The following is a 227,546-nucleotide window of genomic DNA, read 5'->3' as shown; positions in this document are numbered from 1 at the left end:
GCATGGCCCGTAGATAGACGGGACCACTAGGTGGTGAAACATCCTGAACAGAGATAGCCATACGGAAAAAGAAGAAGACGAAAAAGACGATCCAAAGTGATAAGATAGTATTTCCACCAAAGACTACAGAGAAGAGTAGTGTATAACGAGTAACCGACGAGTAACCGACGACTATGTGGTTGCAAAAAAATTTATAGTTTGGCAATACCGCTGTAGCGAAGATCCTCCATCTTCGCTGATGGAGAAAAAAATTGGAAGCATTAGAGTAACGAAAAATTTCTGTAGTCTAGTCCTCTTTGAGTTTTTGAAAAATTTAACATCGCAATCGGATTGAAATTTTCACCCATTGCCAGTCCTCATTCCCCCGAATCATTTAAAAGCAATTTTGTGCAAGTTGTGAAGCTTTAGTTATTCAACAAGGAATCAATGTACCGCAAAAAATACGACGAAAGAAGTCTTTCAAAATGAAATGTGGCCTACTTAGAAGAGCGCATTATTCTGCCAGCAGATGTCACAACGCCATATTTTCGTTTCCATTGCAATACTTAATTATTACGGCAAATTGAGAAGTAGTGCGAAATGCAATAATAGTTCCAAACATAAGCACAGGATATCAGAATTAGAGCTGAGCTGACTGCAAACAGAAAAAAAAGCTCCTATCAATATTTTGTAAACCTAGATATACACACTATAAATATTAACAGTCTCCTTACATCGTGCATGCAGAGAAGAAATTCTTACTCATATAAATATTAACATTTGAAATAGCTCATATTCAATAATTACCAATTGATCCGGCTTTATATCAAGTATTTTAAATTAATAATTGGTTGATTAGTAAACTCTATTTTTAAGTAGTAGATTGAGAAGATTCTGGTTGTGACAGTCAGTATTGCAAGATTCACAGGTACTTATAATTGGAGAAAGAATATTTTGTTTAAAAAAATAATCGCGATCAAATTTCTAGAGAGTTAATAGTGTTTATTCAGAAACAAATTGTTTTTACATGTATAACTTAATACTTGTACATAGATCTACATCTCTCTCAAATAGACTATGGTGCTACTCATGGTAAACACTGGAATACATTTTCATTAATTTCTACCATGTGCTATCTATAATATATTTATAACATCAGTATCGAGCCTCGAATTATTTGACTTGCTGCAAAATTTTGCAAGGAACTAAGTATTATTCTAATTTTTACTTCTATATTAATAATAAAGCAGTTATGTAATTGGAATTGTACACATCATACTGTATGCACTAAAGGTACTTTTATTTATAATTAGGTACTTGGTTTACAAGTTCTCAAAAATGTTTAAAAAATTTTTTTCTTACAGCCGAAATAACAATATTATTTATATAACGTATTGTCTGCCATTCATGAGCTTATTACTGGTCGCAAAATGTGCTCTATTTACTAAAAAGGCACTAAAACATAACAAATTTGTCAACAGTATGAACATTGAGTTCCACCCGTAAGTTTCGATCACAAATGTGACGACAGCCCTTTCAAACACTTCTCCAAAACCACCGAATCCGCTTACTACTCCAACGACTGCTCCTCCAGACTTCCAACCATCCAATTCACCCAAAGAAACTGCAAAAGAGGCACTGAGGGCTGCAGTGGGACCACCGATTGCAAAACCAACCATGGCAAGCAAGTTAATACTCCACAGGAATCCCCAGGAAATCGTTAGCCAGAATATAACAAATCCTAAGGTCCCTATACCAAGTAAAATAAGACTCTGTATCAGGACAGTCTCTTTTCGTGCCATCCACCCCAGCCCAATGCAACCGAACAAATGACCGATTTTGTAAATACTTAAGGCTACCTGGGCTTTGTAAGTGTCATATCCAACCTTTTGCACAAAGAAATTTGGAACCCAGAACACGATTGCGCTCCTGACCAGTCGAAGAGTAAAAACTGCAATTGAAAGATCTGAGACCCCGGGCAGTGTCCATATTTCCATCCACGAGGTTCGGCGAGACAACTTATTCTGTGTATTTCTACCTGGTACATCAATATGAAGTTCCCAAGGAAGGTACAGGCTCAAAAGAGCAAGAAGAGAAACGATAATGACAATGGTACTTAAGGGGGGATAGACAAAAGTCCAAGAAAATTTTTTAAGTAAAAAGATAGCCAGATAATTGGCCATCAAGCTACCGAAATATTCGGCTAGCGAAAGAAGTCCAAAAAACGTATTTAATCTTGAATCTTGGATCCAGAAGAAAAATACCTTGCATAAAGATGGCCATATAAGTCCTTGAAACAATCCTGAAACCACTAGCAAGAGGACCATCACATCGTAATTATCTGTTTTTCCAAAAAGTAACATTATTCCTCCTGAAACTATCAGGCATGCTGCGATCAACTTCCGTGGTAGAAGACTGTCTGCGTAACGAGCAAGATATATTTGGGTAAATGCGATCGAGAGCTTCATCGAGTTTTCTAAAAAGTTGTAATCACCAGGCGATATCAGTAAGTTTATTTCTAAGCTATTGCGAAGCAACGCCAATGGATACCTCAAAAGACAGGTACTCGCATGGACCACGAACACTGCGATGAAAATTGTGATTTGTATTACGTTTAAGGACGCCATGATTTTCTTTACTTGTTTTTTTAAGATGGATTATAAACAGAATGAGGGCTAATGAACTAAAAATCAAAATAATTTATTCTAAAAAAACGTTACACCACGCTAACATGAATAATACATGAATAACAATTAAAATGAAAGATATGATTGATTTTCCGATAAATATTAATCTATAATTTTACGCGCCTCTTTAGGGTCGCATATGACAATTGATTTTAATTATATATAGGTACCTGCAGATATTTATTATTGACAATGAAAATGAAAATTTATCTGTAAAAGATTTTTCGGCATATATATTTTAATGTATATATATATATATATATATATATATATATATCTGTATGTATCATTGTGATACACGTTGGGATGTGTGTGTATGGAAATATAAATGTAAAGTGGCTATTTTTAAATTTATATCACTACCGTTAATAAATCACACGTTGTTATTTCACTATTATTATTATTTGTAAACGGTGATTATTTCTCATTATTCATCGTTATGTCAATTTCTCACTTTACACGATATAATCTCAGTTACCATACCTTAATTCCTTTCTTTCCGGAGCTTAATTCTCATAAAAAAATTGACAATAATGAAAGTCACTCGTTATCGAATGTGAGTGTAAGTCTTCATATCGTACTATTAATAATAAATGAATGAAAAAAAAAAAAACATTGTCAGCAAGAAACATAGCTTAGAATCTGGCTCTGATTCTACGATTTATACACACCAACAAGTACTCCGTTTGTGACAATGTCTGGAAGACTGGACGTAGTATTTGCCTGAATATATGGATCACATTGAAAAGTCAATATGGGATGATGTCTCAATGTGAGAGACCGGACCTGTTTCGGATCACCGATACCTACTTGGCCATTCATTCTGGAAAAGAAAATCTTGGGTAATAAAAAAAGAAATGGTACAACTACGAAATCCTGAAAAGTTATTGTTTACGAGGCTACTGTAGTTCAAATTCAAGTCTCTTATTTTTCTTACTCAACAGATATTGTGTCGATCAAATTCGAATTAATTCAATTTAGTTGCAGTTCTCAGAACAATGATACTGATTATTTGCAGGATGAATTTCAATCAATTTAACCGAAGGAACTCACTTTTCTCATGCATATTTCTAGCTGTATTTTATTGTACGTGTATGATACATCCAAATAGCATTATTATTATAATCATACCTTTCACTTGTGTTTTGAGCACGGTTTTCAATTCCTAAAAAATTGAGAACTTGCTGTTTTGTAGAGGAAAGTCTGAGCATCTTTTGCATATACGATTCTAACGCCGATCTTCTCTGTTCCAATACTTTGAGTTGCGAATTTCTGACACGTTTTGGGGGAAAAGGTGCAGTGTCCTCTGTATCTTTTTTCAGCTGAAAAGTGACGAGTGTATTATGAAGCTATAAGCAACATAGGTAATAATCTAGGACTGGTTTCTTCTTTTAGTAAATAGATCTCAGCTTTATAGTTATACTTATTCCCAATTCAACTTTATAATATAGTATAATTAAGTGATTCTGTTTACCATACGATGAAGGGTGTTGAACTCACTGTACCTCTTCTCGACGATGTGCCTGAGACTTGAATTTGGCTGTAAAACCTCGATTGTGTAAACGTGGTACGGTTTAGTGTACGATACTTCGACCAAGCGATATCCGGTGATAAAAACTTGATACATCGCATCTCTGGCAGCCTCTCCCGCCTCTGCTACACAATGACGTCACTCTAGTGATGATGGTAGCAAAGTGATAACAAGAACGAAAACCAAAGCAAACAATAAACTGGACAATCAAACAGGTATAACATAATGACAATCGACACGCAGTCTATGACTGCTGCTTGTCGTATGTATTGATATATATATATATATATTACCAAAGAGCAGAGATATTGAACAAAGTATTTGATAGCACCCAACAATTCACGAAGAATAAATACAATGTAAGTTTCAGAATTGTACACGGCATATAACAATTGAAGTGAACACATGAACGATTAAAAAAGAAACAATGAAGACAAAAAGCGGAGCTAACAGGAAAAAGAATGAACATACGTACACCCAGGGCACAACTCTGTCAACGTTGTTCGTTTACTCCGTGCTGCTGACAGCGACGAGATAGTTAAAATGTTACGTCATCTTTCTGTATCGGTAAATCGTTCATTCAGAGTGACGATCACTTCAGTCCTGTCGATTACGTGATGATTCAACGCTCTCTTAGTCCTTATTGTGAAGTATAACAGACTACAACTGTAGCGTCAACCTGCATCGGACATGTTAATGCCCGCATTCCAGCAATTAACGGCGTCTGTTCACTGGTGATATCTGGTGGCCCTAGTTGGAAACTACCGAACACACTACTAGCTAGTTAATTCATGGAAGGCACAGTCTTAGCATCAAACTGTAAACAAGCCAGGAAAATTGTCGGGCGGGGGTTGAGTCACAAACAGTTAGTGAGACAGTAATGTAGAAGTGTGATAAATAAGTGTTTCTGATGATACGTGCTTTTGTAATTTATTATGTGATTTTTTGTATATCTTGGCGAATTGACAAAATAAAACATGTAATGAATTACCCATGAATTTCAGTCACAATGTTTTATAATTTAACACATGATCATTTTCAGTAGGGTTAGTATGTGTACTGCAATAGAATTATTTTGTGGTAATATAAATATGAGACCTGTCCTTAATAAGAGTAAAATCGGATTTTATTGGTCTCACCCCCAAATTGGTTCGAAATAATTCAAAAGACATGTCAGATTTTCAAAAAGATTTTCCCGTGATATTTACCCACCCCTGAATGCGTTACTTTTTGCCGTACGAAAAGCAGTGGTTTTTCGAGGTTTCTGATCATAAATTCGTACGGGCCCAAGAATCATCGTAAAAATTTTTGTAAAAAAGGAAAATAAAGGTGAATTTGCCCCCTTTCGAACGCCGCTCGGGAAATGTAGCTATCTTTATTTTTGACTCCGCTATCTAACTTTTAGTGCGGTAAAAAATTTCGACTAGTGAATCCAAACTTTTGAGCGGTAAAGGAACTCAATGGAATTTGTCTTGAATAAAAAGGTGATTCTTGGCTGGATATAACTTCGATCACCTCATCACCTCATCTTCCTTCATACTGTCTGAAAAACCGCTGAAAAAACATTTTGAAAATGTCGAAACACATCATTTGAAGAACTAAATATCAGAAGAATTGAATCGGAGTAGTCGTACCCTTTGCATTTTTGGCGAAAATTCTCGCGATTTTGAAAAGTGCTGGAATCAATTCTTTCAGGCACTATTCCTACGTAATTTTGCGAGAGAAATCGACTGGGCGCAGTCCCAATACGCTGCGATCAACGCATCGAAAGTTACAGCCTAAAAACGAAAACCTGAGTTTATCCCATTTTTTAGCTGGTGCTTTTTCCTTCGTAACTTCTTTCCTGTTGATCCCACGCTCTTTTCGCTGCGTTTTCTGGGTTCCTTGGGGTCCAATTGGTCGGGAAAGAGTCATACGAATCAATTCTGAGTCGAAAAATTTTTTGGTAAAAAAAGAAGGAAGGTTAACCCCTTTGTATTTTTGGCGAAAATTTTCGCGATTTTGAAAAGTGCTGGAATCAATTCTTTCAGGCACTATTCCGACGTAATTTTGTGAGAGAAATCGACTGGGCGCAGTCCCAATACGCTGCGATCAACGCATCGAAAGTTACAGCCTAAAAACGAAAACCTGAGTTTATCCCATTTTTAGCTAGTGCTTTTTCCTTCATAACTTCTTTCCTGTTGATCCCACGCTCTTTTCGCTGCGTTTTCTGGGTTCCTTGATGTCCAATTGGTCGGGAAAGAGTCATACGAATCAATTCTGAGTCGAAAAATTTTTTGGTAAAAAAAGAAGGAAGGTTAACCCCTTTGTATTTTTGGCGAAAATTTTCGCGATTTTGAAAAGTGCTGGAATCAATTCTTTCAGGCACTATTCCGACGTAATTTTGTGAGAGAAATCGACTGGGCGCAGTCCCAATACGCTGCGATCAACGCATCGGAAGTTACAGCCTAAAAACGAAAACCTGAGTTTATCCCATTTTTAGCTAGTGCTTTTTCCTTCATAACTTCTTTCCTGTTGATCCCACGCTCTTTTCGCTGCGTTTTCTGGGTTCCTTGGGGTCCAATTGGTCGGGAAAGAGTCATACGAATCAATTCTGAGTCGAAAAATTTTTTGGTAAAAAAAGAAGGAAGGTTAACCCCTTTGTATTTTTGGCGAAAATTTTCGCGATTTTGAAAAGTGCTGGAATCAATTCTTTCAGGCACTATTCCGACGTAATTTTGTGAGAGAAATCGACTGGGCGCAGTCCCAATACGCTGCGATCAACGCATCGAAAGTTACAGCCTAAAAACGAAAACCTGAGTTTATCCCATTTTTAGCTAGTGCTTTTTCCTTCATAACTTCTTTCCTGTTGATCCCACGCTCTTTTCGCTGCGTTTTCTGGGTTCCTTGATGTCCAATTGGTCGGGAAAGAGTCATACGAATCAATTCTGAGTCGAAAAATTTTTTGGTAAAAAAAAAAGGAAGGTTAACCCCTTTGTATTTTTGGCGAAAATTTTCGCGATTTTGAAAAGTGCTGGAATCAATTCTTTCAGGCACTATTCCGACGTAATTTTGTGAGAGAAATCGACTGGGCGCAGTCCCAATACGCTGCGATCAACGCATCGAAAGTTACAGCCTAAAAACGAAAACCTGAGTTTATCCCATTTTTCAGCTGGTGCTTTTTCCTTCGTAACTTCTTCACTGTTGATCCCACGCTCTTTTCGCTGCGTTTTCTGGGTTCCTTGGGGTCCAATTGGTCGGGAAAGAGTCATACGAATCAATTCTGAGACGAAAAATTTTTTGGTAAAAAAAAAAGGAAGGTTAACCCCTTTGTATTTTTGGCGAAAATTTTCGCGATTTTGAAAAGTGCTGGAATCAATTCTTTCAGGCACTATTCCGACGTAATTTTGCGAGAGAAATCGACTGGGCGCAGTCCCAATACGCTGCGATCAACGCATTGAAAGTTGCAGCCTAAAAACGAAAACCTGAGTTTATCCCATTTTTCAGCTGGTGCTTTTTCCTTCGTAACTTCTTTCCTGTTGATCCCACGCTCTTTTCGCTGCGTTTTCTGGGTTCCTTGGGGTTCAATTGGTCGGGAAAGAGTCATACGAATCAATTCTGAGTCGAAAAATTTTTTGGTAAAAAAAAAAGGAAGGTTAACCCCTTTGCATTTTTGGCGAAAATTTTCGCGATTTTGAAAAGTGCTGGAATCAATTCTTTCAGGCACTATTCCGACGTAAATTTGCGAGAGAAATCGACTGGGCGCAGTCCCAATACGCTGCGATCAACGCATCGAAAGTTACAGCCTAAAAACGAAAACCTGAGTTTATCCCATTTTTTAGCTGGTGCTTTTTCGTTCGTAACTTCTTTCCTGTTGATCCCACGCACTTTTCGCTGCGTTTTCTGGGTTCCTTGGGGTCCAATTGGTCGGGAAAGAGTCATACGAATCAATTCTGAGTCGAAAAATTTTTTGGTAAAAAAAAAAGGAAGGTTAACCCCTTTGTATTTTTGGCGAAAATTTTCGCGATTTTGAAAAGTGCTGGAATCAATTCTTTCAGGCACTATTCCGACGTAATTTTGCGAGAGAAATCGACTGGGCGCAGTCCCAATACGCTGCGATCAACGCATTGAAAGTTACAGCCTAAAAACGAAAACCTGAGTTTATCCCATTTTTCAGCTGGTGCTTTTTCCTTCCTAACTTCTTCACTGTTGATCCCACGCTCTTTTCGCTGCGTTTTCTGGGTTCCTTGGGGTCCAATTGGTCGGGAAAGAGTCATACGAATCAATTCTGAGTCGAAAAATTTTTTGGTAAAAAAAAAAGGAAGGTTAACCCCTTTGTATTTTTGGCGAAAATTTTCGCGATTTTGAAAAGTGCTGGAATCAATTCTTTCAGGCACTATTCCGACGTAATTTTGCGAGAGAAATCGACTGGGCGCAGTCCCAATACGCTGCGATCAACGCATCGAAAGTTACAGCCTAAAAACGAAAACCTGAGTTTATCCCATTTTTTAGCTGGTGCTTTTTCGTTCGTAACTTCTTTCCTGTTGATCCCACGCACTTTTCGCTGCGTTTTCTGGGTTCCTTGGGGTCCAATTGGTCGGGAAAGAGTCATACGAATCAATTCTGAGTCGAAAAATTTTTTGGTAAAAAAAAAAGGAAGGTTAACCCCTTTGTATTTTTGGCGAAAATTTTCGCGATTTTGAAAAGTGCTGGAATCAATTCTTTCAGGCACTATTCCGACGTAATTTTGCGAGAGAAATCGACTGGGCGCAGTCCCAATACGCTGCGATCAACGCATTGAAAGTTACAGCCTAAAAACGAAAACCTGAGTTTATCCCATTTTTCAGCTGGTGCTTTTTCCTTCCTAACTTCTTCACTGTTGATCCCACGCTCTTTTCGCTGCGTTTTCTGGGTTCCTTGGGGTCCAATTGGTCGGGAAAGAGTCATACGAATCAATTCTGAGTCGAAAAATTTTTTGGTAAAAAAAAAAGGAAGGTTAACCCCTTTGTATTTTTGGCGAAAATTTTCGCGATTTTGAAAAGTGCTGGAATCAATTCTTTCAGGCACTATTCCGACGTAATTTTGCGAGAGAAATCGACTGGGCGCAGTCCCAATACGCTGCGATCAACGCATCGAAAGTTACAGCCTAAAAACGAAAACCTGAGTTTATCCCATTTTTTAGCTGGTGCTTTTTCCTTCGTAACTTCTTTCCTGTTGATCCCACGCTCTTTTCGCTGCGTTTTCTGGGTTCCTTGGGGTCCAATTGGTCGGGAAAGAGTCATACGAATCAATTCTGAGTCGAAAAATTTTTTGGTAAAAAAAGAAGGAAGGTTAACCCCTTTGTATTTTTGGCGAAAATTTTCGCGATTTTGAAAAGTGCTGGAATCAATTCTTTCAGGCACTATTCCGACGTAATTTTGTGAGAGAAATCGACTGGGCGCAGTCCCAATACGCTGCGATCAACGCATCGAAAGTTACAGCCTAAAAACGAAAACCTGAGTTTATCCCATTTTTTAGCTGGTGCTTTTTCCTTCGTAACTTCTTTCCTGTTGATCCCACGCTCTTTTCGCTGCGTTTTCTGGGTTCCTTGGGGTCCAATTGGTCGGGAAAGAGTCATACGAATCAATTCTGAGTCGAAAAATTTTTTGGTAAAAAAAGAAGGAAGGTTAACCCCTTTGTATTTTTGGCGAAAATTTTCGCGATTTTGAAAAGTGCTGGAATCAATTCTTTCAGGCACTATTCCGACGTAATTTTGTGAGAGAAATCGACTGGGCGCAGTCCCAATACGCTGCGATCAACGCATCGAAAGTTACAGCCTAAAAACGAAAACCTGAGTTTATCCCATTTTTAGCTAGTGCTTTTTCCTTCATAACTTCTTTCCTGTTGATCCCACGCTCTTTTCGCTGCGTTTTCTGGGTTCCTTGATGTCCAATTGGTCGGGAAAGAGTCATACGAATCAATTCTGAGTCGAAAAATTTTTTGGTAAAAAAAAAAGGAAGGTTAACCCCTTTGTATTTTTGGCGAAAATTTTCGCGATTTTGAAAAGTGCTGGAATCAATTCTTTCAGGCACTATTCCGACGTAATTTTGTGAGAGAAATCGACTGGGCGCAGTCCCAATACGCTGCGATCAACGCATCGAAAGTTACAGCCTAAAAACGAAAACCTGAGTTTATCCCATTTTTCAGCTGGTGCTTTTTCCTTCGTAACTTCTTCACTGTTGATCCCACGCTCTTTTCGCTGCGTTTTCTGGGTTCCTTGGGGTCCAATTGGTCGGGAAAGAGTCATACGAATCAATTCTGAGACGAAAAATTTTTTGGTAAAAAAAAAAGGAAGGTTAACCCCTTTGTATTTTTGGCGAAAATTTTCGCGATTTTGAAAAGTGCTGGAATCAATTCTTTCAGGCACTATTCCGACGTAATTTTGCGAGAGAAATCGACTGGGCGCAGTCCCAATACGCTGCGATCAACGCATTGAAAGTTGCAGCCTAAAAACGAAAACCTGAGTTTATCCCATTTTTCAGCTGGTGCTTTTTCCTTCGTAACTTCTTTCCTGTTGATCCCACGCTCTTTTCGCTGCGTTTTCTGGGTTCCTTGGGGTTCAATTGGTCGGGAAAGAGTCATACGAATCAATTCTGAGTCGAAAAATTTTTTGGTAAAAAAAAAAGGAAGGTTAACCCCTTTGCATTTTTGGCGAAAATTTTCGCGATTTTGAAAAGTGCTGGAATCAATTCTTTCAGGCACTATTCCGACGTAAATTTGCGAGAGAAATCGACTGGGCGCAGTCCCAATACGCTGCGATCAACGCATCGAAAGTTACAGCCTAAAAACGAAAACCTGAGTTTATCCCATTTTTTAGCTGGTGCTTTTTCGTTCGTAACTTCTTTCCTGTTGATCCCACGCACTTTTCGCTGCGTTTTCTGGGTTCCTTGGGGTCCAATTGGTCGGGAAAGAGTCATACGAATCAATTCTGAGTCGAAAAATTTTTTGGTAAAAAAAAAAGGAAGGTTAACCCCTTTGTATTTTTGGCGAAAATTTTCGCGATTTTGAAAAGTGCTGGAATCAATTCTTTCAGGCACTATTCCGACGTAATTTTGCGAGAGAAATCGACTGGGCGCAGTCCCAATACGCTGCGATCAACGCATTGAAAGTTACAGCCTAAAAACGAAAACCTGAGTTTATCCCATTTTTCAGCTGGTGCTTTTTCCTTCCTAACTTCTTCACTGTTGATCCCACGCTCTTTTCGCTGCGTTTTCTGGGTTCCTTGGGGTCCAATTGGTCGGGAAAGAGTCATACGAATCAATTCTGAGTCGAAAAATTTTTTGGTAAAAAAAAAAGGAAGGTTAACCCCTTTGTATTTTTGGCGAAAATTTTCGCGATTTTGAAAAGTGCTGGAATCAATTCTTTCAGGCACTATTCCGACGTAATTTTGCGAGAGAAATCGACTGGGCGCAGTCCCAATACGCTGCGATCAACGCATCGAAAGTTACAGCCTAAAAACGAAAACCTGAGTTTATCCCATTTTTTAGCTGGTGCTTTTTCGTTCGTAACTTCTTTCCTGTTGATCCCACGCACTTTTCGCTGCGTTTTCTGGGTTCCTTGGGGTCCAATTGGTCGGGAAAGAGTCATACGAATCAATTCTGAGTCGAAAAATTTTTTGGTAAAAAAAAAAGGAAGGTTAACCCCTTTGTATTTTTGGCGAAAATTTTCGCGATTTTGAAAAGTGCTGGAATCAATTCTTTCAGGCACTATTCCGACGTAATTTTGCGAGAGAAATCGACTGGGCGCAGTCCCAATACGCTGCGATCAACGCATTGAAAGTTACAGCCTAAAAACGAAAACCTGAGTTTATCCCATTTTTCAGCTGGTGCTTTTTCCTTCCTAACTTCTTCACTGTTGATCCCACGCTCTTTTCGCTGCGTTTTCTGGGTTCCTTGGGGTCCAATTGGTCGGGAAAGAGTCATACGAATCAATTCTGAGTCGAAAAATTTTTTGGTAAAAAAAAAAGGAAGGTTAACCCCTTTGTATTTTTGGCGAAAATTTTCGCGATTTTGAAAAGTGCTGGAATCAATTCTTTCAGGCACTATTCCGACGTAATTTTGCGAGAGAAATCGACTGGGCGCAGTCCCAATACGCTGCGATCAACGCATTGAAAGTTACAGCCTAAAAACGAAAACCTGAGTTTATCCCATTTTTCAGCTGGTGCTTTTTCCTTCGTAACTTCTTCACTGTTGATCCCACGCTCTTTTCGCTGCGTTTTCTGGGTTCCTTGGGGTCCAATTGGTCGGGAAAGAGTCATACGAATCAATTCTGAGACGAAAAATTTTTTGGTAAAAAAAAAAGGAAGGTTAACCCCTTTGTATTTTTGGCGAAAATTTTCGCGATTTTGAAAAGTGCTGGAATCAATTCTTTCAGGCACTATTCCGACGTAATTTTGCGAGAGAAATCGACTGGGCGCAGTCCCAATACGCTGCGATCAACGCATTGAAAGTTACAGCCTAAAAACGAAAACCTGAGTTTATCCCATTTTTCAGCTGGTGCTCTTTCCTTCGTAACTTCTTCACTGTTGATCCCACGCTCTTTTCGCTGCGTTCTCTGGGTTCCTTGGGGTCCAATTGGTCGGGAAAGAGTCATACGAATCAATTCTGAGACGAAAAATTTTTTGGTAAAAAAAAAAGGAAGGTTAACCCCTTTGTATTTTTGGCGAAAATTTTCGCGATTTTGAAAAGTGTTGGAATCAATTCTTTCAGGCACTATTCCGACGTAATTTTGCGAGAGAAATCGACTGGGCGCAGTCCCAATACGCTGCGATCAACGCATTGAAAGTTACAGCCTAAAAACGAAAACCTGAGTTTATCCCATTTTTCAGCTGGTGCTTTTTCCTTCGTAACTTCTTCACTGTTGATCCCACGCTCTTTTCGCTGCGTTCTCTGGGTTCCTTGGGGTCCAATTGGTCGGGAAAGAGTCATACGAATCAATTCTGAGACGAAAAATTTTTTGGTAAAAAAAAAAGGAAGGTTAACCCCTTTGTATTTTTGGCGAAAATTTTCGCGATTTTGAAAAGTGCTGGAATCAATTCTTTCAGGCACTATTCCGACGTAATTTTGCGAGAGAAATCGACTGGGCGCAGTCCCAATACGCTGCGATCAACGCATTGAAAGTTACAGCCTAAAAACGAAAACCTGAGTTTATCCCATTTTTCAGCTGGTGCTTTTTCCTTCGTAACTTCTTCACTGTTGATCCCACGCTCTTTTCGCTGCGTTCTCTGGGTTCCTTGGGGGCCAATTGGTCGGGAAAGAGTCATACGAATCAATTCTGAGACGAAAAATTTTTTGGTAAAAAAAAAAGGAAGGTTAACCCCTTTGTATTTTTGGCGAAAATTTTCGCGATTTTGAAAAGTGCTGGAATCAATTCTTTCAGGCACTATTCCGACGTAATTTTGCGAGAGAAATCGACTGGGCGCAGTCCCAATACGCTGCGATCAACGCATTGAAAGTTACAGCCTAAAAACGAAAACCTGAGTTTATCCCATTTTTCAGCTGGTGCTTTTTCCTTCGTAACTTCTTCACTGTTGATCCCACGCTCTTTTCGCTGCGTTCTCTGGGTTCCTTGGGGTCCAATTGGTCGGGAAAGAGTCATACGAATCAATTCTGAGACGAAAAATTTTTTGGTAAAAAAAAAAGGAAGGTTAACCCCTTTGTATTTTTGGCGAAAATTTTCGCGATTTTGAAAAGTGCTGGAATCAATTCTTTCAGGCACTATTCCGACGTAATTTTGCGAGAGAAATCGACTGGGCGCAGTCCCAATACGCTGCGATCAACGCATCGAAAGTTACAGCCTAAAAACGAAAACCTGAGTTTATCCCATTTTTCAGCTGGTGCTTTTTCCTTCGTAACTTCTTCACTGTTGATCCCACGCTCTTTTCGCTGCGTTTTCTGGGTTCCTTGGGGTCCAATTGGTCGGGAAAGAGTCATACGAATCAATTCTGAGACGAAAAATTTTTTGGTAAAAAAAAAAGGAAGGTTAACCCCTTTGTATTTTTGGCGAAAATTTTCGCGATTTTGAAAAGTGCTGGAATCAATTCTTTCAGGCACTATTCCGACGTAATTTTGCGAGAGAAATCGACTGGGCGCAGTCCCAATACGCTGCGATCAACGCATTGAAAGTTACAGCCTAAAAACGAAAACCTGAGTTTATCCCATTTTTCAGCTGGTGCTTTTTCCTTCGTAACTTCTTCACTGTTGATCCCACGCTCTTTTCGCTGCGTTCTCTGGGTTCCTTGGGGTCCAATTGGTCGGGAAAGAGTCATACGAATCAATTCTGAGACGAAAAATTTTTTGGTAAAAAAAAAAGGAAGGTTAACCCCTTTGTATTTTTGGCGAAAATTTTCGCGATTTTGAAAAGTGCTGGAATCAATTCTTTCAGGCACTATTCCGACGTAATTTTGCGAGAGAAATCGACTGGGCGCAGTCCCAATACGCTGCGATCAACGCATTGAAAGTTGCAGCCTAAAAACGAAAACCTGAGTTTATCCCATTTTTCAGCTGGTGCTTTTTCCTTCGTAACTTCTTTCCTGTTGATCCCACGCTCTTTTCGCTGCGTTTTCTGGGTTCCTTGGGGTCCAATTGGTCGGGAAAGAGTCATACGAATCAATTCTGAGTCGAAAAATTTTTTGGTAAAAAAAGAAGGAAGGTTAACCCCTTTGTATTTTTGGCGAAAATTTTCGCGATTTTGAAAAGTGCTGGAATCAATTCTTTCAGGCACTATTCCGACGTAATTTTGTGAGAGAAATCGACTGGGCGCAGTCCCAATACGCTGCGATCAACGCATCGAAAGTTACAGCCTAAAAACGAAAACCTGAGTTTATCCCATTTTTAGCTAGTGCTTTTTCCTTCATAACTTCTTTCCTGTTGATCCCACGCTCTTTTCGCTGCGTTTTCTGGGTTCCTTGATGTCCAATTGGTCGGGAAAGAGTCATACGAATCAATTCTGAGTCGAAAAATTTTTTGGTAAAAAAAAAAGGAAGGTTAACCCCTTTGTATTTTTGGCGAAAATTTTCGCGATTTTGAAAAGTGCTGGAATCAATTCTTTCAGGCACTATTCCGACGTAATTTTGTGAGAGAAATCGACTGGGCGCAGTCCCAATACGCTGCGATCAACGCATCGAAAGTTACAGCCTAAAAACGAAAACCTGAGTTTATCCCATTTTTCAGCTGGTGCTTTTTCCTTCGTAACTTCTTCACTGTTGATCCCACGCTCTTTTCGCTGCGTTTTCTGGGTTCCTTGGGGTCCAATTGGTCGGGAAAGAGTCATACGAATCAATTCTGAGACGAAAAATTTTTTGGTAAAAAAAAAAGGAAGGTTAACCCCTTTGTATTTTTGGCGAAAATTTTCGCGATTTTGAAAAGTGCTGGAATCAATTCTTTCAGGCACTATTCCGACGTAATTTTGCGAGAGAAATCGACTGGGCGCAGTCCCAATACGCTGCGATCAACGCATTGAAAGTTGCAGCCTAAAAACGAAAACCTGAGTTTATCCCATTTTTCAGCTGGTGCTTTTTCCTTCGTAACTTCTTTCCTGTTGATCCCACGCTCTTTTCGCTGCGTTTTCTGGGTTCCTTGGGGTTCAATTGGTCGGGAAAGAGTCATACGAATCAATTCTGAGTCGAAAAATTTTTTGGTAAAAAAAAAAGGAAGGTTAACCCCTTTGCATTTTTGGCGAAAATTTTCGCGATTTTGAAAAGTGCTGGAATCAATTCTTTCAGGCACTATTCCGACGTAAATTTGCGAGAGAAATCGACTGGGCGCAGTCCCAATACGCTGCGATCAACGCATCGAAAGTTACAGCCTAAAAACGAAAACCTGAGTTTATCCCATTTTTTAGCTGGTGCTTTTTCCTTCGTAACTTCTTTCCTGTTGATCCCACGCACTTTTCGCTGCGTTTTCTGGGTTCCTTGGGGTCCAATTGGTCGGGAAAGAGTCATACGAATCAATTCTGAGTCGAAAAATTTTTTGGTAAAAAAAAAAGGAAGGTTAACCCCTTTGTATTTTTGGCGAAAATTTTCGCGATTTTGAAAAGTGCTGGAATCAATTCTTTCAGGCACTATTCCGACGTAATTTTGCGAGAGAAATCGACTGGGCGCAGTCCCAATACGCTGCGATCAACGCATTGAAAGTTACAGCCTAAAAACGAAAACCTGAGTTTATCCCATTTTTCAGCTGGTGCTTTTTCCTTCCTAACTTCTTCACTGTTGATCCCACGCTCTTTTCGCTGCGTTTTCTGGGTTCCTTGGGGTCCAATTGGTCGGGAAAGAGTCATACGAATCAATTCTGAGTCGAAAAATTTTTTGGTAAAAAAAAAAGGAAGGTTAACCCCTTTGTATTTTTGGCGAAAATTTTCGCGATTTTGAAAAGTGCTGGAATCAATTCTTTCAGGCACTATTCCGACGTAATTTTGCGAGAGAAATCGACTGGGCGCAGTCCCAATACGCTGCGATCAACGCATTGAAAGTTACAGCCTAAAAACGAAAACCTGAGTTTATCCCATTTTTCAGCTGGTGCTTTTTCCTTCCTAACTTCTTCACTGTTGATCCCACGCTCTTTTCGCTGCGTTTTCTGGGTTCCTTGGGGTCCAATTGGTCGGGAAAGAGTCATACGAATCAATTCTGAGTCGAAAAATTTTTTGGTAAAAAAAAAAGGAAGGTTAACCCCTTTGTATTTTTGGCGAAAATTTTCGCGATTTTGAAAAGTGCTGGAATCAATTCTTTCAGGCACTATTCCGACGTAATTTTGCGAGAGAAATCGACTGGGCGCAGTCCCAATACGCTGCGATCAACGCATTGAAAGTTACAGCCTAAAAACGAAAACCTGAGTTTATCCCATTTTTCAGCTGGTGCTTTTTCCTTCGTAACTTCTTCACTGTTGATCCCACGCTCTTTTCGCTGCGTTCTCTGGGTTCCTTGGGGTCCAATTGGTCGGGAAAGAGTCATACGAATCAATTCTGAGACGAAAAATTTTTTGGTAAAAAAAAAAGGAAGGTTAACCCCTTTGTATTTTTGGCGAAAATTTTCGCGATTTTGAAAAGTGCTGGAATCAATTCTTTCAGGCACTATTCCGACGTAATTTTGCGAGAGAAATCGACTGGGCGCAGTCCCAATACGCTGCGATCAACGCATTGAAAGTTACAGCCTAAAAACGAAAACCTGAGTTTATCCCATTTTTCAGCTGGTGCTTTTTCCTTCGTAACTTCTTCACTGTTGATCCCACGCTCTTTTCGCTGCGTTCTCTGGGTTCCTTGGGGTCCAATTGGTCGGGAAAGAGTCATACGAATCAATTCTGAGACGAAAAATTTTTTGGTAAAAAAAAAAGGAAGGTTAACCCCTTTGTATTTTTGGCGAAAATTTTCGCGATTTTGAAAAGTGCTGGAATCAATTCTTTCAGGCACTATTCCGACGTAATTTTGCGAGAGAAATCGACTGGGCGCAGTCCCAATACGCTGCGATCAACGCATTGAAAGTTACAGCCTAAAAACGAAAACCTGAGTTTATCCCATTTTTCAGCTGGTGCTTTTTCCTTCGTAACTTCTTCACTGTTGATCCCACGCTCTTTTCGCTGCGTTCTCTGGGTTCCTTGGGGTCCAATTGGTCGGGAAAGAGTCATACGAATCAATTCTGAGACGAAAAATTTTTTGGTAAAAAAAAAAGGAAGGTTAACCCCTTTGTATTTTTGGCGAAAATTTTCGCGATTTTGAAAAGTGCTGGAATCAATTCTTTCAGGCACTATTCCGACGTAATTTTGCGAGAGAAATCGACTGGGCGCAGTCCCAATACGCTGCGATCAACGCATTGAAAGTTACAGCCTAAAAACGAAAACCTGAGTTTATCCCATTTTTCAGCTGGTGCTTTTTCCTTCGTAACTTCTTCACTGTTGATCCCACGCTCTTTTCGCTGCGTTTTCTGGGTTCCTTGGGGTCCAATTGGTCGGGAAAGAGTCATACGAATCAATTCTGAGACGAAAAATTTTTTGGTAAAAAAAAAAGGAAGGTTAACCCCTTTGTATTTTTGGCGAAAATTTTCGCGATTTTGAAAAGTGCTGGAATCAATTCTTTCAGGCACTATTCCGACGTAATTTTGCGAGAGAAATCGACTGGGCGCAGTCCCAATACGCTGCGATCAACGCATTGAAAGTTACAGCCTAAAAACGAAAACCTGAGTTTATCCCATTTTTCAGCTGGTGCTTTTTCCTTCGTAACTTCTTCACTGTTGATCCCACGCTCTTTTCGCTGCGTTCTCTGGGTTCCTTGGGGTCCAATTGGTCGGGAAAGAGTCATACGAATCAATTCTGAGACGAAAAATTTTTTGGTAAAAAAAAAAGGAAGGTTAACCCCTTTGTATTTTTGGCGAAAATTTTCGCGATTTTGAAAAGTGCTGGAATCAATTCTTTCAGGCACTATTCCGACGTAATTTTGCGAGAGAAATCGACTGGGCGCAGTCCCAATACGCTGCGATCAACGCATCGAAAGTTACAGCCTAAAAACGAAAACCTGAGTTTATCCCATTTTTCAGCTGGTGCTTTTTCCTTCCTAACTTCTTCACTGTTGATCCCACGCTCTTTTCGCTGCGTTTTCTGGGTTCCTTGGGGTCCAATTGGTCGGGAAAGAGTCATACGAATCAATTCTGAGACGAAAAATTTTTTGGTAAAAAAAAAAGGAAGGTTAACCCCTTTGTATTTTTGGCGAAAATTTTCGCGATTTTGAAAAGTGCTGGAATCAATTCTTTCAGGCACTATTCCGACGTAATTTTGCGAGAGAAATCGACTGGGCGCAGTCCCAATACGCTGCGATCAACGCATTGAAAGTTACAGCCTAAAAACGAAAACCTGAGTTTATCCCATTTTTCAGCTGGTGCTTTTTCCTTCGTAACTTCTTCACTGTTGATCCCACGCTCTTTTCGCTGCGTTCTCTGGGTTCCTTGGGGTCCAATTGGTCGGGAAAGAGTCATACGAATCAATTCTGAGACGAAAAATTTTTTGGTAAAAAAAAAAGGAAGGTTAACCCCTTTGTATTTTTGGCGAAAATTTTCGCGATTTTGAAAAGTGCTGGAATCAATTCTTTCAGGCACTATTCCGACGTAATTTTGCGAGAGAAATCGACTGGGCGCAGTCCCAATACGCTGCGATCAACGCATCGAAAGTTACAGCCTAAAAACGAAAACCTGAGTTTATCCCATTTCTCAGCTGGTGCTTTTTCCTTCGTAACTTCTTCACTGTTGATCCCACGCTCTTTTCGCTGCGTTCTCTGGGTTCCTTGGGGTCCAATTGGTCGGGAAAGAGTCATACGAATCAATTCTGAGACGAAAAATTTTTTGGTAAAAAAAAAAGGAAGGTTAACCCCTTTGTATTTTTGGCGAAAATTTTCGCGATTTTGAAAAGTGCTGGAATCAATTCTTTCAGGCACTATTCCGACGTAATTTTGCGAGAGAAATCGACTGGGCGCAGTCCCAATACGCTGCGATCAACGCATTGAAAGTTACAGCCTAAAAACGAAAACCTGAGTTTATCCCATTTTTCAGCTGGTGCTTTTTCCATCCTAACTTCTTCACTGTTGATCCCACGCTCTTTTCGCTGCGTTTTCTGGGTTCCTTGGGGTCCAATTGGTCGGGAAAGAGTCATACGAATCAATTCTGAGACGAAAAATTTTTTGGTAAAAAAAAAAGGAAGGTTAACCCCTTTGTATTTTTGGCGAAAATTTTCGCGATTTTGAAAAGTGCTGGAATCAATTCTTTCAGGCACTATTCCGACGTAATTTTGCGAGAGAAATCGACTGGGCGCAGTCCCAATACGCTGCGATCAACGCATTGAAAGTTACAGCCTAAAAACGAAAACCTGAGTTTATCCCATTTTTCAGCTGGTGCTTTTTCCTTCGTAACTTCTTCACTGTTGATCCCACGCTCTTTTCGCTGCGTTTTCTGGGTTCCTTGGGGTCCAATTGGTCGGGAAAGAGTCATACGAATCAATTCTGAGACGAAAAATTTTTTGGTAAAAAAAAAAGGAAGGTTAACCCCTTTGTATTTTTGGCGAAAATTTTCGCGATTTTGAAAAGTGCTGGAATCAATTCTTTCAGGCACTATTCCGACGTAATTTTGCGAGAGAAATCGACTGGGCGCAGTCCCAATACGCTGCGATCAACGCATTGAAAGTTACAGCCTAAAAACGAAAACCTGAGTTTATCCCATTTTTCAGCTGGTGCTTTTTCCTTCGTAACTTCTTCACTGTTGATCCCACGCTCTTTTCGCTGCGTTTTCTGGGTTCCTTGGGGTCCAATTGGTCGGGAAAGAGTCATACGAATCAATTCTGAGTCGAAAAATTTTTTGGTAAAAAAAAAAGGAAGGTTAACCCCTTTGTATTTTTGGCGAAAATTTTCGCGATTTTGAAAAGTGCTGGAATCAATTCTTTCAGGCACTATTCCGACGTAATTTTGCGAGAGAAATCGACTGGGCGCAGTCCCAATACGCTGCGATCAACGCATTGAAAGTTACAGCCTAAAAACGAAAACCTGAGTTTATCCCATTTTTCAGCTGGTGCTTTTTCCTTCCTAACTTCTTCACTGTTGATCCCACGCTCTTTTCGCTGCGTTTTCTGGGTTCCTTGGGGTCCAATTGGTCGGGAAAGAGTCATACGAATCAATTCTGAGACGAAAAATTTTTTGGTAAAAAAAAAAGGAAGGTTAACCCCTTTGTATTTTTGGCGAAAATTTTCGCGATTTTGAAAAGTGCTGGAATCAATTCTTTCAGGCACTATTCCGACGTAATTTTGCGAGAGAAATCGACTGGGCGCATTCCCAATACGCTGCGATCAACGCATTGAAAGTTACAGCCTAAAAACGAAAACCTGAGTTTATCCCATTTTTCAGCTGGTGCTTTTTCCTTCGTAACTTCTTCACTGTTGATCCCACGCTCTTTTCGCTGCGTTTTCTGGGTTCCTTGGGGTCCAATTGGTCGGGAAAGAGTCATACGAATCAATTCTGAGTCGAAAAATTTTTTGGTAAAAAAAAAAGGAAGGTTAACCCCTTTGTATTTTTGGCGAAAATTTTCGCGATTTTGAAAAGTGCTGGAATCAATTCTTTCAGGCACTATTCCGACGTAATTTTGCGAGAGAAATCGACTGGGCGCAGTCCCAATACGCTGCGATCAACGCATTGAAAGTTACAGCCTAAAAACGAAAACCTGAGTTTATCCCATTTTTCAGCTGGTGCTTTTTCCTTCCTAACTTCTTCACTGTTGATCCCACGCTCTTTTCGCTGCGTTTTCTGGGTTCCTTGGGGTCCAATTGGTCGGGAAAGAGTCATACGAATCAATTCTGAGACGAAAAATTTTTTGGTAAAAAAAAAAGGAAGGTTAACCCCTTTGTATTTTTGGCGAAAATTTTCGCGATTTTGAAAAGTGCTGGAATCAATTCTTTCAGGCACTATTCCGACGTAATTTTGCGAGAGAAATCGACTGGGCGCAGTCCCAATACGCTGCGATCAACGCATTGAAAGTTACAGCCTAAAAACGAAAACCTGAGTTTATCCCATTTTTCAGCTGGTGCTTTTTCCTTCGTAACTTCTTCACTGTTGATCCCACGCTCTTTTCGCTGCGTTTTCTGGGTTCCTTGGGGTCCAATTGGTCGGGAAAGAGTCATACGAATCAATTCTGAGTCGAAAAATTTTTTGGTAAAAAAAAAAGGAAGGTTAACCCCTTTGTATTTTTGGCGAAAATTTTCGCGATTTTGAAAAGTGCTGGAATCAATTCTTTCAGGCACTATTCCGACGTAATTTTGCGAGAGAAATCGACTGGGCGCAGTCCCAATACGCTGCGATCAACGCATCGAAAGTTACAGCCTAAAAACGAAAACCTGAGTTTATCCCATTTTTTAGCTAGTGCTTTTTCCTTCGTAACTTCTTTCCTGTTGATCCCACGCTCTTTTCGCTGCGTTTTCTGGGTTCCTTGGGGTCCAATTGGTCGGGAAAGAGTCATACGAATCAATTCTGAGTCGAAAAATTTTTTGGTAAAAAAAAAAGGAAGGTTAACCCCTTTGTATTTTTGGCGAAAATTTTCGCGATTTTGAAAAGTGCTGGAATCAATTCTTTCACGCACCATTCCGACGTAATTTTGCGAGAGAAACTGATTGGGCGCAGTATCAATACGCTGCGTGCAACAGATAACAAGTTTCGAACTAAAACGACAGATTTCTACTGTGATACTTCTGCTGCCGATCCTACGCCTTTATATGTAGAACTCTCTCTCGCATTCCTGAAGGCACAATTAGTGCGAAAGGAATCCCGCTCAACGATCCTGAGACGAAAAGTTCTCGAGTCCTGAAAATCGGAAACAAGTGAGGCTTGCCACAACCCAAAGCCCTTTCGAATTTTTCAGTACTTGTGTTGCGAATTTCAGGAAATGCTGAAACCGATTCTTGTATACCCTATGTTGACGCAAGTCTGGAAAACGAATGCATTGCGCAAAGTTCTGGGAGGTTTCGAGCATCCAAGCAAAACTCACGGCTTAAAAACGTCAAATTCGCACCTGGTTTTCAAAGCGGTGCAATAGGAAAATCACAAACCCATAGCCATAAAGGTTCAGTTCTAGTTTATTTAGTGTGCCTTAGTTCTAGTACAAGTGATTGGGTGTCAGTGTAAACTACATATACTTCACCAAGTTTTCGAATAGTTCAATTATAATATGCTATACTATTACATTATACTAATAATGATATATTATACCAATAATTTCTCTAATTTCATATCGCTGGATTTAATTAGCATAATATTTGCAAAAATATTGAAGTTCAACATAAGAAAAGTGCAATATAATGAACGTACATTACATGAGACTTCTGACGACTATGTAAGAAAAAAACACTGCGATGTACATTGCCCTGCGCAGAAAATGAACAATGTGGTATAAAATTATCATCATTGTAGTTTGTAAGCGCAGCTTATGTTTTAGCCTGCGTACAGATGCAATGCACCTCTGCAGGATTACGAGTTGTATAATATTGTATGGTTAAATAAAATGACTAATACTAACATAAATTTCTCTGTAGTTTCTTTGTATCTTCTCAGGTGTTGGTCTCTCGACGCTCCAAATACCTTTTTTTCACTCTTTGAGGTCCTGTTAGCCAAGAAAGTGTCGCTTGAGTCGATTCTGAGACGAAAAGTATTTGGCTCCAAAAATAACAAAAAAAGTAGGTTAACCCCTTAGGATTTGTTCATTAGAAACTAGGCCGATTTTGAAAAATACCCAATTCAAGTCTTTGGTGCACAGCCGAAGGATAAATTTCCCTTGTAATTCTTCTGCTGTTGGCCGTAAGCTTTTTTCGATGTCGTTTTCGCATTTCTGTGGGTCCAATCAGTCGGAGAAGAGCCCTGCAAAACGATTCTGAGATAAAATGTTTCCGGGCCCTAAAAATCGCAAAAAAGCAAGGCTCACCCCTTTGAATTTTTCCAGTCGAAATTTGGCCGATTTCGAAAAATAGCTTAATCTATTTTCTGATGCACTGCATGGAAGTAATTTTTCCCCGTAGGCCCTCTCGATGGTGACAAAGTATACGATTGATTATAGTGTCCTTAATTGCGATACATATCAATTATTATTCCTTAGGTGCATACGTTGTATGATAAAATGTATCTATCGATGTAACGTGCATACCCCTATTCCTCATTCTTATACCTCAGTGTTCGTCCTTCGTTTTTTGGAGCTTCTGCAGCTAACTAGCCTGAGCAAATTCTCGCACAACGCGGTGTCATTTCGCTCGACTCACCCGATGACACTTTTCCTTTATCTTTCACTGCTTATCGTTAGACTGGACACATCAATGCTAGGGCATTTCACATATGATTAATAAACTTTAAAGGAGTCTCGAAAATGCGAATCCTAGACTTGTAGAAAACCTGCACCTCGCGAATCCTTACATGACGATACGAATACTCGACATTACGATCATTACACTACCAATAAATATATTATTCCCCATTTTTGTGACTTGACCGACCAATTATCTCATTAGTAGCCGATTTTTGTTTCAATCGATAGTTTATTTGCCACATAAGGTAACATTATGTTTCTTTTTTTTTTGTTTGAAGTGGAGCTTTATACAATAAATAGATGAGATGAACGATTAATTTTTAGACTTTTGGAAATATCTCGACAGAGGTTCGAGGCATCCAAATTCACTCACAGATCTTTTTCGTAGATCGTAAAAAGGTACAAAAATTTGCGCTCATGAATATTTACAATCAAACCCATATTTGTCGAGAAAAACGTTTATTGTTCATCAATTAGATATTCTACTCCGGAATACGTACCGTCCAACTGACCTAAGGAATTACAAGTCATTAGGTTTCTTTGTTTGTTTAAACGAATGAAATCTAGATAACAATGAAATTCGACTTTCAAAATTCCGCATGCGAAATGGCGATATATACTTCAGTCAACGTTTTCTTACAGTATTTTATGATATCTTCAGTGTGCCTGATTGTTATGGACGTTTAAACATGCCGCATTTCGAGCGCCTCTGTCGCAGCGTTACCTGGCGGATTACTTTAGAAGTACTACCGCAAAATCACGGTGTGTAATATAGCCAAAACCATGGCCAAAACGTATGTAAGACCGTGGAAAACACAAAAAATAAGCACAAGCTACTTTCTCACCTATTCTTACATTGTGCCCACGAGCATCTCGCTGGTAACTAGCGCCGATCTGGTGGCCACTTACTGCGTTCTCATACCTTTCAACTTTCCAAGTAATCGGAACCCTATACTTCGTGGCTCGCGTGATCCATGTCCTATGGTTGAGCGGCAGGAGCAGCAGCAATATCATAAATGAATATACATCCACGGATATTATGACAGATAATTTTGTGAAAAGACCAATTATTCCTTACAGATCCTGTTGCATTCAAAATTAATAAAAAAAAAAAAAAAACGAACTCAAGGACAGGATTTTAAGCAAGGCTTCAGAAAGCAGACGCGCAACCGTATCTAATGGCCGGAAATGGATTGTGAAGTCACGTGTCACGTGACCCGAAGCGGTTGGCGTCGCGCGTCGCGTCGAGCGATCATCCAATGGGACATAAGCCGGGGGCCGGACGAAGGTTACGGAGTATAACGAGTAGGGTTGGGATTCAGTCGTCGCGTATATTTCTGTTAAGTACGTGTCAGGACAACGGACGCGGCGTAAGCACCGCCGAGTTGAATGATTCGATAGTGAGTAAAAGAGTGAGTAGGATCGAACGTTTGTAACATTCAGTGGGTGTTAAAAACATACGGGTGAAAAATCAAGTAAAAAGATAGCAGGTAGTGCGAAGAGATAAATCGGTGTGCTAAGAAGTGGTCGATCCTTATCAAAAAATGTCGACGAAAGCCAGCAAGAAAACCGTTGTAACATCGTCGAGCGTCAGCTCGGTCCAGTCGCCGACGCCGAGTACATCGACGCCCGTTGGCCGCCGCCCGGGAAGCCCGTTGAGCCCGACGCGTTACTCGCGTCTTCAGGAGAAGCAGGATCTGCAAAATTTGAACGACCGTCTAGCATGTTACATAGAAAAGGTCCGTCACCTGGAGGCCGAAAACTCGCGGCTCACGCGAGAGGTGCAAACTAGTCAGGAGACGGTGACGCGGGAGGTTACCAACATTAAATCCATGTACGAACACGAACTCTCCGACGCTAGGAAACTGCTGGACGACACGTCGAGGGAAAGGGCAAAACTTGAGATCGACACGAAGCGTCTCTGGGACGATAACGAGGAATTGAAAAATAAGTACGGCTTGAATTTACGGTTTTTTTTTGTTTTTCTTTACAGCTCATCGATTTTACAGGTGCATGCAAATATTCGTTTCGCTCTACCCACCGGCCGCTCGCTCACGGATAAATATTACTACGTCCGTGCGTCACGCGCAGTAGCGTAGCCAGTAGTGTTTCCCTGTACACTCTAAAAGAAAAAAAGGGACCAAAAATATTCAGGTTACGCGTTACGCCGATCGCATGCCGGTATCGAGTCGGCCATTGATAGTAAACGAAGATCCGTATTTTTATCGTTGTTTGCTTGTACTTTATGAAGCGTTAAATGTTTTCTCCCGATTACGAGTTACGAGATAGTCAATAATTCGTCTTCGGAGGCTGTCGAAGAAAACTACACTCAAATAAATAAAATCCTTAAAATTCTGGTGAGAGAAGCGCATGCGCTCCGGTGAAATGTGTGATGTATGTATGTACATACATTTTACGCGGTGTCCAATATTTCGACGATTACGCTGGCCAAACACGCAGGGCGCGTCCCAATATTTACCTGGAATTTTATCGATCCATCTCCGTGAAACGAAAAATGAAAATAACCGGTGACGTCACTGCGGCGTGTAGTTGCGTCACACCCTCAAATGAACGCGACGTTGATGTCATCTTTGTAATCTCTGATTCAAAAACATTCGCTCTCACCCGGTTCTCCGGTAGGAGACGCGCGCTTATGTTACGTGCACGCGTCTATGTATTTTCAAGAACTTTTAATACTAATATGGCTCTATGTCATAATTCTAAGAGGCATGTTCGTGCCTTCTCAATGACTTTCAAGGCGAAATAGAACCTAGGACAGAAAAGACGGAAGGAAAGAGATGGCACAACCAATGTCCGCGAATTCGCGGCATGCGCGATCGACTATTTCGAGCCGTGATGACCGAATCCGAGTTTGTTGGGCATTGAGTAGAAGCGCGGGGAATCTGTCCGACTTTACGCTTGTATCGGAACATCGGCATGTGTGTATCCTGTCGGAATGCGAGCGAGGTACCGCATAAACCGTAAAGCCGTAGGCGGCTTTCCGCGGTGACATCACTGCCCACGTTGGCTCATCGTCATAGCAGCACGGCTAAGGACGCGCGAGACCCCGGGAGGCCCCGCTCGTCACATGGAAAAGTATCCATACACACACGCGGCGTGCCCTTCCTGGGACTTGGTATATTTTAAACTTGGATATAGCGAGCATAAATACGTTAGAAAAATCAACACACGCTATGATGATTATGACGATGTTGGTGAGAACCATGCACGCATACCTATACGAATAGAGAAAAAAAAACCTTGAATATTAATAACGATGATTGCATTCTTGTTTATACCAAATTTTTTTTCTGTATACCTAATAAATAAATCGTAGGCGGTTATGTGCAATAAGCTTGATGATATCTTTTTCTCCCCTCTCTTGTACATTTACAGTTTTATGTGTACAACATTGTTACGCAAACAGCAGCGACTTTTTTTTTCTGTTGTACTAAACTTTATTCAATTTTCGTTTCATCTTCTACGTATATCTTATATACGTGTCCTCCACCTAGTTGTATATATATGTAGGTCTACGCTTTCGACGCGATACGCTCACCGTATGCCTGGGTCTGGTTACAAGCCACGCTGTTGCAGCACCTGTCAATATTTCTTCAATTCTCTACACTAGTAAATATTATGTACTGATATCGACTTTGCAGTTTGTGAGCTTCTGTGTTGGAGTACATGCAAAAACAATAAACACGAATAAAAGTGAAAAGACGACGACGAATAAAGAAAAGAAGAGACGAGGAACTAACTTCACGGTCTTTGCACGATTCTTAATTTTTTCTGGAAAAGATCTTTGTTTAAAATTACGTTTCTCTCTGGAATGGCTATTCAAAACATGCTCGAACGCGTTAAAAATTTCAATCTATTTTTTATCGATATATGCAGGTATTTTACACTATCGGTCCATTGAGGAGTCTTCTTTATTCCACGAGATTGAAGTTAGTAACGTTATCGTAAAGAAACATTGGGAAAAAATCACTATTTTCATATTTTACAATGACTTTGAAGGAACGAAGATTTCAAAATATGAGTATATTTCGTTTTATTAGGGTTTACCTCCTTATAGGGTCGTTACGATAACGTTACTAACTTCATCATGGCTTTTCCCCGCGTTTCTTGACCTCGTCTCAGCGGAGTGAGGCACTTGACATTACGTACGTTACGTTACGCGAATGCGTGTGCTGTAATACACTTCCCACAACGCTAAGTATTGAGTAACATACTCTTCAATGCTCCGTTAATAACTTTATTGAAATTAAAGTTGGCATGAGCTTTCATTGTACATCTTATCAGCAATGAGAAAAGATATAGCTGAGGTAAGTCATTACAATCCAAACGATTAACACTGCGATTGTGTGCGGCTTATTTTAACGTTAATGGCCATTATGCTATATCCTCAATTAATATGGAATTCCTGTTTTTTTTTTTTTAAATTTACATCTCCGTTTACGAGTGCTCCAGGGAAAAAAGACTTTAAAAAAAATACAGTGCATGTAATTTCAGTTCGTCGTGAAAGAGTGAAGCGTTACCTGAATTCTGTAACCTTGGCCTGGCTAGAAGCAGGGGAAGGAGAATGATGACGCCGATATACGAATATATGTCGACGTCTACCGGGAAACGGTCGATAAAAAGTGTTCCTTAAACTGGGTCAATCGTTCGAAATAGCAAATCACCCTCTCTTTTCTCTCCCTTCGATTATTTATTACTGTTCGTATAAATACACGAATACCCGAGAAACTTTCGGTATCGTTGTCGCGTTTACGATCTACTTTACTACGTTGTTCCCCTTCCGCGATTTTCATAAATATAATCGACCCGCGAAAAAGGGACGACCATAATTATAATCATTAATTTTTGTCCCTCTTTTTCTTTCAGACTCGAAAAGAAAACCAAGGATCTACAAATAGTCGAGAACAACTTGATGATCTACGAATCGCGTTGCGGGGATTTGCAAACAAAGTTTAACCAGTCTGCAGCTGAGCGAAAAAAGCTCGCGGAACGAGAACGGGAACTCGAGAAGGAGGTTGAACGCCTCCAGGCGCTGCTCGATGACGCGCGAAAGCACCTCGAGGAAGAGACCCTTCAGCGAATCGACCTGGAGAACAACATACAGAGCTTGAAGGAGGACATAAGTTTCAAAGATCAAGTCTACCAGCAGGAATTGACCGAGACACGAACGCGACGTCAGGTTGGTTTCGTTGCCGCGATTTTGCTGCACCTGCTTGCAAAAAAAAAAAAACACCGTTGCACTTGTTCACGCTAATTCGTTCAGTCTTCATTGCAGGTCGAGATTTCCGAGATTGACGGGCGCCTGGCCGAGCAGTACGAGGCTAAGCTGCAACAATCGTTGCAAGAATTGCGCGAACAGTATGAATCTCAGATGCGCGCCAATCGGGAGGAGATCGAATTGCTCTATGAGAACAAGATTAAGAACCTGACATCCCACGCCCAACGAAACAGCGGTGCGGCGAGCCTTGCTGTAGAGGAGCTTCGTCAGACCAGGTCCCGTATCGACGGACTAAATCAACGCATTAACGAGCTCGAGGCCACAAACAACGCGCTCAATTCTCGCATCAGGTAAAATAACGGCTCTCAGGTCGTAAACGCAATTTAGCACGTTTCAAGGTCTTTGCTCATAAAGCTTCGTACAAAAGACGACAGTGAAAATTTCTCTCACCTTGCGTTCATTTTTCGCTCTCAACCATTGTTTTAGAATTTTGTAAAGGATCGGTAAGTCCTGTAGTCATTCATTCAATTTTATAATTGAGAAAATGGATAGATCTCGTATAAAAAATCCACCGTATTTTATTACACTCCAAAGTTTCAGACTCTTTGTAAAATAAAAAAAAACCTATTGAAGCATCAAACTTCAAACGAAGCATATTTCACTAGCGCAATGAAAAATGGTAAATATACCTTGAAACATGATAATTTCTTTCATATTATGACAGAGATCTCGAGAACTTGCGCGAAAATGAGCGTGCTCGGCATGCTGAAGATTTGGCCAGTCTGGATGCTGAGCTGGCAAGAATGCGTGACGAGATGGCACAGCAGCTGCAGGAGTATCAAGATCTGATGGACATAAAGGTGGCGCTAGACCTGGAGATAGCCGCCTACCGAAAACTGCTAGAATCAGAAGAGGCAAGGTAATACGAAAAAAATTGGAAAAATTATTTTAACGAATGAAAACCAATTCAAAACCGCAATTACCTGTATATTTTTTTCCAGGTTGAACATTACACCGATGCAATCGCCCGCTTCGTTATCCAGCGGAAGAGGAACCCCATCGCGCAACACTCCACTTAGAGGTGGTAAAAGAAAGCGTACTTTGTTGGAGGAGAGCGAAGAGCGCAGCAGTAGTGACTATAGCGTATCTGGAACTGCCAGAGGCGATATCGAGATTACTGAAGCTGATCCACAGGGACGTTATATCAAACTTACCAACAAGGGCAACAAGGTGATTAAATTTAGAAGCACGAATGTCCATATATGTGTACTGGTTGTACACTGAAATTTCAGGAAATTTCGTACTGCATTATTTACACTTGCTTCACAATTTGAAATTTCACTTAAAAGATTGTTATCTAACAGTAATGTGCAATACCGTGTGTATTCCGTACAAGAAAAAGTTCTGAAAGACCATGCAAGAATGAGTAATTGATGACATTTTCTCACCATATATTTCGTAGGAGATAGTTTTGAGTGGGTGGCAGTTGATCCGCAAAGCTGGAGCACTAGAGACGAATTTCAAATTCCATCGTAGCGCAAAGGTCGATGCAGGAGCGACTGTGACTGTTTGGTCAGCAGATATCGGAGCATCTCACGAACCTCCGACCAACCTTGTTATGAAGGGACAAAAGTGGTTTACGGCAGATAACATGACTACAACCTTACTTAACAGCGAAGGAGAGGTGAGTTATGAGCAACAACAGATGAATGATGATAAAGTAAAAAATCAATCAAATTATGTATAATTTTCCCTATTCAATTATCATATTGCTTTATTACATTTCTAGGAATTGGCAACGTCCGAACGGAAGCGGCAACAGCTGTCCAGTACCTTGTCGCGACACAGGGAAAATATTGGGTTTCGAAACTCAGAGGATCTTCACCACCAACAGGTATTACATTTTGATGATTTTGAACATGTTATACGTGCACAGAGTGTGGTGTCTCTGAAGTTTCCTTATTATTCCTTAGCTATTTATTTATTCATTTGTTTATTTATTTACCTCTCTTTTTTTCTATAATGTATATTTTTACACTTTATTTTTATTAATTTTTTTACCCTCAAAGACAATGTGGCTACGCAATTTATCAATTTTATCCGCGAATAAAAGAGAAAGGAGGAGAAATTTGTGAATCACGCACACACGGGATAATTCTGGCAATTATTGTTATGTTGTGTTGTGTTACAGTATGTTGATTAACTTAACTTTGAAAAGAGACATGTACATCGTACGTGAATGATTAAAAATCTTCTCGCCTTAACATTATAACAGTTAAATTTTGATGGAAGCCACTATATTAATAACTGGATTCATTCACGGAGTCTCGTAAGTTTCGCGGAAACTGGATAATCATGGATTGGTTACCCAATGATATGGCATTACCCTGGACGTATGAGGAAAGTTTTTTTTCTCACCAGTTTTGAAACTTTTTGCAAACTTAATTTTTACTTAATTTTTACTTAATTATAACTCATACATAAACCACACGTATGGCATACACACATTTACACACTTATCTTATACGTAAAACTAGTAATTATTAACGAACTGACCAAATTTTATTCGAAATATTTTCAATTATTGATAAAATGAAACACCCCTATGATACCATCCAATGAGGAGGGGTGATGTCTTATCAATGTTCAATTCTTGTTCCATAGAGAAGATATCTCTACCCGTATTAATGATCGTGAGGGCGCACAGCTCAGGCAGGCGGCCTATGTAAGTTGTTATTCTAAACTCTCAGATGTTCAGCTGTTCAGTCATTTGTCTGCAATAATAATAATAATAATATCAACAATAATGAATAATAATAATAATCCATTACCACACATTATTATTATTGTAATAATTTGCAAATAATATTAATTTTAAAGTTTGCTTAATTATTCATTATCAGTAGCTATTTTTTTGTTGGTCCATTTCTTGGCACTGCCGTCATACTTACGCTGCTCTCTCACGCTTTACTAAACCTTATCATTACATAAATGTCTTTTTCAATCTGTCAAGCTTTATTTCTATTTCATTGCGCATACGCATATTATAGTATTATTGTGATCTTATTTTTGCACTTTAATATATGACGTTCATTTTCACCGAAACATAACACGGGATAGACTTCTTTCGATGTTTTTCAGAAAAAGCGTAATTAGACTTGACCAGATACATTATTTTCTCAATATTTTTCTTGGCGACATGCAAGTTTGAACTACTGCATTTTCACATGTAATAAACAATCTTGTCAATCGTATTTATACCCACAAACAGCCATTTAGGTATTATAAGACAGTTACTAATAATTCATACGTACTCAGGCAAATTACAAGATTTCATTCTTGGTTATAAATTGTAAAATTTTGAATGATTTTAGAAGATAAACATTGGAAGACGTTGATTCATTTCGTACTCAAATATTTCAGCGTGAAAACTTTCTCACACAGCATCTTCGCTTTAACCACATTGTCTTTAGATTAGACAGAAAATAGAAGAAGAAGGAACACTTACGTAGCTGTTGTGACAGTACCAACAATATCAGTGGAAGCAGCAGTCTACGTCGTCTTCGAATTTCTTATTTTTAATTTTTTTTTCACCCACCATTTTTGAAAATCGCTAGTGCATAGTTGTAACTAACAACATGTACGTTATTTCAATCACCATGAACGGGATAACTGTTCCTGTGCATCAATCATGCACAGCTGTACTTATGGTTATAAAAATACGGTTGTCAGGGCATGCGGGGCTGTGGTATAATTTTGCGGGTTTGAATACGTGTCAACGCGCGTTAATACACATTGATTTTTTTTATTTTCAATAATTTTGATCCAATAACTAATAGGAATGAATCTATTATTTTTCTGTTACAGGGTGACCCTCAGGGTGAAGAACGCTGCCGCATAATGTGAGAAAAAAAAGGGGACGTGTTATTGGTATAAAAAAACCGACGAAAATAAAACAAGAAAAAAAAAAATTACCGCAGGGCTTTTTTAATATCTCTTTACTATAAGTTTAATTATCCGCGAGTTACCGTACCAGCTAGGACGGAATTTGCTGAAATGAAAGTGGCGCGACGCCCTGAACCTTACCGCCTTAAAAAACAAAAATATTTTATCAACAATGCTCGTTGCCAGTGATCCTCGCTATTTCCATTATGAATGTAAATCGCGAAAAATGTTCGATTAAGTAATAACAATAATAACGCTCACGATTGTTATAATTTTTGTAGATTCATGATATCCCGAAAAATAACGGGGAAAAAGAAACATTTAATTTCGTGAGAACACCGGTTTTCGCTGGCAGCGTGAACAGTTAATTTATATCTATTATATTGTATCTCATAAATACAAAACCTTAGAATAATAGTTTAAGGTGTCGGTACGAGATGATTGATTGATCAAAACAGTAAAAAATCAAATAGGTAATTTGTAACAGATTATCTTATTCATATAGGCTGTAAAACAAAATCTGTTTTCTTCGCTATCATATAATTTCTTCCTTTTATTTTCTTTTCACCGCATAACTGCACCACAATTATTAATGAAGTCCTGAAATCGTCATCTGGTATTTTACCAATCATCGTTGTGTTCAAAAGCTTGATTAATTAATTAACAAACAAAAACAACTAATCAATTGTTCTGTGTTAGTTGTGTGGTTGGTGTTATCTTTATTTTTCCCCGCGCTGTGTACCACGGTTAGTCTAGTAATTAGTTTTGATTTTTTTTTTTTAATCTCCCCGTCATTTGTTTTAAAGATATCTTTTTAAACCATCGACTTAATTTCCAGTTACGTCATGGAGCACTAATTATCACTATCAGTTAAAACAAAAAACTCCAGCAATTTTTCAATCTCCGAACTACGCCACTTATCCAAGTGCCACAGAGAATGAAAAATTGCACTTTCGGAAATTCAAAAGAAGAAAAAACACTAAACGCAGCACGGTTTTACAGTAAAGAAAGAGAAGAACGTATAGTTATTAAAAATGAATATATCTCTTAATTAATACAAATAATGAAAACTGAAAATAATAGTTGTACCAACGTACGAATCTCTGCTGATGTCCATTGTCTCCTTAATAGAACGTACTATGATGTAGCAATTTTGTAAAACTATTATATGAGTATTGTTGGTTTATTGTTGATTAATTCTTCTGGCTTAGCCTTCCAACCACCATTGCCCTCCATATAAAATAATGACTCTAGTTGTAGAAGTTGCGTACTAGAAGCAGTACAGTCTATCCAAAATATGAACACCTACACCACGCACACGCAGCACATTATTGTGGTAGATACACGAGGCACAATAAACATGGAGATAACGATGAGAGTAGCAGTAATGAAGAAAGAAAAAAAAATTAAGTAAATATGAATTACATATACGTTTAATGCATTTATTTAGTTTCCGATAAAACTATATAAATATATATATAGTATACAATGTATACATATATATGTATATATATAACCATAGCTTCCTTTTAAGATTTGTAGCGAGATTAGGAGTTTTCTTTGTATAACCACTTTGCAAGTTTATTAGATTTCAAAGAATAAATAAAAAAAAAAATTAAAAAACAACTAATCCATTAACCGTACAAATATTTTCGTAATTTTTATTTTTAATAATAATAATAATAATAATAACTGTAATGATAATGTAAAGCAAAAATTATTAGTTTAATAATATATAATGTTAAGAAACTATGATTGATGAAAAAAAAAAAATTTTTAAGAATTGTATTCATATTATACTAAAAATATACGTATATAAACACTTTTACATTTGTGTTCAATGTTCAATTCTCGTTGCTGTAAGTTACCTTGATTCGATTGTTAGCTCATTTCTGTACTGAGAAAAAATGAAAAGTTATACGTCCCCGCCTCCTGTTTTTCACGTATGATAATCCCACACTCTACAGTGTATCGTGACACTTAATATCTGTGCCCGTAAGTTGTTTCTAACGTTTAGAGGTACGGCGATTATCTTTAAATTTTTATTCCTTTTCTTCGGTTTATTTTTTAATGACGTTACGCGAGCGTCATCTGCAATACTTCTTGATGTATATTCTATACTGTGAAAATCATATGCACAATAAAATTTCACCAAACTTGAAGGGATTATATGACGATTTTTTTTAATTATAATTTATTAACGAATTAACCCCGTTCCTCAACATGTACTTAAAAAATAACCGACTGTTTGAGACGAATTTTTAACAACATATCAGTGGGGAAAAGCTTTGTTAAAAAAATAATTTAAATAAAAGAATTTTTGCCAAGCTGGTTGTAAGAGTGGTTACGATAATGGAAGAAGGGTTGGTGCATGAACATAGAAATTTCGCAGACATTTGAAAGAAGAATAAAGGAGACAGAAAAAATCTGTTGCTTTTATCTGCAAAACACTTAGGTGAGTAACACAATAATTTACACAAACAATCTCTGCTCAAAATGTCGGATGGATGAATCAGGTCTAGTCTAAATGTTATAGAGACCGGACACAAATCCCGTATAACATTTCGATAGGACCCGATTCTTTCATCCAACATTTTAAGCAAGGGTGCCTGTAACATGTCAACATCGTTATACTGCTTCGAGTTTGACATATATTACGTATATTCATACACACCAACTTCGATAAGAGACATATTAATTCACACGCACACACATACACGCGCAGGCAAACAACGAGACGTAATGACAGTGAAATATTCTGACTGTATTTACAAGAGGTAGTACAAAGAATAACTGGATAATATTGATATTACACGTATTCTTTTATACATACATACACTAATAAGTAGTAGTAGTAGTAGTAGTAGTAGTAGTAGTAGTGGCAGTAGTAGTAAGTGTAGTAGCAGTAGTAGTTGTAGTTGTAGTAGTAGTAGTAAGCGGTGAACAGATTACACATTAATTCGAGGCACGTGATATTAAGGCATTTCTACAGAGGACAGATGATTTCTTAGACGTATAAAATATAAATCCCGAATTTTTTACTTTTTTTTTTCATTTCGGTTCGTTATTTTCTTTCCAAATTCTTGCATAACAATCTTCGTACGTATTTTCTTTTTTTTTTGTTTTCTCATATCGATATATAATTAGAATAATTGTATTATGTGAATATAATTTAACGTGAAAATATTTCGCAAAGATGATCACGATTTTTTACGTAAATGTATAATACGTACGTGTATAAGTATTATTTATTCATCTAGTATAACAACTGCGAGCAATTTATTTTATACGTCTATAAACATTAATTATGTTAGTGGACATCACAATGAAAATTATACAGGTATAATATATCAGTTTATCGATGCAGGTACATACATTACACCGAAGGTTGGCTATTTTTTTTGGACATACCTATATTACACAACGTGTGTATATACGCGCAAACGCTCGCAATTGTATATATTATATATAATAACACAATTTCGCGCGTCGGGGTATTTATATATCATTTATTATATATTATAACAAGAATTATTTCTTTATAGTCTTTAAAATTCTATGGTCACCTCGCTAATTAAACGATATACTCTCCTCCCTGTACAATCACTGGTTAAGTATGTAATAACAATTATCTACCGTTGATTAAATTACTCTACCGCACCAATCCAACATCATTATACTTTTCAGTTTCATATTTTGTCACGTTACGTTATACGTTGTATATCAAATCCCACCCACCCCACTTTCATCAAACCTCAAATAGTACTTCGATTATCAATTTGATAGGTATATTAGTATTATTGTATCGTTATATCAATTGTACGCATATCGACTACAATAATGTGCAGGATAGGCTATACGAATTACATCGTGTATTATTACGCTACGGAATTAAGCCGAGCTGTCGCAATATCGTATAAAATAAATGATGTCATAATTGTTTAATCTCATATTTCTAACTTTTCTTCGCTGCTTCATTTATCCTGGAATGCAGATTATATTACCACCGTAATTCTTACTAAACCACGTAATATGTATAATATATTGCGTAACTTTGTTAACAACAATAACAACAACAACAACAACGGCACAACAAATATATTAAACACAGACGCGTATACACGAGGTTGTATCATGTATGCGATGTAAATTCGTTTCGAGATAATCTGATTCTTCCAAAAAAATCCTCCATGTGTTTTTTGCATAAAAAATTATTGTTAATATACGTAGGATAACACAACTGTTTTTAACCTCGGGCTATTAGTCGAGGTAAGCCGTTCGAATTTTCATTTGCATCCAATCGTCGTGGACTTTCGACGTACGTGGCTTATACGTATGATCGTTATCGACGTTTGATTTTCACCAACTGAAAACACGCGTTCACTTACCAATCGACTCAGAACAACGAGTTTTATCGAGAAAAATTTCACATAAAATCGTGGCAAAACGTTCTGCGGGTAATAACGCAAATTAATACCGTTGAAACGAGTTCCGTTTAATTCTTCACCACCGAAAGTTGAATCGCGATGTTTCTTCAGACGGTTAAAATACTATGATAAAATTTTACATTTGTCCGATGTCTTGCATCAAATTACTCTCGATATTATGACTTTTCATTGCAGAGGTAAATATTCGCGGACGGTGAAAGGGTAAAAATGACGTTGAAAACAAGCGCGGTATCACACTGCAATGACGGTATAATTATTACTATCTTCCTGCGTATCGACGTAATTGCCGAAAATTTGCAAGGTTTGAACGAACACACCCCGCATTTTTCCATTATTATCGAATGATATTAAAAGCGTTATGATCATAGCTGGAATCCTTACGTATGCATTTGTATTATCACAAAATTGCTAATTACATTTAATCTAGTATTGTGTGATATGCTTATTATATACATATAAATATATATATATATATATACATATATATGTATAATAAGTAATCTATCACGTGTGTATTTCTTCTTTTACACTGAATAATTGGCTGTGCAAAAATAAAAATAATTTTGTTTTCTCTTCTTTTTTTTCCATTAAATTTGCATATCGATGAGATGTTCAATGATGTTGCGTACTCGAACTGTATTTAGATATACACATATACGTGTGCATATGTACATATTACGTATTTATACTAGTTGGTAACAAGAGAAATGAAAGAATGACCGAGAAATAAAATACTGCGTTATATAAAAACCAAGTAAAATGTATTCTATATGGGCAACATCATAATAATTATATATCATTATGCTGATACATCGAAGTATAATATAGATGATGATAATGCGTACGCGTGTTTTACATTAGTAAAATTTATAATAATTGTAGACGTGTCGTCGAGTGTGTGTGTGTGTGTGTGATGTTTTATACACATGTACATACACGTATATTATGTACCATATATATATATCATATATATATATATAAGAAACGGATCGTATTTGCTAGTCATGCATTAATACACACACACATATATACACATACCTGCGTATGCATATTATTACATCGTTTGCCGAAATAATAGTATACCATACGTACAGGCATTATTAGTTATAATTTCTTATAAATCGAATCCTTTTTTTTTTTTTATTCTTCGCAACTCACTCCGTATGCATATGCATAATACATGGCAGTAAAATGATTAATTCGCTGGACTGATTACGCAAATTGGCAACAATATACATATATGTACCTCTCTATCTATTACGTGTGCATATATAAATGTATTTATGTGTAATGTATATTTGTTAAATCGTGTTGATCAGTAATAATAATAATAATAATAATAATGATAATAATATTAATGATAATAATAGTAATTGGGTATAATCGAGCACCAAAATGAGATACGTACAAATAAAGAGTTGCGATCTTACAGTTACGTTACACTTATACTACAAATATTTATATATACATACATATATATATATATATATGGTACATATATATATGCATATATATATGCGTTTGTTTCATTAAATTCAAATAATAATAACAATAATATTACCGACGTAGTATTATATCTGAATAATAATTAATTCACCGATCAATCAGTCAACCAACTACATATAACATTCATTTAACCAATCAATCAATCAATCAATCAACCAAAAGATTCGTCCACTATGAATTAATTAAATGACACGTGATTCTTGTATACATACATGTACATATGGTATGTAGGTACGTATTATACTATACTAATAATCAATGCATTAGTTAATGGGGATACTTTAATCTTTTATTATCATCTCGTTCATTATTTTTTTAATATAAATCTGATAGAAAACAACGAACATTTTTCTTCACGATACAACGGCTGAGAATAATTAGATACGGTATTACATGCATTATACGCGTCACGCGGTGAAGATGTCCCGTAGTTATTGTTATAGAAAATTTAATGCATTTAGTATAATATAATACGCTATTACAACAAACAATTATTAGCTGGGATCTGCAGTTATATAATTAATAATGCGACGACGACGTCTGACATGCGTCTTTTCTGTCCGCGACGAACAATATATTATTATTATAATTATTATTTATGACAACAATGATAATAATAGTTGAAAGAATTAATAAATGACTAATGAAGAAAAAAAGAAATCTAGAAATTGAGTCTTCATCTCGAGCGACGGACGCTTGTTTCGCTTTTCTATCACCTTCCGATCTCCTGATAATAATCATTATCATTATCATCGTTACGTCGTTTTCTGCACAGTGGATATTTATTATACATATACATATATAATCTAACGGGGTGCGAAAAAAAAAAAAAAAAAAAAAAAAAGAAAGCGCGAAAGAAACTACAAACGAACAAAAACTGTGTGTATCACTTAAAAACGTAAATTCATTAGACATTAATTCATTACGATGGCACTATATGAGTTGTTGTTGTTTTTTTTTCTTTTTCTTTTTTGTTTTTTTTTTCTTGCGTTATTGTTTTTATTATAATTACAATAATTAATAGTAGTAATATTTTTGTTTCTCCTTTCTTACCGCGCAATTATACACTAATTTAACATGTAACTATAGTATATTTTTTCAACGTATTCATTATATATAATAAGCATCGCATCGTTTATGCTTCTATCTCAAATTTTTATATGTATATATATATATATATATATACATATATATATATTGTACAACATAGTAGTGACAATAATAACATCATCATCAACAACAATAATAGTAATAATAATAGTATATCGCCAATGAACATTGACCGTGAGGAATATTAGAAAATCTTTTTTTTTTCATCATCGTCCGCAAACTTTCCGTATGTATATAAATACGTATACATCTGTCGCGTTTTTTTATTTATGTACATACAGCTATGTAACATGACATACTGTCATTGTGATGTCGATTTTCGCAATATCAATTAATGAAATAAAACGCGCCGGTTACAGTTTTACATGTATTATAATCTATCTGTCTATCTATCTGTCTATCTATATATATATATATATGTATATATATAGGAATCCGTGTATATGATATATTTATTTATCAACGTAACTGTCTAATCGTGTATAATAAATGTAAAACGAGTTATTTCACTACACCTTAGCATATATACCTACGTTATGTACATGTACAGATATGTTTCGGGTATGTTACGCTCTGCAATTACGTACGTGCACCTAACCCAGCCAACCTACTGATACAATACCTATCGTTTCGTTTAGTCTCGTTTCTGTACATAAATTACCCCTTCGCAGTATTACATATGTGATTGTGAATGTTGAGATAAATTCCCGACTAATTGACCACGCCGTTGTTGTTTTTTTTTTTTGTTTTTATTTTTCTAAATATTATTTTACCCCTTTTCTTTCTTTCCCTTTATTTCGTTGATTTTTAGCGCATAATTGCTGCATCATTAATTTTTCGCGTTTCTGTTTTCATTTAATTTTGCTACACGATCTTTTTTTTTTTTTTTTCTTTCCTTCCACACCTTTCCCGTTATTCGTATGCGTAAGAAAAATATTAAACTTGTGCCGCGCGTTGCTAATTTTTAATTTTCGTCTTTATTCAATTGTTCATCATCATTATCGGCATTATTATTATTGTTGTTGTTGTTGTTATTATTATTATTATTATTATTATTATCATCGTCATCATCATCATCATCATTATAACTTATGTATATTACGATGAATAAATTTGTAAACCCGAGAACAAATGACATCGGTGACGATCGATGAAAATCACACGTTTGTATCATTTTTTTTTTCTTTATATATATATATATATATTTTTTTCTTTTTTCTGAGTTTTTTTAAAACTGTTTTTATAGGTATAACATTCACTAGTATTATCACAACTGTTATATAATATTGACGCCGATATTTAGACCAGGTTCATGCAGCGCTGTATACGAAGATATTGTTGCATTTGTTTATTCATATATTGTATATTATTTTGCTTTTTACTTATAAAGAATATATACAATTGTTGAATATGTATAAGGTTGGTCTCTTCGTTCGTTAATTGTTATGCGTATTGTACCTATCATTTCTTTTCTTTTCTTCTCTTGAATCTGAATATTTCACCGAAGAGAAAGAGTAAAGGCGTTTTGTTTTAGCGACTAAATGAGAATAATTACAAATATCAAATGGAATATTTCAATTTCTTTCGTTTCTCCTTTTTCCTGGATATTTTTACATACTTTTTCGATAGTTTCAAATTGTTTATTCCGAAGGTTCGAAAAAGGGTGAATTTTCGGGGAAAGTGAAACAGATGGAAAAAATGACTGTTATATCAACGAATCCGGAAATATTAATTAAAATGTGAACGAAAAAGCACAGCAATAAGTTTGCATGCGTGTGGCAACAATTTTCGTTCAAAATGTTCTTTTTATTGTAAAATTTTGTAACATCTTCGTTTCCGTCAAAGTGGCAATAACCGTACTGTAGAAGTATAGATCGCGTGAATGTGTTTGTTTGAAAGGCATAAGTTACCTAAACTGAGCTTATAGCTTGAATTATTTTACACGTTATTATATACGCAGAAAAAGTTTGCGACAAATATAATTATATTCATGCTTGCATAAGTGAACGTTGTGTATCGTGATTGCAGTTATACTTGGTTTTCTTTTTGCTTTGTGTACACTACCATGAATATAAGTAAATTTCAAGGTGTTGGATATGAAAAAATTTGCGCAAGTTTACTTTTATAATAGATAAAGACGTATTGATGGAGTGAAAATACGACCGTTGATATCATCTTCCACAATTTCAACCGTTGAGAAATGGTAAAGAATAGTGCAAAAATAGCGGTAATGCGAACAAAGAGAATGAAACGTTTTTCGACTTTGGCATTTGGCATGGTTTTGCGGCTGGGAAGAGATAAAGAAATAGTGAAAATAAGAAGAAACATATATAATGAAATAAAACTGCGATAATTACAAAACTCTGTATTTAATTTCGTATCATTAGTGGTTCAATTTTTCGCCATTGGAAAAAGATTTGTCAAACTAATGCGAACGTTGCATCTTTGTTTCGCGCGACGAACTTTTTAAATTATAGATGTTTAAACTCTGGTTTTACTTCAGAGCCGCGCGAACTAGAATTATTTACAAATGATATTTTAAACTTTGCCGCCAGAATATTAGTAAAAAAAAAAAAAATAATAAAAAAATAGGGTTAAAAAAAAACCAATCCCAAGTTCCAAAATTTGTCCGAAACGATGTATTGTGTACGGACTAGACGACGAAATTTCATTCTACGCATATAATATTACACATACGTGTCGACTGTCGGTGTATTCTACATAGGAAACTTTTGTGAAGATAGAAAATTTTTTTTTAGAAACTAGACGGAGGCGTTGATTATATCGTAGATAATGTATAGACTTACTGTTACTATTATTATTGTTGTTGTTGTTGTTGCTATTATTATTGTTATTATTACTAATAATTAGCTTATAAATTTCATTCAATTTTTGTTTTATGAAAAATAACGATTTCTTTTATACTTGTTTTCCTTCTTTGTTTTTTTTCCCCGCCCCCCTTAAATTTCATGTATTACGTTCTTCTTTCTCTTTTTCTTTCACCACGTGAGAGAGAAAAAAAAAAGAGAAGAAAAGATAAGTAACGTTGGTTTGAGATTGCACTTTGTGATCGTCTTACAAAAATTTGCAATAAAATTTTCATTTTGTACACGACAACTCGATGACTATTTAAACCCTCTTTTCTTTCACACACCTCGTTACCTTTCACTCAATTTTCCACACACTTGTTCTTTTTTTTTTTTCTTTTTCCACACACCAAAATCGCTTCATTACGGTACAAAATACGTAACGTCTTCTCGTAAACAAACCTCACCGTATTTTATTCACATACACGATATGGTATACCGTAATTATCTATCTAACTATATATATATATATATATATATATATATATATATCTAATTATATATATAATAATAATAATAATAATAATGTATGTATAACGTGGTTAATTTAATTTAATTTAGTAAATTTCCATCTTGTTTTTGGTTTATTTAATTTTGTTTCATCTATAATTTTTCATCACACATAGGTAATAGGACCAACGTTTTTTTTTGTTTTTTTTTTTTTCTCTCCAATTTTTCATCAATTACTTGGTACGTGATAATTAGTCGTTATTTCTTCTTCTTCATATCTTCTCTGTATTTTTTTTTTTTTTTTTTTTTTTCCATACACGATACAATATAGTATTATATATCTCTATTACGTAAACGTACGACAGGAGTCGGGAGGGCCACAAAAGGTGTCAGGCACTATTATTCAAATACCTGTGTACTCCGCATAATTACCTCAAATTTTTTTCTCTCTCTCTAACTCGACAAAAAAAAAATATACATTTATATATATGTGTGTGTTACACGTATGTACAAATAAATGTATATTCTTCTCTTTTTTTCGTAACAGTAGCAATAATAATAGTAATGATAATGATAGATATATAGGTGTAAACGTAATTAAGATTTCAGAAAACAATCTCGCAAGATTATGCCAACGCTTGAGGGGAACAAATAATTTATATCTTTGGTCAAGCTGCTGCCGTAATGGGACATGCGTGGATGAATGGTAGAAATGAACGATTTCACGGGGTATTCAATTTTTCTTCACAAATGTGACAATGTATGCTGTAAAGGTATTTTCTATTTCTTTTTTCATCAGAAGATTGAATCAAGCTTGACACTTCTCCATTTAAACCATCGAATTATCTGAGGGCACCCTTAAAGTGTGATCAAAAATTAAACATTGAATAATTGAAAAACGAGATAAACAATCGTAAATCAATTGCTACTCAAAAGTGAACTGAGCCCCTTGAACGTTCAACGTCGAGGCGCAATCTTGCGAAACGTGCTTCTACAAAAGTGTTTCCTTTCTGTTTGTAGTTTTACAGACATTAGAAATTGCAACTGCCTAAGCAGTGGTCTGATGAGAAGAAAAACAAATTTTTCATCTTAGTAAATGACTTGTTTTTCACTTATATTTACTTTTAAACATTTTTTTTTTTTTGTTTTTTCTTTTTTCATGTTTTTTTCATCCGTTTATACTTTTTGTTTATATATGTATATATATAAAATGTGCAAAATACTCGTGGAAAATGTATAACTCTAATATATTGTATCTGTATTATATACTTATATATATATATAAGTATATAAGTATATATATATATATACACATACATACATATATTTTAATCTTTTTTCTTCAAATTGCTAATTCAATCAATTATCTCTCTCTCTCTCTCTCTCTCTCTCTCGCTCACACTCTGACTTTCTCTCTATACCCCTCTTTTCTCTTTCTTTAAACCCTTCAACAGTTCACATTGATAATGATAATCACAAAAACATATGCATATATACATATATATACATACATATACGCACGTGTACTTATCTGATAATCTAAACTCTGGTTGATTTCGATTTTGTTGAATCAATTGTTAATTGTGTAACGCGCATTTGCGTGTGTAATAATTTCGAACGATAATCATACTTATATACCAATGTCAAACAAGGTATCGAGTGTGTGATGCGAATCGTAGTTTTTGAGAACTGTCAATAACTTAATAATTATTACTATACTTATTATTTGATATGAAAACTGGACAGACGCAGGCTTTCGTGAGAAAAGAGATAAAGAACAATAATAATAATACTAATAATAATAAAAGGTAACGCATGGCACACGTATTGCACTTTTTATTTGTTTTCCGCGAAATCCATATAAAAATTATTTAAAATTTCATCTTAACCGTACAAGCTCATTCATATCGACATTGTTCAAAACTTTCTTTCCATCTGACTGCCAAAATATCATTTCTCACACGTTTCCTTCTCTATCCGTTATTCCTTGTATTTCAAATCTCTGTATGCCAGTCTAGCAGTAATAGTAATATCAATAGTGATGATGGTAGCATACGTGATCGAATTTTTTAAAAATAAAATTCCAACTTCCTATAAAACAGATGAAATTCTTCGTCGTTTCTTTTTTCATTATTTTCCCTTTTTCCTTTTAAACAACGAGTTCAACCGAGAATTTGAAATTCCTTTTCGGTACATAAAAACAGAATACAGGTAAATGTGTAAGACGATAGATGATCGGAAACACATCAATTGTAAACGGCGATTTAAAAGGATTTTAATTGCGATTTTGGTTCTGTTTTTATAAATTTTTCTCTTACTGTTTACATTAGCAGCGCCGTGTATTCATCTGAATCAACACCAATCAACGGAATTAACAATTACAAAAATATGTGTGAGATATTTATACAATATAAGTAGTACACATATGTATGTATATCATATATCCGGTGTACGTTGGATATCTGACTGGTTCTGTCCCCGCAACCAATTTTATCGAAAGAGAAAATAGAGAGAAAAAAGAACATACAAAAGTTTGTGCGGATATACTATATATGTATACATTGAACAACGTATTGCAAGCTTTGATAATTGGTCTACTAATCAACTCTTGGTAATTATATTTGTTGTTATTATTATTAAAACTTTCGATTCAAATTTCATTCATAAACCTACCTACACAATACGATATTCGACCATTACGATACAGGTAATAAGAGAAGAAAAAACAACGTCATTTTCCAGGATACGTTTTTGTGTGTGTGAGCCGTGATATTTTCTCGTTTCTATCTCTCTGTGCATATATCTGTATGCATGTAGGTATGTATCTATAGATATCCCGTGTACAGAGTGTGATAGCACAACGTTATGGTTGAAAGTTATACATAATTAAATGTATATAAATATACATATAGGTACGCCACCGTAACTATTGTCATAGTCGTCGTCGTCGTCGTCGTCGTCGTCGTCGTCGTCGTCGTCGTCGTCGTCGTCATCGTCATCGTCGTCGCGATATTACTACTATAATATACGGCAGAACGGCGAAATTTATGTAACAACACCATCGTTAATAAATGTAACATATATACAAACAACACCTCTTATTATATACATGAAAATATAATATATATCCATCGTACATATTTCAACATTATGGCACCACAATTTCATTAGATAATCATTGTTTTTTATTTTTTATTATCTTTGTTTTTAATCCCCTTCATTTGTTCTTATGCGAATTATCTTTCCTCCTACCGCCTTCTTTCTTCCCTGAAACATTTCCTCATTATCATCGTCAGACAAAACAAAATAAGGAGGTCGAGAAAGAAAGAAGAGACAAGAGAAAAGGTTAAATCTCTTTAATTTACCTTTACGTCACCATAAAAAAATCCGTGCAATTTTCACTCGGATCTCGCGGGCGCACGATTTATACACGTCTTGTATTTTTCTGTGTATATACCGTGTTACTATAGAAAAAAAAATTTTCTTTCATTCTTCTTCTATATCATCTTTGTCATCTTTCTCTTTTAGCAATCTAACATGCGTGTGTGTGTGTGTGTGTGTATTCATTCATAAAAACGGAATTCCGCACCTGTCCGCATTTGCGTATAATACGCATGTATTACACATACATGTGACACGTTCTTTAGAGATAACAGGAGAAGGAAAAAAAGAAAGATAAAGAAAAGGTGAATCGCGCGTGCTAACTACAACGTACCGTCGTAGGACGATAGAGATTTGTGAGAAATAAGCCGATTACGATGCTGACGCAGCGGCTGCTGCTGCTGCAGCTGCTGCTGTTGATGTTGATGTTGATGTTGATAGTAATGATCGTGATGATGATGATGATGATGATGGTGATGGTGATGATGATTCTGCTGCTGCTGCTGCTGCTGCTGCTGCTACGGGGTGTAGTACTAAGTGGCCCATCCCTCGGTGATCCTTGGCCGTTTCATTAGCGGTCCATTTTCATAGTCGGAACTATTTCCGCCACTGCCAGCACCACCTCCACCCCCACCGCCAGGATGACTCGACCTTATATCACCGACACCGCCAGCAGCGCCAGGCGATGGTAAATTCGTCGGTGTTATACTGCCAGAATGAGATGGAGGCGGGTTACTGTTAGGTCTGCTCGAAACTAAGTTCAATGTCTGTGGCACGCCCCCGTGGGGTCCGTGATGCGGCCCCCCGCCTCCACCTCCTCCACCCCCGCCGCTCGACGACGGACCAACGCCGAGACTCGAGTGGTGGATCGACCCCGGGTTACCACCGCCCGGACCTCCACCACCGTGAGGGTCCCGAGGAGGACTTATTGGCTCACTCTTTATTTTTACCGGTAGAGGCGACGTCGATGGTGGCGGTGTACTGCTAGATACCGCCAAATGCGGAAGACCACTGCAACCGACAAGAAAAGAGGGACGCACGAACGTGCGTGCGTCAGTATATGCGTTACTTGTTGTTGCAAACTTTTTTCTTTTTGTTTTAATTTCTTAATTTTTCTTTATTATACCAATGTCTGTTAGTGCGACTGGCTTATTCAGGATATAGAAGGGATGATTGGCCGGACCTTTTTCAACGTATGAATGGACGATTGGTGCATCGTTGGGATTGTTGAGAACTTTCACTTTTATATATTTTCGTCTTTTCGGGGGATTTTTTTAAAATTTTTCATACAAAGATTCAATTTTTTCGTACAACTTGGGAAAGGCTTGTGCTGTGCGCGCTGGAAATATTTTTTTTTCTTGTTTTTTTTTTTTACATACGATTCCCGTTTACGATGATTGTACAGAAATTATGGAAACTTTTGCAATCGGTATCAAGGAGAAATAGTTATACGAAATACTCTGTTAACTCATAATTCGTACAAGTAGAACATAACAAGGAAAACATGTCTTTGTTACGGTTGACGATTTATAAAAAAAAAATATACATGTAGGTATTTACATGGGCACTAAATTATAAATTTTAAATTATTAATAAAATTTATTGATGTGACTTTCCGTTTTCGTTGTTACGTAGCAATTCCGATCATAAGATCGTTCTAATTGAAAAATAAAACATGAAGTTTTTCAATCCCTCTTGCAATGATTAATTCCATTGTTAGCTAGTTTTACAATGACTGTTACAATTTTCAAATTCTTAATATAGACGTTCAATCTATTACCATTACTACTACTGTTCCCGTGCAGAATGTTTTACAGGTGAATTATAAAATTACCGTATAGATTAATTTCATGAAAAATGTAACGAAATTTAGTGAAAATTTGTAAATTTCAATATATATGTATATATCTCAGCCAGGATAAGGTTTCCATTTATTATTCATTCCAAATTACACGAAAAAAAAAACAACCGCAATTTGAGGTCCTCGCATATAATCGAACCATTGTAAAATCCCCCGGGACAATCACTCGATTATAACAAATAAAAATAGGTTAATGAATCGTACGTCGAGAAAAGGTAGCATGGATCATTTTGAGGAAATCGTTTATTTGCGGAATTGGGAAAAATGTTGAATGTTGAATGATATTACGATAATGCATGCGAATAGATGGGTATGAAAATTTGTATGTTGTTTTCCGCGTTTGTGGAGTCCACGAGCCGAAGATCAAGGATCAGTGTTAACACGGACGTGAATAAAGTAACGATGAATGATTTACCTGATGCTGGACATGGTGGCTGCCGAATACATTGACAAGTCATCAACGTACCTCTGGTGGGACCACGCCAGGCTCCCAAGATCCGACGAGTAATCGGTCGGTCCGAAACTGGAGTATCCAGCTGGTACCGAGGGTGTCTGCAACGCCACAACCGGTGTGTTTAGTGCAGATTGCGAATGCCCGCTCTGAAAAATCGTTGATATTCAATGTCACGGCCGATCGTTCAGGGCTATTCCCCGCAATTTCGATCCCTCGCGGTACTTTCTTCACCCCTCAAGATGTTCATCCCTATTCCTGTATCAATTGATATATATATATATATATACACTCACGTCGTAATTGTTGTCGTCCGACAAGGACTGTGTAAGGGGTGCAGGTATAACGACTCTCAGGTTGGCTCTGTGAGGATGAGGCGGCGGGGGAGGTTGCGGCGAATGCCTCGAGGAACTGCCTTTGCCTCCACCCCCGCCTCCGACGCCGAGCGCCGGCGATGGTCCGGGACTCGGTGAACCGCCGAGCGGCGACGCCGACGGTGGATAACCGTTGCTCATATCCAACATCCCTCCCGATGGATATACTGGAAATAAAATAAAAATACCCACCATTTTCATTTGAACGCCGAGTAAGACGCCCGATCGTTTCTTGCGCTCTATCATTTTTTTTCACCCCGTCTCGTCTATTGTACTCAAAATTTGATCGGATTTTCTTATTGTTATGCAAAATTGATACCTTATACGTTGAAGAAAATTTCATTCGTTATGGTTGATAAAAAAATTGTAATAAAATCGGTATCGTTACAATTAACGATTTGAATATTTTTTGAATGGCAAGTAAATGCGTTACAAGTAACTATTCGGTGAAGTAATTACAATTGTTAATACTACATTTTCTCAGTTATTCAGTTTTTCAGCTAACCAACATCAATTTATCGAAATAGTTACAAGAAATTTCAATACGAAAAACTACGATAAAAGATAACAGCAACTCGTACTATGATTTTCTGATAATAGCCATCAAACTAATTTTCATTTCGTATGCTTCCTGCAAAACTATATTTTTCGCTCATCGTATGAAATGCAAATAGTTAATAACCGTACAGTAACCACAATTATAAATACCTCTCTGTGCATAAATTTACGTACATACTTTACCAATTTCCAGCTTTAATTATAAATATTTAGCCGACGCGGCCTCAAAAATAAAAATGAACGACAAAAAAAAAAAAACTCATTTCTTATTTCTTCCAACAAAGATCGACAAACCTGAATCTGTTTCAGACGACGAAGGTCTAGGTGAGATGCTGGTGTGTGCCATTTGTGGACTGGAACCCAGTAGAGATTCTCCGTAACTGTTAACCGGCACCGAGACGGGTAGCGTGTAATTAGACTGTCCCATAACCTGATTAAAATTGTAATAATTACAACAAATTGCGTGTAGAATTTATTTATTAATTTTCTTTCTTTGCTTTCGCTTCACGCTGAGAAAAATTTCATTTGTTACAGTAACTAGAAAAAATTCAGCAAAACAGGTATCGTTAAAAAAGCTGTTCGAATATTGTTGGAATTACGAAAAACGAGGTACGCCTAAACATTTTGCCCTATCGTCGATCCTTTTTTGGTAATTGCGACGCAAAATCAGTTTCTGAGGTTTACTCTACTTCTTTGGACAAACAAGGCTTGAACGTTAATTTATTGTTGCACAAGCATTAAATTTTCGCAACAGTTACAAGAAAATATAGCAACAGCGATCGTAACGAGAAAGAATAGCAACGGATACCAGACTTTCCGGTAACAGCTAGAAAACTGATTTTCATTTTCTACCTGGAACTGTATTCTCCGATTTTGGTAAAAAATGAAAATAGTCAAGGACTGAGCGGTAACCGGAAATAAAAATTTCACTCGGTGGAGCTAATAAATTCTATTTTCCCCTCGATAATTCGAAATTAAATATTCTTCAACTGACCCTCGTGCCGTTGTGCTGATTCCTCTGCATCATCATTTGGAATTCCTCGTCAATTTTGCTGTACTTAGCCTCGGTCCGCGGCGTGAGATTATACTCGGCAGTATCGGGCTCCGGACTCTCGGGCGACATCGCTCCCTTATGCTCCTTCTTGTTGAGTGCCTGCAAGTGTCAGCAGACAGGTTCACGTGACCACACCGCCCGAGGGCACTCACCATCACATGCATGTTAATTTTCAGCACAGAAACCCCCGTCCCTCTCTGTGTCTCTTTCTCTCTCTCTCTCTCTCTCTCTCACTCTCTCTCTCTCTATCTCTTGAAAAAAAAACTTGCTTTCAGTTTCTTTATTATTTCTACCTCTCGAACCCCTTGGAGCGTAAATATTCATCTTATACGATTATTGTTAGTGTTCTTCTTATTTTCGATAATTAATACTTTCAACCGTGAACAATTAGACAAGTGTGTTAAGTATGTAAATACAATAAGGTGGAAAGGGACACACGCACACACGCACATTCGTAATCAAATATAATTAATGCACCCGGGTTACACCGCATGCATATTGTATATTGTTTGTTAGCCTCTCTTTTTTTCTCTCTCTCTCTCTCTCTTTCTCTCTCTCTGTTTATTTTCCCAGGACTTAGACAGAGAATAATGGAACTGAGTCAACTCACCTCGATTATATTCTTGTTTGTAAGCGATTCGTGGGGCTCGTTGTACTCGGTGTACTTTAGGAGGACCTTGTCCATGTCTGTGCTTGCGTACTGGTACAATTTGTTACTAGAACTGAATATTATCAGCGCTATTTCACAGTCGCAAAGTACCGAGAGTTCGTACGCCTTCTTCATAACGCCGAATTTCCTCTTATTGAACGTCACCTGCAAACCCAAAACGCGTTATATGATATTTAGTTAAATACCGAACGAATCGAGGTACGCGTTACGGGGAAAAAATGGAATCATTTCTCGATGGGTGAATAATATATAATAATAATAACAACAGTATGGTAGAACTATAAAAGGAAAAACCTCACCTGTCGATTCCGTTCATCCGTAATCCGGGATATCTGTATTTTCTTCCGACCCATTTTCGATATCTTCTTGGAATCGGCGGGTTATACAGACTCACGCTGTTATAATATCAGGTTTATGGATGGAATGTTGATAAAATCTGAAACAACAAAAGATCCCAAGACCGTATAGTAAAAGGTGTGAAATTTTCATCGCACAAAGTATGTAAAAATTTTTATACCATACATAATACACCATATACGATTACAGAATCAAACAACAAAGATAATGTCTTTATCGTTTTTCAAATTGTATTTTGCCGCGATAATTATCCACCCCTGATATATTCCGTGGAACGCTACGGCGATAACACGATGGTAGGTAGTTAGGTGTAACATACAGTCTAAACCTGGGCAATTCATTTCGCCACCTCACAGGTTACAGGGCAAGACGAACGTTTCTCGCGTTCTACGCATACTTGCATACATGCAGGTAGAGAAACCAAACACACACACACACACACACACGGATCGTACGAATGCACGTATAAAGATATTCCAAATTCAAAAACGTTGTTTATTACTTGGTTTACCTCGAGGTCGTCCGAGGAACTCTTTAATGGGTGTTAAACGACTGTATAATGCTAGCGGCAAACACACACGTAGTATATACATATTATATATATAATATAATATGATGATCGTTCTCAGAGGTTCCCAACTCCTCGGATACATCCGTCAGTTTCACAAGACCGTGTAAGTACGTACCTATTAGACGCGGAATTATGTATAAGCAAAGAGCTGCGAAAGTAATTAAGATGACAATTAATAAATAGACACCCTCCCCCCACCGCCCCTCGTTGGGCATTGCATTAATGAGAAAATATTAAAATTCGTCCTGAGGAAATCGTCGTGTTCGTCGTTACTCAATATGTTCCTCTTGTTTTTCATTTGACGATATTACCAAATCGTGACAAAACTTATTCAGTACGGCATAACCATGGCCGTATACTTAATTGACAGTCCTTGGCTTATACTTTTATTTCTTATTATTAATACCGAAAAAATATCGTTCTATCGTTAATATAATACAAAATGCTGAAATAAATAAAAATAAAAATAAAAAAAAAAGAAGAAAAACATAACAGCCAACATAATAATTCGAGCAAACTGTATCTAAGTGTTTTACAGCTATGCGAGAAAAAGTTCCACTGACAGTAATAATCACTCTATAAATAGTTGATGTTTGTACCGCATTTTATTGTCAATTTTAACATTCTTTTCACACACACACACACGCGCAGACGCATACGGACATCATTGACCAACGATATTCGATAAGTTATGCAACAATTTCCCATGAAGGTGAAAATTTTGCAAGAGAAGAATAAAGGAGAGAAAAAAAAAAAATGAATATCGGCATATTTTCGCGGTTCAATCAAAGCGAAATTCACCCCTCCTAGAGCTAAATAACGGATCAGCTGGAGAATATTAACAATAAAAAAAAATCTGGGCGAAGAGAGTTTCCCAACATCCGATGCGACAGGAACGCGTCGTTTATTTCGCTCTACTGCACGTCCATTTAATAATAATTAATATTCAGGACATCATCGTCATCGCCGTCATGATTGTTTCTTTATTGATTTTGTTATATAAAGTCTCTCCGGGTAAATTTCTCCCCCTCCCCTCCCGCCGTAATCCTCTCGCTCACACACTATTTCTCTCTCTCTTTCAATCGCGTTCTCGCATTTTATTAATTCCGCTCCTCTTCATCGATAATACATCAAATTATTCGTTTCTACAATGTACATAAACGCGGTGTGTCTGGTGTATAATAAGCTCATTATATAGGGTGAAAACGACGTGGTGCCGAGTTGCAAGCAGGTATAAGATATAGATATGTGGTATAAAATCAGAAATTCTCTCTCTCTCTCTCTCTATCTCTCTCTCTCTCTCTCTCTATCTCTCTCTTTCTATCTTTCCTCCAACGATTGACCGACGACGTAACGTCGATAGGTATATGCGGAAGAGGTACACTTTAGTTTACATGTACGTACTCACACACACACACATATGTGGAAATTTAAATGCACACTCGGAAAAGGTATATATGATAGGTATAGAGTCCACCCATTTGCACATTAAAAGCTAGCATAGCACATATTGTAGATACGTATGTGTGTACGTGTATAATCGTCCGTACATGCAGAGGAATAGCTGGGTACCGTACAGAGAATAGAGAGAGAGAGAGAGAGAGAGAGAGAGAGAGAGAGAGAGAAACTGGCGGGGTTTTGGATCGAATTTGGTTTATTATGCAGTAGGTTATAGCTATTACTAGGTATGACTTTCAGGCTCTCTCGGATATCTGGCTGCGACAACGGCGGCTGTCGGAGTGTAGGTCGGCGCAGTGACCCGGGCCTCTAGTGTCATTGGTTTTATTCAATTTTGCTTGAATAATAACTAAGTCTATACGAAACGATCGGCCGATCAGCCAGCCAGTCAACCGAACGAAGGAAGGAAAGAAGGAAGGAGGAGGGGAGGGTCTGTACGACCGATCAGCCGCCAGACGGGAATATTGAAAATTTAGGACGATCATCTCTTCTTGCGTATTATTCGTAAACGTGCGTCAATTCGCGTAAAAAACTAACCTTGCCTCCCCCCTCCCACAAAATTTAAGGCTGCATTGCAGCGAATGCGGACATTCGGAGAAGAAAAATAATTAAATGATAGTAATAGTCGCGTTAAGAGGATGCTGTGCGATCGGTTTTTACCGAACGAGTAAAACGCCGCTCGTTTCAATCGTAGTCAGAAACTGTAATTGTGCATCGCTGATCAAACAACGTCGCAGCCATTGGAGCAATTTTACGTGCAATGAAAAAAAAAATGTTTACTTTTCGCGGTAACAATGCCGGAAATTGATGTGTTTTATAATGGAATTACCTACCACCAATTGTTGCAGGAATACGTATTTTTCCTTTGTACACTTGCAGCGTGAAACAAAAACTGTTTACGATATCTTTGTACGGAACTCCATATGCTTGTAGAAGATACGTTTTCAGTGATAGTACGTTACGGACTTTGATAACGGAAAAAATAAGTGACGTTTAATACTCGGTCGGTAAAGATTAATTACAGGATCCTCTTAAGTAGGTATACGTATAATGTGTATGTATACATGTATGTGTACATATGTATATACTCGTATATGTGTGTATGCATACATACAATTACACATTGTATGCAAATGCAGCAGGCATGAGCAACCGTTTATAAATTAAGTAACTGTCTAATCTATATTAGTTTCAGGATTTACATTGTATAATTGATTGTCGATAAGAATCGGTTTGAATAAATTCTGCATTTTTTACACAGTCAAATTAATTGTCAGCTGATAACAGTAAAAATGCTGTTCGATCACTCGTGCCAAACTTCTAGAACGAATTATCGACCGTATAAAATTAATCATCGTTTACGAAGATTTAATTTACTCATTTTCCCCCACTCCCCGTTTTCCTTATTCCTCTATTGTTCTATTCCACCCGAATCAAATATTCAACTCTTTTCTGTGAAATCTTGGGATTTTCCTTTCCGCCGGATCGTTTGCGTCGATGATATTACCTGGTATAAGAGTTGGGAAAAAAAAAATTATTATGCTTAAACGTCCGGATACTTGCTGCAGGCGATACTCGAGATACGAAGAACAAAAGAAAAATTTAGATTCACTTTCGTCGAAATATCCTGCTGTACGTACACGTATACATACACATTTATTTTACGAACATTTGCAATTCATGCCACGGTGTGTGTGTGTGTAGTTGGTACGCCTTGCCTTGTAACGTACCGAATATCAAACCGTGTATAACCGACACACACAATTTATACACCTATGTACATATGTATGACGGAACGAGGAAAATCCCGTGCTCTGCGCCATTTTTATTATTATACACGGTGTATATGTATGTATAGACACACTCGTGTACATGCGTGCGCGTTTGGTCATACCGCAGCATATAACATTAATATTGCTTAAGAGTAAAAATATACGTTGTAACGTGTTAGAATTCGTCCACGCTATTCACATGTTTCATCAATTTATTTCGCCGATCGTTAAACAAATGAGCATGCGGGGGGCAAAACAGCGCTCCACGATTTCTGCCGGACCGCGGATGGCAGCGCCGAGCTTCACTCGATCGGCCGCGTGGCACCGACTCTCTCGCTATTGTCCCGTAAACAAATTAACATATTATTATAAATAACTAAGGCTTGATTGTTTGGTCGAATCAGCGAATCAGATTTGCTCAAACTCGTTAAGGTGACGCGTCGCGGATTTATCTTTAGTCCTTTTGGCCTTTAACGTTTGAAATTTGAATTAGTGAACTCTTGTCACTGGAAAAGCATCGCGGATCGTACTTTGCGATCTTTTTGCCCGTCGGGGACCCTTCGATACTACGAGATAAATTGGCAGTCGTGCAACCATTTTCGGAAGTAGATCTTGAAATTTAAATTCATGTCCTTAACTTCCTGTTTATTAGCTCAGGTAAAGTGTGATCATACAATTTCCGCGCGTAGCCCGATAAATGTCTTGTCATAACTAACCGAGAGCCGATATAAACGTCATTGTCCCTCCTTCGTATCTTTAATACATCATTTACCGTTCGTCAGGTCCTTGTCACTAAATCACAGGGGCCAACCAATAGCTGAGGTTCGCAATTAATTATCCGTGTAACAACCATCCGACAGAGAAGATTGATTCTTTATCCTAGTATGTACGAGTATAACCATCCGGAGGTGTAGGTTCATTGTTACCGATACTTGTGTAACTATCCGCCAACGGAAGTTTATTGATTATCTTTATAATTTTCCTATACCGGAAGTGACGTTGTTCCACGCACTCTCTTTTTTCAAATTCACTTAAAATTTCGCCAGCTCCTAAACAGCTCCTACACCCTAACTCCTACTATAATACACATTCCTTGTTATCCTGTTAACTCGCTGAACAAACAAATATTAATTTCCCATCGCATAAAAATTGCCTGCCTTGCCTTGTCGATTTATTGCCTACGCTCACTCAAATAACCTAAGATCTATTCATATTCATGGTATAGTCCAAACGTCCTGAGAAGAATCTTGTCGCGCTTCGATTCTATATTTCCGCTTTGTTCTTTTCATTATTATTGCAGAAAGCAATTGGCACCCAACATCCATATTTTTTACAAAGCGCACGTGGCCAGAGTGTCGCAGTATCTATAAAAAAATATAACCCATCAACGTACAATTGCATATAAAACCGTTTGAATAATTATTAACCTGCGACCGTAACGAATCTATGTGAACGATGCTATATTTACATGTCAATACATCGATTATTTTCATTATAGGTTTACTCGTTTCAAAGAAGAAAATGAAAAATGTACGATTCGGAATTCCGCCTACAATGAACAACGAGTCATCGCCTTAATTAACGAAATATAAAGATTGATCTGATCCTACAATGTACAAAAGCATGTAATTGCGTGCGTATGTATAACCGTACATTTCCGTCACACGTAACAATCAAACAAAAGGGATGTGGTGAAGTCGAAAGCAGTAAGGAAGTTTTGAACGAAATAAGTGATACGTAGTGAAACGTTAGAATATTTTCTGTTACTTTGTTTTTCCCATCATTTTCTCGATATTTTACCAATGCGCATTCATTCGCTTAAAATACTTTCTTCAAAAATTCCTACTACTATTTTTCGCTTTCGCGTTGTGTTTCCTGCATTTAAAAATAACAAAACACGTGCAATTCAACATTATACGGTATAAATTTAAAATCTCTGATACACAAACAGATTATACAAACACAAACACACACACACACGCGCGCGCAGAACGAACAGAGATATTGCAGCAATTTACCACGAATACGTTAGTTATTCATAAACTTGGAATACGCTGTGTAATTATGTGAGATTTTCTTACTTAATACCGCAAACTTCGGTATAATACTCGTACATGTACGAATGCCAATCTGCATCTAATACGTGGACATGCAATAATTGCGTTACATTCGCGGATTCTATACGGATACACGATACATACATCATACATACTGCGACTCCCATGCATGCGTAGCAGAGTTTGTTGAAAACAAAAAAAAAAATCATTTATCGAGAATAAATAAAAGAAAAGTAAAGAAAATTCATCGGGATGATAGTATATACGTTGTAATGTGGTATAATTGCTTAGTGAAAATAAGTAATTATTATCATTATTGTTGTTGTTATTATTATTACCAGTATTTGGGAATAATAATATTTATACAGGTTTTAGTGACGATGCCCATACGTTCTATTATTATTGTTGTTGTTGTTGTTGTTGTTGATATTACGCAACGACGCCGCGACGATGATACCATTTCACAGATAATTATTGTTCTTGTTGTTGTTCTTGTGCGTGCGTCGTATAAATTTATTTCAACATTATATTTAAGGATTTACAAAGATGCCGCATCGGCTCATCGCACCATCCTTATCACCACCCTGACCACCATCACACTATCACCATTATTACCTGCACTTGGGAATAACACGGTGTGCATCAAATACGTAAAAGAAGAAAAAATTGTTTTATATATAAATATATATATATATATATATATATACATATATGTATATGTGACAGTCTCCTTTACACGCTGTTCTTTGTTGCAATTATACACGTACGCGCAGGTACATATGTATTATATACGTATATTTTTAACACCTTATCCGGTAGTTTTTTAAATATATTTCAGTATAAAATATATAAATTGTTATTGGTTCTGTTTTATTATATATATATATATATATATATTGTTATTTCCTTACTTTTTTATTCATATCTTTCTTTTCTTCTTCAGCTTTAGTTTGCGCAGCGGGAATTGGATAACTGCCGTCGACACGCTCGATGTTTTAAATCGCAATTACACGAGCGATTAATTCATTCATTGACTTGTCACACGTTACGGTTAATTCGACAATCATTACGATTGTTACCGTTATTTTTTACGCCAAAGTGTACATAAAATAGACGTTGTACAAACAGAATATCACACGTATTTGCTTTATTTTTAAATAATACGTATATTTTTTTCTCATCCCGACTAAGAACACTCGTTGGATTTAAATATGATCGATGGAAAAATTTAGTCTTGGATTATTTCGTCTTTCAAGTTTCGTTTTTTTTTTTCTTTCTTCCTCTTTTACTCTCGTTTAGCACGTGCAACACCACCAACCACCACCACCACCACCACCACTACCTCTATCCACAACCAAGGGTAGTTGTTACTCCTTTGTTTATACGTTTAAACGACATAAAACCAATAAATTGCCCACGTTTATCACGAAAGACAATCGGATAGTTTTTACACAGGTAGAAGCGACGAAAAGTCCGACGACAATGATAAAATTAAGAAACGAACAAACGATAATAAATGATATTATTATTGTCCGTAGATAAGTGTTCAGTTACACCCGCGTCGCGCACACCGCACACTTCTCGTATAAATACATGTCTATAAACCTCGTAGGTGTTTCTTTTTTTTTTTTGGATTATATATAATATCCACTCCCGTATAACAACTGTTCTCTCGTTACCTCGAGGATGCACGTTAGCTATATGTATATCTATCTCTTCTCTCTCCTCTCTTCTACATAACCGCGCTCGCGCGGTGACTAGATATGTGACTAGATGCACACTGCCGTAGCGGTTTTCTTAAAATACTTTTAACATGTGAGAGAAGTATCGGGGTAGCCCCCGGGGTAGATCTGCTGACGATACTTGGTACCCCAAGTCGCCGCAACGCGGCGCCACAGTCGCCAATCTTCCCTCCCTCTATCCCCCCCACCTCAGCCGCCGAGGCGAACAACGCGACGATACACGTACGTACGAATCCCACGCGTCTCTCTACAATTGCATGATCCGTATACCTCGTTGTTCTTGTTCTTTTTTTTTGTTTTTTTACAAATGTATTCAGGAAAAATAATTATTATTGATTTTGTTATTATTTTTGTTGCTATTGTTATTGTTAACAACGAAGGATCGGTTTTTAAAACGGGGCAAACCGCGCGCGCTCTTGTTTCTTGCCCTCCCCCCCCGAGTTCTAGTCAGGCCTGTGAAATAAAGATCTGCTTGGTTACGCTGCTGGTTTCGCCGGCGCTGCTACCGTTTGTGCTTCTGCTCTCTCGCGCCCTCCTCCTCATCCCCCCCTCGGGCCATGACCATCACCGCCGTCTTTCCGCCCGTTAGCCGCGCTCTGATTGGACGATAAGCGCCGTTACGTCACCCGCCGAACGGCCAATAAGCCGACCGGAATTATTTCCCCGTCCCGTCCCGCTCGTCCCGTTCCGTTCCGTTCCCTCGACGACCGTTTCTTCACCCGCGTGCTGTGCTTGAATGCGTGCAGCGACTTGCGCGCCTCACGACCGTTTTACGAATGTTCAACGACGCTCGCAACACAACAGCAGCAGCGCAAAGAAGACGTTTCGTTTCTGATCGCTGCAAGTTTCTGACTATCGAGAACACAGCGGCGAAAGGAAAGAAGTCGACCGTCAGGCTGCAACCGGTCTCTTGTTTCTTTTTTCTTTCTTCGTTGTTTTTTCAACACCATCGCGATTTTTTCAGACACACCGATATCCGTGATACATTTACGCACATTGTATCGATTCGACAAATTTTCGGACCAATGGAGTTTCTTTCATTCATAAAATGCGTCGAGGAATTTCAGTCAAATGCCTGCCACTTTTCGGTATACACGTTCAATTGTTTTAGGTTCATACTTGCAGCGCGAAATATAATACAATTCTATACTCTATATCTTTGTAATGTATCGGTTCTAACTTGAGGCAGAATTATTCTTGAACGAAGCGCTTGAATCATACCAAAAACTATGTATTCGAAGCATCTCATTAAGAAGATCCACGATTCTAGAAACCTATCCTACCATTTGACGCAAAGAAAAATTTCCTCTCACAATCAGCGGTACAGGCATATCTAGCACAGTGCATCCGTAAGCTATTAGTTAGGTATGCGCGAGAAATATAATTCGATTTGCAGTGGCCATTTCAAATGACTAATCACGTCGACGAGAGGTTCCGATCCTAATGCAATCGGTCATTCATTACGAGACTGTAACATCAAAAAGAAGAAATAACGCGTGAGAAACTTGTAAAACAACATACATCGAAGAAACGGTTCGAACGTCCCAATGAACGTGAATTCCGAACGGTAATTCGAACCCCTTCACGATCATTCCAATCTTCAACAATTTTCGAAATCCTTCCGAACATCAACCCCTTGATTATTTCGACCATACTTCCGGATTTCTATCATCGAATTCGACAATTCGATTGTTAAATCACAAAGTATCTCCGTCGTTATACGTCAGAGAAAGAGAGAGTTGAAAAGGCGCGTACAATTTGCAATACAGGTAATTAAGTATACGTATACACGCGTGAGCCGCCGCAAGCCTGTGCAAAGGAGAGGGGTCCGAAACGCGAAAAGGGAACGGGTCGAGCGATACGCGCGCCCCCCAAGGACAGGAGTGAGAAGGAGGGAGACGGGAGGTTAGGGTAGGCGAGGGGGGAGGAGAATATCCCGAAGCTAAGGGACGGAGGGAGAGGCGACAAGGAAGATTTTCCACTTTGCGTCGTACCCAAGCGAACATTCCTTTGCCGCGAAACCTTTAACTAACCTTGGATTAACCTACGGTGTAGCGAGTCGCGCGCGTTACGAACGAGGAACGAGGAACCAACGGACGACGACACGCCTGAACCTCTGCGGCTTGCTTCGCCTCTGATCGATTCGATCGCCAGCCTTGCTCTTTGCCCGACTGCAACTGCTTCTCAATATTGCGCGGTCTTAAGGGCGGTAAAACCCGAGATGTATACGAATTTAATCTATATATATGTTTCCGTCATTTGAAACTTTGAGGCTTTCTCTCCCTTTTAAATGGTATTTCGTTTTTTTCTCCCTTATTTTTGAAAATACGAAAACTAATATTATAGAATACCTTTTAACGTATTTTTTTTTGTTTTGTCCTCAACAACTTTTGGTTGACATATTTGTTAATAAAGTCATTAGATTTCGAGTTAAACGGTTTAACCCGTTTTTCTTTTTGTAACGATCTCGGGGGTTGATTGCGAAATTACTATCACCATTCGATTCAGCGTCATCGAATTATCCTTAGATCAAGTTTCCTGATTCATACACATTTACTGGCCTATGAGGTAGGAATAAAGAAATGGCACGGATTCTACGAAATCGCAATAGTAAATTCGTAGAATTCATGCTGTTTATTTATTTCTGAGTAAAATGAAAATGAAATGAAGCGTTTTTTTGTTGTTCAGAATTGGGCATAGAATGGGGCTGTCAAGTCATTTTTATACGTCGTAAACGTCGAAATCGATCGGGGCACCCCCTTAAAGGACGTTATGGATGTTACGTCGTTTCACAATCAGCCGTACAATGAAAGAAAAACTACTTCTTGAAATTGATTTTACTGTAATTTACTTGAAAAACGAGTTATTGATAATCGAAGAAATTACTCGTATTATACAATTCTACGGAATAGGTATAATAAATAATTTCATCGAGTCGAAGTGAACTTTTTATTTTTCATTTTATGAAAATTAATTCAGAAAACCGTGCCAAAGTGAAATTACATTAGATTTTATACACCATTATACATATGTATACATAAAATCAATAGAGAACTCTGATGTATGTGTATAGTATTGTAATCCGGAAGAATTATTTACTGTTTCGTCGAAGTAACGTGACATTTCTTTCGATCGAATGAGATGAAATTATTTCGCGTAATAGAAGAATCACGGTCAATGGATGTTTTCAGTGACATCGGTTAAACGTACGCATCAGTCAGGGAAAAACTGGAAATATCCGGGAAATTGGAGAAACGTCGGAAAACTCCTATCATTAGTTAAGCGTATTGTTCTTCTATGCTTGCAACGAAAAAAAAACGACTTTGTTTACAAAGTAAGTATTACTATAACCGCGCTTCGTGTTATACACTGATTTCATTTCTTTACTATTCACAAACCAAATAAGCAAAACCTGAATTGTGTAATAACAGTTCGCGATAAAACTATAAAAGTTAAATAATTTATTGAATGAAACTGTTTTCAAAAAAGTATTTCAAAATCGAAAACGAAATTCCATGTTAATAAGCTTTTACTATTGTATCCAACATATTTCCGTTGTATCCCAGTTTTTCTTACCGACTTTTCCAAGTGTCAAAACCCCTAATTAATGCGCGTTATTTATTTTCTTACTTCTCAGGTGAAAAAGAAGATCAGGGAATCAGGGAAGTAGGGGAATATTTTTTTCAAAATCCATTGCGGCCATCCTTCGATATGTTTCGTGCACATATGTATATGTATAGACGGGGCGCTCGAAAGAATGAAAAATAATGGAATGTAGAAAAGAGGCATCACGCACACAGGCCGGATGGCATACGGACAGACCATATATAATATAATATATAACATACCTGTCGAGATTATACGCCACCGTACGCGTAATTATCCCGGTTAAGAAGAGAAAAATGAAAGAAGAAGTAGGAAAAAAAGGAGACCTTCAATTTGAGGTTTACAAGTATCCCGAGACTGGCAGATGCATCGGATAAACATGTATAACAGAGCGCGGAGCAATCCGGTTTGCTTCAAGTTTTCCCGAGTCCATGATCACCGCACCCGGTATATTACGATACACGCAGAGCAAAGTATTCCCATAGTTATGTATAATACATACTTCCAACATGCTTCTTCTCTGCTCAAATATTATCTACAAACACAGCGTCTAACTTCCATGATGACCAAGTCCAAATCAATGTGAAGAAGTCAGCGTTGTAATGTCATATGCAAATAGAAATATCTCAATAATGACTCTGAGTACAGAGTTACGAATCGTTGTTGTTGTTACATGCTATAGTCACATACTTGGATGTTATTTTTTATCGATTCAAGTTTTCTTTTCCTTTTCCTTTGTTTTTTTTTAAATCATTTTCTTCGAATATCGAAGCCGATAGAGCAAATTGGAAGCTGTTGGATTACTTGCTGCAGGTGCATCGGCACAGCGGAAAGGATGCAGAGTGAGAATATAATCGATCGATCGAGCAAATGTACCTGTACACACGCCGATACGTAGATCATATCGCGCACACACCCGGACGGAAACTAATAATTGACACTTTTGACGTTTGACCGATATCATACTTGTGAAAGCGCTATACGGTACCTATACACCCTCTACGTTATACCGCGTGCATTATACTTCGACAATAAATAATCAATACGTCCGACGTATATTCCACACACACATATATACAACTTCGCAGCTGCAATAACGTGGATAAATAAATAACAACGAATGTCCATTAACGTAAGGTACTTGTCCCTAGTGTATACACATACTAGTTGCATTCCACCAACGCACGCGTGTGTGTCGCAGAAACTGCAGTTCGCGGTGAAAAGCGACAAGAAGAACGAAAGCCGGAGAGAATCAGAAAAATTAGAAGAATTGGAAGAAGCGGAAAAATCAGACCCCCGAAGGGAAAAAGTCCTCCTCCACACTACGTCAAGCGTACCCTTACGCTGCACGGTGTGAACGTTACAGTGTTTTTAGTCTCCTCCCGCGTTATCAGTGTACGTAAGAAACTCTTTCGCTTTAGGTACACTTGAGGACAATGAATCTGAGACGGATAATTTTTTACACTAGACAGTTACGTTGGCAACACGGAGAAACCTACAGCGCCACAGTCGGCCGAGCGCGAAACTAACTCAGTCTCAATAAACGTAACGCAATCCATGACCGTCGAATCTAACCTAAGAATATCGCGGGGATAATGACTTGTTGGATTGGCACGTATTCTAAGGTTAGATTCGACGGTCATGGGTTGTGTTAAGTTTATCGAGATTGAGTTTGTTTCGCGCTCGGCCGAGTATGGCGCTGTAGGTTTCTCAGTGTTGCCAACGTATCTGTCGAGTGTAAAAAATGATTCGTCTCAGATTCGTTGTCCCCAAGTGTACACGAGTGTAGACGCAAGCTCGTCACGGCTAGCTGGCCACCCATCCGCACCCACGCGTCCACCACCCTACCACCCTAGATCCATGGTGAGGTGTGGATCAACGTCGTCTCTGACCGTTAACGAGGGGTAGGTTGTACAGGCGATATCCGTCGCACACGCCTCGTTCCTTGTCCTGATCCTAATCCCGATATCCTCGCCTCCGCCAATTTGTGAGATGAGGATGAGGAGGAGGAAAGACGCTACCCTGAATTCCGGGTTGCATTTGCGCGTGTGGATGCGGGAGACGGAAAATGCCAGGTGGCCACCAAGCGGCTCGAGATCCATCCTCCTCTCTCTCTCTCTCTCTCTCTCTCTCTCTCTTGCGAGATGCAGAGAGAGAGACTTAGAATAAGTGTCACGCGGCGCGGCGTCTTGCGACGTATTCTCGTCTCTTTCCTTCTCTCGTTCCTTTTATTCCTCTATCCCGCTCCAGACTTTGACTTCTTTCCAAAGTCGTCAACTACCACGAGTCACGGCTACGTTCCTCCTCCTCGTCCTCCTACTACACCGGATATCCGCTCATCTCACCCCCTCGACAATCTCTTCTACGCAGAGCTCCCCTGCGGCTGCAGAAGCAGCGGCATAAGCATCGGCCAGGGGTCCGGGAGGAAAAAATTCTCCTACATTATACACCCGTGGTATAATAACTTTATTGAATTTTTTCACAAAACCTTCAATGATTCCTTTCCCGATATCTCACTGCTATAGGTACCAACGCATTTTGTACGGTGTCTACCTACTTGACCATTTCCCGGTTTTTTCCCAGACGAAAATAGACATTTTTCCAGGACTCGTTTTCAACCTAACTTGACAAAAAAAAAAAAACATATAAGAACTCACTTTTTTTCACGCAAATTAGTTAAAAAGTAGACACCGTAATTTAAAACATTCCAATATTTCTTTCAGTTCAATTTTCCTTCGACTCAATTACCAAATGTATCAATAAACAGTCAAATTTCGAGATGACTATCGAAAGATTAGGATTAGCCATTCCTTAAAAAAAAACGAAAATAGAAACATCGATCTAAGAGTATCAACTGTTTTTAGTACTAATTTGTATTTTTCATCTATTTTGCACAGTACTCAACGTCAATTGAAACAATTTTTAAATTTCCACAAAAAAAACAATACTTTTCGTCACTTGTACCGTTTTCACGCCAAGTCCCTCGATTGCCTCGCAGATAATAATTTTTTACGTTTGAAATAATCGTACACTAGCGATGAAGAGAATAAAAAAAATTTCCTAGAACCAATCCTGCATTCCTTGACGTTTCCCGATTTTTCTGGACACCCTTATATCGCTAATTCTCCGCAAATTCTATGCATTGACGTACAACAAATTTTATTCTTCTTCTTCTCACTCTTCCCCTTGATCTATCTATCATCTGTTCTCACGCTCCTGCGCTAGTGACTTTAATACTGGTTAACACCACAATTATTTGAATCATATTTCTCATCCAGTGTGCGCAGGTATAACAACGTGTCAGGGTAAATAAATATCAATTTTCGCAACTCAATGTCTCTCCTTAGATTCTTCTCTCGCACGCTACACGTCTGTGTAATATTATACCTATGTATTAATTCAGTTTACCGGTCCCCTTACTCGAGTTTGTTCATTGACGCGTTTCAACGTCGCGTCGTCGTCAACGATGTAGGGTAAAATTTTTCTACATTTTTCTTTTCCTTTTTGTTGTAATTTTTTTTTTTTTTTTCTTTCTTTTTTCTTCTTTTTTTTACCTATGATATTTTATTTTGTTCACGCTTTGTGATATTCATTTTTATTATATACGGGTAAAAAAATCACCTCAACAACAACACCGACAACAAAGAAGATACTAAAATGTAAGATGTACCTTTCAGGATGGCGTGAGAATACAAACTACGGATGAACAGGAAATTGATCGTTGATGAACAGGAAATATTTCTCACACAAGCATTGCAATATATCAAATAAGTGTGAATATATGTGTATATAGCGGTTTGAATAAGGATTCTCGTGTAGTGATTTTGAAGATTTAGGTGATTCTATTTTGACGAAATTGTTCCTTTGGTACATGGTCGATGACAATGATTATGTAACGCAATAATGATTGTAATAAAAGAGAAAATTCCCGTATGATTCACGTATTTTCCAGCCTACTTACGAAATCCCTTTCAATTCCCGATTATCGAGGAAATCTACCCGTCGCTTGACACCCTGTAATATACAGGCACACGAAATGTACGAAGACATAACACGGCCGTTCGTTCGATTAATTGCCTATACAATTCACATCCGCTTTCCCTGCTCCGGGTCTCAGGCCCGCAGCGTTTTACGCGCGATACGAGAGGAGAAGTGTGGCACAGGCCATTTCGATTTTACGCTTTCAGGACGTATAGGATACATACAATATACGTATGTATTGTGTATGCGTGTATTGTACCTGAAGTGAAAGAAATATGTTAAATATGTTCAAGAAGAATGAGAAATAAAGCAAACAATCAACTAGAAACACACTTTTGTTTTTCGGGGATGAAGTAATTGGGTATCGTACGGAGGATTAAAAACCGAGATGACGTTACCCACTGTGTTTCATTTTTTTTTTTTTTTTTTAACCTATTTGATTTGTGGTATTGACGCGTTTATTGAATATTATCAATGGGAAGCTTTAAAACCGCGGGTTACGGCCAAGGGGGAAAACATCTCGTTGAATTCATGTGTCAATAGGTTTTTGAATTAGTTCCAATTCGCCTAAATAACGAAACTTGACTGAGAAATCACCAAGTTAAAAAAAAATTGAGTGAAATCGATTTGAATTAGTTCGGATTTGTGTTGAAGAGAAAATATAGTTAAATAAAAATTGAAACACTGTGAAACACGCTTGAATTAGAATGGATTATTTAGAATGACGAGGGAAAAAAAAAAAAAAAAAACGAAATTCATGAACTGCAATGAGTTAAGTTGAATCGAAGAAATTTATCCGAATTGAAAAAATTAATTTGAAATTAAAAAAAAAAAAAAATAAATCGAATTAAATGCATCGATTTATATTTATTGAACTGAAAAAAATTATCGTGTCAGTCAAATCTCGAGTTATTTCCCCCTCGGTTACGTCAATGTATTTTTCAATATATAGAAATTTCGACCTGTCCCATAGCATCGTCACCAAGTTACACATGTAAACACACACGCACACAGAGTTACAAACACAAACAGACAAATACCGAAGCGAACGTATATATTTCGCGATGAATAATCTACGAGGCACTTCGACCTAGATAACACACACACACGCATATATACGAGTGTATATAATATATGTATATATATAATATAGATAATAGATATATATACACCTTGACCCGGCACCGGGAGTTCGCGCAGTTGGCTCGGTACCAGGATCTTTGAACATTGAGTGGCGAAGCGAAGCGGATGAAAACGAAGAAAGAAGAAGAAGAAGAAGAAGAAGGCCACAACAGCAGGTCTGGTTTGCGTTACACAAATCGCGTCGTTGAGGAACGCGGGAGGACAGCACGCGTATTATACGTGTTTATATGTACGTATATAAGGTACCCTCTGCCTGGACGATCGCATTTATATCTCCATACACACCCATATGCATAGAATATACGAGGAAAGGTAAGCGCAGCAGCAGGTTCCTACAATGTTAGAAAAAAATAGAGGAAAATTTTTAGTAAACGCCTATACCCGTTCATCTACGCACGTAATATACATACATGGTATGATAATTGAAAAAGTTTCACTACTTAAACTCCGCGTTGCAGGCATATACATATAGACATTATATATCGGTCGGAGAATAATTATACACACGCATGCTGCAGGCTAATGATTCGTAAACCGACAGTGTTAATCGAAACTTTGGTAAGTGAGTAAGAAAGTACGTGTGCATCAAATATTGCCACAGACGTATGCGTATGCGTATACAGTTAACGATCGAAGCGTTAGTGTCGAATTTGCGATAGAAAATTGGCCCCACTTATTAAACATCACTCCTAATTGGTACGCTTTAGTGAAACGGCTGATTACGGCGGTGTCGTGGAAGTAAATGCTAATCACTTTATTTCTTTCCGCAATTTCCTTGCATTTCCCGTTAGCGTACGTACGTGAGTACGTGTAATTACATCCTACCTTTAATTACACGCGTGAACTAAGTATACAACGTATGCTATACGGATGCGGGGCAATTATGCGAGTGCACTTTGCACTCCTTTCTCAAACGAAAACTCTCCTCGTATCGCTGCCAATTATCAATTTTACGATACATCTGTACGAGCCGTTACGTTTTCTTCGGTACTGTTCGTTCGGATCGTTTCAATGCGGATTCGGTTTTGTTTCTTCATTCGTTCGTACAAAGGTGGCGGCATTTCAGCGTTCGGGCAGGTAAAAAGAAAAACAACGTTGTGTACTGTGGAACGAGTTGAATGGAATGGGGCGATTCGAAAATTGGTCAATTCGATCGTTATAATTGTTGCTTAACATCGTTCGAATGGATTTCATTGAGAATCTTCTCTTTGCCGTTGAAATGTGGTTCTGAAAGCACGAGCGATTCGATTTTTTTTTTTTCTTTTTAATAAAAATAAAAATCAACTTTCCGAATCATTGTTTTACAGTAACGTTGTCTTTATTTCGTCTCCCTCTTTGGCACTATCGTATCGCGAAAATTCGGCAGCGGATAATTGAAAATAAAGTGTAAGAGTGAGTATGAAGGAAAAGAAACAAAGAATATCAAATAAGACGATAAAGAAGACGAAGAAGGAGGAGGACTTTGAAACTATGACGCGACGCCAATAATGCACAAAATAGAAGCGACACTCGCGTAAAAAAACGGCGAAAAGAGAAGCACGAGTAGAGGCGGAACGACAAGGATAAGAAGAATAGGAAAAACGATACCAGGAGGAACACCCCGTTATAATTTAATCGAAGAAAATTCACTCAATAACTGATCGATTGATGAATGCAATGCAACGTAATGTAATGTAATGTACCTATATAATGTTGTATACACGAATTGATGCAAGTAATAAAGTGAGAGGAAAAACGAAAACACAAATCGATGACTTGGCGAAATGAGATGAAAGAAAATGAGGCGCGAGATTTCAGAAATGATAATAAAAAAAAAAGGAATAAAATCTTGAAATAAAAACTAACGGAGTTGAATGTCGTGTCATGCGCGTGGGAGTTGATTCGATGTCACACGTGTACCATGCAAGTACGTACGTGTATGTATATCGTAGGTATACGATCGAAGGATAAAGATGGTCAAGGTACGAAGAGATGACAGAGAAGAAGAAGAAGAAGAAGAAGAATAAGAAGAAGAAGACGAAAAATATGAACACGTGGACCGCGATGTTGCAGCTAACTTGGCGTCGCGAGCATGATACTGAATCAGTGAATTTTCCTTTTGTCAACCTCTGTTTTTTTTGTCTTTTACTTCTTTGTTTGTCGGAAACGATACGTTCACGGGTGAAAAATTTAAGATCGATTGTAGTAAAGCGAAGAAAAAGGGCTACAGAAGCTTTCCTTTCAATCTGTGTTCGATTACAATATCGGAGTATGAAATAACGATAACCGATGTACGTATAATGAAACATCTACGACAATACATACACGATGTAATATAAAAGTGACCATAGGTAACGTGTACGATATTATCAAGTTGCGTTAGCTACGAGCGGCAAACTGAGTCTGCAGGTTCGTCGTCAAAGTTTTGATTATAAATCGTTTTCGTGTTTGTCGATTCTTATCGTAAATTTTTTTCATTTTATATATATATATTGAGTCTTTCGACAGAAGAAGAAGAAGAAGAAGAAGAAGAAGAAGAAGAAGAAGAAGATGAAGACGACTGAAAGGGAGCGAAAGACAGATATATATATATATATATAAAGAAGAGAGTGTAGATCAAACATACGTACATGTATTATACACGATATTTGTGTACACGCGTAGAAAGGAGAAAGAACGAGATATTGTATGCAGAGCGATGTTAAAGCGAGAGAGAGAGAGAGAGAGAGAGAGAGGGATTCGTGGACTACAATTTTAGCACGTATGAAGTATTAACAAACCGGGGGAAAAGGTACCAAAAATAATCCCTCTTCGATGAGAGAGTGAGAGAGGTAGGGAGAGGTTTGGGGGGGGGGGGGGGGAGGAGGAGGAGGAGGAGGAGGAGAAATAAATCGGGGGTTTGCCCGCTACTGTGTTGCTTGCGACGCTGATGCTGATGCCGGTTATATCGCGCTACACTGTTTAACTTCTCGGTGTTGCCCCGCCGCGCTCTTCTTCTTCTTCTTCATCATCTTCTTCTTCTTCTTCTTCTTCTTCTTCTTCTTCTTCTTCTTCTTCTTTCGCAGGGGGTTATATAGCTCAGACTAACGGCGGAAAACCGTCAGAGTGATTCGTTGGCTACGCACGCGGATCTCTCCCTACAAAACTTGTTACACCTCTTGCGCACGTTTCACACGGATATACATATATGTATATATATATATATGTTACACAGACGCGAGATAATCTAAAAATCGGAGAAAGGATAAATAAATAAATAAAATTCGTTAAAGGAGCGACAGGGAGAGGGAGAGAGGGGGGGGAGGGGGGGGGGGGGGAAGAAACGGAAAAAAAAACAAACGAGAAGGGAAAAAAAAAAAGAAAAATATAAAGAAATCGATCGTTACAAATCATCGTCCGTCAGCATCGTTCGACAATCGTTATAACTACGCACATTTACTACATTGTATACCGAAGTGGCATGTATCTTGACGTAATGTTTCGTGATTAATAAACTTCACCTTTCGTTCACGAAGACTGTACCCGAACACCTCGTTGTAACCGATCTCGATATCCGTTTAAGTTATTTGTTTTTTCGTTTGTATGGCAAAGAGGGAAAGGGAAGGAGGGAGGGAGGGAGAGAGAGAGACAGAGAAAGTGGCGACAAAAAAAAAAAAAAGAAAGCAAAAATAAAGAACGACGGAACGAAAAGGAAGGTAGGGTGTCGTGTGATCGTACGATGTATCGAAAATCGGTATTACGTAATTCCGTCAAACGTAAACGTTGTATAATAATCGAGTGATCTCGTGGTCCCCAAGCAGCGCGGCATCGGGTAATCCGTAGAGCAGTAACGGCACGATTTTGATACGGATATAAATTTAAAAGAAAAAAAAAAAACCCCAAAAACCCAAAGAAGAAAAAAAAAAAAAGGAATAATTCCGAAGAGAAGTTTAAACCGCTTCGGCCGATCGTCGAATTGAGGCAAGACTTCTTTACGTCGCACCTAAATGGTATAATATACGATATTCCGATCGTTCGACTTTACAGTGTTATTTATGTGTTTATTGTAAAATATACGTATGCGCGTATGTGTGTGTGTGTGTGTGTGTGTGCGTGCGTGTTTGTACGTGCGAAATGATAATAGACGAAGAAATTCGCGAGTCAGTTATTTTTGTGGCACATGGGTATCTCGGTACACCGGACACAAGATCATGAGGAGCCCGAGATGATGTTGATGTCGACGATGACGATGACGATGCTGATGACGATGATGACGATGATGATGATGAGAAGCAAAAGCAACTGTGCGGATAGGATGGAAGTAAGTATGGAAGAGCAGCAAGTCAGGCAGGCAAGGCAGTCAGGCAGTCAGTAGTCAGTCAGTCAGTCTCAGGCAAGCTGTAGGACTTACCTCTGCTGTTTTTAGACCTCCACTCCCAGAACTGCACGGACGGAGCGCCAAGCCAAAACCAAAATACCACCAATATAGCGCGGGGGCACCGCCGCCGACTAACCTAGCTGACGCGCGCGATGGCGGCGCCCCGACGACGGACGTCGCGACGCCCCATCCCTCCCTCCCCCCCCTTTCCACCTCCTCCACCCCTCCCCGCGAAGTTACTCGCGCTCTATCCCACCACGAAAACCTTCTTCATCTTCTTATTCTTCTTATTCTTCCTCTTTACCCCGCCCCCTATCTCACTTCTCCTTTTTTTTTTTTTTGTTTTTGTTTTATTTTTCAAATATTGTACGTACACACACACACACATATATATATATATGATGTATGAACGGATTTTTTTAATCGTCGAAAGAATCACGGGGAGTAGATAAAAACGCAGGACAAGCTTCTGTCTTGTTTGTTTGTCCTTTTCCTTAACGTGTTTTGCTTACTTTTGTTTTTAGCAATTATTGTCTCTCTCTCTCTCTCTCTCTCTCTCTCTCTCTCTCTCTCTTTTAGAATTGGCGGAAAAACCGTGAAAATCGTATATACCTAATATACGTACTACTAGCAGACCGTTGCGGTTCTGCTAGTCTGATGTTTTCGAATGCTTCTTTGCGCAGGCAAAACTATCCGCGTAGTTTTACCTACTTCTAACATCGTAGACGCAGACGTGTTACACTGAGAAAAATTTCATTTTTTACAGTAACTAGAAGAATTCGGTAAAACAGATATCGTTAAAAAAAACTGTTTGAATATTGTTGGAATTAGGAAAAACGAGGTACGCCTAAACATTTTGCGCTATCGTCGATCCTTTTTTTGGTTATTGCAATGCGAAATCAGTTTCTGAGGTTTACTCTGCGTTTTTTAGTTAAACAAGGCTTTAACGTTAATTTATTGTTGCACAAGCGTTAAATTTTCGCAACAGTTGCAAGAAAATATAGGCAACAGCGATCGTAATGAGAAAGAATAGCAACTGATACTAGAAATCTAATTTTCATTTTCTACCTAGAACTATATTTTTCGATAGTGGTAAAAAATGAAAATAGTCAAGGACTGAGCGGTAACCGGAACTAAAAGTTTCTCTCAGCGCATGCTCTTCGCGGACAGTTTTTTGTAGAGCTCGTTGAAAACTTTTGGTCATAAGTTTTCACCATCTGTAAGAGTTCGTAGTAAGCGTGTCATCCCGTTCAGACTTGGTTTACAAATATCGTTATACCTCGAAAATTATTCAACTCGTAAAGGAATGAAGTCTATATCCTGGCCAGACGTTGTAGCTATCCACAGAGAAAAAAAGGATCAAAATCGGATCGGTAGTTTTGGAGTTACAAGCGAACTGAGAGACGCTGAGTTTTGTACACGTAGAGAAGAGAAGAGATTCGACAAAATCCTCAACCGGACTCGATGTGGGAACGGACACGAAAGAGTGAAAAAGAAAAAAGAAAAAAAGAGAGAGAGAGAGAGAGAGAGAGACAAGAAAATCGTACAGAAATATAAATTAGTGTCGTTTGAGATTATAATTTTATCTATACAGATCCAAGAGTTTAGAGATTCAAGTTGATTTGATGGATTTTTATTTACAAAGAACGTAAAAAGAAATATTAAACGAACATTTATTTCTATTGTCAGTTTAATCGGAACTTTTTTTTTTTACCTCTGAGTTCAAGTTAAAACAGAGATAACGTGAAATTATTCAAAGGTTTAAAATCTCAAATCTGTAGGACTCCGCGACATGTCGATGGACCGGATTTCTTGGAAAATTGTTTGAAATGTTTGACCTTTGCAAAAGAGGGTAAATAAAAGAGAAAAAAAAAAAAGAAGAAGAAGAGAAATTGACGATGAATATTATCCCACGTAATACCGAGATATGATAAGCTTTAGACACCATTTCCTTGAAAGGATAAAATCCCGAACTTTTCATCCTCCCTCCTCCCCTTGAGAAAATGACCAACATATAACGCATTGAAATTTTCCAAATGAAAACATTCAAACCTCCCCATTTTCCCAAAAACTGAAGTCTAATTGATGCCTTATTTTTATTAACCAAAAAAGAATACCTCGCATCTTTAGAAACGTCCGAACTTTAGGTAAAACCATGGTAAAGAAAGCATACCTTTATTTTGAAAAGCTAACCACTTCGAAAAACATTCTAAAATTTCGCAGTAACGATTTTTTCACCAACTTTTCGTCAAGTCAACGTTGCTAAACGAAGTAACCAACAATTTACAGGATTATCGTGCCGCCGGAAGAAAGAAATTTGCTTCGTTCAAAATTCAAACAATTCCGTGATTTCGAAGAGATGCGATGTTTCCTTAATTTTTTATTCTTCGTAAATCTATGATTCGTGACTTGAAACCGAATCGTGGTAAAAAAAAAAAAAAAAAAATTCAAAAAAGATCAGTAACGTTCCTTTCGATGTACAGATTCTAAAATATTGTCCGATTTCCCAAAAAAACTTGTTCAAAGAAATAATATCAAAACGCATCAGGTTTTCCTTTCATCGGCTATCGTTGATAAAGCTAATTTTTTCACTTTCAGCCATCGTAAAAAAAAAAAAAAAAAAAAAAAAAATTGAAAATAGTTAGACGCACGGTAAGAGAAGCGTAAGCGCAATGCAGCTTGTGGAAATTTCTCTGATTAGCGGCGAGAGCCGAGGAAAGGGAAGAGAAAACGTCGCGTCGCACCTTTTAAACCCCTTGACGACGTCGGATATACACAAGGTGTACATACCGCACGACGTATCGGAAGACGGGGATTGGAAGCCCCGTGTATAATGCATTCCAGCCAGCATAACGAAGATTGAAATTGTTCGAAAATAGGATCAAGATTGATCTCAACCATCGGACATTTACAGGGTAGCCGATATCGCTGAGTGATATAAGGTATACCTATAGCTACAACTTCGTAATAATTGATGCTGCATAATCGAATGAACGGCACCGGCACCGTTATGTAATACATATATATATATATATGTATGTGTATATATAGGTATATGTAAGCTGAGCGATATGCAGTCGCGGAATCACAGCGTTGTGCTAAAAATTTCATCCAACGACGAAGACGACGATGCGGATATGCTTCGATATCCATTTTCAGGTACGTGAACGTACAGGGTGGGCCCAACAAGAAAGAAATGGGACCGATTTGTGATGCGAATAAAGCTGAAACGTGTCGAAATTAGATGAAAGAATTTAATCATTTAGCATTTGAAAATATGGTAACACTTTTCTTGTTCGTTGTTGAGATACGGCGCTCTTGAAATGTTTGGTTCTGAAACGGTTTCTGGGAGTGTGAAAAAAAAAAAAAAAATTAACAACGAAAAATGTTCGACTCAATTTTCTTCCGTAATTGTGATCCCAAGATTGATTCTAGCGTTTTAAAAATTCTCACGAGATCTTCTTGTAGAATTAGAATAGAAAACACGAGCTTCGATGTGAAAATTCGGTGTTAGGAACGACGTCGTGAAAAAAAGTTGGCTGTAAACGATGTCGGGAGCTTGATCGAAATTGATTCAGCCAATGACAAACCATCAACCGCCAGTCGGATGTAACGAACATTTTTGTTTTTTCGAGACGGCGTTACGGCTGACATTTTTTATAGAGAGAATTTGTCAGCGATCCGTGAAAGTTTTTGCCCTTACTTCCGAGGAAAAACCGTCATTTCGCGATTTTGAAATTGTCTGAAATTTAGTAAGCCGAAATAAAGCAAAGCACAATCATATTTCTAAATCGTGGTGCCTTAAAAATCATTGTAAAGTTAAGAAAATAGTGATTTTTTCACCAACGTTTCGTTACGACAACGTTACTAACCAACTTCAACCCCGTTTCTGGTAGTAGTAACCGTAAATGGTGGACACGTTGAACCGAATAATAATTAGACAAGTTTTAAATATTAAAAATTAAAGAAATAAATGAACCGCACAGTGTTATAAATTTTTCTCAATCACTCGAACCAAAACAAATTCAATCCTTGAATCCATAATTTAAGATCAAAGTTACGTCGAACATTCTTTAATATTAAATATTTCGTCAGTCTCCCAGCGACTTTTTAAAAACCCGATATTCAAGAGCGTGTATCTCGGCAGCGAATGAAGATTTTTCAGATTTTTTCACGCGATACGAAAGATCGATTCTCCTACTTTCAAGCAAAATGACGCGATCAAAAATCGGTCGACGCGTTCGTTATTTATTCACGTCGGTAAAATCGTTCCCGTTTTTTTATGCCCACCCTGTAAATGTACACACGTGAATTTGCCAAATGACGCACGATTCTCGCATTATATACGTGTATTATGACGTCTGCGGAACACTGCAAGGTGGGATAATCATCTCAATTTTCCGCTTCCCGTTGAAAATTATTTCAGACTTTTATCGAACGAGGAAGAATTATCAACCTGACGAAAATTTCATGCAGATGTAAAAAGGATTGATTAACGCGAGATAATGTGGATCGAATAATCGTGTGCGATTATACACGATATATAAGTATACAATAAATACTTAAACCTTGTTGTATCGTAATTATGTACATATTATTACGGCGATGATGTATTATAATAGGCAGCAGAGATTAAAGTGATATGACAAAGAGCGTTCGAAAATAGAAGCATCTCAAGTAGGTATCTATATAATCGCGAAAAGCATCTCCACTCTCCTTTTCCTGCTTCTTCTTCTTCTTATTCTTCTTCTTTTTCTCCCCCTCTTATATCTTATCTCGAAACTGATTCCGAGTGTTTGTTCGGTTACGACAGCTTTAATAATTTGGCGAAAAATCGTACGAACGAAAGGTATTAAAATACCGAGGTGTGATATTTTTAGACAATATCATACAAGCATATACATTATATATGTATAACCGAGTGACCTATAACCCGTTAATTCTTTCCATAACTGTACGACACCGCGTTATGTGTATATATATACTCCTATTTGACAGTTATACGATACTAGCCGCGGTTAAATTGACGTACAGGTATAACCTCTCAGCTTTACTCCGGGCATCCAGGTTATAGATATATACGTAAGCGGCGTTATTAAATCATTGAACAAATTAAATCACAAGGATGCTCGAAATAAACTTGGTTTAACCGTCGTGTCGATCTCTCTCTCTCTCTCTCTCTTTATACATATATTATATATATATATATTAATAAACGAGGTTGAAATTTAAAGACTTGATTGGTATGAATAATAAGCAGAGATGATTTCAAGTGAATCAAAAAGATCAACGATCCAACATAAGTTTAACCATATTTCAACAATTTCAATAATCTTACTTCACTTCAAAATTCCAGTCCTAATCCATGTGCGGACTATTACGAAACTCGAAAGATTCGAGGTATAAATTTCAAAGTTCCACGAGATATTTCGACGAGTTTGTGTAACTTCTAAGACTCCAAAGATCATCCGTGATTTGCAGAATCGAACTTTGTTTCTTTTTTTCTTTTTTTTTAGCGAATTTCGTGAGATTATTTCGCTCGTGCAACTTCAGGATTTCAATGATTCCAGGTGATTTGAATATTTCAATCATTCCGCACGTGAGTGGAAAATTGCATCGGTTTTTGCGAATTGTAAATTAAAGAAGGTCGAACGATTGCGGAAAATGATGTCTGAAATCGCAAGATATTAATTGACTTCAATATCTTATTTCGTGGTTTTGTTAACGTCTAGTCTATCAAGTGATATCCAATGATTTCTCAGCATTCCGACTAATGATCTCAAATGGCTTCCCAATCATTATTTTTCGACTAATTTCCGCGTCATTCTATCCGTTCTGATAATTCCCGCGAAAATCGCGTAGAAAATCAGTCTAAATCAATGAAAATCATTGGGAAACTGAAATGTTTCAATGAAAATCAGTAAATAAATCACACGAAATCGATCTCAATGATTCAATGAATACGGAATCTCCATCACGAAATTCCCTGACTTTTCCAGGTTTTCGAGACCAAAAAAATTTTATAACCTTCCCTGAACAATTGGTATAAAATTGGCTATAGAAAATTGATGATAACAGTGAATAAAATTACACACGTTAAGCGAATAAATAATTTCGGTTATATAATTCATATAATATTGTAACGTTTCAAGACGTTACGGAATAAATACAGGTCCGCGAGCTTATTCGTAGAATCAATTAAAGGCGAAAATAAAATATCGAGGAAATGCTTTTTGTCGCATAGTAAATGATTTTCGGTCTAAATTCTGAAACAGGACTGTTTTTACAATAATGCCGCTCAACGCGGCAGCAACCTTATTCGTTTCAACGCGACACAAAACGTTTATAAACTTCTTTTCATCTACGATGACTACCAGAATCATTAAAAAGTGAGAGGTAAAACGGTCGATTTCACCCTTTGCGACAACATTGTATCAACATTATATCTACATACGATATGATCCAAATGTCCGCGGGGATTACGAAATGATTTCAAAGAATATATGAAAAAAAAAAAAAAAAAAATATTCAATCCCGCTATGGTTTCAAAATTTTTTCGCACAATTTTGTTTTCCACCTCTCCTCCTCGTTCCTCTTCGCGCATTTTCAACATACGTACATGCATATACACATAATAATACGGCTTCAATTCGGCACGCGCCACTCAATAAATCTGTCCGCAAGCCGAGCGCGTGCTGCAGCCGGTCCAGGAGGGCCCCAGCCTCCGTTTCTCGCTGCTCTCGACCCCAGCCGCGTGCACGTCGCGTGTATGCCGAACCCCCTCTTCAACCCCCACCCCCCGCCTCCGACGCCTCTGCCCCCTCCCGACGCCCTTTTCAACCTCCTTCAACGTCTTCGGACTCCCGTTCCGAGGGTTTCGAAAAGCTCGCGAGGCTTCGCTTCACCTCCCCTCCCCTCCCCTCCCTCCCTTCATTACTCGCCTCTTTCTCTCTCGCTACCTCCTGGCGGTATTTTTTTCTTCCTTTCTCTTTTCCTCTTTTTATATATATATATGTATATATACATGTATACGCAGCGTACCGTACGACGCGTATCGTACTTTTCACCTGCTCAATTCTCTGCACCCTTTTCTCATTCAATTTTTTTTTTTTTTGTTTCGTTTTATTTAGTTTCAATCCTTTCGATCGCACGTTGCGTTTCTTGAAATAAAAAGAAAAAGAAAAAAATTTCAATCTTCATGCATTACGTCCGTCTGTTATCTTGTAAGGTTAGAAACAAGAATGTTATCATATTATAGATATAATTGGAACGAAATTTTTTGTTGTAAGAAATGTTTAAAATCTTTTTACCCAATGCTTCCCGCATTGCGGTATATTGTATAATTAATATGGTCACGGTCGCGTCCGCAGTGTATCCTGATTCAGCGGATAAGAATGCGATAAGGGACAAGTCAAAAGAAAATTAATACAAGACGGAAAGATGTAATAAATAAATAAATAAATAAATCGAAGTAGTAAAATGTATAGCGAATGATCCGCACTTTTGACAAGCTATAATACATTATTTTGACCGAATTTATGTAGCACGTACTTGCGGAGCTTTGATATTTAGCTGCCTTACTGGCCGCACTTTATCGCATAGTTATATGTATGCATATTATGTACTTGATTGTCATTTTGCCAAAATTCATTTGTCAATCGTTCGCGGTACGGATGTTACCGTATGTAGATTATGCGTCTTCTGCGCACACGTTGCTGGAGGTCGTATAATTCGCACAGCGCGAAACGTGACATACTCGATGAAAAATTTGTGATATTTGAAAAAAATCAATTTTTAGACGAGATATTACGTAGAAAGCGCCAAATTGCGAATTTTTTCTTTTACGACGAAAGCTAAAGTAACGAAATCGCTTTACGACTAAAAATTTTTTGTACCAAATACTCGTTTTACAGCACGTTATACTTGCAGAAGATGTTTAATCTCAGCTTTCTGCGTACAACGAATCATCGTTTCCGAACGATTAGAGTGTGCAATTTCGTAGACGTGACACAATATGCGTAGTAAAAGGTTGAAAACTTAGTTGAACACCGGTATTTTTCGTTCATCCGCATTACAGCATCGAACACATAGATATACAGGTTTATCTCCTGGGCCATGTGGACACGAGTATTGGAGTATGGGAGAGTATTAAACTCTTGTAACGATAAATTGCAGAGACGTAACGAAGGTGGTGTAAACCTCGTCTAGATGAGAATGACGATGCTTCCAAGATTGTTTATGTACCCACATACGCGTACGTGGATACATAATCACGAATCAATCACGTACGCTGCGAGTACACGTTTCTTTAAAAAATTCAATTAACAACAGTGAGACTTTGAAGAACCATCGTCCGACCATCGTCACGATCGTCATTATTGTTTCCGGGGAATCCGATTCGTTCCATCGGTGTCTCGTTTCCTCTCAATATCCCCCAACGTTGCAACGCAACGCGTTTCTAACCCTAGGGAGAGAGTCTTTGTCCCATGGCAGGGAGCAGACTCGCTTCTTCCTCGGAGACGAAGGCTTGGATGCTAAATTTAAACCGGTAGCGTGGTAGGAACGGGTGCTTGTAGTCAGCGGTAGAAGAAGAGGCTGCTGCTGGTGCTGCTGGTGCTGTTGCTGTTGGTTCTAGGTGGCAGAAGCAGAAGCATAAGCTGAGCTTGAGCAGCCGCCAGAAATCGGAGCACGTGCTCGAGGCGCAAATGACGCGAACCTCCGGCTCCCCGCACCCGGAACACCAGCATCGGCCGTCAGCCTTACCAGGGGGACCAGGGCTGCCTGGCCGCGTAGCCACAAACCCGGCGGTGACTATCAATTATCAAGAAGCGGCGTTTGCCCCGCCAAACCGCACCGCGCGTGCCCGGCCAACAGCCAGACTCGCGAGGAAGAACTTTCCAAGAAACTTGAACGCGTATGCAGAGACCGAAAGCTCTCGGACTTGCTGGTCGACGAAAGTCGGAAATCGATGCTTTTTCGTAGTTTGAAATCGACCCGAGTTGAACTTAAGACGAATGTCTGGTGAACGAGGGCTGGATTCTTGCATGAATATCGCTCAGAGTCCATTGAAAGTCACTCGATACTTACGGGTATTCCATGGGAACCCGGCCAACGGCTGACCCACGCCGTTTCTCATTTCGTGAACTGAGAAAAATTTCATTTGTTGTAGTAACTAGAAAAATTCCGTAAAACAGGTATCGTTGAAAAGACTGTTTGAATATTGTTGGAACTACGAAAAACGAGGCACGCGTTACCACTTTGCGCTATCGTCGATCCTTTTTTTTGGTAACCGCAACGCGAAATCAGTTTCTGAGGTTTACTTTACTTTTTTAGTCAAACAAGGCTTTAACGTCAATTTATTCTTGCACAAGCGTTAAATTTTCGCAACGGCTGCAAGAAAATATAGGCAACGGTGATCGTACTGAGAAAGAATAGCAACGGTTACTAGACTTTCTGGTAACATCTGCAAAACTAATTTTCATTTTTTACCTAGAACCATATTTTTCGGTTGTGGTAAAAAATGAAAACAGTTAATAACTGAGCGGTAACTCGAACGAAAAATTTCTCTCAGTGTGTTAAATTCGTTCTGCAATTGTCCCAACTATGAAGGAGTGCCCTGAATTATTCAAGTTTTTTTATTCAACTGCTCAATTATTTGTAAATATTTCAAGTGATTTTGAAGAGGACCTATTTTAAAATTGGCAAAAAATTATCAGCAACTCCATTTTCCATTCAAAACATTTCACGACCTGGCCCATGATGGGCCAATTTTATTCCATTTTTTTTTTTTTTGGTCACTAAAACGTTGTTTCAACGGTCTGAAAATTACTGAAAAATTCTCAAAACTTGTATTTTTCAGTCAGAATATTTCTAGACAGGTTCGATTATGGAGTGATTTTTGTCCATTTTTTCGGCACATTCAACTTTCTTTTTTTTTTTTTTTTACCAATTTCATCATGAAATTGGTCTAAAAATGTTCCAAGTGAAAAATACAAGTTTTGAGAATTTTTCGGGAACTTTCAGACCGTTTGAACAACGTTTTAAAGAGTATTAAAAAATATTTCAAAAAAATGGGCCCATCATGGGCCCGATTTCGAAATGTTTGGAGAAGAAAATATAGTTGTGAAGAACTTTTTGACGATTTTAAAAACAGGTCCTTTTCAAGATCACTCTGAATATAAATAAATAATTAACCAGTTGAATAAGAAATCTAGAAAAATTCAAGGTATCTACTGTTTCGAAGTTGGGACAATGGCAGAATAATTTTTTAACAAAATCAAAAAATGGTGAGGTTTAGACGTTGGTTGTGTTTGTATGAAATTCCCCCTAAATACATTCGATACCGTAAAGTTTCGATCACACTGTATGATGATGAATTTCCGCATCAAGGACCAACATTGTTCTACAGTATTTCACACCGAGCAATTTCGAGAGAACACTTTTGGCACGTTACCCTGACAATGACTGTAAATCTGCACCTAAATTGCATCTTCGTTTGCTCGTACACGACGTTGTTAAAAATGGTGATGAAATTGTGAAAATATACACGTTGCGACACCAAGAAAATCATCGCCAAGAGAAGTTTATACAAGTTGAATTGAATATGGTTCAACGCACGATGCTCAGAATCAAGTTTCGGCTCATTTGAAGTCCTCCGTACATTCAAAAAAAAAAAATAAAAAATTACGTCAGAACACCTTGGAGCTTTTTTCTTCATTATCCTTTAGAAGGCCGGCATTTTTCCTTTGAAATTCGATATTTTTTAGAGGCATCATTTATACGATTCATGTGACTTGTCACTCTTTTTGGGAACATTTCGGTTCTCTAAAGCTTAAAGCAGTCGTACTTGTATCAAGTGTGATAAAATTTCGTGAAATTCGTTCCGATGCAATCCAACCTGATGCGTCAAGTCATATTCAAGTTCTACGACCAAACTTCTTAGTCGGCATTCGTTTCCGACTCAATACACTACAATCCGTCTTAGTGGTCCAGTGCGGTCGCACCCTAGTCGCAGAAAGTGATGTCAAATCTAAACTTACATTCTCTCCTATGAAAACATTGGATTCGTTAGTGACTTGATAGTTAATGTATCAGGATCGAATCCCAATGTTTTCGCCCATAATGACATTGATAATTTCAAATCACATACCCAAGAACCAAAGACACAAACCGTACCACACTACGCAAATCATACGAAAGAAACTCCCGCAGTTCCCGTTGGACCGGAAACAATCCTCGATAAAAAAAATCTACATCATCGAATCGACGAAGCAAGGATGTGACGTCAATAACATCGGTAACCAGCAGCGTCTCGAGAGATTCTGCAAACGAAATCGAATCGCTCTCCCCCCGACAATTGCGGCATAAATATGAAGAGCATAACGGTTAGAGGGAAGTCTCGCAGCGATGCGTCCGTTGTCCTCGTGTCCCTTGAAGTATAATCTCAGTAGGAGGTTGAAAAACACATGTTGGGGCCACGTGTGGGGTGGAGGCGTAGCAGCGCTGCATGGTCCCGGTGCAGCAAGACCATCACCGACACCGTCACCGTCACCATCGGCAACAACGGCTGGTGCCGTTTGGAATCGCCCCACTTCCATCTGCGTCCTGGTCCACCCCCGCCTTTCCTCGACCCCGGTGTACTTCTGCTCCTTCATCGTCAGCTTGACGGTAAGAAAAGTCAGTCAAAAGCACACGTTGCACCTATAAAACGACAGGGGGATTCGTCCCTTTTCCGTCTCATGGTTCGTTTCCCGTTGGGACCGATTTCCCGACTCTCGTCATCACGCGTGTAAGATAAAAATCGGTTGCGCTTCGTCGGCAGAACTTGCGTTAAAATTTTTCACCTAATGACGATTTCGGCGTTGCCTTCCTGTACGTCTGTCACGTAGTCCACGCATCCACACACACACACACACGTACCCCTATTTCTTGTTTGTTGTTTCGACCCATCTCTGAGCCTCGCGACCGTTACCACGGGACACCAGAGGGTGATATCGACACGCGCGCATTCGGTTCGCCTTACCGGAGTTTGGTCTACTCCTTGTATTTTATAGCTTACGGCGAAGCTCAACATCGCCGCGGGGTGCAGAGATAGATGGATCAGTGATGGATGGACGAATGGATGGATATACAAGTTAAATCCACGGCTCGAGAACTTGCAAGACAAATTGTAATTCCAGCGGGTTCTTCCCCACTCTGAGTAGTAACAATCTTTTGGCGCGTGATTGGTGAACGATGTGTTTCATACATTCGGTCCGATCATCGTTTTCAATCGGTGGACACGGTGATTTTTTCACCGATTTCCGCAATGTCGGATCTCTGCCTCTAATTTGTTAGAATTAAAATTTTTACGACAAACAAATCTCCGCTATATATCGAGCTACGACGTGGTGTATTATTCGTTGAAATTCAACAGTCAATGATATTTTTGACCATACACCTATACACTTGACTTCGCCAACGCTGCTCTAAACGCGGAATCAAGTCCTCAAAATAGTCAGTTCAGTGTCTAGGTCAGTTTTGACCGTAGTGTATAATAACCTGTACAGAAACGAAGCGTTCAAAATTCAACTCGGTTGGAAAAATTACGTAGTTGATCTTTGCTCGGTACCGCACGTAACGGACCGTATTCAAGATTCCACGTCACTGCAAAAACACGATGACGGTACAGTGAGCAGGATGACGTGACGCATCAATTGACCCCTTTCCTCTCTTAAATATAGTTCAACGTTGAAGAAATAGCAACGACGGAGAAGCTTGCTAAGCACGGGATTGTATCGGAGTTTTCCGGTTCGAACCGCAGCTGAGGTTATCGCGTCATTTCACGCAGGCCACTGTACATGCGTACATACACCTATGCACATACGTATACATACTCGACGTAGAATTCGCAATACCTGCGCCAGAGCACTGATCAACGTTTTAAAATATTCATATCCGTGCGAATACAATACAGCGAAGAGCAAAACGTAAAAAAATTTTAAACAGCTCTTATCGAATGAATTTCCGAACGAAGAAATATAAAAAAAAAAAAAAAATAAAAATATACATATATATTCTCTCTCTAAAAACCGAACGACACAACGTTCGGGGAAATGATTTTTCGTATACGTCTGTCGCGGTAAATGGTTGAAGAAAGTTCTTCACGGCGCACACACACACACACACACACACACACATACATATGACTACGGTATATCTATTTCCAAGAGTCAAAAAATTCAGTCAACGTCGTATACGTAAGAAAACCGGCGTTGAATTGAGCAGGAAACTGAAAAAGCAACGGAAACGAAAGAAAGGGGCGGTGGGGGTGGGGTGGGGGGGGGGGGGGGGGGGGGGGGCGAGAAGTTTATTAACGCGAGGAACTAAGCACCGATATCGCAAAAGGCTAATAAAGCGGAATGGGCATCGCGAGGCAGTCCGGCGACAACAACGGCAGTTCGCACCGTCGACTCGAACCACTGGGACGGATCGGGGCGATTCGACGTTTACTTTTAGGCGAATGACGACGGATAAACGGAAGGATAGACGTAAACGGAGACGAGGAATCGCAGTTTCGTACGGAAACCGTAATCCGAAACCTCGAGTAGGATATGGTGCGTGGAAGAAATAAAGAAAAGGTTTGCGTGGTAGTCGAAAAAAAAAGAAACTACCGCCGAACGTATCTCTCTCCGCGCGTACGGGTGGTGTTCGGAAAATTCTTTCCTTATCCTCTCGACGCGACGCGAAGCTACCGCGATAACTATCGACGAATGGTAAATGCGTACTTAGGCATGAAATTGAGCCAAGTTTAAGCAGGGGTGGTAAGGGGGTAGAAACGCGGCAGCGTCAACGGCGGTGATTCAAACCTGAAGGTGACCCTCCTTGCCCCTGGGGCGGAAACTCTAGATGAGAAAAAAACCGCGAAATGCGAAACTCGGTGCTCGTGCATCTACGACTCTTCCTTTTCTCTTCTTCTCATCCTCCTCCTCCTCGTCGTCGTACGTCGTCGTACGTCGTCGTCTGCTCACGCGCTAGTTTTTCTTCTCCTCTCTCTCTCTCTCTCCTCTGTCTCTCTCTTTCCTTTCGGCATCTCGCGCTCTCTTCCGTCTCTTCGTCCGACGATGAAACGCGACACCCGAGAGTCCGTGTGCAGGACTGTGCCAGGAGACGCACAAGGGGTCGGCGCGGCGCGCGGGCAGACAGCTGTTGGGCGCGTGCGGCGTCGAACCTTTTAAGGCGCGATCATCGGACGCCCGGCGTCGCGGCGTCCTACCCCCTCCCCCACCCCTCCCCCACCAATCCGACCAACTCCACGCGGCCACACGCCCGCCTCTCGATGTTTTCGTTCTCGTTCTCCTCGATACCGCACACCTTTTTCTCTCTCTCTCTCTCTTCCCTCTTCACTCTTGCTCTCTTTCTCTCTCTCTCTCTCTCTCTCTATATACCTCTCTCCCCCGTCGAGATCAGCGACGATGACGACTCGTGAGCCGTACGTTCCTCCTCTTCGGCAGCCCGGTTCATCCGATTTTCGCTTTATACGCTCCGAAACTCGCCGACGATGAGGTGGCAGCACGTATCCGTTTACCCTAAACCGTTCGAAACCTTCTTACATCTCCGTCTTTTATGGATTATACGGTAGGTGGGTTTTGGTAGGGAGTTACCAAGAGCCGCTGTTCATCGATATCCCCGCGTTTTCACGATGTGGACGATCTACATCGATTAACCCTACCTGGATGAAATTTTCTTTTCCCTAGGATTAATTATAAATAATATATATACATATATGTAGAGCAACTTGCGTAGCGCAAGAGATTATTATACCTATGTATCGACGTGTTACGTCGGATCATTTGATAAACCGTTTACACTGTGATGTAAAACATTCGTCTAATTATTATTCATTGTAGAGCGAAATTATTATTATTATTATAATATTATTTTTTTCCGTAAAATACACATCTACCTTCGTTTCTTTGTTTTTTTTTCCGCACGTCAATCGTGAAACATTATTATAAAACCGCGACAACAAAAATCGTTGCAGTTATCGAACGTTATGCGATATTAGTATAAAAGACGTACATACGCAACGCGGAAAAGAAAGATAAGGGAGGGGGGGGGGGGGGGGGTCGTGAGGAAAAAAAAACACAAGAAGAGATAAGAAATACTTGTGTTTCACTTTCGTGAGTGCACAAATGCCAGCCGAAGCTGAGAATTTAACGGTTTCCTGTGGTTCGTGGCAGGCAGCTCTTGAGATCAGGGATCACGACACATGTATGTATGTACGTGTCGTTGTGTGGGTATAGGTGTAATGCTTGAAAATGTATGCATGCGTGGAGCAGCAGCATGTCGTTTTGCTTGTCGCGAGAAGCGGCAAAAAAAAAAAAAAAAAAAAAAAAAAATCTACTCGCCACCGTGATGCACAGTGAAAATAAATAAGAACGCGCAAGATAGTTCGTGTTATAAATGTACGTATAACTATGTAGTAGAAAGTAGAAGTAAACTTGCAAAAATGAGGTCGAAGTTAGTATATAATGAATTACGTAATTGTAAGGTATGTTATACAAATACATGTACTTCGTAAGATCATTCGATTACCGTGCAATAATCGAAAATTTACAGAATGACAATAGTATGTGATGATATTCGAGGCAAATTCATTAATTTTCTGATCATTAAATAAATGCGATTTGTTAGAGATATGTGCGTTGTGTTTTTCTCCGTGTCATCAAAATACCCGAGAAGTGGAAAATTTTCCATTCAATATACACCACGCGGAATAATAAAATTTTAAGATGATGCTCTACAGTCACTCTTTACCGACGGAGTAAAAATGTCGCTGTTTTTTCTTTTTTTTTTTTTTTTCTTACCAACTATTATCGAAGCCTACGCATCACTGACGTGAAAAAGTCTGCACTTTCGCACTGACGAATGGTAATTCGGTTACGGGGAATTATAAACTTCACGTCGTAAATGCTGGGTAGATTGGAAAATTTTCATTGATTATCTTATAAAAATAATTGAAAATCAACGCAGTCGGTAAAAACTGATTACACATATCGTCCTCTTAGAACATTACAATTCGACGAAGCGGGTAAAAATTTACTCTATTAATCTGACCGGGAAATCGCGAGTAAAGCGGAATACAAATATGGTCGGCGTATAACGATCCAAGGATGTACGGATACGGGAAGAGGTAATCGGGATCGAACAATCTTCCGCGCTGCTCCATATTAATTCGAATTTTGATTTTCTTCTTCCTCTTCCTTTTCTTATTCGCCTTCTTGAGCCGTTCATCCTCGTTCCTACTCGGTCGAGCTGGTGCAACGGTAGCGGGGTATAAGACGTTGTTTTCCACCTTGCCATGGTAACGATCATGGCCACCCATGATCGATACGGGATATGCCCTGCTGGACGGCGAGAGAGAGAGCGAGAGAGAGAGAGAGCGAGAGGGAGAGAGGGAGGAAGAGAAGGGGGAGAGGAAGAGCGTGACGCACGAATGAACCGAGGCACGTGGTCCTGTCGCCACGTGCCACGCGGTGGCGGTTTAATTCTCTCTTAGTTTCTCTCTCTCTCTCTCTCTCTCTCTCTCTCTCTCTCTCTCTCTCTCTCTCTCTCTCTCTCCCTTTATCCCTCTCTCTTCAAAGTCGTAACAAAGCCAGCACAGCCGACATGAACAATAGCTTTTTAAACTTTGAACAATTAGGCCATTCGACCTGTGTATGAATGAAGAACAAGTTTTGCACCTAGCGGGTTGTTATTACGTAGATCGACAGGCGGGGAAAGACAACAAAAGAGGCTGAGAAAGCCGCCTGCCGAGTACAGGTTTACGATGAATATGTTACGCAACAAAAACCCCGCCTGCTTCACCGAAATTTTACTATCTCTACGACGAAAATCGCCATATTTGGATGTTTATGAAAACTTTTTTGGAATGAAATGATGACGAAAAGGGAATAAACGGCGCGAAACGAGCTTTCTTTTCCATATTCTCCGAATTCCTCGTTACGAGGTAACTCGATCCTCTCGCGTGTCAGAATCAGAATATTCGTCAGTCGTCAGAATATTGTCTCTTCGATTATTCCATTTATCCTCAATAATGTTCATTAACTGGTTCCCAGTGACTCACATTGTTTCGGTATAAAAACTGAACGGGTTTTCTTTCTGTTGAAATTTCGTGTTTCTATGATCAAGGTATCGTTTGTTTGCGCCTGTCACTTGCGTAGTTAGTCATTGCCGCATAAAATTTTATTAGAAAGGAAACTCCGTGTGGTTTTGATTCTACAGAAAAAAAAATAAAAAATAGTGAGTCCACTGGGAAACCATTAATAAACTTTACTGTTCAGCAAAATAATGCATAAATGCCTCAACCTTCCGGCTAACTTTTTTGCGGTCCGAAATAAAATACGAGTTTTATTCTACAACATTCACTTGTTATTTGTTGCAGCCTACGCGCAGTAACATCGCCAGTCATCGTCGCATAATTCTTATAGAATTTAACTCGCATTTTGTTTTGGACCGAAAACAAGTTAGTCGGAAGAAAAAGGCATTAACGAACATTGCTATAGATGCTGGTATTCGCAAAGTGTGAAAAACTCACGAATTGTCTATTTAAAGTTTTGACTATTGTGTACAGTTAAACATACCTCCCTTTCGTTCTAATAATGAATTTGTACATCTCATTGATTATTCTATTATTATTATTATTTTATATATATATGTTTAAAATTAACCAACAGAGAAGAGAAATCGAAGCTTATGAATCTGCACGAGATTTAATCATTTAGTCACAGTTAAAATGTTTGAGTATAACTGGAATTAAAGGAGCTGATAAATCAGTTCGTTTTTAGACATGCCTCTTCTTCTTTACTACTGCATTTAAAAAGGAACGGCTCTTATCTCATTCTGCATGTTGCGCACAGTCTGGCAGAGATGAAACGCGAGGGATGGATTGCTGATATTCCAAGTAATGAATGAAGCGTAAAAGCATATACTTTTGCGATAATACAGCTCCTTTACAGTTGAAAACAAGAAGATAATAGACTGGAAAAAGTTTAGATAGGATCAAGTCGTAGAAATTTGAAAATTGTCATTTCCTGACGTTCGCAGCCGGAAACCTTAGTCCAAATTGTTATACCTGTACTTGTCCCTCATCGTCTGCTTGCGATTGTATGTTGTAGGGGCGAAATTCCTTCAGAGTTATAAAAGCAGAAGAAGAAGAAGAAGAAGAAGAAGAATATGCAAATAAGAGCATCGGGCTAGTGGCGTACATTGCAATCTGTACAATCGGGTTGAACACGAAGTTAACCTGCTGTCGGTTGAAAGGTAATAAAAAAAATCAATTTTAGGTCACGGGCTTGCTTGCCGACCGAGCTTTGTGCCGCATGTTTTCCCGTGGTTTGAATAGCGTGTGTATTTTTTTTATTCCTCTCTCTCTCCTCATCCTCCTCCTCCTCCTCCTCCTTCTTCTTCTTCTTCGTCTTCTTCTTCTTCATCTTCTTCGATTGTCGGAAGAGATAGAACGCCAATGCTACCGCTGTCGGTGATACTGCCGCTGCATTGTTATGGAACAAGTATTATAACCCGGTATCGCGGTATTCGATCAGCAAGGTCTAGGTTTTTTGTCAGAGAAGATCACCTAGCGCCGATGGACACACGATTATTTGATAAACGTACGTCGAGATGTTTTTATTTATTTATTTTTTCCTTCATCCTCGCACGAACGAATATACGATGTACGGTGCATAATACACAACATACAATAATTACGTAACGTGCACAAACAGCTATGAACCATCATCGCATATACCTGTACAACGCATGTGTGTACAAGTATTTTGCAACACATATATAACCAGTGTGTCCTCCTCACCCCGATTTACCAATCAACCGAAATGCGTTCGCGTGTATTTATCACGTATTATCATCGACGTGTCGTCTTTGCATCGAATACACTATACCGACACATGTGTTACACGGGAGGACGGCGATAAATCAGCTTCTTTCTTTTCTTTTCGCACGTACGCAGGTATGTGCATATCACGGGTTTTGTCCTTCTTTTTTCAATCTTACGTATCGTACAGTATAAAAACTTGAAGACCGTGAAAATATAATAATCGTCCGTTTGAATTCGGCTCGACGATGTGAAAGTCGTCAAATTATTATCATTATTTTCATTCATCGTTAAAGTAATGATTATAAAAATCATTCGTATGCACCAAGCTAAAATGAGGCGCGACGAAAAATTATTCGACAAAATTTTTTAAGTCTTTGCTTCTTTGGAAATCTTGAAATAGATGTTTAAAAAAAATCTATATCGAGGATATTGAGTGATTTTTTTTTTCAGCATTAAAACCATACGTTACGATAAGCAGGAGTATGAGAAACGAAAAAGGAAGCGATACATACTGTAAAAATGTAATTTTCCAACTGACGAATAACTGAAAATGTACTCAAGAAACTTTACGTAATCTATACCAATTTTAAACTTTGTCGTGAGACTGCAATTTTTTATTTCATCGAAAAATGTTATCCTACTATAACTTCCGGCTTTTTATTCAAAATTTTCAACCGTTGGACCTAGATAAGATGTTTAATCTACGTTTTGTTTCCGCCAAGTTATCGCATTTGTCCGTCAAGGAACGGATATGAATTTTAAGGTATGTGCCTAAAGTAACTTAAAACAACTATCTGGTATTTGTTGTTTTCCTTATAGATACAATTGAAAGTCAAATGTAATTACGTGATAATAGACAGAGCATTGAAAGCGTTTTAAATAAGAAATAAGGAATATGAAATTTTGTTGTGATCCTGAAATGCAGGAAGAGAGGAAAGAAAAAAAAAAACAAGAAACAATCCAGAATAACAATACGTAAGAATTTTTTTGAACAAATGAAATGAAAAAAAAAAAAAATCGTCGTATCAAAAAATCGCGGTTTTACTGTAGCGCGAATTACCCGTGAGCACATGTTCGCACTTATTTCGTAAAGTGATCGAAGACAGTGTTCTTCTTTATCGACGGACGTTTGAGTGGAGGAGCTTTCGAAAGAGCCTTGAAAGCTCGATTCTAGGTGGCGACGGCGGCCACGTTCGTTCAAAATAAATAAAGTAACGAGGAAAAAAAAATAAATAAAGAACGTATAATAATTATAATAACAATTGTAATAATTATAATCATGGCAGTAGCACCAATGACAAAAAAAAAGGCAAAATAAAAAAAAAAAAAACACAAAAAGAGAAGAAAATTAACATCTTGATTACAGATCAAACGAACAGGTAACGCAAATTTAATACCGTGTTATAAATTAACTGATAAACATCTATCCGCACATTTATCGTAAAAAAAATATTCTCAACTCCTTTCAGATCGTCACCTCTGAATCACCATAGCGCGTAAACCTTGTGCTTGCCGAACGATTAATTACGCTTCAACTTGAACTTGGAAATATTGAATTTAGTTATTCAATTGTAACTTGCAATATTCGAGAAACGTGATAAGACAGAAAAGAAAATCACTTTTCGATGCGAAAAATGTTAATGTGACCAAATAAATACTCAGATTCTAGAGACTGACACTTTTTTCCAAATTTCAGACATCGGAACCGACTTACAGCTGAGTACAAATTGACTTCTGAAGGTGTATCGACAATCGGAACTCGACGATTGGTTCAATCGGATTCAACGCCTATCTCCACATTTCTTGCAATATGATAGAAGAGAACTTTTACAAACTGAATCGACGCCAGAGTACAAACGTAACGAATGAAAAATGTGTAACTGGTATCGACTGGCGAAGGATGGAAAAGTAAGATCGAACAAAGTTCTGAGACCGAGATGCATTCCGAGAATAAATTCGCTACGTTGGGCTGTTATTTTATCAGATAGAACGACGAAAGGGTGGGAAGTAAAAAAAAAAAAGGAATATAGAAACGCCATAAAATTATGGAAAAGAAGTTACGTGGGAGATAAATCATACGATGTATTGTAAACAATGTTTAGTACGGTGGCAAACAGAGGTAAGAGGCAAAGTAAACACCGTCGAGGAGTCAAGTACACGAACAAATTCGCCCTCGCAGTCATAATGACAAAACAAAATACAATCAGTCTTCAATCAACAAAACTACTATATAATAGTTGCAAAGTTACTAAGCTCGACTGCGAGTAACGGCGACGATATTGAAATTCTTCGAGACAAATGTGGAGCAAATATTGAGAAACGACGTGGGAAACGGGAGGTAAGCGACGACGATACTTTTTTGCACCAAAGTCGCGCGCGGTGTTAACAATCGATCTACACACATCGTCCGAAGTTACTCTGTTATGCGCATACGACACATGTAACTCGCAGTCGCTAGCATGTATCAACGTGTGTGAAAATAAGAGAACTTCTGCCGCTGGGTTTGTTGTTTGACTTGGTAAATTTACGACCAGCTCAGTCGTCTCCGATCCGACAATATTCACCATCGTGAACAGGTAACTTGGGATATATTGTTCGTGAAAACTGTAATTGAAATTGTAGCGCTGCATCGATTATTGACCAATGATCGAAGCAATTTATCTTCAACTTCCATCAATTCCAGTTACCTCCTTTTTCCCGTATTTCTCATCCACCCAATAATCGACGTGTTTATAGCCGATCTGAAATTTTTCCTTTTCCTCTCTCCTCTCGTATCTGGTGAGAATCATTATTTTCGCTACCTACCGAAAAGGAAACTCAATGTCATGCGTACGTATGTGTGAAGGCCATGTCGTTCCAACACGATACAACATGTCTACGACGACGACGACGACGACGACGACGGATCGGTACGAGAGCCGACGACGCCGTTGCGTGAAAAAGTCCACGGACAAATACATGCGTGTTGTAATGATTGTTACTACGGTGTAGCACGAGTATTGAGAAAAATTACACGGAGAACCGGACATGCGGTATCCGTGTACGAGCCGATGATATGCGCGCATGTAAATATACGCGAATTTATGTACGAAGGCATAGGTAATACTGTATCATGTACATATCTTGCGAATAAAATGGGGGTCAATAATAAATAATACTCACGAATATTGAACGAGAATCGATTCTCTCCGTCGCAAGTTCCCCTCTGGTATAGGTGCACAATATTATCCTTTCGATTTTTAATCTGTCTTTCATGTATATAATAATATTTATAGTTAAAAACAGAAAACAAAAACTTAACACCAGGTTTTTTTTTTTATTATTATTATTGTTATTATTATTATTTTCTCTTAATTTTATATCACTTTGTACGTCAACATGTTGGAACCGTGTGAGTGTGTGTTTATTTATTTATTTGTTTTTAATATATTTTCAAACCTGCGTATATTATGTGTACAAATGTACCGCGTATATGTATATATACACATGTATATATATGTATATATATATATATATATATATATAAATGCATATGTATGTATGCGTTTATGTGTATACCTATGTCTCCACTGTGTACACGTACGTCGTATAGATATATCGTTGTATATACACCTTGCGAATATGTGTATTATATATTATGTACGTACCTATATATATATATATATATATATACATATACAATGTGGTGTGTAATTTAAGATACGGAGAAGCAAAAAAATAATAAATACAATAAAAAAATAAAGAAATTAGAAGAAAAAAAAAGAACAACCATGATCAACGAGCTAGGAGTTTGATCAAAACCACAATTTTCATGACGTCATCGGGCGCGGGGCATGCGCAATTTGTTTTCGGTGATTTTCCACGTACATAACGCGCTCATAACGTACCACCACGTGTAAACTAACACAGAAAATTGTTTTCCCCTAGTCTACATAGCTGTCCCGCGAAACGACTCGCCCGCCTCTCGGTCACCTCGGTTCAGATTTTTCTTCAACTTCGAGACCGACTACGGAACGTCGACCGAAAACCAACCGTTCCCAGAGGCTACTTCCATACACTCCCACTTGTTAAGTGACGTCCACTGACGTCACCGATAGTTTACCTTGAACGCATGACATTGAGCCGCAGTCCGGCCAACCCGCCGTCGACAAATCCGTACGCGGATTTTCGTTGGACATATGTTTCGAACATACTTTTCGAATAATATTATACTCACGTTGTTGTCGGACTGGTCACGCTCAATTTGCACTATTTTCGTTTGTAAATATCCCTCGCGAATCACCTCGACAAAACTCACTGTTATCACACTCTTTTATTCCGGTTATTTACCCCCTTGTTACTTTTGAACAAATTCATTATTCTCGGGGAATTTGTAGGGCTGATGTGGGGGAATTTATTCGCGCGCGGCCGATTGCCGTATTCTAGAGATAATTGCGGTGCGGTCGATAAATGTGTATCCATTGCGCAGGCCTCGCTTAGCGCGGCAGAAATTCAAAACGTCCGATTTTTCGAACGACTCGTACGTGAACGCACGATTATTGAATTTTTTCGATACGATATTATCTTTGGCGTTGTCATTATTTAACACCACCATCAAACGATCAGAATTATATTACAGAGGGGATCTTTTGATCTCCTGTAATATACATACTCTTGTTTGTTTCTTCTATCGCCACTAAAGTTAGTCTTTATTCTTTAAATTCCAACGGGAAAAAAAGGGCAAGAAACTAACGACATACCTAAAGTCAGTTTAATATTAATCCACCTGGTTTCCAAATCGAAAGTCTGTAAAATAAGAAACGTCTTAATGCCGAATATATGTGTAATACAAATTAACGACCAATCGATGGGTAGCTTTTTCTCGTAACATTTCTCAAAATTATACAGGCAGGCTAACTGTCACGATCTAATACAATATAATTTCATTTATCGAATTACAGTTATTGTCTTTTTTCAAACGATTTAACAGAGAGCCGAGAGATATAAGAAACAAATGCGAAAAAGTTGCGTGATCGTCGCGTGTATAATACCGGCGTTGTGTGGAAAAAAAAAAAACACCCTGGTGAAAATATGTGAAAGATTAATTGTGCATATATACATAATAAATTTTTTTACCAAATAAATTTCTCGTGAACGAAGACGTAAGCAAGATCACAATCCAATTCTTTGACACGGAAAATCAAATGAAAACAATCAAACAAAACTGATAAGAAAAAAACCCCACAAACTACACGCATCAACATTTGCCTTAGAACCTTGTTACGCACGCACCGTTTATCACACAACTTACACCGCGATATATTTCTCAGGTATTGTAATCTCAAAAATTTGACCGGCGGAGACACAATACAGTCTGTGCTGAAAACGTCGGTCACTACGGCCTCTGCTGATGCAGGTTAGCTGACGGAGACGAATTTGTGCAGCTGTCGGTCGACCCTTTGAGGTTAGAATACTTATTTTCATCGGTGGATACCAGGGTGTCAGTTCACCGGGATAAATTTTTCAGGTGGTATCGCTATTTTTCTTTTATCCACCTCGAATACGATGACAATTCAGGGCTCGGTGTGAGCTGGAAACATTCTTTCGTTGGCCTCTTGCGAAATGGCGAATTTGACGAACGCGACGAGCGGCGATGCCGAGTTCAAGGCAAAGGTGAAATTCGACCCTGAGGAGGACTGTTGCAGCTCGACCAGCCGCCTTGGGTTCGACCCTCAGACTATTCCTCCGCCCCTCGGATCGCTCACGATAGAAGAATGCCCCAAGAAGAAAGTACTCTTGTTGAAAACAATTTTGGAGCGAGATCTTGTCGCTGCTGACATAAAGTGGTCTCTCTTCGTCGCTGCCTCTCACAGCTACAGATATGACTCATGCCTCAGACCTTATCCCCCGATGTACGTTAGGAACGAATGCAAAGACATCGAGGCTCTGGTACGTCTCGCCTCTGGCAGAGTGCTTTTCGTTTTCCCATGCTCAACCGTCTGTCCTAATTTCTTACGCTACTTAAACTGCTTGGTCTTTCGCAGAGGGAAGCCATTCAAACTATACCTCCACTCTCCATAATCATTCGTCAATTAGACGAGCCTGATGTTTACGAGAACAACTCAGCTGCGGTCAATTTGCTGTACTGGGTTCTCGTTAGGCTTAGAGACCCGCAGATCAAGAGCGTAAACAAAGAATGCGTGAGTTCCAACTTGTAGTATTTCATTCCACCCATATGCTGTGAGATTGTTGAACATATTTATTTCTAAAGACGGCTTTTTCTAAAAATAAAAGACCTGAAATTAGATACACGAATCAAAAGCAAATTTGCAAAAAATCTAGCATTTTCAAATTTTTATGCCTCACTTCGCCGACAATGATGTTGCAGTATGACTCTGTGCTGAAGCGTGTTCCATCCGAAATGGCAGTAGCACCTCCTAATTTGATATTCCAAGTTGCGAGCACCAAGCATTCCCTGTTTGAGGAGAGGTGGAGAACAGCTTCACAGGGACACACGACCCTCTACGCTTACCACGGCAGTCGACTTGAGAATTTCCACTCAATAATCCACCACGGCTTACAGCAGAACATGTGCAAGGTTGGCATAGTTGTTCTGCTTCAAGCACTTGCATCATTGTCGATGTTTATTTTGCTGCTTTTGTTATACTATCCAGAGATCTCTCTACGGCACAGGCATCTACTTCTCTAGCGAACTGGGTGTCAGCTTGCCTTACAGTCCTGTTGGATACGGATGGGGCGGCAGCATGCACGGCAGTCAATTGAGCTGCATCGCGTTGTGTGAACTAATCAATCACCCTGACGTGAAAAGAGGGGATTCAGGTGAAGAATAATTTGTGTAATTCAGGGCATCTTATTTATAAACACGATAGCTTCAGTCCTAACTTTTTCTTTCTTATTTAGAGGATGCAGCAAGAAACACTGTAATCGATGCAATGAGTGGCAAAGTTCCAAACAAGTACTACCTCGTTGTAAATAGCGATTTAGTTCGTATCAGATATCTGCTGGTTTACAGCCAAGAGTTTTCTTCTTCAAGGTAAATGGGACTGATGAAAAAAAGGTCAACTTCCTTTGCAGTTTAGCGCGCGAATAAAAGTCTGACTTTGGCTTTTCATCCAATCCATTTTGTTGTCTTAGCAACATTCTAATACTTGTCATTGCGTTTCGTGCATGATCAACAACAAAAATCCAAGCAGTTTCTCAGAGATGAATCAGATATTTTTTAATCACTCTTCATTGCTTTCAGGCACAAGGAAGGACGAGGGTTGGTTGCCTGGTTCAGAAGGCACAAGCTGCTCACTTTTGTTCTTGGCTATGTGGTTCTGTTGGCATCTGTCGGACTGACCCACAATAAGTACGTTGAAAAGTATTGCAGGCTGTTTATCCAAAAAGTTGGATTCCAGTAGTCGACTGGGTTGAGATTTATCACACCGTACTTTAACGATTTCCAGAGTTTATCATCCAGACTGTCCTTAATACGAAATTCAATTTGTTTCACATACATTTATATGTACAGACCCTTAGATTGACACATCAAGGCCACCGATGGTGTCTGCTTCCCATGTTGAACAGGTAGTAGCAGATTATACTGTTGGCCTTGAATGGTTCAAAATCAATCTGAGGGTCTGTAGATACCAAAGGCAATCGAAGACTGTCATATCTACAAACTTTTCAAGAAAACTAGAAGCGAAATTTTGCTTTGTGACGTTTACACTACTTTGATATTAGTCATGATTATAAGCAACTTTCAGCAGCACTATGAATACTCACAGAGTCACACGCATCATTCAAAGCGAACTGATCAACGGTAGTTATGCGAAAATATGATTTTTTAAAGTATTATTTGAGCAGTTTTTTAATTATTTACATTGATATAATAATTATAGATGAAAATCATCAGATTCATACTGTGATAGTTGGTGACGCACGTTTAGTGCCTTGTTAGAGTGATTGGAAAGTTTTCTGTGACCAAATAGTCGTCCTCAAATACGACTATTAGGTTTACTTCGAACTCTGCAAGAATATAAATTAAATTAAGTATGATTCGTGTCTCAACACGATTATTTAAAATACCCTGTACACTTACCAACTTTGAAATTACTTGTATTCAATGTCGGGCAGGTAAACAGGCGTGGGAATATCATGTAAACTGGTATCGCTAGCCCAGTGCAAACGTTACCTTCTCCTATTTGTATATTTTGTATCTCCGTAGCTGTAGCAATAACAAGACGAATAACAAAAATTAATTTATGGAATAAACATTTTCAATAGAACCGCTAGAGGCTACCTGAACAATTCTTATTTCATTACCATCTCTAGAATATCCTTCCGCACATCCGCATGTTTCCACTCTCACCAACTGAAGCTCAATCGACTTTATGGGTACTTCGCAGTGTTCAATAATCACCTGATTTTAAAAACAAAAGAAAAGAACACATAAAATTGTGTTTTACTTGATGCAGGAAGCTCTGTATTTACCTCTCCGGTTAAGGGCTGAGTTAATTTACAGCAGACAGAGTCAAGTCTTCCAGATATCAGGAATTTTGGTACGCCAGTTCTTTCTCTGATGTTTTGAAGCGACTCTGGTGTTATTTTGTAAAATACTATTTTAGAGTGAGCTTTTTGCAACTGTAAATTCACCGGCTTATCTTCCATGATAAATTCCAAAGACTTGCTAACATCTTTTGCCAGGAAGCTTCGCTTGATATCGCAGCGAACCAAATACTGAATGCTGACGAATACCCCATGGTAAGTTTCGTACAGAGGTTTGTTGCCTCTTGGCTTCAGCGGCAACTCAAAAGGAATCTCAGTTTTGCCACTTGGTATTTTACCTGCTGGGGCTACGTCCAGCGTGTACTGCACCAGCTGGATCGGCTGTAAAGTACAAAAAACAATGTAAAAAGAAGATAAATGAAGAAAACGAAATACTAACCTTGACAGAGTTATAAAACGCCTCGAATATTCCAACATTTTTTGAGCTCAACTGAAGGTTCACCGAACCTTCCATAGTGAGGAAAATGCCATCGTGCTTAACATCAGAGTTGCATTTGAGCAGTATTATTCCCGACACAATTTCCTACAGGGTGTCACGAGAAAGAGAGAGAAGATAATGAATGTAGGCTTTTGCATGGTGTATTGCAAGTTGGAGCATAACCTAAAAATTTGTCAATTAATTATCGACTAACCCCTTCGTGATATATTTTGTTGGCTCTCTTGAGCTTGATATCCAAATTTATTGCCATTGTTAGGTGACAAAGTATCTATCACGCGTCAATTGGACCTGTATAAAATACATATGAATTAATATTTTGACAACTGTTTGGCAGCTGTTTAGATCAAAGTATTCGGCCCATTCGTAATTTATGCACGTACTTACAACTAGTAAAAAATGAAGAACTTTGCTTCATAAAAGCGAAACTACACTCTTCTATCGACATCGTAGAATTCGAAATTGTTGGCAATTGTAACTATGGTTTGTCAAATAAAAAACGAAAATATTAAATAAACTCTCGTTCTATGTGGAAATTTATTTCTTTTCTCTGTGATTCGTAACACCACTGAGATAGACACCTCAATCAAAATTGTGATGAAAAATTCCCACTAGTCAAAAATGCCAACAATTATTTAGTTTTCCAATCGTAATGTCGTAATTTTCCGACGAATCGATTTGGAAAACTAATTCTCTCGTACGAAAGCACTAACCGCGATATCTTTGCGCAAAGTAGAAGTGATATTTCAATGAATTATTCGTTTTCCTACGATTTACGGAGTGCCTCGACGTTCTATAACATTTTTTCATTAAATTTTATAGAAAATCGACTTCACATCAAGGAGTACAGAATAATTTCAGCCGGTCAAAACGTAGCGTAGCATCGCCTTAGCTCAGGTGTGAATCAGGTTAGAGGGAATATTTCCCCTTGCGAGTTTTATGTATCTCTACGCTTGCGAGGTTATTGACAGAGATAGCGTTTCTCAAAATGTAATCGTCTATCCAATGCATCGTTGTAAAAACAATGCAAAGCTTAAATCGAAAACGGAAAACGGAAACTCTGCAACAGCCAATATTATCATAAAGATATTGTTTATTTTCATGTACGGCATCATCCCCTGCCTGATGTATAACGAAAAATAAAAACATCTGTTTAAGCGTTAACCTGACTCGGTGGTTCTTTTACTATTCACCCTGTTCCGGGCAGCGGACCAATCGTGTGATTTCTCCGATTATGGTCCGAGGGGTTAGAGCGAAAGGAAGGGGGAACGGAGAGTGACAGATGTATGGGACCCGAGACAGATGGAGAGGGACGAAGAAAGGAGAGAGACGATTTCCGTTAACCGCTCGCCAGTTGAAAGTTATTGGACAAACGAATTCAAACCGAAGAAGTCGTTGCTCGATTGCTCGGTGGTGTAGTGAATGCACAGCCGAGAGTTTGTTGTTTCTTGTTTGGCACAGAGCTGGGATATACAGCGCAATAAAAGGCGAATTTTAACACTGTTATAGTTCGATATATAAGCTGCATTTACCATGGCGTTGAGAAGTCGACCGGCCCTTGTGGTAAGCAAAATTATTATTTACTTACTAACTCGTCCGCGCCACGTTATTACATTCTAAATATGAATCCGGCGTGCCAGTATAACGGCCGTTTTTCATGACGACAGGGGGATTATGATTACGAAAATCTCGTCCCCCCCGACTTCGGATACTAGCGAATTTCATCCAAATCTCAACAACAGTCTAAGATTGCTTCCTCCGACTTTTATCTCACTTTTTGCAGTGGAAAATACGCCAACGGTGTAAAGAAAGTAATAACAAACAAACTTGCCCTTTGATCCCACTTTGAAATTTTTCCAAAATTCAAATAAATTTTGCAATCTCATTTCCCAATACCGAATTTTGATGGCTTTAATTGTCTCGCAAAATGCATGCCCCCGAATTATCAAGCCGATTTCTGACAGGTCTTACTCATTCGTCTTTTCGATAGAATAATTTTTTAATTTCGCAGAATATTGGGAATCAGGAGAATGTCGCAAATGCTAAAGCTAAGGCCCTGGGTCTTGGACATACCAAAAGATCAGCATTGGGTGAGATAGGCAACAAAATGAACAATTTGCGTGGCACAAGACCAATGTGCAAGGCAGGCATTCAGCATGACTTGCCAAAGAAGACAACAGCGAAACCAGCCACCTTAGAAAGTCTGAAGCTGACGGAAAAGCCACACGTTGAGCTGGCCAAGCAACTCGTTAGAAATGAACCCTCATCCCCACTCGTCAGACCTTCGATTGAACAAACTCCACCGCCTGCACACCAGCAGCAAACACAGCAACCGGATCAGGTTGAAAAGGTGTCGTTTTCCTCAGACCTTTTGATAGAGGACATTGACCAAGACGACAGTGGAAATCCCATACTTGTGTCAATATATAGCAATGATATATATGCACACCTCCGTGACCTTGAGCGGCAAACTCCTGTGGAACGAGAGTTCTTAACTGGGCAACAAGTCACTCCGAAAATGAGAAGTGTTCTTGTCGATTGGCTTGTTGAGGTTCATCAACAGTTCCACCTCACTCAGGAGACGCTCTATCTGACAGTTGCGATACTTGATCGATTCCTTCAGGTTTGATATTTTTTATAGTTGAAAAGTATCTGCTTTCAATTTTTTTAATCTAGAATGATGAATGAGAGGCTTACTTTAGTTGGAAAATTTTCGTAATTTTGTTATTGTGTGAAACTTTTTGGCATCTATACTGTACAATTAATTTACCTTATTCACAGGCGTACAGGAGTATAGACAGAAAGAGGCTACAGCTGGTGGGTATAACGGCAATGTTCGTTGCAAGTAAATACGAGGAAATGTATTCCCCAGACATAAACGACTTTGTTTATGTAACGGATAATGCCTATTCAAAGCTGGAGGTCCTGCAGATGGAGATGGTGATGTTGCGGACTCTGAAATACTCTTTTGGACGGCCCCTGCCCCTGCAATTCCTGAGAAGATATAGCAAGGCGGGAAAGGTATGATAATTTCATTTGAGAGTAATTTTGTTCAATTCCATTTCAAATACCATATATTCTTCTTCTATAGGCCTTAGCAGTCCATCACACAATGGCTAAATATTTTCTGGAGCAGGGTCTAATCAATTATGACATGTGCCACTACCCGCCCAGTCTCGTTGCAGCTGCAGCGTTGTACCTCTCACTTTTGTAAGTTCATTTTTCAGTTGTATTGTTATATATTTTGCCAAAGTCAATTTGAAATTCGTTCATCCTTTATTCTGGTTTGCATAGCCTGATTGGTAGCGAAGAAGATGCAGAGGAAGGAAAACTCGTCTGGACGCCGACTCTAGTACACTACAGTACGTACAAAGAGGAGCAGGTACTACCAGTTGTCAGAGAAATAGCTTTGTATATCATAAATGTTGAAAAATCAAAGCATCAAGCTGTGAGAAAGAAGTACACCCAGTCAAAGCACATGAAAATAAGTTTGCGTTCAGAGCTAAAATCACCGACGATGTACGACCTGGCGACAACCAAGAGGCAAGACTAGACACGTGGTACTGTGTATAATGTGTGTGAGAAAATTGATAATATAATTTAAAGAAGAATTCTACATTCTTCGTTTAACGCAGGACACGGCGATATTAGTATTTGTCGAGCAACAAAATGTTGCTGAGCGTACGTCATTTCGCCTGTGCGTTATTAGATAGCTCAAAAAAAGAAACAATTTTCTTTTCAAATGCATTCGCGTTTCGATGGATGGAAAAGACTTCTTTTTAAATATCGATGGAAAGAGTGAATGAGTAATAGCAATGCTAAAATAAAGCGGACACAAGAAAAATAATTCAGAAGCCACAGACATTGATAAATTAAAATTCTTATCGCGATTAAAACAACATTGGTGATTTTTCATGCTCGAACTCTTTACAATTATTATTAATATTATTTTTCTTTGTTTTGATTATATATATATATATTATATCAGGTATTATACTATAATATTTTAGTTTTTATTAGTCTGCTATTGTAACGTAATTATCTTTTTATACGCGCACCACAATTATATTTTAATATTTTACGACAGAGAGAAATAAGAAAAACCAATCAACCAATTGGATGTTGATGTTCATGATACTAGCGCACTTTTCTCAAAAACTTGTGACCCCTAATGGTAACACGGATTTTGTGATTATAGCGATATAAGTTAGAAGAAACCATTTGAACAATACCGGTGAGTCTGTTGAAATAGTAGGTAACTAAAGCATGACATTGGAATGATTCCAGGATTTATGAATTGGCGTGATCAAACTATAACGTATCTACAGAGTGACCCAGGATTATCGCCCCATAGGCTATCAATGTATTCCTCATGCAAATCTGCAACTGAAACATTTTTTATCTTAGTCATCGAAAATTTAACGCCTGAGAATTATAGACTCTGGAAATTTGCCGATCTGATAGCATCTGATGACTAAATAAGGCTGGCGAAGCGTCATTTGACCATCATGTGCCCGACACCTGTCCTGAACAATCAAATGTTACCAAATTGGCTAATCTCAAACGGCTGTAAGCCGAAAATGACAAATTTCCTGTTAAATGTGAAAAATCTTTCAGTTGCAAATTTTCTTGGGGAACATATTGATAGCCTGTGGGGTGATAATCTTGGGTCAGCCTATATATGTGACGTCACGCTTACCTTGTGGATTGTTTCTAATTTTCTAGTAAAAATTACGTATTGGAATTCATTATCCGAACTGAGTCAGGTAATAAAATATTACTATCCACATCATCTAATGCTTATTTTTTTCCTACAAAATGTAATCACTTGTCTGCATGAATATTACTCAAAAATTAAATGATTGGTCGCTTGTCGCACAGTTTGAGGTCAATGAAATATGGAACTCCTTGAACCCTCCGTTGAACTTCTGCGTGTCCAGAGACGTGTCTATATTTGTACATATTATATGTGTGTTATTTTATTTCATTTATTTTTTTATTTTATTTTTTTTTTACTCACAGACTTGAAGCTAGCTATAATAGATAGGTACATACTTGTAACGGGGTTGAATCGAACCGCACAAAAATATAATAATCAGCCACAAAATTATTCTACATTAAGTATTAAATGAAATTAAATTTACTGTATGTTAGAATACGAAAACTGGTCTGTGTCTGGTAGAATAATAAATAAAAACCATACTTGTTTGAAAAGCTAACTACCCATTCATTACTTTTTCCCGATAAGATACAATATTTATGTGACCTAAAACTGCATGAAGCGAAGCAAAAAATTTTAAACGTCATCTCACTTCCCGCCATACTCAGATAATTAATACGTTGAAAATATCCTCTAAATATTTTTAAATAAGAACGATTTTATGTACAGACACGGCATGATAGAGGATATAAAAAAAGTTGAGAAACCGATCTATTGATTTCTTTGTTTCCCGACCGTTGAGCGACTAATCACGACTAATCTGTTTATTTTCTTTTACGCAATTTGTTTTTCTCTGCGTTCTAATGACAAGAGAGTGTCAAACTGGGCTGGAACAGTCTATAGCCATCGCGAAGTGATCGCGTTAAAAACTTAAAAATTGTATTAAGAAAAAAAAAAAAAAATGGATTTAAAGGCCGTTGTTGTTCCCGGCGAGGCACCGGAATCCGACGACGAATCTGTCAACGTGACAACGGTACGTAACCCTAAAAACCAATCGCGGATTAGGGAAAATAAAAACGAAAATTACTGTTTTGCTTTTTCAGGGACCCGGTTTCCAGCCAAAACGAATTCTCAATCCGTGTGGCACGATTATTCCAGGGGAAGCGCCAGAGTCCGACGATGGTAAACAAAAAATCTGACCTAACCTTTTTCTTCCACAGCGATTAGGTCCGGATCTACGAGGCAATATCGTCTCTCACAGTGAGATGTACGTAATCGGAGTAAAAGCAACTGCAATTGTTGTTAGAGATGAGATCAGTAACTGCTTCTTTTTGTCATCTTAGCTCTTCGACCGCTCTGGGAGAAAGTTTCTCTTTTTTATTCCTGCAAATATTACTTCAGTTATAAAATTCATTTTTAATTTTTTCTCAATTCTGTGTATCAAAAATTCCTTGCACTTAACTCTGAGAGGCAATATTTTGCACATTCTGGCTTTTCAATGATTGTTATTTCAAGCTCCAGTCGAACACTACAATATAAACTTGGTATTAGGAAGGTATTGAAATATACTCCTTTCTGTTTATTCTTTCCTCCTCCTGTAACAAATAACAACTTTAATATTGAATGTGTTGAAAACATCGTAAATATTGATTTAAAAGAAGAATATACTTACCCCAGATGGAACTACCAGCTTAAGTAGCATAAGTGGAGCTGTTGAGGCGATTGTTTGCCCTCCTTATACGGAGGCTAGAGTACATAAATCAAATAGACATACCTACAAGTACAACAGCTTGCTTCACAAGAAACTGAGTAAGTCTTAAAACCATTATTATCATTATTATGAAACAAAATTTGAAATTAAGAAATACCAAGGAAATAATGAGGCACCCAAAAAGTCTGCGTGACTCATTTTTTGAGTTGTCTTTGAAATTTCTGAATATTCATTCTTATTGTAGTCAAAAATTTGTATTCACATAACGATATTGCTGAATTACTGTTGTATGATTAATTGTGTGCGATTTATCTGTATGCTGCAGGGGATTGTCACCAGATGCTGGACAAGGATTTGACTGAGATTTGTGAATCTGTTATTGGTAAAAATATTCAGGAGTTGACATCTGCTAATAGACAACTGCTAAGGAGTGAACTGACACTGCAAGAAGCCGCTAGCCAGCTGAGAGATGCTTCTATTCGTTCAAAGAACGTCGCGAATGCGCTTCTCAATGTTACAGAAGCAAATTTTTTTCATAGTATCAAAATCTGAGCAGTTTCTGCGATGTTTGAATTTAGTGGCGTCGCTAGATGATTGGACAGTAAATAAAATGCTTTATTAATGTTTTGTGCAGCATACACGGTATAATATAGATACACATTCATGTATTACCCATTAAATATGTCGATTGTACAATACAATGTTTGTTTACTCACTTAAACACGGGTAACTAAGAAATGTTAAATCATTATCAGAGGCTTGATAATTGAGCATTTAAGTTTTATTATTGGCAGTTCTATTTATTCTTATTATTAACTAAGAGCGGTTTATTTTATTTACTTTTATTACTACTATTTCTTTTGAAACCAGTGTTTCCATCTAAAATTATAATTGTATTTAGCATTTTTTATTTTTACCGGTTAAATTATCGTTAGCTAAATATATGTAATTATCGGTGTATAACGACGTGCTTGCGAAATTTAATTGTTAAATTTATAAGATTCTATCAAATATCACATACATCTAGAGTATGGTATTAACATGTGAAATGTGAAAATTTACGATAATGAAAATTACCTAATTAATCGTAGATTTATAAAAATGCTGTCTAAAAAAGAATTAGATACGAGGCTGCCAAATTCGATTTTTTAAATGCAAGAACGCCCTTATCGGGTCGGATCGATAATAATATACAGTATTGTATATATATGCATACCTATATAATTAAGTTTATTTTTTTTCTTTTCGCATTTAGTTTTCTATCAAATGTGTCTTTTTCTGGTATCAAAGGGTGCTAAGATCGGTTTATGGATCGAACAGCTAATTTTAGTGGAGCGAAAATTGTGATCTAAATGGGGGATGAAACTTTACTTACCTCTCAATATAATGAAATTCAGTCTTAAACATTTCATAAAACTTGGTATCAACTAAAACCTATCTCTTATAGAAATACAATGTGTAATAAACATTTATAAAAATCATATGTAATCCTAATCCTTGGGCCAATATCGATGTGGCTATCTTGCAAGGAAATTATTTTTACGCTCTAGCCTCGGCAGCGGTGGAATGATACTTTACTGGATATTTTGCAAAGGGTCAGTACACTATAGCCGATTAATTCCTAACGCAATTTTATGTAGGGTATGTTTACCTACACGATTGTGTGCAAAGTTGCAATTATTTATTCTCTCCGATAAAAGACGTACGATACCTGTAATGCAGAAGGTATGCCAAATATTATGAGCGTGTATTATAAGCTGTGATCATCCATTAATCATTACGTAGGACATAAAAATTGCCCATCATTCAGTCGGCAGATATCTATACACATATGAATCACAGAAACTTTACTCCCTTCCTTCTGCCCCATATTCATTGGGTAATTTGACATGGAACTTCGGCTCAATTCCAGATGAAAATCATCGTTTGCTGAATGTGACGTCCCTTGTATATAAGACGTCTTCGAATGCGGTACATGTTTGCCAGTGTGAGGGTGCCGACCCCCCACATGGCCTACGCCCGCTCCATCTCTCCTCCGCTTGCATACATCTGCAATAGTGCCATTGATTCCTGCGCCTGTCGTTTCTCGGCTAAAAATCTTCCTGACGCCTCCTTCAGTTGCTCCAGGAATATCCTGCAGAAGTTTTTTTCAAACACTCAACAGACTGCCCATATAATCACCCAACATGTTCTCTCTTCCCAAAAACTTCACCCATCCCTCACCTGTCAGGCACAATGTCTGCTAGACTTTCCGGATCCATATCACTTAGCAGTTCCAAGTCGTTTCCACCTAATAGCGAAATGTGGGTTGGATCTCCACGCAGTGAGGAGACCAGCGGCTTGATCTGTGCCCCATTCCCACGTTCCCTCCTTCTTGATGTTCCTTCTTTTCCACTATCCGTATCATCCAGCAGAACATAGCGTGATGTACTAGCTGAGCTTCCAGCAGCTGACCATCTTTGATGGCCACACAGGACCATCAAGCTTGTATTTCTCTCAAGCGTAGCAAAGTATTCTTCATCGTCTACCTCCGTACCTGCGCAATTCACACTTCATTAAGGTTCTCAATGACCAGATAATCGATATTCACAATCTAAAATAACAATACTTACCATCCTGTTCCAAAACAATGGTCAGGTGCTCTTCTTGTGGCAAGTCAAATCGGTTTCTAGCTATGGCAGTGAGTTCTTTTAGTGACGAGGCTGTAATGCCTTTGCGTCTTTCTCTCGCATGATCAATTATCTTATACGGGGAAGCTATTACTTGTACTGCTCCTGCAGTGTCTGACATCCTGAAATTAGATTGGCGTTGTATAAATGTCATGAAAATAAAATGTTAAAATGTAAGCCATAAGAATTCACACAGACTTTCTTTCATTGCTTAGTCTTATTGGAAGTATAGTATAATAATTTCTTGATATATACTTGTAATGAAAAATTCAAGAATCTAGAAAGCTGTTTGGATAAAATTATATCATTGAAAAACGTGTTTGGAACATATCCTTTCAATATATCCTTATTCAAAGTGGCTCTCAATCGTTTTTTCACAAACTGTTTAATGTTGATAGATAGATTGGGTCTTATAATGGTTTTCCTTACCTTGTTTTATTTATATCACCAGAGATATGATATCAATATTAAAATTACCAAGGTGATTGTTTAGAACACAGTCCAATTATGGGTCTTTCACGTTCAACTTTTTACTCGATAATCACTTGGGTGAAATCACAGTGATAAACTGTAAATATATGTAAGGATAATATGACACTATTAGGCAATGAAACTTTCTCAATTAATTTAGAGCAAACTTCTGTTTAACAGGGTATTTTAATAGGATGACAATACACAATTTGGTGAGCACTGTATGAATACTGAATGTAGGCAAAAGAGGGTGGAATCCGAATGCAATCTCTTAAGCTGTTCGCTGGCTATGGTGGTTGTCAGTGGTGTGGCAATTCAATATGATTATATCACTACTGTACAGACGTAGAGTAAAAAAGAAAGTATCATTTGTTGGCCACTGAACCGACTTTGCACCAACTGAACACTGGGTCAATGGTGTAACCACCCTTCCTATTTATACACTCAGTACTCTCTGTATATACATAGAATAACCAGACAGGCAACTCCTCCCTTTACCAACATGGCACCCAGACTGAAATCAATAATAGTGACCTCAGATCTGCAAGTGCATGGTGGAGGATCTCCTTTTTTTTTCTTTTTTTTTTTAAACGCTGTTTTGCTCTCCACTTTCGTTTCAGATGTATTATCCATTCTTTCAATTTTGAACTTCATAGGTGGGACACTGGCTTCAAGATTGAGGATAATCATAAGTTTTTGTGAATAGCAAATATGAAGTTTGATTAGTTGATGGGATTTCTACGTCAATGCATTTACTATTGGAGCAGAGTCCAATTTTAATAGAATTAAATGATTCACCTATATCTACATGTATTTTGAGGAATATAAAAAACATGCTGAGGCATACTCGGGCCTTGGGTACCTACATCGCGGCAGGGGATAAATTTAGCCGAATGAGACTAGACAGCGTATCAAGTTTAAAGTTAGCCTGGGCTTAGTCCAGTTCAGGCATCTAGGTGAGCTCTGGCTAGCGTTTAGTAAACTAGTTCAATTATTAAGTATCCATATTGAAATTAAATAAGGGTGTGATGCCACAAACTTTGAATAAACCACCCGAGGACAGCCAGGCGTGGGAGTTGTTAGAACGATGTCTTTTGCCATTCGTATTCTCACACGCGGTTGCAGTTATCGTTGCCACGATTCTCAACACTTTCGGCATTTCGCAGATATCTAGTTTTGTACTGTTTCTTCTATTTCTCAGCGTATCTCTCGGCTCTACTTTATTCTATCACAATCTAAAGGTAAACTATCACACTTGCCTAACAAAGAGAAATAAAGTCAATTGTTCAAAGTGAAATATCCGCAAGTTTAACGATTGAGGCCATAATAGCGACATCTCTACGTATTACTAAATACAGTGATGAAGAAAATTATTATCATAGGTAACTGCGGCTGGAAAGGCAATATTGATAACAGGATGTGACTCCAGGGTAGGAAATGCTTTGGCGAAGCAGCTGGACGACTTGGTATATAAAAATAAAAACCTACAAAGTATCGATATGCTCAATCATTACAATGATAACTCGATAATAATATGTCCGTTGTTAAATATCTTTCAAGGGGTTCACAGTTTTTGCGACTTTTTCAAACAAGAACGAGAACAATGAGATAGCGTGCAAACTAAAAGATCAATGCTCAGGAAGACTGCGTGTTCTGCAACTGGATGTAACAAGCGAGCGTGATATCCATTCAACTTTCCTCTACGTCAATGAGCACTTGCCCGACGGAGCTCCAGGTAAATAGACCAGCCAGAGTTACGTTACTTACTCTGAAAAAGTCAAATCGAGCATTCCAATTTAATTATAGGTTTGTGGGGTTTGGTACATGCTGACGCCTGGGTGGCGCTAGGAGAATGTGAGTGGATTCCATCTTCGGTGCTAAAGCGTAGCGTGGAAGTTAACTTCATTGGAGTATCGAGACTGACGCAGGTAAAAACATTTGTACAACAAGTTTGCTAAACTATGAAACTTGCCTATTATTATTTTTATCGTGCAATAGGTATTCCTTCCGCTAGTGAGACGCTCTAAGGGACGCGTTGTACTTGTAGGAAGCCTTTTCGCAAGAATCCCAAGCCCAGTGCGAGGGATACATTGTGCAGTAAAGGTAAGAAGACCGGAGGTGACAAACTCGGTTGTGCATAATCAATTGCAATAGGTTTTTAAAATTATTACTCTGAACACCGGCTACTTTGATAAGGAAGCGCAAATTTGAAATCAGGACAAAACTGTACGCTATCTGACTAATGGAAATTCATAGTATTTTTTATTTTGGTTTGTGAATCTGTAAAGGCGCTAGTTTCTGTATGTGTTCCGAGATCTTTAAAGCAGCTCAACCCCTTGCTATGCTTTTTTTTATTTCGTGTACGTTATTCATTGAGAATAGTTTTAGTATATATTTTATGACAATATGATTGAAGCACAATACTTGAATTTTTCCCAAATATTTTATGTAATCTGCGCAAGAGTATATCGTGGGGAACTGAAAATCAATTGATTTTGTTTATAGACCGTATATTTTCTCCGAAATGGCCTGTTCATGTTGAAAAAAACAATTTTTCTTTTTCCTAATAGTCTACAATCTTTTAATGAAAATCCCATCCCAGGATCAATTAAACACTTGGTAAAGTCCCATTGTAAGCGACAAAGTGATAACAAAAACTGTACTACCGCACGTAGGTCCCTAAAATATGCAAAAAACTTACAGGCAGCGGTAGAGGCATGGGGAAATTGCTTACGTTTGGAAATGCGGAGATGGGGTGTGGATGTTGTTATAGTTGAGACCGGGGAATATGTGTCGGGCAGTGCCTGGCTGAAAGACAATGCCTCTCTGCTGGAGCAGGCAAGAGATATGTGGACACAGCTCGACCCCCAAACACGGCGTGAGTATGGTCAAGAATTATTCCAAAAGGAGATGATTGCCTTAGAGAGATACACGCTTGGTCCGGAGGCGGATCTGACTCAAACTACCAGAGCTTTGACCGACGCTACAGTGAGAACTTTCCCATTGAGGCGATACATGCCTGTGTCTCGTGGAGAGAGAATAAGAGCGCTGCTAAGTGATCACCTGCCAAAACCTATATACGACATACTATACACGGATTGAATGATTCGTAGATCAATTGCAGATCTGTTCCTTTAGTTTGTTGCTCATTTCTCCTATTTAATCGAAGAGAAAAAGAAATTTATGATATTCTGGCAGTCAATGAAATCCCTTGAAATGATTACTGTATATATATTGACTTGATGTATTTTCATAGTTGATTGTTCGAACACATTTCAAGGCTTTATAAATAAATGGGCGTACCATCAAGGCATACGATTTATTGTCCCCCTCCCACGCTCGAAAAAACCGTCTGCGCAATAAATATCGTATCTCCTCCACCCGCAGTCTACACTCAGTTTTTTTGGTGAGGACGTTGTGCTCAGTTTTTGTGCTCTTGGCTAGAATGACAGGAATGACAGGTTCGTTTCAAGTTCAGTTCTCGGTCAAAGAGATTCTCGGCCTCTCCGCAGATGGCGTTATTTTTAAAACATCGTAGATGATCCCCATCGCTGAATGAAGACGTATGAAGACTGGTAGCTCAGCGTTATTTTTCGTAATGATTTACCGGATCTGAGCGGGTTTGGGGGTAAATTCTACGACTCTGCCACTTACCGACTCGTCTTGTGGGATCCCAATGTTGAATAAAATTGGTATTGCAGAATACTGCAATTTTCGGCATTCTTTAAGGATACTGACGAACTGTGATGCAATCAAGGCACACTGCATTGCGGGTAACGAAGAGTTCTGTCTTATCCATTATTCGTCGAATTCGGAGGGTGAGTTAACGTGAGTCATAACCTCACCTCGTCGATCGACGTACGCATTTCAATGTAAATCCATCAGTTTTTGAATTTATATTACAATGATCGAGTCGTGTACAAAAAAGCGGATGCTCATAGCCGTCACTTTTTTAGGAGGGTCTGTTCTCATTTCTATCAATAACGCTTATCAGCTTGAAAATTCATACCCACGTTTTCAGTTGCTGCAAACCACTAGCGATAATAACCTAAGAGTGGATTTTCTCTTTTAATATTCCATCAGTACCCTGATTAACGATATTTTCAAAATTGTTATCGTTCGCATTGTTGACCAATAAAAATGTGTCATCATTTTTGCGCAAATTTTTTGCTTATATATACATGTATATAACCATACTGTAACTTTTGCGAGAGATGTGTTGTACTTACATAAAAACATTTCTTCCAGGTTGACGATACTCGTCTTGATTATTGAAAGTAATTGGACAGACACGGACAACAGCAAGGCATTTGTAGAGTCTGTCGAAAAGAATTCGAGCTGTTATCTCAATGAAGAATTTGATGTGATATTAGAGTGTCATCCGTGTACAGCTTTCGAAATAGCGAGCGAAAGCATCGGCGTCTGCATTCATACAAGCAACAAGGAAGTGTTGAAATGTCGCAAGAGTGGTATAACTGTAACCAGAAGGTAAGGATTGTCATTATGATTGTTTTCATGATTTGTGATAACTCCACATTTTACTTGAACTGGTTCATTTTTCTTTATACATGTTGTACTCTTTTCAGTTGTGATAAAGTTGCTTGGCTGGAGGAGCGCAGTTTCTGGAGATTTGAAGGCCTTATGTTTGGTCTCGCTGTCTTATCTTGCATCAGCGTCTACTGGAGGGAGAACATCTTGCGGCAAAGAATAGTCAGAAAAGTGGCTAGACAACTCAGAGCTAGTGTGTAGATTGGCGGTACCGACCAGCTCAGGTTCTGAAAAAATTATAAAATTGACATAGTATAATTTGAACTGCATTTCTGTAGCATTCAGACTTTCAAGAGTTGTTAAACTATCGTACACGATATAAAAAAAAGGACTATGGAAACCAACCAGCTTTTCCTGGAGGTTCATTCCATTGCAGATTTGTGCCTCGCCCCGATAGAGACCATAATAACATTGTTCACGATAAAATACTGTGATTCTCGCGTATCGATTAACTTGGTTGTAACAAAAAAAACACGCAATGAGGAACGGTCTAATTTTATTGATCTATCAGGGTTTACTTACACAGTTATGGAGGTAGACAAATTACCACGATATGCGAGTACGTGCAACCTTCCAAACGTAATAGTTAACGAGACGACATGTGTGGCTGGGCTCTGCGCAACCCTACGTCAAATAGTAAAAAGTAGGTGTTTTGAAACGCCATTGCACTACAGCAAAGCCTTACTAGGATTTAAGGATGCATGTTTGCTGGCCTGCTCGGAGTCGAGTATCTGGACAAAGTTTTGCGAGGTGGATTTAATCTCGACCCTGAAATCTATCCATGGTCAAACTTCAAATAGCGATACGAATGAGATTCCTGAAAGCATCGCAAGATTTGAATGTCATATGTCGCAGCCAGTGAGATTGCACAATTTGTACAAGTATACAATGTCGAAAAAATTTTCCATCAATGGCACTACGACGGGTAACAGGGATAAAATACCAGAACACATTTATGCGGAGGGATCTCAAATCACATTGGCGGATATCATAATATTTGTCTGCATCCACACATTTTTTACACTCCACGCATTGAGATGTGAATTGTTAGAACTCATACCACTGACAGCAAAGTGGTACACGAGGATGCTTTCGAGTGAAATGATATCTGAAAGTTTGAGATGTTTAAGACACTTGGAATCTCCGAGCTTTAAGAACCGGGTTACCAGCTATATTCTTCCCGACGTTGAAAACCATAGCCTGTATAAGAGCGATCCAAAGCGATACAAGCCTCGTAATCGCATTTACACAAAGCAAGTTGACATAGATGATTCATTTGCATTAATCAGTGAGCTAGGCATCAGCATCGAGCTTGCATCGGAACCGTTTGGATCGGAAATGACATTGAACTGGGATGAAATCCCGTTTGAAGCAACGCCAGAGGGAGGTGCATTGCCCGAAACGAGACTGAAGCGTAAGTTTGAGCAGTTAGAAAACTTGTGCAGGCCTGTAATGGCATTGGCAAAAATAGGGGATGTAGTCGTCGACTTCTGCTCTGGCGGAGGACATCTGGGGATATTGATAGCCTACTTGATGCCCAACTGCGAAGTAGTTTTGCTAGAAAATAAAGAGGAGAGTTTAAACAGAGCCAAGAAAAGGGTCGAGAAACTTCAGTTAACAAATGTTAGATTTTATCAATGTAATCTGGACTATTACAAGGGACACTTTGACATTGGTGTATCTCTCCATGCCTGCGGAGTGGCGACGGACCTTGTTATCGAACACTGCGTAAGCAGGAATGCGATCTTTGTCTGCTGTCCCTGCTGTTACGGCAGCGTACACGATTGCCATCATATAAAGTATCCAAGGAGCAATTTATTTAAGAGTAAAATTGATCCAAGGAGTTATCTGGTCTTGGGACATTCGGCAGACCAAACTCACGATGAAAATAATGCTAAAACAGATCAGGGATATAAGTGCATGTCAATTATTGACACAGATCGAAAATTACATGCCGAACAGTTCAACTATATCGTTCACCTTGCTAAACTCGTCCCGGAAAATTGTACACCAAAAAATCACCTATTAGTTGGAATCCCTGAAATAAAATCTTAGTACCTATCGACTTTTGTAACATATTTTCATATTTATATAAGTATTAAAATAAAATGGTATATTTTACCTTCCATACAATACGGTGTATTTTTTATGGCTTGCCTTAGCAAGATTAGCTTGTGTTTTAACTAAAATGTATACTGCGTGATTCTATTGTACAAATAATATGTAAACCGATATATTTATTAAAACTGAAATCTCGATATTAAACATGATAAATACACGAGTATTTTTAAATTACACTATGAATTGTCAGTATGCTGTTGACACTCCTCTACGGTATCGATTTTTTTACTGCTGCAAACATTCATCTAAATAGTTGATAATACAATAATGAATAATAGTAATAATAATAACCACCAAACGTTGATGAAAATATGGTGAAGAAATCACGATACATATTCTTTTTTTTTTAATACCTAAACACGTATGTATGTGAAAAACAATCAGTAGGAATAACTAATTCATTATTTTATCGCTGTTCAAAATTTTTTATAAATTCAATTATTATACTTTCCTCAATTATCACATCAATATAAGTTCATATTCCACATTTGTCTGCGTTTATATATTTTATCTTTGAATTTCTCTTTACTGTCTCACAATGTGCAAACTCATTCGACATATTCGTGCACATAGGTATGTATGCTTAATTCTGTACAATAGTTATTTCTTATAAAAATACGTTTGAACAGCGACGAAAAGAACAACTTTTGCTGTGTTGAACTGAAATGTTTTATTTTTTTTTCCGCTTTATTTAAAATTAAGTCAAAAAGATGACTAAATAAATTAAATCGTTGACGTTGATATTTCATACATATTATAATATTAATTCAATTCAATATCCTATACTATTTTCACTATGTAGTTTTTTTTTTCTTCTTTTTTTTTTAAGTGGTTTTTAACCATTTTCTTTCCCATCTTTATTTTCATTCTCGTTAGAATCATTCCGCGAAATTATCATCGTTACCTAAATCCTTATACTCGTTATAACATCCAACCTAGCGTTGAATGTGTACCTATTGTTTCACATTAAAGTATCCGCTAAAAAAAATTTCTTCTCTTGTTTTTCTCATTACAAATAAAAACGCGCATTTGATTACTTTGGCTCGCGCGTACGCATGATTTACGCATAACTATGTATGCACGTAATTATTTATACAGGCATATACAGTATTTTAATTTTTAATCGTAAATTATACTTTTATCGCCAAGCCGTAAGCAATTGTACAAACGAGACACCTTATATCGATGGCTAAGCACAAAGAGTATTTATGTTTTTTTTTTCTCTTCTTTTCTTTTTTATCAAATTTGTTCTAGTTGGTTTCTTTAGGTATTCAACCGACTAGAGAATAATAACAATGTTTTGACGACGATAGTAATGACAATATTACAAACATTAATAATAATATTAATAATAATCTGGACGCAGGTTTTGTTAGCCAGAGACGAACAACTTGTCTGTTCTTCGTCGTCTTTCAATACATGATAGTGAAGAGGAAGAAATTGAAGAGAAAGAAAAACACGCAATAAATTAGGTTGTTCGAAAAATGAGAGAAACTAAAAAAAAAAAACTAATAAAAATAAATTGTACATGTATGTGTATACACCATACATGGTGTTTGAGACAGCTGATAATCGTTTTAGCATTAGTAGCAAGAAATCATAAAAGGAAAACCAGACGCATATAGTAATGATATCACAACTATTATTGTTATAATTACTGTTATCTTTTTCAGGATTGTGGTTAATGTTCCATGGATAAACGTGTAAGGTAGATTGGATGGTTTTATCTATAAAATAATTGAGAACGCTGTTGTACATAGGCACTAAGGACGAGAGGAAAGTGATGGAAACAAAATCGATAAATATCCCTGCAGAAATAAGAAAATGTGATAATTTCAACGTTTCATTGATGTATAGCATGACAGATTTTGTATTGCTCATGCAACAATTCTTAAAAAAACAAATAAGAGTACATATTCGATATTAAAATCGCACGACACACCGGGCATGACTAGTTTATTTAATGAAAAGAATAATATAGGTATATGCGTATAAGTATGTTTGTCGATTATCTAGTTTTTCATTCAACATTTTTCTGATAACAATGATGAATGATTCATGCTTTTTAATTTTCTTCTTCTTTTCCTCAACGCGAAATAAAAATCCGTACGTCCGAGCCGCGAACGCAATCGATATTATACAACGAATTATACGAAATATTTACCACATCATTTATCTCTAGGGTAGGTATGTTTTACGTCTCTTTACACTATATCTTTTAATTTTAGCATCAATTTCTTTTATGATGTATGTATAACGTATTTACCATAACTATATATATGTACTCCAAAGATATACCGAAATGTGCTTTGTCGCAACACAAGCCTAGGTGCCCTTTTTTCTTTTTTTTTTTACATTTTTTACGTTTTATTTTCACAACGCATCAAACCGACGCTCAGCTTACTATAGAGATACATATACATACATATTATAGATCGCGATATTCGAGTCACGAGCGTTATAATTTTTATTTATGCGTATTTAAAAAAAGTATATTTTGTATTGTATATATCTGTATATCGACGGTTTAAACCACCACCTAGCGACCCTACGTCCATTTTTATTTTTTCTCCCCTTTTCCGTTAAATATATTCACTTATTTTATTATTCATCAAACGATCTACACAGCCTTGCTTAACGTAAATTTGTAGATTTATTTATCCGAAGAAAAATAGAATAAAAGGAGAGAAAGTGATAACAAAAAAACCGACGGTGTAAAGAAAAAAAGAAAAGTGAAACTAATTTTATTTTACGAGAGGATATAAAAATGAAATGTTAAGGTCGACAGGTGTTATATATGCGTGTATGTGTGTGTGTTTATATTCAATTAGATAATCAAATAATTCATTTATTCATTTACACGTCACTCTATCGTTACAATCGATGAAATCTATGTAACAAGATCATGAATGTTCTCTCGAGATCACGGCTTTATCCGCAGCGCGCATAATTTTTACATTGACGTGAAAATCATATCTTAAATTTGATTATACATTCTTTATCCGCGACAAGGATTTTATCCCCTTTTTTTTATAACAACATATAATAATACGTAATGACTATCCGTTTTATTATCAACGTATTTCATAATGCTTCGAACGATAGAAACGGTAGGATACGAAGGAAATGAAAAAAACGAAAAAAGAACGAGACTGAAAAATGAATTTCGTAACCGACGATCGATTGAAATCGAAATAAATTTTGATGTTTGAGCGATATAATGCTCGTTGGCGTTCGCTTTTATAATAACAATAATAATCACCGCAATACATAGCACGTACAATCTACACCCATTTCTCGCAGAGAATGGAACCTATTTTCGATCGGTATTTTATTTTTATCCGTTAATCAATAAGATATACATACGTTTTTTAAAACTTTTATTACGTGTGTGTGTTTGCGTGTTTGTGTATGTGGTTGATTTTTTTCCATCTTCTTTTTTTCATCATCTTCATAATCATTATTTATATATATATATATGATTTTTTTTTTTTTTTTTTAAATATATAATTGGTGTTTGGACTCTTCTTCAGATTCGTCTACTTCGTCTTCGTCTTCGTCTCCTCCTCCTTTTTCTGCTTGTTATTATTATCATTATTATTATTATTATTCGTTTCATTATCATTATTATTGTTATTGTGATTCTTAGTCTTCAAGAGATGGATCACGACTCTCCGTTTCCGCTGTCGTCACCATCCTCATAATCGCTCGCACTCAGCTGATCGTCCTCGTCGTCGTCCAGCTCGTATTCGTCATCGTAAAAATCTGTCATGTCAAGCTGTTGTTCTGCCGGTCGTGCTCGCGTCTTGATGCAATAGTCCTCGAGCGTTAACGGCACGACTATACCCTCTTTTTCTGCCTCTGTTTTCGCCGCCTGGGCTTGTTTCCTAAAATCATGCAAAGAAGAGTGGAAACAAGAAGAACACGTGAGACATCAAACAAAGTAAGATTGAAGAGTAAAGCAATATCATAGATGGATAGATGAATTGTTTCACAACAATTTAGACTATCTAAAAAAGTGACTATTTTTTTTTTTCAAAATTCAAGTGCAAAATATTGTTCCGTAAGGTCGAAAGGTATTTAAGGACCTTAAAATAAGTTTTGAAAGCGTAGATTCATCGTAAAACGATAGCCAGAGCGTTTTTGTAGAGCATTCAATTCTCTACAAAAATAACGTTCTGGTCTTATCAGTACACTAATGCGCCCACGAGTTATAAAACCCTATACGGTATGTATTACAAGCTTTTCGATTACATAAAACGTCAAGACATTGTACACCTTTTAATTTCGTAAAAATATTGTAAATGAATTTATAATTATACAGTATTAAAATGCGATCACGATTTTAATTAATTTGCCGTATCATCCGGAGATGACTCGACGTACCCCGCTTACCTGATAATATTTTCGTATTCTTTGTCTTTCCCTTTGGAGTCGCGCCAACGTCTGTACATCACCGAGGCGTCGACGTTTGCTGGGCTGTACGTGTTGGGTTCGTTCAGTAGTGAAATAACCGAGAGGAGGATCGTCCTGTATTGCGAAGAAGAAGAATATTCATAAATTAAACATAAACAATAACAATAAATAGTTGTGTAAAAGAATGAAACGAAAATTATAAAAAGGTAGGTAGTCGTCTAGTGCTTGTAGAGGCTCTGGGCGACCTACGGGGTAGGTAGGTAGGTAGGTAAGTATAACAGGGCTATGCGATACCTTACATGAAAGCTGAACTATGCGCGGGGCACTAAAATGTCTATGTATAGTACGAGTATGGAGTGTGTATGAGAATAAAGGAATTCCCCGGTGCAAAGCCCACCTGACATTTTGCGTCGGGTTCCACCTTTCGCACGGTAGTTCTCCGCTCTGTGGATCGTCGACTGGCGGGTGTAGGATCGATATGCACAAATCTCCGTTCTGAAAAAATATACAGTGGTAAATATTATACGTCATTCGCATACAAGATGCATATCTAGAGTTTTGATAAAAAACGCTGGGAAATCTTACGAGGCTGGAGTTAGCAACGTTGAAACAAAAAATTACTATTTCGCACATTTGGTGTAACTGGAAAAGTTGGATTTACAAAATCTGAGTTTGTTGGTGCTGTATTAAGGGTTTGATAAATTTTAGGTAATCCTAGAGTTGCAAAATAACGAATTTTTCTAAAGATGCATCATTGTATTAACGTTACATACTTCAGGCTGATGAAGTCTAAGAGACTGAAGTTAGTAACGTTAACGTTAACGCAACGAACATGCAGAAGAAAAATCACTATTTTGCATTTGTATAGTGACTTTGATGTAGCCAAGTTTTTCAAATATGAATATATTTCTCCTTATTATAATTTACTGCATCTCAGACATTCCTGAAACTGGTAAATAATGATTTTATCAGAAACGTGAATTAAATGAATCTTTCAACGAGTCTTGTTAGACAACGATGGAAACTTGAATTTTGTTTTCAATGTTCAAATTGCATCGTCTGTAGTAGAGGTGGATACAAACTAAGAGACAGTGGAATGTTTTTTGAGTGACACATACACTCAACGAAAGTCCGTGGTTGTTGTAGGTTCGTTTTGTCTATTTCCGATATCGATCAAACAAAACGTTGCTAATTTATTTTTTCTCGCTGTACCATTATTTTTTCTCTTCTCACCGTCTACAGTTTTTTTTTACTTACTATAAAGCTAAGTATCCGAAGATAATCTTGACCATTGCGTATCTCAACTAAACCGTTACTTTCCAGTTTTCTCTTACCGTATAAATTCCATTTTTATTTATAATGTTACGTATAGCTCTGCGTCTGGTTATTTTTTTTTTTTTTAAGAAACATTTTTACGGGTGGCAACTTTGACTGGAAATAGTGGCGAAAGAATTAACGGTTATATTTCTTTGTTCGTGGCAGAGCAATGCGAAAGGGAGCAAAGCTTTCAGACACCGCATGCATGCATACGCACATCATCAAATAGGTAGAACGTCATCGTCATTCTGGATGGAGGCCAAATGATGAGGAAATCACAAAGACCTTTATTCGTTCGTTACACGATGCATATAACGTATAAGGTATAGTTTTTTTCTTTTTTTTTTTTTACCGTACGTAAAACGTGAAATTTAATTATTTTTAGACAATTTATCAAGCGCCGTTAATTTCATTTCAATTTTTATATTTCTTGGATAATTAATCCGCATATATACGTATAATAACCTCTTTCAACTGTCATTTTTTAAGTCAACGTCTTCCCCGTCGTACTATTTACCTTATCCCTGATTACTATGTAAAATTCGAAATATTCTCGATTTTTCGAGAGATCGCAATAAGTCGTATTCAATCAGGTAGCAATTGTATCAGGTTTTTCAAAATTTTTCAGGTTTAACGTCTCAAATTTTCGTTTGGTCCTTTCTCCCACTTTGAGAAAATAAATTATAACCCAACGTAGAAATGTTTCAATTTTCTAAAAACGTAGACACGCTAAATAATATACACTGAAATCGTAATTATTCAAGGATAATGGAGGTGTATACATATCCCTACTAAAACCTCCCCCAATCGATCGATTCCTATTTAAAATTAATTTTCCTGCCACGCCGTCTCGGATCATTCTCCGCAGCGAATCACCATTTTTTAACGTAATTAAAATTACTTAACAAACGAAAAAAAAAAAAAAAAAACACAAGACTACTCTTACACAGTCATGAGCCATGAGCCGTGAAGTAAAAAAATAAATAAATAAATAACAGGAGGAGTTGTGGAAGGAGAGAAGTTTGCCTTGGTTTTTCCCTAGGATCAATACAATGTATAATTAATCAATTTGTTTTTTCATTACTACGAGCAAACGACACACGAAACGCGATTGACCCCGCAACGAAGGTCGGTCTCCACTGAGAGGCAGTTTGTTTCGACCCTCGTAATAATATGTACGGCACTGGAGGGGCCATTGCCCTCTCACATGAGTATAATATAAGTTTGAACGCAGAACCACCTCGTCCGTTTCTCGTCGCCGTCGTCGTCGTCGTCGTCGTCGTCGTCGTCAGTTCCGAAAGTGAGGGAGAGCGGTAGCAAGACAGCCTGCATAATGGAATAAGAAGAGAACTGCTCGTGCTGCTACTGTATGCGGAGAAAAATTTCCGTCGAGAAACATGGCAAAGAGAAAGATGTGAAAAGCTGTAAATAAAGGAATGACAAGAATGGAAAAGGAATACGGAGGAATCGAATTTATAGGATGGAATGGCATGACGGGCTCGCTAGCTGGTTGATGACCTGGGTTATTATAGGTACGTGGCCTCAGCGTAATCGCCTAATACATTCTATACCTTATCTGATTTCTTTGTCGAGGACGATGAGCGCGAAAAATAGAGAGAGAGAGAGAGAGAGAGAGATAGATGTCTGGCCTTCTGAATTGTCCAAGGATTAACTCACGTGTAAAATCGATTTTGATGATATTTGAGATTTTGATCCTCCGCTAATCCAAAACGACCCAAAATTCTGAATCAATTGTGTTTCCTAAAAATTTGACCAACTTGAGCTTTGGACGTGATGCTCGAGAAGTTTACATACATCGATTTTTTTTTTTTTTTTTTTAATGAAAATGAATGCGCTATGTCCGATGATGAGGAAATGAAATGATTGGGGAGTAAAAAAAGAAAGAGGAACATCCTACCACAAATTACAGGATTTCTTTAGTACGGAACGAGTTAAGTACGGTAAATTTTTCGTGAAGATAAATTATGCCCTTCCAGTAAAAAAATGAAAATCAACATCTATTGGCAAATATCAAAGTTGAAACCTTTTTTTCAAAAATTTCCAATCACACGGCCTAAAAGACGAGTCCTTCGAGTTCGTAAATCAGTTTTGAAGATATTCTTCCGGATACAGGGAGCCAAGTTATACGAGTTCAAATCTCTCGGTACACGACAAACGTTCGTTTTTTTTTTTTTTTTTTAAATAATGTTGAAAGGTCAAGATCTCTCAAGCAATGCTACATCACGACCTAGGAGTCTAAAATAGTTTTTTTCAGTCAGCCAAGCACCGAAATGTCGGGTGGCGTCAAAATCGTTGACCGATGCGCAGAAAAGTGTTCCGGACGAGATGGAACTCCCAAATAATTCTTTTTTTTAATCGTCTATGGCTAGCGTGACTGCCAGACACTACAGAATTCCATAAACAGAGAAATGATTTGTTCACTTATGTTAACCAAACACGGCGGAGTGTTTTTTAAAATTCTTTATCCAATGAAATCATGTCTATTCAAATATCGAAATACGTCTTTCACCATGTTTGTTAAGTTGTATAATATCAATTTGTATGATATTACTGAATGCGAAACATACGAAACGTGCAAAATTCTGTCGAAGAGTATAAAAGGAACCGTATTTAATATTCCAGAAAAAGACTTCTTTATCGTCGTCTGTAGGAAGGTGAGATTTGAACCCATGTAAATTATATTATTCTGCCGTAATGGCGAAAGTTTCCCTTTTCCCTTTTGTGATAACGTAAATGTTGGCGAACCTCTACAAGCGTACGAAACACAAAAACAAAAAAAAAAAAAAATCAGCTTTCAAATCAGTGACTTCCGACTAAAGAAATCCATTAAAAGTATCGAGAACAACATCGCCACGTGACGCGTCTAACCGACGTCACGTTCACGGTTTCGTGTTGAGATCAGACACAAATTCTGATCGCCGACAGCCGACAATGTGCGAGATTTGCGCCTCGTGCGGAGGCCGGCACGTTTCAGCACTTTCCACCAATTATTGGTATTATTATTATTATTATTATTATTATTCACAGAATCATTATACGTTCAGGCTTTGTATCAGAGATTAATACGCCACGTGCGCTATTATCAGGATTATAAACATGTTATGTACACGTGTAATATACATGTATACCAAGGCGTCCCTTGTTTAGGATGTTGACGAATTTTTTTCTCGCTAACCCCCCGCAAATCAAATTCAAATAATTAAAAAACAATTGCCTAATTTGTACAGATTTTTACGTCAACTCTAATCCGTGTTACCGACAGGGTGGTTTCCCCATTTAAAATACACGTGTTTCCGACACATTCTGGGGATATATTTTATTGTAAGAGTAATAATGTTTAGAAAGATTCGTAACTGCGTGGTTTTAGTGTGGATTAGTGCTACTATCTGAGAAAAAAAGCACATCATCATACCAGGTAATGAGGACAAATTGCACTTCTTCTAAATGAAAAAAAAGAACGTCAGATTCCGAGGGTGTGCATTTCGTGTAGATTGACTGGAATATGGATGTGAACTTTTTCTCAGATAATAGCACTTAATGCCTACTAAAACCTCGCAGTTAGGCATTTTTTTGAATATTATTACTCCTTCAATAAAATATATACTTAGAATGTGTTCGAAACACGTGTCGGAGTTGAGGTAAAAATATGATAAAATTAGGTAATTGTTTTTTAATTATTTGAAGTTAATTTGCGGGGGGGTGAGGCGGAAAAAATTTGTCAACACCCGAAATGAGGGACTGCCCAATGTATACATTGGTAGCAGGTTTAACAAATTATGCAACAGATCGATCAGAAGGAAAAAAAGAACTTAAGAAGGTTACCGGCGTATATATGGAATGAACAATTTTCAGGAAAATTGCAGATCAAAAGTATTTCTTACCTCGTATACATTTGGATGCCAGACCTTTGTCATGAATCGAATGCTCGGTGGACTGTACGGATAATCAGGTGGAAATTTCATGTGTGCCTGAAACGTGAAAATGAAAAATACAAGCGTTAAATCATCGGTCAATCACGGATGAGGAAAGAAGTCGACGAATGAAAATAAGAAATGAATTATGATAATTTTGAACCCTATAGCAAAACAATTATGGTAAGAATGCATCGTGACAAGATGCGGTCCGATTAAAGGATAGTTTGACGAATCGGCGAAGAGTGTACAACATATTATTATACATATGAATGCATAGACGCGTATGTACGAAGTCGCGCGTCGTTGACATCCAGGTATAAAATTAGCCAGTGATTTAGCCTGAAACGAACGTTAACCAGCAGCGCACGTGTTGCGAACCTCGTCGCCGTAGGGATGAGAATCGGTGCTATTTTTGAATTTAACGGTCACGCAGCAGCGGCGCGGGACATTTGCAACTTAAGGAAGTTCTATCGCAAAACGAATGAGTGGTCAGAGAAAGATTAAAATTGAAAAGTGGGTAGCTAAACGTGTCAATATGAGTCAGTTAAATTTTTACGAGACCGAAGTTAGTAGCGTTATTGTAACGATGCGTGGATCAGGAACAATCGTTACTTCGCACCTTTAGGAATGGCTGAAATTTAGTAAGCCGCGATAAATAAAATATACTCATATTCTGCAAAGCCAATTCCTTAAAAATTATTCAATTAATGATTTGAACGATACCGCGTGGATAATTACTCGTTGGATTGACACGTATTCCAAGGTTAGATTCGACGGTCATGGGTTACGTTACGTTTATTGAGATTGAGTTAGTTCCGCGCTCGGCCGACCGTGGCGCTGTAGGTTTCTCAGTGTCGCCAACGTAACTGTCCGGTGTAAAAAATGATCCGTCGCAGATTCATTGTCACCAAGTGTACATACGTAATAATTCGTATGCATGCACGTGCACGGATATTATACATATACACAAGTATTACAGTTGCCTTCATGTAACTTCGGATCGGCCAACGGGCCAAGGACCATTTCCGACCAATCGATTAGCCGCCGCTGCTGCTGCCACTGCCGCATTATAATATATATATACCCTGTGTATTGCATAGAGTGTCTGCGTATACATATTATGCCTGTGTATATACTGCGAGTTAGACGAGGCTCGAGGGTAAAAGATGTCGGACCGATACCGCATGTATACGGCATTCTTATAGGTCAGAGTCGCCTTTTTATACATCGGCCTGCAATGCACGGTCGTCTAATGTCAGCTTCGCGCATATACATGCCAATGTCACCGGACATTTGGGATGTAAGCCAGCTCGATCTAAGGTCGCTTCTTAGAAATATCGCCGTACGAAGCCACGTCTACCTATTTTCATTTTATTCGATGGAAAAGTGGGAGTAATTTGCGAGGCTGAACTTAGGACAACGACGTTAGTGTAAACAGGGTGGTTACAATTTTCACTCAATTGAAATTCCCCGACTTTTCCCGTAAAAAAAAAACATCCAAATTTTGTGATCATTTTCCACAAAAGTTGGGTCATGTTAGTGGATGGCTTTTACGACCTAAGGCACCAAAAATTGTACACCTTGAATAAGTGATTTTAGATTAAAAAATATATGGTATCGCTTTGTTTCACAGAAATAATTAGATATTGAACAATACCAGTTCCGAAAGTTAGCTTACCTAGATTTATGGAGCACAATTAAAGTTTGAAAATAACTTAAAAATAATTAAATAATTAAAGAAAAAATACTGACTTCCCTGACTTTTACCGATTGACGATATTTCCTGACAGTTCCCGATCTGTCGCCCTCAATAGAAAGGGGGAGGGGAAATAAAAAAATCAGTCTTTCGCAACCTTACAGAATAGAATGACTGAATTTGTACGAGGTTGAAGTTAGTTAGGTTATCGTAACAAAACATTTGGCCAAAAATCACTATCTTCTTAATTTTACATTGCTTTTGAAGGAACTAAAGATTCAAAATATAAGTGTGTTTCGATTTATAACGGTTTACTCAATTTCAAAAAATTCAAAAATCGTAAAATAACGGTTTTTTCTCAGCATGAATCGTTACGATAACGTTATTAACTTCAATTTGCAAAATGCAAGTAGATATATTTTGCTTAATTACATCGAGAGTAATTTCTAGTAGTTGTGATTATTATATACAGTTCTGACGCTATTTTTGTTTTACCCCATATTCGAAAAATACAATCCCGGATGTAAAGTGCAAATGAGTTTTTTTTAACCGTAACGAGAAAATCTAGCCTGTGCTGTTACTTTTTTTTTATAGTGATCACTTGTACCGTATTGCTTCGTAACGATTGCGGTAATTTGATGTTGGTGCAACAATGAATTAATGTCATAGTTTTACTTGACTAAAAAAAACGTAATAAACTAAATGAACAGATTCAACGTTGCAAGAACTAGAATTTGTAGCATTGGCAGCTGTAATCACACTAAACACAGTTAATTATAAAGCAAATTTTTTTAATAATTCCAATAATATCCAAGTCATTATTGCAACGATACTAATTTGGCGTTAAGTAACGAATTTTTAGTAACTATAAAAAATTAATTTTCTCCAAACTGAAATAAATGTATGATATTTATATTGTTACTAAAACATGTTTAAGAAACGTTGTATATACAATATATGTGTATATATATATATATATACGTATATATATATAATTTCCTACGTCAGCGAGACGAGACTTAATATTGCATTATATATATACCGTTCGCATTATCTTGATGGTTTTAAGGTCAAAGTTCGTCCCGTAAATCGATTCGCTGGAATCATTGTGGTTCGTTTTGCTCAACGTTATTTTCTGCCACTTCACCGCCATTTATAATAAATAAATCGATACATATAATGTAGCAATAGATTACCAACATCGAACATGAATAATTTCTTCCCTCCCTTTCTGCACCCAATACAATACGTGAATATCCGCATGATTGCATCCGCTTCAAGTGCATAATACACAACGCCTGATTATTCAATGTCGAGGTTTTGTAAAGGCTTTTTTTCATACAGAGAATCATGTCCTGATTATTTACCGACGTTTTCCTGGCTTGTTTTTATTTTTCTTCTTATCACAGTCCGTCAACCTCAATATAATCGCGGTACGAAATTAATTAAACAATTCAACAACATGTTTTCCAATATTTTTTCTCTCTTCTTCTCCTCGATTAAAAAAAAAATAACTTCGCATCGTGATTATCGTATACCAACACCGATGATTCAATGATACGTAATAATTGATGTAATTTATTTCAATCGCAAATCAGAAGAAAAAAAAAAATCAAATAAAAAATCAAATCTATACAATAGAATGGGTGATACATACCTATATGTTAAAACATATGTACACGAAAAGTAATGCCTTCTGTTCAGAGTTGTTCACACGCGACCGTGATAAGTTTCGATCGTTAAATGTACCTATACATGATATCCTATATATATATATATATACATATATATATATATATACACACACGCTTATTAGAGTACCTATCACAGGTTCATAATCTAGACACGTACATACACGAAATATAAAATTGTCCACCGCTACACAATGTATGTATAATAAACATACATCATACCTAAGTATGGATAATAATAATAATAACAATAACAACAATAATAATTCATGTCGCGGGAACGACGCTTTCGAGTAGCAACAGCAGCGAAATGATCTCGAGGATAATCCGCGAGGCGATCGCCAATAACGCGACTTCCCAGCGATAACCTTGTACGTCTATACACCTATATATATATATATATACGTTTGCATAAATAGTAGGTGACTGATATTGTTTTCGCCAAAGCTGTGCACAATTTTATAATCCTCGACTTTGTTTTTACTCTCAATGATTATATACGTGTATATATTTCAATGAAATGTCATTCGGAGGAGGAGCGAATTTAAAATGTCTACACGTGTGTGTGTACGATGTAATTTATTTACGCATAGACAGACGCCTGTCGGTGTGTAAACGGAGTGAGCGTGTATTGATCGCGGGTTGGCCCTGGCCCAAATATCCTTCGGGACTCCCCCACCAGGAATAGCCTACTTTCTCGACACTCCGACACACTTACTTATCATAATACCTGCAGGTCCTTTAGATCACCGTATGATGTTTTTTATACCGCCCTAAACTGCGTATAGAATCTTGTGCATTTGAGAGTAAAGAATGAAAAATTCAATTTTTGCTGTCTTAAATATGTAGACATGTGATAATAATTGTCATTGTCAACATGCCAATGATCAAATCTCACAGCTTGTGCATGCTTAACGATCATTGGCTGTAATGCCGTAAACTTTTGCATACCTACTTATATATACATATATGTATGCATACGAGCCTTGGTGCAGAGATCATTAAACCTTGCAACAATGTATAAATTAATATCCTTATTAAATTTTGCGATATGATCAGTTGGACAATTCATTGATTCGAGAATGGTTTTTTTTTCCGCTAGAGGATTGGCTTAAAGGTTTGAACTCAAACCGAGCATTCACCGAGTTCGTGATTATAATAATCTACAGTATAATTCCGAAGGCTGATTTGTGTGTATAAATAAGGTGCAAAAAAAAAAGTAAAATAAAAATGCTTGTAACAGTGTTTTTTGATAGAAGGAAGGCCGCATTACGTAGGTGTATACGTTCGACGATATTGTCCATTCGTCGACCTTACTTCTGTCGAATTTCATTCAGATACGCTCGAATTCGAATTACACGTGCGATAAACCGCTGATAAAATATTCTGAACTAAATAACCGTCGCAGTTCAATACCATGATTAACAAACGCAACAATTCCATGGGCATAAAATTCAATATTCCGTCTCTAGACGGTGAAATTCTGAATGGTAACAAATGTAAAGTGCAACGACGATGCAGGATCTATGATAATATGATCAACAATGTTTCCGTGTGTTTTTATAGAACACATGTTGGGATATCGAATCGGAAGGGATACGTACGCGAAGTGTATTCAACGAATCGCAACGAAAACAGAATTTAAAATGAAAAATAAAAAAAAAGAGAAAACGCGACGCGCAACAAACAGATTAACGAGAAAAATATAAATATGAAACCAATGCTTTATAAGGTTAAGACGGGAAATTACAATACACCGCCCGACGACGAAGAGTAAAACGAACAATTGTTGAAACAAGTAACATTATCGCACATGAATATATAACCGGACATTTTTTTTTCACGCTCTAAAACGTTTCTGCTAGACTGCGAAATCGTAAATGCGTAAAGGACATTAATTACATCGGACACAGGGGTTGAAAAAGACAGAGGCACGCGAAGGTAGGAAAGTCGTGATAAGCATGTATTAATTAATTCGCGATAAATATACGGATGTTGCGGCCGTCTCTCGCGGCTCGTTCGCACGTTGCGTTGTAGCTCACGCAAAAGTGTGTATTTTACACATACGTGCGGCAGGGTATGTATAATAAATGGCTAGGTATATACGTAGTAGAGATATGATTATCCGGCTTCGCACCATCGAACGCTTTCTAAACCACTCCGCACTCCGTTCCGCCAGGCCTCTCGGGCTTTGCTTACTATTATACGTGTATAGGTTCAGCTTTCCGATTATAACAGTGTTCTGCAATACTTTTCGAATTTACACGGAGTCCGGTGAGACGGGAACGGTACCAACGACTGGAGGATAGAAAGTGTAGCGGTGTAAAATCGCGGAAGCTTCTTGTTGCCTCCTAATTTTTTCTCTCGCGATTATAATTCCTGTATTTAAACCTCGATTCGTAAACACGAGTATATTGCACTTTCTTTTTTAAATTAACTTTATTACGAAATAGTCGTACGTTGGATATTCGTTAGATTATTATGTTTTTAAGCTAAAATGAGCTCTTTAAAAGTATGAAGATAGATAGATAAGCCGGAGTTACAGACAAAACTTGGATTAACGATGCTTCGTCACAAATCGCTGCAAAATCGTTCGAAATATGGTAAATTCGTCCGACTTTATCCTACGTTTGCCTCGTTTGATTCGGCAGAAAAATAGTCTTGAGAAATAAAACGAGAGGCACTGTAGAATGAAATTAAATGATCTAATGAAATTAAATATTTAACGATACTAACGTGAAGATGGAAAGAATTGTTTCAGTCAATTCTTACAATTTGAGTCATAGTGGTAAGTATTCTTACCACCTATATTATATCCATTTTTTTTTGTATATTTAGTGAACTTTTTAACATATTTCTTTGCGATGTTTTACTATTTCTGACAGTACACTCATAGGTTTTCAATACTCAAGAGTAATTATTGCGATATAACGTAAATGTTGATCGTTGTACACATGTTTTACATAAATTATCCATTTTCGGAAACGCCGATTACGAATCTGAAATCGGATTATAGAAATTCAAGATGGCGAGTCCAATACGGTGGACGAAATTTTCAAAATCGATCGAATCCGGAGAAAAAACTCTGTTCAAGGGTTTTCGGGGTCGCTGATTACGAATCTGAAATCAGGTTTTGATCATTCAGTCTGGCGAATTCAATCAGCGACCCCGAAAACCTCTGTATACAGTTTTTTGAACCGGATTCGATCAAATTCGAAATTCTCGTCCGCCATATTGGATCCACCATCTTGAATTTTTTAAATCTGATTTCATATTCGTAATCAGCGTACCCAAGAACGAAAAAATATTATCTTGTTAATAAGTTGACGCAACGTAATAACGCATGACTCAAAGGGTTAAATTGTGAATCGCTCAATCGTCGCGTGCGAATTTTCTCTCTCAACGCAGGTGAAACACGTCACGGTTCACATTCAGCACGTTTATGTAAATCGATGACTTTCTGATTTTGGCAATTGCTCTTAGGCCGCGGTACGGCAAAAGACACACATACATATATATACATTTATATATATATATATATATAGAAAAAGAAGACCCGTTTTACCGCGAACAGTAACGATTACGGTAAATCGCTGCACCGTTTTTTCTTTCCGAATAACGCGACTTTTCGTTTCTCTTGTTTTCGCGTCTCTCGAAGTCAACTGAAAAAAGGTAAGGAACGAAATATAAGAGAGAGAGAGAGAGAGAGACAGAAAGTAAGAAACAAAAGGGTTTGCAAGATATAAATTTTGTCCTCGGAGTCTACCTGAGAAACGGTGAAAGTAAGACCCGGAAGATTCACGGGTTTCGCGTTACTTTCACCCCCCCCCCCCTTCCCCCCTCTCGTCCCCTCTGTTTGCAACTAGTGAAAAAACAACCTGAAGCCACAATCCGCGGGGCATCTACAAGGATAGGTGAAAATCTCTGACGTTTCTGCGTTTCTCGGGGAAGGCGGATATACAGATTGCCGTTACCTATAACTTATTAATAGCTCCTAGCTTGCATGCTTCCAATCATCCAACCAGAAGGCACGGGCCTACATAAAACACCGAGATAGCATCAGCGACCTAGAGCGGTATTGGCCAAAAACATGGCTGACGATGAGGTTGAACAAAAATTATGTCAAAACCATCGGTACTCGAATTTACTTTGATAATGCATTACGTGGTATAGGCGAAAAAATGGGATCCCGTGTCGCGTTGTTGTCGCAGTGAATTACGGACGGATAGAATGCGTGCAATATAGCGGCGGGATCGGAAAACGAGAACGTTGCAAAGGCAAAGGCAGCGTATAATCTACCAGCACAACAGGGTATTGCAACAACAAAGCGTCGCTCCGCGCGACCGAGCGAAATACAATATATACATATATTCATATATATGTGTATATATGTGCGGGCGGGAAAGTACACACGTGTACTTTTCATCCAGGATGGTATCGGCGTTCTAACCCGTGTGCCTAAACGGCGTATTTATCAATCCTTGCGAAACGAGCTCGCCGTTACCGTTGTTTATATTTATTTACTTATTTACTTGCATCGCCATATCGCGTCTCTTTTTCTTTCGCGCATCAAAATCGACTACGTATGGTTATTATTGCGCTGAACGTGGGTTATATTTATATTGTACGTATATGCAATATACCTGTAGTCCGTTGGCAAAGCGATGCTCCGAAGAATGGAGAATAAAAACACACGCAGCGGAGCGTATCATCTCTTATCTTATTTTTAACGAGTATCTTAAAGGCCTCGCCGTCGCTGTTTTCGATTCGTTCGATTCCCAGCATAAGTACGTACGATTTGCGATCGAGCACGTGAATCGATACGCATCGGTTCAGTTATATAGTACTAAAAAGTATCATTGTTTTCTGTTTTGTCTCTCAAGTGGTAGAGACACCGCGACCCTGAAAACTGGCGGGAGTCTCACGACGGTTTGTACACGCAAATGTACGTGTCGTTGATACATACGTATATACTACCCACCGATCGCATGTTTTGACGTATAAATATAGGTAAAGTGTATTTCGGACGATAGCGAAGAAAACAGTGAATCTGAGCAGGGATAAATTGGGATACACAGAGGTGGTAAAACAGAAGAGACTGCACGAACACCGCGATTTTTTTGTGTGGTACGTATCTATTTAAGTCTAAGCTGCGAGAGAGGTTCTTTGACGTTCGTTAAATTGGAAAGAAAACTGAGCTATTGACGAAGTAAATTTCAGCATCATAAATATACGTAGGTAGACGTATAACGTAAGTACAGGAATGTGACGATTATTAATTACAATCGAAAAAAGTATTCCGCGAACGACGGTGACACGGATGCATGAAAAAATTTCGACGTCGCGATCAGCGAGCGATGCGTTCTGGGAATGGGAAAGTGTAACAGGGTTATTTAGACACCGTTACGCTTTGTTACCCTTTCGTCGAAACGAATTTAATACACAATTAGTCAGGTAACGGGTGAGCGGTAAGTATCGACTCTAACGAGACGACGGCGCACAGATGCGTACTACTAACCTTGAAATAGCCTCCTTGGTAAAGTGTGTCCGGTGGTCCGAAGATCGCGACTTCCCATTCGAACATGTTGTCCTCGTTGACCAATTTCACACGAAATCCTTCGACTGGCTCTTCTTGGAGGCTTTTGTACTCGAGAGCGAGTGCCCTCAGCGCGCTACTCGTCGGTTGCGCCATTCCTGTAGAAGAGAGATTTATTTTACGTGCCGGGCTCTCTTGCCTTCCGCTCGAATCACGTTTTTTCTCAACGACGACCTATGTATTTCTATTAAACGCTACGGTTATCGGTTGTTAAAGCTATTGCAGTGTCCGGGTGAACCCAGGGGAATTTCACCGCGCGAGAATATAAAACTCCTGCCTCCGATTCCCACGAATTTTTTTGTGCCTCGTCGCGATCCGTGAGCAGAATCAGAGTCTGTCTCAATTAGTATTGTGTTCTCCCGTATTTTCCTGCTTACCTTGCGGCTTTTTTCGCGGCTGCTAGGCCACAAGCAGGTTCGTAAAAACTCTCGCGATGGCCAGCGTTTTTTTTCTTTCCTTTTTTTTCCTCTCTTTCCCTCAGGGATATCGGAAAGTTTAGGTGTCGAAACGTTTCGGCTTATCGGCTATTTGGGTTGCCACTCGTCGAAGGGACGATGTTTTTTAGCCAATTTATCTTTCCCCGATACGCAATATTATGTATCTTTATCGACGCGTGAACAACGGGAATATATTTTTCCCCAACACTGATGCACACAAACAAACACACACACATGCACGCCGGACCACTTGAAACAAAGCAATTAACCAGTTAAAATCGAGAAATGCACGACCGTGCGCAAAATCACAACGTCTCTTTTTTAACAACGAATATATTACGCGATGTACGAGGATCGTTAACGACTCGGATGACGGATAGACGACGACGTGACTATGCGAACAACAATACTGGCTAGCTAGCTAGCAGTGGTGCGCGATGTGATTCTCTCCGTTGAACAGCTGGCGTCTGCTCCTCTGGCTGGCTGTCGTTACACTATCATGGAGCATGCGCAACGCGCACCTTTTTTGGATGCTTCATGGCTCGCAATCGGCAGACTGTCGCCATCTGCCGGAGGTTCACGGAAGCTCTCAATGACCGCGCATTGCGATGCGTGACTGTCGGTTTTCTTATTTTTTACTTTCGAAAAACAATACAGTATCCGTTTCTAAAAATGTGTAGACTGCTAGCTTTACGGACTTCTGCGTGCCGAAGGGCGGGAAGATAATTGCGGTGACTGTTATGCCGACTCGATTTTAGATCGGATCGCGTAACAGTCCTACCCTTATCGATAATATCCCGAAAATCGTCAAAAAAATGTGTGGTTTTGGACCCGTGTTAAACTATTTTATTCATTTTTAATATTTTTGTTATTACTATTTCCACATTTTTCGCATGTCGTTTGCCGAAAAGTGCATAATGGAGACACTTCCTATGATTCCGTAAAGAATGAGACGTAAAATGAGCCATCGTGAGACTGTTTTCATGCAATTTGAGATCGCTAAACGGAAACTAGAAATTACAATAATTTCGTAAATGAAAGATGCTTACAAGTGGTAGAAAAACCATTTCTAATTACATTTGTAATTTGTAATCAGACGCAAAGTCCATACTAATTACATTCGTAATTTGTAATCGTCATTTTTCTAATTACAAATTGCAATTGTAAGTATAATAAGTCATTCTTACCTAATTTCAAATTGAAAATGTAATTAGAGTTTTCTTTCTTAATTACACAAAGTAATTAGTGGTGCCCAACACTGGAGTTGATAAACCATTACGATAAACAATTCAGGGCTAGCTATAAAGTCTTCATATATCTTCAGTCAACGACGTATCGTTAGAATTTTTTAAACCGTGTTTTATTACTTATTTTATATTGATGGACAGGGTTCGAGTACAGTCGCATGATGATCACTATAAATAATAATTTGTTATTTTATAATTTTGGCACTCGTAGGGCGCTAATTGTCTTCCTCTTCTTCTTCATCTACATTTTGGACAATACCTAGTTTGTAAAAAAGCCTATTTGATTTCAAATGCACTATAGCGTATGCGCATAAATTTGTATTGCAATTTCTCCGCATAGGCTATGGATACACATGTGTACGTATAGGTTTACATGTATTGAACAATTATTATTAATAACAGTAACGATGATGACGATGATGATAAAAACAATCATAATCTATGTGAATATTGATTGCTATTCTACCGTTACAAGGAAAAGTGTAAAAAATTAAAACTTTCTTTGTACAAAAACATAAAAAATTGTCAACATACTTGATTTAAAATATATTGATGATTTGTTCTTCTGCGTCGTGTTTGACCACATTAATTGATTTTACTTACTCCGACAGTAAGATTCCAATGATATTTCGTTGAAATTATAATTCTGTTTTCGAAATTCTCCTCAGTTAGTCTCGGACAGAGTTTGGGACACTTTTCCTTAGCTCAGGAAGTATTTTTGTATACACATAGATACTTGTTCGAAGTAAGTCTGTTTCTACCGTGTGTAGTAAAAAGATCCTATATTGTATTATAGTACATTTGAGAATTTTTAACTTACGACCAATTAATTATTTTAGTAGTATCGTCTAACAACAATTTAAATATCTCGCGATTCAAAGCCAAAACGTGCTTGGTGAACAGCTTTGCCCGCTGTCAACATTCATAAATTTATTTATAACACGCTTTAATACTGGAACACATTTACAACAATTTTAACACTCAACAGAGCTTATTACAGTCCGCTCTGCCAATGAAAACTCTTTGAAAGTAAATAACAAAATTATCGTAATATAAGAATTATAAAATATGTACTTGAATTATAATCTTTTTTTTATCAGAATGAAGATATTTCGTAATTCGCATATCATGATAATTTTGTTGTTCAATTTCAAAGAAAACTATATTGTCCACAACTATTTTAGCTTGGAATATTTATTCATACGATAAATCGACTTGCCTTTTATAAACTCGTATCATGACACATGCAGTCGTTCATTTAATGATATAGCTTTTGAAACGTTTGAAATAATTTGTTATTTGAGTCAGTTTGCACAAACCATAATACTAAGCGTGCATAAGTCAAGATTAACAAATTACTTAGTACAATTATCATTTTAGCAAAAGAATTATCGTATCAAATAGATCGACATGCATTTCGATCGGGGCACTATTGAAAGAGCGGACTGTACCATTACTTCCCAGTTAAATCAATTTTTACCGTTAATATTAATATTTTCCATTCTCTTTTTTCCGGTTAAAGATTTTTGGTGTTAACGCGTTGCGACGCAGATATAATAATATGTTCATTAAAAAGCTACCGAATATAGATATATTATATGTATATATAACGTATATTTAATCATCATTAACGCTAACTTAGGTGTTAATTTTTAATTACCTCTACCTTCGTAGGCACATTATCTAAATCTTAAGTCGTAGTTTTACTTTGGTTGCTTAGCCAGTGCGTTCTTACGATACCTTTAATGTGTTTTCGTCAATTTCGAAGTACCCTCCCACCCTTTCCCTTATATCCACCCCGTGCCAGAGTACCTTTCCCTGACATTGAGAACCTTAAATGTAAATATGTGAAAGTCTATATTTCTCGTTCGGATTTACGATCAGCACCATTCGAGTGACCACAATCGTCAATCGGTCGTTCATCGAGCCGAACCAAAAGTCAAGAACAGTATCCACACGTGTATCGTGTACTTAAAAGTCTTTCCTTGAGGCACGACGTCACCGTAGGACTTCGTCTCGCTTCGCCAAAACCTCATCATGAAAGTCTCAGCTGCGTGAAAGGCAAAAACTTGTCACGTCTATGACAGTAGGCCTTGTGCTATACCCAGTACTGGTTTCTCCTGAGTAACGGATTGGCCCTAGGTGTGGTAGCCGAGGGACACGGCAGATCGGAAGTGTCAAAGCTGCTCCACTCGTCACCGTCCGGCACACCGTAAGGATACCTCGAAGAGACGTCGACCTCGGAGCCAGCGATGCTGTCCAAAGGGCTAAGAGGGATTACCTTGCATTGAGGAAGAGTGGCTGGCATGGATGGTAGGACTGGAAGTGGGGTACTACTTCCCGTAATGCCATCATGATCATTACCGAATCGTTTGAGGTGCGGAGTGGCGGGCATAAGATGATCGGGTGGTCTAGGTAGCGGCATTACACCAACCCCGGGTGATGGTTCGGTCTTGTTGTCGTCGGCATGCTTGTACCGATTGTGTCTACACCTTATGGTGATTATGACGACTACGCCGAGGAGGAAAACGCCCAAGAGCATTCCCAGGATGAGGAGATAGTCGTTGCTCATGTTGGGGGCTATTGCCATTTCTCCCTCGTGCCCAACCGGGTCCATCGGACTACCTAAGGTCATATTGAAATCGTCGACGTTATATTTTATTCGGAAGTTGAAGTTGCCAGCCGCGGGCTGAAATATAGATGCTGCCAGCACAAAGCCGAAGCTGTCGGGTGTCCCTTCGATTTCCAGAGCGGGCATTTTTTTACATACAACGTATATCAGGCCCGAAATCAGCTCCTGATGGGCGAACTTGCTCACTTCTCGTTCCCGCGTGCCCTTCCTATCTCCGGAACTCCTGATGATCTTTTTAATTCGTGCATACTTCGGTTTCCTCGTCACCAGGAACACCGGGTTGCTACTTGTCAGCTTCGCCAGTGGCGTCGCGTCCATGTATCGTAGATCCAACCGATTTCTCTCCCCTGCTATAGCCACCATGGGATTCACGATCATCAATGGTTCTACAATGACGTCGATGACGACGTGTTTTGCCTCAAAATCGCTCAGCTGTGCCGCTAACTCGAGGCTATCATTCGACACGGTCATGTCGGTCTGCATGAACATCACACTCTTCGACAGAAGATCCGTGTGCCTGAAGCTAACCGCCGCAGCGTCCCTGACGTATATGGTGCCGAACTTCGGTGCCTTTGTTACATTGTAGGTGACCAAATCCTGCCTCGCGTTAGTTTCTAGTTTTATGTTGTCCTCTGATATCAGAGCTACGTTAGAGCCCTGCTGGAGGCTGACAGGGCCGACGACAGTTACGTTCAAACGGATTGGGAGAACGTGAAAGTTTAATACCCTGTAGACCGGGTTGAATCTCCCATCAGATACCCTAAAGTAAAACGAAGCCGCTTGTAACGGGCCGGAGTGCTCATAGACGAGACGATTTGAGTCAACATCGTGCTGGCTGAACTTGTTCACCTGATGAACTTCGGATGAATTTTGATCTTGGGGAAGCAGAAGAAGCCTGCCGTAAGTTGGGCCAGATATAACGTCGTAGGATAGTTCCTGAGGGTCTGTGTCCGGATCGGTCGTAAGCAAGTTTTCTCTGGTTATTGTCTGGTTCTGATTTCTTACAACAGAGACGAAAGGCGCGTTGGTTACGAGTTTGAAAGGCTCGTCATTTATCGGCGTTACAATTACTGGGACAGTCGTGTTACACAGTAGAATGTGGCCCGGAGTCAGGTACACAGAGAAGTGAATGTGATCTTCCGTCGTATCCGAGTGATCATGGAAGTACGCTACCTTTCCTCCTTCGATTTCAGGCAGTGTGAATGTCGTCACATTTAAGTCTGGTAAAAGCATAACGTGGCCGTGGCTAGGATGTGTGGCAAGTCTGGTTATTACCGTGGGATTTTCAAGGCCAGCTTTTGCCTGCAGAAACTTAACAATGCCGGTAACGTTCACTATCACCTTTCCCGAACCTCCCTCCTCGACGCGAACGCTTTCGGCTGATATGTATCTGTCAAGTCCGCCGCTTGATACAGATATCTCAATTTGAAAGAGCTGAAATCATAAATCGTTGGATTGATTATATATGAAATTTTGTAACAAATCGATGTGAGTTGGTAAAGCTTTGGCCGTTTGCACCTAAAAATTACTGTTCTAGCATTTGTTCTTTAGTTTTTTTATAGCACAAGAGTAAAGAAAACGGGTTACCTGATTCAGTACCGGCTTAGCGAAATGTGCCTCTACGTCGAAGACGAAGGAGTCGTTGGCAGAGAGATCCATGAATTGTTTGGTGTGTTCGTAAATTACTTTGCTGTGATTTAAATCGCTCTGAGAAAACCTGTCAACCTCGAGCCATATCCCCTCGCTCGTTTCCATGATTATCCTCCCGAGATGCGGCCCGCTTCTGACAATGTATTTTATTTTACGATTGCCATCCGTACTATCAATAAAGAGTAGGTCCGCAGATATCGGTTTCCTTGTTAATGGAAACACGTTTAATGGATTATTGTTCTTCACCGAGAGACGGACTTCTCGCGTTACAACCAGCATCGTGTAGTTACTTGTAGTATGAACCCCATCGTCAATCGTGAAGATAAATTCAGCATCTGATTCGTCTGTAGAGATAAGAAAAATTGCTTTCAAGCTCAAAAATGATTGATAAGTGATTATATGAGAACTGTTCTTCAAGTTGGCCCAACGATAAGTGATTATCTTTTTATTAACAAATTTCATGGTACATACATGTTACGGAAAAGTAAAGAAATTGAGTACTTCATGTTAATGGAGAAGATTTTTCTGACAATTTTTGAATTTTGGTAGAAATTTCTAACGTACTATCTGAGTAAAATTTCCCGAGAGCTCATTCCATAATTCAACGTGAAACTATAATAATATTCTGGAGAACAATTTTAATAAATGCAATATTTCCAACTTACTCGTATGTGTGAACATTATTTCCATGTTGTTGATATGCTGTTGAGTAAAATTACGAATTTCCAATTTCTTAAACTGCTTCAGTGAGATAAATCCATTTCTGATGCTGGTTACATGATACTGTAAATTTGCCGGTTCAGTATCGTTATCAAGAGTAGCAAGATTCTTGGACGTTATAAAGACAGAGCCACCTTGCCATACATTCAAAGTGGTCTTATTAACCAGAAACGGAATTTCGTCGTTAACGGGAATTACTTTGAATCCAAGCTCAAAGGGTTCGCTGGTTTTTTCACCGGCAATGGCGACAAGTCTAAGACTATCGTTCAGAGTTTCATCATCCGAATGTCGATACATTATGACACCAGCAGCAAGGTGTTTTTGCGGAAACTTCTTCACCAGTGAATTTTTCGTAGAATCAATCAGGGTACCGTGCTTTGGTTTTTCAATAACTCTGTAGTCCGTCACCTTTCCCGCATAGTATTCCGTTATCACTGGGAAATCTGACTCGTCTAAAACGACGCTCTTTCCCTCGACGACACTCAAGTTCCCGCTTGCTAGGTACATCTTGTCAGGGATGACAACGAAGTTGAGGGCGAGGTCTCGGAGCCACGTTATCCCATTTGTAACGTCAAACGTAAAGCTGTCCTGAGTTTGGTTCGGTTCCGACTGGACATAGTGCAGTTTACCCTCATTAATAGTACTTTGCTCAAAGCTGGTGACAACGTAATCGTCCCTAGCCTCGTCGCTGTGTTCCTGATCAGGAGACTGGAGTTCAAGATTTCCAAATCGAGGTCTTTCTTTAACCAGATATGTTATCTGACCCGGGGATATTTTTGGATGCATAACTTCCAGGTGTTTCTTAGACAGCAGAACACTCGTCGCTTCCTCGACGAGAACCGTTTGATTGTTGGCGACGATGAGTGGTTCCCAATAGCTCTCCGGGTAAACTTTGACGGTAAGATGGCCTTCAGCCTCAGTTTTTTTTGCGGAAACGCGAAACTTGAAGCTATCTTTGGTCAGGGAGCCACCTTGGTGTTTATAGCTAACTTCTCCGTGAGCTAGATCATCTTGAGTGAACGTAGTCGTCTCCTTGTCGCGTTTGAGCAACACACCGTGTCTCGGTTTCTCTATCACGGTGTAAATTATCTCGCTGTCATTGGCATTCACGTTTGTCTCAATCTGAAGCACCGCTGTAGTCAGAGTCGTCGATTCGTTAAATTTGACCACCGAGCTATTGGTTGGTACAGGATTAACATACGGCGGGCTCGCCTGGACCTCGAGGACTCCAGCGGTGTAGAAATGCCCGTCGGTGACACCTAACTCGACTTTTCCCGTCTCCTCGCCATGGTGTCTGAAGAGTATTTGATGCCGGTTAACGTCCTGCTGCGTGAATTCGTATATTTGTACCGGAGGATTGGTCACTTTGTAGAGTCCCCCGTTTGCCGCGTCCCGCCTCGAGTAGACGATGTCCGAAGGTTTCGTATCGAGATCAGCGTCAATGTACTCGAGTACTTTGTTAGTGAGAATTCGTTCGCCGTTGAGAACAACGTGAAACACTCTGGCGTTGAGTCGTGTTGGCGGATTGTCGTTTCTCATTGCCACTTCAACGTGAAAATTGCCTACGTACATGAAGTTCTCTCGCTCTGAGGAAATGGCCACATACGCAAAAGTATCCTCCGGAGTCTCCGTATCATCATGAACATAGTGTACAAGCTCGGCGGCCAGTTCGCTGGACGTGAAATACGTAGCATTTCGCCTCGGGTTTGAATAAAATGTATCATTGACGACCTTTAGCCAGCCGTGTAAAGGGGTGACCGTTACGTTGTAAGTTAGCGAAGTAACGCCGTAATTTTTACCATCGAAACGCATTATCTTCAATGGTACGCTGCCTCCCTCGTTCACCCTTAATCTGTTGACCGTTTCAGGTCCGTTTCCGTTTCTCTGCAGGCTGTATCTGATAAGAAGTGAGGACGCGATCTCCACGCACTGTGGCGCCTTCACTCTGAACACCATCTCATCGTTGATGTTGGAGAAAGATTTCCTTAGGAGTTTGTATCTGTAACGAAACGTGGCATTAAGCGCATCTGAAATCAGGGTTCGTTTTTCATTAAAAATTTTCTGTCACGAAATTAAATGAAGCTGAAACGGTGGAATATTATCTACTTTGGAAGTAGACTAGAAAGGTGGTTTTCTTTCGAATTAAGTGCATGTTTCTATATACCTTAGTCTTCCGGCGTCGAGATCTTCCTGGGTGAATGTATCGCCTTTCAACACTGCTTTTTTAGTCAAAAACAGTTCCCCATACTTTGGTGATTCCTCAATGGTGAATACGATCTTATTGACTGGGGTGGTCAAGGGGTTCGTTTGAAATTTCAGATTCTGCGAGCCTACAACAACCTCGATGGAATTGGTAAAATTTACGGGCAGTCGCCTGGACTCTTTCAATTCCAGGTCAATGAACGTGATCCTGAAGTCGAAGGTATGCTGAGTTCTGACCTCCCTTACGCTTGCTTGAAACTTAAACTCATCCTGAGATGGGCTGCCTACGTTATGAAGATACCGCACCCAGTCCAGCTCAACATCCTTGCTGGTGAAGTGATCGACATTGCTCCAGGAGCCGGAGACGTCCTTGAACTTTTGTATTGTCCCAAACTGTGCCGGACTAACAATGTCGTACCGTATTTCGATACTGGAATCATCGGAGTTTGTTATGAAGGATAGATTCGCCGGCGTCAGATGAGAAAACGACCGATGGACCACCACTAAGCCTGTATTATATTGAAGCTTTATTTGCAGTGGGTACGCTGAGACTCTCAAATAAGCTGGCTGACTGCTCTCGATACCGTCGCTCACCTGGAGTCCGAGCATCGCGTTCGATTTTGCTAAAATTAAAGAACGGACGGAAGTTACTAGGAACAGACTTTAATTAAAATATTCTAAATTCAAAACGATTTCCAATTCCTCTCACCATTCCCTCTGTGAACATAGGCGATTAGTCCCTGTTGCAATTCCGCCTGAGAAAAGCTGTCGATCGGTTTTGTTGGATAAGTCAAACGTTCCACATGTCCTGCATCCATGTCTCCTCGAAGAACGGTGTAAACAAGGCTTTGAAGTGGCGTGTCGGCGTCTACAGCCCACACTAGTTCTTTGCTGAGTACTTTTCTTGTTCCCTGTTAGCGAATGATATGCAATTACAAATTGATCTCGTGTCTCTTCAACGTTTCATCTGTGCTGGTCTTTGAGCGGTGATGCGGAAGCTTACTTGAGCCAATCGAAGGACTTTTGCAGTAGGAATCTCCAAGAGTGGAGGGTCGTTAACGGGGGTGACGTTTACGTGCAGTGGGAACCTCAGGCGACCCTGTAAATAACCTGGCAAAGTGTAGCTGGCACCAGCGAGTAGTTTCAGCTCAAGAATCATGCTGTCCTCCGTACTCTCGCTGCCGTCGTGCATGTACTGGATCTGTAACGACCATGGGTTTTTTTTGAAATTCTCTGTCGCTTCAAGGAGGGTCATGAAGAATTAATAGAAGTTTAAGTAGAATTGAAATTAGGTTTAGTCGAAGTGAGACGACTGGAGGTCCCTTGAGAGTGAGGTGATTTAAGAATACCAAAACCCGAGTTATAATTAGATAAGTGAAGTAAACGTTAAGAGTAGAACATTATACAATCTAACGAAGCTAGGAGGATGAAGAATAAAAAGAGACGGTAAACGAAAATACGTTGAAATAAAATAAAAGAAGGTTGTAGAGTAAGGGTTGGTTCTCTGTCGCTAGTGATACACGATAACGGCCATTCGGTGAAAGGGAAACAGTTTAATTTTGGACGTTGTATACAGCTACCCACTTAAAGCAGAGTTTCGAGTGTCCTTTGATTAACGGCTCACTCTTTCGGCAGTAATTATCACCGTGAGCGTTGAATAAAAGAGTAATAAAATTGCGAGTAAAAAATTGATGAGAGCGAAACGAGTTTTATAACGAACGAATTCCACCGGGATTCACAGATCCGCGATGGAGGTGAAGAAAGGTGATATATTAGCATATCGTGATTCGTGAGATACGGCAGTTGTTGCCTGCAATTCGAGTAAACCGAACGAGAAAAACTTTATGCATGGAATAAACAAATTAAAAACTAATTTGGAAAACCGCTCAGCCCGGGTGAACTCGACACTCAAAGCTCGAAGCATTCTGTCGTAACATTAATTAACGAGTAACCGAAACGGGTGCCATTAAAAAATACTTTTTTTCTCCCGTGATTATCGTTTTATAAAAACGTTCTTTCAATATACGCAAGTGAGTTTATATCTGAGCAAAGATCAAAATCACGCGAGACGAAAAATTATTAAACTAGATTCGAACCTGCAGTTCCTCCTGTAGTACAAAAAAAGAAACATGCATCCAAAGATTATGGAAAAATATTATAAAAATCGTACGCGAAAATATCTACAAGGGGCGTCTATTCCGTGTTATACATACATACACATAAATTTATCCATCGCATGCACACGAACGCATGTATAGGAACACGTAGAGAGATGCGCAAAAAACGTATGAATGTGTCTTAAAAAGTCGGATCGTTATAAATAGAGGAACTCGGCTGCTGGATAAAGTGGCCGTTCAAACGCAGGCATAAGCTGTGCAACGCCCGCGCCTAAAGGCGGATTTCTCGCCACGTTTCCTTACCATCTAAACATAGGCCTTACGACGCTTCGCTATCAATAGACGCAGGGTGGAAAAAGGCCCCTATGACAAACTGGGAGAACACATGACAGCATTGCCTCTTCTTTTCGAATTATTTTTGTCCTACGGTTCTGTTGCTACACCGTTAGCTACCGTAGACGAGTGAACGTCTAACGTATTATAGCTGGTCTTTTACGTTATCTCGAGCGCATATTGCAGTGTAATATGCGTGGATGGGTGTGCGTCGAACTATGTAAAATAATATTATTCGAGAAGATGACAGGGTGGAAACGGCACCACTCTGATGTACTTAATCTCAATCTCGTATATATAAGATATCGAAGAGAAATTTGACTATGAAACTCGTTAGCGAGTCTGTAAAGAAAGGGAAAACAAATTAATACAATAATTAATACACCATTTGTATACCCTCACCAGATGGTAGACGGTGTCATCTTCGTAGTGCCTGTTAATTTTCTACCTTAATATTACGCGCGTATATTTCAATATTTATTATTTCTATTTACCATAAATACTCAACCCCTCTAACGAACCCTGACTAAATTATACCGCGTCGCAATTTTCGCTTCACGTTATTTTAATTGAAAAGCATATTCGACCGACCTCGTTGAAATTAAAAGATAAAGGGACAAGGAGGACGAGACGGGGGGATTTAATCGTTTCTCGTCAGGCGGGATCTGGAAAACGACTGTTATTACACTGCGGCTTAATTCCGTTAAAAATTTATGTGAGTAATTCTTCCAATCGGATAACATTCAACTTTTAGTAAGTCTGGATTATTCTAGTCAATTTCGGCGGGATAAATTTCCAGAATATTTACTAAAATCTTGCACCAAAATTCCCTCGAAATTTCAGGTTTTTCCAGAAAACTTTTGCAACTCTCAAGCTGTATCGAAAGTACGATTCCTCGTTCGTAGACTACTCAAACAACGCTAACCATACTCTTCAAATTATCTTTAGTCAACAATTTTTAGTATTTTTGTTCAACGTTTACTCACTCATTCAAATTTGAAACAAAATTTTTTTTCACAGCCATAAATTTCTAATTTAAAGATTATTACAAAAAAAATTCCCAAAGTGAAATCAATATTCTCCGAGAATTATAGGCTTTGTAGACTTATCAGGGAAAATTTCAGTCTTGGGTGTAAAATTTTTAATGAATAGAAACATGCAACACGATTCTGTTTCAGATACACTCAACCCTTAGCATTGACAGTTAAAATGTTCGCATCTTGTTTTATCAAACTTTGATAGCAAGTGACGAACCGCATCTATTCAATGCAGTCAGTGCATTTCAAATGAAATCGTTATCAGATCGGTATAAGTTTACGCCCATTTCACGACCTACCTTGTCTTGGTTTATTTCTTGCAGAGTGAAGGTATGGTCGGATTTGGTATTGAGAAGATCGAGGGCCAGGGTTCCGTGCGACGGCGGTGTGATCAGGGTAAAAATAACGCCCGTTTCTTCAACTCCGTATTTTGCTATATCTAAGATCATTGCGATGTTCTGACTTGTTACGAGAACGTGATCACCCTCGGATACCATCAAAGGGCTTAATGATAGAATTTCTAAATCCACTGGAAGGTTTGCGCTTGAGTACACCTGCATGGAAAACAACGAAGCTGTAGTTTTTGACAAGTATCGATACTCATATAATTATCAAACTATTTAAAAAGTTATGAATTTTCGAAGAAAAATCAAACACACATCGCCAAAGTCTCGTAGCGGAGATAATTCGGAGTAAATACTGTCAATCACAAAACAAAACTCAAGCTTGTCTTTGAATAGCCAATAATTGTAACGAAATCAATGAAAGTTGTTGTAGAAAGTTCGTGGTTATAGTATTTATAGAATTATAAATAACAATTTTCAAATTCGTCGAGATAGGTCAAGTTTAAATGTTGTTTTTATTTAACGACGTTTCGGTCGGGCACACGCCAAACATCTTCAGGTGAAAATCGACAACCTTCGGTCTCAGACGTTGTTGCTTAGGCCATTTCGGAGGAAGTGAGTGAAGTTCATGGCCTACCTCGACGAGTTTGTAAATTATTGAAACCGTCGAACCTAACTATCGACCCATTCTTATTATCTGACCTTGTAGTCCTCGGCATAGCTTGGTTTAATACACAGTGCCTGGTCACACGAGCACTTGAACGAGTTGACGCCAAGCTGGGAGCAAGAAGCGCCATCGACGCAGGGTTCGGCCTCGACGCAGGGGAATCCCCAAACACATCCGACGACGATGCCCTGGCTGACCTTGACGTCCGGAAGTCCGAGGGGTTTGTTGTCGAGTAGCATCTTCCTGATACACCCCTTGTAACTAACGTCTCCGGACTTGAGCCCTTTGCCAAGTGCCTTGGCTCTCTGATTGAGTTCCGTTCCTCCGATGTACAAGGTACCAGCTAGATCAAGGTACCTGCTGCCCTTGGGCAGCGCCAGAGTTTTCGCCGAAGAATCGACGCTGATCCCGATGACGTTCGGGTCGAATTCGACGATTACATGGTGCCACTTCCCGTCGGCCACTGTCGTGCCGTGTATCAATTCGGTCGGCCCGTTTCCGGTGTTCATCAACAGTCGTATCTTTCTCTCGTATATCTCGACTCCGAGATAATCGGCGCGAAGAGATTGCCCGGCGTTGTAGAGAAGCAGTCCGCTCTCGGTGACAGTTTTCAAGTCCAATTCCCATCTCGTACCAGTCCGAGGTATCGGTTTGGGAATCGCTGTGAATGCTCCATCCTCAACAAAACTTATCTCCGTATCTCGGCTCGCGTCAAACTCGGTTGAACACCCCCAGGCAACGCCTGTTGCCACCGACTGACCCTTCCTCAGCCTTGCAGACTCCACGACGTTCGCACCGTTGTAGTGTATGTCCGCCATGCAACCCCTTAGATACTCCGTATGGCCTGATAAACAAATTTCACAAGGTTTAATTTGTGGACATAGTTCATTTCGACAAATCCACTATCAAGGTTAGAAACAAGGTTTAGTTGACTGGTAATGGATTGTATATGTATATTTTTTAATAACTGATATTTCTGGATGGATTTGGACGAAAATTGATCGACTATCTTTTCGGGGGTCGCTGAATCCAAATTTGGAATTAGAATTGAAAAATTTAATGTGAGGGATTCAAACTGACGGCTTCAAATACCGGTAATTACGACCAGGCCACATCCGGAATGGAATAAGTCTTTTGAAACTTGTTACTCGGGAGTTTTTTTGGGTCGCTGATGATGAATCGGTTATTATAATTGAATAATTGCAATATGGAGGATCCAAAATGGCGACGGCAATAATTGAAATTTTTGTAAAATTAGTCAATTGATCTGAAAATTATCACTCGCGGGTTTTTTCGATTGAACCGTTCGTTGACCATGAATTCAAATTCGGAGAATAAAAGAACTGAAGAATAAGCATAAAGTGATAAAAGACTCAGTTATAGTCTAAATAAAACTGGATGTCTAAATTTATAACTAAAATTTAAACTAAAACTAACAAATTAACCATCCTTCTCACCAATGCCAGTCTGATACCAATATAACATAAGGAGTGGAAGCAAATTTAGGAGTATTCTCTGATATGCTGGGAGAAATTTTGCACCCTTTGGGGACGGCAGATTCAAAGAATAACTTTCGCAATGGAATGGGAGACCTCGAAAATCGCTTTCGAATACACCAAATTTCGAATTTACACGTAACAACAAAATTCATAATAAAACTGAAAATTTACCCCGATCCACTCCTATTTTCACCCTCAAGGGGTGGGGAATTCACAAAATACACTCTGCGATGAAATCAGAGACCCACAAAAACCCCGGGTACCAATTTTGGTGTAATTTGGTCGGTTGTATACGGCTAGCAGTTTTGGTACGAAGACTGAAAAAACTCTTACTCATCAACCGGTCACGATCCTCCTTATCGTACCGAAGGTATGCATAAAACTCAAAGTTGTTATACGAGTTCGTGTCAGTCGGTAGCGAAAATTGAATTCAAAAAAAAGAAGAAAAATGCGGTTAAAACATCACCGATTATTTTACCTAAAAATAGTTCGTTGAAGTCGCCCTGCCCTCCAATGTAGACACCGTAGTGAATGTTGAGTTCGAAAAACCGGCCGGGTAGGACCGACCGGGTCGCGTGTATTACGTCTATCTGGAGGGTGATGTTAGCCTCCCTCCGCGTCAGGTTCACCTCGTGCCAGCTGAGGTCGTTCAAGGTGAGCCCTCGTGGACTGGCTATCTCACTCTCGCCAGCTCCAAGGTTGATGTGAACCTGAGAAGGATAAAAGCTCGTGTCTAAATTCGTTATGGAGACGCCGATTCGATTTGGATGATACTTTGAGGATTTCAGAGGATGGATCGCGGCCGTGGAATGGAATCCCATTACCTTCAGTCGACCGGCAACCAGCTTCACCAAACAGTAGTCGGTCTTCCCAGCGGCCAGGAGCAACATTGCGTCGGGTAAATGCGTTCGAAATTTGAAACTGACGTCCGATGCACCCCGCGCTTCCTGGACCGGGAGGTGAATGTAACTCGCTCCATAGAACGATACTGAAACATTAAAGCGATCTCTGTAGCCAGCAGATCAATAGGACCAAGAACTCGAAGCTGTAGCATGAGGTCGCGGTTTGAAATTCTCTGAATATTTCTTAGGTCCTATTCATTCCAAAGGAAGATTTTCCCATTTCTTTATCAGAGTATAATAAATGAAAACTAATTGAATATAAAATGTTAAGATTAAAAATTACGCGATGTGTCGCGGAAAATCGTTTTTGATAAGCTGTATACCTACCCAACATTCGCAAAAGCAAGTGATGGGGCACAAAAAAATTTAACAATAAACCTCAAACTCGGCTGTAGAGTGAAATTTTTAAAACATTAATTTCCCGTCAACTTATCTATAATCCTGAAATTTTCGTGAGGTCGTTCACACCAAAAATCTTATTAGTGTTGTATAAATATGATAAAAATGTCGAAATGTAAACGAATGTGAAGTAAAAAAAAAAAAAAAAAACAATACCTGAAATTCTGCACTACAGTTTTTACAAAAAACAAACAAACTTGAAAGATTTTTACAATAAAATAAAAGGGAATTGAATACACGTACAGTGACGCTTATCAGAAACGTAATTGAGGTTTTTCTTTTCCGTTTGCTCGTTTATTCCAGTTGATTATTTCGGTTGCGTACACCAAACGTTTCGTCCAATTAAGATCTGAATTTAATCTCGCGCGAGACGGTCAGTATAAAAGTATCAATTATAAAGAGAACAGAACTAATGACCGAAACGATTGTGCCTACATACCATAAAATACAACGCGGGTACAAACGACACAGTGTTTCCTCGATTGTTGTTTTAGGAAATAAAATTATACCAAGCCGGTATACCACGGGCATGGAACGACATTAAGCAGAGCCGAGAAAACATCCAAGTTATTTTTCTCCGTCAAATTACCACTGTAACCGACACATTGAAATCATCAGAGGCCAAAAGTGTAACTCGGCCGTCAAGAACCACTACCTTTTTCATCTGTTTGGCAGCATCCCAAGAGAGTGCAGGCTATGCCTGCTAGGAACACAAGCAGTCGTACGTCGTTAAAATGCATCGTATTTGTCATCGGGATTCAGCTCATCGACGTTGATCAGTAACGAAAAAACACTGCAAGCGGGGGGGCGGTAATTGGATTTTTATGACACACTTTACACCGCCACACGTGGTAGGTACGGTGGGTGGTTACACGAATCTGGATATAACAGGTGCTGCTTGTCCAAGAACGAGATTCTTCACCATCTACGACCGGATCGCCAGCGCTGATGCCCGCCAAGCTAAGCCCTTATTGATCTCACGTGTACCCGAAACTCTCATACGACGATCCGACATGCCGGCGTAGGTCTCAAAAACCGCGGTTCGAGCACCCCGAAATCCACCCCTCGATATAGCGCCGCCTCGAATCGGCAAGAAAGCTAACCGATCCCCGAATCGAAGGTTCAGCTCTCGTTATTCCGGCGCCGAGACAACCCGTCGCTCTCATCCCCTCGTTTACGTGTGCATGACGAACTGTCGAGTCACTGACGACGGAATCTTTCCCACAGTAATTATTCATCCTCAGAATATAATGGCAGCGATAAAAAGTACCGGTGAGTGAATAATCCCGCCGGTTATTTCCTCTTCGACGGCATGTCCATCCGACCGTATCTCAACCGGTTCAACAACAACTAGGGTAGATATTTAAAAACCGCGAGTTTTACGCGGCAGGTAACGTCAGACCCGCCCAGTCGATAATCGCATTCATGAACCAGGTGCGAGGTCTTCGTCAGCGGGCGCAGGTTGGTCCTTGGAAGGTTGAGGTGCAGTTGAGTCAAGGGTGCGAAAGCGGCTCCCAGAGTTCACTGGACCCCTCGTTGTTCTCAGGGTGTCGGTGCACTGGATGCGCACGAGAAGAGCGAGGGAGGGGGAGGCCCGACTCGAGCCGGCGCCACATCGATCCACCCTTCCCGTTATTGCATTAAGCGGCGTGGCCGGGGGTTGGTTCACCCCCAGTTTTCCAGCTGATCCGCTCCTCGGCCTCGCGGAGTGATCCGATTCTCCGACGGGGATGGAAACCTGGAGTGCGACGACTACGACTACGACGACGACGACGACGACGACGACTGCTACCACGGAGCGCGACCTCGATCGTTACGTTCCGACCGCACAGAGCCCACTGCACTGTGCTTGGTTCGTTCGTCGGGAACACAGAGATCCCGCCGCGCCGCCTAGGACCGCTTTCGACCGAGCCTCTCGCTCTCGTTTTATCTCTTTCTCTCTTTATCTCTCACCGCCGTATCCCGGCGCCGACGCTGCTAGACCTCCTCCTTCTACTGGGGGTGGGAAAAGGAGGGAGGCTGCGTGGAGTAACGAGAGGCTTGGGAGCAGAGAGGCTGCCCGAAATACAACGCGTCGTCGAAGTTTCATTTCAACCACGTTCTTTCGTGTTTGTATATATTTAATTTCTTTTTTTCTCCTTTCTTTCACCCTTCTTTTTGCGGTTAAAAGAAGCCCGCAATAATCTTACGGGAATTGGGTTTCACTGAAATTGTCTGGATTCTTTATATGCTGTAGATCCTGGTATTCGGAAAAGAAGGCTCCATGGGTACGACCCTCCGCTATGAATAGTTTGGGCGCTAAAAAAATATTCATCCTATATTCAGAATTCTCTTGTACAAGAAAATCCGAGGAAAAAATTATCATTTGTAATAAATAAAACTTAGGCACGTAACCGGACATGGTCACTTTAAGTCTATGGACTCATCTCCTCCTCCAACCTCAATGATCTTACATGATGTAGATGATGTTACCTGGTGGTAATTGGTGCAAATAGGTGTTTTTGGTTCTTTGATGGGAAAATGGAGATTAGAAAGTACTGATAACCGAAAATGCGTATCTAAAGCTTAAATAAGCATACCTAGGGATACCGTGATCAGAAATTACTTCTTGACGACGTCACCTGGTAGGACCTAGTGCAAATAGCTGTTTTCAGTTCTTAGATGGAAAAATGGACATTAGAGTATAAAAAACGTCACCGTGTTTCAAATAAATTGATGGAGGTTTTATTTGAAATCCGGTGAAGTTTTCTATATTTCCTCATGTTCACTTTTCCATCGAAGAACTAAAAATATATATTTGCACCAGGTCCCACCAGGCGACATCGTCTACAGGTAAGATCATTGAGGTTGGAGAAAGGAATGAGTCCATAGATCTAAAGTCGCCATGTCCGGTTACGTGCCTAAATTTTATTTATTAGAAACAATTATTTTTTTCTCAGTTTTTCTTGCACAAAGGAATTCTGGATACAGAATGAATATTTTTCTAGCGCCCAAACTATTCACAGCTCAGGATCATACCTATGGAGACTATTTTTCCAAATGCCGCGATCTACAACATACAAAAAATTCAGACGATTTCAGTGAAATCCAATCCCCGTAAGATTATTGCGGCGTTCTTTATCTTCTCCACACCGCCACCGCGTAGGCATTGTACAAAGGCATTGATGTCGGCTTTTTGATTCAGCCTATACCTACAGGAACACGAGCTGTACGGAAAAAGAGACACACGGCTAGCCGGTAGCTGTCTGCAGGCGGTAGATGGATTATGGTGTATCCGAGATTTAGGCATCTGCATATACGCTGAACTGAAGAAGGGGGTGGGATGAGTGGACGGCTGATAACAAGAACAGCTGTTCCTCCGGCGTCTAATAACAAACTGTATTCACCTCGGGCGTTTAGTATACTCGGATTTATTATACGCGTATTTGTGTATAGTCGCCGTCTGATTGACGAGCGACGCAAGGCGCGTTTCTTCCAGGGCGTTATACGAGTAAAAACGACCCTGAAAACCTTTTGCTTTATATTTCCATCTCTCTCTCTGCTTGAACGCGTTTCCACAAAACTGCTTGGCGCGTGATCCCCGTTGTCGAAAGGATATATCACGCATTGCGTGTAATAGAATATCCCCCGAGAAGGGATGATTGGCCGCGTTTACCCCTGCTCCTGCTACTGTACTACCACCTCTGTACCTTCGGGAGCCGCTTCGCAACAATTGCCCAATTTGCCCAGAATTTCCCCCTGTCCTTCAGCGCCCTAAGTGTCCCTTGATTCCACTTATTTCATATTACTAAACTATGCCCATGTGCATGTTATACATGACAGTAGGGTGTGAAGTTACACTGTTCAACCGGCCTTCAAGAAGGTCAAACGAAACTCGCCTTCTCGCGTTGAATATCGCAGGATTGAGCCAAGAGCGTTCATTCCTACATCATCTGTTGGCATCTAACGATTTTTATTTTCTTTTTAAAATTCGGTACGATTTCACCCACATTAGATTCAATTTGATCGATAAAATACGATATTTATTTACAAAAGAAAAAACGACGAGAAAGAATCGCAGAGTTGCAGTATATAATATAAAATGAAAAAGCTTTCGGTAAATCGTGTGTAGCAGCGCATGAACGCAGCTAAGTTAGTGTAGATAATAAGAAACAGAAGAAGAAGAAGAAGAAGAAACGCTCGATTGAATTAAAATTTAGACTCCAGCGCAAGTTATACCTACATGTATGTATACATGTATATGTACGCGTATGTGCGTATAAGCGCCGGCGGCGGGAAAAGGGCAATACTGGAACGTAGTAAAAATAAGCAGCGTTGGGTTATACATATATCCGTGAATCATTCTGGGAAGACGTAATTGTCTTTCTCTTAAACGAGGCTGCGGAGGCAGCCAGTTCCATACGGCAGGCGCAGACATGAGACTTCACGGTTCTTGTATTCCGAGTGTGTGCGGTATAACGAGAGTTCACCAGCCCCAAAGAGACTCGACTGGTGAAGCAGAGCTGAGACCGGCGCCTTCCTTTCTTCGCATTATACGATCTCCGGTTGGCTTCGCGGGCCGGCGCTAGTTAACCGCCGCTTTCTATTTCAAGAAGCGATTTTTCCTCCCCTCTTGAAACGGCGGGTAAACCCGTAACCGCGCTCTTCAAGCTTTGGCGCGTTACTCGACTCGCAACCCTCTCAGCGTGTTTACGCTCGTTATTGAATATTTCGTCGTGGAAAAAGCGCACAAAACTGCGATTTAGGACTAATTATAAATCGAGCTTTCCTGGACACGTGCAAGCACGCCTGTTCGCAGCGTGGAATTATTTATACCGGGTATCAAGCCCCAGCCCCCCTCGCTGACGCAAACAAAACGAGCAAAAACAATGAGAAACGAATAAAGGGGAGACTCCGAATCGGTGCGCGTGTGCGCCCGGAATAAAAACGTCGACGGGGTGCCGATGTTGGTCTCTGAAATTGCGTTTAAGAAATTCATCACTCTCTGACCACCTCGGTGAGAGGGAGGCAAATTCTTTGAAACGGGGGTGGAGAAAGAACGTGCTGTTTGAGCGCGACGGATCATGCACGGAACCAGCGCTACCGAGAACCTCACCCTTCGCGTTGATTTCCGTCGGTAAATAAACGAATGGTCGGTAAGACGGGTGTCTCTCCGCTGTCGGCAAGACGACGACCTTCGATATCCGACGAGACTAATCATCAGGGTCCGAATTACAGCGAAAATCGTAGTAGACTGATTATCGGATCCCTTAATCCCCAGAGATTCATGTTTTCTAGTAGTTTCGGACGATGCCGAATCGATCGAAACCCAAGATTACGCACCTATAGGTATACGTGCGTATAAAAGAGAATCCTGGCAGCGGGTGAAATTACCATGAAAATTATTCGATCCACACGAAAACGAGTAAAGAGAAAAGTGGGCAGGGGGATGAAATCGAAAATTTGCAATCGAAGCGCCCTCGTCTGAAACGGTGCGATTTTCACCCGACAAAACCTCATCAATTGCGGTCTCGAAAAATACGCCGACAACTCGGATCTGCGGTTCTAATTAATCGTTCGCCCCCCTACCCGAGCCACGCGGGGCCCGGGTTAATTCTCCTTCAGACGTTGCGAGGGTGAGGGCTGTGAGGGTGTTTTGGAGCGAGCGTCGTCGCCTCGCACACCGCTGTCTAAACTCTCGGCAAAGGGGAAGAAGAAGAATCAAGGGAGCCGAGGAGCAGCGGGGGTGGACCTCCTCCACCGTCTCCAGCTCGAACCAAAACGCACTTTGGCCGCCCCGCGTTCGCACACGACGCGTCGCAGCAGGCTATCCACCCTGCAGCCCGGCCTCGTCGTCGGCGCGCGCATCGCGATTTCCCCTCCCGCCCCCACGAGGCACTCGAAGAACGCGCCCCGTCCCCCCCATCTGTACATACGGGGTGAGAATCCCGAATCCTTTCGGGAGCGAATTTAAGGCCGCCGCGGCACGGCTTACCCAATTACCTACTTACCACACGTTGAGTTATAAACTTTTCCTCGTCTCTTGGTCTTTCCCCTCTCCTTTTCACCCCGTCTCTTGTCGGTTGTCTTTTGCCTTCGGCAAATTTGTAATTCACTCCTGTTCTATGCCGGCGATGGCGGGGGAGAGGGGGCAGGAGAACTGTTCTTAATCATCTGCACAAAAGCGCATTGTCCGTGGTGAAAATTTTTCCTCATTTACTATCGACCGTCAACGGTTCATGATTCACCGTAATTTTCTTATACGAACAGCGTGTTATCGCAGGTGAATTTACATATACCTGATAGCTGCTAGAAGTTTGAATGGGAGAACCGTGGCGTATACAAACCGGTCCCTAAATCTCGCAAGAATCAGGTCAATGTGTGAAAACGAAAATTGGCATCCCGGTTATATGAGCGAAGAGGAAGAAATCCACTATCAATTGATTGTGTATTTAAAATTTATGCCTTAAAGTCTGAGTAAAATAACCAAAATCCCTATTCCCTAAATCGCTGATTTTTCTATTCGAGGGTGACAGAATATACAATTAATAAATCATCGCTGAGTATCGAAAAGAAACCAAAAACCAGCTCATCAACGGTAGAAAAAACGTTAACATGACAGGGTAGAAAACTTTTGCCGCATGGTTTGATGGGAGTAAAAATTTTATCAACGCACGTACGATACTCTGGACTATGGGTTAGAATAAAAAGATGGAGAATTCACTCGATAAGTTGGCTAAAGCGAATCAATTATGTCACTTTTTGCCACCCCATGCTGACCTCAAGTAGTGTAATTTAGTTTTTTGCCCTAGTTTTTTATATTCTCGGCATCCTTATACCTAGGGAGTCGAACAAAAGAGGCACAGGAACGCCTTATACTTCCGGTGAGCAGGCCGTGCTTCCCCGGGTCTCGGGTCGGTGTGGACTCGCGATACTCGTAGAGTTAAGAGCCACCCGTTAGGTGTCAGGAAACACGCGAGCCGAAAAGTCCAGTAGTTTGATATCGAACGAGAGGGCCCGAGGAGGAGCCAAACGGCGCGGGCGCGCGAGCGCAGGATTGGTCCTCCTCGGATGCCGAGGTAGTCCGAAGAGGTCCGAGGTCCCGCGGTGGTGGGATTTGGACTAGGGGTTGCAAGGGGTGACACAGGGCTGTTCCAGTGTGCAGCGGGCGGGCATCGCGGCGGACGCGCCGTTCTGCTGCTCCTGCAAAAATATATCCGTATATATACATATATATATATATATATACATACATACACACACACATATATATATATACACGTATACAGATATATCGTACATATACATATATATATATATGTGTTATATCCGTGTGTCTATATATCGTCGTTAAATACATTGTTGGTTTTTTGCACTCCCTCGCCGTAGGTATATTGTAAAATTTTTGCGCCTAATAGGTACGTAAAACACACGCAGGCACCTGCGTCAGTGCATTAAAAAACGCGCGCAGTACAGAAGAAGTTCTCCGGGCCGGGAAGTTTAATTGGTGAATGAAAAAGAGAAGGAGAGTTGTAATAACAATAATAATGACAGTAATAACGACGACGACGACGACGACTAACAAATAAACAAATACCGAGTTCCGAGGAGTCCAGTATACGGTGCTGCATAATTGTTACGTAGACGTATATGTCGTATCCTGTATACACGATGACGGTTAATCCTCGGCGGCGATGGCTCGATGTCGCGGAGAAATCCGGAGGGTTGGATCGGGATCGTACCTTCGGAAGCGTGGTCGAGGATCGCAGCCGATAATTGCGCGGTACCGATCCTTGGTGTCGGGGAAATAAATAGAGAGAGAAATAAAAAACGAACTTCTCGATCGAGGGTGTGGGACAGGATAACGCGGAGGTGGAGGTGGAGGTGGAGGAAAAAGAGGAGGCGACGGCGGTCGTCGGGGCGAATCGAGATACCCGAGGTATCGCTCGGGTTAGAAGAGGTAGTAAGTAGAGATCGGGAATCGGTGCGAGATGCGGCCCCTCGACGCCCGGACATGATGACTGGTCCCCGCTGAGGAAGGAGGAGGCTGCAGCCAGGAGAACTATGCGGGGTGGCAGAATCGGGGCGAGATGGTGTCTGGGGATGACGGTGGTCCTGGTGCTCGGGGCGGGCGTCTCGGAGGGCCATCGTCCGGCGCCGAGCAATCCGGTGCACCTGGCGAACACGCCGTCGCCTTCGCCGGTCTCGACGACGGCTCGGGGGGCGGTAGCGGGGAACAACTCGCTGCACCATCACCACCACGCGAAGGTCGGCGATAACGGAACCGCCGAGGAGAAGGCGCCGCTGTTCCCGACGGACATATTCACCCTCGAGGAACGTCGCCGGGGCGCCGTCGTACTTCACATACTGGGTGTGATCTACATGTTCGTGGCGCTGGCGATCGTCTGCGACGAGTTCTTCGTACCGTCGCTCGACGTGATTATAGAGAAACTCGAGATCGCCGACGACGTCGCCGGGGCGACTTTCATGGCCGCCGGCGGTTCAGCGCCCGAGTTATTCACCTCGGTTATCGGGGTCTTCGTCTCGTTCGACGACGTCGGCATCGGCACCATCGTCGGCTCGGCCGTCTTTAATATTCTTTTCGTTATCGGTATGTGCGCACTGTTCTCGAGGACCGTACTCACCCTCACGTGGTGGCCCCTTTTCCGCGACTGCACATTCTACAGCGCCAGTCTTATCACTCTGATTTACTTCTTTCGCGACAACTATATCCACTGGTACGAGGCTCTCGTGCTTTTCGGATTCTACCTCGCTTACGTTAGCTTCATGAAGTGGAACCAGCCCATGGAGAAACTCGTTAAGAGGATACTTTACAGGAACAAAGTCACTCGCGTCAGGTCCACCGATCAGCTCATGCCATCCGTAAGTTATCTTTCTTCCAACCGTATATCAACAATACACGATCACTGTGTACCTTCTTCCTCTCCAACCGCCACCGACATTACCTTATACCTACGTATGTACAATCTACGCACGCCCGAGCAATTACGAAAACCATTGTAACAATATTTCCCTTCCCCATAGTCGTAAATTTGTCTGGTTTATACGGTACATACGACGACTCCCGATAATCGGTAACAGTCTATTGACCTACATTAACTATTCCACCCAGAAATTGGCATTGACAGACTGCGGACTGCATATTACATGATCGTGCACCGTGCAGGGGAAAATGTTGAAACCGAATACAGAGGGAGAAAAAAAAGTGACAACAGGGAGCTTTTTAATTAGACGAGTGGTACGTATATCGTAGGCATACACGTATACGGATCTATGTACGTACATATGTACGTGACACACGTGCGCGAAGAGTCTTCGATGTAGCTGATCGACGGGGTCACGTGTCGCCTTGGATTACACACCCGTGTCCGTCTATCAGTTGTTGCAAAGCGATGCGAGTTGGCAGAAAAAAAAGGCAAAAATAAGAAAAAAAAAAAAAAAAAAAAACAACAAACACAACGTAATCGAGAACTCGGTTTTACGATGCGCGGCCAGGTAGATAGGTAAGTGAGAGCAGGGTGGTGGTAGGCTTGTAAGGGAGGAAAGAAAAGTAGGTCGAAGCTGCTGCGATTCGATGCTCCCGACTATAGGCAACCCATCACTACGAGATACCGGCTACTTTGGAACGCAGATCACGATCGCAACTCGCAGTGTGAGAATCGCAGTCCCTGTTACAATCGGATCATATTTTGTCATGGCGAATAGAAAAAAAAAAAATAAAAAAATAGCCGGAATGCACGTTGGGAGCGTTTTTTTGTCGCTTTTATTTATGCTCCGCATAAAATGAATTTCGGACTTTGTAAAATTTTGCGGAAAATATGGACTTGAACACAGACTGATTTTTCGTACTCCGTCAAATTACGTTTAACGAAATGGCGAACTTTGAAAATATTTTGTAAGTTGTTCAGTTTTTTTTTTTTTTTATCACGTGTTCGTCGAGCCTTCAGTTCTCATGTATTTTGGCAAAGATTTGACAAAGTTTGCATTACTTTGGATTTTTCAATTTTACTCTATTGGACTCTGGCCGTATTAAAAAAACTTGAGCAATCCGTTTTTCTTTCTTTCTCTCGTTTTTTGTAAGGAAATAAACCGACGCTGTTTTTTTTACGCTATTACGCTTTATAAGTTGCATTTTTGTCCTTTTACTATATAGATATTTAATCTTCTTCGAGGGAGGTATTGTTTTCAACATACCTATATCAGCGGCTATCGAGGCGATTAAGTTAAGCCAGACTAGCTCGTTACCGAACGGTTATAAGCTCCGCTTTTTCGTCCTAGCGCAGTGCAGCTGAGGGCTTATGCATTGAATTGAGGGATAAGAAGCGGAGTAAAATAGAGACCGGGGGGTAGAGAGAAAGCGAGAGAAAGAGAGAGAGAGAGAGAGTCATTCCAAATTTAATACCACCCCGTCCTCCATCATGGTTCTCGAAAGCGTCGCACGGCTCACATTATATCCTCGGTTGTAACATTTTAACGCGTTTCTTATAACAATAAAAAAGGAATAAAAATTGTATATCACCCCATGGATGGAAAGTGTGCACGGATAGCGAGGTACGGCCACACACACCCACACACATATGTGTGTATATATATATATATATATACACATATAAGCCAATTTCATATCCGGTAGGACGTTTTAGGCCAATCGTTCACACACACACACACAAACACGCGCGTCCTAAGATCCCATCTCCGGTCGGCCCGAGTAGCGGAGAATGCAGTGACCCTCTACACTCCATGCTACTACGTCCCACATTATATCGATCCCCGAACGAGTCGCAAGGCAAGGCAAAGCGAGCCAACCCTGGAAAGAAAAGACCTTCCAAAAATTGCACCTCGCGATGTGCGGAAAAAGTTACGCCGTTAAATCGTCATTGCATGTAACCCCTATTCGGTTATTTAAATTTTCACCATCTAATTATCGTTTTATACCGGAAGTTTTCTGTGAAATTCTCCGCCCAGTACCGGCGGATAGGTAACCGAAGCTACATTTTTAATATGCAGTAATACAATCGCACCTGCATTTTGAACGCGTATTAATACAATCGGACCTGTATTCGGAATGTGTAGCGATACACCCGAAGCTACATTTTGGCCATGTAGTGATACTGCTTAAGCTACATTAGAATACGTAGTGATGCGGGTGAAGCTACATTAAGGATATGTGGGGATACAATGGGAGTTACATTTTGGACATGTATTGATACGTGATGTAGCTTTGGTTGGCTGGTTTTGGGCATAGAATTGAACAGGTCACTGTACAATCTCGCTAATCTTGAGAATCGACATTCATCGTTAGGATCAATTATAATGCGGAATATGGCTGGCACATTTCTTTTTAATTCAGCATTAATTTCGGCGAGTGTCGCGATCCGGTTTGCAAAAGGAAAATGACTTCTTCTTCTCTACCCCAACGTGTAACAATATCACGTTCACTTAATTGATGTATTTCAGGGGGATTAGGGTAAGGGGGTCTTGAGACGACGGTTCGCGGCATTGAGTGTACCGTTCGTGCGGGTGATAAGGGATGCAAAGGACGAAGGGCGGGGTTAGAGGGGGACAATCCGAGTGTACATCCACACCACCAACGGCAATGGCGAATGCTGCTGACTGCACGATTGTTCGTCGCGCGTGTATATCGTTTTAGGTTTTTTTCTCGTTTCCATCCTGTACTTTGCCTTACTTTACTTTACTTTACTTTACTTTACTCTCTACTCGACTCGATCCATTGTCTTTGTTAAAATTTGCGTCAAATCGCCCGAGGGTTGGTGTGATGTACATATACATTTAGTAGTTTGGTTCACCGTCGACGGCGAGGAAGGTTCGCTTTGATGTCTCGATTCCTTGGAGCTAAGTCTCGAAAGCCTGCAAAAGTACCTATCAAGGGGTAAAGAAAAAAAAAAAAACTGTATCCATAGTCGGAGCTTCGAAACGTTATCGAGTTATTCGGGATCTCGAATTTATGACGGGGGGGAATTATTGTCCAATTGCGGACGAATGTAGCTGCGTATTAGAAAATCTCGGGGAATAGAAAATGCGAAATCTATGCTGGTGGTCGAGCGTATAATATAATGTAAGCAACGACGGGTTGAGAGTCTTATAACGCTCGCTGTATAACGTATATAATACGTACTAAGGCAGGCGATGTAATTTAGCGCAGGTAAAGGTTATCGAAGGAGGGATCAAAGTCGAGCTTTCATTTCTCAAGATGGCGTCCTTTGATACCCTGCAACTGCCAGAGCTCCCCCTATAAATTAGTTAAATCATGAGTTACGAGAAACGGCAACTTTTTGGCTCTCACTCACTCACTCACTCACTTCTGCAGGACAAGCTGCACATTACGGTATAGAGGGAGGTATGCATGACTATACAGCGCGAAAGCTGCATAAGCAGCGGTGATAGTAGCAGTAAAACGACCAGCAAAGACGAAAGGCGAGAGGCGAATGCGTTTAAAATTTAAAATCGAAATTAAACTTCTACTGCACAGGTTGGATCTTCCTCCGTAGCTTGAAAGCCTTTTGATTTTTTTTTTTCTCTATGTTATTATTTCAACAATCGTCAATGCTGCTGAATGCATTTATTGTAATAAATAATTATAAAGGATTCACATGTACCTTATGTATATTACAGGTTGGTCTTTTTCAAACGCCCCAGGGAAATATCTCGAGAACTAGAAGGAACGAGAAAAATTTTGATACAAAACCTGGAGGGTTTCGAAGGGAGATAGCTAATGCTGATTTGGGTTGATTTGTGAATTGCGTTACTTTCCAGATTTTTTTTAGGACATCGTGATTTTAGATAGGAAACACGATTTTGACTATGACCGGCTGATAGCAGGTTTGAGGACAAATTCAAAAACGTTAATAAAAGTTTAATTTCTTAAAAATCATCACTCAGCCATTTTTGTTGAGACAAGGTCGTAACCCCAAGGTTTAATTAATTTTTTACGCTTAAGGTGCTACAGGAGACGCTTGATCACCTCGAAAACACGATTTGCAGTTTTTTTTTATCAAACCACAGAGATTGGTGCACTTTTTCATAATTTAGAAAATTTTTGAATAATTATGAAATTTTGAAATCTTTTAAATAATTTCGAGACATATATTACGGGGTAGATCCTGTAGACTTCGACGAGTCGTTACCGGAACCTACTTTATCCCCAGCCATTTAGCTATTTTAGGGTTCGGATACATCGATTATGCATTTACGTGCCACTACTCCGAATGCAGGAAATGATAGAAGAACGAACGGATCGGTTTTGAGGGAAACAGACGATTTAAATGGTATAGTTGCTTCGTTATTAATGCTCAAGTAATTGAATTATAATTGCGGTTAATGTAACGGAGTTGGCTAGGGAGAAGGGCTTGGATTGGCCTCGAGAGAAATAATTAGAAGTGACTCGTGCGAAAGTTAGGATGGAAATATCTGGTCAAGAGAATGTAGGAAACTCGCTAGCTGCAGTGCAGAGATCAATCTGCTGACTTGGTCCGTGAAACGAGGCAGCTCCAAGTGAAGACGAGGAGAGGGATAAAGGGTGCGAAGTGACTATAAGACCGTGGGAAAGGAATCTGAGGGCTGGAGGATGTGAGAAATGAAGAACAGAAAAAAAAAATAAAAAATTCAACCCAAGTCGTTATTCGTCATAGTCAAAATATATGTTCCCTGTTTAAAATCACGAACGTGGCGCAATCCAAATATCAACGGACTTCGGCTTTATCTTTTCAAACTTTTTCTAGTATCTCTACTAATTTCTGAGATGCTTTTCTGGGGTGATTAAAAAACGCCACCCTGTATATATACCGCGAGTTTTCCTAAACGGGGAAAGATGCGCGCGCCTGATTCAGGCAACCGAACTTACAGCTATTTGTTTTGACAAGAGCTGTGATTCCGGTTGCCTGAATCAGGCGCGCGGAGCGTTTCGGGTTTAGGAAAACTCACGGTATATGTATGACAATTGTTCCTGTCCCGCAGTATAATTATAGTGAGTGTTTCGAGTATTTCAACAAATATTTCATCGGCGAAATTGCAGGCCGTTCAATGAATTTACCCTTTTCGAAATGTTAATCGAGATATTTTGCATCAATTTCGCGGTCCAAGGCACACGATTGATTTCAATCAACTCGCAATCTCTGTTTCTTTTCGCCTTTTATTCATGTACCATTTTACCGAGACAAAGCTATTTTGGGACATACGGCATCGAGGTGCATTTACAGTTAGGTATTACATATGATGTGAAACGAAGGTGACAGAAACTCTGAATAGGTGGAGAAATTCTGGATTTCAGTATAGCCGATTTACAAATTATGCAAATCAAGTGTACAATGACTAAATTTCTGTGTTATTTACATAAAAATCCAAAGATACAAATTGTACTACTGCGTCGAATCTACGGCATAGATGCGTGTCCGCAGAGTGTAAAAGGAGAGAATGAAACGAAAAATAATTTTCTTATCATTTAACTGATTAAGGGTAAACCGCAACGGTTCAGAAATTGTGGAACGGGGTCAGTAAGTTCGAACAATTACAACGTATCCGTAGATACACGATGCATTTAGAGTACTTACTGCGCAAAAATAACATTTCGCACAAAGTAATCATTGCCGTATAGAATATATAATTTGCCAATTTTTGCACACAGCACTTTTGCGACCGCATATAATATATCCATGATACGATATTCATTGTGAGCATATTATCTGTAACAATTATAGTCCTAATCATCATCACCCCCATAATAATATACATAAGCGCACACTATGTATAGCTGTGCTCGATACATACATGTCGAATGTCTTTTTTGTAACTGGGTGTAATTTCTTGCTTGCAGCACCAGAGCGCCGCCCAGGCATTGGTGAGTCCGCATGCCCGACAGCTCAAGTTTATTTTGCGTCGTTGTATTATGCACTTAATTGTTGTACACATACTTACTGCACACCCGTCTCGTTTCATAATATATTTATCATTCCACATGCACGAAACAAGCACTATATTTATTCACATAATATATATATATATATATCTATATCACGTGTCTTTTTATAGTTGTTTAATTTTCACGATTGTGTTTATATATATCCGTATTATACATACTGTAGAGTAAAACGGAAGCTATAATAGTGAAACAGGTAAATCGTCTACACCCATCTACCATTTACATCATACGTGCACTATAACCTAATGAATTATATTAGAGCTATTATTATACTATATAAATATCAAACATGTATATTTAATATATTTATTGTATATCATTTTATTAACGGCAGGTTGCACTATTTGTGTAGTACATGTGTCGCACTTCTTTTCGTTTCAATCATTGTAAAGGGAAGAAGTGTTTGTAGAAAATTATTTCGACCATTAGAAGCTGACTGTACGAAACAAAATCAACTATACGGTACACTGTTAAAAATGTTTGCCGTAAGTATACCAAAGGTCTATGGGAAGCTTTTGTTTGTTTATATTACGAAGCTAATATTTAACTTCGATGTATCGTGTAGTAGTATTATACTCTGGATTTGCGTATTAATTTAAAAAAATTACGAACCACCAAAGTTACATGGGTTTTTTTTTCTAATTAGAACAGATACACATCGCCTGTTTCTTGCGAAACTTAGTTTCATAACTTATGTTGGTTTAGTATAGATTCTCATTCTCTTCTCTTTTAAAATTAGATATCGTCTGGCATTGAAGACAAGAAGGTGATTGGTGACAGGAAAATTGTGAAAAAAATTACGATTACAGTAGAAATATTGAGGGAAATTAAGAATTTTCCTAAAAGATATTTTTGGAATTGGTTCGAAAAGATTCGATTAATGATAGGAAATTCGAATGAAATATGAAGTGATTCTTTTTTTAACCGCGGTTGTAAACTTATTATTCCTGTTATTCCATTTTCTTATGCACACATTTAGTACATTTACGAAATTGTACAGAAATTTTTGACTAATTTGTATGAAATTAACAAATAAATTGTGTTTATGCAAGTTTAGTAAATTTGAAAAGCAGTTGCATATTTTTTCGAACAAGGATTTTAAAAATTCTGATTTTGGTACGAAATTTAGAAAAGATCTATGGCGATTACATTTTGCTGCACAGAAATTCTAATTTTGCTTAACTTTTGCCTACGAAAAGTGTAGTAAAATCACAAACATTTATAACAGTATACCATTAATTTAATTTTCAAATTTTTATCAAATTCAGTAAAGTTGCGTGTGAATTTATTAATCGTCGGTTTTAGTTACCATTGATTATTGTAGAATGATTCTTATATTTGCAATAGCTGTATTCCACTGTACGAAGAGTTGTTACACCACAATAAAGTAGGTAACCGTAGTTAATTAATTCGTAGAATCGACTACGATACGATAACAATTGGAACACACGTAAATCCGTGATAAAATTAACCAAACAAACGTAAACCACATTAGTTACAACGGTCATTCTTTGATTTTTCATTACCAAAAAAAAAAAAAAAAAGAGCGGATGAATCCAGACACGTAAATCGTACAATAAATAATATCGTGCAGAGTATAGTAAGCTCATATAGTATACCTATAATTCACATAGACTGTATACAGAGTGAAATCTTAACGACTGCGCGTTCCGTCGTCTGCTAAAATTTAATGCGCATTGGCCACAATCCGAGAGCGACTGTTCGCCACAGCGACGAGCCGTCGTAAATGTAATCTGAAAAATGTCGACAATTGTCGCTGGCAGTTGTGCTCAACAGCGACAACCGTCGGGATATTTGAGGTCGCATGCATCGCGGCGAACTGTCGCTTACGACGGTTGGTAGACCTGGGAAGGCTCCGCTCTCGGACTTGTTGCGCATGCGCATTAAATTCTAGCAGACGGGGTAACGTGCAGTCGTTAGAAATTCACTCTGTACAATGTAATATCGTGCTTATCTTGGTATCGTAGTATCAAATTTCGTTTATCGTTTATCGTTGGAAAACTTTACGTCTAGTTGTTGTATATGTTATTTCATACTCAGGTTATAAACGTATAGTAAATTTCTCGTATTGTAACTAGTCCTGATGAATTATTATAACGCAGGTACGCCACGTCGGACTTGGGCGTTTGCAGTACAGTAAGATGGACATTATCTAACGGGCGATAATCCACATCTACATCTACATAGCTAGCTAAACCGCCACTGCTCACCGAGGCCATTACGCTTGAGCGATGTATGAAAATGCGCGAGCTCTGCTTTCTCTCAAACCCTAGCGAAAATTTTCGCGGATCGCGTTCTGCAAATGCTAGCGCCCACTTTCCGGTTGGATGATTTTGTTCGTGCCCATCGTATACACACACACACACACACATGTTGGAAGCCTCGTGCAAATTTTGCAGCTAGGCTCACACGCCTATCGTATTGTTACACAGAAATGCACTCTCCTGCACGCACACATTGCTCAGGACCTAGTCACGTCGGGTTCCGGGCATGCACGTTTACATGCACACTCCGCGCTATATTCGCGTGTCGTTCTTTTCTCTCTGTTTTAATTCTGAAGAGCCGCTGCAACTCGAGCTGTGGCGAGCTCTCGTGCGGTGTGCTATTTTTTATAGCGAGATTTTTAATCACACGAATTGAATTCTTCACGGTGAAACCATCTTTAAGTACACCTGCGGCATGTCTCTCCTCGACTGGAGATTGCGATGGGATGAAAATATCGACGTTTTTTTTTTCACGATTATTACAAGTTCTCTACGGTCTCAAACAGCACGTGGTGGTTCGTATTTGCTGTTTCGACGTAAAAAAAACTATATTTTACGTGATTGACTTATGAGCGGTACATAGGTTAGCATATGGGTCCATTTTTCAGCAAAACTAGTGATGGCGGGGTCGGTAAAGTGAGTTTGAAGTTTCAATGGGACAAAACGTGGTTTTCTATGTTAAAAAAAGTAAACATAAACTACGAATTCATCAAAACTTGGAAGATTTATTATCATTACACCTGAGGAAATAATTGATATTTGCATACTGTGATACCTAATCAGTTTCCGCTACATAATGGTTCCCTTAATGGTCGGCATTAAAAAATAGCATTAAGAGTGGCGCGGTTCATGGAGATTATGTAATCGTGACACGAGGCTATTCAGCTATAAATCGTAACGCAACTTATTCCGCATACCATCCATCTTATACATCGTTCGTAGGTGTATACATATGTTTAACACATAATGCTCGAACTCGTTACGCTGCGGATGGACGGACTAGAAATGGCGGGAGAACGAGAGAGCGAGAGAGAGAGAGAGAGAGAGAGGGAGAAAAAGCTCTTGGGCTGACTGTAAGTCCTGAAACGGGATTTGTCACGTGGGGTTGTAGCCGTCCGTCCGTTCGTTCGTTCAGGGTGCTGCTTTAAGCGGCTTACCCTTAGACGACTGCTGCACGCTCGATTTACCAGACTAGACGCCGCACCGCGACCGTATCCCCTTCTCAGTTCGCTGATACATCCTGACTGCTTGCAGTGTTTTAGCTAGGCTTCGAATTGCAAATTCCCACCTCATGCCAGGTATCCACAGCCGGTATTTTAATTCCTCGTTTAATTGTCGCGAGCTTCTTTGACGATTTTTTTATTTTCTTTTTTGTTTTTATTTTGTCCTCGTTTTTATTCAACGCCCTATTCGATCCTCGTTTCTTCTTTCTTCGCTAATCACTGCCCGGCTTGTAGAATCCTGATCGACCGTTTTTGAACGGATTTCCAAACAGAGTTTGACAATTCTTGTTACAATTTCTCTTCGTTGAAAGAAACTCCAGGTCGCTTCAAGTGACTTTACATAATTTCAAGGAAATCTCGGTATGGATAACTCCTCGTCTAAAATCTGTACGACACTTTTCCGTTCGTTTCGTGATATGGGTCAAACGCAACATGACGGCTTATAAATTATCGAGTTCTGAGTAGTTCGAGATCTTCGCGAAAGCTTGAAGTTAGGTCAGAAGTCCATTCCGATCGGTAATTGGATGGAACACGGATACCGATAATTTGAGCAATATGCGTTCAACATGTAACATGCCAGGAGGCTGATTTGATATTGAATAACCAGGGTGGTAGGATTGCAGATATACTATACGTATATGTAACGTCGATTGTAATTACTTCGACATTGTTCTTCGACGATTGAATGAGCCTCAATCGCGCAATCGATGCAGGATGGTACGCAGAATGGAAATGAGGTAGGTAAATTGCTACTGTGTTCCGCATAATAATATCTTCTCGGTACTGCCAGTGAAACCTTTTTAAACGACCGGAGACACTTAATTACGAGGCTCAAGGTGATGAGAACAATTATACAAGACAGCTGGTCCTTCGGCGGATATCAGTAAGCAATCGAACCCACAACGAGGTCACGATTCCATCAGCAGAACGGAGAACATTCAATCGGTCAAACGCGATATGTGGACGTGATGTAGGCGATGCGAATTTTTTTAAGCTTATAAAAAAAGAAGTGTCAAATATTTGACGTACAGTTTTGGTAAGACTGGGACGATTGTTATTGTTAACTGACAGATGACTGATGACTACTACCAGTGATCGTAACAACATAATTTCAATTCGCCACTCAACGCGGAAAGGTTTCACATCTCATTCCGCATTTCGACTAAAGTTGGCTTCCCTGCTTAGCAGACGATCTAGCCGACCAATGAAGTTCAATTATTTCGCGCATGCGCAGTCGGTAATACAGTTCACCAAGTTTCACCGTTTCATCTCGACGCGTGAAACGTACCCGTATAACGAGTTCTTTCGTTCCTCCGTTCCGAAGGTAACGACTGTGAGAAATGGCGTAAAAAAATATTGCGGAATGTCCGCAGAAGCGGATAAGCAGAAAATGAATAAATAAAACCGCGAGATGAAGGGGGCGAATAAAGGTGATGAAACGGGAGAAATTAGCCGGGGCTTGCGTCTGAGGCAAAATTAATTTAAAACCTATATAATATACGAGTGCCTAGACTTATTACTTAGCAGCTGGGTGCAGTAAGGCGAGGCGCGCGTGGCGAACACCTTATTGTCGTCTAGTGCCAAGCTCTCTCAACCCGCTCGCCTTGCACCCTGGGGAATGCAACTTTTAGGAAGCACTCGTCTCCTCCTTCCACGACCGCGCCGTGGGCAACTACTCACCCTGCAGCAGGGTAGAAACCCCAACGGCCGGTACTCGACCCAGAAATGGTCGGCGAGTCCTTGCCGCCAAGGGAGTCACATTCTTGTGTGTGCATGATTGTCGACCCTGCTGCATGTGCAAAAAGCGGTGTGCTCTGTATAATGTGTGTGAAAACTGGACAAGGTGGACATTTTATGTCCCACTTAAAATTCACACGAGTTTTTTTCACTGACCGCCCCGCAACTCAAGCTCATGCTGTTGTCAAATCGATATAAAATTGACAGATTTTCAGTATATGTATACATACTCCAAATATACTATCGCGGAAACTGATCCAGTAAAAACTCCACTCGATGCGGATAAACTTTTTTTTAACTCATTTTTCCGTCGCAGACCATTCGATGTTACATCGATGATCAACTACAATTAAACTACGAACAGGGTACAGTTGTACCGTCGATTATTCTAGCTTGTGAAATTGTTCGGAAAAAACTCAACTTTCTTTTATTCTTACTGTTAAAATTTAAACTATTCCATATGTAAACTTATTTACACAGAATCTTTAAGCTTGTGAGAATTTTTTATACCTAATTCAAGACAGTTATCCACTGTACATCTCTTTTATATTCTTCGAAGTGTATTATTGTTTAACTGATTTTAACTCAGTTGCCGATGAGAACTTGAGGTTATATCGTCTGAGTTCTGGAGCGAAATTAACTCTTGTCAAGTAGCAATTAAAAGTCGTGGACCGCGGCTGTCGACCTCTTCGCTAATTAGGAGCTAGTTCATTACCTCAAATAATAACAAGTGCAATTCGCTCCAGCTATTACGATGCGCCGGGTTGTACAAGTGTAACTTTACCTGCAGCTACTGCAATAATTGCAAATTTTTCTTAAATCATTTTTCTACCGGTGCCAAACGTCACCAAACTCTTGCTCTTCGAATTGCATAGACTGGGGTCTGTAGCGGAGAAACGTTGCAGTCCGGATTTTCCTCAATGAAAATTTCCACATTCCGGAATCATGCCACGGTCAGGATATCGGTGAAAACGAAAATTTCCGGCAGTTGAAAAATTGACCGGCAGTAAAATTGATCAAAGTCACGAGGTGGAGATTTTACTCAAGTGTCATGGCAGCCATATTGGAACCTCATTGCTCGCGCCGTGTTTTGTTTTCACGCGTCATTATTTTCGGTTAAGATTGTTCTATAGCCGTGTACATAACTTCGTATTATGCGTATATAACTTGGGACATGTGTTATATCCCGCTTAAATTAAACCACACAGCAGCTATACTGCATTCGCGGAGAAACACGTTTCGCTCGATTTCATTTCACCAAACCATCCTCTGCCGCAGTCGGTCATTCTGATTATAATCCGATTACCGTATTGGGTTACACAAGGACCGCGATACCGCCAATTACTCTACGATATTGGTGCTCTCTAATTGGTATCAATACAGAAGGACTAGGTACAGGGGGCACGTCGTATTCCAATTAATAGATACGTAGCTACTACAGAATGAATTTTCAGTCTATCTCTGACTTGCTTCTCTTCTACGTGTTTCAGGTAACCGAGTTGTTACAGCAATTTTCGTTATCTCGTACTTTTCACCGGTACGAGAAAATTTATTGATGTCTACAAATACTGTTCAAAAATCTGCATGTATTTATTGTAGTGTCACGTGACATGGACAACGTTGCCTTAATTCGGGTGAAACGACCCCCGATCGAAGCAACACCGTCCGTTGTCGACGTCGATGCTTTGCCCATAAATATAAAATTAATAGTGTCATCATTCAATAAACGAAAACATTAAAACTGCAAGAGCGTTTCACCGTCGCATCAATAATGGCTGGGAGCGATGCTCGCAAGTTGTGCCGGCATTCGATAAGGTATTCATTGTACGGGTACGGGAAGATTCATCGACCTACATGACGAGTCCATAGGGTCTATCAAGCTTCCCACTCACGCCCTGCAGCAGCAGATCCTCGAAACTACCGCGTCGCGTTCTATTTTAATAAAATGAAACTGCAGTAGTAATGTGTTAATAATCGAGGCCACGTCGCGGTGTCGACGGAGGGAAAACCAGCCGCTTATCCGATCTGACACAGCGCGTTTAACGGCACCGGCAGCATCCCATATCCATGCGACTTGGCTCCGACCCCAGGGTGCAGACCCGATTTCGGATAATGTGACAACCTTCCCGAGTATTATATACGTATAAGTGGGTATTACGTAGGCACCGGGGATCACGGGACGTGAAAAAAATCGAAGATTACGCGAAATCTCAGGGAATTTAGGATACGTCTGCACGGAGATGGGAGGTAATAATAAAATTCATTGCTTCCTAGTTGAAAATCAGAGGTTAACTTCAAAATTTTACCTCTCAACTATTTTCACTTCACCGCAGGTGTTCACTGGTCAATAAATCGAAGGGCAAACCGTCAATCCTGTTTAATACAGCTATACAGAGTGAATTCCTAACGACCGCACGGTCCATCGTTTGCTGATATTTAATGCGCACATACCGGAATCATAAAGCGGTTGTTTTCCAGGCCGATCAAACGTTATATACGACAGTTCACCGCGAAGTATATAACTTGGAAAATTTTTACAGTTGTCGCTGTTGAGCACAACTGCCAGCGACAACTGTTGAAATTCTTCAGGTTCCACTTGCGACGATTCATTGCCCTGACAAACATCCGTTCCCTGATCGTAGCCCGTGCGCATTAAATTTTATCCGTCTACGGACCATGCAGTCGTTAGGAAATCACTCTGTGCAGTTAGCAAACAAATGGCGTTAATGAAAGAATTGAAAAATGGTTACCTCTAGCAAGACTTTCGACACCAGTTAATCCGCGGGTAAATGGGCCTGGTGGGCCCGTGGCCATACGAAGCCGCGTTAGCGATCCGTTTGCTTCTTTACCGGCGGAGCCGTTTAACACGCAATACCTGCGTAAGACGGACAAAAGCCCGCAAGGGTAACCGTCGTTAACAGCATACAGTCAACGTAAACGGTAAAAGTTGAAAGAATATTTCATCCTGCATGAAATAGACGAAGAATTTATTTTCCTTCAATATTTTCTTTCGCTGAGCAGAGGTTCGCCGGTACATATTTTACGAGAAGCTTCCTAACCTCGGTTTGTTTTCGAAATTGTGTTTCAGCAGCATCCAAACGCGACAAACAGCAGCGAGACCAGCGTCGGCGGCGTTTCCGGCGCCTGCGGAAGCAGCGGGGTCCCAGCCTCAGCAGCAGAGGCTGGATGCAGCAGCAGTCGCGGGGGCAGCAGCAGCGGCCACGGTGGAGACGGAACGAGCGGCATCGGAGGCGGCATCGGGGGCGGTGGACAAACGACGGGTCACACGACGCGCGAAAGTCACGCCAAGTTTCGTCACGGTTTGCTACAGCTGATGATCCACACTATCGACCCGCTCCACGACGGTCAGTCCCGCACCGGTATATCCTCAACACTCTATCACTCTCGGCTTGCTGCTTGCGAACGAGGCTAATTTAGAGACTGAATTGTTTTATGCCGCATACGTATAGGTAGGCCTTGTTATTGTAGGTGGGTATGTACAACGTAGGTAGACGTAGCCGGTGGTAATGACCTAGGTACCACGTCCCAGTATCACTCCATTCGTCGAATAACACAGCTCCACAAAAAGAGAAGCGTCTTTTTTGGTGGACCAGACGACTATGCCGTTGTGTTTTTGGACATGCTCAATCCGAATCCGGTTTCGGAACTGCTCCATCACCCCCAGACTTCGAGTGGTTCTGCTTCGAACACGCAACCAACTTTTCGACCCGCAAGTTGGAGTCCAATACCTCGTGTGTGACTAAAAATATGGGAGCGATGGAGCAATTCTGGCACCGGATTCCGAATCGGCATGTCCAAAAACACACGTGATATGGTGGTCTAGTTCGACGAACAAGACACTTCTTTTCTGCGGCTGTGTAATACTTAAACGTTTGCATCAAAGGTAACAAAGATATGACATATGCATCTCGTACAACGAATAGGCCTTAGGAAGGTAGAAAAAACCGTTCAAAAAGTTTGTAGTAAGTGTTATTCGCACCAATGGTACGGTGAAAACGAATCGAGCATCATCTCAAATACCTACGAAACAGAAACGATTGCGAGAAAATTTGATTAACGTAAGCTAAGATGTCCAAGATTTTGTAAAAGGTTTTGTAATTATAACGTTAGTAATAATTGAACTTTATTTTATTTTATTCGATTCCAATGATTTTTAGCTTATTTTGGTGGTCACAGAAATTTTCAGAGATCTATTGAAAATTTCCTGTCAAATAGTTGTCTTCAGAGTGGATTAAAATAGATTTATTTATTTAAATACGGTACAACAGATACTCATCAACAAGTGCATTTGCGCGTCAAACTATACTGTAATGTCAAATTTCCCGATTGTCTTTTAGATAACTTGCGCGGATCTGGTCAGCGAGTAAAATGAGTTCAAAAACATTGGAATTGGATAAAAAACACAGGAGTTGAAGCATTTCAACCGTTTTATTTACAAAATGTTTTCTAAAATAACTGTTAACATCAATTAGCTTGTGTTATACGAATATTTTTTTGAAACGTTTCTACCGTGTAGTAGAGATCTTGTTTCGTTAATTTTCACCCTCATTTATCAAATAACACTGCTCGTCCATTTATCTTTAATTAAGGAGATCAGCATATAAACTTTATAGTCGCACGGTCAACTCTGTAGAACAATGAGGAAAGCATAGATTCAAAATTGGTAGTCACGATGTAACGAACATTCCCTCAGGAATTATATATTTTTAGCTAGTTAGCGAAGTGATTACCTCCAGTGACATGATGGATCAAGTTTTTCAAGGTTTGTTTCAGTTAGTTGATAATCAGTGAGTGATTTTAATTGGTCACGTTAAAGTTCTAACGAAGTTCACGAAGGGCTGTCTTTCGGTAAAATTATCTATACGGATAAATTCTGGTCCCGCAGTCTCCTATCACCGACATTTTTCAATACGTCCATAAAAGGAAGTGTTTAATTAAATACCTTCCGCAATACTCGCAATGTGACGTGGACATGTAAATTTTTTTCCACTAGGTTGTCAAAAAGTTAACTGACGTAACTGGTTCCCTTACATAACGAGATACGTATAACGGAGTTTCGAAGAACCGAGCACTCACTGGGGAACTTTTTCCATAACGCAGTTTTACATCGCACCGGTTTACATCAACTTTTTACACACTGATGAACTTTTGAAGTAGGTACGATCACGTGAAAAAGCCTTCATGAGTACCTCGGAAACGTTTCGTCTCAGGCACTTGGATGAGTACGTAAGAGATGTGTTAAAGTACGTTTATATAACGCAAGCATGTCTGACGCGTTTTTCAGTCTTGCTTTCCGTGTACAAAGTACTCGCTGCGAATGCGCATGCGCGCAGTACAGAAAACACCGCTTCTAACTCCAAGGCGTTAAAAGTGGTACTTTCTATACTCTGCGCATGCGCTGTCTCGAACAAATCTGACATTACGCGACCCTAACCTCAATTTCGAGCCTCGTAAAAATACGCGTACCGTACTCTTGTCATATAAAGAATCGTGTGCAAGAAGCAGGAAACGGTATCTTCGCCTCGCCTGTTTGCAATATTCGTCTTCGGCTCATCTACGATTCATATTGAAAACTTACGCTCGGCCTGAAAGGACCGAGTTTGCCTCATTGTTAGGCACACAATATACTATTATTGAGCAGTACGGACACTGTACCGAAGTGTAATATGAATTGACAGAATTGCTGACCCTTGAAATTTACTTTCAGAATCGATCAGCGTCATACGCAATGACGTGAAAATATTCACCTGTCGAATCTTATAATTAATCCGCTCTTTTGCAGAGGTTTTGTATGAAAAATTTCAAAAATCTCTGACGAACGACGAAGATTCTCGCCGCACATTTTTTTCACGTCAATCTCAGGAATAAAAAAATAAAAAAAAAAAAAAAAACAAACCTCATCGACGTCTTAAAAACGTATAAAATCATTTTATGTTTGCTTTCTTTGTTTTTACTTCATTATACTTTGTAATAACGGTAAACTCATGCATGAGGTGTAATAAAACTGGGTTATAAAACATTCCCTCGAGACAAAAGTTGCCCCTTTTTTTTATCATACGAGACATAACGTCCCATGTATGAATTCATACATTTTGCCGTTTGCAGTGAGTTTTTTTTTTTTTTTTTTTTTTTTGCACGGGTTTTGGACTCGTCATTGATTTATTTTCACCTTGTTCGACCGGTTTTCTCGCAACTATGTATCCACGTTCGTGATAATTCATGAAACAATTTAGTATTCCACAGTGAAAGAAAAAAAGATGACGATGAGTTTAGAATACAGAAAATTCGTATCCTAAACCACCGGATCTCAAATCCAAGTAATACGTCTTGCCACAGCGTATAAAATAATCCATTTAATTAGTGTATATGAAAATTTGTTTAACGCATGCGACAATATTATAATCGGGGCATGCGTCTTTGAAATTTGTAGCGTTGAAATAGCAGCCGCGGTTCTGCAGCAGCGGTAGCATTATGTATATGTAGCATGATGAATTTAAACAATACATTATTCAAATTTTGCTATAAAAATATGTACACACACACACACACACAAGCATATATATATATACATTACACATACACAATTCGTGCACGATTATTCCGACCTAATGTACGTACATTCCAAGTACATAGACGTTGATGTTATAATATATTCTCACAGAAATATAGAAATTTCGCCTAGACCGTACATCAGTATGAGCTATAAGTACATGGAAAATCTAATTTATTACCATGCATATACATATATATACACATATATAGGTATGCAGGTAGCTGTGCTTTCAATTTATCACGTAGTTTGTAAATTATGTATAATATATAATAATACCTGCACGTAAACTCCGACCAACGTTTTCGATTCTAGGTCCAATTCTCTGTATTGTCGAAGGTATATGTACATGGAAATCACTTGTTTATAGTTGTAAGAAACAGGTACAGTTGATTCAGCGGCGAGGTATAAGCGCAGCCGTTTAAGCACGCCACTCGCGATTACATATTTACGTGTATGTAATGCGTTTAACCTGGTCACAAGCACGGAATATGGATTAAGCGTGTGTGTGTGAGTGTGTCAGTCATTCGGCCCTGCACGCGTTGATCCCGATCGACCTTTCAACCTTAGCTCAAATCCGTTCCTCTGCGTCTCGCGCATGCAAAAGCTTCGACGACGATGACAAGTTGTTCGTCTCCGCGGGCATGGCTCACCTGTACATCTCCGTTCCCCTTTGAGTAGATACGTACAACCCCACCGAAGCAATAGGCACCGACCAACCCTGTAACTCCTCTATAACCCCGTCCCTCGAGTAAAAAAGGCCTAGACACGCGAGCTTTTCCCTTATTATTATTTATTGCCCGAGGACTGTAAGGTCGTCCCCCTTTTTCCGTCATTTCGCATCGTCGTCTCGTTTCAACATCCCTTCGTACGTCCTTGTACATTCCATCCCCCGTTCCTAACCCCCTCATTTTACTCACGACGCTATTCCGATTTGCGTAATTTCAAGTCGCGAATAAGGATGGATGAAGAGAAAGGAACACACATCCGAGGGATACCTTGAGCAGCCCGTTATTCCAATTCAGATTAGAAAAGCTTTTTTTATAATTACAATAATCGATAATTGAACAAAATCGATGCCTGTTACGAGCAAGCGCGTAAGTGATCGAGGTGTTGAAATCTGCCTGAGCACATCTTAACCGAAATCGGAAACCCAACTCAACCCGGTCTAGCTCAGCCACGAAACCTCCCTGCCATTTCCACTCGTCAGCCTGAAGAGGCACTCGTGGGTTACTATACTTAAACCCGTTTACTGCCGGGGTTGCAAATAATTTTCTAAAGAATAATGTTTACCGAGATTTTTATCCGTTGTGTCGTATATTATTCGCCCCTTGGCTCCGTTCTCTCGATCATTCTTTCTTTCACGTCACTTTAGATTTTAAAATTTCTGTCTAGACTCAGATTCCGCAACCCGTATATGTGTTCTTTTTTTTTTTTTTTTATAACGACAAATATATTGTTTAATTTTGTCTTATTCTATTTATATTCTGATTCATTAATTTAGTTAACCTCGGTGTCGTTTTACATACGCCAATGTTATACGAGAAACAGGTTAAATATTGTTAGGATGCAGAAGCAATGAAGAGAAACCGACGAAAACGATCCGAGCAAGTCTTTTGAAGAAAAATAGTACAAAGAGTCGAGAATAAGCAAACGGCATGACGGGCGGATATACGAGAGATTAGGCGGCTTATGATTAGGCGGTGTAAAACGCCCCGCAGCAAGCTTCTTTCTATCGTCACACCCGAGCCTGAAAATGCCGGAGGCAGGATCCTTTTGCCGTTTGATTCAGAGTCGCTCGACCGTGTCTACGAATATAACGTGTTCTCGACGAATTATACGAGTGTGTTTGCCGGGAAAAAAACTATGCAGTAAAAAAAAATAAAAGGTAATTTGAAATGAAATAACTCGTACGGTGAACCGGTGAATTTTCTTAACTGAATACGACACGAGTAGCTGTTAGATTTTTCATGCGAGTGAAATGCGCAAGAAAGAGGTATACGGTGTTTTTAGTATAGTAGAAAATATGTTTCCGGAATGCATCGATTTTTTAAAAATTTTCCCGACTTACAACGGACGTTTTTCATTACCGACTATTACTTCCGTTCGCGTGGAAAAACCGAGCGGAATTAAAAAAAAAAAAAGTAAGAAACGAAAACCGTCGAAAAAATAAAACGGGAATTTGGTACACCGGATAAAACAAACGCCTGGAAAGCTTCGCAAGAAAGATTTGTTGATTCATTTCCAAATTCAAAAGTACGACGAAGCTGCTGTCGCTTCGAGTAAAGAATACACTGCAGTATGTAGGTACCGGCTTATACGCGCTAGTCAGTCCTTTCATACATATCCAGGTATTCATACATTTAAGATGACCGAGAAAACGAAGCGTTGTCTCTCTTCCTCCCGCGCCTTTCCATTTCTCTTTTCTCTTTCTCCGCGGAGCTGTTTTATGATTTCTCGCCTGCATTAAAACCAGCCCGTCCATCCTTTCCTCCCCCCGTTTCTGACGTTCGTATAACATACAAACATACTTTCGCGGAAAAGCGTTACGTGCGCAAGGTTTCTAACCTTGGGGTGGGGGGAGGATTCGTCGGAACGTTTTTCCCCGCCTCGTTCGCCTCTGGTATTCATTTCCATGCCCCGCGTATCTCCGTACATGTCTAAATTTGGCCGCGTGTTTGCATATCGCACAGATTGCCGAGTCGGTCTGAATGAGACGCGAGCTTTGCAGGGGCTGTTCGCTTGGAAATCGAATTAATGATTTCGATTCGTTAATGTTGATTTTTGATGGCTTCCATCGATTTCCGCTCTATCGAGTGATTTTCATTGATTTCCGAATTGAATGACGTCACGAGATATCGCAAGAAATCACTGGAGATCGTCCAGAACGCTATGAGAAATCATTGAAAATCAATAAATACTGGAAGTCAACGAATGGACGTGATAGTAGAGAAATTTAGATGAAATGTTCGCGAACCGAAAGCACTTGGTATTCAACGCTAGATTTAGAACAATTTCCATGATTACCAACACCCGTCGCGTTTCCAGTGATTTCAGTTATCTCGATTCGCTGCTTGGAAATCAAACGAACGATTCGTATTGATCAAGACCGATTTCGAGTAGTTTCTGTCGATTTCTGCTTTACCGCGTGATTTCCATTGATTTCCTATCACCTCCGTGCGGTCTAGGGAATTTTCAGTGATTTCCGAATTGAACAGAATCACGGGAAAGCAAAAAAAATCACTGTAAATCATCGAGAACGCCATGAGAAATCATTGGAAATCAATAAAAACCGAAAGTGACCATACGATGGTATAAAAATTGCACTGGAATGTTCACGAATCGAAACCATTTGGGAATCACAGTGAGACTTGGAACGTTTTCCATGATTTGCCGAGTGATCAGTAATGATTTCCAATGATTTCTTGTTATATATCAAAGAATATTCCAGCCACCGGCGTTCCCTTCGACTTAGAATTTGATTTTCAACAGTCATCTGTTGAATTCGTAACTTTCCTCAGTGAATGGCCCTTCGACGAGACGCGTTTACACCGATTCAGCGAAGCTCGCCAGTCGGTCAGTAAGCCAGCGGGACAACTAGCGCGCGAATTCGAGTGCGGAGGACGCTGAAGAGGAGGATAAGAGTGCCGAGTTCGGGCGTCGTGTCGAACACAGCCCTGACCTAGAAACCCACGCATTGATCGCCGACGCGGCAAATCTCACCGAACTTCCCTCGAACCGTGTTTCTCCCTGTAAGCTCCTTCCCCCCTATTCCCCCCCCCCCCCCATATCCACCCCCTCCCCCCCCCCCTTCTACTTCCGTAAAGTGAAGGTAGACAGACCTCCTTTCGTGCGGCGTGCAGCTACCCCTTGATAATTTACAAAAATTCAAATTATTCCACTGTTCATTCTCAACAATTTGCGCGCGTCTTTCGTCGTAGTTGAGAAAATGATTGAAAACATTTCCTGACTCTCCCTGATTGAATTATAATTTTTCTCACAGATCAGAATTCAAACAACCCTTGCGAAAAAAAAAAAAATAAAAACTCAACTCGGGGGTGAATTCGCACCCCTAACTCATAGATAATGCGAAATTTTTAGAAGATAAAAGTTGAGGGTACGAATTCACCCCTAAGTTGAAGGTGTGTTTTTTTTCGTAATGGCTGTAAATACATCTCAGAATCAATCGGTATTCAAAAACACGTTCGTGATTTTGAAGAATCATTTTTTGAATTTTGCTCCTTTCTGGGAAAAGATTCATTCTTTCTCGTTCCATGTCATCATGAAATTTCACGACTAATTGAAAATTTCCCTGACTCTTATCTGGCTTCCCCGGTTTTTCCTGCACAGTGAATACCGCGTTTTTAGACTATCTATGTGTGTTTGGAAAAAACTGCGACACTGCGATCTTCTGAAACTTGGGGTCATTCCACGCCCAGCGGGTATCTCTTGAGTGTTTCGGGATGAATGCATCAGGCTTATACACAGTCCAGTGAAACGTGCATCGAACAAAAGAAATGATTAAACCAGGGTTTAAAGAGTCGAGTTGAAGTCGATTGCGTTGAGTTTTATGATAAGAATCTCTCCTTGACACAAAAAACAACGAAGAAAAGGAGAACGTACTCAAAATCGTAAATTCAAATGAAGAATGCTGTGCTGTTATCAGGTAACGTTTAGGGTCTCAACCTCGACTTATGATTGGCCTTCCAAAAATATGTTACTTTTATTACTTGTACACGATGACATTTTCAATGTCTCGTCTCGGCATTAGGTACTAAGTTTAACCAAAGGTCAAGGACACTTTTTACTATATTTTTATCAAAAAGCGAACGAACCGTAAATTCTTGGTGCATAAGAAAGAAACGTAACAGTGCAGCGTAATTTATCAGAAGTTAAAACTACAATCCAACTTTCAGCTGCAGTTGAAATTTCCAGTCTTTTGTAACATTTGTTTTGTATACTATATAATGAGACGTTATTTTAATTAGGTACACGACCGGATTTGTTTCAATCACGCTGCGTAATCCTCAACTTTCGTTGTTTTTTGTCTTTGAATGTAGCCACTTACATCAGTTTATAATGCATCGTGACAAAACGCTGAACCACTCCAAGATTAATTGCAGGAGAATCGGAACCGAGTCCCGTCAGGTTTTTGCCAACGAATAAAAAAGCTCCCTCTATTTTGAGTAGACATAATTTATTCCACGAGCGAAAGCGAGTAATCTTTCTCTTCTTCCCTTCGCAAGAGCCACGTGCTCGATGTTTCACTCGATCCGCGAATCCTAGGCGCTTTCGTCCGCGGATTAAACCGATAACGGGGCTTGAGCTTTCCGGGTTAATTGGCGCTGCACCTTCCTCTGTTCGAACTTATCCGAAGCTCCCTCGACTCAACTTCTAACCGCCCCTGCACCACCACCACCGCCACCACCACCACCGCCATCATTATCATCGCGTATCGTTCAGACCGACCAACCAACTGCAAGTTCAACAGCCGAAGGCAGGACGGAAGACTCGACGGACGAAGGAAGGAACCCTTAGGTCGATATTCTACAGAAGTTATACGTGCATGTTGCGTACATACCGATCTAAATGCAATTTATACATACATACATATTTGTTGTGTGCGCGTTCTTGCATTCAAAGTAGACTCTCATCCATCGTTTCTGCGGCACAATATTCTTTCCGTTTCTTTTATTATTTTTTCTCAGTCTGTTTATCTCTTCTTGCATCCCTTCTTTTCTTCTCTTTCATTTTCTTCTTTTTACTCGCTATTCGCCACACGATACGTCTCCTCCCTCTCGTTCCGATGCATATTGCCATTTGTTCCCGAAGGATTCTACAACATCTCGCACGTTTCTGTACTGCAGTAGCAGATTACGATTCATTCTATATTTTTCTCCCAGATGTACCAGGTATACGTGTAGATGTGTGACACAAATATCGAAGAAACGAACACGCGGTAGCTTTTCATTTTTCCTCATATTCCCTGACACATACATACGTATGTAGGTATATCTGTTCAGATTTCGTTTTTTTTTTTTTTTTAAACAACATCCGACAAGTCATAGAAAATCGAACACCGTACAAGTTTTCGCTAATTATTTTACGGTGTTCTTGTTTTTCGCGGTAATTCGAAAATTTGTGTTTTCTTTTCAACGAGCAGGCCTGTGCAGGAACAATAAAAAGAAATGCGTTTTTCGAAATCTACTATCCTTGTAGTACTATACATATTGCAGGGAGAATAAGTTGAGCAAAAAGAGACAAGAATTTACACCCCTATGCATAGACGTGAATGAATTTCCTAATTCTCCGCGAAGGGTTGGGCATTGCTTCTTAAAAAGTGGGCGTAGTGTTCTTGCACGTATTCCCATTTCCCCGTAGGTAAGAATGCGATGATGCTACTACGGTGCACACTCGTATATATTAAAAACCCTGACACGGCGTCGTAAACGCCGGAGGTTGGCTGCATGTGCATATAAGAACTGGGGCAAATTCCTGTTAATATTTAATATCAGTAGGAAGAAGGCCGAGAAATTTTCAGCTGTCGTTACCACGCATTCCGGAACTGTGTTTATTTTTCACCATGGCCAAAAAAACATCGTTTTGTGTACAGGATGAAAATGAGTTTTGTAGCTATTACGCGAAAAATCTAGTATGCGTTGCCATTCTTTTTTATTATAATTATGGTAACTTTTCAATTCGACGTTGGTGTAATAATAAATATTGATAATAAAGAGATTCACAATTTTGCAACGCCAAAAAAATGTAGTATCGACAACTGTAGTTGTACACTAAATAGTTAGTCGTACCATATCTTCGTGCAATCCGAACAAAATTATCACAGTTTTTGTAGCGTTACAAATTTTAATTGATTAATAAAGAAAATTGTTTTGAGAGTTTTCTTACACTTGTATACAGAGTGAATTCCTAATGACTGCATGGTCCGTCGTCTGCTGAAATTCAACGCGCACGCGCTACAATCCGATAGCGGCTGTTTGCCAGGGGGACCAACTGTCTCTAACCTCAAAAATTTTTATAGCTGTGCTCAATTTACTACGCTACGCAATTTACTGCTCGTGCTGGTTGTAACATCTATTATTCAGGTGCGCAGGCGCTGCTCCGATATGTAGTAAATGCTTTCTCGTTGAGTCAAGGTGTTGTATTTACTCACGTGTTATTCGACGCGTAAGTATGAACACCGAGTGTACAAATACACGTGTAATCTAAGAAAGGTGGCTGTATCTAACCTCAAAAATTTTTACGCGCCACGTTAGTGGCAGTTGTGCTTTAATGAAAATAGTCAAAGTTTTTGAGGTTAGAGAGAGTTAATTAACTCTATGATGGCGCTGGCCTGGTGGTGAAATTCTCAACAACCCTATTTAGGATAGAATTTGAAATACAGTCGATCAGCTTTGAATTATATCCTAAATAGGACTTTTCGGGTTTTCACCACCAGGTGGGCGCCACCATAGAGTTCAAAGGCCAACAGCAATGCGTGTAGTTCCTTATGTATTACACATGAATTTGTATACACCGCGTTTATACTTACGCATCGAGTAACTCGTGAGTAATTACAATACCTTGACTCAACGAGAAAAGCATTTACTGTATTTCCCAGCAGCGCCAGTGCACCTGAATAATAGATGTTACAAGTACGAGCAGTAACTTGTCTAACTGTGGTTGCAGTGGTGCTTCTCTAGGTACCTTAAATCTGCCGGTACTGTTCCTACCGCCATGAATCACTACGGCAATCGGGCTTCCCGTTCCTGCTCCCATTGTCTAAATAACGATTACGCTGTTCAACCGATTGTTCAACTTCCTGTTATCGACTGTTTCTGCCGGTCTAGAAGCATCGAATTCTCCCAGCTCATTGGGCGGAGAGTTAAGAGGGAAATTATTTTCTACATATTACCGCAAGCTGTGATGAAACCGAGTAATAAATATCATACAAATATATTTATATATTCGTAATATTAGGCTTTATAATAATTAGTTCAAATGGTTGAATTGAAAAAATAAAACATATGAGGATTGAAGTGAGAATTGTGAATTAGAAATTCACCATTTTAACATATACGCGGTTAAGGTTAGTGACCTTAACGGGAAGCAATAGGATAAACGAAACGGCGTTTTTGCCGGCCGGTCAACAAAATGACAAATTCATTTTTTATTCCGCGGCGGAGGCACAGAACGTATTTTCGCACAGACATTCTACGTATAATGAGTAATAATATCACCGTAGACTCCGTCGCGGAATGACAGGTGAATTTGTCATTTTTGTTGTCCGGTCGGTAAAAACGCTGTTTCGTTTATCCTATTGCATCCTGTTAACATAACGAAAGGTTAAAACAAAGACAGGAACCATACTGCAGTTTTAGAATGACTTCAAAGGCGTTTAATTAACAAAATATGAGCAAGCAGTTTCACTGTTAATGATATTACAGTTTATCGAATTTCGTAGCGTTATTCTACGGCTGCAAAGCAGCAATTTTTCCCAAAATATGCCTGGGCGTTACGTTAACCTTGCAAACTCGGATCAGCTCGTTTCAACAAGACATGCACTCGTATCGCTCAATTATCCTGTATTTATACATTGCTATATTTTCGCAGGCAAGGTGGACGAGAAGGCGACCCAACTTCACGCGATAGCCTCGCTCAAAGTTCTCCTCGATGCAACGAGGCCGCAAAACGGAGCGGCGACATCGACAGCCGCGCATTATTCCGGGTCCGCGTCCAAGGAAACGACCCTGCAACTGCAGCAGGGATCGCAGGGGACGACGACGACCACGACGACGACCGCCGGCACGACAGCGGGAATCCAGGAACTTCCTAATGGCGGTATCGCCTCCGGCCTCGACGCCGGCCTCGAGTCGGTAAGACCGACTACATATCGGATTTTGCATTCCGGAATATGGAATTACACGATGCTTGGGGTGTATAGACGGGTCAAAAATGTGTCGAATCAAAAACGTAACGATAGGAAAAATAAACGGAGCAGCCGAAGCTGATCGAGTTAAGTCTGAGTAAAGGGTGGGGTACAGCTTGGACGGTCTAAAAACATACCTATTTTTAAGATTTTAGGAGAAAACAAAAATTCGTATATCAAGTTTCATTATATTGATAATTATCCCATTTTATTTGTAACTGACAACGTTACGTGACAACGACGGATTGCGAATTTCCTACAAAAAGTCTAACAAAGAGACAGATTCTTTCTCTATTACGTCAGTTGACGAATATTTTTGAAAAAACCCATATGTAAAATCGTTATGAATCACACGTGTTCAAATTTTGATACGACAGAAGACGCATTATCGTTAATCACAATTGTGCTTTCAAGATTTTTGACAATCGTATCAAGGAATGAATAAATCAGTCCAATAGTGCGCAGAATTAGAATCTTGCAATATTTTGATATAATAATCATGAGGAATGCGAAAATACCTTACACAGTAGGAATCGAAACCCAAAAATAATCAAGAACTTTGTATATCATGATCCGGACGTAAAATATATACTAACAATTGCACCGTGCAGCAAGTCGCGAAGTGGCTTGAAAAGCTCCGCTTGCAGTACATATGTACAAAAAAAAAGTAAATAAAAAAAAAGGATGTATGAAATAGCTGCAGATACATAGTACAGATGTATATATGTATATATTATACAGGCCAACTGGCAGGTCTTCTTCTTTCGTTTTTCTCGTTTCATTTCCGTCATTTTTTTTTTTTTTTCTCTTGTTTTTTACTTTAAAACGAGACGCGAACGAATTCACCAGCCAGGAAGGAAGGATGGAGCAAACGGGCGGGGGGGGGGGGGGTTTAAAGTAGAAGAGGGAGGGTGAGAATCTGCTCGGCAATCGCATCGCAACGGATGTTCGCTAATCGATTGCCGAAAATTGGAAATCGCTTGAAGCTTTTCGCGATATTAGCTCGCTGCAGACTGCAGACTGCAGACGTCGCGATGCGGGTCGGCCTGACTTTGCCACTGCATCCGAAAAGCTTTGTCTATTCGCGAATGAAAGAGGCAGCGAGCGAGTCTTTTCATTTTGAAAGAGTGGCTTATGCACAGTATACGTAGTCATCATATATCCTTACATGCTTGTAAACGGAACTGAGTCAATGCTGACCAAACGTAACGACTGACTAAACGACCGAATGACTCGCCATTACGTCATTTTCAAGCTTGATATAAAATTCGAGATCTTGGGACTTACATGCTGGAAGGGATGGAGAACCGGTTATCGGAATTCCTTGCCGGAGTGTCTGACTCGTGAATTTTATCTCGCAGGGTGAAGAGGACGAGTCACCAGAAGCTCTGGACATGGGGTGGCCGAGCAACAATCGGAAAAGGCTGACGTACATCTTGGTTGCACCAATTCTCTTCCCATTGTGGCTGACGTTGCCAGACACTCGTACACCTAGAGGTAAATAAAAAAAATAAAAAGCATCGACGATTTTATCAGTCTGTAGAAAACCGCTACGATTTCATCTGGATAACATTTATTCTTGACTTAACTAGATCTGACTAGATATTTAAACGATCGTATGTCGATCTGTTCGTACATTTATATCTTATAGATATATGTCTATGGTACGTGTGACTCAAACACGTATTCAGGATATCCTCACATCGAGAGACTTGTGAGTTAACTCCTTTCAAAGAATAATTTTCGTGCATTACTTCAAGCATTTTCTCGAATTCTTATTTCGCGGGATTCTTTGACTTGTATTAGAAGTCAAAGCAAATATCTCTTTCGCAAGAAGAAAAGGAGATTTTTACCGATTGCATCTTTTTGTTTTGTACCGACAAGTGGGTAAAAGTGGCAAGTTGTACATATCGAGTATTTTTTCGAATGTGGTAAAAGAAGGAGGAATGACTGGTAGCACTGCAGTCCTCTGGAAGGATTCCAAAACCACCGAAGCTTACGGCACTATCCAAAGCGAAGCATCCAGCCAGCCAGCCAGTCAGCCAATCAGCCAGTATAAGCGTCTGACTGATCGAACCGTCAATGGAAACAGCGATCACTTGAAAACCGCTTACCGTCCTCTCTTTCCTACTTTTGCTACCTATGTACGTTTGTAAAAAATTTACTCACCGATTCTCATCGACGCAGGTAAGAAGTTTTTTGCGGTGACGTTCATCGGTTCAATATTCTGGATCGCCGCGTACTCTTACCTGATGGTTTGGTGGGCCAACGTCGCCGGTGACACGGTACGAATACCGCCGGAAGTGATGGGCCTGACGTTCCTAGCCGCTGGTACGAGCATCCCGGACTTGATAACCAGCGTGATCGTTGCCAGGAAGGGTTTCGGTGACATGGCCGTGTCCAGTTCGGTCGGCAGCAATATATTCGACGTTACTGTCGGGTGAGCTGCTTCATTTTATCCGCACTACTGTCACTTCCTGCAGGGTGTCCAGCACCAGTAGCACCAGCAGCAGCAGCTTTCACACCTTCGTTTGCGTTACGCGACGGACGTTGAATAGCTGCGACAAAAATTCACCGTCGAATTTAGTACAACGATACGGATTTCCCATGATAATTGTTTTCCGTTTTACTACGTCACTGGTTGACGATCGAGACTATTCCGCGACGATTTCGGGAAACTGAACACCTCGGTGCGCATGTCCCAAGTTTTTCGACTGTTTAGACAGGCCTGCCAACTCTGCACGTCTGATTGGGCCTCGACGCGAACTGTCAATTAAGGCAAGCGTTTCGAGGTTATGTTGACTATAATGTAGATCCGTCAAATTTTTGCTACCTAAAGTTTTCATCGTAATGTAACGTCGAGACACTTGCGATTTTTTATGGATTGCGTCTGGCCGCAATTGAGTTGGTCAGCCTGACAATCAGCGGACGAAAAACTCGGCTTGTATTGGTCGGATCTGCCAATGGAATCACGTGGTTTCACGCATGCGCGTTCGGGTGTTTGATTTCTTGAGTATAAGAGATTTCGGAAAGAAACCCAAACGAATATGAGAAAGGGTATTATGATAATCGTTTATGGATCCGTAAACTTGTTTTGACAGGGTTTTCCAAAACACAGATTTTACACTGCTAAAGCTGGACGTCTTGAATAATACTTTTCACTAAATGATAAATGACAATGAACGTATTAAAATTTAACATTATAATGTTTACATATTAATATTGAAACCACCTCAACTATGAGCCTTTACATTCATTCTTTTTCTCCTTTTTCTTCCTCTTCTTCTTCTTCTTCTTCTTCTTCTTCTTCTTCTTATTTTCTGATATGATTTATCATTCTTCTTCCCGTTCTCCGCGAAGACTTCCGGTGCCGTGGCTCCTCTACGGTCTGATATACGGTAAGCCGGTGGAGGTGAACTCGGTCGGCATGGTTTGCAGCATAGCGATCCTGTTCTGCATGCTGATATTCGTGATATTGAGCATCGCCTGTTTCCGGTGGCGGATGAACAAGGGCCTTGGTTTCACCATGTTCCTTCTGTACTTCGTATTCGTCGCGGTATCGCTGATGTTCGAATACGAGGTCTTCGTCTGCCCGGTATAGGAAACTGACGGAATCATCTCGGCCAATCAACCGAATCAACCGAATCAACCAACCAACGAATCAGCCAACCACCCAACCAACCGATCATCATCGCCAACAACCTTCCGACCCTGCTTACATAGCCGTCTTCGAAACAACCGCAATTGCTGTATGTACATATGTATAAACACGTATCGATTAATTGATTCAATTATGTATGTATATATTAATATATATACATACCTATGTGCGTGTGCCTGCGTGTGTGCGTGTGTGTGTACGTCTGTGTGCGCATGTATAGTGTGAATGGAGCACGATCCGTGGTACACTTATGTTACGTTGTGTGTGTGCGCTGACATGTGCATGCGTATATATACATATTATATATATATATCAAGGAGAAGAGAGGATAATCTAACCACACCAAACTATGATTATATATCGTGCGCATACATACGTGGTATGTTGTTGTTGTTGTTGTTGTTGTTGTTATTATTATTATGAATATCATCATTAATATTCAAATCTACAACACAATGAACATAAATTATTATTATTGTTATTATTATTAATATTGTTGTTGTTGTTGTTATTATCATTATCATTATCGTCCATATTAGGTACATTATTTACTTGACTTGTACGATATTTGGGGCGAACCATTGCACGACATGCAATCGCGCATGTAAAGATAGACAAACAGAGAGAGAGAGAGTTAGACAGACCTAGAGACACACTTCGCCGCATTTGGCATTAAGAAATCAGCCATCGCTGTTCTAACGCAGTGCATACATTTGTACGTACCTACGTATCGCGCCTATGCGTATACCTGTAACCCAAATCGTGGATACACACAAATAACTACAGTACGTCTGTATTAGCCAATTTATTATATGTATGTACCGTATTATCATACATATACGTAGACAAGAGGAATATAAAGCGGGGTAGAGAGAGAGAGAGAGAGAGATAGATAGATAGATAGAGAGAGAGAGAGTGCGAGAGCGAGGCGCAGTGAACCACCCTTGCAGGTATCGATTCGACGGTGCGGTGCTTTTGCCGGCGGCGGGGTGGTTCGATCGCTAGGAGTTTCCTTAACCGAGAACGAAAAAGAGAGACAGAGAGAAAGAGAGAGAGATAGAGAGAGAGAGTATAGAGAGAGAGAGGGGTGAGGGAGAGAAAATGAGGCAGCGAACCGAGGGGCGCAACCGCAGCTTTAACCTTGAATCGGAAGGTTTTTTGAGGAGATGGCGGGGGGGGGGGGGGGGGGGGTGGAACTGCTGGTAGATATACCTAACCTCTCGGGAAAAATTAAACACGTTTGTGTTTGTTGTATTTTTATGGTTTTTTTTTTTTTTGTTTTTTTCTTGTTGATTTTCTTTTCGCAAATTTTTCCTTTTCGAAACCTTCCGTTTCACCTTTCTCTATACGCGGTGCACGCTGCGTTGAAAAGAAATATTTGGATAATCCTGATAATGTATATTTACGAGGGATCCAGATCTTGAGGGGAGTGAATATCGTTCTGTAACTTTTATTCGTTCTTGTCAGTTTAGTTTCTTTTCTCTCTCTCTCTCTCTCTCTCTCTCTCTCTCTCTCTCTCTCTCTCTGTCTCTTTTTTCCCTTAAGCGATTTTGTTACGACCTCAAAATTTTAAATTTACTTATTTGACGGCAAAGTTGTGCGGAAAAAGTTTTACCATTCGCATATTATTACAGCTCGGTAATTGAGATTTAGATTGATAAAAGGAATCAGCTGTTGGAATTTATGCATGGTTTTATAAACCAATATACCGCGTGCGTGTTTGAAAAATTCTATTTGGAAAATGGAACATTCGAGCGTCATGCGGTTGTATATGTATATGTATGCAATAAGGCAGCCATAGTGAAAAATCAAAATTATACGAAACAAAATCTAGAGAAAAGAGAAATTCACTTTTATATCAATTATTGTACCACGTGATTAATTTTATGTAGCGTATTATAACAATTAATACGCTTTTTTATTTTCGTTTTCTCCACGCTAGACGATTTATATCATGATAATAATAATAATAATGATAATAATGGTGGTAGTAATAATAGTATTAATAATAATAATAATAATAATAATAGCTCTAATTGCCTCCAAAGTTAAAAGATTATTACTTATTAAATTCCACATTGTTTACATTGCGTTAATCTTACAATGAACACCGATGAAAATAAATTTAACAATTAACCCACGTCAGGTGCATGTATCATACTGCATTGTATACTGTAAACACTTACTTAACGTGACGTCGACGAAATAATTTTCATACGCATAGAAACGTAGAGAAGATAATACTACAATAATAATAATAATAATAATAATAATAATAATAATACTAAGAATAATAATGATAACAAAGAAAAATTATAACCAGTGAACAAAATTACGATAAATAAAAAAGAAAAAAGCAAGAATTTACCGAACAACAAAGTTAATCACGATAAAAATACTGGTAACGGTGATAATAATAATGATAAAATCAACAACAACTACGACAAGAATAATGAAATATTTAAGTACGTTAACGCAAGTATAAAATTAAATTACAATGAAACGTTAAATTATAAAGTGTTATCATACATTGCATAATAATTATTCTGTAGTGAAAGACACAAACACACACACACACACACACACACACACACACACACACACACACACACACACACACACACACACACACACACACACACACACACACACACACACACATGCCTAGACGCGGCCTATTAGCTTTTCGATGTAGAGATACAAAATTTGATTAAATAACAAATAAATTAATTAAACATAGGATTAACGATATTAATAATATATACCTTACAACACCCGCGCAGACGTACGCAATACAGCCTGCATATTGTGTATACATATATTCATTATACGTATGTATATTATTATATATCATGTATAGGTATATATCTATATAAATATATAAATATATATATATATATATATATATATATATATATATATATATATATATATATATATATATATATAAAACAGAATGACCATAATTAAATATTAATATATCAAATTTATAATTATTAAATCGTATAATAATAATAATAATGATAACGATAACGATAGTAGTAATAACGTAGTAGATATTTCAAAATGAAGTTATAACGTAGAACGAAAGTAAACTTAAGGTTTTAAGTACATAATTGCATCATGCATAAAAATATTTCCCAATTCTCATACTTTTCTCTAAAATAGTTTTCGGTTTTTCTCAACGTTTTGTAACGTAAGGTTGATCGCTTAATCCCTGACTATCTATTTTTTTTTTTCACCATACCATTAAACACGTACATCTGAAACGATTTTGTCGTTTCTTTTCTGCCTGAACGTTATGTAACGCATATTACGGTATATAAACTGTTACCAAAACGATTGAAACAAAAATAAAAAAAAAAAAAAAAAGAGACACACGGGCACTCCATCGTTTCGTATTACGTGGAAAAAATACGTATATATTACTTTATTGAGTACAGTAACCATGTAATAAAGACTAACGTAGACCGTTAGATAAGTATATTATAAATAATTATAAATAATTATACACACCCTTGTAGGGTGTAATCTATAAAACGTATATTGACGGAGTATTGCGCACGTGAACTATATATATATTCATGTATATCAAAAAATTGCGGTACCTTTGGCCGTTGGTAAGAGTGAATTTTTTTTATGCGGTGTAAATAATATGCGACAAACGGTGTGAAAAAAATTGGACATCTTGCAGATTGTATCGATTTTTACCTAAAAGTTTTTCGAACGGTTAAAACTGAGAAATGTTTTCAATTCTATGCCTCATCTGTACCCGCGGGATAATTTTCCTTTTACTTACGAATTGTGCGCAGCGAATTTTTCTCACTTTCCCGAAACTAAAAAATTTTTATTGAATAAAAATCGATACTTTCCATTAATGTTTCTTAAAGCGTCGTAGCCGTACATCGACTTATACAGTTATCAGGTCATTATGTTGACAAGTTACGAATACGTGAATTTGCAAATGAAAAAATGGATAACACTGGAATAATAAAAGAAAACATTCTTAACAGTTCAAATACTTTACCCGCAAGAGATCTTTTCATTATCGAATAATATAAAAAAATTTCACAAATATTTCATTTATAACCGCCTCTTAATAGAGTTGACAAAATTTTCGTCTTTTCGAATTCACACGTGTACTCTCACGGTAAGAAAAAGAAAAGAAAAAGAAAAAGAAAAAAATAAAATAAAATAAAATAAACAAACAAGCATCGCGTTCACGCTGTGTAAAATACTTTATATTTTTTTATTTTTTCATTTTTTTTATTTTTTCATCAAATTATCGATCGTTGAAGATGAGTATAATTTGTACATCTGTTTCACGTTCGTAATATTCCCGCATATACTTACTATATACAGGCTATAGAGATGATGCACAATACGATCTTCCCGATGTATCGATAACGAGAATATATGTAGTAAATATATGTATATATACATATAGATCCACACACACACACACATGTACACAATAAAAAATATGTATACATATGCATATTGTGTAAAATTGCCGCGTTATTATTATTATTATAACAGCGATTGCGAACTGTACGATAGTGCTGCTCACAGACCGAGACGCGTATCGAGGGTGAATATACGCGTGGAAACGAAAAAAAACGGTAATATTCAGGATTTTTTTTTTTTTTACAGGAAAATTATCGGAATTAACGGATAGTTTAATTTTTCTCGTCGAGAATATACGTACATTTTTGAAAATATTTTCAATTGTTCCGAATCAATGAATGAACGTGACTGCAAATTCGCTGAAAATCGGTAAAAAAAAAACTGATAACCAAAACATTTCGAAAAACCACCGAATCGGTTGGCTTGAAGTTTCTTACGGTTATTGTATACGTAATTATTCAACAAGTGTCATGAGATTTAAATTTTTCCGATTCTTGGTTTTTGGTTTTCTTTTTTTAGGCAAAATGTTAAAGAATTTTTTTGTTACGTTCGTTTCAAGCGGTTGTCATTTTGTCGGAAATCGATAGTTTTCCAAATCGGTTATGATAGTAGTATTTATTTCAATATCCAGTTTCGTTTTCTTTCTTTCTTTCTTTTATTTTTTTTTTTTGTTGAAATGATTTTCGGTTGAAATGATTTACGACACTCCGTGGATATTTTTAATTAAAGAAAGTTGGAGATATTTTGGGAAACGCATATTTTTAACTAGAAAAAAACCCGGTCCGATAGTTCCAATAGTTTTGCTGAAATAAATTCCGGAATGTGGTTTTTTTTTTTTTTTCGTTTCCAGGTGAATATTCCCCCTTAATATGGCTTAGAAACGGGTCGAAAGTCCGCAAATCATGTACCCTTCGTCGGATCTCCGTACGTGTTCCGTTTGATCGATTACAAATACTTTAGCAATGATTATATACAGAGGTTAATAACACACGGTCGTAATTCTCCATGGAGAAAAATGGAAGAGGAGAATTAAAAAGGGCTGTCGGTATCTGTAACCAAAAGTTAAGAAAAACGGTTAAAAAAAAAACTGTTTCTCCCTTTGCAGCGTAGTTACTTTTGTCTAGGCCTTTTTTTAATTCCTCCTTTCAATTATTTACATAAACCTAGAAAGCCAGGTGGTAGAAAATGCAGTCTTTGTAAGACTGGTAACAATAAATACAATTTTTTTTTTTTTTACACGCCATGACCATAGAGCTCCAAGATACAATTTGACATTAAAAAATTGTAGGATTTATCCAATAATAATCATCATAATAATTGACAGAAGTGACATAGACGTGAATTCTGGAAAAGAAGGTTTGATCTCGATTTTTTTCATCTTCGTGCTTCTTGTCATTTTTTTGTTTTTGTTCTTTTTTACTCCAAAATTGAAATCCGGAGAGAATCGTTGTGTACATGCGACGCGTTGCAAAATAATACAACAAGCACGTACGATATACAATTTGTACTCTGTATTTTACAATTAGATAAATAAAGGAGACAAAAAGAAAATAGTCAGAGAGGTATAGAGAGAATTAATACATACTAAAAGTAATAACAATTCTAAAAATGAACGCGCGTTTAAGCTTTACATCTACATTATTATAAACATAGAAAATATATATATATATATATATATATAGACACGTAGGGACGAAGGTGCGGAATGAGAAAAAAAAAACGGGGGCGGGGTGCGTGACAAGTTGATTTATATAAAATATGTGTACGTATAATGATGTGTAAAAAACGAAAAAACGCGTGGCGGTGGTAAAAAAGAACGAGAGAAAATGAAGAAAAGAATTTATTGCTTGGGATGAATTATAAGTGAATGTAGATAACCGGGTGAAAATTACATAAAAAATATAGAAATAATCCGCGTGAGGGTAAAGAAGATTCGAGTGTTTAAAAAATGATGGCGTGCAGTCGGGTTGAAAAATGGATAGAGATAAATCGAAGGAGAATTTAAGCAAAGAAAGAAGACGTGAAAAGTATGAAAATATTGTGTTTGTATAATATATCTATCCAATATCTTATATACGGTATATTTGTACGAAGCACGAACGCACATATCAAAAAAAGCGATGCTGAGAATAATAAATTGTTCATATTATAAATAGTGTATAATTACATTATTAGGGTAGATTATTGATTAATAGAAGAATAAAATGATAAATATGACGAAAACATAAATAACTTTTAGGACGTACTTTGTATGTGATTACTTTTAATATCATTACGATTTTCAATTATCGTCTCTTAATTTACGTACGTTCGACTCGTTATCTCGTACGTTGTTCTTTAACCAGAGATTTTTAAAAAAATATTTCAACCATTTTTTTCTTTTCATTCTTTCGAAATGGTAAAATGCGGGAGAGTCAAAAAAACTTGCTGATCGGAGTGAAAGATGAACTTGGAAACGAAAAAAAAAAGAAAAAAAAAAAAGTGATTCGATAAAGGTGCAGAGATATATGTAGCTCCATATAGTTGGAATACTATATTATCATTGAATACATATTACGTATTTGTGTAACGGATAAAATGAGAGAAGGAAGAAGCGGTTCCGCCCAGTCGGCAATAATTATTATTGCAATTTGCATAAAGTGTGTGCGTTTATAGATATTAGCTGGTAGTATGATAATATACCGCTAGTCACACATTGACTAGATATTATAGACGAATGAAAGAGAAATTTAGAAAATATATATGAAATGTATCGTTGAAAAAAATCTTTTATAAGTATAATACATGAATTGATGAATCGATAGAGGCTGCTGTACGATAAAAGAACGATATATCTTGCATTTAGAAAGAAAATTTCTTCCTCTTTTCATTTCACCTCAAACATGATCTGAACCAACTTCGAATATCCGGTAAATATTTATGATAAATAAATTCAGGATTACTTTTCGAGCAGTTTCTTCTTCGGTTAAATATATTATTATCACTATTATTATCGTTACTATTACTGTTATTGTTGTTATTATTGTTATTGTTATCATTATTGTCATTTTGTTTTTCAACCAATCGCTGTGAGGTCCCAAATTTATATAATAATCGCGAATAAGTATGTAAAATTTCTATAGATACGTGTTAAAAATCAAATTTTTCAACGACCACTTTTTCCATACGTATATAAATATATATATATATATATAGTAGGGTGGTCCTCAAAAAGGTCATTTTTGAATTTCGGCCGTCTCTCCTTCTACATCGGCTCCAAATAATTCAAAAATAATTTCCCAATTTTTTCAGACTCTCATCTCAACTCTGACCTGTGCAGCCACAGGGTTGATTTTCCTATTTAACCCTTTCGAGGGAACAATAAATATACCAAACGGATTTCGATGCAATTTTATACAGCGGGGTTTTTTTGATCGCTCATTACGAATCTGAACTATTAATTTCGAAATTCAAAATGGCGGGTACAAGACGGCAACGTCGAGTGACTTTTAGGATTCTTGTCTACCACATTGGATCCGCCATTTTGAATTTCGAAATTTCTACTTCAGGTTCGTAATCAGCGACCCAAGAAATCATTTTGCATAAAGTTTCATCCAAATTTGTTTTTTTAGATTTATTGTCCTCTTGAAAATGATTCATTCAATGATGAAATCAAGACTCTTACGGCATGGATTCGGATAAAAATCTGAAAAAATTGGGGAATTATTTTTGAATTATTTGGACTTTTTAAGGAACGCCTTAAATTATATATACACGTATATACCTATATATATATATACAGCGCGAAGTTTGTGCTGCACTATTTCCGGGTTATGCGTGATAGACCAGCCTGTCTAGTTATATTATTCGATTCTCATCGTATAAACGACTCGCTCACGGATTGGGCAGAATAAAAGAGAGAGCCGAAAAATCGCAAAATGGAGTGAAAGAAAATTTTATATTAGCAAACTGTCGTTTAACTAAAACAATTAAATAGTATGTGCATAATAGGTACCTATACGTGTAATATTAATAGTCGCGTTATAAGCTGTAATTGTAGAATTGAGGAGGTGATGATGAATACAAAGCAGCGAGAGAAAGAGTTGTAAAATAAATCAGTCGATAAACAAAAGCAAATAATACAGTTTAACGTGACGCGTAAGAGACAAAAAAAAAATAAAAAATATTTAAGAAAATCAATAAAATGAAACCAAAAACACGTCGCGTTAATTGTAATTCGCGGTACACCAAATATCGATCATTATTATAATCATATGATATAAACTAATCGATATATCACATATTATATACATTATATAATAAAAGAAAACCTGACGCATATATACGCAAATTTTACGACACAGGTATACATATATGTAATATATGTATGTATGACCACAATAACGGAAAACTAAATTTATATACATACACCTGTTACATATTTCCGTGTAATTATAAAGTAATAAAGAATACGATAACGTATAAATTATAAAGATTATACAGGCAGCGGAAGCAGCAGAAGCAGCAGCAGCATCATATATATATATATATATAATACATGAGATAACGTAAAGCACTACAATAACATAATATTATACATACGAACGATATCATTATATACAAAACTTTTTACGAAATATAAGGATAGGTATATAGATTATATATACCTATAATACCATAATAAGAATAATAATGATAATGAGAAAAGTAGAGAATTATTGTAATAACAATGTTATTATACATATACTTATAGACGTATGTGTTGAGGTCGAGAGTAAAAAATTCAAATTGATAAATGAATAAATAATAATAATAATAATAATAATAATAACAACAACAACAACAACAACAACAAAAATAACAATAACAATAAGGCATCTATACATAAAAATAAGATTAAGGTTAAGGAATATATGAAAAAATATCTCCATATTATAATATAACTAAATGTTGATGTCTACCCTTACATTAATCTAGAGCATTGTAGGATACTATGTAGCTATGATAGAAAATATGAATAGATTCATATATTATATACACGATATGTTATACAAATTATACATGTATCTATATATAATATATACATACGTATAAGTTAATTAATTATAGAAGTTTCGAATATTACATATTAATTAGGGGGGCGCGTGCAAGTGTAGACGAGGCAAAGAATAACAAAATTACACACACGCACACACACACACACACACACACACACACACACACATTGCATTTACACAAAAATAATAATCAGTATATCGACCTACGTACATATTGAAATGTAAAACGAGTGCAGCGTGGCAGGGATGTAAATTATACGCATTTATGTACATACATACAATTGCAGCGTGTGTTATATGTATATACGTATCTGTTGTTGAAACTTTAGGTTTTTGAACAATTTGAGCGGTGAATATAAATGAATAAACAGAGGAGAGAAGAGGAGAAGAAAACTCGATGAGTAGAGCAAAGGAGCATTAGAGATTTGTATATATATATATATATATATATATATATATATATGTGTGTATGTATATATATATATATATATATACATATTGCATAAATATATGTAAAGATAATAGAATTTGCATTGAATAACAGATGTTAAAAGGTAGTATGTTGTGTTGAGCACGCTATTTTTTACAACAACTGTGATGAAAAGTTTGATTTGAGAAGCATCGAAGGTGCCACTTACAGTGTGGCTGAAATTAAGGTTAGGCAACTAGCGTTCCACGAAACGGTGCGGAAAATTGAGTTATCCGATAGTGCGCATGCGTCAAAGAAAGCCCTAGTGTGTAAAATATAGCATTCTGCTCGTGCGCATGCGCTAATCTTGTTTTGCCGCATGGGGCGCATTACGCACGCTACGCGAGCATCGAAAAACGAACTTTTCAAAGCGGGTGTTGGAAAAAAAAAACATTCATACACCTAGATAATGTTTTAATAGACGGTTGCAAAACGCGTAGATACATATATACATATCCATACATATTACGTACGGTACGTTTTCTTTTTCATTCTTCCCATTCAAACTGATCAATGAACGTAGAGAAAACACTGAAACTATTTGTTTATTTATCCATATTCTACATTATTGCAGTTACATTTTCGTTTTCCAGATATCCTTTACTCTACGTACAATCGATGACGAATCTTTGCAATAATTGCTTATCCATAGTTTAAAACTGTTTCGGAAAGTTGTACTCTTGTAACAATTATTACTTGTTGCTGTTATTGTGATTATTATTATTGACGTTAATGCAATTTTTGTTGTTGTTGTTGGTGACGCCGACGTGAATAATACGAAAATGGGAAAAGTTTCGATGATAAAGTTTAATTGGAAAAAGTTGGTGAATACGAAATTATTATTGGAAAAAATCACGATTTATATCTAGACACACACACACGGGCACACACACTCACACACACATGGGACAATAATATACTTCAAGTCACCCTTGATGTTTTACGACTTTGTTTTCATACGTTAGTTCGTTTCTACATCTTCTTGTTTTTTGGTACCAAGTAAAAACAAAAAGAAAACAAGAAAAAAAAAAAAAAAAAAAAAGACGAAAACGAAAATGAAAAAACAATATAACACACCTGCCGCACGAGAAGCGTGGTGTTTTTCTTTCGCGTGATAAATAACGAAAAGAGATTTTAAACAATCTACTAAAACTATCTAAGCAACCTATATTGCATCTATTTATATATCTCTATTCGACCTATCTAATCTAGCTGCCTACCTATTCTATTTGCGTATATGAGAGAAAAATAAAATAAAAAAACAAGACGAGAAATAAAGTTGAAAAAAAAAAAAAAAAATTTAAAACAAAAACAATAAAAATTAAAAAAAAAAAAATATATAAAAAACAAACAAACAAGAAAACGATTAATTGTTTCAACACATCGAAATGTAAATTCAGAAATTACGGCTAGTACGTAAAAACCGTACGTAGTGATTGAAGTGAAGACGACTGAATTGTCCGATAAAAACAAAATTTCCTATATTATTAATCGCGATAATTTCACAAATGATTCTTGTAGAAATTACTACGTAAGTAATTGTAATCGTTATGCGTTCGAAGTCGATTTCATAGGCCAAGGAGAAAAAAAGAAAAAAATAAATAAATAAATAAATAAAGTAAATAAACACGTATAAATACAGGGGTGATCGGTTTTAATCGCCCGAAGGCGAATATCCTGAGAAACGAAAAGAGATTATGGGAGAAAAATTTTTATGCAAAACTTTAGCGACATCAGCTGCTGATGTCTGAATCAGCTGTTGGTTAAAAAAAAAAATAAAAATATATATATATATTAAAAATGTGCATCATTTACCACCTTAAAACCCTCCGAGTTTTTGCATAAAGTTTTTTCGCATATCCTTCGTTTTTTTTCACGCAATATTCGTCTCGGGTGATTGAAATTAACCACCCTGTACGTTGTACGCAGGCGATATTCTCGATAAAAAAAAAAAATGATGATAATATAGGAAATGTTGTTTTCATTTTTCAGGTATCGCGGCAACGTTGGATTCATCGTAAGGCGAAAAATAAATAGAGAAGAAAATATACCGCAGTCACGTACTGCGCTCACGCAGGCCAACTGACTAACTAACTAACTTACTCACGTGAAATAAAAAACAATAAATCGATGCTCACATCGAGATCCGAATTAGATTATCTCACGCATTACTTGCGTCACTGCAGTCTGTAGTAAAATAACGTAGAATTTTGATAAATCGAGCCAACAAACAGGCAACTTTTCCTCCTGCGGTCAAGAGCAAAACGGAATATCCATTGACGTGACGATTAGAAAGAAATTTTTAATTTTGAACAGAAAATAAAATGAAAAAAAATAAGAAAAAAAAAAAAAAACACAACGTGAATAAAATTGAACAAGTTAATCATACGCGTGTATAAAAATAAAATTCTAATATTCATCTATTGTACCTATCCTAGGTATCCACACGATATGAATGATATATCGACTTCGCGACTCGCATAATGATACATGCAATTATGATTTGACTACAAAAAAAAAAAACAAAAAAAAAAAAAAAAAAGCCAATTCTTATTATACCTTGTTATACATACATCTCCTAGACATTTCGCCTAAAGTGTATATAATATACCTATATTACTATACCTACAACTGTACACGATGCAAAACTTGTATTCATAATCTAAATTCACCGATTATATTCATTCTTACCCGTTACATGAGGATTATCACCGTCAGCGGTTGAATTCAAATTTATTGAGAGATGAAGGCAAAAATCGAGAACAAAAAAAATTTAATCATCATTCCGTAACATTGTCCGCTATCGCTATACGCTACAGATTTGACTAGAAGAATATTATCAACAAATACATTACGTGTTGCATAAATATACTTGATGCGTACTTAAAAAAAAAAAAACATTATTATCATTATTATCGTTATTATTGTTGTTGTTGTCGTTATTGTTATTATTATTATTATTATTATTATTATCTCATTATTGTCAAATTATACTGCAAAGTATTATCTATCACACTCTACACATGCATGCATACGTGTGTATATATATGCTGCATAAATTCTTAACGCATATGCGTACATACATATAATATGTATATTAGTTTGCTTTGGTAGGTATGTATTGTTATTACAGCTATACGTACGTACGAAGTGTATGATAATAATAATAATAACAACAAAAATAACAATAACAGTGACACGATAGGTATATTATATGTGAACACGAAATGGATTTCGTGGATACGTATGCTCGAAATATATTTATATGCGTATAACTTTTACCTTCAACTATATCATGTTATATTATGCATTATATACTACATAGCTATATGAATAATGTAAAGAAAATTAGTGAAGAAGGCGAGAAAGAGAGAATATGGAGAAAGGGAGTGAGAGAGTGATAAACAAGGAGCAAAAGAACCATCCTTCCCCCTGTCACTTGGCTCTGTGTATAATTCCTGTATTGTTTTAGCGTCGAGATTGATTCTCGAGACGTTTAAAGAAGTTTAAAAAATTTTTAAATCTAATCCTCCGACACGAACAAACAGAAACACACAGAGACACACGTACGCGAACACAGTAAACACATAGCAAGCACACATTATACATTGCATAATATATATATATATATATATATATAAAATATATATTTATATATATGTATATATATGTATATATATGTATATGTATGCAGAATCTTAAGCTCGACCTACGATTTATAGCTTTTATTATAAATACATAATATTGTTGTTATTATTGCCATTATATTATAATTGTTACTATAATTAGATTGTTGAAGCGTTGTTGCAGTTTGTTATATCAATAGATATTATTAGTATACCGAACATCTCTTGATTCATTCATTTTACTTGGTGCACGCATTTGTCACGTAACGTTTACATTCCCCCTCCCCTCTCGACTCACCGACGTTTTTCATTCATCGATATTACAATTATTCTTATTACCGTTATTATCATTTCATTGGAACATTCTCTTCGAGGTCCGTTGAAAATCACTATAGCTATCCATAAATACTTGAATGCAACGCGGCAGGTACGTTTCGTGTCTTTTTCACTCACGCGTTTAAGGTTTTTTTTTTCCTTCTCTTTCTATTACGACAACCATCCAACGAATCCCAAATATATTCGTTTACCTTCCCCTTCCTCTTGTCCTCTTACGATTGTTAGTTGTAAATGTCTAAGAAAAGAAAAGATCGAGAAAAGAGCAAATGCGATGCCGTGGTCGGCAGGAAAATCCACGAACGCGGGAAGAAAATAATGATCGAGAGAAAAATAAAAAAAAAAAACAAAAAAAGGAAGACATCGACTCTAAAAATACTTACGTTCGTGAATAAAATCAAATATATAGATGATAATAATTTGACTTACGAATGAAATTTTCCAGATCATTGTCAATCAAATATTCGCTATATATTCATCGTGACGTAGAGTTTCTTTCTCTAAACGAAACACCGACACCGTATGATATATGAAAGAAAGAAAGAAGTATAAAATATGAGGGAAGTGCTTTTTTTTTTTTTTTATCGAATAGTGAAATTTGCAAAGAAGAAAAGGAAGAAGAGGATGCAGGAGAAGGAGGTGGCGGTGAAACGGCAGTATTGCATACTATGAATATACATAATTATATGTATCTATGTGTGTATGCATTTATGTATATACATACGTATTGTGTATAGTCGATAATAGAAGAGTACAATTTTCAGTATTTTTTTCCATCCAAGTGCGTATTCGTTACTTTCACGATCTCCCTGTTACACGATATATAATTGTAAATGTGATTTGTACGGTTTGAATATAACGGGAGAAAAAGTAGAGATGAAAAAAAAAAAAACGTTTTTTACGACTTAATGTTATACTCGGTAGTTTGTCGGTATAGTAAATAAATATAGAAAGAAGTGGGAAGAAAATTTCAAAGGGATAAACTAACGTGTTAAAAGAAATTAAATTAATATTGAAAAAATAAAAATCACGGTAGTTACAATAATCGAAGAAATTAAGTAAACTCTACCACGAAAATTAACTCGTTTCGTACAATTTACGAACAACACTTTAATATAAATTCATCTAATGACGATGTTGTTCGAATCCAAAAATTTTCAATTCCAATTTATCATACAAATGTATGGTTGTATCGTTATGTTAGTTTTTTAAATTCGTTCTCGTTCCGGAATAAATAAATAAATAAATAAAATAACATTCACGATATGAATAATAATATGTAATTAGAACATCACATACACACATTCGTACATATAATACGTATAACACATATAAACGTGTATGATTAGGAGCTGAGCAATATTTACCTAATAGATATAACCGTAGAAAATGATTCGTACAAAATATATGCGCTTATCGGTTTGTATTACAATTATATACACGGGGCGTAGAATAATACGTATCACCGAGTCGATGTTTCGTTACGTTTGTTGTTATATACAAACTATATATACATAATACTTAATACTGTAATTAATAAGAATTAAAAAATCTATATACTGCATGCTTTTTGGAAATTTAAGATCAGGGGTTGTAAAATCATAATTTATGATCGTTGGTAAATCGCAGCAGAATTATACGTACGTATGTACATGAATATGTTGAACAACGTAACATTGAATATAACATGACGCAACGGATTGAACTCGAACGGTTGAAATTTCATCGTTTTTGGTATAAGATCCGTCGAAAATTGTTAGTAGAAATTTAAGTATGAAAATAAACTGAAAAGTGTTGCTTTTTTTTTAAATACATACATACATATATAGTTATGATTTTTTCATCCACCCGAAGAATATATACACACACACATGTATATTGTGTAGATACATTAGGTTTCTAGCTTGAACTCTGAGAATACTTACATTGGTTAGGATAAACCGAAAACCAATACGCTGAATTACGAAGTATTTATACCGATAACTGTTTCGTTTTTGACTACGCATAAATCAAACAATATATATATATATATATACCAGTTAAATATATACATATATTATATATAATATATATGTAGATAATTAATAACGTGGTCGAGCGATTGGAGTTTAATTGATTGAAATACGATTTGAAGAAGGGGGGAAAAAAGAAACTGTACTCGGTACCGAGTACGGTTATATTATACTGTCAGATAGCGAACAATTGTATCGAGTAATTTATTACATTGAAATATCGAAATATTGAAATATACATATAAACATTTATTACTATTAAATAATTATAATGGTTATTGAATGAAGGAGAAGAAGATGGAAACGGCGAAAACAAAAGGACTCAAAGTAGGAAATGACAAAAAACAAAGAAAAAAAAAAAAATCTAGAAAACAAAAACGAAGAAGATGCACGACCCAACACAAAGAAAAAAATTAAAATAAAAAAAAAACCACACACGCATTGTAATCTATTGTAGATTGTTGTAGATAAATTATACCATTGTTACTTTTTGTCGACAATATAAAATACACAAATATATATACACACATATAAAGGTATCCAATTTAATTCTGAATTTGAATTACGTTTCGTTCGCTGTTGCGCGATAATTATAATTATAACTAATCATAACGAAGATGCTACTGACGCATCGATAAGTAGTTTGACGAGTTGTGAAACTCGGCAACTTTATCCGCGAATAATTGTCAGAATCACGAGTAGCGTAGGAGATAGGATTATAAATCGGAAATTAGAATGGACAATAAGTACGTGCGGATAGAAAGTCGCTTTGATTGATTGTACTCACATCGATCGTCGCTGCAGAATAACGAATAAAACCCCAAAATCTCTTCGGCTGGTCACAATTAATACGAACTGATGAATTGTCCTCCACAGTTTTCACTCACTTTGAACAGAAATTCAGCAGTAAACGACGCGTGCGGACACGCGAAACGCTGAAACACAACTGAGGAACTAACGATAAGCTAGGTAAACCTCGAAACGCTAGCGTTAGCGTTTTGTTTATCAATATCACGTTACTGCGGGCACGTGACTTCTGCAGTTCAAATTTGAATTTTCGAACGATTAATCACAACCAATGAGTACGCGTTCTGCATTGCCGACTGGCGTATCGATAGCCGGTATTGAACAAGGCTTACCATTACGCTTATTCGTGGCAGATACGTTTCTTGGTATTGTCACTCGGGAGATGAGTCTTTCTTAATAGCGGTCATCAAATTATGTACCGACAATGATATTATTGCGAAACAGAAAAGTTGAACGGCAAATTACCGACGTTTAAAACAATACTGCCGGTAAATAAGCTTTCTGCAATGTCAGTGCCGTTAACTGACTCGCACCTTGGTCGATGATGATAACCGTAGATTTATCGAGAAAATTCCAACCAACGTCTCCTTTACCCGCAGACACTAGCAAACTGTTAAAATTACCAACTACCACTTTTTTTTTTTTTACCCAGAATTATTGCTACTGACTCTCTGCAAATTTTATAACAAGTTACTGTCCACGTATTTGACCTTTCTTAAGTCAATGTTTAGAGGACAATTGGAAACTTGTTTTGAACCAAATCGGTTAACTTCAAGTTTATGGTAAAAGAGATTCACTAAACACGACGAAAGTATTTTCTTGACAATTGAAACGAGTATTCATGCTCAAATTTTGAATGCTTTGCGATAACTCCATAAATGTAGGACTATTTTCGGCGAAAAGCTGAGCGTCGATTGGATAAAAAATGCATTTCGTACGAGTTTTGTTTTGAAAAATTTAATTATTTTCGAGTAACCCCCTCCTTACTACAGCATCGAGATTTTCACTCACAAAATAAAACCATTGCTTGTTTGTACTTTTCCTCTGAATAAAATATTCTAGGCTATACAAAAAGAATAAGGGCGGCTTTCACAGATTCCAAGTAAAGATACCCCTTTTTTAAAAAAGATAACGGATGACTGACGGTTGCCGAATGTTTTAAAAATATTCAAAAAGAAACGTGTCATGATACTGAGAAATGCATAAGAATAGTGAAATTTGATTTTAACAAATTGACAGTTCAATTTTCCGGGTGGAGCTTAGTTTTGAGTCTTGAAATTCCATATAATAAGAATTATAAAACATGACAAATTATCGTTTAGCTTATCTTCGAATAATTTACTTGGGTCTGGTTTCTTTTTAGCGAAATTATACTCACGTCGTGTAGAAAAATAGTATTATATTGTGATAAATGAAAGAGGAAAAATATTTATTACACTAAAAATGCGTATCTGTAAACTAACTGTTAATTTTTCTGCGAGTATTTGTTGTTACGAAAGTTTCGATATTTCTGTGTCAAGCCTTTTTTGCGATAGAGATACGTGGACTTTCATATCTGGAGATGTGTACGTCAGCGTCGAGATAAACCGGGGAACCACCTTAAGCCATAACATTTCTTATCGTCTCGGAGTCATGTCAGCGTTAATATTATATAGATTCGTCAAGCAATTGTGAGGTTATCGATGATTCGCTGCAGTCACGCAAGTTCAAAGAAGATTCCGCGCTTTTACTCCCGTCTTATAAAAGGCCTTGTTTTGCAAGCGAAGAGCACATTAACGATCTTGAAGCAGAGCCGGTTGAATAAGGTAAGGATTGAGCGTCATTGTACAATTCGTAACGAATTTTCCCCATGTTTCACAACGTGACAAAAAATATTAACCATCATTAACCGGTTGAAAGCAATACCATCGATTTTGAAACGTATCATCGCCGGATGAGGATTAAATTAATTGCCATGCGTTTTTCTTCGTCTTTTTATAACACTAAACATCTCGTGCACGTGAATAACACAAGTTTACCAAATAGTAGAAAAGACTGCATGGTTATTTGTGACGGTGGAATAATCAAAGATTTACTGAGACTAATTTTTTTTCATACAGTAGATCACCATGAAGACCGTCGTTCTAATCGTTTCTGCAATCGTTCTAACTGCGATGGTTGGATTATCTTCAGTTCAAGCCAGCGAAAGGCAGTCGGCTTCTCTCGTCGTAAGTATTTCCGTTTTCATACAATCGGTACTAGAAATAGGGCCGGTCGCGGAGGTTTAGGGGGGTTTAGGGGGGGGGGGGGGGGATATTTTTAAAAATTAGCATACTCCCATCAACGAGCTTGGCACGCTATTTTTTTTTCAAACATTTCACTTTTGTTGCCAGTTTTATTGCGAGAGTATCTGGAAAAATTTCGGCTACGCTTCTGAGTTTTCTTGAAAAGAAACTGCTCTATTGAGAGAGTCGACTGTAAAGATATTAGATTCTACGAAAAGTAACTCACATCGATTGAATTTATCTTACGCTTTTACTAAGATTTCTGCTAACGAGATTGCCCGTGAACTGGGTACTGGAACCGAAACATTGAATTCGATCATTTCGAGAGAATTCTATTGATACATTTATGTTCCGTATACGCGATTAGAAGAAGTGAATGTTATCATTTCCAGAAGAATCGTTTAATTTCTTTTTATTCTCCATTGGCAATCCAGAGATCCACGTCGTCTTATTCCAATTAATCTAACGGCATACTATTCATCTTTAATTGGGTATTAACCAGCAATAATGAGTCATTGACTAATTAAACAGCGTGCATGTTTCGTAATATATGTGTATTTCAGGAACGCTTGGTGAACTCTGCGAATACACGTGTTCGAAGATCAGATAGGAGTTTATCAGATATGATAATCAATGCACCCGGTATACCCTACGACAGGAAGAAAGAGATGCTCGACCAAATCCATGCGATGAATATGAAGATAATCGGTAACTTTAACTGATCGCTTAATGGACGTTAGTAGTACATCGTAAAAATTTGTGCAACTATGCATTACCGATTCGTATTTCGGTATTTTATTCTTTCTTTTGTAGCTTTAAGAATAATTTGACATAAGTTTCGAAATGAAGTTTGAAAAATTGACGAGTTGCCAAGCTATCAATGCTGTATGGCAATAATAAAGTCTTCAGAAACTGATAACTTAATTGCTAAAAATGATGAGGCATTATGAGAGTTAAAGGAGCCGAAAGTTTTGAATTTGAAAAATGTCATTAAAACTTTTTCTTCGCGATAATATCCAAGAAAGTGAAATGCAAAGACAGATTCTCCGTTCTTCGCCAATTATTGTAACCCCATCAATACAATTTGTTATTCTTTCGTTTCAAAATTGTTCTAAGTATACAAATGCGATTAGTGTTATAAAATGATTAAAGAATGTTTTTAAAAAATTCTAAAAGGTCGTATCGAACATGTGAAATTTTCAAAATACCGCATGTAATAATGACGAAGGACTTTTTTCGTCCGTAGTTTACTCGCGAACCAATATCCTAAAATGTCTGAAATTCCGAAACCAACTTGACATTGATGAAATAAAGCTGGTCAGCAAAATTCGTTGGAAACTTGTCACATCACCTTTTTAAACTTCTTCGGGAAGCGTTGCTTCTTGATACGAGTGACGCAGTTTGTGGCTGTTTCGGGTCTATCCGGCCCCCCCTTGTGGATTGTCCCTATATTTTTCCACTCTGGCTGTACTCTGGATATTGGCCACTGTTCCAAACGCGTTACGGGGATTACAGAGAACGCCAGAACTCTGGGTATAAGGCATTTCACAGGCTTAGCCAATGTGTAAGCGTGGCGTAACGACTTCGAGTATCGTTGTCGCAGTTTACAAGGATAGCGTCCCTAACCCCGGGATCCCGAAGGGCTCCTTGTTCAGGGATTCCTAATACCTGATCCTTTCCTTGGATCCTGTAATTAGAACATAGGGTCGCGAGTACATTATCGGCTTGCCTTACTGGTTTGAGAGCGTTACGGAACCGCTGATCCGTTTTCAATATGGTTGAAACTGAAATTGATTTCAAGTCTGTTGAAATTTCGGGTAAGTTTGTAAACTGTTCGATTCCTTCGACCATCCACGACTCCGGGTTACGATTAGAGAAAGATACTTTCTAATACATCGACATATTTCTTGATCAGCGATATTTTTAGGTCGGAAATTTTCAATGTTTTGCAAAGGCATTGATAAAAACCCTTTGGACACCTATTCGATGATTTGTTGATTGATTTAGATGTCAATTGCATAAATCCGAGTACGAAACCAACAAATGATAGCCACGGAAAAGTAGCTTCAAGCCAGCGATATTCCGAGATTGGATGTGAAATATCTATTTTAAAAAGAAATACCTAGAAAAGAGAGAAGTATGATAAAATTTTCGAAACCTTAATCACTTCCAATTCAAAATACCTCGTTTATTTTGGCCACACTGGAAGCATCAAATTGTACTTCGATGAATCACCGTAAATGATGAAGCTCTCTTGCTAATTTCACTGTTTTACGTTGTTTTTGTAAATTTCGATCCACAGCTTATAAGAATTGAAACAGACGAATTTTTTCAAACAATTTTCCGACAAAGTGACCGTCGGCAAACTACTCGCCGCGTTTTCGCGTTATTTTACCAATCAACGACCATTTCGACACCACCAAAAATTCCCGCTATTCCGTGTCGACGATGCGTAGTTGACGACGAAATTCCGAAGCGATTCCAGCGATGATCTGACTCGCGATCTGTAGGTTCCGGGTCGCCGCAGCGTAAGCCGGATGCTTGCGATAGTTGACGTATTCCTGTTGTCCTGCGGTATTTGGGCCCTGGATTAGCGCACCAGGCAAGGAAGCTTCACCGGGATAACCTGACGAGACGAAGTAGGAAGTCGATGTGCCAGGTGATCCGTAAGATATCGAAATGCTTCCGGGTACGGAGTAGAACACGGTCTGGATTCCTGGTCCAGCTGCGATCCTGATTAACGAAGGTCCTGCAACTGAGACTGGAATCAAATGTTCCAGAACGTAAGGCAAACGCGGTTTCGGTTTTTATGGATTATAATGTGGTCTCAATCCAAGACTATCCGATGCCTGATTTTCTAATTAACGTAGAAAAATTCTTCTATGATAGTTGAGGGGTGGAAAGGATGAATTTGAACCTTCGTGAATCTAAAATGCAAATTCTGTTTTCCTGAAAAATTTCATCAAATTTTGATCCAACTCTCTTGTTCAATCTCGTTATAATCGGTTCTTTTCAAGTTTCGAGGTTATGTTTTTTGACCAATTCTCGAAAGGTTGAATCGAATGAGGATTTTTTAAAAAACCTTTTTCTGATTTTTTTTTTAACGCATTCTCTTTCGAAAACGAGTAATTTGCGTTTCTTCTAGCTTTTTTCATTTAAACAGCTGGTATTGAATGTTATCGCTGATTGAAAATACGTTGATTATAAGTCAAAATCATCAATACTGAAAGAGTAGTTGAAACAAAATTACCCAGTGTTCTTCAAACTTGCAGAAATTGTTTTATAGCGTGCTAAAAATTCAGCTAAGGGCAGATAATGATCAAGTTAGCATGGAATGCCCTGTACATTATTTATAGCAATATAGACTTGACTATTGAAAAACGCGAAATTTGTTTCCAGGACTTTGTCCAAAAACAGTCTACTGAATAAAATAAATGAAATCGAAGAAATTTACCAGATTTTTAACAATATCATAACGATTCGAAACAAGGCATCGGCATTAGGGTGGCATCTGACTTTTTCATTCGTAGGGTGTACAATTCGTTTGGATTGCCGTTTACGATAATGTGAATTCATTATCAGATAGTAGCACCAACGCCCACTAAAATCATGCAGTTACAATTTTTTTTTTTTTCAATCATTACTACAATAAAATATGCACTAAGTTTGTACCCGAGAAACGTCTGTTTTAAATAGAAAAATCAAACCTCTTACAGGCAGGGATTATAATCGAGATAAAAATGTGAAAAAATTAAGGAACCGTTCTTTAATTAACATATTTGAAACCGATTTGTAAGAAGTCTGATAAAAAACTCGTTCGAACCCCAATCGATATCCATTCTTTTCTCCATAATTTTGGTCCTTTTTATCTTTGCAGTCTTAAAGCAGGATCTTCGTAGCACAGAGTTTTAAACGTTAGACAAATATCGCGTTTGGCTCGTTAATCTCCAGTGTTCCTGGATCATACTTGAGTGAATTTTGGTCCAACGTACCCTGATTCTGCGGAGGCGGTGTATTGACAGTGTTCTTAGGAGGATTGACTTCTCGACCTCCGTGACTCCCGGGGGCGTTATTTTTCTCGGCCGACTCAACCGCTCCCATCATATCGATCGTGTTTCTAATCGCGGAGGCGTGAGAAGCGAGCAGGCTGCAGGCGACGATCAGAATAAGTACGCTCCGAAGATCGTAGCGTCTCATTTTCCTCAGGTCGACAACACACGCGTGTGGGTGCAATGTGCGTGATAAAAAAATTTTCATACCCGAATGTCTCCTTTACTGGAAGAGAAAATTTTTATACTGTGATCAGAAGAATGAAACCTTCTACGTTTATTTTAATTATTAATTGTAAGTATGACAATAAATTTCCGTAATCGTATTGGTTTAAATTTTTGAATATTTTGAATTTTTACAAGTATTTCATCGAGGGGAATGAATGGTAAGATTTTTAGAAAAGAAAGAGCGACTCGCGCATGGCGATTGGCATGAAAACTCAAAATTTCGTTTGAAAATTAACCTGCAAAGTAATAATTTGCCTATTTTCCACAACGTTTTCGTGAATTAAGAAGCATGTGATAAAATTTTTAAGAATCAAATTCGAGTTTTCGGTTTTTTTCAAGATATTATATTCTGGTTATATACTTTTATGAAATTAAGTCATTCGTCATTTCACTGATGGATGAAATTATTTCAATAACTATAAACTATTTTTTAATGTCGCGTTGAATTCTTGTGGGAATTTCATTCTCGTTTAGGTTTGGATTATTTTTCATACAGTTAGCAGAATTTTTTTAACATTATTTTCATTTTTCACATAGTTTCCCCGAGTGAATTTGTAAAATTGATTAATCTTCGCTGCTCTTCCTCAATTCGCATAAGCATAATCGATTTTCGAAGGAACACCGCAGATCTCCGAACAAGCAGTCACGATCAGTTCAATGACAAGACACTTTGCATTTTGCACTGTTTGCATCACATCAGCGACGCCTAAGTTCAGGAGATATTCTTGAGCCGAGAATTTTCACACACGAGATGATGCAATTCATCGCCTATAAAAATGTTGGAATATTATTGACATACCTTAAGTGCGATCGCTGGAGCTGTTAGATGCAAGAAACAAGCGTTGCGGTGATGTAAACTCGCCTATGTTCAACCTTCTACTGCAGTTCTTCAACTTCGGTGAAACTGTATTTATACGAGTACAGCCGATCCCCCATAGCCAGTGTAGTATAAAATGCGAATAAGCATGGACATCATTTATCCACACCATTGTAACATCGATAGAAGCTCAAACGTAAGTCCGTTTCTATATTATATTGTCGTGTATATGGATATTCAAATTTCAATATTTTATTCGCTTTTAGAAACAAACAGGCTGAAATGAAAAAGAAGAAAATAAAATAGATTGAAGATGAGTAACAACAAATCGCAATATCGAAACTGCGATTCAATTTCGTTACAGATTGTAAGGCTGCTCATTTTTTACATATTATTTTTGCCGGTAGACTGCAGAGGAGTGGATATCCATCAAGTATTAGGTATACGTATATTATAGGCTCTTGATCTTTCGATTCGTGACTAATCGCACCTTTCACCGTTTGCTTGAAATTAACACTGGCAGAATCCTTGGTCCTTGAGTTGGCTCGTTGCAGCTGTAATTACGATGCACTCGCAACTACTTGCGAGTCTAACTATTTGTGATAACGATGACTAAGTACTTCTACGTTCGAAAGTTTAACGGGTTGATAATACTGGCCGTGCAATCAAAAATCTTGGATATATTGTATCGTCTTTTTTTTTCGGCAGGATTGCGCAGGGAGAAATATAAGGAAGACTAACTAAATAAACAACAAACAATTCTCCAATGATACACATGCTACTCTGATTGCGTCATTTTCGTTTTCTTTCGACATAACGAGAAGACATATACTGGTGAAAAATAGTCCAAGTACCTAGTAATGTTCATTGATGCCTTACCCTTACGGCTAACTTGTTTCTCGATCCGAAATAAAATGCGAGTTCTATTCTATACGAATTATGTGACAAATGACTGGCGATGCAGCTTTCGTGAGAGATTGGGGGTCATTGTCACATAATTTACACCTTGTTTCGGACCGATAACAAGCCGAAGAATTGCAGGTTTTAATTCTTATTTTTCACTCGATTCACCTGTTTTATTGGCATTTCACCGCCGGTGAGTTAAAATCATAAATAATCTGACAGTTTATTCCCATACTTATTAAATTTTTTGCAATAATGTTTCAAATTTAATATCGTCGTTGTATCCGTGAGTTTTATTCTCGAGTGGAGAAAATAAGTGCCCGAGTTTTCACAAATAATATACCATATGTCGAAACGAGAACAAATATTCGTCTTATCATTTTTTTCAATATTGACCCGACCCGCAAAAAGTTGAGTACACGGGACACTCCAGCTCCGGTGTACTTGAGTCTCTTCTGGCTAAGGTAAATATGAAAATAATTAGATTAAACGTCCAGACGGTAAGAAAATTTGGTTTAATAACATTTGCAGTAAATTTCATCCACACTGTAATATAAAAATGCATGGATGTAATATATTTGTGTGTGTAATCCGTGGGTTAATGAGGAATTTGTCTCGGTACCACCGTATGTAGTATCGTATGATGTGTCAGGCACAGACACTCTCATATACTAATTATCTAGTAAAGCAGCCTTGGAGGCATGGAGGATAAGATTAAACTGGGATTTCGGTACACAGTAATCAGCCACGTATTAACGTGACATTGGCGCCTTGTTTAAGTTAGGCTCATTTTACCACCCTGAAGGATGGTAATCCTAACCTTAAAAGGTGCAGGTGTATCGTGTATTTTTTTGCCTTTGGGTTGGCAGTCCGAAATAAACATAGAAATCAAATTTCAAGGCCGAAAAAATTGAATCAATGAAACAGTATTTTACTAATTTTGATATTTTTAGTTTGGTATAGGGCGAGAAAAAATTCGTACATCCGAAATGTTTGTTATCGATACTCCGAGTTCATGGTATCGAAAGGAATCAAGAAGCAGTGACGGTAGTTATTTATTACGCGGAGAGTCGAAGTTAACGTCTGTAATAAAAAGTTGAAATACAGTATGGCTAGACTGTCGAATGCTGCAATAATCCTGATCGACTGACACTTTAAGTTTGTCAATTTTCTGAAGATTCGAGCTTCTCGGACTGCAAGAGTCGAGAAGCCGAAAACTAGAAGGCTTTACGTCTCGTTTTACGACGCCCAAAAGACAACCAAAGCCTTAAAGACGTCATTAAGACGTAAGTCTTTCGGACTTCATAAAACGAGACGTAAAACCATCTGGCGACGTCATCCGGACATTTTCTCAGTGTTTGATAGTTGGGGAAAGACAATCTTGGTAGATTAGTGGTCGATCGATTCACGGCTACCACAGAGGATATGAAATACGATAGATAAAGTTACGAGTCAGCTGCGAGGCTGGCTGTCGGAAGAGAGCTTTTATCGAATATGGTAGAGACGCTTCTTCGGTACGCGAAAAAGAATCTGGCGGTGCAAAAATTTTTCCGTTTCTTGATCGAAAGGAATTTTGAATTTAGAAGAAATGCAGTAAAACAAATACTATTCGCATTTACAAGTCAATTATTTCACGTGGTCTACATTCACGCTTGTTCACCACAACGGATGCTCGAAATTTTTTTTCTCGTCCAGTTAGTGAGGGAGAAGAAGAATTAAGGTTGGATAACGGGGGTGCAAGGGAAAGCGGAAATAGAATAGCATTCATCCACTAGTCCGTATATTTTCTTCTCCGAGAAGGCGACGTGTGCAGAAGCGTCCCTGGGGAAGAGAGGCGATAAGTGATCCTGGCAACAGAATCAAATCGTCAGATTGCTTGAACCAATCTACGAGACAGTTTCCTCCAATAACTTTCCGCCCAACCGTATTATCGAGCGAGATGTATCTGGTGCTGGCATCTGGGATAAAGTGTCTACAGATACTGATTCACTCTCGCTTGGAATCTTATCTTCTTTTCAGATTGAGTAAAACACGTTTCCTGGTTATTAGTGCGCGTGCATTAAATCACCATTAAAATCAACTTTTCCAGGCGTCATAAAAATTGTGCAACTGTTATAGTTGTCGGTTGACAGCCTATATGCTCCAAGTCAGGTGACCCAAAATTTCGTTAATGAATCGTCATGGGAAGATTATATAATTCCATAAAATACGGACATTTTTTGGTACACATATCTCAAATTATGACAAGTAACGTTGAACTATGCAGCTGATATGATTAAGAGAGATTTTTACTTGGTATCCAAGGTCCAAACATCCATAGATGTTGACGTTTCAGCCCATTGCTGGGGACCCTCCTTAGAAGTATAATATTTGTTAGAATAACTTACGTCACATATAATCATTTCACAAAACCCCCGACGAAAAATATGATGATTAACAAAACAATGCGATTAAGTTCTGTAAAATGTAAATCTTCTGCGAGAACATTCGAACTTGATCACAAATTGTGGCTTATTTCCTTTCGTCAGAGTTATTCCATTTCGTAAAATAATCTCAAATAGTAAGGCGAACAAGGGTCAAATAAAAATGAAAAAAGTTAAGAAAATAACGCCCTACCGTGATCTAATTTTTTTCCTCAATATCTTGTATCACGCGACATATACGTCATTATTCATTGCGAAAGTAATTCTTCTAGATTATCATAGCGATAATCAGGACAGTTTAAGTTTTGGCAATATCCCTACTAAATGTCAGGTGTCAGTGAAACTGTTGTACGTAACACACTCGCAAATCGTTAAACGTGTAACAGAATGGGCAGGAATTAAATTGTACACGTACATATGTCTAAATCCATGGCAATAAGAAAAATAACAACGGCCAAAGAACCGGTCGTAGTTATCAGTGCCCTGATCATCGTGAGAGTGAAATGAATTTCTAGATCGACATTCAATACTGCAACACTTTTAACAACTCACACCGGTTATTCGGTATTATTTATTATCGAGGAATTTTTTTTTCTCTGTCTGATTATTATGGCACTTCATCATCGTTCAAAGTAAGACCAAGTACGAGCAAAAGTCAGAGTTTTTGAAACGGTGCCATTTATCACAGATAAAGTCAAGGTAACGGTAATTATCCTGATTGGTCTAGACCGCACTGCCCATTCACGAGATCTCAAAGTTGGAGTTAGAACCTATCCATTATTTTGAAACGCTCTAGCGCGTACAGAGAAAGGATTTATAGATCGAATTTGCCATAAGGTATCAGTACACTCTTCTTTCGAGCTTAGATTGTTTGGATTGGTCAGATGGGCCCGAAATAATAGGTGCAGTAAAAATGAAATACTTCCATATTGTGTAGCGCTAACTTGACGGATATTTTGGTGAACCATATATTATATAGTTTACTCTGGCTAAAGTTAGTCCAACAACGAAAGTCACACGTCAGAAATCTGACTAATTATATCCGTTTATAAGACGGAAGGTGAAACCCCCTTCCGTACCTCAGATTTACTCTTCCAAGATGCATAAATTACATTACACCTTCTGGTGGGGGCTTGTAATGAATTTATTAGTTCAAAGTTCTGCTGAGTAATTCATCATTTTGTATGCATAGATAATGTAATTCGTTAATTGACGGGAGTAATGGTAGAAGAAAATGGAAATTATAAAGATACCAAAACGTATACGAACAGGAAAGCTTTGGTTATAGGTACTATAAGTACCGAACTTCTTTGCGCGTTTGTTCAAGCCAATCCAACTGAAATTAATTTCCTGAAGTCTGGTATCAGATTGAATGGTAAAGAATCTTATCTTTAACTAGAAGTTAGATGATTTGTTCGTCATCCTGCAGTGAAAGCTTGTTGAGAAAATACCAGTAAACCTTTTCCAACTATTTTTCTTAATCAGTTACCCAGCTCTGTCAGTAATTCAATGATTTATTTTGGAAGTACAGTTATTTGCGTGCCGTTTTTTTGTGCTGTTCCGAAAAGCTTCTTTACGGATAAGACGATAAAATAACACACCGTGTGTTTTGACGCGGGCTTGGCATGATTATACCGATATTGAAACTCTTGTTTGTCGCCAATGAGTAAACTACAGTGGCTAGGGGGGTGCGTTTGATTAGTTTTAATATCTGTCGGCACGTACAGTGATTAAAACTGTTATCGTCACGTTTCTGTTAATCAGGCACGTGCACCATTCAATATTCATGGTTATAAATCGAACAGACGATCAAAATAATTCTCAAATTGTACGATTCAATATATATTTTTATTGTACTATCAAACTATTTTTCCATCGGGCATATTTTTTCAAAATTTTTTGCGCAATTTCCTCAATTTTGCATTTTCAGAGTCAATAAGAGGACAATGCGAGTACGGCTGTCAAATTTAAATAATCAGTTCGATAATTACAAGCAGCATGCTGAGACATTTGTTAAAGGTTGCTCATTTGAGAATAAGATTAAAAAGCAATTGCTCGTCTTCAGGAGTTAGAAAAAAATAAACCAGGAAATGTACCTAATTTTTTCACTGTTGTTCTACGATTAAAATTTTTAGAACCGACGAGGAATCGTAAAGGCAAACACAGAACTAATTGTAAGACATGAAGAGTATTTCCAAAGTTCCAGATTGTATTTTAATATTCTATGACGTAAACATATAAAGGTGGTTTCACCTTTTACCTTTTTATTTTATAATCAAATAGCTTCTCCTAGGAGTCCTATACTTATAATGTGATTTAAATTCACCAGGTACACGTTCGTAGACACAGCGTAAGAACTTGAGTTATAAATTATAGAATCGAAGAAATATTAGCCGAACAGTGACGAGTAAACATTTACTTGATAAACGTGCGTAGGTAACTATTCATAAAAATAAAAATCCCGTGATTATTAGAGAAGAGTTTCTGTCAAGGTAATTGTTAACCATTTGTTAGAAATCTTTCCTTTTCCAGTCGAGAAGTGAGTATGAAATGAGAAAGTAAAGTAATCGAATAATTAAATAGCACTCATTGAAATTTTATTAACGACATAAATAGTGTACAATTTATTTACATATTAAATCGACGCTAATAACGGCATCACGAGACACCCTCGACGCGTAGAACGGGTCGCGATAATCTACCAAGCGTAGTGAGCACCAAGACCCTGGAAGGTGGCGTGGACGACGGGGGCGGCACCGGAGTATCCGTAAGCCGGGGCAACTCCGTAAGCGGCCTTAGCAACGACGGGGGCTGCGGGAGCGTAGCTGTAAGCGGGGGCGGCGTAGGCGGCCTTGGCGACGACGGGGGCAGCGTGAGAGTAAGAGTAGACCGGGGCCGGGGCGGCGTAAGCGGTCTTAGCCACTACCGGGGTAGAGATCGAGCTGTAAGATACCGACGGAGCGGACGAGTAAGCGGGCGCGGCGTGAGCGTAGCCGTAAGCTGGCGCGGAGTGAGCGTAGCCGTAAGCCGGGGCTGCGTGAGCCGAGTAAGCCACGGCCGGAGCGGCGTGAGCCGAGTAAGAGACGGCCGGAGCGGCGTGAGCGGCGTAGGCGAGAGCCGGAGCGGCGTGAGCGGAGTAGGAGACGGCCGGAGCGGCGTGAGCCGAGTAGGAGACGGCCGGAGCGGCGTGAGCGGAGTAGGAGACGACCGGAGCGGCGTGAGCGGCGTAGGAGAGAGCTGGAGCGACGGCGTGGCTGTAGAGGGCGTCGTTGGTGACACGGCTGTTGCTCACGCGGACGCTGGAGTGGGGAGAGTCGACTGACTTGCTGAAGGATGAGACGACGTTCTGTCCGGCGTAGCCCTTGTGGGTCGACTCTTGGGTGTATCCCACGCTGCCGTGGTCACCGGTTGCGGTGGCGATGTCGTAAGCCGCTGGACCACCGGCGTGAGCGACGGCGAGGAGGGCGGAGAGGGCGATAAGCTGGTGGTAATTCAAAGTTGGAGAATTTAGAAAGGTGAGTTAATTCAACGTTGGTACGCAAGAAGAGCGGGAAACCCGAATTCGGGATCGAGGAGACAGGAATTACGAATTTACGCGGGGTGTGAAGATAGTTTGGGATTTATTTGAAACTCGAGATTAACGGAAATAAAGTTGATTTAACCTCAAATGATCCGATACACGAAATATATGCAAATTTAACCTCTCGCATTCTAATCGAATTATTAGGTTTTCTTTACGACATGTTGTATTACTTGTTGTAAGGAAAATTGAAACCGATTCCGTTATTTGATTCATCCTCAAAAAATTACCACATGGAGAAGTGAGAGACGAATATATTCAAGAATTATCGCGAAGACGATTGAAGATGATTTGCGGTAGGAAACCACTGCAAAATATCAAAAAAAAAAAAATCTGATTTGATAAAAAAATAATAAAATTTGCATCGAGAGTAAGAGTAAGTAAGTAAGAGAGTAAGATTGCAGTTATTGTATTGTATTCACTGATCTGATTAAAAGAAAGAAAAAAAAAAAAAAATTACTGATCAAAAAGTTGAGCAATTTCTATTCTTAACCGAGAGATATTCATTTTGAGAAATTAACGTTTTTTAATCAAGTCCGGATATTCTGGATTGAATAATCATTTTGTCTTTAATAAAGCGTGAGTTTTACACAGTAAGTGACTAATCAGGTGCTGGATGTAATTTCCGCTCGTGTATCCTCCGTGTAGATTCTGGTAAGTCTACTCACCTTGAATGCCATGATGCTGGTTGTTGGTTTTCGAGAGCTGGTTCAGATCTGGCTTAGGATTAATTTGGCACGGGCTTATATACAATTTGCTCTGAGTGAGGTTTCCTCCGAGCGCGGGCAGATTTCGAACCCCCTCCCCTTTATTCTCCTCCCCATCGCGTTGCTTCGCCATAGGGTACCAACACCAACATCAACAGCGGCAGCGGCAGCGGCAGCGGCAGCAGATCGCCGGCAATCGCGTTTGACACATATAATATATTCGGTAACGTGCCAGACAGAGACAATGAGGCACGAGATCATTGTGGACCAGATGGATATAACGCGTTTTCGAGGCGTGGTCCAGGTCCGGGCCTCGCGGATTTACAATCTCTTGTATCTGGAACGGTCGACACTTATTAGGAAGGCCACGCGGTGATCTCTTGCACCATGCGGCAACTTGCGCTCTCTCGCTCTCTTTGTGTTCCTTTTATTTTATCCATTATACACGCGCTTGGCCCTGGGTGACAAATTTCTTTTACCTTCGTGCAGGGGTAAGGATATTCCTTGTTCAAGTAAACGCACACTGCACCACCTAACTGTAAAGGACGTGCAAGTTTGAATCGACATTTTTATTCATTTTTTTCTTCGCGATTCTACGAACGTTTTCGTATCAACGAATGAATGCGAATTAAATTCCAACAGTCAAAACTATGACGCAAATCTTGTACAGAATAGTCTGATAAGCTATTCAAACACGAATCAAAGGTAACAGAGGAACTACGTGTACGAAATTCTGCATGCAAATAATTACTATATTTTGGTGTAAGATTTTTTTTTTTACAACAATACTAATCAGTGCATGGAAGTTAAGGGTGACATTTATTTACAATCTTAATTCATGGATTACAATTACTTGCGATCAATTTCGTCAGTCTAATTGATTTTTCTCAGTATTTGTGTTACGGGACTTACGTTGGATTAATTCCAAGTCCAACGATGTTATCTGGATAAATTGCATCACGAAAATCGAATTCATACGAGTATCGGGTTGGTATAATTCGATCTGAATTATCGGTCACTAAAGAAAAATATTATATACACGTTTTACTTAATTTCGCAAAACTTTCGCAAAACAGTTTCACAAGTACTTTTTCATCGTTAAAGGGATTGGATAGTTTAGATGAGTCGTACACTTTGATGTACGTAATGTTTGTAACGAGTTGGAACCCAGGTAGTCCTCCATTATATCCAGAAGATCCAGATTGAACGTTAATTATTCTCAAGTTGTGAGTACAATTAACGAATTATTTATCAAGCAAATCCTCCCTCCGTCCCTCTCGCGCCCCCGTAATCTACTTCCATCTCTCTTTGACACAAAGGGATCCTCCTCGGAGCACGTTAGAATAATTCTAATCAAAGCCAGCCTTGCTCTAACAAGAAATGCTGAATCATCCGTAGCTTCATAGCTCACCGTTCCTTCAAGTTTTGTGTTCTTATTTCAGTTCGATTCAACGTTCACAGTCACGTACAGTAGCGAATGTTACGTTGGTACAGCGTAATTGATTTATTCATTTCCTCTCGCCAGTGTGTGTGTGTGTGTGTGTGTGTGTGTGTGAATGTATAGATGTGTAACGTAATATTTGCGAAGGTGGAAATACTTCGCTTCCTTTGCTTTCTCAGATACCTGCGACAGGAAATGAATGAACGCCTTTATATTCACGCGTGCATATTTACCGTATTATTCATGCATCTTCGGTTAAATTTTATTTTCACTCGTACATTCAGACTTCAGGTCATAATGATAAAAGACACGCCCGTGTCGCTTTATTTACTTCTCTGTATCTTTTGTAAATGTGCGTAACTCACTTGTGACACTCTTCAGGGAGTCCGAGACTTTCCTGACCGTGGTTCGAGGTAAATTCAAGCTTTGTTTAATGTGTAAATTGAATTTTTTTTTCAATTTTATACGGTAAAATTGAAATAGGTTAGACGGTAAATTAGGTCATGATAAAATCAACAATTTTTTTATAATTTACTCGGCAAAGTATCTGTACAACTCCAGAGAGTTTTCACAGACGTATTTTTTTTTTCTTTTACAGTTTCTATTATAATACGTACTTTGAAGCTGTTTCACTAATATTTTCACTAGGCTAGCTGACGTAATTATTCAAACAGCAGTCAAGTCCTGTTCAATTTTTGGCTACTTTGTCATTTGACCTCGGATATTATTCACCTTTTTCCAAAAATACGGAAAATTGCAATTGACGTTTTCACTCCACTTGGCTTTTCTTAAATTGTTCGCGTAATTGAATAGAAGCATGCATCCAGAAAAAATATCAAAATGTGTGGAGGGACGACATTCCCATTCTAATATCATTCACAACTGTTTCCTTTTCATTTTGAGATATCGCGATGCTGATAATGATCCTGGTATTTTGCGATCAATTCGTGCAAAAAAAAAAAAAAATTAGTTTTCGAATGATTAGAAATTTGTATCTCTTGAGTGATTTCCAATAAAAATTCAGCAAATTCGTTGATAAAATGAACGACTGTCGAACTTGTTTAATTCGATGAATAATAAAGATACAAGAGTATGAATCTAAATTTCGACTTCAATTGTCTCACTGCTGTTCATTTCTCTCTTCTCTTGCTGTCGCTCGGGTCAATCGTCTGGGTGAAAAGGGTAACTTGCCCTGCAATTTTGAGGAGGGAAAACCGCGGGACCTTTCACGACAAATGATTATAGGTAGAGTCGTTGGGTTAGTATCGTTATGCAACGAAGAGGTAGGATAACAATTAGAATCGAGAACTGGTCAGTGCTTTGTGTGTGTTGAAAATAAACAGGCATGTGGCTTTCCCACGCTGCGACTTATACTTCGAATTCCACGAGTCGACGGAAATTAAATCACCTGTACTAAACTGCGAGACGGAAATCTTCCTCTTTATTGACGCGAGCAGTTCTCGAATCTTTATGCAACTATTTTACAGCGTCTCGTAAAGCTTTTCCAGAAGAAAAAGAGAAACATTCTGATAATTTCGGATATTTAAACGGGTCACTTAACAAGTACAACAGCTGTACGTTGTGCTAATGTAATTGAAAAGTTGACAAGCTAATTTTCGGTTAAACATAAAATAAAAATAAGCCTGCTACAATTCGGTGTCAAATTCATTTCAAGTTGGCAAAATTAAAAGTTCAACGATAACAACGAACAAATTATAAGTTTGAAAACAGTAACAACATTTTGTAAAAATGTATTTTGAAGTAAGTGATTATTATCGATACGATAAATTACTGCTGCGTTTACGAATGAATTGAAAAATTTAATTTCGCTACTTTTTTGAATAACGTCAGATTTCAATACGGACATAGTGGTCAGTGACGTATGATCGGTGCAGCGTAATTTTAAACGAAATGTCATCGTCAATTTGCCTCGGGGGTGCGAATTCTCTGATGCAACAACAACGCGGAAAGGGAAAAGAAATGCGCTTGAATAATCGAGTGATCGCGGTAAAACCGGCTCCCTCATTAGTCCGCCGAGAGAAAGGATCTGTCGAATCAGCCAGTATTAGATCTACGCGAAAAAAATTATTAGCAACGTGCCAAGGTTATCTAATTCATCGGAGTAAAAAATTGCATCGAATGGAGCACGACAGAGAAATGATGGACTTTGGCGATCACGGTTGAAGTTTAAGTGAAATCCGATTACCTTTGAAGTGATATCCAAGCGAGCTTTATATTTCGAGTTTAAAACGTTTCATGTTTTAAATATTCCTGTAAGGATATCGCGTTAAGAGCATCAAATATTCGAGAATCCTTTGCGGATTATTCCGATCTAAAAAAACCTACTTACACAATATTTAACGGTACTATAAAAAAATGTATAATTTAATATTTGAGCAGCGCGAGTATTTAAGGAGTGACACAGCTGTAAAATTCTTTTATTCATGGAAGAAAAAGTAATAAAACAGGAATATCTAAGAAAGTTATTAGGCATAAATATTTAAGTACAATATAACAACTTATTCTCGACAAATATTAAAAAATTGCGACACCGGAGTCATTCTCGCGAGACACGTTGAGTTCTGCGGTACGCGGTTTAATTGTTGGAAATTTGAATCCAGAAAAAAAATTACTCAATCTACATGTTCATAGCTAGTGAAATGCGTAGGCGATTTTAAAAATATTGATTTTGATGTGTGATTTCAGCTTATCTAAATAAAAGTCGTTCAATATTCGATGAAGAAACGGGCAATTATTTGTCAATAAATAACGTTTAAATTAACTTATCGAAAAACACCTAGGCGCGTTGCTTCTGTGAGAGACATCGTCGCACTGTAAAATATATTGAGATTCCTCGACTTGCCTTCATCCTCTGCGATATCAGGTATACGCGATATACACTCTATAGTACATCGTCTACTCAACTTCGTCGAAGTTATTGGAAATTGAAAGCGCCCAACTTGAGTGTGTAATTCCGTCTGAACTCGAGTCGGCGATCTTCGATACGAAGGACAGGGTGTGACGGGGTTGAGGCGTAATATAAGAACCCATAATTGGTTATAGGAAAACATATTACCACAGTCAATATTGAACAACGATACGCGAGCTCGTGCTAATATTTCTCGGGATAAACTCTGTCTTTGCGTTTAAACTTTGACTGTAAACGACGAGATGATAATTGCATTACAAAAACGTGGTTGCAGTTTTTTTTTTTCTCGATTTTGGAGAATAATAAAGAAAATAAGATTTGTTTGATTAAAATCAAGTCGAGGTGTA

General features: G+C 38.7%; 15 protein-coding genes and 2 long non-coding RNA genes across 56 annotated transcripts; 9 read left to right on the top strand and 8 right to left on the bottom strand.

Moving 5' to 3' along the window:
* Positions 1 to 985: 985 nt before the first annotated feature.
* LOC124183912 (sorting nexin-24-like) lies at positions 986 to 4,976 on the bottom strand. 10 transcript variants are annotated; one of them, XM_046573082.1, is made up of 7 exons: positions 4,673 to 4,973; positions 4,141 to 4,340; positions 3,798 to 3,988; positions 3,338 to 3,489; positions 2,244 to 2,455; positions 1,866 to 2,017; positions 1,525 to 1,729 (listed from the first exon to the last, which is right to left on the bottom strand). In XM_046573082.1, the coding sequence occupies exons 2-7, from the start codon at positions 4,291 to 4,293 to the stop codon at positions 1,669 to 1,671; spliced, it is 921 nt and encodes a 306-aa protein (XP_046429038.1). In that variant the 5' UTR covers positions 4,294 to 4,340; positions 4,673 to 4,973; the 3' UTR covers positions 1,525 to 1,668. The 10 variants fall into 10 exon arrangements, with proteins under 10 accessions (XP_046429036.1, XP_046429033.1, XP_046429032.1 ...); XM_046573081.1 differs by having other exon boundaries at positions 1,593 to 1,729; positions 1,866 to 2,455; positions 4,673 to 4,974; XM_046573084.1 differs by lacking the exon at positions 1,866 to 2,017 and having other exon boundaries at positions 1,597 to 1,729; positions 4,673 to 4,971.
* Positions 4,977 to 23,008: 18,032 nt separating this feature from the next.
* On the bottom strand, positions 23,009 to 25,184 carry LOC124183770. Its single transcript, XR_006871045.1, has 3 exons — positions 24,862 to 25,184; positions 23,642 to 24,029; positions 23,009 to 23,577 (listed from the first exon to the last, which is right to left on the bottom strand). It is a non-coding gene; the product is annotated as an uncharacterized LOC124183770 (long non-coding RNA).
* Positions 25,185 to 25,303: 119 nt separating this feature from the next.
* On the top strand, positions 25,304 to 34,596 carry LOC124183750 (lamin Dm0-like). Of its 3 annotated transcripts, XM_046572686.1 has the most exons (9): positions 25,305 to 25,967; positions 28,904 to 29,216; positions 29,301 to 29,605; positions 29,980 to 30,174; positions 30,257 to 30,485; positions 30,718 to 30,939; positions 31,045 to 31,149; positions 31,920 to 31,980; positions 33,123 to 34,596. In XM_046572686.1, the coding sequence occupies exons 1-8, from the start codon at positions 25,561 to 25,563 to the stop codon at positions 31,941 to 31,943; spliced, it is 1,800 nt and encodes a 599-aa protein (XP_046428642.1). In that variant the 5' UTR covers positions 25,305 to 25,560; the 3' UTR covers positions 31,944 to 31,980; positions 33,123 to 34,596. The 3 variants fall into 3 exon arrangements, with proteins under 3 accessions (XP_046428640.1, XP_046428642.1, XP_046428641.1); XM_046572684.1 differs by lacking the exon at positions 31,920 to 31,980 and having other exon boundaries at positions 25,304 to 25,967; XM_046572685.1 differs by lacking the exon at positions 31,920 to 31,980 and having other exon boundaries at positions 25,306 to 25,967; positions 29,313 to 29,605.
* Positions 34,597 to 43,704: 9,108 nt separating this feature from the next.
* On the bottom strand, positions 43,705 to 96,003 carry LOC124183752 (myocyte-specific enhancer factor 2). 10 transcript variants are annotated; one of them, XM_046572689.1, is made up of 9 exons: positions 95,597 to 96,003; positions 94,990 to 95,075; positions 52,230 to 52,366; positions 51,871 to 52,074; positions 51,201 to 51,359; positions 50,501 to 50,636; positions 49,571 to 49,815; positions 49,239 to 49,423; positions 43,705 to 47,973 (listed from the first exon to the last, which is right to left on the bottom strand). In XM_046572689.1, the coding sequence occupies exons 3-9, from the start codon at positions 52,281 to 52,283 to the stop codon at positions 47,496 to 47,498; spliced, it is 1,461 nt and encodes a 486-aa protein (XP_046428645.1). In that variant the 5' UTR covers positions 52,284 to 52,366; positions 94,990 to 95,075; positions 95,597 to 96,003; the 3' UTR covers positions 43,705 to 47,495. The 10 variants fall into 10 exon arrangements, with proteins under 10 accessions (XP_046428645.1, XP_046428646.1, XP_046428653.1 ...); XM_046572690.1 differs by having other exon boundaries at positions 94,990 to 95,071; XM_046572697.1 differs by lacking the exon at positions 95,597 to 96,003 and having other exon boundaries at positions 49,290 to 49,423; positions 94,990 to 95,122.
* LOC124182012 lies at positions 84,355 to 93,310 on the top strand. The gene is made up of 3 exons (XM_046568788.1): positions 84,355 to 84,620; positions 91,112 to 91,256; positions 93,297 to 93,310. The coding sequence occupies exons 1-3, from the start codon at positions 84,360 to 84,362 to the stop codon at positions 93,308 to 93,310; spliced, it is 420 nt and encodes a 139-aa protein (XP_046424744.1). The 5' UTR covers positions 84,355 to 84,359.
* On the bottom strand, positions 87,033 to 101,793 carry LOC124183760 (vacuolar protein sorting-associated protein 26C). 7 transcript variants are annotated; one of them, XR_006871041.1, is made up of 9 exons: positions 101,201 to 101,793; positions 101,010 to 101,104; positions 100,757 to 100,900; positions 100,303 to 100,698; positions 100,135 to 100,231; positions 99,911 to 100,036; positions 99,692 to 99,837; positions 98,710 to 99,295; positions 98,173 to 98,622 (listed from the first exon to the last, which is right to left on the bottom strand). XR_006871041.1 is itself a non-coding variant. In XM_046572712.1 (8 exons), the coding sequence occupies exons 2-7, from the start codon at positions 101,064 to 101,066 to the stop codon at positions 99,755 to 99,757; spliced, it is 903 nt and encodes a 300-aa protein (XP_046428668.1). In that variant the 5' UTR covers positions 101,067 to 101,104; positions 101,201 to 101,793; the 3' UTR covers positions 87,033 to 87,043; positions 99,733 to 99,754. The 7 variants fall into 7 exon arrangements, 1 of the variants encoding a protein (XP_046428668.1); XR_006871042.1 differs by having other exon boundaries at positions 99,733 to 99,837; XM_046572712.1 differs by lacking the exons at positions 98,173 to 98,622; positions 98,710 to 99,295 and adding an exon at positions 87,033 to 87,043 and having other exon boundaries at positions 99,733 to 99,837.
* On the top strand, positions 96,544 to 100,097 carry LOC124183756 (protein mono-ADP-ribosyltransferase PARP16). Of its 3 annotated transcripts, none has more exons than XM_046572703.1 (7): positions 96,550 to 96,968; positions 97,334 to 97,755; positions 97,851 to 98,006; positions 98,195 to 98,404; positions 98,481 to 98,646; positions 98,728 to 98,860; positions 99,071 to 100,097. In XM_046572703.1, the coding sequence occupies exons 2-7, from the start codon at positions 97,429 to 97,431 to the stop codon at positions 99,228 to 99,230; spliced, it is 1,152 nt and encodes a 383-aa protein (XP_046428659.1). In that variant the 5' UTR covers positions 96,550 to 96,968; positions 97,334 to 97,428; the 3' UTR covers positions 99,231 to 100,097. The 3 variants fall into 3 exon arrangements, with proteins under 3 accessions (XP_046428660.1, XP_046428659.1, XP_046428658.1); XM_046572702.1 differs by having other exon boundaries at positions 96,550 to 97,270; XM_046572704.1 differs by lacking the exon at positions 98,728 to 98,860 and having other exon boundaries at positions 96,544 to 97,755.
* Positions 101,794 to 102,152: 359 nt separating the features above from the next.
* LOC124183755 (G2/mitotic-specific cyclin-B) lies at positions 102,153 to 106,509 on the top strand. Its single transcript, XM_046572701.1, has 5 exons — positions 102,153 to 102,376; positions 102,825 to 103,436; positions 103,595 to 103,834; positions 103,905 to 104,023; positions 104,108 to 106,509. Exons 1-5 carry the CDS (start codon positions 102,347 to 102,349, stop codon positions 104,364 to 104,366), a joined length of 1,260 nt encoding a protein of 419 aa, XP_046428657.1. The 5' UTR covers positions 102,153 to 102,346; the 3' UTR covers positions 104,367 to 106,509.
* LOC124183767 lies at positions 106,369 to 108,405 on the top strand. Of its 2 annotated transcripts, XM_046572726.1 has the most exons (4): positions 106,369 to 106,506; positions 106,577 to 106,655; positions 107,151 to 107,282; positions 107,510 to 108,405. In XM_046572726.1, the coding sequence occupies exons 1-4, from the start codon at positions 106,435 to 106,437 to the stop codon at positions 107,734 to 107,736; spliced, it is 510 nt and encodes a 169-aa protein (XP_046428682.1). In that variant the 5' UTR covers positions 106,369 to 106,434; the 3' UTR covers positions 107,737 to 108,405. The 2 variants fall into 2 exon arrangements, with proteins under 2 accessions (XP_046428682.1, XP_046428684.1); XM_046572728.1 differs by lacking the exons at positions 106,369 to 106,506; positions 106,577 to 106,655 and adding an exon at positions 106,855 to 107,028 and having other exon boundaries at positions 107,132 to 107,282.
* A 27-nt stretch (positions 108,406 to 108,432) lies between these two features.
* Positions 108,433 to 114,657, bottom strand: LOC124183764 (DNA fragmentation factor subunit alpha-like). 6 transcript variants are annotated; one of them, XM_046572721.1, is made up of 5 exons: positions 113,628 to 113,865; positions 110,283 to 110,421; positions 109,797 to 109,975; positions 109,408 to 109,720; positions 108,433 to 109,318 (listed from the first exon to the last, which is right to left on the bottom strand). In XM_046572721.1, exons 3-5 carry the CDS (start codon positions 109,972 to 109,974, stop codon positions 109,198 to 109,200), a joined length of 612 nt encoding a protein of 203 aa, XP_046428677.1. In that variant the 5' UTR covers position 109,975; positions 110,283 to 110,421; positions 113,628 to 113,865; the 3' UTR covers positions 108,433 to 109,197. The 6 variants fall into 6 exon arrangements, with proteins under 6 accessions (XP_046428677.1, XP_046428678.1, XP_046428675.1 ...); XM_046572722.1 differs by having other exon boundaries at positions 113,641 to 113,855; XM_046572719.1 differs by lacking the exons at positions 110,283 to 110,421; positions 113,628 to 113,865 and adding an exon at positions 114,554 to 114,657.
* Positions 111,263 to 113,633, top strand: LOC124183757 (D-beta-hydroxybutyrate dehydrogenase, mitochondrial). Its single transcript, XM_046572705.1, has 6 exons — positions 111,263 to 111,565; positions 111,707 to 111,790; positions 111,885 to 112,059; positions 112,131 to 112,252; positions 112,323 to 112,427; positions 113,028 to 113,633. Exons 1-6 carry the CDS (start codon positions 111,353 to 111,355, stop codon positions 113,424 to 113,426), a joined length of 1,098 nt encoding a protein of 365 aa, XP_046428661.1. The 5' UTR covers positions 111,263 to 111,352; the 3' UTR covers positions 113,427 to 113,633.
* LOC124183768 (protein JTB) lies at positions 114,137 to 115,095 on the top strand. 2 transcript variants are annotated; one of them, XM_046572730.1, is made up of 3 exons: positions 114,137 to 114,196; positions 114,573 to 114,812; positions 114,911 to 115,095. In XM_046572730.1, coding segments are annotated over exons 1-3 (405 nt in total). In that variant the 5' UTR covers positions 114,137 to 114,194; the 3' UTR covers positions 115,074 to 115,095. The 2 variants fall into 2 exon arrangements, with proteins under 2 accessions (XP_046428686.1, XP_046428685.1); XM_046572729.1 differs by having other exon boundaries at positions 114,143 to 114,284.
* Positions 115,096 to 115,205: 110 nt separating this feature from the next.
* Positions 115,206 to 117,690, top strand: LOC124183751 (glutathione S-transferase C-terminal domain-containing protein homolog). Its single transcript, XM_046572687.1, has one exon. The coding sequence runs from the start codon at positions 115,206 to 115,208 to the stop codon at positions 116,925 to 116,927; it is 1,722 nt and encodes a 573-aa protein (XP_046428643.1). The 3' UTR covers positions 116,928 to 117,690.
* A 1,651-nt stretch (positions 117,691 to 119,341) lies between these two features.
* On the bottom strand, positions 119,342 to 136,571 carry LOC124183763 (ubiquitin-conjugating enzyme E2 R2). 3 transcript variants are annotated; one of them, XM_046572717.1, is made up of 6 exons: positions 136,022 to 136,571; positions 135,567 to 135,742; positions 126,629 to 126,715; positions 121,807 to 121,904; positions 121,389 to 121,523; positions 119,342 to 120,880 (listed from the first exon to the last, which is right to left on the bottom strand). In XM_046572717.1, the coding sequence occupies exons 2-6, from the start codon at positions 135,738 to 135,740 to the stop codon at positions 120,658 to 120,660; spliced, it is 717 nt and encodes a 238-aa protein (XP_046428673.1). In that variant the 5' UTR covers positions 135,741 to 135,742; positions 136,022 to 136,571; the 3' UTR covers positions 119,342 to 120,657. The 3 variants fall into 3 exon arrangements, with proteins under 3 accessions (XP_046428673.1, XP_046428674.1, XP_046428672.1); XM_046572718.1 differs by having other exon boundaries at positions 136,484 to 136,568; XM_046572716.1 differs by having other exon boundaries at positions 135,567 to 136,571.
* Positions 136,572 to 137,419: 848 nt separating this feature from the next.
* On the bottom strand, positions 137,420 to 189,849 carry LOC124183749 (chondroitin sulfate proteoglycan 4). 2 transcript variants are annotated; one of them, XM_046572682.1, is made up of 12 exons: positions 189,677 to 189,849; positions 188,795 to 188,998; positions 151,354 to 151,517; positions 151,008 to 151,239; positions 149,066 to 149,874; positions 148,319 to 148,573; positions 145,536 to 145,733; positions 145,242 to 145,443; positions 144,495 to 145,155; positions 142,276 to 144,329; positions 141,548 to 141,954; positions 137,420 to 141,394 (listed from the first exon to the last, which is right to left on the bottom strand). In XM_046572682.1, exons 1-12 carry the CDS (start codon positions 189,720 to 189,722, stop codon positions 139,427 to 139,429), a joined length of 7,200 nt encoding a protein of 2,399 aa, XP_046428638.1. In that variant the 5' UTR covers positions 189,723 to 189,849; the 3' UTR covers positions 137,420 to 139,426. The 2 variants fall into 2 exon arrangements, with proteins under 2 accessions (XP_046428638.1, XP_046428639.1); XM_046572683.1 differs by lacking the exons at positions 188,795 to 188,998; positions 189,677 to 189,849 and adding an exon at positions 152,486 to 153,662.
* Positions 189,850 to 209,508: 19,659 nt separating this feature from the next.
* Positions 209,509 to 215,497, top strand: LOC124183769. Its single transcript, XR_006871044.1, has 5 exons — positions 209,509 to 209,663; positions 209,958 to 210,065; positions 210,686 to 214,466; positions 215,016 to 215,412; positions 215,483 to 215,497. It is a non-coding gene; the product is annotated as an uncharacterized LOC124183769 (long non-coding RNA).
* Positions 215,498 to 221,117: 5,620 nt separating this feature from the next.
* LOC124183762 (cuticle protein 16.5-like) lies at positions 221,118 to 222,917 on the bottom strand. Of its 2 annotated transcripts, XM_046572715.1 has the most exons (3): positions 222,791 to 222,917; positions 221,718 to 222,023; positions 221,118 to 221,687 (listed from the first exon to the last, which is right to left on the bottom strand). In XM_046572715.1, exons 1-3 carry the CDS (start codon positions 222,800 to 222,802, stop codon positions 221,241 to 221,243), a joined length of 765 nt encoding a protein of 254 aa, XP_046428671.1. In that variant the 5' UTR covers positions 222,803 to 222,917; the 3' UTR covers positions 221,118 to 221,240. The 2 variants fall into 2 exon arrangements, with proteins under 2 accessions (XP_046428671.1, XP_046428670.1); XM_046572714.1 differs by having other exon boundaries at positions 221,118 to 222,023.
* Between the last annotated feature and the right edge of the window lie 4,629 nt (positions 222,918 to 227,546).

The sequence above is a fragment of the Neodiprion fabricii genome, chromosome 5 (genome assembly GCF_021155785.1).
Source record: "Neodiprion fabricii isolate iyNeoFabr1 chromosome 5, iyNeoFabr1.1, whole genome shotgun sequence".
Lineage (NCBI taxonomy): Eukaryota > Metazoa > Arthropoda > Insecta > Hymenoptera > Diprionidae > Neodiprion > Neodiprion fabricii.
The sequence above is the reverse complement of the archived record's forward strand: the minus strand, read 5'-3'. Positions and strand labels throughout refer to the sequence as shown.

Bases quoted from the DNA above. Each gene is read 5' to 3' on its own strand.
- LOC124183763 (XM_046572716.1), bottom strand. From the start codon at position 135,740: ATGGCGCAACCGACGAGTAGCGCGCTGAGGGCACTCGCTCTCGAGTAC. The intron at 126,716-135,566 runs GTTAGTAGTACG...TTCACGTTTCAG, and splicing joins ACCAAGGAGGCTATTTCAAG to GCACACATGAAATTTCCACC. The intron at 121,524-121,806 runs GTGGGCTTTGCA...TTCGCAATACAG, and splicing joins AACCCGACGCAAAATGTCAG to GACGATCCTCCTCTCGGTTA.
- LOC124183755 (XM_046572701.1), top strand. From the start codon at position 102,347: ATGGCGTTGAGAAGTCGACCGGCCCTTGTG. The intron at 103,835-103,904 runs GTATGATAATTT...CTTCTTCTATAG, and splicing joins GATATAGCAAGGCGGGAAAG to GCCTTAGCAGTCCATCACAC. The intron at 104,024-104,107 runs GTAAGTTCATTT...TGGTTTGCATAG, and splicing joins GCGTTGTACCTCTCACTTTT to CCTGATTGGTAGCGAAGAAG.
- LOC124183752 (XM_046572689.1), bottom strand. From the start codon at position 52,283: ATGGGTCGGAAGAAAATACAGATATCCCGGATTACGGATGAACGGAAT. The intron at 51,360-51,870 runs GTGAGTTGACTC...TGACACTTGCAG, and splicing joins CAAACAAGAATATAATCGAG to GCACTCAACAAGAAGGAGCA. The intron at 49,816-50,500 runs GTTTGTCGATCT...TTTTATTTCCAG, and splicing joins GTCGTCTGAAACAGATTCAG to TATATCCATCGGGAGGGATG.
- LOC124183768 (XM_046572729.1), top strand. From the start codon at position 114,229: ATGATCGAGTCGTGTACAAAAAAGCGGATGCTCATAGCCGTCACTTTT. The intron at 114,285-114,572 runs GTCTGTTCTCAT...CATTTCTTCCAG, and splicing joins GCCGTCACTTTTTTAGGAGG to GTTGACGATACTCGTCTTGA. The intron at 114,813-114,910 runs GTAAGGATTGTC...TACTCTTTTCAG, and splicing joins GGTATAACTGTAACCAGAAG to TTGTGATAAAGTTGCTTGGC.
- LOC124182012 (XM_046568788.1), top strand. From the start codon at position 84,360: ATGCGTCCGTTGTCCTCGTGTCCCTTGAAGTATAATCTCAGTAGGAGG. The intron at 84,621-91,111 runs GTAAGAAAAGTC...TGTATGTTGTAG, and splicing joins CCTTCATCGTCAGCTTGACG to GGGCGAAATTCCTTCAGAGT.
- LOC124183756 (XM_046572703.1), top strand. From the start codon at position 97,429: ATGGCGAATTTGACGAACGCGACGAGCGGCGATGCCGAGTTCAAGGCA. The intron at 98,647-98,727 runs GTGAAGAATAAT...TTTCTTATTTAG, and splicing joins CGTGAAAAGAGGGGATTCAG to AGGATGCAGCAAGAAACACT. The intron at 98,861-99,070 runs GTAAATGGGACT...CATTGCTTTCAG, and splicing joins CAAGAGTTTTCTTCTTCAAG to GCACAAGGAAGGACGAGGGT.
- LOC124183757 (XM_046572705.1), top strand. From the start codon at position 111,353: ATGCCACAAACTTTGAATAAACCACCCGAGGACAGCCAGGCGTGGGAG. The intron at 111,566-111,706 runs GTAAACTATCAC...TTATTATCATAG, and splicing joins TATTCTATCACAATCTAAAG to GTAACTGCGGCTGGAAAGGC. The intron at 112,253-112,322 runs GTAAAAACATTT...ATCGTGCAATAG, and splicing joins GAGTATCGAGACTGACGCAG to GTATTCCTTCCGCTAGTGAG.
- LOC124183751 (XM_046572687.1), top strand. From the start codon at position 115,206: ATGGAAACCAACCAGCTTTTCCTGGAGGTTCATTCCATTGCAGATTTG.
- LOC124183749 (XM_046572682.1), bottom strand. From the start codon at position 189,722: ATGAACGTCACCGCAAAAAACTTCTTACCTGCGTCGATGAGAATCG. The intron at 188,999-189,676 runs GTGAGTAAATTT...ATTTACCTCTAG, and splicing joins ACCTGCGTCGATGAGAATCG to GTGTACGAGTGTCTGGCAAC. The intron at 148,574-149,065 runs GTCAGATAATAA...TTTTCCATGCAG, and splicing joins GCTATGCCGAGGACTACAAG to GTGTACTCAAGCGCAAACCT.
- LOC124183912 (XM_046573077.1), bottom strand. From the start codon at position 4,293: ATGTATCAAGTTTTTATCACCGGATATCGCTTGGTCGAAGTATCGTAC. The intron at 3,490-3,797 runs GTATGATTATAA...TTTCTTTTCCAG, and splicing joins GCTCAAAACACAAGTGAAAG to AATGAATGGCCAAGTAGGTA. The intron at 2,456-3,337 runs GTGTGTATAAAT...ACAACTTTTTAG, and splicing joins CACAAACGGAGTACTTGTTG to AAAACTCGATGAAGCTCTCG.
- LOC124183750 (XM_046572684.1), top strand. From the start codon at position 25,561: ATGTCGACGAAAGCCAGCAAGAAAACCGTTGTAACATCGTCGAGCGTC. The intron at 25,968-28,903 runs GTACGGCTTGAA...TTTTTCTTTCAG, and splicing joins AACGAGGAATTGAAAAATAA to ACTCGAAAAGAAAACCAAGG. The intron at 29,217-29,300 runs GTTGGTTTCGTT...TAATTCGTTCAG, and splicing joins AGACACGAACGCGACGTCAG to TCTTCATTGCAGGTCGAGAT.
- LOC124183760 (XM_046572712.1), bottom strand. From the start codon at position 101,066: ATGGCAATAAATTTGGATATCAAGCTCAAGAGAGCCAACAAAATATAT. The intron at 100,699-100,756 runs GTTAGTATTTCG...TGTACTTTACAG, and splicing joins CGTTTTATAACTCTGTCAAG to CCGATCCAGCTGGTGCAGTA. The intron at 100,037-100,134 runs GTAATGAAATAA...TTATTGCTACAG, and splicing joins GGAAGGATATTCTAGAGATG to CTACGGAGATACAAAATATA.
- LOC124183764 (XM_046572719.1), bottom strand. The intron at 109,721-109,796 runs GTAAGTATTGTT...TGAATTGCGCAG, and splicing joins CATTGTTTTGGAACAGGATG to GTACGGAGGTAGACGATGAA. The intron at 109,319-109,407 runs GTGAGGGATGGG...AAACTTCTGCAG, and splicing joins GCAGACATTGTGCCTGACAG to GATATTCCTGGAGCAACTGA.
- LOC124183767 (XM_046572726.1), top strand. From the start codon at position 106,435: ATGGATTTAAAGGCCGTTGTTGTTCCCGGCGAGGCACCGGAATCCGAC. The intron at 106,656-107,150 runs GTAAACAAAAAA...TACTTACCCCAG, and splicing joins AGCGCCAGAGTCCGACGATG to ATGGAACTACCAGCTTAAGT. The intron at 107,283-107,509 runs GTAAGTCTTAAA...TGTATGCTGCAG, and splicing joins CTTGCTTCACAAGAAACTGA to GGGATTGTCACCAGATGCTG.